The 288,358-nt window shown below is 45.8% G+C and overlaps 2 protein-coding genes across 2 annotated transcripts; one reads left to right on the plus strand and one right to left on the minus strand.

The window, feature by feature from the left end:
• Nucleotides 1–12,764: 12,764 nt before the first annotated feature.
• PACC1 (proton activated chloride channel 1) lies at nucleotides 12,765–173,087 on the minus strand. Its single transcript, XM_086927851.1, has 8 exons — nucleotides 172,934–173,087; nucleotides 153,407–153,509; nucleotides 113,239–113,448; nucleotides 76,739–76,893; nucleotides 71,904–72,046; nucleotides 21,350–21,494; nucleotides 17,460–17,567; nucleotides 12,765–13,463 (listed from the first exon to the last, which is right to left on the minus strand). Exons 1-8 carry the CDS (start codon nucleotides 172,967–172,969, stop codon nucleotides 13,302–13,304), a joined length of 1,062 nt encoding a protein of 353 aa, XP_086783977.1. The 5' UTR covers nucleotides 172,970–173,087; the 3' UTR covers nucleotides 12,765–13,301.
• A 37,403-nt stretch (nucleotides 173,088–210,490) lies between these two features.
• On the plus strand, nucleotides 210,491–279,691 carry NENF (neudesin neurotrophic factor). Its single transcript, XM_086927852.1, has 4 exons — nucleotides 210,491–210,799; nucleotides 244,771–244,831; nucleotides 274,854–274,957; nucleotides 276,393–279,691. Exons 1-4 carry the CDS (start codon nucleotides 210,647–210,649, stop codon nucleotides 276,567–276,569), a joined length of 495 nt encoding a protein of 164 aa, XP_086783978.1. The 5' UTR covers nucleotides 210,491–210,646; the 3' UTR covers nucleotides 276,570–279,691.
• Nucleotides 279,692–288,358: the final 8,667 nt, after the last annotated feature.

A 288,358-nucleotide genomic window follows, 5' to 3' on the forward strand; every position in this document is an offset into this window, starting at 1 on the left:
CGACCCCCTTCCTGCCCAGGATGGCTATCAGAATGCAGATGAGTCCTCTGTCGCACCCAGCACTTCCTATGTTTATAGCTGTCTAGGGGGAATGCACAAAGTGTAGCTGTCACCCAGCCCAGATGTGTATTGGAGACAGGCTGCAGGCACACAGAGCAACGTTTAGAGTATAGAAATGTCCACTTTCCAAAAGTAGCATTTCTAAAATGGTAATGTCAAATCCAACTTTATTACTAAAGAGGATTTATAACTACCATTCCAAAGATATGAAACATGATGTAGCTACTGCTTTCTAATCAGGAATTACAGCTTAAAAAGTGTTTTCAGGAATCCCCAATGCTAGCCTATGAGAGTAGGCCTCACAGCAGGGAAAACACAATTTAGCGGTTTCTCACAGCCAGGACATGCAAAACTTAAAACTACATGTCTTATCTTTTAGCTACATAGCACCCTCCCTTTTAGGTCTCTTAGGGCCTCCTTAGGGGTGACCTATGTGTAATAAAAGGGGAGTTTAAGGCTTGGCAAGTTGTTTTAAATGACAGGTTGAGGTGGTAGTAAATTGCACACACAGGCCCTGCAATGACAGGCCTGAGACAGGTTTGAAAGGCTACTTGTGTGGGTGGCACAGCCAGTGCTGCAGACGCCACCCTGGAGATAGCGTGCGCATCCATTGCAATTGACTCTTCACTCTTAAAGTTGTGAGTATTCCGTTAGAAGAGTTTTCCAATAGGACGGTAAAACATCGAGACACCATGCGGACGTTAATTAGAATTTGGAAGCACAATGTTAATCCCTTCTTCCGTGTTTCAAAACTACAAGTCCCAGCATGCCTGTTAAAACACATGCTTCGAGAAGAATTGAATAGACATTTTATATTTTCACATAGAGAGAGGCGGTTATTTGGAATAAAAAGAGAACGTCCATAATTGGCGCCTGATTTTCCGACTATTTGCCTACAGCGCTTGGCGCTGTCTAAAATTAGGGAGTGTGAACTACACTTCCCAGCTTTCTGTGCGAAGTGGTGATGCGTGTAATACTGCGCCGATAAGTCCCGGCGCCTACTCCACCATTGTGAGAAACAAATAGAGGTCGCGAAGAGTGCCAAACCTTTTTGGAGCCCGACAGTCCTACCAAGGTACATTTTCGACTCTATATCTTTCAATTAGATAGACCCGCCGACCAAGGGCGTATTGGGGTCCATATATGAAGTACTGGCCATTTAGAAATATATCCATTCGGCAGAAGACCAGGCGTCTTAATGTGTTGGATAGACTTGCTCCTTTCACCATTCCCGGGAGGCCTAATTAGCCGGGTTTAACATTTCAGAGTAAAAATCTATGAGTAGACGGCTTCCCGGTTTGATTTAAAGACCGTGGCGCAAGTAAACCATTTAAAGACCGAGTAGCAAGCAAACCAATTAAAAGATCGCTGTACAGTCCCCAGCAACAGTTTGCCACGTGGGAACGAGTCTTTTCTTTAGAAAGGTGAAGCAAATTAAATGCACGGGACTAGCTACATAGGACATTGTAGCTAATACATTCATCATTTGCGTTTTCAGGTCCGGATTGATGTCATCGGCCCTGTAATAAATCATTGGAACGAGCAAAACAGACGTTTTCCAACAAGGTATTGGATGTAGTAATTGCGGAAGACACGAAAATAAAAAGTACATATTGATTGGACATGACATCTTAAAGACCTTTTTTGACAAGATGTGTTACCCCATAGAGAACAACGAAAGAGAAGCTTGAAAAATTCAAACTGACGGCTACATACAGGAAGCCCCTGAACTCGTGAACACATTCCTTACCAAGTAAGAACTAACCCCTTTCTTTGATCCTTTGAGCTCTAAAGAGCATCTAATCATCAGTTTTGAGTATAGCTCATTTTTCTATTTTCAGTTTACAAATATGGAAATTGCATTTCCAGAGTAGAAAGGTAAGATGAGAATGCTGTGTGAGTGAATACTCTGGAAAGGTTGTTCATGTACAGAGGCAGTAAGAAGTCTGTGTTTTTTTTTCTTACAGAATCATCTGTGGTCCTGAGGAGAATCCCCGAAATGAGGGGGATTCGAAACGTGTAGACCCTTTTGTTTGCTTTAGGCCAATCTTGTTCCATTTATTGCTTGCTAGCATTTGAATTTTGTTATTGTGATGATGGCCTTGTATCTCAAAATAATGTATTTCTTCTTTAGTGAATTTGTAATGCCGCTTAACAAATAGGGTGCAGCAAAATATTCCCAGGGCGGGCATTTGGTGTGTATAGTTTGAAAGTGAGTGTGAGGATGGATGTGTGGAATAGTGTATGACTGGGTCACTTTGTATATAAGAGATATATAAAATTGGGCTTTTAGAGTATGAGTGTGAATTTCTATTCTTGAATGGGGCTCCATAAATAAGGAAAAAGAAACATTTATTTTGATTCTAGTGCTTGAGAATTTAGAGAAAATTGTAAAAAGAGATGAAAATATTTCTGATAAACATAAATAAAATTCATTTTGATTAAATTCTAACCATAAGTTGGTTGAAAGGACAATTGTTTTTGTTATTGTCGCTTCAAAGCTACAGAAAAATCTGTGCGCAGTACTGGCAAATAGTTTTGTTATTGCAGACCCACTGGCAGCATTTAGATTACAGGCACTTGGTATATGGTATACCACTTTATCGGGCATTTACAGGTAAACTAAATATGCCACTCAGGTGTACACCAATTGTACCATGTTTAGTGGAGAAGCACATGCCCTTTAGCATTGGCCAACAGTGGTAAAGTGCTCAGTGTCCTAAAGCAAACAAAAAGATACAGAAAAAAGTGGAGGGAAGCAGGCAAAAAGTTGGGGAAAGACCACCCTAAGGATGACGGGTCTAACACATGCCCCCCCCCCCCCCCCAGCTGAAAGTGGGGAGAGCTACCCAACCTCTAAGGAGTTCTCATCACTAAGGCGGAAGAACCTGGACAGTCAGCATTGGCATGGTCTACTCCTACTCTGTGTTCCACCCTGAAGTCCATACCCTGTAGGGAAATGGACCACCTCAACAGCTTTGGATTCTCACTCCTCATTTGCAAGAGCTACCTAAGGTGTCTGTGGTCAGTCTGAATCAGGAAGTGGGCACCAAACCGGTATGGCCTCAACTTCTTTAGTGCCCAAACCACAGCAAAAGCTTATTTTTCTATTGCACTCCACCTCTGTTCCCTGGACAGTGATCTCCAGGAGATGAAGGCTACAGGTTGGTCCAGAGCCTCTTCATTAAGGTGTGATAGTATTGACCCTATGCCATGTTCTGAGGCATCTGTCTGAACCATAAACTCCTGTGAGTAGTCAGCGGCCCTGAGCACAGGAGCTGTGCACATGGCTTACTTCAGTGAGTTAAATGCTTTTTGCCATGCCTCTGTCCAAATCACATTTCTGGGCTGCTTCTTGGAAGTCAGCTCAGTCAAGGGACAACAACGGTGCCATATCCCTTGACAAACGTCCTATGGTACCCAGTGAGGCCCAAGAATGCCCTGACCTCAGACTGCGTTTGGGGGAGGGGGGCTGCCCAGGCCATGACTGTTTCTATCTTGGCCTAAAGGGGTTACACCTTCCCCTTGCCCACAGGATATCCTAAGTACACCACAGACACCTGCCCTATCTGGTACTTACTGGCCTTGATAGTCAGGCCTGCCTGTTGCAGGGCCTGTAGCACTTCCCAGAGGTTTAAAAGGTGGTCCTCAAAACTGCTACTGAAGACAGCTATGTCATCCAGGCAGGCAGCTGAGAAGGCCTCCAACAAAGCAAGGACCTGGTTTACCAGCCGGTGGAAGGCGGCAGGGGGATCTTTAATCCAAAGGGCATCATCCTAATGTGATATTGGCCCTCTGTAGTGGAGAAGAATGACCTGTCCTTGGCACCTTTTGTTAGGGTGTTCTTCCAGTACCCTGTTATAAGAATTTTTAAAAAACGTACGTACTGGGCAGGTCCTAACCTGTTAATCAGTTCATCCGCCCTAGGGATGGGATGAGCACAAGTCTTGGCCACTGACTATAATCCTCTATAATCTACACAGAATCTTAGTTAAAGTATGGTGTCTGATAGGGCAGCTTTTGGTACCAGAACCACAGGTCTGGACCAGGGTCTACTGGAGGATTCTATCATCCCCCACTCCAACATCTTAGATACTTCACTCTTGATGCTGGCCCTCACCTTATCCAGAAACCTGTAAGATTTATTCTTGACAGGGCGGATGTCCCCTGTGTTCACATCATGGGTACACAGGTGGATAATCCCAGGTGTAAGGGAGAAAAGAGAAAAGTACAGTTCCAACACTTGGCGACATTCCGTCTGCTGTCCAGGAGTTAGAGTGGAGGAAAGGAGTACTCCTTCCACAGACCCATCCTTCTCCTTGGAGGATAAGATATCAGGGAGAGGTTTACTTGCCCCCTTTTCTGCTCAGACCTCTCAAAGTGTGGTTTGAGGCAATTGATGAGAAGCACCCTGCGGGGTTGCTTTGGGGTCTTAAGGTCTACCACGAAGGTGGCCTTACCCTTCTTCACAATATCCTCATAAGGCCCAGTACAACGGTCCTGAAGGGCACTTCACTCCACAGGTTCCATGATCCACACTTTCTGATCAGGCTGTAACTCCACAGTGGCAGAATTCCAGTCATACCACACTTTCTGCACAGCCGAATTGGCTTTTAAATACTCAGAAGCTTGTTTCCACAACCTAGCCATTTGACTTCAGAAGGGCAGCATGAAGCTCACTACATCCTGGTAAACTTTCCTGGGAGCTTGCTCCCACCCCTCCTTCACCAAAGTGAGAGGTAACCCAATTTCGACTCAGGACTTCAGGCAGACTTATGGTAATGACTTTCAGGGTCTTATTGAATCTCTTAACAAGCCCATTGCTTTGGGGGTGGTAAGGGATGGAGAACTTGTAAGTTACTCCACACTCTTTCCACATGGACTGCATATATGCAGACATGAAGTGTGTGCCCCAGTCAGACACAACGTCCTTGGGGAAATCCACTCGGGCAAAAATCCCCATCAGGGCCATGGCGAATACTGCCTCCCACTGGCTGTTGATGGGCCTGAAACATCAGACTAGGAAGGTTTGGACGCTGGAGCTGGGAAAGGGTGGACTGGCCTGCCCGCTGGCTCCCAGACCTGCGACGTTGCTGGGTCTCGCGTCTGCCCAGTGAGTCAATGGTATCCAGTCCACATCTGATCGTAAATTTGGCTGCATCTCTCCCATCCGCCACTGCCTAGGAGAGAACGGCCTGGGCCTCCTCCAGGCACTTAGCCAGCACCAGCGCAACCGTATCCCAGATGGTATGGGAGTATCAGCCCAAGAGGCACGCAGTTTTCATGGACCGCAGCGCCAAGCTGAGTAAGAGAACATATGCTTCCCAAGATAGTCCAGCACCTTGGATTCCCTATCTGGAGGGGCAGAAGGGAATGCGCCCTTGGAAGAAGAGGCTTGGACCACCAAGCTCTCGGGGGAAGGGTGTTGGGTTAGGAGCATTGGGTCGCCTGTGGCAGGGCAGTGGCAGCAGGCAATCGTCCTCTCCACAGGAGCCCTTATGTTGGGCTTGCCCAGGAGGACGTCAGTGAGGGCTTCATTAAAGGGCACTAGGGGTTGAGAAATGGATGTTGTAGGCTGAAGCACCTGTCAGAAGGTTAGCCCCGACTTCCACTGAAGGGAGCTCAAGGCCCAAGACCTCAGCCACCCATTGCACCACTACAGCATACGACGGTCCTTCCTCCCTAGCCACGGTAGGGGGAGAAAGCAAGCCAGGTCCTGGAGAAGTATCCAGACCACTAGCATCACCCAGGTCCTCTCGCCAGTCCGGTTCTTCCAGCTGGTCAGTTAAAGGGTCCAGTGACCCCTCCCAGTCCTCATCGCCACTCTCTGGTCGGTAGGGAACTCCAGGGATGAACAGGGGAACAAAAGTACCCTTCGACGTTGGTCTGGCTCCTGGTCCAACTCAGGGTTGAGGATGGAGACGGCGTCGGCAGGGAAAGTCGAGTGGGATCGACCAGCGTCAATCTGGATCCAGGCCTGGTTCTGTGGGGGTCCATCGGGGCCAGAGTCGCTGGCATCAAAGGCCCAGGACCCCCAACCGACGGGGCCTTATGATGTGCCAGCAAAATCAGGCTGCCCAAACACGAGGTGTAAAGCCTCATAGAACTGACCAAGTTGGGCAGGGGATGCTAGGGCTCCTGGAAATGGGGGAGGCATGGAATTGTCCCTGAATCAGGCACCGGAGACGGAGCCTTGGAAGGACGACGCTCCGAATCCCTTGTCATGTCAGTCGACTGACAGGGAGAAGGTGGAGAGCGCTTGTGCTTCTTCACCTTGTTGTGTTTGGACTTATCCGATGACCTCGACGACTTAGAGTGCGACCAGAAGTGGGGGCTCATTGAACGAACGCAGAGCTGACTGCCGGGCCTCCAACAACTTTCGGGACCGCTACGGCAATGTATTCAGGTGCCTGGCCTGGAAGTCGGAGCATGAATTGGGGTTGTGGTCGCGCTCCAGACATCACAATCACACAAGGTGCAGGTCCGTCACCGACTTCATCTTATGATGGGGCACACAGGGCTGGAAACCGGTCCGACGTTGGGACATCCCTTGCGCACCACGAGTCGAAGACTCGAAAAAGAAGTTGAAAAAAGTTGCAAAAAGGTTAGCCAAAAAATGACAAAGGGGTAGCTCTCTCCGGATCTGCGCTAGGCTGGCGCGGAAAAAGAAAGAACTCATGGCAGCTCGCAGGTGCGGCATCTAAGTAGGCACTGTGATGTCATCCCAGCGCCCATGATGCAGACGACGGACGCAGAGTCGACCGATGCCACCTACAGATGAGCAGGGGTACTGCTAAAGAAAATTCTACGGATCCAGTCTGACACCTGGGGAAAATTCTACAACTATCTATATCTTTCAGGTATATAGCATAACTCTTGTATATTAACTTTATTTTTAACGCACAATGTTTATTACAACATTTAGAATTTGATCATAATGACCAAAAAGATTAAGTTGAAAAGTATCAATCCGATAATGCCTCAAAGTGAAAAGAAAGGCATTGAGGCATGATGATTTGCAAATGCCACAAACGTTCTAAAGCTAAAGCATCTTCTTTACACAATTAAGTAATAAAAAGCAAGCATTCCAAAATACTGCTAGAACCTATCTGCCTTTTCCGTGGGAAGAGATCTTATCTTGACAGTGAATGTAGGCTCAAACAGTGTGAACAGCTTTAGCAGAAGTATCGTAAATGTGTGGAGCCAGGGAAAGTTAAAAAACACTAAGTTCCACACAAAAACGAATGAACACAGTAATTCAGTGATGGGAACGGATAAGAGCCCCTTTTAAGATATATTAAATACAAAAGATTTCACAAGCACAGCGCAAGCGTTGTGCAGCTGAAACCTAAAAAGAACAATTGATGGATGGCATGCTGAACAATGTCAAACAATAGTACAGAGATCTGGGCCTTAATCATCATTTTATTTGCTCACCATGCCATTCTAGCTTGGACCCAGCCATTTGCAAATCAGTCTCGGCACTGCTCCTCATGGGAACAATTCAGCCCGAACTACCAGGCCCTCCTCGGACCAGAAACAAGCATCCAGGGACCGGTTTCAGGATATTACCTCTCATCAGCCGGGCTAGCTTGACTCCAGTGGCAATGGAGAGCACAGGACGTCTGAGCATACACGTCCCACTTAGAGCGACAAATTCAAAAAGAACATTTCATGGACAGTATGCTGAACAATGCTAAACATTCACCCCACTACAGAGATCTGGGCCTAATTCCACAGAATTTTGGCTCACCATGCCATTCCATTTTGGACCCAGCCATATGCAAATCAGTCTTGACCTTGCTTCCCATGGAAACAGTCCAGCCCGAACTGCTATGCCAGGTCCTCCCAGGACAGAAAACAAGTATCCTGGACTGGACCCGGTTTTGGGGTGTCACCCCTCATCAGCCAGGCTAGCTTGACTCCAGTGGCATAGAGAGCATGGGACTCATGCCTGGGCATACCTGTCCCACTTAGGGTAGCAAATGCAAAAATAACAATTGATGGACAGAATGCTGAACAATGTCAAAATTCACCCCAGTACAGAGATCTGAGCCTAATTCCACCGTTTTTTGGCTTGCCATGCCATTCCTGTTTGGACCTAGCCATATGCAAATCAGTCTTGACCCTGCTCCCAATGGGACAATCCAGCCCAAATTGCTAGGCCAGGTCTCCACTGACCTGAAACAAGAGTTCTGGGACCAGTTTCAGGTGATCACCCCTCATCAGCCAGACTTGCCTGACTCCAGTGGCATGGAGATCATAGGACACACATTTGGGCATACCCGTCCTACCTAGGGCAACAAATGCAAAAAGAACAAGTGATGGACGGAATGCTGAACAATGTCAAACATTAACCCCCAGTACAGAGCTCTGGGATTAAATCCATCGTTTTTTGTTCACCATGCCATTCCAGTTTGGAACCAGCCATATGATATGATGTCATATGCAAATTAGTCTTGACCCTGCTCCCCATGGGAACAGTCTAGCCTGAACTGCCAGGCCAGGTCCTTCCCGGAACAGAAACAAGCATCCTGGGTCTGGTTTCAGGGTTCCCATGGGGAGCAAGGTCAAGACTGATTTGCATACGGCTGGATCCAAACTAGGGTAGCATGGTGAGCAACAAAAATATGGGTTTACCAGATCTATGACTGGGGTAAATGGTTGATATGTAATCAAACTTTGCTCAAGCTGCATGTAGAACATTATTTACACCAAGTACAGGATTTTCACAAAATCTGAAGTTGTAAATACCTTTTCTCTTTTTTTGTTAACTTTGCTTTCTTTTGTTTTCGTCCTCTTGTACTGCTTCTCTAAAGACCGATAAATGGTGTGCCTGTCACTGTGTCAGGCAAAATATGCACCACGCTGTGACCCTGGCTCAACGATCTTAATATCAAAGGTGTCCCTGTCACTGTGACAGGCAAAACGCTAAAAACAATTACCACACCTATTAGCATTAACACACTGTCTGTAAACACCATGCAAGAGATCAGCTCATTTGTTCTTTTCTCACAGCTTTCCATCTACCAGACTAAGTGGATTGTTCCTTTTCTCCTTTCTCCACCCGGTAGGTCTGAGTTTACAATACTTCTATTAGCCTGTACCTTGGGTCGAAACGTAGACAAGTATATATGCGGACTGTTTTTAAATTTAATTGTGGATTTCGACACTCATAATATGAGTGTTGTATATAACATTATATTCTCCTATGAATCACATGTACATATTCTTGTATATAGCACAAGCGACACTTTTTTATTAATTATATATCAGTTTCACTGCGCCATCACTTTTTAGGAGCACCTAGTTTCTTGAGATGCGTTAATACTGTTAAAATCCGTGGTTGCAATATGAAAACAGGATTTAGTCAAATAAATGCACAAAATGTTTAATAAAAAGTTACTTCCATGAGAGATTTGTTAATACTATTGTTGTGGAAGTCAAGGGCTACACTTTCCCCATAGGGACCACTTTCTTGATGGTATTTGCACGAGATATACCACTGAATTGAACTATTCCATTACTTCACAGCATACTACACTTCTCAACTACAACAAATAATGCCTGTAACGTGGAAATAATTGGGTGCCGAATACACAGCAAGCAAAATACATCTTTGCTACACAATGAACAAGAACTATCTGACGAGCTTTGCCCTAGCTGAATGAACAGGACTCACATTAGACTTCCTCTAATTTTTCAGTACTGCCTGTTTATAGCAGAATTTCATCAGATGTTTTGAAAGAGAATCTACATTGAAGGGACAGTGTTAAAAACAGATCTAAGATACACATATCCCACAATCTCAGATTATAGATAGCGGAGGTTCAGCGGTATTGCATTGTTTCGATTTGGGGGTTTCTCTGATCTGGTGGGTGCTGGGTGTAGCCGGCCACTGATGGACATTGCTTTACATTCAGCAAGCTGTAAAATGGCTGAGTCTGTTGATCCTTTGAGGCTGTCGTGAAGGTACAGTTGGATGTTATTCTAAATGAAGAGCGCGTTGGTGCCATAAATAAAGACACAATGTTTATTGTATCTGCAAACTGTAAATGATCCATGGGTGGGTAGGAGACACCGCTTTGAGATAGCGATCACTAAGGAAACCTTTAAAATATATGTGGATAATTTTACCAAAATGTGGCATTTACCTAGAGCCTTCCTCTCACAGAAATATTGTTTGCTATGTGCACTGTGGTGGGCTCTGCCGTTGTTTTTGAACTGGCCATTCTGGACACAAGCGGAGATTTGGGCAGGATGGTGGAGAGTACCTAACTGTGGCAGGGGGACACTGGTACAGGGGTCAGACTGGAGGAGGAGACGGAGGTCATCAGGGGATAGACAATGCTGCTTATTTACAAAATCCAAACTAGAACCGGGTACAGAGATAGAATTAGGACTAAATGTTGCCACTGATTATTGACAGAGAATGTCTATAGTAAAAGTACCCATCAACATAGAAAGATGACATAGTCACAGACAATGGATCTATAAGATAGACTAGACAAGATATAAAACAGACAAAAGACCAGGTTTTCTAAGGTTGTGTACTTTGTTCCACTTCAGAAAGTTGGGACTAGTCCAGAAAAGAGATAATTGCACCTTGACGGTTCATCCCTTCCGTACTGTAATTCTGGGTCCGGTCTGGTGAGCAGTAATAATTGAGCTGGGTTTTCTCATGTTTGTACGGGCGGTAGCTAGAGCAGGGTTTGCAGTCTCAGGTGATGTGGGATCATATAATCATTATAAACCAGCAGGTGGAAAGTTTGTGGGACAAAAACTGGTGGTTACATGTGATCAGGCTCATGACAAGGTATAGAAAGATCTCCTCTATTGTCATTTTCCACTGTAATGTCTCTATCCCCTCTTGCTCTTCCTTACCTTTTCTTACAGTCCGCAAGCCCTTACTAGTGGCTCCAGACTGTGGTAGGCTCCAAATAAGCCTCCACTTCCCTTAAATAGTTCAGTAGCGGCTGGCATGGATAGAGAGGGTGGCAAGGCAGGTAAAGATTTTAAAAAAAGAAAAACGTACCTCCTTGCGTCTCTCCGCATACTCCCTGGTCGTCCTCCCTAACTCTAGTCGGAAGCGGAAGCAGCCAGGCTCCCCTGACCAATCACACCGCTGCAATGCAGCATTGTGATTGGTCGGCGCTCAGATGGGGAAGGGGGGCCTGGGCATGTACCCCATGCATGCTGTAATGCAGCCTGCATGGAGAACATGCAAAGTGTGCATGATTGTTTGGCCGGCCCTAGAGGGCCGGTCAGTCATGCGCACTTTGCAAAGTGCCACCACTCCTTTCCCTGCCCTGAGAGACGAGCAGCCCGCCCTGCAAAGACGCAGGGCCAAGTAAACTAATAATAAAGTCCAGTTATTATCATTTTATTTTCCCTTCATTTCCACTGCTAAAAGCAGTGGGGCAACGCCCCTTTCCCTCAATGGAGGAGCCGCCACTGTACTAGTTGCTTGTGGCAAAACTTTGGACACTTGGGGCTGGGTAGACAAGAGTGCACCAGCGGAGATGCGGAGAGATGCAAGGAAAGGACAGGAATGCACTGTATGATGTAAAATACTGCATATTCCTACCCTTTCCCTTTCATGCTTGCTGCATTGAGCTGTTCGAAAATATGACAAATATTCCCCCTGGTGACAAGAACTATAGCTACAATCCAACTCAGCAGAACTGAGCAATATAGGATTGATTATGCACTCCAGGGTCTCACTTATGCCTTTATACTGTAGGAAAATCCAGTGTCCAAACAAAGCATCTACATGACGAGATGCCTTTGGCAAACCTTTCCACACCTGGACATTCTTCAAAAATGTCAAGATCCCCTTAGCACTTTCCCACACTAACTAGGCCATTAGATTAACCTGGGAGAACCTCTCCTAACACTTTGAAACTAAAGAGATATTAGAATGCCAGATAGCATTCTCAACCAGCTAGTAAGGACTCACTTCTCACTGGGTATTATATAATTACACTGGCTACCGGTGTTAAGATGTATTATGTTAAAAAAAAAAGTGTTAAAGCACATTGTGGGATTGGCACTCCCTTCATCCAACAGAAACTCCACACCTATCACCAAACGAGACCAGTACAATCCTGGTGTGCCCCAAATTTAGAAAACACAATCTTCAAAAAGCAAAAACTTGCCAACTGGTGGCAGCTCATTCCAGTCTAGACAGCCACTAAAACACACTCTTTGCTTGAACACAGTGAATTCCAGACAAAGCTAAAACCTTAGGTTTTCACATCCATCTAATCACAGGCTGAAAAAGACCAACTATTCAGATTAAAAGGTATCTATGAGCAGATCTATCTATTCTCACACACTCCGCAACACCTCATATGTGGAGCGACATAGGCAGCGCCATTTTTTAAGTCTGTCTTCAAACCTCAAACACACCCAAAATCTCCCATACTGAATCCAACAATCTTGTACAACCCCACAGTTTCCAGAGGTCCCAGGACTCTGATGCAAACAGCAGTGCTTTGTGCCTTGTCAGGGTATTGAAGCACCAGACAATTTTTGAAACACAATACAGAACAAACTCCTATGTCATGGAACTTACGACAAACTCACGGCAGTACAACTCAATTACATAGTGATCAAGTTCAGTGAGCAAAGTACAAATCTTAAAGTCAATGGAAAGTGCAACACTCATTAGAGACACCCAAAGCACACTCCAAGATCTGCAATGTGATTTTAGTAAAACTCATGGCATTTATTAAGCTGTTGCTGCTCTTCTCTAAGCCATATATGCTAGTACTATTTGACCTCCATTACAAATATATTTGTTTCTATTAGGGGTTCAGATTTGTCCTATTCGCGAGAAATCCAACATTGCAAAATTATGTAAAATATGCTTATTTACTCATCATAAAAATGTTTGACACATACCTATAGCACATGTTTCATACAAAACTCAAAATCTTCCTTTAGGTTCAGATTTCTTTTCACCAAAGTCTGACTGCTTAGCTTCTGAAGTCTTTCCAAGGTATGCTACATATTTTAGGATTATAATATTAAGAACTACCCTGCGAGGTTAAAGGAAGTTACATTTGTGTTCTGTTCTGGCGTGCCAGCAGAGCAAGAGGGCCCTCTGCCCCAATGCCCAGTCGTCTTGGTCCTATGAAGTCACGTTTTCTTCCTGAGTGAAGTCAATAGGCAGAAAGTTCATCTTTCAAGAGTGTGTTTCATCCAGTGCACAAGAGGGACATTTTCTATGTATCAGCTCAACTTATGTGGTTTAGTTCTCGAGCTCTTTTTCTCAAATGCCGTCTTCGGATTTTGATCATCCACCTCACGCTCAGTTTAGCAAAATCTGCTGCTTTAAACAAAACCAGGAACACACCACAGAGGAGGGCCACCATACTCCATGGATTTGCAGTGATGATCTGAAAAGAAGAATACAACAGATGAGGTTTTCATCCATCTGTAGGTTTGCTCTCCTGCTCCATTTCACGCAGACAACAGTTCACAATAGACATTGCTGCACAATGTGCCTTTTGTGGAGCACACCCCTAGGTACACATTTCAGGCAATTGTTGGACATGTGAAAAAATACCCAAGGTACCCTACTTTGAAGGAATTAGCCTCTCAAGTGCAGGACTAGGATAACCTCTATATTCCTGCAGGCCGTGAACTTGATGGCACCAAGGAGTCTTGGCGTACAACACGAAACAAGATTGGAAAATGCATGCACAGCTTTAGAACTACTGGGCTTTCTGTCGCCAGTAAGGGCACATAATAAAGTTGTGTGAAAAATGCAGGAACACAAAGACACTGAAAAAGAATGGACAGCTGTGATGAGTGAAACTCGTGTACATGAGAGATACCTGACCTAACACACAGGGTGGGAGAGGGAACTTCAAGCTGTGGAAGTTGGTTGTGGCAGAAGGGAAATGTAACTATAACGATATGACACAGTTATTGCAATAGACGGATATGGGGCAGGATGCCGAACAAGTCCTGAGACTTACGACATTGTACAGACTTAAGAGGAGAAGAGGGGGCGTCTCTAGCATGCACAGTGCTTCTGAGAGTCAGTTTAGGAGACTTATTTAATAGGTTAGTGGAATGGAAATGTCCATTGTCAGAGTCGCTAGGTAGAAGAATGTATGGTACATTGACAAGTTAAAAAATCTTATAGAGTTTCAACATAAAGCTGAACAATGTCTGTAAAGATTTATGGATTTATAACCAATGAACACTACTTAGAGATGGGAGGTAGCAGGGAAATTTATACAGAATATGGTCCAAAGGCATATGTATTTCTTGACCCTAAAACAATTAAATAAGATCTATGAAAAGCATGTGGTCAACTTAACTTTTATGAAGGAAATTTCTCGAGTTTACCAACTGCTTAGAAATGTGTAGCTTGGATGAACTCTTCACTGCCTACTCTCTACTCCCGTACGACCACACAAATATTGCTACACAGGATCTCACGTCATATCTTCTTGCCTGGATTACAATGCGGGTTCCTGCCATTGCGCATAACCTGGATCTCACTTGCTGTGGTTCAGTCCCCCTAGTTCGCTTTGTATCCCCATATCTATCTCTGACTTTACCCAATCCCCAGCACATGATTCTCTGGGCTGAACTATCAGCACCTCAACTGAAGTCTCTCTTCCTCACTGCAGTTTTAGATGGAACTAAATCTTTCAGGTATGAACTGAGATGTGCCTTATGCTCAGTCGGACCCTTATGCCTGGTATGTTTAGAGAATCTCACCTTCTTACTACACCTGCTGAATCTTTATGCTTGAACAAATTTGGTTAAGGTTTGTGAGCTATTGTAAAAATGCCTGTTCTGTATGGGACAGCAACAGATATTTTTTTTCCAGAGTTTTATACAGCGCAAACTAGACCCGAGACATCAATATAAGAGAGCTTTACATGAGCACCAGTTTTGTTACAGATGGACACATTCATTTTTTTGATACGCACGGGGAGAGTAAGTAATTTGCCCAGAATCACAGGATTTTGAGCGTCGTTGCTGAGACTCGAACCTGGTTCTCCAGCTTCAAGGTCGACCGCTCTAGCCGTTAGGCTACATCCTTCCCCTAGGCTTAAGATATAGATACTGTATTTTTCTCTCTTTTTGATTGTACGGTATTGGTTGTACCACAGATCAAGGCATTATTCTATAGAAGATATTTACTGCGATGCAACCCAACCTGGGCCTGAAGTTCCTTTTTGTTTTGAGTAAGGTTCTTACTGCAGAGATACTCATGAATAGCTCTCCAGATGCCCTCTTTGGGGCATGGCCGATGCTACCTAAAACCTAAGCAAATTTCCTATATACAATCTCTGGCAATATACTATCCTTACAATTGCATCCCAGGTGCATTTGATGGCAAATTTCCCTTACAAATTGGACACATGGAGGAACCCTGGCACTTTAACCACAGATTCCTCCCATTACTTCCCATAGAGCCCCCAAGAAGAATGATGCATGCCTCGGCGATCACCCCATCTCGAGTTCCCATGATGACAATGTGGCTCACTGAGTCACAAGGGACATGGGGACTTTGTTTCCAGGACGACTTTGTTTCCAGGGCGACGAGGGCACAGTGAATGTGTCCTTGCGCCATATCTTTTGTTTGAATAACAGGCATTGTTAAAAGGAAACATAATTATCAGCAGAGATAATACACTGCTACAAAAAAACTGAAACTGCTGAACTAGGACAAAAGAAACCTAATACACCTATTAAGCAGGCTAAGACACTATGCCCACTTCAGAAAATAAAGCTGTACATTTAAGCCTAAGCATGTACTCCTAGGCAAGGATGTACGACTTTCGCCAATTAAAAAATATATTCTGTATTACCAGCTTTCGAGTCATAATACTATTGTTTCCAGGGAGTACCCCCTTCACTTCTCCCCATTAAGCCGGGGGGAGGAGGGAGTCTTCTCCCTCCCCTTCGTGGAAGTGGAGTTACTTCAGTCCTTTGCTAGAGTAAATCTCTGACCATTTCCAGGGTGGGAAATGGTCACAGAGGAATAAGTTTGCGAACACCCACAAACGCACAAATTGTTGGCGTCTAAAACAAACCATGGCTTGAGGCGCAAACTCCCATTGCCTGCCTGAAGTTTACTACTGTGCAGTCCTCGTGCACAGTTATGCTGTAGTGAACCAATTACAGGTAGCATTTTGAACCTGCCTGTAAGGCCCCTCACAAGCTGCCCATTTCCACAAGAAATGAAACTGCAAATGATATAAAGAAAAAAAGAAGGAAAACAGCTTTATATAACAAAAAGCAGAGAGAAAGGGGGCTACAAAGTAGAATCGGATACAGAAACAAGACATCACTTTTTTGACATTTTACAGAACATACTCATTCATTTAAAAATGAAATAAATCAATCAAAGAAAAATAAATCAAAGAAAAAGGAATCCAAACCATATGGAGTATCACAAATTACTTTATAAATTGTATTCATTTATAAGTACTCCTGTTAGAAATTCACAAGGCTGTCACTAATATAAGGTGGTATACAAATTGAAAATTTGTGACATATGGTGCTCAGTGAGGTTTTTGTGTAAGTGTAATATATACAACGGCGATTTGGGGAGCAGGGAGGGGAAGGAAGGGGAACGGAGAGTGGCCTGTATTACAAAGTCCTTAAGAGTGTTCTGTAGACCACACTCTAAGGACTTTGTAATAAAGGCCACTCTCCTTTGGATTCCTTTTTCTTTGATTGATTTTTCTTTGATTGATTTTTTCATTTTTAAATGAATGAGTATGTTCTGTAAATTGTCAAAAAATAAGTAAGAAATATCGCCACCCAAAAGAACCAATTGTGTATGTTTTTCCTTACCGCCCAGGTTCTTAGGGATACTGGGTCACCCCATTGTAACTTAACTCCACTGCCTCTGAATGTAGGCATCCGGCGACGGCATTCACTTGGTGGATACTACTCCGCTTGACTCATATTCATGGTGCTTAAATCTGTGATGTCATTTCTGTGTCTCATCATATGAGGAGGTTGGCTGAAGCTCAGAGATCATGCCTTAGTCCCATCATGTGACACAGCAGGCAGGAGCTCTGATCTGGATTGGGCGTCTCATCATGACTTGGGGATAGGATTAAGTTCTGATCTGAAGCCAGTATCTCATCGGGTGATGGGACAGATCCAGTCTCTGATCTGGCATCTATGCCTTAACCGTGATTAGTAGATGTAGAGAGGGACGGGGTAAACTGCTGAAACATTTTGCCAGAATTTCTTGAAAGAAAAATACAACTTATTTTTTTCTCCTACACATCATCTCTTCAAAATCAAACATGGACAGAGGTGAAAGACTTTACATAGTTGGTAACTAACTAGTGCCATGACGACGTCAGAAGCACTGGGCTGAATTGAAATGAATAAGGAAGTCTACTCACATCCCGAACTTCCTGAATGAAAGGATCTTTCCACTCAAATACCACAAAGAACAACTGGTCGCTTTTGGATGGATTAGGTCTGCGGTCAATGTAGTTGACCACGCTGGTCTGTGGAGAGAAAATAACAGAACAGGAAGTTGAGGCAACTACGTCGGTGTCACAGCTGTGACATCTTCTTGCATAGCATTTATTATTTCAGTAAGCAGATATTCGTATTTTACATCTCATTTGATACAGCTTGCATTCCCAAACACTACTTCCCTCTTTATTTCGATACCTTGTTCTCTAAAAGAAATCCAGACGCATTATACTTTAATATATTCAGTACAGAATGCAGCTCGTAAGGGTATGGACACTTGTGGGCTTCAGGTGAGCCATTTCCAAAAAGAGCCTTCTTGGTTGGATAACAACAATACAGTGTAGTTAAAATGTCTTTTTCTAAAGGATGACAACACAAATTTACATTCACATATTCCCTACACCTAAGCTTTCAACAAAACTCCATTTAAGTGAAGATATATTTTTATTTGCAAGAATATTAGCAAGCAATAAGCAGGTTGTCAACTGTTTATGTCACATTGCTAAAACTATTAGGAGAAAAATATACAAATGTTCTAAAGGTAAAGAACATTCCATGGTCTACTGGCGTCCTTATAAATGCATCTTATCCATAAACACGTGACTGGAATTATGAGTCTGCTGAGTTTTCCACATAATAATGGGTTTTCATTATTGATTTAAATAATCATCTGCTGCTTAATTTTCAGATGTTAACCCGAAAAATATTCTAGCTCAAAGAGATCAACAGTTACTAGAAATAAAGCGACAAGGGTTGCTGCACAATGGCAGCTCCTTGGCAAAGGCTGACAAGGCACCTTTCAGTTTCGGACTGCTATTGTGATGCCCTTGCCCAGACAGTGTTAACATGGGTAAAATTGACAAAATAATGAAGTAATACTGCCACAAATTGTACCGCATTATGCTGCATAGTTTGCCTTTTTTGTTGCATAATTGCGTTATTTCAGTAACCCTATCCATAACTTACAAAGGGAAAGTGAGGGCGCTCAACTGGATACATCCCTCATTCATTATGTGCCATCTTTCGTACTCTCCATGTACTCACTTACCCCCTGCACATCTGGACCTAGCACTGGCACTGAGTGAAAGAAGCCATAATAGGGACATTGAACACATATATCTCCTGCTTGTATTATGGATCCCTGTATACCCATACCCATGAGGGTTATAGCAGCACTCAAGTGTAGAAATTAACTTGCATCCCTAAATTAGGATTAGGAAATTAAATCATATTATTTCCTTGAAATTCACTTCCTTGAAGAGAGAAATGTGTTTCCCAGGCCCATGTGGGTCAAGGTCTGGGGTCCTGCGATGATGTCAGTAAGTCCAGTTCTTCCCCAAAGGTGGCTCCTGAAAGCTAATGCAAGCTAAAGCGGCAGGTGCGTACCTTCTGCTTTACTTATGCAGAGTATACCAAGCTGCGACAATAGGGCATGCAATGCCAGCCCCACCCTTCTCCTACGCTTGGAATTGGGTGGACAGAGGCGTCAGAAGTTTCAATGTCGTGCGGTAGGATCACTACATGAGGTGGACAAAGCCCCAGAGATGTAGAGCGTACAGACACGAGTTACAGAGGAATACCTGGCTGTCCCAGATCTCCTATCGCCATATTAGAACTTAGGGATGAAGGCGGAGATGGGAGATAAGATAATAATTGACAAGTAGCCCACCCAAAAAAGAAGATTTACATTGAGCACAGTTTTTACGTATTTCTCTTTTTTTGCTATTTCACTTCTTTATAAGGTCCCTTTAAAAAAAAAAGGCATTATAACCATATTTTATTCACTACCGGTGTTGTAAATCCAGTTATTCTTCATCATTGCCCTTTTCTGCCTTCAGTTCTCTGTCTGGTATTACTCCTTTATTATGTTTTATATCGTATTGCTTTTGATTGTATTCTTGCCTACTGCTTCTTTCATGGTGACTGCTTTTTTTGTTGCTATTAATATTTTTTACTTTTTACATTTTCGTTGAATTAAATATATTATCACAACTACATTTTGCATGCTTTCTTCAATGTGTTTTCTTTCTCACTATTTTATATTTCTTTAGTGTTTCTTTAATTACCTATTGTTTGATCTAGAAGTATTCCTTTTTATCTGTAATTTTCCTTATTTGTTGTTGTTGTTTTTCTCCTTTCTGCTTGTTTCTTGCCTTGTGCTCCTTACCCCCACTGATTCCTTTTCTTGACTTTTGTTATTGGTCTCTTCTCCCCAAAACGTGGTGGCTCTTTGGGCAATGACATAAACCAAAGAGCCAGAGTAAACAGGTTCCGAGTCAGTGAAATATTTAATAATACAGTGAAAGAATTTATGTGGAAGTAAAAGAAGTCAAGGGGCAGAAGAAGGGTTCACGGGGGAGTGGAAGAGGTCCCGGGGCAGTGAAAAGGACCTGTGGGAAGAGGCAATGTAGAAATGTAGACACCATAGTAAGGTAATAAAATACCCATAAATTCAAAATGAAGGTATGCCATAATGAAGAAAGGTAATAATGAAGAAAAAACTTAATTGTATTGAAGAGATGTACATTTTTTACAAAAGAAAGGTCACATTATTTAAAATAGGATTATAACTGAAATTATAGATTGGGTAAAGGTTACAAAACTATAATTAGGCTTAGTGATAGAGGCGGGGTTGGGGACAGAATAACATTTGGTGGTAAACTAGGTGTAAAGTTTAGGATTGTCAGAGTTGGTGACAAGATTAGGGTGAGTGAAAGAGTCCAAGGCTGAGGACTCCATGTATGGTAAGGATAAGGGTAAAGGTATGGTTTAGGATAAGGGTTAGCGTAAGGGATTGTTTGAGGATAAGAGCCCTGGAGAGGAATTGGGCATTCTTTATTATGGTTTCTCTTAAAGTTGACCTCATACAAATCGACAAATGTGTTGTGATGGTTTCTTCATTATAGGTTACTCATCAAGATTTTCTTTATTGACAGATTCTTCATTTTAACATACCTAAGGAAAAAAAGTTGTTTTACTCCAAGTGCAGACCATTGCTGAGACTCCAGCAGGAGTACTATTGTGAGTGAGTGTGTCACAGCTCAACTGAGGTGAGGGCATATTAGAGAAAGTACAGGGCGGCTACCAAAGCCAGTGCAAATTCTGCACCAGCAATCCGATAAAAGGGGTGCAAACCCTTACATGATGCGAGTCACAAAGAGAAGATGGAGTGATCTGCACACCATATGTATGCACGAAAGGAGCTGTCCTATTGCAGAGGAGGGGGTTTGATTCAAAGAGATCATGCTGTCAGGGGGAGGATAGGGAGTAACACATGGAGATTCTTCGCAAAAAAAAAAGGATTAATACAGGAGTCTCTCTTGAAGAATTGGTGGTGGAATGAAAGCGCAAAAATCATATTAAAAGCCAGCTATAGAAAAAGTAGAGTAATACTGGTGTAGGAGTAAAGGCAGACAGATGCTTTGCCTCAGAGGTCGGGGGTAGTCCATATTTAGGCATAAGGACCCTGTACTACCACATCCTAGAGTTATATCTGCTATCAGGATTTCCAGGTGCGGTGAGAGAATTCCACATTACTTTCAATCAGGGCCTTGGGGAAGTCTAACGTATTAAAGAATGTGCGGGACTGGGAAGACTACATGGGCCTCATGGTGATTTTCTACCATCATTTTCTACTTACGTACGCCGCAAAGTATCACTTAAATCTCAATATCAGAATTCATCTTGCATTTTTGAGTGGAATTCACATTTAGCTCCTCGCATTCATCAGTCAACATCCACGCGGGAGGCTGTACATCTGACCCAAGATACATCAAGAAGAATCAGGCTGGGAACTAACTTCTGAGCTCACCTCCTGTCTGAATTCAACAGAGTTGGTGCCGTCTTCTTCTGTCGTTTTCACCAGGGACATCTTGACCCATGTTCGGAACCCTCCAGAGAACTTCCAGCTGGAGAAGGAACTTTCACAGCCTTGCATGAATTTAACTTTGTCTGCACTAAAATAAAAACACAAGGTGGCATCCTATGCACAAGGCTAAAATGCACTGGGCAAATATTTTTAAATTATGAGTAAAAAACAAATTGCAGTCCGTCAAGGGCTACTACAGGATTAACCAACTTTTTGTAAGCATGATATGTGTGTTCACAATTTCTTGCCATCAAGTCTATCCGGTGAAATGATATTGGAGCCTCAGTATGTAACCTAGGAAGGAAAACGTTCAATGAAACAACCAAAAACAATACCAAAACAAGGTCTGGCAAAGCTAATAGTTCTCACCTTTATGACCTATTGGCTTTGCTAATGCTTTTTTGCCAAAGCTGTTCTGGACTGGCAAAAACAAACAAACAAAATATTTTTGCCGATGCTCAACAGCACCAGGAAAAAAAAAATGCAATGATGCACATAAGCGCATGTATCTTTACACATAGGCATGTATGCGTTGTGATACTATGATGGGTCCCAGTTTCACGATGAATACGCAGATGTAAAATGACTGAGGTGCCATTTCAAATTGCGTTTAATTTACTCTTCCAAGATGGTGGACACCCATTTTGGAGAGGTAACTTAAAAAATAGTAGTTGGCGGGCTCTCAGGAAAACAAATGAATATTGCTTTTTTTCTTACAATTGAGGCAGGGAGAGCAATGGTGGGGTGGGAGTGGAGTAAATTCTGACAAGTGCAGAAGCAGCTGGAGGATTGCAGGGGAGATAGCAATGGGGAAGCTGACTAACTGAGGAGAACCACATGGAGAGTGCAGGGGTTTTCAGTCCAGGAAGCAGCACACAAGAGAGAGGGCAACAAAACACCTGATTGCAGTGCTGCAAGATAAAGGAAAAGCAGATCCCCAACTGTGAGCGGAGAAAGAATCAAGCCATCCAATAAAAGGATGGTAAAAAGTGCTCTGCTACAAATGAGCAATGCAGGAACTTCAAATATTACACCTCCTATGTAGAGGTGTAATTAATTCCTCCCTCCTCCCAACCACTCAATTAGTAATCAAAATTTGGAAGATAGAAACAGGGACTTGGGATGGAGGTAAAATTTAACGAAAGAAACAACACTGTGGATCCGAGGGAGACTCAGTCAAGATGATGAATTTGGGGGTTTTAAGCAACGGAATTGTAAAGTAATGCAGGAACAGTTGAATATCCCAAAAAAGATTTATTTAAGGAAGAAGGGCACAGCGCATCCAAAAGCCAGGAGAGCAGGATACAACTGTCAAACCAGGAATCTGGAACGTAGAACCAGGGAAGCTCACGCAGGAGCAAGGTTCCAGTTCCAGTTCCAAGAAATAAATAAATAATATATACACAGCAGAACAAAAGCACAAGGCAGAATGTAACACATCTCCTCCCTTCAAAACAAACAAAATAAAAAGGAGGAAAGACCAACTAAGACAGAAACCTAGAAGGAAGAACTACAGGTCTGGCATTACTCTTAACCCTATGAGCAATGGACTGGGAAGGAAGAACACAGTCACTCTTGTTCTGAATAGAAATCTGATCAGCATCTGAAGACACAAACTTACACTTAGGGACCTTCCTTATGTTCCAAACTCTTCCATCTTGGGTGATGACAGAATTCCTGAAAACTTTAACAATCTTAATAGGATTACTAAACTTGGATAGACCCTTGAGTGTAAAACCAGGTTTCTTGATCCTTACCCATTCACCAACAGCAAAATCAGGAGTTTTCACATTCATCTTACGATCAAACAACGTCTTCATAGTGTTCTGTTTGGTTTCAACACGTTTAGCAACTTGAAAAATATCAAAGTGGTCAACATTCACATCAAACTTCTTAACCCACCAAGGACAGATATCAGAACTCAGACTTCTCCCTCTCAGAAGCTGGAAGGGACTAACCTCAGTGACAGCATGCGGGGTGATGCGGTACATCCAAAGTCTTTCCCTTACCACATCCCTCCAGGGTTCACCCGAACAACAAGCAAGCTCCACCGCATTTTTAAGAACACGGTTGAACCTTTCAACTTGGCCATTCTCCCTAGGCTCATACAGAGAAGTAGTGTGATGCTTGATACCACAAGACACAAGAAAATCTTCCATCTCACGTGAAATGAGTTGAACACCGTTGTCAGTAACCAAAATATCCGGAGACCCTTCTCTAGCAAAAACCTCTCTAAGGAAAGAAATGATGATTAAGGTTGTAGCACATGAGACAAATTTCACCTCCGGCCATTCGGAGTGATAGTCAATTAAGACCAAGGCAAAACGAGCATTCTCAGGAAGACGATGGAAAGGGCCTGAAATGTCAAAAGCAAGTTTTTGCCAGGGATGATCAGGCCAAGGAACAGGACTAAGAGGAGCAGAAGATACTCTAAGCATCCTGTCACTATTCACACAATCCAAACAGTCACGAACAGTTCTATCAACCATCTTGTCAAGACCAGGCCACCAAAAATTGGTCCTAACGAGACGTTTCATGGAAGACATACCAATATGAGCTTGATGGGCCAAAGAGAGGATTTTCTTATGTAACGAGGAAGGGGGAATCATTTTGCCAGCCTTAAACAAAATCTTACCAACAGCCTCAATCTCAGAAGCAACTTGACAAAAAAGGAGCAAACTCAGGCATAACAGACTTATCCTTGGGCCAACCTTTCTCCAAACATTCAAAAATAAACAAAGAAACAGGATCCTTCTCAACTTCAGACATCCACTCAGCTTCAGACACACCCTTGAATTCACTGGAGACATAATCATTAACAACAGAAACAATTTCAACCTCATGATCATCAGAATTAGCACCCTGGTCAGGGCAAGGTAACCTGGAGAGAAAATCAGCCGTGACATTACTTCTTCCAGGAACATACATTACCTCAAAATCATACTCCTGCAATCTAGAAGACAAACGTGCAATACGAGCGGTTGAATTCCAACCACCCCCAGGAGATAAAATTCCTACCAGAGGCTTGTGATCAGTCTTGAGGATGAACCTGTTGCCCCAGATATAATTGCGAAAATGCTCTACAGCCCACGTACAGGCCAATAACTCCCTCTCAATGACAGCGTACCTTCTTTCAGTGATGGATAAAGTCCTGGATGCAAAAGCAACGCACCATTCCTCTTTACCTGAAATTTGATTCAAAACTGCCCCAAGTCCATAACAGCTAGCATCCACAGTAATAACACACTTCTTGTTAAGAGAAAAATATCTCAAGGTGGGAGCATTCACAATATCCTGTTTAATAGAATTGAAAGCAGTTTCTTGCCTATCAGACCATACAAAATCTGAGGATTTTCTAGTTAATTCCCTGAGAGGTTCCATCTTAGTAGCAAAATTCCGAATAAACTTGCTGTAATACTCGCATAGCCCAGCAAAAGAAAGTAGTTTCTCTTTGTTATCAGGAGAAGGCGCCTTCACAATAGCATCAACCAGTGAACGCTTGGGAACAACTCCATCAGCAGACAGCGTGTGACCCAAATACTCCACACTTTTACAAAAAAACTTACACCTGTTGAATTTAAGAGTTAGACCAGCATTACCTAACTTGTTGCAAACATCCTTGAGATGAACATGGTGATCATCCATATTCTTGGAAAAAATAAGGATGTCATCTTGGAAGCACTTAACAAAAGCACAAACATCCTTAAAAATGTGATGCATAGCCCTTTGAAAAACTGAAGCGGCGGAGGCTAAGCCAAAAGGCATCCTCTTAAATTGAAAAAGGCCAAAAGGAGTAATAAACGAAGTAAAATGTTTAGCATCCTCAGTCAACTCAATTTGATGATATGCGGAACGCAAATCAAGAGTGGAAAAAATACACGCACCATCCAACAAGCACACCATCTCATTAATGTTGGCCAAAGGGTGACAATCAGTGATCAAATTAGCATTAAGTGCCCTCAAATCTACACACAACCTGATACTTTTATCGTGTTTCTGGGCTAAAACAATGGGCGAAACCCACTCAGAAGACTCTCTACTTCCTCTATGACCCCTCCTTGGATCATGTCATCCAATAAGCACTTGAGTTCAGCTCTGATACTAATGGGTACACCCCTCAACCTCTGTTTAACAGGGATAGCATTCTTCTTGATCTTAATCCTATGGGAAAAACCTTTACGTTTACCCAGATTTTCAGAAAAAACATGAGGAAACAATAAAGAAAGATCTTTCTCTTGACCATTCACGTTCTTTGAACTCTCAATAACATTCTTACTACACTCAGACAAAAGGACATCATTGCTACTGGAACCACTTTTGTCTGAATGTGTAACATCACAAGTAATAGCAACAACAGACACAGGATCCTTATTCCTAGGATTCAACGTAATACCCAGTTTGGCTTGATCTCTCCAGCCCAAAATATTCACACCTTTGACAGCAATGTACATTTTGATCCATGCATTATTCCCCCTAAACTCAATTAAGACTTCCTTATAGCCAACGAAATCTATGTAGGACTCATCAAAATTTTGTGCCACAATGTCAGGTTCACATAAATTCGTTTGATCTACCAGATTCCCAAAAATTTCATGGCAATACATTCTGGTAATGATGGTCCATGGTGACCCTGAATCAGCCATTAGTTTGAGCTGTTTACCTAAAATATTCACTACACAATCAGGAGAATTCAAGCTGTCAGCGGACTTGACATCAAAAGAATTGCGAATAGATACAACAATTCCACATTCAAGTTTTGACTGAGCATCATCATGAGATGATACACCTTGCGACACAGTAGAAATTTTACCTTTAGAAGTATGACTAAAAGATGAATCCCTTCTCACATTAAAATCTTTGCACATTTTCGCAAAATGACCAACGCGTCCACATTTAGTACATTCTTTTCCAATGGCAGGACAACGTGGATATGAAGCAATGTGGCTGGGATGACCACATCTGAAACAATAATAATTTTTAGAATTGACTTGACTCTTCGTACCCATACTAGGCTTGCCATTGGACGAAGAACCAGCAGACGTGATAATGTTCACATTACTCTGTTCAATTGTGCTAGATGTTATTTTACTAACAGAATCAGAGGAGGTCTTACTTTCAAGAGTTTTCATCCAACGTTCAGATTGTTCAAGTGCTTTGGAGGTACTAATAGTCACTTCTAGACTGGGGTCACCCAAAATCTAAAGTTGTTCTTGAACCTTCTTACTTCTAACATGAACAATGATCTGGTCCCTGAGCATCTCATCAGTCATCAAACCAAAGTTGCAATGTAGAGACAAAGCACGAAGAGCAGTAAGAAAGTCATCGAAACTTTCATTTTCCTCCTGAGCTCTAGTGTAAAATTTGTATCTATTCAATGCAACACTAGTATTGGGCTTAAACCTGTTTTCAATGCGCAATAATGCCTCATCATACACATTGTGTTCGCCCCCAGAACGTATAGGTGGAATTGTTCTGAATACATTTTGACCCTCTGAACCTAAACAATGGAGAAAAATATTTTTTTTCCTTTCAGCAGACATTCGCTCGTCATAATTAGCTTTTAAATAGGTAATTAATTCTTCTTTCCATCGTGACCATGGAATAGCCGGTTCACCCTTACTCTGCAAAAATTTGCTGGGAGGATCAAATTGCATTGTCATCAATAATATAATAACGTAAGCTAGGAAAGAAACGTAAGGTATGTACCACTTCAAATTTCAAAATGACTCTCAAAATGACTAAGCAAAAGCACAATGCTAGACAGTATAGAACATTACATGCACACAACAAAAAAAATAATGATGGTTTTGAGTAAATAGAATGTATCATAAAATTAGATCATGATATAAAACAGTTGCTAAAGTGGAAATATAGATTGCCAAGCTGCTTAAATCTGTCTCAGGTTCTGCACTAAAAAAATGATGGAGGTTGCAGAGAATAACCCCTTAAAAATAAGTATAGCCTTGTTGATGCCAATGTGTTCCTTAAAGATATAAAGTTCAGCGTGTATTAAATAAAAATAAGAATGAGCATCAACCATAAAGATTAGAAAATGCTCCCAAGGCTCTCACAAGAAGGTGAACAATCCAGGAAATTTAGAAATCCCTCACTGAAATCCATAGACTCTCCGACGTTTTGACGAGACTTCTAGGCTCCCCGAAGGTTCACAATGACAGTGTACACTTTCCGGTTAGAGATGATACAAACCGGCTTCCTGGTACACGGCGCGTCAGCCTTCTTGGTGCACAGCGCGACAGCCTTCGGAGGATAAAGCCAGCGTCATCAGAATCAGACGCTTTATTACGTCGTTGAACACGTAGAAAAGCAAGGCATATCAGCTGTTGAAATGTACGTGATGACGTTGCTGCAGCATGATCCAGTAACTATGGCAACAGTAGAGGCGTTATTTCATTTTCGAAGAAATCTCCATAAATCAAGAATTTCCACAATATACGCACCAGGAAGTTGCCGGTAAGATCTTCGCACAGAGTTTTTTAGTTACCACAGGCCGAGTAGGTTCAAAATCATGAGGATAAATAGAAATGGGTTCGTTTTTTTTTTTTAAGAAGAATTTTCGCTCCTGTGCCCCTTAAGCTGCAGAAATATTCTTCTTGTTCTCCAAATCGTCGCCAATTTTGTAAAGTAATGCAGGAACAGTTGAATATCCAAAAAAAGATTTATTTAAGGAAGAAGGGCACAGCGCATCCAAAAGCCAGGAGAGCAGGATACAACTGTCAAACCAGGAATCTGGAACGTAGAACCAGGGAAGCTCACGCAGGAGCAAGGTTCCAGTTCCAGTTCCAAGAAATAAATAAATAATATATACACAGCAGAACAAAAGCACAAGGCAGAATGTAACAGGAATATTACAAGAATCACCCGGCTGGGAGATGTAATGACAGGCACAGTGATGAAATAATTTGTCGACTTCCAAGAAGAATTTGATCTTCATTGTAGTCATTTTTTCTGTTACATTCAGCTCCAACATGTGCTCACAACTTATGATACTGACCTGGAGGAACTTCTAGATTTGAGTCCACTGGAGTCACAATTATTATTATTTTTTTTTTTAATTTTTGAAACCTTTATTGTGCATCAAAGAAATACAGTTACGGGCCCACAACCACACGGGCCGGCCTCGAAGCAATTAATAGCACAAAAAGTAAGGATAGGGCAGTCCAGCAGTCCCAAACAACAAAATGCGAAAAGTGTCCAGGACATGGCCTATGGAAAGAGGGACCGCCGGGTAAAGGAGGAATTAGGTTAATTTTATATTTTGTAGATAAGAAGGATCAGACGCGGACAATTTATCAAAGCAGATGGCAGGCAACGAACCAGCAAATCAGCGACAGTACGAGAGAGAATAATTGAAAAAGCAGCAAAAAATAATAAGCTTCAGGATAATACCACGAACACACAGTACATGCTGGCGATCGCCCGCCCCACGGACTCAGTACTCCCAAATCCACAATAATAAAAGAATGAGCAGCAGAAAGAATACTCCGCGCTACCCCTAAACACCCGTCTGACCCAAAGAAAAAGGGGAAGAGGAAGAGAAACCAAGAAAAGGAAAAAATTAAGGCCCATAGAAACTGAAACTAAACAAAATCCCCACCCCCAACCCCCCACCCTGCACGCATGCGGAGGCTACGGCCTACCCCCCCCCCTAGCAGTGTGCCTGTCGCCCAGAAATAGAACCCGAAATTTAGAACAGAAAAGGGAAAGAAGAAAAGAAAAGAAGTAACATAATTCACAGAAGACCGGAGGAGGGCCACAGAGATAAAACCAAAACTACCAGCACATATCACTCCGGCCGCCCGATCCCAGACCCCGCCACCAACACAATACCTATATGCAATGACCCCGGCAGGCCATCAATATCCCAGCAGTACAAGCAAAAACAGTCCGAACATAAGAGGAGACAACCTCAACCTTGCCCCCTGCGATGCGAAGCAGCGACATAGTCCAGCCTCATGGTAGACATCTTGGAAGAGGCGAGCGAGCAAAGTGACCACATCCGAGCGGGGGGGTGTCCATCAAAGTCCATCCGAACCACAGCCATGTAGATGACAATGGTACAGGAAGATGCAACGTCCTTCAGTGAACCACCAAAATCAGCAAGCCCAGTCAATAAGAGCCACTCCAGGACAGAAAAGCAAGCCATGTCAGTAACCCCGCGAGGTGTCGCTAAACGTCTCAAAAATCTACGGAAAGAGTGCAAAAAGGCAGAACGCCTCTGGCGTAGGGAATATAACAAAGAAGACAAAGCTAAATACCTTCAGTTACAGAAAACTTATCACAAAGCCATCCGTGCTGCTCGGACCGCTTTCTACGCCGACAAAATCGAATCCAGTCCCACTCCCGCTAAAGAAATCTTCAAACTGGTACAAGAACTGCAGAGCAGCAAAACACCCCTCCCTACCATTTCCTCCGAGCAACAAAGTGAAGAACTTGCCAGGTTCTTCGTTGACAAAGTACGGAAAATCTACACCTCCTTCCCCCAGCACGCCCCTAGTACCATCAGCAATCCTTCTGTTTCTCCTAGCTACTCGACCTTGACTTGCATCCCAGAAATCTCCAAAGACATCCTCATCAGACTATGCAATAAAGTCAAATCTGGCTCCCCTGCAGACCCCATGCGCCCGGCTCAATTTCTGGAGTCACTCAACTTCTTCCTACCAGCGCTAACCGCCATCCTGAACCTCTCCTTCACTTCAGCGTGTGTACCATCTGCCTGGAAGCAAGCGTGGGTTTCGCCTATCATCAAGAAACCCACCATCCATCTAAACCGGAGAACTTTCGTCCAATCTCCCTGCTCCCATGGCTATCTAAACTCGCTGAAGCGCATGTTAACAGCACTCTATCCCAGCATATGGTCAAAAACAACATTCTGGACCCATCACAAAATGGGTTCAGACCAGGCCATAGCACTGAGTCTGCTCTCTTAGCCACCACAGAGCACCTCCGAACGATCTTAGATGCCGGTCAAAGTGCTGCGCTGATCCTTCTGGATCTCAGCGCGGCATTTGACACGGTATCCCATGCCATCCTTCTTAAACGTCTGGAGACCTTTGGAGTAACTGGGCATGCCTTGGAGTGGCTCAGATCCTTCCTCGAGAACAGGTCTTTTCGAGTCTCTGCCCCCCCCTTTCTATCTAAGCCCCACCCTATTGAACAGGGAGTCCCGCAGGGCTCTGCGTTAAGCCCCTCTCTTTTTAATCTTTATGTTCAGCCTCTGGCGGCAGTGGCCAAAGAATGGGGCTTGACATTAGTATCGTACGCTGACGATACACAACTGGCCATCGCTCTCTCAGATGGTCCTTCCAACTTTTCCTCCAATTTCAAAAACGGACTCTCTGCGATCGCCCAATGGATGACAACGAACTGTTTACAACTTAACGGCGGAAAAACAGAGGTGCTTCTCCTTGGCAAAAACACCAGCCTTTGGAATGAGCACTGGTGGCCGTCCTCCCTTGGTACCATCCCTCCCCCCAAGACTCTAGTTAAAAACTTAGGTGTCTGGATGGACGACTCACTCAACTTTCGAGCCCACACCAAAAAAGTTGCCGGCACCTGCATTGGCCTACTGAGAAGCCTCAGCCACATACTAGGCTTCTTCGACGCAAAGACCCGCCAACTCATCATCCAAGCCACCATCCTCTCGCGTCTAGACTATGCCAATGTGCTCCTTCTTGGTGCCAACAAATGTGAGTTAGCACGACTCCAACGCGTGCAGAACTCTGCGGCTAGAACTTTGGTCGGCCTTCCCCGCAGATGCTCAGCCAGAGCGACCATCAGAAAACTGCACTGGCTCCCTGTAGACTCCAGAATCAAGTTCAAGACCCTCATCACGACCTTCAAAATCCTCAAACTCAACACCCCCCCTCTGCTTCAACCCCTTCTTATTCCCTATGCGCCGTCGCGGAACCTAAGATCGTCCAACCAAAACCTTCTATGCGTCCCACGCATAAAACTCTGCCGCATGGGCGGCCGCTCCTTTAGGTTCCTGGGAGCCAAGATGTGGAATGAACTACCACATCACATTCGCTCGATAGACAACTTATCAGCTTTCCGGAAAGCAGTGAAAACTTTTCTATTCCCTTGTCTGTAATCTTTCCTATTTGTCCATGGACTCTCCACACTCAGGATCAGATCCGGGTTCTAGCGCCGGGACGCCTCATTGCCGGGGCAGCTGTAGCGCTTTACCAAAACAATAAGATAAGATAAGATAAGATAACGTGACGCCCGGACATTTCCCTCCAGCCACATCGCAGCTCCAGAAACTGCAAGCCTCTCCGAGGATGTAACAGCCGGCCCGCCGTCCTCAGACCATTCCGCCACTTTTCCAATCAACACTGAAGTGTCCTCCGGCTCACGTACCTTCAATGTCTCCGAACACACCCGGGTAGACACTCCATCGCAATCAAGGACAGGATATGGCACAGTGTCCTGCAATCGAGGGACAACCCGTCCCACCGGGAGCATATAGGTGGAAATAGCGTCCAGCCGGTCCCCTAAGTCCCGGACAATATCTTGTAGGGCAGATCTCAAAGTACCCAAGGCACACAGGACTTCTACTTCCGTCAGTGGTGCAGTAGAGGGAAGAGGAGCAACGGGTCTCTGCTTGCGAGGCTCGCGGAGGTGTCGTAGTCCTTGAGGCTGGTCTCCACCATCACCGCCACGAAGCTGGTCTCCCAATCCGGGTTCCGCGTAAAACTACATGACTGGGGGCACTGGGGCAGCACAACCCATGTCGGCCCCATGCACAGCGCCAGAGCGATGTGGGTAATCAAACCTCGTCACCGGCAGCAGCCCGGAGTAAGCACAGCAGCCGGGGGAACAATCGTCAAGATGGCAGCACCCGGGACCCTGGAAAGGAAGGCGATCAATCAGTGCCTGCAGTAAATCGGAGACACAATGTTGCACTCCAGACTCAAAATTCCCCCAAGCGCGGAATTGAGAAGAGCAAAGCAAATCCACGCGGCTGTGAACACATCGGAGCAGCTGGTCCCGCCGGTCTCCTCTGCCCGCTTCAGTGTCCGACGGGAGTGAAAACATGGCCGGCCATCGTCAGGACAAAGACCCGATCTGCTGTAGCCAGCGCCTGAATGGGGACGAGGGCGCTCCGGCACTTCTACTGCTGGGGCTGAGCGAAGAAACACACCGCTGGAAGCAGAATCGCCTCCCGGTCCCGATGATGCTGGTAACAAACAGGATAGATAGCAAAAGAAGGTGCGGGCCGGGAGGAAGACGGAAGGATCGGCGGAGCCGAGGGATCAGGCGGCCATCACGGCTGCAGGCTAGGCTCCTCCCTACGGAGTCACAATTATTAATGGATGAACTGAATGAACATACGATAACATAAATGTATTACACCTTAGTTATAAATACCCTAAACTCCTTTGACTAGTTGTGTTGTGTTTGGGAACAAGTTCTGGGCCACCTCTTTGAAGATCACTGGACGGAGGCATGAGCATCCTCAAGAGAGCTGGCCATCACATCCTACTTTAGATTCATCCACTTAAAATATCTGCACTGGACTATCCTCACCCGTGATAGGCTGTGGAATTTCAGTGCTATCCTCCCCACGATGTTTAACATGCAGACCACACACCGGGGACCTTATCCACACAATATGGGGTTGCAGGGTAATTGTCCTTTTCAGGAGGGAGTGCTTTCTCCTCTTTGAGGGAGGTATTGAGTTGAAGATTGCCTGTAGAACCCAAGATGACCATTGGACTCAAATAGATACACAATGGCATTATTATGGCTAGAACTCCTCCTTTCAAAAGAGATATTGTCAGGCTTTGGAGGGGGAAAACTAAGACTTTCCCCCTTAAGTTTTACTTTGAAAATACTGGGGAAAAACAATTAAATTTCACAAACAAAGTGAGAAAATAAAGGTTCAGATTTTCTCGCATTTTTTCAGTTCACAAATATTTCCAGTACACCTGAAATACTGTGCCAGGTACAGGTGAAAGTCATCTGGCTTTCTACGCAGGACCGGGCCCTTTCTGCAGGGTCAGCCCCGATTTTTTCATGCTTGCTAAAACCATTTTTGCTGGCTTTTAGGACTCTGTGCACTTTACTCCTGCTGATCAGTGGTAAAGTGCTGGCACTATCCACAGAAAACATGGTAAAATGTGTCTCCACCTGATTGGTACCTTTAATTTACTTCTTAGTCCCTAGTAAATAGTAATACCTCTACTATTTGTACCCAGCGCCTGTAAATTAAATGTTACTTGTGGGCCACACCACTAATTCTGCCACCCACTAAAGTATCCTGTGAAACATGTCTCAGGCTTACCATGGCAGCTTGTAGTGCAGTTGTAGCTTTAAACTGCTATTTCAATTTGGCAACATAAAAACTTTTTTCTAGACTTAAAACTTCCTTTTTATCACTTATACGCCACCTCTAAGGTAGGCCCTAACCACTCATAGTGCAAGGTGCATGATATTTAAAATGTAGGACATGTTTAAATAAGTTGTATATGTCCTAACAGTGAAAAACTCCTAAGGTCTTTTTTTGCTGTTGTATGGCTATCTCTCTCATAGATTAACACTGGGTTATCTTATAACACTTAATAAGTGACTTCAGTTTGGGACTGGATAGAGAAATGTGCCTTCCAGTCATCTGATTTGTAATTTTAAATCAACTTTAATGGTAAAGTTGGAATTTAAGTCATTATTCTGAAAAAAGCACTTTTAAAAAGTCTGCCTAAACCAAATTTGCCTTTCTGCCAGTATCCAGGATCACATGACGGTGAATGGCTCTCCCGTGGTCCGTTGTGTATTCGTTCCAGACATAGGGACCAAGGGGCCTTGGGTGAGGGGCACCTGAGAAGTATGTCCTGGTGGGTTGTCCTCTGCCTTCCTGAGCTTCAAAGGGTAGCCTCAGGACAATGTCCACCCCCTTCTTGACTTCTTAAGGCTACCTCCCCTGCCACTGACAAATGCAGCTCAAACCTAGATCTTCCTGCCATTTGTTATCCTTGATAATTTGGAGCCATGGAGCAAACCTAGGAAAGGGAGATCATTAGACAAAGGCGGCATCCCCCACCCAAAGAATGAGATGTCTGCTTGGAAGTGTGAAGCCTGCCAGACATGAAATCAGTTGTGCTTACTTGTTCGCTAGAGTGTGTCATGTGGCTACTTCCTGGCACCTCCCCCTAATTCCTCAGTGCAAAGATGTACTTATGCTCTTCACGCCAGATCCTTTTGGGCTTGGTAGCTGGAGAGTACCTTTTCTTTTATTTGTAACAGGTTCTCATTTTTCTTCCAAACATCAGCGAGGCTGGAGATTCGCTGCTGATTGTGCGAGGGGCATCACAACAAAGTACTTGGGAGATGGTCTTGTTAGTAAGAGTGAGCTGTGTTATCCGGATGACCTTTTAGAGACTGCCCAGGAACCCTTGTGGCCAGAGGGTGTTATCTTGGGATGCTGGAATCCCATGTATTCAGCAAACATCATGAATTATTGCCCGCAGATGTTTTCAGTGATGGGTAAGAGGGCATTGCTCAACTCAACAACTTCAGGGATTACATGGTGAATATTATGTCAAAGAGAATTTTTTACATCTTCCTCTGCGATAGTTAGCACAGCCAGTGCATCGAGATAAATGCTTCATTCATTGATGTCTACTAGTAGGTTTTGCCCAATAAGCAGAAGACCAAGGAAATCAATGGGCAGTAACATTTCTGTCAGAGCTTGCTAGCTCTTACACTTTGGAAGCCGCGTTGCAAAGCAGCATATAAATGATCCTCACAAGCTGTGGATTTTATGACCAGCTTAAAAGCGTCACACAAGTTAGTTAATTACTCTGCCTGACTATCAATAAACCAGTGTTATGTCTCTGAACAAAGACTTTTTTCCCTCTGGGCTTTTTATGTAGCCCAGCCAGACGTTTAAGGACCACAGTTGTCTTGTTACCATACAATGAAGGTGAGAAGTGCAAAGAGCTGGCCTCTGTAGAAGAAATCAAAACAAAGGTTTATCCTTGGGCAGTCACTGGGGGAGTGTCTACGGCAGTAGCAACTTGCAAAGAGACAGAAAAGGATGATGAGATCTGGGAGTTTCAAGGTGCAAACAGCAACAAAAATAAAACTTAATTTGACCAACAACAGAACAGACAAAGCACGGGGAAGCATATCACGGGGAAATGAGATCCCCCCTCCCCCCTCCACCTAGGCAGAGGCACCTGGTCTATCTGCCCTGCCCCGACCCCCACCTGCACGCCGTTGCTCAGAATAGCGGACCAAGAGGACCTACAATGCCCCACATGATTCCAAATCACGTGTCCTACTGAACCGCCCCTTCGGCCGGTCGCCTGCCCTCCGGGCCACCCCAGCTCCTAGCGCCACACCGCTACCTAATCAGGCTCCCCCCTCCACCACACCCACGATGGCCCGGGACCAGCCCCCACCCCCTCCTCCAGTCCCACTTGCCCACCTTAAACCTCACAGCCTGAACTCCTTCACCATCATTTTCCCCCCACTCCTCTCTACTAAGTTGCGACGCACATTCAAGCAGAAACTCATTCGCAATCATAAAGAAACCCTAATCACTGACATCTACCACTCGGCCTCCAATGGACCAACGAAGATGGACCTAATATTCCACACGGAAAGACCAGAATACTGGGTCTCCACAATTAGATCGCGGATGCTTATCTCCAAAACAACCTCCACTCTCCACAGCTGCATACTAACCGCGATTCTCCCATTCAGATCAGCTGGTAGAGGCTATATAACCGTGACCATCTTCACCAATGGCACGGTCCTCATCCAAGCCAAAAACGAGAACCTGGAAGCTTTCGACTCCATATTTCCCGCACTTAGGTCAGCCCTCCCAACCCCCTCTAACCTCGCCCCAACGCCGCCTCCGACCACAACTAACAGAGAAGACCTTGATACGCCCTTCCGCGATTCTTATTCAGCCCGACAGGCTCCCCCCCACCCAGCCATACCTTACCCCCCACACACAGCCACCCAACATCAGCAGGACACTCAATCCCCTCCCTCTACCCCTTCCTCCAACTACCTCACCTCCCCCAGCCTCAGTCTCCGACAGCCTCCTACGACAATCACCCCCACGCCAACAGGCGGCCTTCAGCCAACGAGCCTCATCCCTGCAAATCTCCCTACAATTCTCAAACCACCCCTGCCCAAACCTCCTCCTGTCCTCCTCCCTACCTCCCCTTTGTCTAAACCTCCTCCCGGCCCCCCCGAACCCCCCCCGTCCTTCTCCCTGACCCCTATCGCCCAACCCACCCTCGAGAACCCTACCACACTCGGCCCCACTCCGGATGCCCACATCCCCTCCCTTGAGTCCATAACAAAACGGCTCGCAGCCCTGGAAAACCAGGTCGACACTATCACCCAAGGTTTATCAGAAATCCTCTCTAACCTTGGTATAGTCTGTAACCCCCATAAACCCTCCCCCCAGACCCCCTTCCACGCCAATACCATCATCTCCCAAGGGCCCCTAAAAGCCCTCAGTGCCCAGCCTTTCGATCCCCTCCCCAAGGCCCAGGGTTCCGATTCAAAAAAACCCGAAACAACAAGAGCCCCCTGCACCAGACTCTTGTTCTCCATTTCTTCTCCCACTCCAGCGGGCTCAAAACACCTGACCTCCAGGCCGCTTAGATCAGAAGCTCCCATGTCAGACAGGGAAGCAGCCTTACTAGCCGCCACCTACGACTCCCCCATTGCTGATTCACCTAAATCCAAAATCCAAGTTATCACAGGTCACCGGAAAGCCCTACCCATCGTCAAACCACAGAGATTACCAGTCCTCACCGCTATACCCAGAGAGACTAAAGATAGAACCACCAGCAATCAGGAGAAATTCACCAACTGCCTCCTAATCAATTGCTGATCGGCCTCACTACATGCAACAGACTTAGCCGAAGCCATCCTCACACATGACATTGACGTTGCGTTCCTCACGGAGACCTGGCTTAATAAGACATACCCTCCCTGCCTAGACATGCTGGTTCCACCCGGTTTCTCCCTCATCTCCAAAGACAGGATTAAACAACGAGGAGGTGGGGTCGCTATCATCCACAAGGATAGCTGGAGCATCACAGAAACCTCCTCCTTCGAGTACAACTCGTTTGAATGTCTATCCACCGTCATCAAGACTAAAGACAACAACTCTCTACTGTGCCACCTACTCTATCACCCCCCGGGCAGAAATAATGAGTTTGGAGAACAACTATCAAACCTGATTGCTCAAGACGCACTTGGCGATTCCAAAATCTTAATTCTTGGTGATCTGAACCTCCGATGGAATGAGACCCATAACCCTCTAATCAGATCGCTATCTAGCCTCCTTGATGATAACAACCTCACCCAACACTGTACTGAGGAGACTCATTACAAAGGAGCCACACTGGATGCCATCATTGCCCAAAAGAATTCTATCACGGTCAACCACATACTACCCGTTGACTGGTCAGATCACCACATGATCCTATTTCATATCAATCACCCCATCTTCTCGCTTAAACCTCCGCAAGACCCCCCAAATGGTCGAGAAACCTCTCCCAAGTACCCCAAGATATCCTGGAAGGTCAGCTAAGTTCACGTCTTCCAAATAACACACTGCACCTCTCGACCAATGATCTTGTCGACCACTACAACGCGGGGTTAGTCTCCATACTCGACAATCTAGCTCCTCTAAAGCTCAAAAGAAGCCGAGCCACTCCATCTAGAACCTGGTTCACTGCGGACCTCAACGCAGAAAGAAGAAACTTGAGAGCCAAAGAAAGAAAGTGGAGAAACAACCCAACCGCCATTCTCCGCCTCCAACTAAAACCTGCCCGTAGGAAGTACAACAACCATATCAAAAACAAAAAATCCAGCTTCTTCCGCGAGGCACTGGTCAAATCCAAAAACAGACCCAAAGAGCTCTACAACATAATCAGACAACAAACATCCAAGCCCCGGCCCTCATCCCTGCAGGCATCCAAAGAACTCTGTGATAACTTCGCCAACTTCTTCAACGATAAGGTCTTAAAAATCGAACTGTCTCTAGACATCAACAACCCGCACCTCCAGAAGAGCAACTCGGCCTTCCCATTGGCAATCCCATCCGACTCCTTTCCCTCCCCCTGGCTAAGCTTTCGCCCCGTCCAGGAAACTGAGATAATCTAGCTGATCTCGACCTCCAAACCATCAGCACACGTCTCAGACCCCATTCCCCCCTCTTTAATCAAAAAAATGAAGCTTACCTTAGCCCCCATCTGGGGAAGAATCATTAACAGCTCCTTACAAAGCGGAGTGGTCCCCGATTGTCTAAAAATGGGGCAAGTCACTCCTCTGCTGAAAAAACCCGGTCTTGACTCAACTGACTTGAACAATTTCAGACCGATATCCAACCTCCCTTTGCTTCCGAAAACACTTGAACGCTGCGTACTCCTGCAACTGACGCAACATCTGGACCACATCAATCTCCTGGACCCCCTCCAATCCGGCTTCAGACAAGGCCGCAGCACAGAAACCGCGATGCTGAACATCATAGACGACATTCATGGTTCTCTTGACGCAGACAAGTGCTGCCTCCTCATACTCCTTGATCTCTCCACAGCGTTCGACACGGTGGACCACAAGCTCCTCATCATGAAAGAGCCGGCCTTGGCGAGGTAGTTCTCAAGTGGTTCTCCTCATTCTTACATAACTGTACGTAAATAATAAAAATGAAGAACTTCACCTCCGAAACCCAGCAAGTCAACAAGGGTGTCCCGCAAGGATCAGTGCTCTCTCCTCAGCTCTTTAACATCTACATGGAACCGCTCGCCAAGTTACTCAGGAACGCCAACATCCACTTCCACCTCTACGCGGATGACACGCAGATTTACCTGGAAACCTCTTCTCTTAAAGACATCCACAGACTTAACGATGTCCTAAATGAAGTTCAAGATTGGCTGACAAAGAATCACCTGAAACTCAACCCCGACAAGACAGAAACACTCCTCATCTCAAACAAAGAAGACAACCCCCAAATCACCGAGTGGCTAAAGTCGATCGATGCTCTCAAAGGTAACCTCACGCTAGCCGACTCCGTCAAATCCCTGGGCTTCACCCTAGACCCCAAACTAACCCTGACAAACCACATTAAGAATTCGGCGAAAAGCGCATTTCTCAACCTCAGACTTCTGAACAAAATCAAACCTTACATTCCCAACAAGGACCTCAAACTAGCCACGCAATCTCTAGTTCTATCAAGACTGGACTATGTGAACTCAATCCTAACAGGCATCCCCAAATCGCACCTGGCCCCACTAAAAACAACACTTCATGCGGCAGCGAGAATGATCACAGACTGCAAAAAATCTGACCACATCTCCCCGGCACTCAAAGAACTCGAATGGCTCATTGCGGAAATGCAGAGCACCTGCAGAACGGCCTGCCTCACCCACAAAGCCCTCCACACCGGCAAACCGGAATACTTGGCAAACAAGCTCAAAAAAGCAGGCCAAGCCAGAAACTTGAGAAGCTCCAACTCCCTGCTGCTCATCCTACCAAAAACCAGAAAGAAGAGAACTGCGGACTGCTCTTTCTCAGGAAATGCCCCCAAAATATGGAACGCCACCCCCCGCACATCAGAACTATACCGTTCTATGCAGAATTCAAGAGCCAACTCAAATCCTTGTGCCTTATCCTTTCCCTTGGTTGCGGGTAACTTGGATCAGCAAGCGTCCCCTGAATCCATGCAGTAACATTGAATCCTGTTACCAAGAAGTCCTGCTGTCCGAACTTTTCCGCATTCCAAATTGTCGCTCGCTGATCGCTTTTATTGGGTTTGTGTCACGTTGTTCTCTTTTTCATTCCCTCTATTGTACAGCGCTCTGCTACCTTCGGGTCTTGTTAGCGCTATAGAAAACTTCTTAATAAATAAATAAATAAATAAATAAATAAATGTGGAGATTATACAAATAAAAACAACAAAAAAAACAATATTCTTGGGAAAAACGGTGTGTGGCAATTTAAATGATAAAGCCCACATAGAAAATAATATTCATAAAGCCATTACACAGGGGAGGAAAAGTTTGGGTTCCCTCTATAGATCAACTGGAAGAAGACATTTTGCACTTTTATTAGAGGTATTTCATGCAAAAATTCCTGCCTCCCTGTTGTATGGTATTGAACTACTTGACTTAGGAAAATGGTTTTTTTTAAATACAACAGAAGGCAAAATTTTACAGAGCCTACGCTCAGTTAACTCCTATTGTCCCGTGGCTGCACTAAGGTTGGAATTTCGTATGAGAAGTACCTGGGTACAGGGACTTGCAGGGATAGTGCGATGGGTTACAAGCCATGTAAAGGGTGATCCTGGTACACTAAGATCTTTTATCCGGAAAGAATTATTCGGAAGCTTAAATGAGCAGTCATTAATTGTTAAAAATTTTAGAATTTTTTTTTTTTAGTACTTTTCACCCTATCGCCATATCAATTAAAGGCCATTGTGAAACAGGCCACCTGGAAATTGAGCTTCACCAGGGATAGGGAAGCCCGTATTCGAAAGAGAGGCGCCCACCCGGCTATTGACTCCTATGTGATAAACAAAGTACAGGCTTATATCACTTGGAACCTGCCCCATGGAGTGCGCTGCTTTTGGTTACTATTGAGGGAGGGTATACTCCCTCTACACAACGTATTATCTAAATGGTATGGTTCTTCTCCAGTCTGCAATTTGTGCAATAATTCTATCCAGGATGTTCCTCGTGTGCTATTTATTTGCCCCACCCTATAACTGTATGGATGTAAATGGATGAGGCCAATCTGTTTACAATTATCTATTCTCTCTGCCTCTGCACTAACAGATTCCATTTATGAACCACCAAATGAAATGTTTTGTCATAGGATTCTGAACTTCTTTAAGTGTTTTTTAGATATGTATTAAAATATTTATATGGTGGGTATGATTATTAAAATTGGTTTTATCTGATGTTTTATAATACTTAGGGTATTTGTATATCATATTGTAATGTTTTGAAAATGTAAATGTCAATTTTATGAGGATCTCTTTGGAGTTCCAAGATCTAAACAAATAGATCTAAAGAAATAAATAAACTTGAAACTACTGAAGAGAGAAAGTAAATCCAATTTTAATGAGAGCCACAAAACCATTAGGTTATCATTTATAGATAACAACAAAAGAGAAAATGTGGGCTGGACAATAGATAGAGGGTTTCTTTTTCTTAACCAAATCTTTTTATTGAAAGTTTTCAAAACAAAATACACCATGGGCGAGTCCATTTCACAACACAGCTGTGGGTGTACGTCTCATAACATAAGGGAAGGGAAGGGAAAAAGGAGGAAAGGAAGGGAGAAATGAGGAAGATTAGCAGGTGTAGTGTGCTGTATTGGCTACACTATAAGAGGGAGTGTCCAAATCATATCCTTAGGATAAAGCACTCGTGGTACTATAGATTTGGCCAAATCCACCATACTTCTATCAGGGAGAGTTAACGTTCTGCAGCTGGTGATAGGGCTAATGAACATCTTATGATTGATAGAGTTTTGAGGAGGGGGCATGTTTTCACATCAGTGGGAGGATGGTGGGTCTACATAGTCCATAGTTGACTAGTTGAAGTGTTTCAAGCTTCTGAGGGGTAAAGCAAAGTAATTCTAGGCATGACATATAAACTATGAGTGGTTGCCATATGCCAGTAAATTGTTTATCAGAATGATTTAATTCATGTACCATTTTTTCCATTGTTCGAGTTTGCCACTTCCTGTGAGACCAGAGTGTACTTGGGGTCGGGATGTAAGTCCTCTTCCAGTAAAGGGCAGGAAGTGGTTTAGCTGCTCTAGTCATATGTCGAATAGGTCACTTGTCTCCACCTATCATGCATTCCAGAATCGCCGGATTTACTCCCAAATCAAGCTTGCAGGGTGTGGTGTTTTATATTTCTTTTCCATTTATGTTGTTTCATTTAGCCTTGTAGCACAAGTTACTTAACTTCGGTAAAAATATATCTGTAAGAAACAGTAGTTAGTATTAGATCCCTTACCGTGGAATATCCCCAGGCATCAGACTGGATCCGGAAAGTTTTGCATAGCAGTACCCCTGCGCGTCGGTAGGTGTCGCCTGCGGCTCCGCGTCCGTCGTCGGCGTCGTGATCACCGGGATGACGTCGTCAGAGTACTTAGACGCCGCCATCGCGCGCTGACGTCAGTTCTTGAACATAGCTTTCCGCGCCAGGAACGCAGAGCCATGCCAGAGACCGGCACTGGTGCCATGAAACTAGGGCCCTGAAAGGGATGTCCTTAACCCTAGATATCGGTTCGCAGAACGGGGAGGATGGGTGGGGCGGTAACGAATCTAACACTAACTACTGTTTCTTACAGATATATATCGTTACCGAAGGTAATTAACTTGTGCATCTGAAAGAAACAGGTTAGTGTTAGATTCCTTACCTTAGAATAGATACCCCAGCAATACCAACCCCGGTGGTGGGTCTGCGAACCAAGGTCACACCAGAAAGTCCTGGAGAACGAAACGGCCGAAAAAGCCATCTCTCCAGACTTGGCTGTCCAGGCAGTAGTATCTATCAAACGTGTGCAGCGAAGCCCACATAGCTGCCTGACAGCTGTCCTGCAAGGGGAATCCCAGCCCAAGGCAGAAGTAGCCGCCGTGGCCCGAGTAGAATGGGCCCTCAGCCCAACAGGAGGCTCCTTTTTCACCAAGGAGTAACAGAACTTGATGCACAACACGACCCACAGAGAGATGGTTCATTTGTGCACCGCCCGTCCCTTCTTCACGCCCACGTAACCAACAAAGAGCTAGTCGGCCACCCGGAACTGGCGTGTGCGGTCCAGATAAAAAGAGAGCGTACGTTTTGGGTCCAGACCGTGGAGCCTCTCTTCCTCCTTCGAGGGATGCGGAGGCGAAAAGAAGGTGGGCAAGGTGATGGACTGCCTGATATGAAAGGCTGTAACCACTTTGGGCAAGAACGAGTGACGAGTTTTCAAGACAACTTTGTCTGGATGGACAGAAAGGAAAGGAGGCTTAGAAGATAGACCCTGGAGCTCACTCACTCTCCTGGCAGAGGTGATGGCAACCAGGAATGCAGTCTTAAGAGTCAGAAGACGTAGAGGGCAATTGTGAAGTGGCTCAAAAGGAGCGCACATCAAATAGGTTAGAACAAGGTTCAAGTCCCACTGAGGCATCACAAAAGGAACAGGAGGAAACATGTTCGAGATGCCTTTCAAGAATCTATTTACAACAGGAGACTTGAAAAGAGAAGGTTGATCAGGAAGCCTCAAGAAGGCAGAAATGGCAGAGAGGTAGCCCTTAATAGTGCCCAGAGAAGAGCCCTGCTGGGCAAGAGAAAGAAGAAAGAGGAGAACCTCTGAAAGCGGGGGCAGAGAGTGGATCCACAGCCTTTGCTGTGCACCATGCCACAAATTTGTTCCACCTGCAGGCATATACCGATTTTGTGGAGGGACGCCTGGCTGCCAGAATCACATCATAGACTTCAGGAGGCAAGTCAAATGGCCTCAACTGTCGCCGCTCAATCTCCACGCATGGAGGTGGAGGCTGGACAGATTCGGGTGGAGGACCGTCCCCTGCTGCTGCGACAGAAGGACCTCCTGAAGAGGCAGACGAATCGGAGGATCGACTGACATGCCGAATAGCTCGGGATACCAGTATCTTTGTGCCCAGTCCGGAGCCACAAGGATGACTTGGGCCCGGTGGCGCCTGATCTCCTTCAGCACTCTGGGCAGAAGTGGTATAGGCGGAAAGGCGCACAACAGACCGCAGCTGCACTCGTGACGAAAAGCGTCTCTGAGCGAGTGCCGCCTTGGAAATTCCAACGCGCAGAACTAATGACATTGCACGTTGCCTTCGGTGGCGAATAGATCTAAACAAGGCTCTCCCCACTACTGAAAGAGGCCTCGCGCCACATCCAAGTTCAGACGCCATTCATGATCCATCATGCACTGGCGGCTGAGTTCGTCCGCCCTGGCTTTCAGGGAACCTGCCAGGTGTTGAACCACCAGGGTGACGCCCTGGTGTTCCAGCCATTGCCAGAGGCGCAGAGCCTCCTGGCAAAGGGTCCATGACCCCACCCCGCCCTGTTTGTTGCAGTACCACATGGCGGTGGTGTTGTCCGTGAACACTTGCACTATACTTCCCCGGACAGAGGGAAGGAATGCCTTCAGTGCAAGCCGGATCCCCCGCAGCTCCAGAAGGTTGATGGGGAGCCGGGACTCCGCCGGAGACCAAAGGCCTCTGATCTCCCTCTCTCCCACGTGGCCGCCCCATCCCAGGAGGGACGCATCCGTCACCACTAAGGGCCCGATGTAGGTAAAACTGATTTACCAACTCTAGAATACCGAATTTTACTGATTCGGTATTCTAGATTCGGTAAATCAGATGTAGGTAAAAAATCAGTACTTTTTACCGAATCTGTATGATTCGGTAATTACCGAATCGGTATTTACCGATTCAGTAATTGCCATTGATTCCTATGGGCCTCGAGACCCATAGGAATCAATGTCAATTACCGAATCGGTAAATACCAGCCCATAGGAATCAATGTCAATTACCGAATCGGTAAATACCGATTCGGTAAAATTACCGATTCTGCAAGGGGAACAGGGTGTCACTTTGACACCCTGTTGCCCCCTGATTCAGGCTTGTGTGCCATGTGACACACATACATGCCCTTAGGGCATGTCTGTGTGCCACATGGCACAGGTCTACATGCACAGATGTGCATGTACACAGGTATTCGTGATTTATGGTCTCGTTACGATACCTGTACGGTAAGGAGGGGGCTCTTTGAGGATGCTTTTTCCCTGTGTCTAGAATTATATCGAGTGATAGTCCATATGACACCTAATTCTTGGGCGAGGGTGTCGCTGTCAGAAATGCACTGCGTCACTTTACACTGCTTTTTACTATGATAGGCCGTGTTGAGGTATGAAATAAACCAGAAAGGGGGTTGTGATGTTAACAGCACACCGCAGAATTTTAATTCAAAACTGCTATGTATTAGGACATGCTGGGTCCTGATATACAACATAAGCCATGGTAAAATTTGGTTTAGTCGGACATTAATTCCTGGCATAACTAGGTCCGACGCCTATGCGACAACTAGTGTTGAAAGAAACATGTATTTTCCTTTTGGGTACAATATGGAACCGAGGGGGATTACGATTTAATTGAAACATAAGAGTACACCATGATAGTGTGACTGTCTCGGTAGGTCATTCCTGCACTAACTACATCTGAATGACTTACAGATTGATACTACAATCGACAGTAAGGCGGAGAATTGCCTGATCAGCTGGTACGAGTGAACATGGCTGATTCAGGGTAATGTTGCCCTTTATTCTTATTTGCAGTTATGAGAAACTTGTGGAGGATAAATTTGGTTTAGAATGGGTCCTAATTGTTTTTAAATTGTGTCTTTTCAACTCTGCAGTTTCCTGTTTTAAAGATGTCCAAAGCTGGTGCAGCAACAGAGTGTTAACCCTGATGAATCAGCCATAAAATTTATTGGGCAGTGAAACATGTCGGTTGCAGGTAGTGGTATGCGACAGTAAGCTACCAGCCTTTTTAACTCAGCAGTGCATACCTCATTCGGTAATAAAGTGGTATAGTTGGTGTGACCGCTGATTTTACCTTCACTCTGTATTGTTTTGTCACGTCTAGGAGCTATGCTCTGAGCTCCTTGTTCTGCACCTTTATCTTTATCTGTTTCACTAATTTTTGTTATGACACGTTTTTTAATTGGAAAAGGAATGGCTACCAATGATGAGAAAGGGGCAAAGTATTGGTAAACATCTGACCAATTTCCCCGAGGCTGTTCGCCCGTGAGGTGCCTTCCTCTCCCCCACACATTTTTAGGTCTCGCCTTTACCATTCCGCAGGAATGGGAAATGGGGAGAATTCAAGTCGGCTATTTTCTCTTCAAACCAAAGGGCTTTCAGCCGCGGTTTTCTTGCAGTTCACGTGAATCACGTGATCAAACATGCACGAGCATTCACTCCCCTAGCAGCACTCCTCCCACACCAGCAACTCCCCCCTCCCACACCAGCACCTCCCCTCTCTCTCCCCGCAAGCACAGCCTTGCCCTTTCCCACACCAGCACCTATCCCCTCCCACACCAGCACCTCCCCTCTCTCTCCACGCAATCACAGCCTTTCCCTAGCAGCACTCCTCCCACACCAGCACGTCCCCCCTCCCACACCAGCACCTCCCCTCTCTCTCCACGCAATCACAGCCTTTCCCTAGCAGCACTCCTCCCCCCTCCCACACCAGCACCTCCCCTCTCTCTCCACGCAATCACAGCCTTGCCGTCTGGTTATTTTATTCCTCTTCTTTCATTCAGCCATGATCTCACTCCTCCTACAACACCCCGCCTATCCATGCTGCTCTCCTCCACCTCCACTTATTTTACTTCTGACCCCCAGGAGCCTTGCTCTTCTTCCTCTTGCCAGGCTCTTCTGACGTATCTGCCTCATCCTTGTCCTCTACTTCCAACTCTCCATTGAGGTGCGGAGGTTCTTCAAGCAGCGATTGATGCTGTTTCACTGCCGCCATGTTCAAGAATGAGAGCCTAGGTCTGACCGGAACACTGTGGATCCTAAAACAACTCTGATTCAGGGGACCCGGATTTCCGCTCTAACATCACTCTATGATTCAGCCATCACCAGTCAAAGGGGATGCCGTGACAGCTGCACACAACATTACGGAGCGCTCATCTGTAAACATAGAAAACGGACTTCACCACTTTTTTTCCACCGAGGGCTCCTTATAGAAACACGTTAAAAATACCCAATTAAAAACAAATGACATCATATATTTTTACTGCAGCTCGTGAGAACCCATTTCAAAATGAGCTTTAAGTTTCCACGAGCAGCTGAGCTATACTATTTTCGATATGACAATCACATTGGAATATAGAGGCAAAATAGCTCAGATCGTAATAACCATGCACGTATTCGGACGCTTTTTTTAAGGGGCGTTTAGAGCCAACGAAATAGTTAAAGTATATTGTTGTTGTTCTTTCTACCTACGCCTCCACACTCACCAACCGACCCCCACTGCGCCTTGGATCCCAGCTGCGAAACTTTTTATGGCGTTCAGCCGCTGGCTGCATGATTTCTTCAGTCTAAGTGGAGTCACTTCAGATTGCAGTACGGATTATCAAACCATGTACTCATTTATTTTAATTATATATTTACTTAGACACTTAAGGTAAACAAATATGCCTGGGCGTCAGGAGCTTCGAAAACGGCAAACTGAAATCGAATTTTAGAACCAAAAGCTCAATTTAGCACTCTAATCTTACTTTTACGAGCAAAATGTTTCCACTTCAACACTTTATCTAAAGTCCTGGTCATCAGATTCATTGCCCGCTCCCATCACTAGATATTTTAAGCCACTTGGGCTCTATGCCATACTAATTGTTTGCAAGACATGAACACACTCGTATAGCGAGTTCACCATTTCTCCACGCTCACTCCCAGCCCCCCTTTGCGTATTCACCCCGACCGGCTGTGCATGCCTACTGGCTTTGTCACCATTCCTCCACGCTCACTCCCGCAACCCCCCCTCGCGCGTTTACCCCGACCGGCCGTGCATGCCTACTGGCTTTGTCACCATTCCTCCACGCTCACCCCCCCCCTTTGCGTATTCACCCCGACCGTGTCACCATTCCTCCACGCTACCACCCACCCTCCCCCCCCCCCCTTGTGCGTTCACCCCGACCGGCCGTGCATGCCTATTGGCTTTGTCACCATTCCTCTATGCTCACTCCCACCCCTCCCTTGCGCGTTCACCCCGACCGGCCGTGCATGCCTACTGGCTTTGTCACCATTCCTCCACGCTCACCTCCCCCCCCCCCCTTTGCGTATTCACCCCGACCGTGTCACCATTCCTCCACGCTCCCACCCCCCCCCTTGTGCGTTCACCCCGACCGCCCGTGCATGCCTATTGGCTTTGTCACCATTCCTCTATGCTCACTCCCACCCCTCCCTTGCGCGTTCACCCCGACCGGCCGTGCATGCCTACTGGCTTTGTCACCATTCCTCCACGCTCACTCCCGCAACCCCCCCTTAAGTGTTTACCCCGACCGGCCATGCATGCCTACTGGCTTTGTCACCATTCCTCCTCCCCCTCTCCAGCCAGCTTCCCCCAGGCCGTAGCAGCACTCCTCCTTAGAACAGTCCTAGCATATCACCGGCATGTGAGGCAGGCTTGGCGCCAGCCGGTTAAACTGAGCATCGGATAATGAGGTGCCCTTTGCAGCCATTCTGCTGCTATCAAGCACCCATCCTGCCCTTGTTTGTCGCCATTTCCGCGATGACAAAGGCCGGTGTGGGTCCAGAACATTCTTGTGTTGCACCCCTTGCCGTTAAAAATTTAAACCGGGTTCGCATTACAAAGCCAAAGAACTCGCCTCACAACTTTTAAAGGTCAATAATAAACTAACTAGCTTTCAGTCTACCTTCAGGGCCAATGTTAACTTCGAGATAGTAAGAAGGCAAATAGTATTTTAAACGCATACGCTAAACAAATGCATATTTTTGTCCGATGTTTACATACGAAACTGTTTTCAAAGTGGATTTTTTGTGTCGCTTGGTTTAAACGTGTCACAAAAAATTGCCAGACCTGTAGCAACAAGTTGGCTTTAGGAGAACTACTACTTATATATAATATGTCGACGCCATGTTGTTTTAGTGAATCAAGAGATTCTAGTCGCCGCACCTCTTATGAAATTTTTGCCAACTTTGTATGTACCAGCAAGTTGGCTAGCAATAGGCCCTTAATGCATTTGAGCTTTGTGATAGTTTGTGAAAGGTTGATATTGCTATATGTTCTTTTGTATTCCCTTGTTTTCTAATCACGGGGTCGCCTCAGGTTGCAGAGAGTGCTTAAGCCTAATCACACATCTTCATACAAAGGGGTTCCAAGTTCTGAATGAATAATTTTTTTGTTTGAACTCCCATGTCAGTGAAATGCTCCCTTGCGAAAGCATACTATTATAGCCTTGCAGCCTCACGCTCACTCCCGCAACCCCCCCTTAAGTGTTTACCCCGACCGGCCATGCATGCCTACTGGCTTTGTCACCATTCCTCCTCCCCCTCTCCAGCCAGCTTCCCCCAGGCCGTAGCAGCACTCCTCCTTAGAACAGTCCTAGCATATCACAGGCATGTGAGGCAGGCTTGGCGCCAGCCGGTTAAACTGAGCATCGGATAATGAGGTGCCCTTTGAAGCCATTCTGCTGCTATCAAGCACCCATCCTGCCCTTGTTTGTAGCCATTTCCGCGATGACAAAGGCCGGTGTGGGTCCAGAACATTCTTGTGTTGCACCCCTTGCCGTTAAAAATTTAAACCGGGTTCGCATTACAAAGCCAAAGAACTCGCCTCACAACTTTTAAAGGTCAATAATAAACTAACTAGCTTTCAGCCTACCTTCAGGGCCAATGTTAACTTCGAGATAATAAGAAGGCAAATAGTATTTTAAACGCATACGCTAAACAAATGCATATTTTTGTCCGATGTTTACATACGAAACTGTTTTCAAAGTGGATTTTTTGTGTCGCTTGGTTTAAACGTGTCACAAAAAATTGCCAGACCTGTAGCAACAAGTTGGCTTTAGGAGAACTACTACTTATATATAATATGTCGACGCCATGTTGTTTTAGTGAATCAAGAGATTCTAGTCGCCGCACCTCTTATGAAATTTTTGCCAACTTTGTATGTACCAGCAAGTTGGCTAGCAATAGGCCCTTAATGCATTTGAGCTTTGTGATAGTTTGTGAAAGGTTGATATTGCTATATGTTCTTTTGTATTCCCTTGTTTTCTAATCACGGGGTCGCCTCAGGTTGCAGAGAGTGCTTAAGCCTAATCACACATCTTCATACAAAGGGGTTCCAAGTTCTGAATGAATAATTTTTTTGTTTGAACTCCCATGTCAGTGAAATGCTCCCTTGCGAAAGCATACTATTATAGCCTTGCAGCCTCACGCTCACTCCCGCAACCCCCCCTTAAGTGTTTACCCCGACCGGCCATGCATGCCTACTGGCTTTGTCACCATTCCTCCTCCCCCTCCCCAGCCAGCTTCCCCCAGGCCGTAACAGCACTCCTCCTTAGAACAGTCCTAGCATATCACCGGCATGTGAGGCAGGCTTGGCGCCAGCCGGTTAAACTGAGCATCGGATAATGAGGTGCCCTTTGCAGCCATTCTGCTGCTATCAAGCACCCATCCTGCCCTTGTTTGTCGCCATTTCCGCGATGACAAAGGCCGGTGTGGGCTGTGCCTGTCCAGAACATTCTTGTGTTGCACCCCTTGCCGTTAAAAATTTAAACCGGGTTCGCATTACAAAGCCAAAGAACTCGCCTCACAACTTTTAAAGGTCAATAATAAACTAACTAGCTTTCAGCCTACCTTCAGGGCCAATGTTAACTTCGAGATAATAAGAAGGCAAATAGTATTTTAAACGCATAAGCTAAACAAATGCATATTTTTGTCCGATGTTTACATACGAAACTGTTTTCAAAGTGGATTTTTTGTGTCGCTTGGTTTAAACGTGTCACAAAAAATTGCCAGACCTGTAGCAACAAGTTGGCTTTAGGAGAACTACTACTTATATATAATATGTCGACGCCAATCTGTTTTAGTGAATCAAGAGATTCTAGTCGCCGCACCTCTTATGAAATTTTTGCCAACTTTGTATGTACCAGCAAGTTGGCTAGCAATAGACCCTTAATGCATTTGAGCTTTGTGATAGTTTGTGAAAGGTTGATATTGCTATATGTTCTTTTGTATTCCCTTGTTTTCTAATCACGGGGTCGCCTCAGGTTGCAGAGAGTGCTTACGCCTAATCACACATCATGCAACGCCACTCACCAATGCAACGCCACTCAAACACACAACGCCACTCAAACACACAACGCCACTCAACAACACAACGCCACTCAACAACTCAACGACACTCAACAATGCAACGTCACACACACATGCAACGCCACTCGTACATGTAACGCCACTCGTACATGTAACGCCACTCGTACATGTAACGCCACTCGTACATGTAACGCCACTCGTACATGTAACGCCACTCGTACATGTAACGCCACTCGTACATGCAACGCCACTCGTACATGCAACGCCACTCGTACATGCAACGCCACTCACACATGCAACGCCACTCCACCATGCAACGCCACTCACACATGCAACGCCACTCCACCATGCAACGCCAGTCATACATGCAACAACACTCACACATGCAACTCCACTCACACATGCAACGACACTCAACCATGCAACGACACTCAACAATGCAACGCAACTCTACAACCCAACGCCACTCAACCACACAACGCCACTCAACCACGCAACGCCACTCAACTACGCAACGCCACTCAACTACGCAACGCCACTCACACATGCAACAACACTCAAACATGCAACGCCACTCACACATCCAACGCCACTCTCACATGCAAAGCCACTCACACATGAAACGCCATTACAATTGCAAATAACAATGCCTTTTATTTTTTTATCAATTTTAAAACATAAAGGGCTTTGTCATTTACAAAACCAATAGCTCCAACTTTCCTACTGCGAGACCTATTGGCAACGCCAGTGCTTGTTTCTGTTTCAAGTGTCTGTGTGTGGATGTATGTATGGCCTTAGTAGGGCTGACATCATATGTTGTGCCGAGTTGAATACACAGTGAAACCCCCTATTAGTGTTCACAAACATGGTGTTTGGCATGGACAGTAGGGCATTAGAGACAATAGACACCTAAACATAGAATTAAGAAGGGGTATATATAGAATTTTACGACAGAAGATTCTAGTGGAGAATGTTCTCATGCCCGTTAGAGGATTGCTAACTTGAGTCCTGGGTACAGGGATTTCTTTTGTTTGAATTTCATTGAGTGGAGGGCTTTCCCTAAGGTACCCGCTTTTCCCTCTAAGCTCCCTTTGCTATTATTCGTTATTTACCACCAAATAGTATTTGGTGGTAAATAACGAATCGGTAAGGGCCTGTGGCACTGTTTAAAGTGCCACCTACATCTGTATTTACCGATTCGGTAAATTTACTGATTCAGTATTTTACAGAATTGGTAAATTTACTGAATCGGTAAATATACTGATTCTGTAACTATAAGGCCCCCTACATGTCAAACAGCAAATACCGGTCGGTAACGGCCGAAATCGGCCGTTACCCACCGGTATTTGCCGTCCTACATCTGGCCCCTAGTGCTCCGGTTGGGGTAGGGAGAGAGATATGCCGCTGAATCAATCGTGGTCCGTGAGCCACCACTGCAACTGTCTTGCAGTGCCCTCCAAGATCCTGACGTGGTCGGACAGGTTGCCCTGATGCTGTGCCCACTGAAACTTCAGGTCCCACTGCAGAGCCTCCATCTGCCACCGGGCGTAATGCACCAGAAGGTTGCAGGAGGCCATCAGCCCCAGGAGCCACAGCGTCAACCTGACCGAGACCCGGGATAAAGGCTGAAAGATCAGAATCAAAGCCTGAATATCCCAAACCCACTGCTCGGGAGGATGAACCCGAAACTGCGCTGAATCCAGAACCGCTCTGATGAAAAGGAGCTTCTGAGAGGGGCACAGGTGTGACTTCGGCACATTGAAGGAAAACCCCAGCGAGTGCAGGAGGTCGGCCGTAGTCTGGAGGTGGGAGACGACTGTCTGGGGCGAGGCCGCCTTCAACAACCAATCGTCAAGATAGGGGAAGACTGAAACCCCTAATCTGCGCAGATGAGCTGCGACCACCGCTATCACTTTCGTGAACACCCATGGGGCGCTGGTAAGGCCGAAGGGGAGCACGGTAAACTGAAAGTGCTCGTGGCCTACCGTGACCCGCAGGTAACGCTGGTGGGCTGGCAGGACGGGGATGTGGAAATGCGCATCCTGCAAGTCCAACGCTACCATCCAGTCTTCTGGGTCCAGGGCAGCTAGGACCTGAGCCAAAGTTATCATCTTGAACTTCTCCTTCCAGAGGAAGCCGTTGACGCTCCGTAGGTCCAAGATAGGGCGTAGGCCCCCTTTGCCCTTCTTGGGTACCAGAAAGTAGTGGGAATAGCAACCATGTCCTACTTCTAGCCCAGGAACGCCCTCGACGGCCCCCTTGGCCAAGAGGGCCTTAACTTCCTCCTGCAGAAGTTGCAAGTGATCCCCCGACATGCGGTGGTACTGCGGTGGCATGGCTGGAGGGGTTGCCTCGAAGGGGAGGGAGTAGCCCCTTCGGTTGATTTGCAGCACCCACCTGTCCGATGTGATGGAGCGCCAGTGGAGGAGGTGATGGCGAACCATGCCCCCCACTGGCGTCGAATGGGCCTGAAACCCGGACTAGGAGGATTTAGGGGCAGATGCTGCGGGGGTGGGTGTGGACTGATCTTGCCGGTGTCCCTCAGCACCGCCACGGCGGTTACCACGTCCGCAACCGCTTTGAGGTTGGTTCTGTGGCCTGTGGCTAGCTGGACGTGTGGGGGCGCCCCTTCCTTGGCCACGAAAGGCGGATGTTTGCTGGCGTTGGCCGAGGCCCAAGGACTTGGCCCTAGCCCTGGAGTCCTTGAAACGCTCCAGTGCACTGTCCGCCTTGTCGCCAAGAGGCGACGGCCATCAAAGGGCATGTCCATAAGGGTGGTTTGGACATCCCCTAAAAAGTTGGCGGACCTCAGCCAGGCGTGGCGGCGAACAGCCACCGTCGTCGCAATCGCCTTCCCAGCGAGTCCGTGGTATCGAGTCCACACCGAATGGAATAACGTGGTGCATCCCGTCCCTCTGCTAGGGCCTGGGTAAGCTTTGCCTGGACCTCCAGCGGGCACTGCGGCAGCACTTCCGCAACCGTATCCCACAGAGAGTGGATGTAACGGCCCAAAAGGCAGGCGGTGTTGACAGACCGCAACCCCAAACTCAGTGAGAAGAACAGTTTCTTCCCAAACTGATCGTACCTTTTGGATTCCCGATCCGGAGGAGCGGTCGGGAATGCGGTCTGGGAAGTAGAGGCCTAGGCCTGGATCACCAGGCTCTCAGGGTGGGGTGAATGAACAGGAAGCTGGGGTCGCCCAGAGCCGGGCGGTGGCGCTGGGACAGGTTCCGATCCACAGGGAGGCCTGTGGAGGGCTTGGACAAGGTGCCCAACAGAACGTCAGTGAGGGCTTCGTTGAACAGCAGTAGAGGCTCCGAGGAGCATGCCTGTGGTTTCAGCACCTCAGTGAGGAGGTTCGTCCTCACCGCTGCGACAGGGAGCTCAAGAGTCATGGCCTTGGCTGCCCTAGTCAACACCACACTGTAAGCAGCCCCCTCCTCCGTAGCCACGCTAGGAGGGGAGACAAATCCAGTGTCGGGCGAAGTGTCCAGACCACAGGCCTCCCCCAGCTCATCTGCCCAGTCCTGGCTCAACTGGCACTGCAGTGCCAGAGGGTCCTCAGATCCCTCCCAGTCCTCCTCGTCATCCATCTCCTGATAGTCAGGAACAAACAATGGAGTCGGGTCGTTTGTGAAGGGCTCACCGGCGCTGGTCCGACGCCGGATCCGGACCGAGGTTGGGACCAGGGACGGCGCCGGGGGCAGCACCCTTGGTGACGGCGCCAGCGGAGGGGTCGTAAGGTCGACCGGCGACGTCACGGATCCAGGCCTGGATCCTGAGTAAGCATGGGCGGAAAATCCGTTCCGCTCGCGGATTTTGCGGATTTTCGGTAAATTCGCAATCCGCAAGATTCGCAAATTTCCTGCAAAATCTGCGAGCGGAACGGATTGGGTCAAAAGTTCAAGCTGACTTTTGTAACTCTTTTAGAATGGCGCCGGCAAGCTGCCAGAGCCATTCAAAATAGTTACAAAAGTCAGCTTCAACAGGAAGCTCTAATAGATAAAGTAAAGCAGGTGCTCGAGTTGAAGCTCAAATTCAGTTACACAATCATTAATCACCCCAAACTTGGGGTGATTAATGATTGTGTAACTTAATTTGACCTTCAACTCGAGCACCTGCTTTACTTTATCTATTAGTGCTTCCTGTTGAAGCTCTTAGTAGCTATTTTAGAATGGCGCTGGCTGCTTGCCGGCGCCATTCTAAGTGGGGCTGAGGGCAGAAGGGCACAAAAGTGGGACAGAGGGCAGAAGGGGACAAAAAATGAGTGGGGCAGAAGGGCACAGAAACGAGTGGTACTGAGGGCAGAAGGGCATAAAAAACGAGAGGTGGCAGTGATTAAACAGGCAAAAAAAAAAACCTGCGAAGACGCAAAGCGCCCCGCGAACACGCAAAAATAAAAAAATCCTCAAATTCACACGAATTCGCAAATTTTGCGGATTGCGAATTCGCAAAATTCGCCCATGCTTAATCCTGAGGGGCCCTGCGGCATCGGGACCGGAGTCGTTGACGGTGCTGGGGCCAAAGCACCCGATGGCGCCGGGGCCGGAGCCGCCGACATGCTTGGGCTCCCAGACGGACCCGCGGGGGCCGAAGGGGGATTCGGCAGGTTCCGACGGAGGGAAATACGACCACATGGCCGTGAGGAAGGCACTGATCTCCTCCCGTATGAAACAACAAGGGTTTGGCTAAAGCGCAGTAAGGCCGCGCCATATATGATTCTCAACAAAACAAGATGCCAGTACTGCTATCTGATTTAACACAATTCAATGCACAATGACTTAAACAATTGTAGCATTACCACACAACAAATTGTGACTGTATTAATCTTTTTATTTTCTGAATATTTATTCAATTATTCCAAACCAGCATTATTTTAAAAGTACTAAAGAGATTTCATAGAGGAGAGGAAATATTTAAAATCTAAAGTCCATTTGGGTGTATAAATGTAGGTGTTTTTTAGACATCTAAAGAAAAGTGTTGGGGCTACAATCACACATCACATTCATCATCTATCATTGAGTCAATACAACCGTCCTATGCATTCATTTCTCAATTAAGGGAAGTGTGTTTCAAAAAAGAAACAGGAAAGAAGAAAAAAGTGAATAGCCTCACCAGGGTTCAAACGAACCACTTATTAATGAATGCGGTGGGGTGCTATTTTAATTTTTTAGTTTTATATTTCTAGCAATAACATGTCAGGCCATCAAAACTTTTTACAATCTCAATATTTTACAAAAATATTGTCACAAGATTAGCCTGAAAAAAGAAAGAAGGTCGAAGCGTTTCGAAACCCCTAAATCATGGGGGTTCTCTTCAGGACCTTGAGGGATCAGTCCTTTTTTCAGGCTAATCTTGTGACAATATTTTTTAATAGACTTTGTTACAGCTTTGAGAAAATTAGGGGAGAATACTGAAGAAAGGATACGTGATCAGTTTATGTTGGAATGCTTGAGTGATAAAGTCAGAGAAGAATTGTGGTGTAAGAGTGATCCCAGTCTCACTGAGGTGCTCATCGTTGCCAAAGAAGTTGAGCACTCAATGTAGTGTATGCGTGAATTACATAAATCTAAGAATTTGGGTATGAATGAGTCCAAGGGTGAAACGTGGGTTGTTAATGTGGTTTCTTCCTCTAAAGGTAAACCTGTTGCATTCTAAAATTAAAAGTGTTCTTGTTTCAGATCTGGGAATTCAAATATCATATGGCGAATTTCAAACATTGTCCTGCTGTGCATGTTATGTGCCGGTTGAGTAGAAAAAAAGGTAATTTTGCTAAGTATTGTAAGTCCAGCAACGTAAGGAAAGAAAAAGTTAATGTTGTTGGAGAACTTGATTGTGGCATTTTGTTGCAAGTTTCTAATATTAATGTAAATGATTTGCAAGACATCACTTGTTCACATCCCTCAGATGTAGTGTGTGTAAATGGTTTGAATGTTATAATGATGATGGACTCTGTTGCCAAGTTGTCTCTTATTTCTGATAGAGATTTTGAGCGAACTTTTAAGGGGAGGAATTCTCTCAAAGCACGAGATGTCACACCATACAGCTATGGGGAAAAGCCCATTGATCCAGTTGGGTACTTCCAAGCTGACTTTGAGTTTCGAGGAAACAAAGCTACTGGAAAACTTTATGTACCAATGAAGGGTGATTCCACCTTGCGTTGACAGCAACAGAAGATGCTTGGGATTTTCTTAGACTCTAATTAAGATCCTCCCGTACAAGTTAGAAAAGTAGATACTCTGTCCGAACAGTTTCAAGGTGAGTTTCCTAGTGTGTTTTCTGACAAGGTGGGTTGTGTGAAGGGGTATGTTCACCACATTAAGATTAAGATTGATGCTCTTCCAGTTGTATGCAAGGTTAGAAATGTGCCATTGAGCCTTCAAGATGCAGTACAGAATGAGTTGAAGAGGCTGGAAAGTGAAGGTCTTATAGAATCTTTGGAAACTTCAGAGTGGTTGGCTCCAGTGGTCGTTGCAACTAAGAGTCTTGATGAGATTCGCCTTTGCGTGGATCTTCACCACTTAAACAGAGAGGTAGTGGTTGATAAATTTCCCCTCCCAAACTTTCAAGAGTTGGTTACATTGATTGGTGGTCCAAAGTATTTTACCACTCTCAATTTGATGTCTGTGTATCATCAAGTTAGGTTGAGTAATGATTCAAAGGATCTCACTGCGTTTATTACGCCTTTCGGTGTTTTTTGCTTTAATCGCATGTCATTTGGATTGTGTTTGGCTGCTTCAGTCTTTCAGAAGTTGATGTCTTGTTTATTGAAGGATTTGGATGGAGTAAAATTTTTGCAAGATGATGTATTAATTTTTAGCAATGATTGGTCTGAGCATGTGGGCAGGGTGAGAGCTGTACTGCAGATTTTTGAGCAAAAAGGCATTACATTGAAGTTAAGTAAAGGCAAATTTGGTTTAACACAGATAACTTATTTAGGGCATGCGATTTCTAGTGATGGTTTTTGCCCGAAACCAGAGTTGGTTCTATCTATTGTGGAGCTGTCTCAGCCGACAAAAAAGGAAGATATTCAAACTTTTCTAGGAATGGTCGAGTTTTATGCACGATTTGTCCCCAACCTTGCAAGTCGGTCTGCAACCTTGCGTAGTCTGCTTAAAAAAGGGGATGCAGTTTAGTTGGTCTTAGGAATGTAGCAGGGAGTTTGAGGATCTTAAATGAGCACTCTCCTCAGTTCAAGCCTTGAGTCGTTTCATTCCTGGTTTACTGTGTGTGTTGTACACTGATGCCAGCGTCAAAGGACTTGTAGCGGTGTTGAAACAAAGGCAAGGGTCAGAAGAAGTGACCATACTGTTTGCCTCTAGGTCATTGATGGGAGCTGAGGAGCAATATTCTACTATTGAAAGGGAAGCCCTGGTGATCTACTGGGCAGTTAGGAAGTTCAAGCAATGTCTTTGGGGGGGTGAAGTTTACGGTGTGTTCCGATCACAAGCCACTGTAAGAAGTCTTTATGAGGAAGGGGTTAGACTGCATTTCAACTAGGATTTGTAAGTGGCTCGTTGCTTTACAAGATTTTCAGTTTACTGTTTTTACCTTCCTGGCGTGGATAACAAGGTTGCAGATTGTTTATCTAGGTTGAGTTCAGTTGCCTCTGTTTCTGAAGATGAGTGTAGCTAGTGGGAAGAAGATGATGTTAGGGTTCGTGTTGTTACTGGTGGTTGTGTGACTGAGGAGGAGTGGAGGCAGGAAGTTGACAAATATGGAGTTCTGAATGATATGATCAGCAATGTTTTATCTGATGATGTACACTGGAAAAAATCAGAACGTTTTGCAGGTTTTATCAAAGTGACCGGTGAGTTGACAGTCTGTGATGGTGTACTGGTTTAAGGTGGACGGTTGGTTCCTCCTTTGGGGGTCAGGGAACAGTTGATTTGGTTGGCTCATGAGGGGCACCAAGGCATCTGCACGATGAAGGAACATCTCAGATCGATGTATTGGTGGCCAGGGATGGATATCACTATTGAAAGGTTGGTTCGAGATTGTTGTGAGTGTAGGTTAAGTGACACGTGTCTCAAGGTGCGGAAGGCACCTATGGTTTGCAGAGAAATTCCCCCAGAGGTCTGGGAGGACATTGCACTTGATATACTAGGTCCCATCAATGTTGGAAGTACATCTATGTATGTTGTGGTGGTTATGGACATGCTTTCTCGGTGGCCTGAGGTTGGAATAACCACTCTAGTTAGTTCTTCAGCTGTTATTAGAAATATTCACCAGGGAAGGAAATCCGAGGTCCATACTTACTGACAATGGAGTGCAACTTGTTTCAAACAGAGATGAAGGAGTTTCTCGTATGTAGGGGTTTCTCTCACAATAGATGTGCTCTGCATCACCCAGAATCTAATGGTATGATCAAAAGGTTCAATAGGACATTGAAAGAAGCTATACAAATTTCTAGAAGCTGTGGGAGTGATTGGATTCAAGTTGTTAAAAGAAGAGTTAAGGAGTTTAGACTCACTCCGCATTCAACTACCGGTTTATGTCCCTTTGAGTGGTTTAAAAAAAGGAGGCCTTAGACGGTTGTTGAACCATCTTGGATTAATTGTCATCGTAAGAGTGTGTTGTCTCGGCATGGATTGTTGAAATCATCTCGTGAAAGAGAGCGGTCAAATTACCTGAGAGATCACAGGGTCTTTCTAAGTTCAGCAGAAATTTCTCTGTTATCAAAGTTTTTCAGAGTGCGTCCAAATTGGATGATGGATGTATTTGGAACTTTAACAGTTTGGTAAAAGTAAATAAAGTGTGATGTATCTTCCGGCTTCCTTGTTATAGGGGGAAGATGTGTGGTGTTTTATATTTCTTTTCCATTTATGTGATTTCATTTTGCCTTGTATTTCATGTTTCATACAGTGCTTTCGTTTTATGCATTGGTATACTCTGCTGCTGCAGAGAATTCTATTTAGAATGTATATAGTTGAAAGGCCATCTCAGGAGCAGCAGTTGCTACTGTATGCTTCCTGCAGAGTAGCTGGAGTTTCTTTTCTGGAATTAAAACAAGTTTCATTTGGATCCACGTTTACTGGATTTATTGTGATTTTCAACTTCACACAGGTCAGTGGGTATCTCGCTTTATCCCATTATTTTTTTCCAAAAGGTTTGTTTTAGGGCACAGATATGTAGGAAACTACTGGGTTCCTAACTGCATCTCCAGCAAGTAGTTGCTGTTGAGGGTAATAGTCAACGTAATCTCACTGGAGTCATGTTCCACAAGGGAGATTAACAGATATACTTTCAGGAGCAGACGGGTTTAGGGTAAAGAGGATCAAGGCGTCTCCTCAGTTAAAAGTTTTCTCATTGAAGATCAGATAGCTTCTCTACCAAAACAGTCAGAACTGTGTGCAAATTACCCGACAGTTGTGAAACGAAATAAAATGGTAACAGTATCCCCTGGTGTTAGGTCAAATACAGACAGACAGACAAAGAAGATACCGGAAAAAATAAAAGTTACCCCATCGCTCCGCTCATATTTTAAAGTGAAAGCTCAGGGTCCAACGGCCATGGCAGGCACGTGTATAACACTCTCCGAATTTCAGCAGGAGAACCAACATTTTGAAGGGTGATGGCATCTGGCATTAAGGAAGGATTGCCAAAACAGATTGTATTAAAAAATAGATACGATCCCTTGCTCAGTATCGATGAAAATACTATTTCCTCCCCGGAAGACAATAATCTTACCGACAATCAAAATCCTCGAACTGGCTCAGAGCAACAGATAGCCCCAATTGCCCTCTTACAGGACAATAACAAGACTAACCCAGCAGGATTTGAAAACACATTGGCGACAATGTTAACAGAGTTGAGAGAGAGGTTTGCGACATCTGAACTTAATCAGTAGAGAATCCAAGGGTATTGTGAGACCATGGAAGAAAAAATCAACAGTTTGGTAGACAGAGTATGGGCGAAGGGGTCGAAACATAACGAGATCTCTAAAAAAGTGGACACTAATCAGGAAGAGATACAGAAACATAAGAAAAAGGAAAGAGACCTTAGAGATAAGCTAGAGTCTCTTGAAAATAATGTGAGAAGAAATAACATTAGAATTCTAAATGATCCTGAGGGTCGCGAAGGAGGAGACATCAAGGCTTTCATAACGACTCTTCTAAAAGAGGGAGAAGTGTGGCTCAATGATTAGAGCGGCAGACCCTGATGCAGAAGTCTAGCCCGGGACCAGGGTTCAAATCCCTGCCTCGGCGGGTCTTGGGCTCAAAATTCCACGGACCTGATAATTCTCGCCTCGGTGCCTATTCCAATCATGGAATCCCACTCTGCAACTCTGGCCAATAGCTTGCTTAATCTCTACAACGGCCCCCACAACGCTAAGGATGCCTGGCCTCCACCTTGGGGGTGCCCAGGAGTAGACGCCTCACAGGGAAAGCCAGGATGGATTCCACAGCGGTATTCATACAAGCGCCTTGAGACCCTTGCGGGTGAGTAGTCCGCTATACAAGTATAAATTTACATAAAGAGTATTACATGGATCTGGATCTAGATGTATTAGACCAAGATGTGCAAAGAGTCCATCGATACCCTTTTGTGGCCCGTCCTGGAAGGAAAACAGCAAGAAGGATTTTAGCGAACTTCAAAATATATTCACTGGAAGAAAGCATCCTTGTTGCAGCATTAAAAGTAGGAACATAGAAGAAAGATGATTGGTCTTTCGCATTTGTTCAGATGTCTCACGAGAAACCTTAGACAGGCAATGGGTGTTTGGGAAATATATTCAAGACTTAAGAGCCTAGGAGCCACGGCAAATATTTGTTTCCCTGCCTTGCTGAAGATTATGAGGAATAATAAAATGCACACCATTAGGGACCCCAAAGATGTGAAACTTTCATAGAACAGATTAAGGCACAGTCATTATAACAGATAGCTAGTCTTTTTGTTTTTTGCCTTTTTTGGACACCACCAGTTTAGGAGAGGTTATGTTCTCAAGCTATTTTCAAGATAAAAGCATTTTGGGCTCTTTATATATTTCATGGCAGGTCTAGATAATATTAAATCACTAAAAGTGGTATCATGGAATGTTAATGGCTTGAGACCGATTCCAAGGAGAAAGAGACAGTGGAATATTTGAAGATGAGGGAGACAGACGTTATTTCTATCCAAGAATCCTATTTGCTAAAAGAAGAATGGCTGGAAATCGTAAAATCTCAAACATGGATAGACCACTGTATATGCACATCACAAATAGTCACAGTCAAGGGGGTGGCTATAATATTTAAAATATCCCCCCAATGTATTATTGCAGAAGCTAAGGTTGACCCTCTAGGTAAATGGGTGATTGTTAATGCCTGAATGATTCCTTTCCCGTACATACTTTATTGCTGCATTTACTTGAATTTAATGATCCAGTTATTATGGGGGGCAATTCTAATGTATTTCTCGACCCAGTTCAAGATACTACTTCTAAGAAGGCCACCGCAGCAACTTTAATAAAAATGAGAATCGCCCTGAAATCCATCATTCAGGACCTCGGTCTGGCCGATATCTGGAAGTTTAAAGGCTTAAGAAGGGGGGTAGAATCAGGGAATTTTACCTTTCATAATAAAAAACATGGCCATCGATCTAGGATCGACTTCTTTCTGGTATCTCGCTCCATTAGTGATTCCGTTAAGATGGTTACCCATATACCCGAAATGCATTGGGACCTTATTGTATAATTTGGAGCTCTTGTCCTCCAAAATCTGCTGATTGCAGTATATGCTTGAATTGTACTATCGCACATTGAATGTTTTTTATTTATTTCAGACATGCATTACAACTAAGTGCATAATACTTTAATGTTTGAATAATGTTGATTGATGATACATTGTTTGTGATAATCACGATACATGATGATATGATAAATCACTCGCCTATGAGCAATGGACTCTTGTTTGATTAATTAGATTAATTTATTGAGACAGCAGTTTCTGTCTACACGCAGTGCTCCACTCTAGCTGTGGTTCTCCACAGCCTTCTTGTGATGTTTGAACATATAGAGAGACTTTAGGGTCATATCTCTCTTTAAAGTGGTAGCACGCATATGAGGTTCAAAAGCAGATTAACGTTTTTTGATACATTGGGGTTTAGTGTAACAAAAACAAGGTGTGCAGGAACACTTTTCATTTTTACCCATATACCGGAGCATTTATCAGACCACTCTGCTGTATCTCTTCAGCTACAGTTCCGAGGTAAATCTCCAGAGCGATGTTGGACACTAAATCGTTGCCTTCTTCTTGCAACCCCGATAATTGATAACTTGAAAAAACAAACAAAAGAGTTCTTTCTCTTTAACCTTGATACGGCCCCCCTTAACAAGGTCTTTGATATGTATAAAGCATATCTTAGAGGTATCTTATCAGCCAAAATGCTATGCAAAATAAGAAATAAAGAAGGAATTTACCTCTTTAGAAGGTCAGATTAAAGTAATCCAAGGTAATCTGGCCCAAAACCCAGATGCTAATACCAAACTTTCACCAGAAACGGATCTTGCCAAGGCAAAGACAAATCTAGCAGACTACTTGGAACTCAGAGTAAAACAAAGATGGGAAGCAAGTAAGCTTGCTAACTATGAATATGGGGTAGGGGGGCAGGGGTAAGCTCTTGGCCTGGAAGGCCAAGGCTGACCGGATCAGAAATAACATCAAGGACCTGAAAAGTCCAACTATGAGTGATAGAATTACAGAGGACAAGGCTATTGAACAGGAATATGTTCACTTTTTTCGAGACTTGTATACAGACGTTATAGACGTAAATAATGATCAGATAGCTGCCTTTTTTCAGGATAAAGATCTCCAGCTATTAAGTGATGAAAATAGGGAGGAATAATCGGCCCCTTTCACAATGGCAGAAGTTCAAAGGACAATTAAGAATCTGAAAAAGGGTAAGGCTGCAGGGCCAGTTGCTATTCCAAATGACCTATATGCCCTGCTGAGGGAAGAATTAGCCCCGATTCTGCTCAATCTTTTTAATTCAGTCTATATCTTAAAGCACAAGATCCCTTCGTCCTGGGACTTAGCCACAATAATCATCCTCCTTAAACCTAATAAGAATCCCAGAGTATGCGAATCATATAGGTCGATTTTATTGCTTAACAGTGACTATAAAATATATACACAGACTTCGACCAAAAAGTTGGAACGGATGGCAGGCACTATAATTCACAATGATCAGGAGGGTTTATGAAGGGGAGGTACTTACAGGACCTGACCCATGAGTTAATAGGTTCAATAGGCCTAGCCATAGAATATGATAGATCCTTGACTGTGATAACTTGTGATGCTGTGAAAGCTTTTGACAGAATCAGCTGGCCCTTTCTCTATGAAGTTTTAACATGGGGGAAGTTTTTGAGTCAGCAATTAAGGCCCTGTACAAAAACCCTACAGCCTGGATATTAGTAAATGGGATTTTATCTGAGCAAGTTAAAATTAGAAGGGGCTCCAGACAGGGGTGTCCACTCTCCCCTCTCTTATTTGACCTGTACATTGAGCCGCTGGCCATTAAGCTAAGAGCATGTAAAAACATCATCCCATTTTCTTGTAATGAGTGGGAAAAGAAAATCGGGCTCTACGCTGACGATTTAATGATATTCACAGGCCATCTAGACCCAGTGATTTCTGCTATCTGGGAAAATCTAGAGAGTTTCGGTAAAATATCTGGCTACGCCGATAACCCATACAAAACAGAGATTATGCAGTGGAACACAAGTTTCCAGAGCGATCTTATTAAAAAGAGGATTCGATATTTGGGGATTGAAGTGGTTCAAATCTTAGACCTACTAGCGAAAGTAAATTTTGATCTGGTCACCTCAAAAATCAAGAAGCAACTACAGCAGTGGGACTCTCTGCCTTTATCTTTTTTTGGGTAAGTCAAACTTGTTAAAAATGTCTATTTTACCCAAATATACATTCATATTCAACTCAATTCCACTGGAATTCAAGAAGGAATGGATAAAAAAAGTATAAGGTTTTTTCTCCAGTTTCATCTGGGGGAAGAAAAGGCCCAGAATTGCATGGAAGAAATGCAGGGAAAAGAAGGAAAATGGGGGTAAAGCGAGCCTAGACCTTCTTCAATACCAGATAACCTGCAATTTGAAAGTTTTTAGGTAGCTGTTAAAAGACTCTTCTAAACCCTCGCCCCTGTTCCGTGTCTTGACGTTTGGCCCACCACTTATCCAGCTTCTTTCTCTATAAGTTCGGAGACCCCAAATAAAAATAAAATAAGACTAAAGACTCTTCAGTGGGCCTGTAAACTGTGGTATCAAATCAGGGTAACACTACAGAATCCATACTATAGTCATTATGGCCCTATATGGAGATCTCCTGGAACTCCAGCCTGCCCGCAAGACTCCTTAGCAACTCCGATAAGGGAAAAGGGAATCTGCAGATGGGGCCAGCTGCTGGAAGGAAAGGTGCTAAAATCTTGGCAAACCTTTCAGGACATCACAGAAGGTTCTGTCTCCAAATTCAAGGACTGTCAGTTATTAAGCTGGGTAAAGACTTTGAGACAGGGGGGTAAAGCAAAACGAACTTTATGAAGCTAAAATAACCCTGTGCCCGCGATACAGAAAGAGGTATTGGTATGGTACTGGCTGCTGGTTCAATCTTCAAAAGACCCACTCTCATGGTATATGGAACCTGGAGGAGGGAACTGCCTGAGTACGAGTTATAAGCACTATGGCAAGTATCTATATCTCTTTTGTGGTATTGCGTGAAATCCGCGCCTTTAAAAAAACATCTTTTTACCATTCACAAGGCCTACTGGACGCCTCGAAGATTGGCAAAGATGAGCCTGCAAACGGTGAGGAAGTGCCAAAAGTGAGGAGAAATCAATGGAGATGAAACGCATTGTTCCGGTAGTGTCCCTCCATTCAATCTTTTTCGCAGAAAGTGGGCAAAACTTTGTCAGATTTGGTGGGTCAAGAAGTGGAGGTGAGTCTTGCTTTGATAATCTTTGGGGTAATACCGCAGGAGGACTCCATGGGTTCTATATCTAAACCTCTTAAGGCACTTATCATTATTTTAATCCTACTAGTATGTAGAGAGTTGTGCATTAAGTGGATCTCACCTATTGCACCCCTTGAACATGAATGGGTAAACTCGATTCATAGAATAGCTAAAATGGACAGCACAACGAGCTCCAATAAGAGAACAAAATTTTGGAGCATCTGGGCCAATTGGGTCAAGAGAGCATGCTCTTAGAAGTAGATATACCCTTTCACTTTTTTTGCACGGTTCTCACTGAAAGTTCTATCTCTTTCTCCACTTATTTTTATTTCTTCTCTTTTCACTGGTTTGGATGTCCCTTATTTAAATTTACCATTTTCATTAGAATCGCTGGCTATCACTAATCCAATGATTAAGCATCAGTAAAAACAGGCTGTTCTCGAGAGCTCAGGGGTCTTACCAAGACGGATTGGTATCCCTGGAAAGAGAACATATGGAAGTACCTGTGACCTCGCAGAGAGGGATCAAGTGAGGGTATCCATCCCCTCCCCAGTGGAGTGTCCAGGTATCACCTTGTACGGACGGCAAGACACTAACAGGCAGATGCATCAAAGAAAATACCGGGAGCAAACGAGCAGATTCTCAGAATCTGGCCGTTTGCTCCCGGTATTTTTGCATTTGGGATGCATCATCCCAAATGCAGAAATCGCAATTTAAGGAATCTCTAAATAGCGATTCCTTAAATTGCTCTTGTATTTAAGGAATCCCAAAATGAGATTCCTTAAATGCAATGCATGAAACCCTAAAAAATAGCGATTTCGCTAATAGGGGGAGCAAATTACCATGAAGTTGAACTTCGTGGTACTTTGCTAAAACTTTGAAAAATGCACTTTTGTGCATTTTTCAAAGTTACATGTTGCGCACACCCATGCCCTTGGGGCATGTGTGTGTGTAACATTTGTGCACAGGTCCATTTCAGGGGTGCAGCAGGGTGTCCTTTGGACACCCTGGCACCCTTGAAATAGCGGAACATTAGCGATTCGGTAATAGCTAATCGCTAATAAGGAATGGCCTTTAGGCCGATAGGAATGAATGGGAAAGCCATTCCTTATTAGCGATTAGCTATTACCGAATCGCTAATAAGGAATATGTAGGAATCGCTAATAACATTGCGATTCCTACATGCATCCCGTTTTGCGAGTCTTTAATAGCGATTCCTTAAAATTCGCTATTAAGGACTCGCAAAACATAACTTTGATGCATCTGCCAGTAAGTCGGAAATCTCTTTTATCTCCAGTTTAAACAGATCAGACATATGAGGACAAAAAAAACCACTGTATTTTGTCTTTCTTTTAGTGGTTGTAAAAAAAAAAAAATATATATATATACTTTCATGGTGTTTTCACTGCTCTTGGATTATTAATCAACACACCTGACAAGCTCACCCTTGCAGGCCGATCCTTGATGCAAGTATTTACCAATGAATCCTCTCCAGTGTGTGAAAATAAACACTATAAACACAATACCCTGTCAGCTGTTTTCTTTCTTTATATATGTCTTGTTAAACCTTCGCTGTAGTGTCAATGCAGTACAAAAGAAAAACACATTTTGGAACCAATGGGCCATATGTACATAGGACAGGAGTAGTGATTTCCAAATTGCAATTTCATCCGCATTGTTATTTGGAAATCGCGATTCTGTATGTATGAAACGTTTTGTTTCATACTTGCGATTCCTAGCGGGTCACAAATTTACCTACCTCATGAATATTAATGAGGTAGGTCGGAGTTTGCAACCCATTAGTAATCACAGCCATCACAGAGATGGTGGCCTGCTGACCACCATGTCTGTGATAGTGTTTTAATAAAGGTTTTTTGTTGTTGATGAAGTGCAACCCATTTTCCTTAAAAGAAAACGGGATGCATTTCAACAATAAAAAATGAAACACTTTGTTTTCATTTTTTAAGACCCAGGAGTGACCACTCCCAGCTCTTAAAAAACGCTTTCCCAACATTCACAAAGAGGAAGGGGTCCCATGGGGACCCCTTCCAATATGTGAAGTCATTACCATCAGTTTTGTGTTGGTGGTAGTGTGAAAATGTTTTGCAACTGCATTTCAGTCACAAAACATTTGTAGATACCAATGAACTTTGGTATTTGGAAGGGAAGACCTGAACACGCCCTTCCAAACACCAAATCTCAAAACCCAAATTGTGTTTTGGTAACAAGTTACCGAATCGTAATTAGGGTCTGTACATTCCCAGAAACATTTTTCAAGTCGCAAACAGGGCGATTCTGCAATTCGCCCGGTTTGCGAGTGGAAAAATGCTTCGTATATATAGGCCTATGTTTTTAACGTCCTAACAGTGAACAGTGAGCCTCTCATTTCAACTTTGATGTATAATAATACACACTGTTACATAAAAACAAATTGTTTAAATATTTGTACATTATCTCACACAAAAATAAAAATTTCTCAAAACATTGACAGACATATCTGCAGTCTAAAGCAAACAATGAATACTAAACTGATTGTGCTCAAATGGTCTAAAACAGTCCAAATAGTACTAAAATCAATGAATAAATTATGTAGTATGTAAAATAAAACATAACAAGTAGGATGTATAAGATAGTCCTATATTGCCTCCGCAGGTGTTCAGGTGACAATTATAAACCTCAGTAATTTAGCAAAACAGTGGGGAAAAGATATGGGGCTATGCTGTCCTAGAATGGCTTATAACCAACACATACTGTCTGGCCATAAGAAGTGGGAAATGCCCCTGTACTACCAATGGTAAGTTTAATTTGAGACCAATAGGGCAGACTAGTTTAGTTTTGAGTCACATTTGAACGTGCTTGGCTGGGTTGTCAGGGAGTCTCCTCTAACAACTGGTATCAGACAGCTGTCTTGTGGCTTCCCTGATAGTTATCTGTAAGCAACAGGACCACATTACCGCCTTTATCCGCTTCTTTGATTATCAAATCATGCTGGCTTTGTAGTTTCTTTATGGCTGTTTTGTCTTTGTTGCTCATATTTTGCAGCAAGGATTTCGTCCTCTTATTATATTTGTTGAATTATTTGTCCAGATCTTGTGAGAACGCGTATGGAAAAGATCTACAGAGTTTACGGGTAGTAGTTGTGGGATAAACATCAATGTGTTATGAACTTTGTTGGTCATAGTGTAGCTATGTCTTCTTGTGCCAGGCTCAAGGGTCAAGCATTCGGGGACAACTGTGTTACATTATTTGTTCTCTTTTAAACTGACTCACTAATTTCTTGTAACTTCCCTGCGACTCTCCAGAGGAACCACACATTAGCCCAGGAGATTTCTAAGCCCGTACTGAATAATGTTTATAGTAAGCCAAACCCACGTATTGTCACCAACCCCAGGTAATGTTACCTACAAACAAAATAATTATTTTACAAATTATGTTCTACTGTCTGTATGGGCTGTATGACTCACTACAGCTCCCTCCATATTTAATAGGACCTTTTTCTGTTTGCACACCTCTTCTGCCGAGAACACAACAGCTTGAGACCAACTAAGGCACCTGCAACTGGGAATAGATTTTTAGTAGGTCGGGCATGCGCAATGTGTGTTAACCTCATGCTCCAGTCAGGATTATATGCACCTTGTGGTTCTTTCCCCCACTTACTCTCATCTGGTTACAATCATTTCAAACTTATCTCAGTCCCTCAAAGCGAGACAAGAGGGTTTCGCTCCTCTTACTTTGGGTGGACTTCAACTATCATGTTAAATGGCTTAACAGTACCTTCAACTTTTTTATATTGGCATTAAGAAATTGACTGATTGTTGATATTGATTAAATATCCTATTGTTTTAAGGGCATGCGAACGCACACTATAATGTATATGCTGTACCACCCATAGAAAATGTTCTATCTTCCATTCATCTGGTCAGGCAACTGAACTGCCATTTTAATCAGTTCAATGTAATTCTCAAAGGTATCATGAATCCAACCTCTTGCCTCACTCCCACTAAGATGGACTCTGAACCTTAATGAGACTACTAGCTTCTCTACCTAAATCGCATAGTATGTACCTAGTTCTGGGAGCACATTTTGCAGTGTACACAGCACAGAGGGACAGTTTTCTTTTTTTGAAATTATATACAAATATATGTTTTGGTCATTTTATCAACATATTTGTTTAGTATTGTTATTTTTTGCCTGCTTTTTTACCTATTATTTTGTGTGTTTGTTGTATGGCTGATTTGTTTTTTGAATACTAAATGTGCACTTACTTGATTACACTGCCTTGAAAAAGCCCCATGCAAAAAGAACAATTGATGGACAGAATGCAATGTCATAGATTCACCCCAGTACAGAGATATGAGCCTAAGTTCCATTGTTTCTTTGCTCACCATGCTATTCCAGTTTGAACCCAGCCAAATGCAAATCAGTCTTGACTCTGTGCCCAATGGGAACAGTCCAGCCCAAACTGCTAGGCTAGGTCCTCCCTGAACTGGAAACAAGCATTCTAGGACCGGATTTGGAGTTTCACCCCTCATCAGCCAGGATAGCTTGACTCCAGTGACATAGAGAGCACGTGACCCACGTCTGGGCATGCCGCTAAGGGTGACAAATGCCACAAGCATTGGTAAATGCATTATGCTTTATCTATATGATTAATAGTAGGCTGTTTATTGTTGTAAGTTGTAGCTTGCTGAGTAGTACAATATAAGTTACAGAAAGTCTGTTAAAGTTTTATGACTTAATTATTTACAAAAAGGCGATATATTGTGATGTTACTAGTGATACTAGTGGTATAGTTTCTTATGCACATTGAAAAAGCCCCAGGCCTTCGAGCCACAATGGGGCGAAATTCGTGTTGGGTGGCTAGCTAAACCTCACTAATATGTATTTAAATAAACCTATGTATTTAAGATGAAAATTATGAATCTAATGGTATCATTAATTGACGGAGCTTATTCTCATGCAGCACCAAAAGATGTGATTTTTAATTACACTCTGCCCGATTTCTCGCTAACTGACAATTAAGCACTACCCGGCCTATGGCCTTGTGGTTTGTAAATGCCACGAGAAACCCTTGATGACCGTATTGGCCCATTTTGCACAATTAGCCATTGTATAGTCTATAAAATTACAAGACACTTTGCCCATAAAATGCTTCACTTTCTCTTTGGTGTAAAACAGCAATACGTTTCTAAACATCTCAATGAAGCAAAATGTAGTGGCACAGCAGTAGTCGAGTGCCACTGACACAAGTATTGAAGAGTTTTCCAATACTGATTGTAACTGTTCAATGATTCGTGAACGAGATGTTTGATTGAAAGAGTTGACAAATGATCACTTTGACTAAACATCTGAGCACAACTGACTTGCGGACATTTCACCACGGGGCAAACACTGACAAACTCTCGATGCTGGTGTTTCCCTGTTGTGACTGCCATTTTATTTTGACTCAGAGTGCCCCTCCCTGGTGTCCCTGCTCCCCTCCCCCGCCTATTGGTATTTTGCCACCATCAACTTCAGCGCAGTGCAGGTCCGTCAGCAAAAGAAAAAGCACCACAAAGTCAGCATACCAGTGTGGGCTATCGCCTACAGTATATCACACACTCACTGTTCGGTACAAGTTAAATTGTCATCTTTTGCTAACATCATTCTAAGTAATCAAGGGAAGCCATCTTGCTTACCTGTTAAGGAAATCATGGAAAGAGGAAAAGAGCAGGTAGTCAATAGCACTGAAGTCCTGTTCGGTTTCATTCAAATGGAACTGCAAGAACACCAGTTCTCTTTTTCTAACGTCACGGGGACCTTCAACAATCAGGGCATGCTTCTATAAAGAGAGAACAAAGCATAAGGATATGTATATGAGCAAAAGAATTAAACAACTCTTTTAATCTTCCAAAAATAATGAATTCTTGCTGGGAAAATAGTGTTTGTTAGATTCCCAAATTCAGCACTAACAAAGTAGACACCAATACACCACACAATCATCTTTGCCAAGAAGATGTGTGTTGGCTAGTCAACACAAGCATACACTATCTGTGAAAAGCTGTAAAGGATTTGAGGCAAAGCGGACAGCATACTCACAGTGTAGATTGCCTGATGGGGAACTCGCTGAAATATCTTAACACCATAGTTCACACCATAACCATTATCAAATACTTCTACAACTTTCACAACCAACTATACAATTAGAATGCTTAGCCAAGCAGACAGAATGGCAGAAAATCTGGATAAGGTAGGAAAATCTACCACTTATGCCTCAACAACAACCTGACACCCATTTTTGGTTTAGAAATCTTAAAAGCAAGTTCAACTTTATTCGGATACAATAGTAACCCTAAAAGCACAAGATAAAAAAAGAATGACAATAATTAAAAAGATAAAATTCCATGTACATATGTCCAAAATAATTAGTGCAAAATATTTAAATACATCACAATGATTGAAAGGTGAAATTCCATGTACATATATCCTAAGTGGCTAGTGCAAGGGCAATCATCATATCGATAGGTACAACTAATTTACTAAAACAGTTAACAGGTTGTGTAAATATCAAGAAACCATCATAGACCTACGCGCCCTTATTGCAGTTTTAAAAAAAGTGCCAGTGTGGAAGATCAATTCAACATTGTCTAGATCTAGCATGCGGCAACATGCTGCCTCCAGGGTAATTGGTCTTTGCTTATTAAAATATGGGTAAAGCAACTGTTTAGAGTATTTAAGATAGTATTTACAGAAAAATATAAAGTGCATGGTGGTTTGCTCGCTCCTATCATCACAAGGGCACAACGTTTGATTAATATTTTTGCTATAGCCCAGTGGGAAACAGAGGACAAATCGGATTGTGCCTGCTCTTGATCGTATCAGGATACTCCTTTCCAAAGCTGTTAAATACTTTTGACGTGGGAACAGAGGATGCATTACCCTGGTTGCCTTTTGTCATTGAGACAGTTATGAGCTAGAGATAATCTCAGCATTACTTCCTCCCTAAAAACCTGGTGTATTGTCAGGTGGCATGGACAAATTCGAGCAAGGAGTCTTCACCTAGAAACACTGAACTTTAGGAAACTAGAAACACTCTCCCTTACTACAAGTTGAGGTGCAGATCTTGCAGACTTTCTACAATCATAAACCCTAAACATTCATTTTCATGTCAATATTGACTATGCTAAAATATTATGGGGCTAAGAGCCCGATGTAGGTAAATCTCATTTACCGACTCTAGAATACCGAATGTTACCGATTCGGTATTCTAGATTCGGTGAATGAGTTGTAGGTAATAAATCGGTCATTTTTACCGAATCGGTATGATTCAGTAATTACCGAATCGGTATTTACCGATTCGGTAATTGCCATTGATTCCTATGGGCCTTGAGGCCGATTTGTCAAGGGGGACAGGGTGTCACTTGACACCCTGTTGCACCCCTGCTTCAGGCTTGTGTGCCATGTGACACACATGCCTAAGGGCATGTATGTGTGTCACATGGCACAGGTGTACATGCACAGATGTGCATGTACACAGGAATTCGTTATTTACCATGAAATAGTATTTCATGGTAAATAACGAATTCTGAAGGGCCTGTGGCACGGTTTTCAGTGCCACCTACATCTAGATTTACCGATTCGGTAAATTTACCGATTCGGTATTTTACCAATTCGGTAACTTTACTGAATCGGTAAATTTACCAAATAGGTAAATGTTAGGCCCCCTACATCTCAATCTCCAAATACCGATCGTAACGGCCGAAATCGTCCGTTACCGACCGGTATTTGGCGACCTACATCTGGCCCTAAATGTACTAAAAACTGGTCACAAACTGCGACCAGTAAAGAATTTTATAAACCAAACTATCTAAAATTCCGAATTCATAAGGTGTCACAACTGGATCTTCCTTGTGAATATGAATGGGGTAGGTTGCAAATTGTGAATCACTCTAATTGACGTCTGTCATAGGAATGGTGTCCTGCTACGGTCAGCAGACCTCCATATCTGTGATCAACTTTTAATAAAGGAAACCTTTTCAAATGGAGCCGTTTTGTTAAATGGAAATGATGCTGCAATTACATAAAAATTCCCTTTGTTTTCCATGTGTGTTTGAGAGTTGGTAGTAGTTCCTGGATCACTGCCTACTCGCCAACAAACTTCTTTTTTATATTCACAAAGTGGAAGGGGATCCCAAGGGCACCTGTTATCTTTTGCAAATGCCTCACTATCACATCCCGGGAATTGGTCCTTTTTCAATGGTTTGCCACCGGATTTCAGTTATAAAACATTGCTATTGTGATGCTGTATCGGTATTTGGTAGGGATGCCTACAACAAACCTTATCCAAATAGCGATTTGGTATGGAGTCGCAACCACATTTTAGTTGTAGGTAAAAGATTACCCACTCATAAAATGGGAGAGGCACATTAGAAAAAGAGCATTTTTTGTTGTCTGAATTGGAGCATTTGTGGTTGTAAAAATGTATTGTACCTCTCGCCCTGTATTGCCTAAATTAAAAGCAATATCTTGGGCTGCCTGCTACACCCAGTAAGGACGGTTCGTTCTATGTGATGACATTCTGGTAGGCAGAGAAAATGTGCTTGATATTTTCAAAAAGACTTTTAAAAATTGGGTCCACCTACTAACTCTTTTGAATAGAGTCGTGTAGGTTCTCCGACAGGTGCTAATGTCTCCTCCCTCACTTTGCAAAATGTTCCAACCTGCACCATATCATGTATAGGATTGAACGTAGGGAATGCAGCATCCCCAAAGATTAGATTTCCCTAGGTCAGGAAACCATGAAGACCATCTTTACAAGCATTAGAGAAATCACAATTTGGCTGGTATCCGGAGTTACTAGTTGTACGAGAACAACACATCCAATTTTGTTCCCAGGCACATTTCACCAGGAGAAACCGGTTGCAATCTGTCCAAGGTAATGGAGTGGAATTGAGGGAAATCATACAGGATTCTGTACAGAAACAATATTCCTGCAGTTATTTCCAATCCCAGGGGGCAAAATTGTCACGGTATAGGTTGACTAAGTCTGGAAATTATCGATATTACAGTATCAGGATTTTTGGGGTCGGTTTTACCATATTGGGGGTCGCACAACTGCTGTAATGAGGATGTAAGTGTTTACTGTCATTACTATTCAAGTTTTACTACAATATATTCTCGGCACAACAATGAGGAATAATGCAAGCATATGAATCTCAAGAAGATCAAAGTCTGCAGAACAGTACTGCAGCTGATTGCAGTTGCTGGTTCATTATGTGAATTATGTAAACATTAAGAGTGTCATGGCACATTCCCCCTGGAAACAGAGGCCCAGGAGTGGAACAAAAGAGACAAATTCAGAGTATAATATGCATCATCTGTAAGACGGGTGCCATTGCTGCTGACAGATATGTATTAATATGAAATGAGATGTAAAGCTCAAAAGAAAGCTACATTTGGAGGTGGTAGTGCTTTCTTTTAGAAGACGACACAAGGGCAGGAAAGCAACAGTTACTTCTGATGAGAGAGCTCATTAGCACATCCATAAAAACCACTGCACATGGTCTGCAATGCCCAAAGCATGAGTATGTTCCTCCTCTTTGGTCTAGGATGTACAAGACAAAGAACATGATCTTACTAAACAGACTATCTTCAAACAACAGGGACAGGTGTAGCAAAATCACAAAGCAATCTGTTGCCATTCTTCGGCTCCAATCAAGGCCTTTCCAGTCTTGACATGTATTTACATCTTACATAAATTGTAAGACTGGCTTCCATATCTAAGCTGCTTTCTTCACCTTCGTCATAACACACAAAACCCAGATTTAAATGCAACCTCAAAATCACTTTCACCTCCCGTGAAGAGGCGTCTGCAACTTTCCATGTGGTCAATCTCTTGCCATCCACCATGCCTTCCCGACAGGGAACTCAAAGAGACTTTCTGAGATTGCTAGAGAAGATTGAAAGAAATCACAACCTGTGTACCATTGAGGTGGTACCACCTTCGCCAAAGTTTTTATCGTACAGTGTTATGGAAAACAGTGCACGTGAAGCCCAAACTAGAGCTGCAGTCTCAAAATGGGTTCCTCACTCAGGACTGGCCCAAGTTGTTGACACTCACTCAGGTCTTGTCAGACCTACACCAACTTTTGCTACTCACTCAGCAACAATCATCATACATTTCTCTTAGAATCTCCTGCTAATGTTTTCTCCATGGCACATAATCGGATCTCTGCCATTTGACCATGGTGTAATAGGCACATTGTTATAACATGATTCCATGTTGTCTGTGGCACTGTAGGACAGGTTTGGCTTCGTAGCTGTCAGAACCTTTTATGCTAGGGGTTTTCATTCTTTACTGCTGGCTAAAAGGCAACAACTGGCTTTTTAGCCACCAACGCAAGCAACGCCTTGGTAGTGGGGTAACCATGCAGTGCAAACCTCCTGCAGCAATGCTTACTCCACTAATTTCGCACACAAGAGCTGGAAGAACTAGAGCAGGCATCAGCAGATCTTGCTAACGCTTTATTCTTACCATGGTCTGGTTCGTAAAAGGATCCGTGTAGTTGACGCGCTCTGTGACGCAATCAATGGTTTCTGGCTGGCCAGGGTTTATTAGGGGAGGGATGTGGTCGTAATAGTGATGCCTGCAGCTCAGCAGTTCAGCCGCACCGGGGTAAAGGGCGATGCCTGTAACAGAAACAGGGGAGACATTACAGATGGGGATAAAATAGTATGTCTGAAAATGCACATTACAGGTAACGCCTAAACAAGGACACCATCAATAAACAGGCGCGGCCGATGAAAAGAATGAAACATTCCATCTAACCACTAGCTTCGTCAGATATGTGGATTCCCAACGTCATAACATATTTACTGGGTAACTGGGTACACTTATAAAACAGATATGATGTGATACAAATCCAACATTTCCATTGATCTTGTACTACCTATTTACCTACATATCTATGGTGGTTGTAGCTGCATCCTATTAAAAGGCAAGAACATAAGAAGTCAAGACAAAAATGTTGCATTTTGAAATGCTGCCTGCTGCAGCTGCAATAGAAGACATGTATTTCCAGGTACGTGCTGTTTTATTTATTTTTTACATGTAAGTGGGAAAATACCTTGCATTTCAGATTTTAACATTATACAGATGTCCAAAACATTTTGTACAGGTATGCAGCTATCATACAAAAGTGATCAATTTGGCATTTTTTATTTCAGAAACAGCTTTAATATTCTTTTAAATACAGGTAATCCTGTCCGTTAAACTAATGTGTGCTGTTTTAGGACATCTTGCATTTTTCTCTAATAATAAGTTAAGCAAATATCAACTGCAAAGAAACAGCCGAGATTTAAACTTGTGCATCTTTCACCTAACTTGTGCACACATTAGAGCTCACTTACCAAAGTGTGAAATATACTTATTTAATCACTAAATAATTTTTCATTTTAGGGAAGTGAACATGCAGATGTGAGCTAATTTGTAGATGTGAGTGCTACAGAGAGCCAAACGCCAGGAGAACACGACAAAAGGAAAAGGATCCATTTCTAACTAATGTACTTCCAGTCTTCATCCCCAGGGAAGGTCCATGTTTAGCCATGTGGAACAAAGAATATTCCCTTTCACTTAACTACTTGAATGCTAAGGAAGAGAAGTTCACGTACTCTGCAGTACCTCTGGAATACAAAAGACATAAACGTCTTGTCCTCCACATTTAGCTAGAACATCATTCTGGTGCAAGTACTGGGGGAATGGCCTGGAGTTCAGAACGTCCACCCAAACACAAAGGAAAAATGATCAAATAAAAGATTTGGCGGGCACTGGTCCGTCCTGACTTCAGACGGGACCGCATACCAATCCATAAAGTCCCAACTGTCTTTCTGCCACCATAGGGCCTACAACATCCCTATTACCACAACAAGCAAGAGAACATTTGAATTCCTTTACCTGTACTTTTGACATATGGGTCAGGGGGTACATACCAATTTCCTCTTACTTGCAATGGTGAATGACCATACTGTTGGGGCACTTGGTCAATTGGCAGCCAAGGAACTACTAACCATGGGCATGCCTGAGACCTAGAGAACCAAGTCAATCCAGGGTGGTGTTGCCTGCATGGTTCCACTACATTTTCTTTCTCAAAATGGCATGCAAACTTTAAACTTTGGCTTAAATCATGATTTGTCTGCACATTTCTGAGAGGAAAGATGTCAAATCCGCAGGTAGCCAAACATTTCTACCATGCAGCATCTCCATGCTTCTCCGAAGAAAAACGGTACACCAATTTAAAGTTCATATTTCCTTTGACAACACCTTCATGCTCATATAGTACATCTAAAAACAGTACCAACTCCATGGTGTAAACAAGTTTTTACTTCAAGCCATAATACGTGATAACCTAACACAACAATAGATTATTGGGGACACCCTCCCAAATTGATATGCAGGTCAAAGTTTACAAAGAATCTCAACCCCTTGCATGGAGTAAACCAAAGTTCTCTGCAACTTTCTACCTCACTGTTAGAACTCGGGGTCTCTAGTTGGGAGAGGTAGGTAACTTTGACCAAATAGGGACCCTTGGTTCTAGTAAGGGTAAGGGGGTACACTTCTATAATAACCCCTGCTCACCACCTTGGTAGCTTGGCACGAGCAGACAGGCTTATTTCAGAGGCAGTGTGTAAAGCATTTGTGAACACACACAGTAATACAGTGAAAACACTACAAATGGACACCACACCAGTTTAGAAAAATAAGTAATCTTTACTAGACTTAACACAAGACCAAACGACAAAAATTCATAATACTGAAATCAAAAATAGGCGTTGAAATGGTAGAAATAGTTCAGTTCAACTTAGATGGTAAATGCAACACTTTACTCTCAAAGTACCTTGGATGCGTTGCGCAAAACAAAAAAGAGGGTCGCAGGGAAGGTGATGCGTTGGTTCCTTGTGATAGATTGTAATTTTCCTTTAAATGATGTTGTACATATGTTAGCCTAATGTGTCATAAATTAATATGCAGTTACAACCTATTATTCATGTGCTGCAACCCACTGAACTATTTTTCTTTATATGCAAGCTTCATTTGGATAGAACTGTTTCTGTAATGGTTAAGCTTTTGTCTTATTTTTGTCTTCTAAGTTAGAAGACTTGCTGTAGTGAATGAATGAATGATGAATGAATGAATGATTGAATGAATGAATGATTGAATGAATGAATGATGAATGATTACCCATTTCTATAGCGCATGGTTACCCTGAGGCATCCCAGCGCTTACGTGGTCCAGTCATCACCATTGATTTTAGCAGAATAGGAAGGTTTTCAGCATTTTTCTAAACCTGAGATGGTTCTCCTCCATGCGGATAGCATCTGGAAGATTGTTCCAAAGCTTTGCGGCCTGTAGAGAGAAACGTCTGCCCCCGGTGCGCGATCTCCTAGTCTTGGGGATTGCCAGTAGATTCTTATTACTGGATCTCAGGGTTCTACATGTTTGATAAGGGGTAAACAAGGGTGCCAGAATGTCTGCTCCGGAGTTATGCAGGGCTTTATGGGCAATAGTCATTGCTTTAAATTCAATTCTTTGTTGCACAGGCAACCAGTGTAGTTGCCTCAATGCTGGTTTGGCAGAGGTTCTGCGTGGGATATTTAGTAGCAATCGGGCAGCACAGTTTTGGATGGTCTGAAGGATCTTGATTGTCCCTTTAGGGGCACCCAGATAGACTGCGTTGGAGTAGTCTAGTCGTGATAGTATCAGGGATTGTACTAGGATCCTTCTAGCCTCAAAGGGAAGTACTCCTAGGATCTTTCTGAGTGCTCTCATGAGGGCATAACCAGTCCCTGCTACCTTCCGGGCTTGGACCTGAAAGTTGAGGGCTGGATCCAGCCACACTCCCAGGCTTTTAATTTGCTCCTTGGGGGTTGGAGGCTGCCCCAGGGAATCCGGCCACCACATATCCACAGAGGTAGGTGGTTTGTGTCCCAGCATCATGACCTCTGTTTTAGCTCCATTAAGCTTCAAAAAGGAGTCATTCATCCATTCCTGGACTTTGCTAAGACAGGAGGAGAGATTGTTATAAGTCGTCTCCTGCCCAGACAGGGAGATGATAAGCTGAGTATCATCAGCATATGTTACCAGTTGTACTCCCCAAGGTTGCACCACCTCAGCCAAAGGTCTCATGTAAATATTAAATAGGGTCGGGCTGAGGGATGACCCCTGGGGAACACCACATTGGAGCTGTATTGGGGCAGAAACTATGTCATCCTCAAACACTGAGAAAGTCCGATTGGAAAGGAAGGAGCTAAGCCAGTTCAGGGCGGTCCCAGTGATACCCACATCCCTCAATCTCTGGATGAGAATCGTGTGATTAACGGTATCAAAGGCCGCACTGAGGTCTAATAATAGTATGGCCGCGCATTTCCCTTCGTCCAGGATCTTTCTGGTTTCCTAAATTACTGCCACAAGGGACGTTTCAGTACCCTGTTTACATCTAAACCCGGTCTGGGTGTAGTGCAGCAGATTATTGGCTTCAATGAAGGTAGATAGAAGAGAGTTGACATGTTTTTCAGCTATCTTGCTAACAGTTGGCAGCAAGGAGATAGGGCGATAGTTGGAACAATCGTCGGGGTTGAGATTGGGCTTTTTTAATAACGCTCTTACTCTTGCTTGTTTCCACATTGGTGGAACTACCCCGGTGGTCAAGGATGTGTTGATCATGTCCTGTATTACAGGGGCCACTGTGCCTGAGACCAGCTTGAGGATGGTAGGTGGGGCTACATCACAAGGTGATCCAGATTTCAGATTGCCTAAAAGCAATTGGGCCTTGTCGCCATCCAGGGGAGAGAATTCATTAAGTGTAGGTAGGACTTGTACCAGGGGGGGGGTTGGACCTCATGCAGTCATCTGTGGCAGTCACCTGAAAGGATGCATAGATGTTTGCAACCTTTGTGGCAAAGAAATTTGCCAAGTCTCTGCAGCGCGGGAGTGCCATAGTTGAGTCCATCACGGGGGTGGGAGGGGTAACCAAAGTTTTAAACATTTTGAAGATTTCCCTGGAGGAATTGGCAGCTAGAGAGATTTTTTCCTGGTAATAGTTAGATTGGGTCGCTTTTATAGCCTGCTTGTAATTGCGTAGGGCTAGTCTGTAAACATTTTTACTATCTTCACCGTAGTCTTTCCTCCACTTTCTCTCCTTCTGTTTACATATCTGTTTAAGAGTTCTCAACTCAGGTGTGTACCAAGATTTTTTATTGGCCCCTTTCCGATGGCTAAATTCAGTTTTGGGCAAAGTCGCCTCAAGAGATTCCTCTAACCAGTGATTAAATCGCGCGTTTGCCTCTATAGGGTCATTGGTATAATCAGGCTTATTTTTCCTAAGTTCTGATGTCCATTTGTCCACAGGCAATTTGGACCAGACCCTGCACATTTTTTTTGAGACCTTGGTCTGTATTGGTTGCTTATGGTGGGTCAAAGAGAAGGACAGAAGGGTGTGGTCCGACCAAGGAACCACTGAAGAATTTTCTAACTTCAGCGCGTTCATATTGGTATAACAGTGGTCAAGAATGTGACCTGCTATATGTGTGGGACCTAGAACAATTTGTTTGAGTTCAATCACCTCTAAAGCTGTACATTGTAGTACATTGCCTTCTATCTGTTAGGGTCCCATTGTTGATAATTTTGTGTACTTTCTTATAATAATAAGAAGCTTGCCTATGACAGGCAGATTTCTAATGCTGACATTTGCTCTGCAGCCCCAATGTCTCATGGTACAGTTTTCCCCCCTCCCTTATGAGCAGAAAGTCCCTGTTTCAGCATTTCTTTCCTCAGAGCTTCGGCTCTGTGGCCTTGAGGGGAAGATAACAGTGTTGCCTTCGCAGGTGCAGATGCCCAATGTATGAGCTAATTGTTCTCCCTCTGCTGAGCCCAGTACTTTTCCAGTCAGGGCGTGTTTTCACGCTGCCATGCTGTGATATATTGTATTGCTGTGAGGAGAGTCCTCAGTCCTCTCAATGCACTCTCTGGAGTGTAGAACTGACAGGGCCCATCTGCAGATGAATATTCTCTGATGGGCATACTGATTAGTGTTTTTGCTAGTGGATCCCTAGTGGAGAGAACTGATCATGTGAGGGTAGGTATCTATCATAATTTAGTCATGTGATTTTCAATACTGCTACATGTTTTGTTCTTTTGGCTGGACATTGGGGATTCGTCCTGTCTAAGACAAAGAAATAGGTTTCCTTTTTTTACATTGAAAGGATGTGAGGGTGTGAATGAGCTCCGGGAATGGGTTTAAGGTGAGTATTTATACAGGGTATTTTTACTAAGTGGTTGCTTTTTTGGTCCAATATTTTGTGTGTTGTTTTTTGTGGTTTGATTCGTTTCGTTTCAAATCTGGCTCCCCTTTTGACCCATGTCCCCCCTCAGTGATGTCAAAACTCACAGAAGTGATCTCACGCCCCCTTATGGAGATTTGCAACCTTGCATTTCAGACAGGCCAGTTTCCCAATATATGGAAGAAGGCTGTCATAAAACCTCTTCTAAAAAAACCTTCCCTAGATCCTACGGCTGTTGCTAGTTATAGACCCATTGCGTGTCTACCCTTTCCTGCCAAAGTATGCGAATGCCTGATGAATAGACAGCTCTCAGAGTTCGTTGAGATTCACCATCTTCTCGACGAAACGCAATTTGGTTTCAGGAAAGGGCATGGAACAGAGACCGCTTTGATAAAGGCCTCTGATGAGATCAGGGTGATCATGGATCAGGGAGGAGCGGCTGTCCTGATCCTTCTGGATTTGTCAGCGGCCTTTGACACGGTCGACCATGTCACTCTAGTCGACCGTGTCACAGCCCTGGGGATAAACGGTTTGGCCAGGGATCTTATTTCATCTTTTCTCGCAAACCGTACCCAGACGGTGAAGCTGGGAGATTTTTATTCACCTATCTCTGCTCTCCCCTGTGGAGTCCCACAAGGCTCCTCGCTAAGTCCTATGCTATTTAATATCTACGTAGCGGACTTGGCGAGGGTAATAAAGGCCTATGGGGTTCGGCTCACATCTTACGCAGATGATACCCAGCTGGTCCTGGCTATCCACAAGGACGGCCTTGCTGTGGCAGCTAATTTCCAGAGAGCCATGCTTGAGGTCAGTACTTGGATGACCTCAAATTGTCTTAGGCTCAACTCGGATAAAACCGAGATTATGACCTTTGGAAAACTCTCCCCTGAATGGTCTCCCAGTTGGTGGCCGGAAAAGCTTGGCCACCCACCTGTCCCAGTGGACAAAGCCAGAAACTTGGGAGTGATATTTGATAGCAAGTTGGCCTTTGACCTGCATACCAACAAGGTCATTTCATCATCTTTCTTTATTCTGAAAAAAATAAGGAAACTACTGCCTTATCTTCCTCCCTCAGCTGGGAAGACTTTGGTTTCTACCTTAGTCTTCTCAAAAATAGATTATGGCAACGCTCTCTTTCTTCATACTCAGAAGCGTGTCATAACTAAGCTGCAATCCATTCAGAATGCGGCTGCCAGGATTCTCTTAAACATTCCTCGCCGCAAATCCACTACTCATGGCATTCGTCAGCTCCACTGGCTGAGAGTTGAGAGCCGTATAAAATTTAAGGCCCTCTGTATTGCATATAAGGCAGTACATGGCATAGGACCTAGGTTCCTGACTGAAGCCTTTCAGCTTTATGTCCCTAGAAGGCAATTAAGATCGGCTAACATCAGTCTCCTCCCTGTGCCACGCACAAGAACGGTCACTTGGGGAGACAGGCGTTTTCTTGTAGCCGTACCTAAACTTTGGAATCTTTTGCCACTTGCCATCAAAACTGCACCGAATCTGATGAGTTTCCGCAGGCTCTTAAAGACATGGTTGTTTAACCAGTAAGAGGTTAACTGAATCTAGTAGTTCCACAGCGCCGAGACACCTCAGGGTATTTGTTGCGCTATAAAAGTCGCGTAAATAAATAAATAAATAAATAAATATGATTGGAGACATACCACGTCCAGCCTTAACGTCCTTAGCATAGCTGCAGCCGTCTGCCTTTTCCCTCCGTTATTCAGTCCACATATGTTCAAAGAGGCCACCCTTAACGTCATGTATATTTACAAGGATTTTCCATACTACCTGCCAGCTTGAAACTCTCTTCTCTTATTATGTATACCCAAGCTTCCTCTTCTTGATGTGTTTTGTCATTTTGTGCTGCTTTCTCCACCCGACCATCACAAGACATGGTCTACATAGTGAAAAAGGTGAAGGATGCTTGTGATCCTCAGCAAAATATCCTCAGCAAAATATTTTTTCTGTTGCAATTATAGCTTTGTAGAAGTTAGTTTCCTGCTGCTTCCCATAGTACATGAGCATGGTCATGAGTATAAAAAAAAAGTGAATATTAGAAGTGTTTGATGTTTTGCACAACAGTGAGGGTTCACAAAGTAGAGGCTGTGTGCATGCTATAGGAATAGCGTTTTGAAATTCCCTTTTTTTTTTTTGAGGATTCTCAAGGAAATGTTTTGCGGGAATACAACATGTTTGTGTTGTTTTATTTTTTCTCTTCTCTTAGAATAAATGCGTACGTCCGACCACAGGTAAGATAGTGGAACAGTCAAACATGTACTATATTACATATTGTTAGCACAAATTTATTGATAGGCCTGAGATGTTTTCTTCATTCAAATGCACACCGCCCAGCAAATGTTTGTGGCACTTTGAGATAAGAAATTGTTTTGACCCTTTTGTATGCTTTGACTAAAGATATTCGTTCTACTCATCAATAGGTAGCAGACACCCTGAAGCCGTTGCCGGAGGGGCCTGGACACACCAACCATCATGACGACTGCGTCGACATCCGAAGATACCAGCGGAAGAGAGGAAGGTGTTGTTACCACCCAAACAGCACTCAGGATCCTGGCTCATGAGTGGGCACCCATGCCAGCCGTGTAAAAAGGGTCTAGCTTCTGTTGCCCTATGAGTGGGAGTGGGCGAGAAAGGGCGTCGCTGATGACAAATACGCTTCTCAGATGTTTTATTGAGAGGTGACGAGCCTGATCAAAAGGATAAGAGGCCATCTCTGATTGATAGTGGTGAGGTCTCTCTTGATAACAATGAGCAAAGATCAGCAGATAAGTCCCCTGCAAAATGAGCCCCCCATTCTGTTCACAGATCCAGAGGTGCGAGGGAGCACTCAATACAATCTGTGGCCCAAGAAAGGAGAGCAGGGCACCGGAAGAAGGGCTGAGTAAGGGAAGTAGGGAAGGACTAAAGAGAGTGTTAGGGATGGACTGCTGGAAGAGCCCTGGTGCACTGTTGAGACATTGTCAGGTGAGACACTAGGACTGCGCCTGGGCCCAGGTTAAGTGCTCCTCTGTTACAACTGCTGTGTGACAAGCGACGTGGGATTAGGGTATGAACGGTAAAAGCCTGCCTGTGAGGCTTTAACGGACACAGGGAGAAGATCCCTTTCGAGGGTTGAAGAACCCCTCTGGCCGGTTTTAGGACTGTCTGGGACAATTTTTTCTAGTTTAATTTCTTTTTCCCTTTTTTCCTTTTTTTGCTTTTTGGATTTTTGGTTACGTTCCCTTTGGTCGTCCTATCCCCGATGAGGAGCAGCCCTTTGCGGCTCCTCGTAGACCTGAGCCCGCTTCCCCCTGGTTGGCCTCAGTGTGAACTGTTTTTCCCTTAGTTTACTTTGGTCTTTTAGCTAGGAAAATGAGTCCCTTTGAATGTTCCTTTTCCTCAGGAGGAGCTGCCTCTGCGGCTCCTTGTCCAGATGCCCCTGCCCATATTTGGTTCACATGGTCTACAAATGTAATAATGTGTTTGTTTTTGGGAAGTTCATTAGGATGATGTAGTATTCTATTGTTGCACAAGACACCTGTTACTTATAGTACTGCAGATTATTGGGTGTGGGTCGTTACCTTCAAACACACAAGGGTGAAAAAAAAAAAAAAAGAAATGTTGCTTTTATTCTTGCCCTATGGAAGTAGCTGTCAGGGTTAGTATACTTTGAGTAGTCTAGATGCAAGTGAAAACTGAGTATATGGTTCAATAGGGCGTTTTCTCTGATCAATATTATTGCATTACTTCCTGCTCATGACTTGAACTGTGATGTCTTTTTAAGTTGTCCAGTAATGACATAATGTTATAGAGCAATGGTACACCGGGAGAATATGCTTAGATTAGTCAAAAAGGAGGGTGCCTCACACCCAGAGAATAATGATTGTTTTAGTAGGTATTGCAGGGGTTGTTCTTTTACTAGTTGCCTCTGCACTTCCTGTCCTATAGTATGTTGCGCTACTTCTATGATCATGCTCATTCTAGTATTTCCTTTCCCGACATTTGATTGATGAGTGATGCCGTTCTCGTTCTCTCCTTTAGAATTACACAGTCCCTACTTTGAGCAATAAAGGATGCACTTATGTTAGCCACATTAGGCTAAAAGGAGGGTCTGATAGATTGTAATTTTCCTTTAAATGATGTTGTACATATGTTAGCCTAATGTGTCATAAATTAATATGCAGTTACAACCTATTATTCATGTGCTGCAACCCACTGAACTATTTTTCTTTATATGCAAGCTTCATTTGGATAGAACTGTTTCTGTAATGGTTAAGCTTTTGTCTTATTTTTGCCTTCTAAGTTAGAAGACTTGCTGTAGTACATTGCCTTCTATCTGTTAGGGTCCCATTGTTGATAATTTTGTATACTTTCTTATAATAATAAGAAGCTTGCCTATGACAGGCAGATTTCTAATGCTGACATTTGCTCTGCAGCCCCAATGTCTCATGGTACAGTTTTCCCCCCTCCCTTATGAGCAGAAAGTCCCTGTTTCAGCATTTCTTTCCTCAGAGCTTCGGCTCTGTGGCCTTGAGGGGAAGATAACAGTGTTGCCTTCGCAGGTGCAGATGCCCAATGTATGAGCTAATTGTTCTCCCTCTGCTGAGCCCAGTACTTTTCCAGTCAGGGCGTGTTTTCACGCTGCCATGCTGTGATATATTGTATTGCTGTGAGGAGAGTCCTCAGTCCTCTCAATGCACTCTCTGGAGTGTAGAACTGACAGGGCCCATCTGCAGATGAATATTATTTGAATAAATATGTGTCTAACTCTTCTCCACTGCCTGGCTGGATTATTTAATTGTTAGTGATAGATGAGTGAGGTAAGTCGCTCAGGTGGATTTGAGCCACACTTATCACTTGCTTCGGGGGAGGTGATGCATCTGTTCCTTACTGCAGCACAGGGAAGGTGATGCGTCGGTTGCTTACCGATGAGGAGGTGATGTGTCAGTTTCTTACTGTGATCCGGTGCGATGCAACAAGATGGCACCTCAATTCGATGTTACGATCCAGTGCGATGTGAGAAAATGGCGTATCGATGCGACAACGTTGGATGTGATGAGTGCAGGCCCTGCGACATGCCTCTCCGGTAATGCGACTGCAACCCCTGCGTCCGCGACACGCTTCTCCGGTAATGCAACGCGCTTCGTAGATGATGCGATGGAGAACAGCTGCCACACGCTTCTTGGGTGATGCGATGGCAACTGCTACGGCGGCGACACGCTTCACCTTGTTGCATCGCGCTTCCAGCTCCCAGCGACTCACAGTCTTCTCAGAGGGCTCAAACAACAGTAGGCACCTCTCTGCAGGCAGAATTCCACAGCAAGGGAATTAAGGAGAGCTGGGGGTGAAGTCTTGTATCCCTGAGACTTGAGGCAGGAGGCAAGCTCAGTTCAAGCCCTCGGAGATTCTTCTTCAAGATTGCAAAAGTACACACAAAGTTCCTTTTCTCCTTTCCTTGGCAAATAAAGTAACCACTGCGGGCCAATCCCAACATCACAGCACAGGGGCAGTCTCCTCCTTACAGCTTCCTTGGTTCTTCTCCTTGGAAAAGGGTTGTCATGATTCTTAGAAGTGATCTAAAATTCTGGGGTCTGGGTTCCCCTTTTTATAGAGAAAAATTATTTGTCTCTGAAGGCAGAGAGTGTCTGTACCTAGTCCAAACAAGTTCTGGTCAGTCTTTGAGAATTTTGTATACAAGACTACTTCTCTTGTTTGTCAGGATGGGCCAGGGTACTCAGACACACCACCGGAGGTGGAGCCAGCATTGTGGAAGGCAGGCACAGCCCTATTCGGGTCCCAGGTGCTACTCTTCCCACCACTCTACATGTAGACAGGTTTATTCAGCCCTATATTGACTCACTCTGTCTCCTAGAGCCACCCCAGCCCCTGTCACTCACAAATCAGACAAGGAATACACAACCTAGCAGAGGCAGACTTGGATGGTTAGGCAAGAAAACATCTACTTTCTAAAAGTGCTATTTTAAAACACAGAATGTTAAAACCAACTTCACTAAAAGATGTATTTTATGATTCTGAGTTCATGCATACTAAACTCGAATTTCTACCAAGTTCCCTGAGTCAGTAAGGATTTTAAGATGTTATAATCATACTGCCCTTTCTGGCCTATGGGGAACAGGTGGCCTTACAATAGTGAAAAACAAAATTGACTGTAATTCACTATCAGGACATGCTACACACATCAGGGCATGTCCTACCTTTTACATGCAATGCACCCTGACCTTTGGCCTACCTTAGGAGTGAATGATATGTAGAAAAGGTAAGGTTTAGGGAATGGCAAGTGTGTGCACTTGCTACGTCGACATGGCAGTCCCAGGCTGCACACAGGCTCTGCAATGGCAGGCCTGAGTCACATTTTACAAGCTGCTTCTTTGGGTGGCACAACCAGTGCTGCATGCCCACCTGCACCATTTGATTTACAGGCCCTGGGCGCACATGGTGCACTGTACTAGGGTCTGAATAGTAAATCAAATGAACCAATCATGGAGTCACTAATCCAATGCCACAATTTACAATAGGGAGCACTTGCTGTTTGGCACTGAATAGCAGTGGCACAGTGCCCAAAGCATCTAGATCAGTAAAACACATAGTAAAAATACAGGAGGCAACAGCAAAAAATGAAAGGGAGACCCACGCCAATGGTGCTAGGTCTAACACTCAGAAACAAGTAATACACTGTTAGCTAAGCCCGGTGCTCAATACACTTGTCTGCTTGTATCTGTTACTTCATAGCACCCATACCTAGAAGATATTCATGAGCTAAAGTCAACAACCTTTTCTTACAAACCCTGTGATATGACCAACCATTCACCACATCACACAATATCACCATCCTAATTGGACCTTTCTAGGGCTGGAAAACCCGACAAAAGAGCTTTTTGGTTGAAACATGATTGGTCCCAATAAATAGAGCTGGGTTTTTTTTTGTTTTTTTTCCCCAGTTCCAATGATTATGAAGCCATGACACACTCTCTCTGCTCTATCACCTACGCCCTTCAATTGGTGGTTACGGCAATGGTGGAATCTGGCTAATGGCATACACTACCGAAATAGTACACAAGGGTTCGTGATTATCAGTGAAACTGACATGACTGTAGGGTCCGGGCGCCTCCTCACTACGATCGACCCCTCCACCAGTCCTGCACTGAGACAGTATGTCCTTTTCTCAAATCACATTTCTCCCAGTACTATTGGGCCAGCCATGGTTGAGATGAGGAGCAAAAAAAATATATATATATATATATATCACCATCCTAAGAAAATTCTACAGCATCATTATTTTCCTGGAATACCCTCTTGCCAATGCCACTGTTATCCAGTTATGTATTTATATATTCTCTGCAGGGTTGCTCACATTAATGTCTTCCATTCTTGTTTTCAAATGTATCTCTCTGCTATTTCAAATAACCTTGCCAAAGTACAATCATTCTCACACAGTAAAACATCTATGACTGAGAACACAACCATGCTGTTCATTATGCATCTGTGGATATGTTTCTGTACTTGCTTAAAAATTAACCAGAGTCTTTAGAATTATTGCATATTAATATGCATTTTAAATGCACTGTCATCTTGTTATCCTGGGTTGTACATTGCGTTCTTATCTTGATTGTTCAAGAAAGTATAGCCTCAAGCTGAAGATGACATGACCAAGCAAGAACTGCAAATTTAAAAGTCAGATTTTTACAGTATTTGTTTTTATCTCACAGCCTTCTCACGAAAATAGTCAGGCACTTACTCATTGGTGTCTATCTGGAGTCTCTATTTGATCACAGGGTCTGTTTTCCGATTATGATTATTGTTTTGAGAAAAATTACAATACGATTAATGATCGTTGAGATTCTAAATCAAGCTTGGAATATTTGTGATGCTGGATAGCTAATTTAGCATTAAAATGTGTTAGATTGACTTCTATGAGCTCTGCAGAGTGTCTGATTACTTTCACAGGTGTTTATGAGAATCCTGGACAGGAAATTGGCAGTAGTGTTCCTGTCACATACTCCAGTCGAAATTAACTCTTGCAACCTAAGGCCGCTTGATAAACTTCGGCTTAGTCCATATAGCACCTTTTATGGTGTGAATAAATCAAACTAATTGTTCATGGCCCATTCTCACCACTGACTTAGTGCCCAAGTTGTACTACTGCCTGAAGAATGACATACTAAAGCAGCAAGCCATTAGTTCCTTTTAGCACATGGAGGAATATGGAAACGTGTGCTTTTGCTCATTTCACAAAAACAACAAGTGATGGACCGAATGTGGATCAATGTCACACATTCCCACAGTCAAAAGATCTGGGCCCAAATCCATCGTTTTTTTGCACTCCACATCACCCTGGGTTAGACAATGGCGATATGCAAATCAGCTCTGACCCTGTTGCCCCATGGGAACAGTCCAGTCCGAACTACAAAAGCCATGTCCTTCCCAGAACGGAATCAAGCATCCGAGGACCGGACCGGTTTCGAGGTAACACCTCTCATCAGCCCGGCTAGCTTGACTCCAAGTGGTGTGGAGTGCCTGGGACCCACGTCTGGGCATCCCCAGCGCACTTAGGGCGGCAATTGCAAAAACAAGTGATGGACCGAATGTGGATCAATGTCACACATTCCCCCAGTCAAAAGATCTGGGCCCAAATCCATCGTTTTGTTTTTTATTTTTATTTATTTATCAGACAACAGTACATTACAATGCACACGGAGCCATTCGCCTACATCCCATCTCGGGCCGGCAGTAGGCCAGATCAACTTATCAATGAGGCAGGAGTGTGTCAAATGGAAACCACAAAGAATAAGCCCCAACATAGGAACAGCCCAGTATACAGTTCGAGCGGTGAAGGCTCCAGGATGGTGACACATCAGTAATGTAACGTGCACTGTGTATATTTTGACATATCTGTAAGATTTTAATTTTTCTCCCAACATGTTCCCCCATCCCCAAACCCCACCACCCCACAACTGGTCCCTAGTCTGCGTGTTCCCTGAGAAGTAACATGTAATCTGCTGGAGTGAAATGGCGTGTGGTGCTATTTACATCCTGCTGAGTACGCGGGCGCTCGCGTGGTCTTGCAGTGCTGGGAGTGGCGTAAAGCCTACAGAGCTTGGTGGCGCAGGCTATCTAAAGGTGACGCCGCTGGGGTCAGGGCGGATCCAAGCTCGCTGCGCCCCCCTGTTCCTCACCCTCCCCCGACGCTGAGTCATCCTCGTCCAACCTGGAAGTGAGATAGGTTCGATAAAGCTCCCAGAAGTTCTTGGGGCGACTCCGGGGAGGGAGTAATTCGCTATACGCCTCCGCTTGCGTGTTACAGTACAGCATGTCGCTGGCCCATCGCTTCAGAGTCGGGAGCGGGCCCCTCATCCAGCATGATGCAACTACTCGCTTGGCAAGTAGCATGCCCATGCTGACCATTTTACGCACCGGGGCTGGCACGTTCCTCGCATAGCCCAGTAGGGCGAGGACGGGGTCTATGTCCAGAGCCAGGTCCGCTATTCTGCTCATTTCCTCAAATATGTTGGTCCAAAATCTCCGAACCCCCGGGCACACCCAGGCCACGTGCATAAAGTCCGCTACCGGGGCGCGGCATCTCTCGCAACGGGGTGAGTCGCGGAGGCCATATCGATGTAGCCTTTCCGGTGTGTAATACACCCGTTGTAGAAATTTAAAGTGGATCAGGCGGTGTCTCCCGTTCAACGAGATCCGCCTGGAGGCCGCGCAGCAGTACGTCCACATTCCGTCGTCAATGTGTGTGCCTAAATCGGTCTGCCAGGCCAGTCGCGCCCTCGTATACTGCAGTGCCGTATGTTCATGTCCCGTACTATAAAGTTTAGAAGTTAGCTTCTTCGGAGATTCTGTATGAATGACATACTCCAGCTCCGGTATCACAGGGGGTTCCTCCATGTCGGGGCCTAAGTGGTCTAAAAGGGCACTGCGCACTCTGTGATATTGGAAGCGGTGGAGCAGGGAGGGACGGTCACGCCCTCGCGCCAGCTGGTCCCACGTCTTCACCTTACCGTGTTCGAATAGATCTCCCAGCGTGCGTGCTCCCAGATCACTGAGTGTTCTGTGTACACCCGGTTCCGTCAATGTAGGAAGCCACAGTGCCCAATGTATCGGCATATTAGGGGCATACAACAGCACTTTATCTTGCCTCTGCACTATGGAGTGCCAAGCGTGGTTAGTAGACCGGATAGAATCCAGGACTCCTACTCTGCGGTCGCTAGGGCTACAGATAGTCGCTGGGAGCGGAGTTGGGGCAGCGAATAGGCGTTCCAGAATCACATGTGGAATGTCCGGGTTGCCATGTATCCAGGTATGGAGATGGGAGGCCTGCGCAATCCTATAGTAACGTTCTAGGTCAGGGGCCGCCAACCCCCCTTGCTCGTATGGGAGCTGAAGCACCTTCCATTGAACTCTAGGCTGTTTCCCGGCCCAGGCGAGTCTAACAAGGAGTTTGTTTAAGGTCGTAAAGAAAGCTTTAGAGAGGACGATCGGGAGGTTATTAAAGAGGAACAAAAACCTCGGGAGGACCACCATTTTCATCAAAGCAATGCGGCCCATCAAAGAAAGTGGGAGCTTAATCCAGAGCTCAACATCATCTGCGAGTTTGCTATATGCAACCCCGTAGTTTTCCCGTAGCACAACATCAGGGTCCGTGTGTATCCTTATGCCCAGGTATCTGATCGAGTCTGTGGACCACTGGAGTGGATATTCCATCTCGAAGGGTTCAGTAACAGGGGTCAGGGAGAATGCCACTGACTTTGGCCAATTTACTTTCAGTCCCGAAAGGGCCCCAAACCGTACCACCTCCCTCAAGACCGATGAGAGGTTATTCACCGGATCTCTGACGTACAACAAAGTGTCGTCCGCGTATGTGGAGATACCGATCTTGTAGGTAGGGTAGTTGATTGCTTCGTAGGAGTGGTATTCCCGCATCGCGCAGGCCAACGGCTCTGCCACCAGCGCGTACAGCAGCGGCGAGAGGGGGCAGCCCTGTCTCGTGCCCCTGCTTACAGTGAACGCCTCTGAGACCGCATCACCCAGTCGAACTCTCGTGGTAGGCCGGTGGTAAAGCGCGCCCAGCAGTTGGAGGAAAAGGTCTCCCAGCCCCAGCTTTCTGAGGACTTTGCGCATGAACGGCCACTCCACGGAGTCAAACGCCTTCTTCATATCTAAGAAGACTGCAACGGCCTTGGTGTCATGTTTGGTGTGTTGCATGGCTCCCATAACCGTTCTGATGTTGTACGTGAGGTTCCTGGCCGGAATAAAACCTGCTTGCTCTGGGGCCACCAATTCAGGGGCAACGAGCGCCAGTCTGGTTGCCAGTACCTTAGCATATAGCTTCGCGTCTACGTTGATAAGGGACAAGGGGCGGTAGGACCCCGGAAGATCATGCGGCTTGTCCGGTTTTAATATCGTCACAATCAGTGCTTCTCTCATAGACGGCGGCATAGCACCGTATTCGCAGATCTCGTCAAAGAGGGTGGAGAGATAGGGCAACAACTTGTCTTTGTACGCCTTGTAAAAGGCCACAGTTAGTCCGTCAATTCCAGGCGCGCTTTCGGACCTCATGCTGTCTAGGGCGTCCGCAATCTCCTCCCGGAGTATGGGAGTCATCAGGAATTCCCTCTGCCAATTCTCTAAGAACGGCATTTTGATGTAGTCTAGATAATTGTCAATTTGGCCCTCCACTCCCGAGATCTTGCTGGAGTACAGCTCCTGATAAAATCCCTTAAATTCCGCCAGGATATCTTCCTCCGTTGACAGCGTCGTCCCGTCCGCAGACCGCAATTCTGTGACTGCCTGTCGTCGCCTGGCGCCCTTCATAATTCGGGCTAGCAGTGAACCTGGCCGGTCCCCCTCACCGTACGTGCGGGCCGTCGCGTATTTCCCCAGATGCCTGACCTCTCTGTCTGCCTCCTCGTGGAACTCTGACAGGAGCTCCTGCAGCGTCCCATCCCCAGCCGGGGACGGGTCTGCCAGCCGTTGGCGTTCACATTCCGCAATCCGCCCCTCAAGATGTGACAGTCTGTTCCTAATGGCTTTTAGGACACTTGAATGCTTGGCCATGACGACCCCTCTAACGTAGACCTTAAATGTTTCCCACACCGTCCCAAAGCTGTCCACTGTGCCTACATTATTAGAAAAGAACGTATCAATGTCCTCCCCTAGTTCTGCCCGAAATGACTCATCCAACAAGGAGTACGGTGGAAAGCGCCACGTGAATGGGGGTATTCTTGGTTGTGGAGTGTTCAGAACCAACAGTATGGGGGAGTGGTCCGATAGCGTCCGTGGGAGTACCTTACAGTCCCTCACCATCGGTAACAGGGCAAGTGCGGAGAGCCAGTAGTCAATCCTGGTGTGGATGTTGTGATACGCCGAGTAGTGTGTGTAACCCCCCCGCTCGCTGTGTCTCTCTCTCCAGACGTCCACCAGCCCCAGTCTCACCATTTCCGCTTGCATTTGCTGCGCAGCCGCTGACGGGCGCCTAGGGGGCCCCCCCGATCTACCCAGTTCCGGGCTAAAAGTGAAATTAAAGTCCCCCCCCCAAAGCATTCTATCTGTGGGCCAGTCGACACAGTGTCCCGCTACTGCTGCATAAAAGTCAGGGGAGTCGTAATTCGGGCCATACACATTCATGACCAGGAGGTTATGTCCCTTACCCGTGCATTTGCTTAGCACGAAACGGCCCTCCGGGTCTGCTCTCAGTAGTGTGAGGGATAGCTTGGATTTAGGGTTTACCCACGTGAGAACTCCTCTAGCGTGTGAAGTGAAGCCTGCATAAGTGGAGTTACCCTGGAGGCCTCTATGTGTGTGCATTCTACTGTTGTTGGGTAGGTGTGTCTCCTGCAGCAGGGCCAGGTCTATGTGATGTCCCTGGAGGTGGTGCAGTACCTTGCGGAGTTTCCGGTAATCATTCAAACCCCTCACGTTCCATGTCAACGCGGTAAGGGTCTCAGTGTTATTCAGTGAGTCTCCGAGTAGTGTGTCAGCCATTGGGGAAGTAGTAACATCTTATGATCGCCAACAGTATTTGTCCCGCTCTCCGGCGTGTGCCACCACCACCAGTCCCGTCCAAGGCATGTAACATTGCAGAACACATTTTGGACCCCCCCCCCGAACTCCCCAAAACCCAGAACAGGTATCCCACCCCACCTCCCACAGCCAACCAACCCCAACCTGGTGTGACCGACTCCCCTGCGTCCCCCCCCCACCCTCTAGCAATCCCATTAAACAACACCCCAAACCAGCTTAATATGAGCTGTAACTGCCGGAAGCGCTAGGGCAGAGGTAGCCTACTCAATCCTTCCGTTGTCCACTATCCCTCCTGGACCACCGAACAATGTTTATAAGCTGCTCCCACGTCAGCGCCCTAAAGGAGAAGCCCAGCAGGCAAAGGTAAACAATAAGTTCCGGCCCATTGTCCGTGCCCCCACCCCCCCGCCCCCCCAACCGCATCTGACCTGTCTCGTGTCCGGCCTCAGGGCGGATGAACCCGCCCAGTGCAGCACCGTGCCGCAAGTGTGTGAACCCAGGGGCACCAATCCAGAGCATTCGGATCTCACCCACTCGACGGCGTCCAGTAGATCAAAAGTTCCGGCAGTATGGTCCAAGCGGGAGTCTGCCTCGTGTCCAAGTGGAGAGGTGCCCTGGGTGCCCCCATGGCAGCGGCTCTCTGATGTGCCCCAGAAATCGCTCTCCTCCTCAGTCCTGTTCCTCCAGGTCCTCAGCGCCAGATTGTTCCGCTGCACGCGTCTCCGAGCTTCCTCTGTTCTCCCTTATCCACACCTTCAAGGATTTTTGCAGTTCTTTGGGATCTGTGAAAAAGTGCGAGTGACCCTGTCTGTTTATGCGCAGCCGCGCCGGATATAGCATAGCGTAGTCCAAACCAAGGTCCCTCAACTGTTGTTTGTACGGGACAAAGCGCCGTCGTTCCTCCTGCACTTTTGTGGTGAAATCAGGGTATAAAGATATGTTCATTCCCTCGTATTGCAGTGACCCCTTCTCACGGGCCACGTGGAGCGCAGCGTCCCTGTCCCTATAGTTCAGTAATTTCGCTATTATCGGTCTAGGGTTTGCGCCCGGTGGAGGTCTTGGTCCAAGGGTGCAATGGGCGCGCTCCACAATGAACATTGGGGAGAAGGTGTCGTCTCCCAACAGCGTCTTCAGCAGTTTTTCAACAAAGAGTTCCATCTTACCCGTTTGGGTCGACTCTGCCACTCCCGTTATGCGAATGTTGGAGCGCCTGGAACGCGCCTCCAAGTCCTCCGACTTCTCCTGGATTACCTGGAGCAGGCGGCCAAATTGTTTTCGGTCAGTATCCCACTCCGTCTGCGCCTCTTCAGCCTCCGTCAGTCTGCGCTCGGCCATATCGAGCCGCTCCGCATGCTTATCCACTCTCTCCGTCATGCGGTCCATCCGATACGCCAGCGCATCGATCTTGTTGCCAATGGCCGACATGCCTTCCTGCAGGCCCTTCTCCATAGTTGTGAGCATTCCTTTTATTTCCGCGCAGAGCGAGGAACCCGGGTCGTTGGTTGCTCCCGGAGAATGGGAGGTCGGAGGGTCTGGTTCCTTCTGTCTGCGTTGGTCGAACGACAGTTTCGACTGGGTCCTGTCCCCCTTGACCATCGCTGCGTTTCTCTGACGGCCTGGGGGCCTCGTGGCTAAGGAGAGTGCAAACTGCTAGTGCTCTGTGCGCTGCTCCCGCTGGGTGCTGACCGCTGCAGTGGGTCCGAGGGTCTGCCACTGAGGTCTGTATATCGTGGCGGGCTCCGCTCGGGCTGTCGACTGAGCTATTATCCAGCCGGGTGTCCGCTCCCCGGTCCCAGCGGTACTGTCCGCGTCCCCTGCGATGTGTGGCACATGTGAAGGGGGGGCCCTCGGCACGTCGGTAGCCTCTCGCGCTCCAGACTGTTCTGCGCGCCCTTGTAGTGCTGGGGGGGCTCGCTCGTTGAAGGGCCCTGGGTGATCGTGGCTCGCCGGGATCCGACTGGTGCCACGTGGTGCGTCACCGTCTCCGCAGCTGGGCCGATGTTTTTCCGAGTCTCGTGCCTCCGGGAGCCCCCACTAGCTGTCCATCGGGGCTCCTCTGCGTGGCGATGTGGCGCTGTAGAATCAGGGGGTCAGCCTTCGCTGGGACTCGGAAGGGCCCGGGTCGTCCGGTCTGCGTGGCCGCACGTCAGGTCACGCAGCTCGGCCCCGGCGCTCAGGGGAGGTCGGGGATCCTGGCCTGGTCTTGCGCCACCTCGTAGAAGAGGAAAAGTAGCGTTTCCGAGCGCGAATCGCTCCCAAACTTCGGTCGGAGGTGCGGTAGGGGCAGGGTCGGCAACTCCTGCAGTTTTCGCCAGGATTTCTCCGCTGGGTGAGGATCTTTGTCGGATATTCGGTGGCGCCGACGCGGAGCTCTGCTCTTACGCGTCCGCCATTGACGCCGGCTAGCTCCGCCCCCAAATCCATCGTTTTTTTGCACTCCACACCACCCTGGGTTAGACAATGGCGATATGCAAATCAGCTCTGACCCTGTTGCCCCATGGGAACAGTCCAGTCCGAACTACAAAAGCCATGTCCTTCCCAGAACGGAATCAAGCATCCGAGGACCGGACCGGTTTCGAGGTAACACCTCTCATCAGCCCGGCTAGCTTGACTCCAAGTGGTGTGGAGTGCCTGGGACCCACGTCTGGGCATCCCCAGCGCACTTAGGGCGGCAATTGCAAAAACAACAAGTGATGGACCGAATGTGGATCAATGTCACACATTCCCCCAGTCAAAAGATCTGGGCCCAAATCCATCGTTTTTTTGCACTCCACACCACCCTGGGTTAGACAATGGCGATATGCAAATCAGCTCTGACCCTGTTGCCCCATGGGAACAGTCCAGTCCGAACTACAAAAGCCATGTCCTTCCCAGAACGGAATCAAGCATCCGAGGACCGGACCGGTTTCGAGGTAACACCTCTCATCAGCCCGGCTAGCTTGACTCCAAGTGGTGTGGAGTGCCTGGGACCCACGTCTGGGCATCCCCAGCGCACTTAGGGCGGCAATTGCAAAAACAACAAGTGATGGACCGAATGTGGATCAATGTCACACATTCCCCCAGTCAAAAGATCTGGGCCCAAATCCATCGTTTTTTTGCACTCCACACCACCCTGGGTTAGACAATGGCGATATGCAAATCAGCTCTGACCCTGTTGCCCCATGGGAACAGTCCAGTCCGAACTACAAAAGCCATGTCCTTCCCAGAACGGAATCAAGCATCCGAGGACCGGACCGGTTTCGAGGTAACACCTCTCATCAGCCCGGCTAGCTTGACTCCAAGTGGTGTGGAGTGCCTGGGACCCACGTCTGGGCATCCCCAGCGCACTTAGGGCGGCAATTGCAAAAACAACAAGTGATGGACCGAATGTGGATCAATGTCACACATTCCCCCAGTCAAACGTGGGTCCCAGGCACTCCACACCACTGGAGTCAAGCTAGCCGGGCTGATGAGAGGTGTTACCTCGAAACCGGTCCGGTCCTCGGATGCTTGATTCCGTTCTGGGAAGGACATGGCTTTTGTAGTTCGGACTGGACTGTTCCCATGGGGCACAGGGTCAGAGCTGATTTGCATATCGCCATTGTGTAACCCAGGGTGGTGTGGAGTGCAAAAAAACGATGGATTTGGGCCCAGATCCTTGGACTGGGGTGAATGTGTGACATTGATCCACATTCTGTCCATCACTTGTTTTGTTTGCAATTGCCGCCATAAGTGCGCTGGGGATGCTCAGACGTGGGTCCCAGGCACTCCACACCACTGGAGTCAAGCTAGCCGGGCTGATGAGAGGTGTTACCTCGAAACCGGTCCGGTCCTCGGATGCTTGATTCCGTTCTGGGAAGGACATGGCTTTTGTAGTTCGGACTGGACTGTTCCCATGGGGCACAGGGTCAGAGCTGATTTGCATATCGCCATTGTGTAACCCAGGGTGGTGTGGAGTGCAAAAAAACAATGGATTTGGGCCCAGATCCTTGGACTGGGGTGAATGTGTGACATTGATCCACATTCTGTCCATCACTTGTTTTGTTTGCAATTGCCGCCATAAGTGCGCTGGGGATGCTCAGACGTGCTCCCCTGCCTGCGCTCTGTGTGATATTTGGTATCGTTATTCCTAAGCTGCACTGTTTGGCATTTTGAAGGCGAGTGCATTTACCTACCACTGCTCGCTCATTTCAATTAGTCCTGCGCATTGTTATTTGTAAGCTGCACTGTTTAGCGTTGTGAAAGCGTTTACCTGCCATTGCTCGCTCATTTCTATTAGTCCTGCGCATTGTTATTTGTAAGGTGCACTGTTTTGGCGCTGTGAAAGCGTGTGCATTTACTTGACTTTACTCGATCATTTCAGGTAAACCGGTGCATTATCTGTGAGATCCCCCGGCGCCCTGCTCTGCCCTGCCCTCCCTTCCATTTTGAGCTTCTTGTTGTTGTTGTTGTGCTCCGTCCCTTGAGCCCGCCACGCCCCCCCAGCTGAGCCGCCCTCGCCCCTCCCCCTCCACTCTCCATATATGACAGGAGTTCCCGCGCGCAGCGTTCACGCGCAGCGACCGCGCCCAATTCGCGCCGAAGGTGCGCCAAAGGTAAGCCCGTCTACGCCCGTCCGCGCCTGGACCGCGCCCAGCGCCATACCCCCTGGTCCTCGCGCTCCCCAGCCCTCCCGCATTACCTACGATGCAGCCACTCTCCTAGCCCTTAACCCCGGTCGCGCCCCCAACTGCGTCCAAGCCGCTCCTGGACACACCCATGGACCTTTCTCATGCTACTCCTGCAAATTCATCGGCACTGTCAACATCTCCGCTACGCCCACAGCACAGATCCCCGACCCCAATCACCTTCAATGCATCCTTCTCAACACCCGATCCGTCCACAGACATGCCATTGACCTTTGGAATCTACTAGACACCATTTCTCCGGACATCGCCTTCCTGACAGAAACATGGATGAATGCTTCCTCCGCACCTGACATCACCATTGCCATCCCTGAAGACTATAAGATCACTCGCAAAGACCGTACCAGCCACGCAGGAGGAGGAATCGCGATCGTCCATAAGAAATCAATCCGCATATCAACCAGCTCTGACGCCAACCTCGCCAACTCCGAACACCTCCACTTCCAGATCCACATCGACCCCAAAACCACACTCAGAGGCACCCTCCTCTACAGACCACCAGGACCCCGCGCAAAATTCAGTGAAGACATCACAGACTTCATCACCCCACACGCGCTCCCCTCCAAAGACTACATCCTTCTGGGAGACCTCCACTTTCACCTTGAAAAGAGTCACGACCGCAACACCACCACCCTCTTGGACAACCTCGCCAACCTCGGACTTAAACAACTAGTCACTTCCCCCACCCACATCGCAGGTCACACACTCGACCCCATCTTCACCTCCAGCAATCATGTCTCCTTCAGCCACACTACGGATCTCCTCTGGACTGACCACAGCTGCGTTCACTTCACCTACAACAAACCAAAACCCAACATCCACCTCCAAACTACCCTGCAAAGAAACTGGAACAAAATCACCACGGACCAAATCTCCGCATCGCTCCTTCAAAACACCCCAGCCCTCTCTTCTAACGCTAACGAAGTCGCCGCCAACCTCACCCTATGGTTATCCAACACCGCTGACACCTTAGCTCCACTGAAAAAACGTCAAAGTAAACCTGGCAGCAAGAAGGCCTCATGGTTCAACGACGATCTCAAGAAGTCCAAGAAACTCTGCCGCTCCCTTGAAAAGGCCTGGAAAAAAGACCCAACCACCAGCACCAAGGACGCCTTCAAAAGCGCCACCCGCACTCACCACCAACTGATCCGAAAAGCCAAGAAAACAGCATTCAAGGATCGACTTGACAACAACGCCCACAACAGCAAGGAACTTTTCAACATCGTCAAGGAATTTTCCAATCCCTCGGCCAATTCCAACGACATCACCCCTTCTCAAGCCCTCTGCGACTCCCTAGCCTCATTCTTCCACAACAAGATTGCAGACATCCACAACAGCTTTGACAACCAACCCGGAAACCAACCCACCCCACCATCTGCTGACCATCTTCCCCCCGTGAACACCCTTAACGCCTGGAACCCAATCTCCACTGAGGACACCATCCGCCTGATGAATTCCATCCACTCAGGCTCCCCCACAGACCCATGCCCTCACCACATCTTCAACAAAGCAGACTCCGTCATAGCACCGCACCTCCGAGACGTCATCAACTGCTCCTTCAACTCCGCTACCTTCCCAGAAGACTGGAAACACGCTGAACTCACCGCCCTTCTGAAAAAACCAACAGCGGACCCCACCGAACTCAAAAATTACCGCCCCATCTCGCTTCTTCCATTCCCGGCCAAAGTCATCGAGAAAGCCGTCAACAACCAGCTCGCCGCCTTCCTCGAAGCCAACAAATCCCTCGACCCCTCACAATCTGGCTTCCGAGCAAAACACAGCACTGAGACCGCCCTCATCGCAGCAACAGACGACATTCGAACCCTACTGGATAATGGAGACACAGTCGCCCTCATCCTCCTCGACCTCTCTGCAGCATTCGATACAGTCTGCCACAGCACCCTTCTACAACGCCTCAATAACATCGGAATTCAAGGAAAAGCACTTGAATGGATCACCTCGTTCCTCACCGGAAGAACCCAGAGAGTCCGCCTTCCTCCATTCAAGTCCGAGGCCTCTGAAGTCATCTGCGGCGTACCTCAAGGATCCTCACTCAGTCCCACCCTCTTCAACGTATACATGAGCCCCCTCGCGGCCATCGCACGCCAACACAACCTCAACATCATCTCTTACGCGGACGACACTCAACTGATCCTTTCTCTCACCAATGACCCCAGCACCACCAAAACTAACCTACACGAAGGAATGAAAGAAGTTGCCGAATGGATGAAACAAAGCCGTCTGAAACTGAACTCAGACAAAACAGAAGTCCTCATCTTAGGCACATCCCCCTCTGCTTGGGACGACTCCTGGTGGCCGGAAGCCCTCGGAAAAGCACCCATCCCGACAGACCACGCACGGAACCTTGGCGTCATCCTAGATTCTTCACTCTCAATGAACAGACAAGTCAACGCCGTATCCTCTTCTTGCTTCAACATTCTTCGCATGCTCAGAAAAACATTTCGCTGGATCCCCTCCGAAACAAGGAAAACAGTCACCCACGCTCTGGTCACGAGCCGACTGGACTACGGAAACACCCTCTACGCAGGTACCACCGCTAAACTCCAGAAGAAACTCCAACGAATCCAAAACGCCTCAGCCAGACTCATATTAGACATCCCACGCAACAAACACATCTCTGGTCACCTTAAAGACCTCCACTGGCTACCCGTCGATAAGAGAATCACTTTCCGACTGCTTACCCACGCACACAAATCACTCTACGACATCGGACCAGATTGCCTCAACTCTCGACTGTCCTTCTACACCCACTCCCGCCAACTTCGCTCTTCCAGCCAAGCCCTCGCCACTATACCTCGCATCAACAAGACCACCATGGGAGGCAGGTCCTTTTCATACCTGGCTGCTAAAACATGGAACTCACTCCCCGCTTACCTCCACCTCACCCAGAACCACCTAGCGTTCAGAAAGCAGCTTAAAACGTGGATATTTGACAAATAATCCTCCTCCCCCTCCTAAGCGCCTTGAAACCCTCTGGGTATGTAGTGCGCTATATAAATTTTCTGACTTGACTTGACTTGACATTCTGTCCATCACTTGTTTTGTTTGCAATTGCCGCCATAAGTGCGCTGGGGATGCTCAGACGTGGGTCCCAGGCACTCCACACCACTGGAGTCAAGCTAGCCGGGCTGATGAGAGGTGTTACCTCGAAACCGGTCCGGTCCTCGGATGCTTGATTCCGTTCTGGGAAGGACATGGCTTTTGTAGTTCGGACTGGACTGTTCCCATGGGGCACAGGGTCAGAGCTGATTTGCATATCGCCATTGTGTAACCCAGGGTGGTGTGGAGTGCAAAAAAACGATGGATTTGGGCCCAGATCCTTGGACTGGGGTGAATGTGTGACATTGATCCACATTCTGTCCATCACTTGTTTTGTTTGCAATTGCCGCCATAAGTGCGCTGGGGATGCTCAGACGTGGGTCCCAGGCACTCCACACCACTGGAGTCAAGCTAGCCGGGCTGATGAGAGGTGTTACCTCGAAACCGGTCCGGTCCTCGGATGCTTGATTCCGTTCTGGGAAGGACATGGCTTTTGTAGTTCGGACTGGACTGTTCCCATGGGGCACAGGGTCAGAGCTGATTTGCATATCGCCATTGTGTAACCCAGGGTGGTGTGGAGTGCAAAAAAACGATGGATTTGGGCCCAGATCCTTGGACTGGGGTGAATGTGTGACATTGATCCACATTCTGTCCATCACTTATTTTGTTTGCAATTGCCGCCATAAGTGCGCTGGGGATGCTCAGACGTGGGTCCCAGGCACTCCACACCACTTGCGTCAAGCTAGCCGGGCTGATGAGAGGTGTTACCTTGAAACCGGTCCGGTCCTCGGATGCTTGATTCCGTTCTGGGAAGGACATGGCTTTTGTAGTTCGGACTGGACTGTTCCCATGGGGCACAGGGTCAGAGCTGATTTGCATATCGCCATTGTGTAACCCAGGGTGGTGTGGAGTGCAAAAAAACGATGGATTTGGGCCCAGATCCTTGGACTGGGGTGAATGTGTGACATTGATCCACATTCTGTCCATCACTTGTTTTGTTTGCAATTGCCGCCATAAGTGCGCTGGGGATGCTCAGACGTGGGTCCCAGGCACTCCACACCACTGGAGTCAAGCTAGCCGGGCTGATGAGAGGTGTTACCTCGAAACCGGTCCGGTCCTCGGATGCTTGATTCCGTTCTGGGAAGGACATGGCTTTTGTAGTTCGGACTGGACTGTTCCCATGGGTCACAGGGTCAGAGCTGATTTGCATATCGCCATTGTGTAACCCAGGGTGGTGTGGAGTGCAAAAAAACCGATGGATTTGAGCCCAGATCCTTGGACTGGGGTGAATGTGTGACATTGATCCACATTCTGTCCATCACTTGTTTTGTTTGCAATTGCCGCCATAAGTGCGCTGGGGATGCTCAGACGTGGGTCCCAGGCACTCCACACCACTGGAGTCAAGCTAGCCGGGCTGATGAGAGGTGTTACCTCGAGACCGGTCCAGTCCTCGGATGCTTGATTCCGTTCTGGGAAGGACACGGCTTTTGTAGTTCGGACTGGACTGTTCCCATGGGGCACGGGGTCAGAGCTGATTTGCATATCGCCATTGTGTAACCCAGGGTGGTGTGGAGTGCAAAAAAACGATGGATTTGGGCCCAGATCCTTGGACTGGGGTGAATGTGTGACATTGATCCACATTCTGTCCATCACTTGTTTTGTTTGCAATTGCCGCCATAAGTGCGCTGGGGATGCTCAGACGTGGGTCCCAGGCACTCCACACCACTGGAGTCAAGCTAGCCGGGCTGATGAGAGGTGTTACCTCGAAACCGGTCCGGTCCTCGGATGCTTGATTCCGTTCTGGGAAGGACATGGCTTTTGTAGTTGTTCCCATGGGGCACAGGGTCAGAGCTGATTTGCATATCGCCATTGTGTAACCCAGGGTGGTGTGGAGTGCAAAAAAACGATGGATTTGGGCCCAGATCCTTGGACTGGGGTGAATGTGTGACATTGATCCACATTCTGTCCATCACTTGTTTTGTTTGCAATTGCCGCCATAAGTGCGCTGGGGATGCTCAGACGTGGGTCCCAGGCACTCCACACCACTGGAGTCAAGCTAGCCGGGCTGATGAGAGGTGTTACCTCGAAACCGGTCCGGTCCTCGGATGCTTGATTCCCTTCTGGGAAGGACATGGCTTTTGTAGTTCGGACTGGACTGTTCCCATGGGGCACAGGGTCAGAGCTGATTTGCATATCGCCATTGTGTAACCCAGGGTGGTGTGGAGTGCAAAAAAACGATGGATTTGGGCCCAGATCCTTGGACTGGGGTGAATGAGTGACATTGATCCACATTCTGTCCATCACTTGTTTTGTTTGCAATTGCCGCCATAAGTGCGCTGGGGATGCTCAGGCGTGGGTCACAGGCACTCCACACCACTGGAGTCAAGCTAGCCGGGCTGATGAGAGGTGTTACCTCGAAACCGGTCCGGTCCTCGGATGCTTGATTCCGTTCTGGGAAGGACATGGCTTTTGTAGTTCGGACTGGACTGTTCCCATGGGGCACAGGGTCAGAGCTGATTTGCATATCGCCATTGTGTAACCCAGGGTGGTGTGGAGTGCAAAAAAACGATGGATTTGGGCCCAGATCCTTGGACTGGGGTGAATGTGTGACATTGATCCACATTCTGTCCATCACTTGTTTTGTTTGCAATTGCCGCCATAAGTGCGCTGGGGATGCTCAGACGTGGGTCCCAGGCACTCCACACCACTGGAGTCAAGCTAGCCGGGCTGATGAGAGGTGTTACCTCGAAACCGGTCCGGTCCTCGGATGCTTGATTCCGTTCTGGGAAGGACATGGCTTTTGTAGTTTGGACTGGACTGTTCCCATGGGGCACAGGGTCAGAGCTGATTTGCATATCGCCATTGTGTAACCCAGGGTGGTGTGGAGTGCAAAAAAACGATGGATTTGGGCCCAGATCCTTGGACTGGGGTGAATGTGTGACATTGATCCACATTCTGTCCATCACTTGTTTTGTTTGCAATTGCCGCCATAAGTGCGCTGGGGATGCTCAGACGTGGGTCCCAGGCACTCCACACCACTGGAGTCAAGCTAGCCGGGCTGATAAGAGGTGTTACCTCGAAACCGGTCCGGTCCTCGGATGCTTGATTCCGTTCTGGGAAGGACATGGCTTTTGTAGTTCGGACTGGACTGTTCCCATGGGGCACAGGGTCAGAGCTGATTTGCATATCGCCATTGTGTAACCCAGGGTGGTGTGGAGTGCAAAAAAACGATGGATTTGGGCCCAGATCCTTGGACTGGGGTGAATGCGTGACATTGATCCACATTCTGTCCATCACTTGTTTTGTTTGCATTTGCTCATTTCACCTCCCATATCTCCATTAGGTGGAGGCAGATGTTCCAAAACATTCCTCCTCCTGCACTAAGACATTGCTTTACCGTGGCCAAACTTCTTTTACCTGCATTTAATGATGTACTGCCACAGTGACTCCTTCCTTTCATTGTTCTCATTCAAGAACAGGTTCACATGGAGATCGCCAAGAAAGTGGGAACACACTGCGCATCATTATCTCCTGAATGCCAACCCTGCTATTTGATGTCTACACAGCAAAACAGTGAGATCCTGTGATGCAGGGTGCACACTACAATGCAGTTCAACAATAGAAACACACACACAGATGCACGCACATGCACAATATGTTAAATAGTGTATGTGGCACACTGCCAAAAGTAGCAATTTTGCATAGTTGACAATAAAACTATGCATTATTGTATTGTCATTCATGTATATATTTCAGGGACCACTCCTTAAATACAATATCCACATTGGAATTTACCAACCAGCATTTGTTTGGTCTTTAGAGAGCACCTTATGAAGGGGATCTTTCTGTTTCAATGTATGCTCTCTTTGATTGGTTAGGTACGTATTAATGTAAGGTACATATAAATGTAGATTTACAATGCAGATTTAAAAGTCAGACTTTTATGGTTTTCTTTATCTCACAGCCATCTCACATTCTCTTGACATTGAATCAGATGTCACATCTGGGTATTCATCTGCAAACAAGCTCATGTCTTCACAAATAAACAAGAGGCCTGGAACAGGCCTCTTAGACCTGGCAACATTGGTGTGGGTTTCTCTGCATTCTTTGCCTTTGCTTCCTCTGTTTTTAATGTGTGTTGGAATTTTTTTTTACTGGTCTAGATGCTTTGGGCACTTTGCTACTGCTTGCTGTTCAGTGCCAAAGTGCAAGTACTCCCTCTATAAATGAACTGTTACAGATTAGTGTTTCCATGATTTGCTATTTGATTTACTAGTCAGTCCCTATTATAGTGCCCAGGGCCTGTAAATCAAATGCTGCTGGTGGGTTTGCAACACTGATTGTGCCACCCCCAGAAGCAGCCTGTCAATTTAACTCTGGGCTGCCATTGCAGAGCCTGGGTGCAGTCTGGTACAGCCATGCCGACTTGGCAAGTGCACCCAATTGCCAGGCCCTAACCTTCCCTTTTCTTACAACTGAGGCACCCCTAAGGTAGGCCCAAGGTACCCCTGTGGGCAGGGTGCAGTGTATGTGAAAGGTAGGACATGCCCTGGTGTGTGTGGCAGGTCCTGATAGTGAATTACTGCCAATTTCATTGTTCACTATTGCAAGGCTACCTTATCCCATAGGACAGAATGGAGAGTTTGTTTATAGCATTTTATAGACATAACTGGTCCTGGGAACAAGGTAGGAAAATAAAGTTTAGAATGCCTGAACTTCTGTGTTTGAAAATACCCCTTTTAGAAAGTAGGTATTTTCTAGCCTAACCATCCAGTGTGCCTCTGCTAGGTTTGTGTATTGCATGTCTGGCTTTTGGATGACAGGGATTGGAGGGGGCAGTGGCTCCAGAGGTCTGATGAGTCAGGGCTGGGCTAAATAGACCTGGGCTGCATTTAGAGTAGGGGGAGGAGATTTCCTTTCACCTGAATGGGCCTGGTCTGCCTTCAACAACGCTGCCTCCACCTCCTGCCAGCAAGCTGCACCAGCGAGGACAGAACTGGTTTTGGTTGGGTACAGACATTCTCTGCCTTCAGAGAACAAAGGATTTTTGTGTATAAAAAGAGGGGCCCAGACTTGTAGATCACTTCTGGGAAATCAAGAGGAACCTTTGCCAAGGAGAAGAGCCGTTTGCTCTCTGAGGGTGGCCTGCAGTGTCTACTTGCTGCCAAGGAAAAGAGAAAAGGACTTTGCTGCTTGCTGTGTCCCCTGCTTGAAGAAAAGATCTCTGAGGGCTTGAACTGAGCTTGCTCCCTGTTCTAGAGGTCTCAGGAACAGCAAAGACCTCACCATGTCTGTGGGCACAAGTTTTTGATAGTCTCCGCAGAAGTAAAGGGTAACCGACTCTGTCATCAAGTCTGTCACAAGATTCCGTGTCCTGAAAGCACCGCCGAGAACGTCTCGCTTCGCAACGCAACGCTGGTCTCACTGACTCCATCAACGAGCCGCTGCTTGCACCGTATCCTGAGGGCACCGCACTCCGCAACGCTTCGCTACATGCCGCAAAGACGTCACAGACTCGGTCACTGCCCGCCCCGTACATCGCCCTGGCTCTGTCTTTGGCCCACCGTGACTCGCCAGCACCGCAGCGAGTACTGTCTCACCCTTCAACGCAAGCCCTGGTCTCACCGACTCCATCAATAAGCCGCTGCCTGCCCTGCATCGTGAGGACACCGCCTGCCGCAAAGCTCTGCTTCACAACGCGACTGCGATATTTGCCCCGACTGATTCGCACAGACTTGTTGGTCGCAACAAGAAACGTACTGTGTTCGAGTCAGTCGTATCGAGGCGATCAGCTGGAATTGTTAGACTCTCTCGTATTCAGTATCGCGGTAGCCCCAGGAGGAGCTACTGAGTCGGAAGAACTATGTTTTATTGCTTTTCCTGCAATTTAAAGGGTATTTTGCAAAAGTGCTATTTTTCAACAGTATTGCATGTTGGATTTTTATCGTATTTGTCTTGTTGGTTTAGATAAAGATTTACTATTTTTCTAAACTGGTGTGGTGTCCATTTGTAGTGTTTTCACTGTATTACTGTATGTGTTCACAAATGCTTTACACACTGCCTGTGAGATAAGCCTGTCTGCTCGTGCCAAGCTACTAAGGGGATCAACAGGGGTTCTTTTAGGGTGAATCCCCCTTACCCTGACTACGAGCAAGGGTCCCTATTTGGACAAAGGTACCTACCTCTGCCAACTAGAGGCCCTCATTTCTAACAAGGCCAATAATGAAGGGCCTGAAAAGAAGGAGATAGACCTATACCGGGCACGGATCTCCAAACTATTCATCATGTTAACTTGCACAGGAGCAACACACTGGCCGCAGCTGTCTCCTGCTGTAAAAAGCTTGGCAGTCCTTCACTTTGTGTCCGCACCCTTGCTATTGGTAAAATGAGACCCCTGGCACTCCGTGGTATCTGAAGGTCAATGAATTCCAGGTCCTGAGAAGGCAGGAAATGGGACTTCAGACAGATGATCTGGAAACCATGCTTGACAAGAACTTGACAAATAGATCTCAGGATGCTAACTGCCTCCTCTAGAGACGGAGAATGGATGTATAAATCATTAGGAATGAGTGTAGTAGATTTCATGAATTGTAAAGTGCTGCCATAACTTAGGTGAACACCCCTACTGATGATTAAAGGCAATAAGGTATAACTGGCACTGCAAATTAACCCACAATGCGAACAACATTAGGAATTCCAGAGGAGAAAAATTGAGATGTGCAGATCTGCTACTAAAATTAACTCTATCCTCCGAACCCTGGCCTTTTCCTGGGGATGATCCAATTCTTGAGGACTAGATCTCAGAACTCCCTGAGCAGAGCCAGATACTTGGAATGGGCTGGAGCCCACCCGCTCAAGACCTACGGTGAAATGATGGGGCACAAATTCGAAGAGGGACATGTCGAAATGAGTTTGAGAACTATAACTGCCATTGTTTAATCTAACTAGGGCTTCAGAAAAACAGAAAGAGCCTTCTCGAGACCCGTAACGGTGAGGGTTCATAGCCAGACAGCTGCTGGAATATCCCAAACATAACAAAATACAGTTATAAGGACTTCGCAAGAAAATTACACACAACGGACTGCTACAGAAAGGCAACATGAGTAATTCATCTGCGCCCCATCAACTAAGTTCTTGTGGAGTGTGACATGTCACCTGGTGGCCACTGTGATAATGATATGGGTATCAATGAATGGTTAAGAACGCATCTGCAAGAAACCTTATTTGGAAATCCAACTCAATCATGTTTTATATTCAGTCCAACATGCTACAGTCTTCTTCAAGATATGCCCCAACTTCTAATTGACCTTTACTATCACTGAGATAACCTGGGAATCACTGATGTACAATCAGTTATATGGGGCTCAACATCAGGGATCAAAATAGCTCCAGTACCCCCTTAGTGAGCGCAGCCTACTCCAGGCACCTTAGTAAAGATGCGTCATCTGAATTCCTAAATGCCCATAAGAGCAGCCTCTACCTGCCGAACATCATCAGATTAAGAGGGGTTAGAATGCGGAGAACCTTGAACATGTGGGCTGATTTATTGAAAATAGAGCAACACAACATAGCAACCAAAGTTGCTGCCCTGTGTTGGTTTGGGTAAGAGAGCAGTGCAGAGCCTTATTAACAAACGCTATGGCACTGCTGCTCTCTTCCCCAGCACTATTGCACAAACAGGCTGCCTAGCGCAATGTGATGTCTAGTATAGGTTTTGAACTAGAAGGGACTCTTTCCGAACAAAATACTATGCTTAGACTAACTTTAAAACGTTTCACACATTAGATGTGTGCTGTACAATGCCACACACATGCAATGTTTCGGATTTGTTCAGCTCCTAAAATTTGGGAAATAAAGATGAAGAGAAGAGTAACCTCTGAGTGTAGAGGTAAGTATTCACTATTTCTCTCTGTAGCTTTTTAACAAACGTTTGCTTAAAGAAGATGCCATTGGGAAGATTACATTGTAACAGATTCAGAAGCACGACAAACACACTCCAATTGAGTTGACATAAAAGACGGGCAAGCATAGGTCTGGTGGGAATAATTTCTATGAACTAAGATCTCCTATTACAAAGTGCAACATAAATCTAGCCAATGTTATGGACCTTGTACAGAAGGAAATGGAAATTAGAGATTTCTTGTAAGGTCTACACAGGAAGGCAAACTCTACTGAGGACAAAAGATTCTCTTTAGATGGCAAAGATGAGTCTCTTTCCGCCAAAGTCACAAATTCCAAACACGCTCTGATCCAAATGCATAACACAGCTGCCTTCTTGAGCAATACTGTTAGAGAGAACACCAAAGTGTAGTCTTCCCTAACGTACTTTCAAGATTGCAAAAGTTCATAGTTGCCACTAAATCTCATCTGAAAGAAAAAGTTGAGTTGTTGGTAAATAGGACATGGCTGGTCACTCCCATCTGCTGATACTGGCCTGAGGATTCAGGCTACACACTGTGGAACCAGCTAGAGTCAATAAAGAGTAACATAGTAACACTCAATCTAATGCTCATAGAAATAAGAGAAACACTACTCAGAGATGCTGTGAAAAAGGAATTAGCTTACAGTGCAAGATATAATTTTACCACAATATGGCCATTCACGCTGGGCATCCCAGCTATGGTTAAACATGTTAAATCAGCCAAGCTTGATGTGTCACACAAGGAAAAGAATTGTGACTCGGATTATGATCTAAACCATGGTTTTTAACCTTTTAACTTCTGTGGACCCCCACTTAATCATTATTGGATCCAGGGAACCCCGGAGAGTCATTACTGGATGCCGGGGACCCCAACCTAAGCATTTTTGAGGATTTGAACCACAAAATAATACACCAAAATATACAGAAACAGGCATTTGTCACACAAATAAACAAATTAATAAATATTTGATGTAATTTGTAAGCGACTATAAAAAAACATTTTTGAAATGTTAGTGGGAAGGTTGGAAGCTTGTTTAAATTCAACTGAATCCACTCATCCTTCCTACTGTGTTCCATTTAATGCACCCGCACTGCTCCCACAAATCAATCTGAGGTTCCGAACTTAATTTTAGCCTCCAATTTCAAATTCCTTCACATTTACAGACTGTTTTTAAATTTGCAATTGTACATTTTGCTTCTTTATTTATATACATTCACACTTAGTTTGTTAATGTTATTTTAATTTCTAAGCAGTCACGGATCCCCTAAGTAGGCTTCGCGGACCCTCGGGGTTCCCCAGACCGCAGGTCTAAGCCATTAAATATGAAAGTAAAGGTTGGGCCGGTAATACCATTGCCAGAAACCTTTTCTGCTGAACTTATATGTTAAGTTGGCAGACAGAAACATTTGTTCTACGACTAATTACTGCGCCTGTACTTTGGCAGCAAATACCTCTGAAGACATCTCTGATAATTCCCAGAAGAATCACATGCTAGTAAAGCAGCTGCACTCCTGGGTAATTAGCAGAAATTCGAAAATGCTTAATGGGGAACGAAAATGATATTTGGATGTTATAGTGTATACATTTGTTTACAATTACCTTCCTGTGTAGTATAAATATAGTATTTTATCCAATAAACCTATTTAACATAAAAATATGGTATACACTACAAAATACAAATACAGACTAACTTACATTCATTGTACATGAACGCACAATAAATGTAAAAGTGAAAAGTATCTCTTTTTACGGTTCCCCACTACTAGACAGTATGTCTAGCTCATTATCTTGCTCCTCCTGCCCACACATACAAATTTCCTTTAACACTGGAACTGGAAATTTATTTCGAAATTATTTTCTGTGGTGATTACAGAAATGCTGTAGGAATAAAGATGGCACATCTGCTGTACAGGTAACAGTAAGACTTGCAATACCACCTAGCAGACGTACATGGTGCTTTCAAGAGATGGTCTGTGGGTCCAGAATTGTAGCAGCAGACTTACCGGGAGCATCGTACATCAGCACCTCCTTGTAAGAGACAGACATCACCGGGTGCTTGAGTTTATCCTTGAAGTCTGCAATGGTTTGGTACACGAGGAAAACTGCGACGCCCATCAGCATCAGGTAGATGAAGATCAGAATCACCGAAAACACGTTCTTCAGGCAGGTCCGGCTGAAGCGGATTGAAGGGCTGTTCCTTCCCGATTCAGATTCTAGAAGGACAAAGGAAAAACCCAAAGAAAAAGAATGGACAAAAATGATGGCTTAGGCTTTTGTAAGCAAAACAGTTTTATTGAGTTTTACTACCATGCCTCAATGCATATTTGTACACAGAGATTTTATCCCACACAACACCATTCTTGCATACATTTGACTCATTAATGGTGAATTAGCACAAATGAAGGTTGAGAGTGTGGAGCGAATGCTCGCACAGGTCAAGGAACTGAGTGATGATGTGCAGTAACGTGCTACAATCAATAAAGAAGGATTAGAAAAGAGAAAGAAAAAATGAATGCAAGGGTGGATCTAAAATAACATATAATAGCATGGTGTATCATGTCATGAGCAAGGAATATTTTATATATGCAAAATAAGTCACTGTGCAAAGTGTGCAATCATTCCAGATAAAGGCTAATCATAGTACGATGCATGGATGATACACAAGATTGTGTTCGTGGGAGGTTAGTTTTGTGTATGAAGGACACTAATCTCCTGATTATGAGGTGGCCGGATGGAGTCGAGTTATTTGGAAACACACAATTAATATCAATATCCTGCGGTGTGTATTTACAGGGTGCAATAATGCCTATGCTTCTGAGTTTTCCATGTGAAAATGAGGAATTACATGCATTTGTAACGTTCCTGACTGGATTTTGAATGACTTTACTGGCCTTTTTTTGCATCAAGTCAAGCAAACGAAGGAGAAGACTGCATGGATGATGTCCTGACGGCAAATCATGGAATCGGATCCCCAGAGATTGCAACTCAATAGCTCATTCATAATTAGGGCCTACGAGACATTTGATCATGTTCCATGCAAATCACCAATATATAAAGAGACAACAGACGGTGTAATGTTCTAGCTCTTACTTGGTCATCATTTTCCCTTATCTCAGCTACAAACTGTCCTAACGAAAGACAATGTGCTGCAGATATAAACACATGCACTTATGTGTCTGTTAGGGTGATCAATTCACAAGCTAGGGTTCTTCATCAGTAGCTTATAAGTTATGGGTTGCAAACTGGTGAGAAAAGTGTAAGTCGCTCATATGGGGCTTCTCTCCCAGGCGTGTATTTTCACAGTGGTGCATGTCAGGACACATTTGCCATTCCATTCTTTGCCTGAGACCACTTTACCCAGATCTGCTTCCCAGTACCTCTGACTAGCGCATTGTGTGCCTTTTGGTGGTTTCACTAATGTTACGTAAAGCTCTGAAATGAGCCATTCATCCTCGGTCTTAGAGCAGCTCTATTTATTGGACTGCCTGAGATGCCAAGAAATTAGCAGCTTAAAAGATGTCTGAAGCACCCAATTTCCCATCTGATAATACGGAAAATGCTCAGTTTCAAGGATGCAGTAGACTGCGTTCTGTGTCTTAAAAGATCTAAGACCATTATCATCAAACAATTCCCTTACACGACAAAGCCCTTCATTTTCAACAGCTTGAAGCATCTGACATCAAGCAGCGACGAGAAACTAGGGTTTCCAAGAATCAAGAACAACGGTGATGGGAATGTGGAATGTTCCAGTTTACCCTAAACTGTAGCCCAAACTGCAATAGTCACTCTAGTGATAAGAGATCAGTATACTCCTATCCCATGATGGCCTTTCCCCAACCAGAAGGTCTTCCAAATAGGCAGGTCCGCTGATATGTGATTAAGAAAGAACCACTGCTGCTCCAACTAATCTCTCATCTTCTCCACAATATGGCGCAATTGGCCAGCCTGATAATGTTGGACAGCTCCATGGAAATAGATTGCCCCGCCTCAGTCAACACACCCCACCTGTAGCTGATCTCCAAAATTGCTTTTGAGGTGCTTCACCATTTAACCAGCCTGTATAAAATTTACAAAAAATGCCACAAATTTATTAAAAGAGATATTTGGCAGTGGGCATGGCAAGGTCTGAATAAAGAATAAAAGTAGTTGAGCTTTTAAAAAAGTTTATTTGTGACAGATCACCTGTGAAAAGGTCATGTCACATAAACCTTTAGTGCTTTTGTTAGAGGACACAGGCACTGGCAGGGCTTGACCCTGGTTACTAAAGTTATTGCTACTTTTATAAACATAACTTCAGTATTGTACCTATATATGGCAAGAAGCTAGAACAATAGGGCTCACTGTCTGTCATAGATGCCTGTGTTATGAACAGACCGAGGCAATGAGAAGAATGAAAACAAATATGTGGTTGGAGTTGGAGTAGATGTTTAGTGAAAATGAAAGTTGCTTCAACACAACAGAAGGGCCCATTAGCTAAAGAGGAAGACTATATATTATGTCTTGTTGCTGACTGTGTCAGGCCGCGAAACATCTCAAGAATGTTACCAGACACACAAGTCTAGTAACTTTAAAAATCTATTTGATATAAGAGTAAAGTACACAACCAAGTGACTGAGCAGCACAGTATTGATTATTATTGAGGGAACATAAGCATCATTGTCGGAGGAATATATTCATAACTCTGCCATACTAGTCTGAGTACATGGGACGTGTGTGCATGTCCACCTGCTGACACCTCTCTGGCAATGCAAACTGAGAACAAAGAAAGGCTCAGCAGGACCTCATAACAGTCGTCCCTTGAGCTGAAAGTTTGCTACAGACTTTTTGGTATACAACTTTGGAAGCTTACTGGAGTGTTCCTATCATTGTAATAGCCAGCAGGATGCACCTGTGAGTTCAACACACGCCACTGTGATCTGCAAGAACCCTCCATGGCCTGTCGTGTTCATATCTAGGACCCTAATTGTATATTCCCGATTTATGCCCTTGTGAGGTTATAATCAATAATATCCTGATAAAGGCATAAGAATCAGATTCATATTCAGTAATAGCCCATGCAATCCAAAGCACAGCACGGCTACTCCCATCGACTCCTAGAAAGCACAACGCGTTCTTTAAACAAACAAAGCCTCCAGCAGCCCGAGAAAACCCCCCTGCTTTTGTTTTGATTTGAACAAGAACTCCTGAAGTCCAGAAAGAACTGTTAGTTCTTAGTGACGTCTTATGTCCAACCTTACATCAAACCCGGCACCTTCCAGGTATAAAATACCAACGGTTGCCTTAAGCAAACACACGGTGGTTTGGAGCAGAGCGGCCATCTACTTGCCCGAGAGCCCAGCTGATGCGAGTGCCCACGGAAGCCGCCCCTCCTGTTTGACGCACTAAGAGAGACGCTGTCTTTTTCTCCAGCCGAGAAAATCCAGCTCCGGTGTTTCCAGCCTACCCTTGCGGGTTGGGTTGCTGGAATATCGAGTCCTGAGGAAAGAGATACCAGACCTCCCACATTCTATTACCAAGGTACGGAGCTGACTAAACCCATAAGAGAATTCTTGATGCAGATTCTTGGCAAAATTATCTTAACCAACCTAACTTAAACTGCTACTTACTCATCCCTTCCCACGTATTAGGCTTAGGTCAGGTACACCGGGGTAGGCTTAGTTAGAAGCACCAGTTGAGTACGTTAGTCAATGTATTTATGTATGTATATATTCTATCCATTTTAAGTATCATATGGCTAAGAAACCATATCAATGCTTTTACAGTATTATTTCATAATACTACATTTACTGTACGCACTTTACTTTAAGTATTGCAATTGTGGCAATTCACTTCTCTTGCATGAGAAAGAAGACTGCTCAATAAATAACACCTTTTTATTGAAAACGCCCGTCTCACTATTTCTCTGCACTCTGGTGAAATTAAGTATGCACTGCTGACTGAGTGAAATAGCTGTCTATTGTTTTCACACGACTCTAGAGATACACTCTTATTCTGAGGGAGCAAAGTTGTCATGTTTATGCAGTTGTCGGAAACTGAATCCCTTCTTGTCTGAGCCAGGGGAGCTTGTCCCTCCCTATTCATTCAAGAAAGTTTCCAGTGACCTCTGAGCTAGCTGGCGCAAACCTAAATTAAGTTTAACATAGTCAGTAGAGACCTAGATGACCTCAGTCCTACGTCTACACTGCTGTTTATGTTATTCCAATGCGCAGGGCCTATAGGGAAAATAGGAACTACAATACAGGCCAGGATATTGAGTCCCATCAAATGGGGTAATGATAACACCAGTTGTTTGCAATGTGTAAAATGGCAAAGGTACCATATGAATGAAGCCCTATATATAAAATGAGTAAAGATTATCTATAGACAAATTACGCATTCTGCAATTACTCAGACAGGAAAGTACAACAGGAGTGTGGCACATAGGTGCATCCAGTTTATAAATATACACAAAGCAATAAGCACACAAAGTATTGCTGGCAAACAAGTCAGGCCCAGCTGAAAGTGTCATACCTGATGTGGACCACTATGGACCGTATATGGGAAAAGTGGACTGTCAACCTAGCTTACTTCTTTGCATGGAATGCCCAGGAGCTCTGGTTTTCATAGAGAACTGCATTCTTATTAGTGCTCACTGTAGACCAGGAAGGTATCATAAAAAAGGTTCAGTAAATGAGCAAGTATGCCTTAAAATAAATGAACTCCTAGCAGTTACTGTTGTAAGGTCTAGTAGACCAACTAAAAGCCACAGTATCCCAAAGTCAAAAGAAGTAATAATATGCAAGACGCACTAAGATATCATAGGTGGTCGCAAATTGTGCACCGAATTCTTGCACCAGAATCTGATTGTGTGAAGCGAACTTGGGTTTGGCAAAATCATCATCCGCTGGGGGTCACAGAAATGACCAGCTTAATGAATTTTAATTAATCAGGTTACAATTTGTGATCCCCCTGAGACTGGGTACAAAACAGGAATGGTGTTTGCGTTTGCATTTCCAAAATGAAAGATTTTTTTTTTTAAATAGTTGGTGCTTCTTAACCCCTTGGATGCTGGTGACGGAACCATTCCGTCATCAGTCACGGTTGAGCTGTGCTGATGATGGAATGGTTCCGTCATGACCACACCCAGTTAAGGGATGTCCAGCACCGGGGGTGGAATCGGGGCAGCAGTGCAGCTTTAAAAAAACATAAATGATTTCTGTTTGCAAACACATCAGGGAAAAAGGCAGAACTCCTGTGTTCTACTGGCTATTCCCCCTGAGGCTATCACCATGATTCCTAAAGGGGAAGAGGACCTTTTAAGAGTCGGGAATACTTTTCCAACTTGTAAAATTAGTTTTCTACATTGGAAACACCCATTTTGCAACCCTTTGAATTTTACGCATCACAGGGTCTACAATAGCAAAATTGCGTAGTACAGCTGGCCCTAAATTCTGTTATCTGCACTGGCACCATTCTTAGCAGCAGAAACTGAGCAATCAAGGATGAATAGGTTGCAGCAGAAGCACTGGGCGTGTTCCCCTAAAACTGAGCCTACTTTATTATCTCTTCTCACATCAGAGGCAATGGTCCTCCGATGAATCTTTTACTGTCATAGTGTGGGGTGTGAGCAATCAGGTTGTCCCACTGCCAGCTACCCAATGAGGGCCAATAATTGGCAGACGACTTTACAAATTCGAAATTTGGAAATCAGTTTCAGATACTCCACGATCAGAACCATATTACAGAAATAAAATATGGCAATAGGGAGGCCCAGCCTCCTGGAGAAGTTCAGTCTCACTAATATTATGCACACTAAGAGCTCGACTGTAGACACACAGAACAAGAGCAAAAGAATCTGATGTTCTGAAAATAGTTTGCGGTCGTCCCTGTAAGACATCCAGTAATCAATAATCATATGCACAATTTCTTTAGAAAGAACATCAAGACACAATAGGAGTTTCAGTAAAGTTGAGCATTATTTGGTTATTGTATTACTGATCCAATATCAATGCATGCAAGTAACATTTATAGAAGTTCAGTCATAAATCTAACAACTCAAATTACAAAACCACTTATTTTGTCAGAATTGATCAATTGTTATATAAAGGTGTCCATAAAAGGATGTTTCCAAATCCTAAAGATTTCTATCATCATTAAGAACAAAAGGGTGGTTGCCTGGCTGCACTTGGGATGGGGATTTAATGTTTGCGCTGTTTTTCTTTTTGTTCAGTTTCAGCTTGTTTTACTTGGATGAGTGGCTCTGCATTTTCAGATTGGGGGTGTGAGAAGGTGGGGGCAGAGGAAGGGTCACCACTGAATGCACCTGTCACAGGCCCAACACATTACACACCGATGTTCATGACGTGGACCATTAGGGGGACCCACCCTCCCAAACACTCCCAAACCATTTGGTACTCCCCTCTCCTTCAGACCGAAAAGAGTCAATATAAAAAAACTGGAACAGAAATGGAGGCTTTCTCACAACTTTCAGGATAAAGAGAGATTCAAAGCTGCACTGACCTCATACCATAAAAATGTTAAGTCTGCACACAAACTGTACATTGCGAAGTAACTAGAGCAAGCAGGTAACAACTCGAGGACCTTATATAAAATTCTGAAGTCTTTCACAAACCCTAAGGCATGTGACACTGAAGAGGCTCCCTATCAATCTTTGTGCGACAATATAGCAAACTATTTTATCCAGAAAATAGACATGATTTATCACAAAGTTATCGCGGCAGTGATTTTCAAAGTGACCCCCCTACAGTTCACTCGGCAAGCACTGCCAATGTTGTGCAACTGAATAACTTCCCACTACTTACACCTGAAGAGGTAGAAATCTTTTAACAAAAGTCAAATCTGGATCATCCTAGATGTGATCCCTACAAAGATCACCTCCCTGTTCGCCAAGCAACTTGCCACTCCTATCTGTACCATCCTCAATAGCTCATTGAGGGATGTCTGACTCCCTCTTGAATACTAGAAAGCAGCGCAAGTTGTTCCTATCCGGAAAAACCCCAAAGCCCCCATGGAAGAATTGCCTTCATTATCGCCCAATTTCTCTGCTTCCCCTTCAGAGTAAGGTACTGGAAAAACACATAAATAAGTACTTATCTGAATTTGTAGAAACCTCTCATTGCCTGGATGTCTCCCAGTCAGGTTTCCAGGCCAGACACAGCACATAATCCGCCCTGATAGCAGTGACTGATAACATCAGAATGACACTGGACAATGGTCAAGCAGCACTTTTAGTGCTGCTTGACCTATCTGCCTGCATTTGACACCATCTCTAACCATATCCTACTTGAGAGAGGATATTGGGGTCCAAGGGGCTGCACTGAAATGGTTGGCAAACTTTCTAACTGACAGAACTCAGACAGTTACCCTAGGCACATTTCGATCCAAGACCACTTAAGTAACCAAGGGAGAACCGCAGGGCTCCTGTTTGAACCCTACCCTATTTCACATTTATGTTAACCTCCTGGAAAAACAAATGAGGACTTTAGAGTTTAGTCCCATCTCTTATGCTGATGGCACCCAGCTTTTACTTTCTTTAAACAAAACCAGTCCTAATATCCAACTCATCTTTTTGGAGGGCCTGAAGACCATTGTTGCCTGATTGAGGGCCAATTTCCTTCAACTTAATGCAGAGAAATTGGAACTCATGTTGTTTGGAAGCATAGCAGTGACCTGGAGACCCAGTTGGTGGCCTGAGGAATTGGGCTCTGCACCTACTCCGAAAACAGTGGTAAAAAATCTGGGAGTCCGCATTGACCAGAAAGTTACGCTTGAAGCACATGCCACTACCACTGCTGGGAAATGTTTTCACATACATAGCCTCCTAAGAAGAGTATTTCCTTTCTTACCTTCTTCTACACATAGAAATGCTGATGCAGGCTCCAGTGCCGAGTCGACTGGACTACTGCAATGCATTGTTGTCTTCGGCCAATGAGTCTTCCTTGGACAAATTGCAGGTAATCCAGAATACTACGGCGCACCTTGTAGAAAACCCCCCTCCTAGAACGGCTTCTATTCCCCTTCAAACAAACTTCACTTGTTCCCTGTGCGAAAACGGGTGAAATTCAAAACTTTTTGCATGGTTCTTAAAGCTCTCAATGACCTGGGTACTAATTATCTGTCTGAAAAACTTGTAAGGTACTTACCCTCTGTGCCCCCTTTAAGCCTCAGCCTACACTCATAGATAAAGATGGCCAATACGTTTTGGTGACTGGGAAGCTGTGTGGTAGTGAGGTCACCCTCTGTAGCACGTATGTCCCCAATCAGATCAGATCCCTTTCCTACATAGTCTTTTGGCCCCATTAGCTGATCTGTTGGTGGAGGACATACTTCTTGGGGAGATTTTAATTGTGTGTCTGATGTTACCCTGGACTGCTCAACTACCCCGCTTCCTGGGGCTCTTGCTCACCGTAGCGCTGTTGGCTTGCGGGATTGGATGGGACATTGGAGATTGGAGGATATCTGGAGGACACATCACATGAACATGAGGGACTACTTCTTTTACTAGCCTATGTGCCAGCTACACATACACCTGGATGCCTTCTTGTGCTCCCATGCCCTTGGCACTGCCATGCCCCACACCAAATACTTCGGGCATACAATTTCGGACCACAGTACTATGTTGCTTAACTTCAGGCCCCTTGGGAGCCGTCCTCTGATCCCCCTATGGAGGTTCAATCCACACGCTCTGGAGGATATTTGTTTTAGAGAAACCCTAGGTGTCTCCACTGACAATTATTTCTCTGACAATGGGCATTCAGTATTCATGGGATGGGTGGAGTGCAAGGCATTTAAGACCATGGTGCGCGGACAGTGACTAGGGCACCCGCTAGGCATACAGTGGGGGAGCTTGAGGGTCTGCTACACCAACTGGGTAACACGCAGGGAATGGAGGTCGTTGATCCGGAGGGCCAGCCCGAGATGCATGTGCTTTACAGTGAGCCCCTTGAGCGGCTACGATGCCATGATTATAGAGGATACCTCACAAAGGTACAGGAGGAGGGGAGGCCCGGCCGATTGTTGGAGTGGCTTGTTCGGCTGGAATCGCCTGGGTCGAGGATCACAAATATGAGGTCTGGGTCCAGTAAGTCTGTTTATGACCCAGAATCAATGCACTGTTTTGTGATTATTATAGGGACCTATCCAGCACTCCACCTCCAGTCCCCCTGAGAGATCAGTGGGACTTCCTGAGCGCATTCCAGCTTCGTGTGCAGGACCCCCAGGCAAGGGAGGACCGGGATTTACAGGTTCTGGACTGACACTTATTACACCCTGACTGAAATGACTGAGGAAGCACTGACACCCACCCCACTTACAGTACAATATGTGCAGGATCTACCTGTAGCGATACGGAGGTCTGTAGGGATGGGTCCTACCGTAGGGTGGCTATAGGGGGTGTGGCTTGGGAGCCATCGATGGTGGACGTGTGAGCCTGTTTCTCCCCGATGACCTGTTTTATATCCAGTGTACTATAGCCTGGCACAACATAGAGGCATTAAACAGACAAACAACGAGCTTCAGCAATAACCTAAGGGCATTGAGAAGCCAGCCTGATTGACCCACTGCAGAAGCAAAATCAAGTTTCCGGAGCTGATGGCAAAAAGTAACATTGTAACACAGGACATGACTGTCGGAAACAGGACTAGAAAGACTCGCAGTTTGGCGGAGGTGGGGGGCAGCAGGGGAGGGCGAGAAATGGGGGGAGGGGACCCAATTTGTAACTTTTTAATTTTATTTATTTTATTGTTTTCATTTTTTTTGTGTTTTACTTTCTTGTTATTTATTCTATTTCTTACTGTAATGATTTTAAATAATTGAACGGTCAATAATAAACTAAACTAAACCTTAGAGCCTGGCCTGCCCGCCGTGACACACAGAGAATCACTGATCGGGGAGAGGAGCGAGAGGTGAGAGGGCACGACTAGAGCTCTGGTGAAAGCCTGGCTGTCCGGGACCGAGAAGCCGAGCAGCGAGCCTGAACTTTTAAGATGGCGGCACAGGGCTGCTGACACGCTGGGCCCAGACCGCTTTGAGACTCTACAAGGCGGTGGACGGAGGCTGCGAGGCCAGTGGGTCACTTCACCAGGAGACGGTGTAGCCTGCTTGACACTGGCAGCCCAGTGACGGCACCTCCCAACGACTTTGGAAGCTGCATGAAGTCCTGATGAGACAGCGGGAGCCGCCTGAGGAATGATGTGGCCGGGTGTGGGATTGAGTAAGACTGCATCACGGGAGGGGCTGAATGCTGGCCCTGGTCCAGTTTGAGGGAAAGACCAGGGAGTGCCAGATGGCTTTAGTGGGTGCCTAAGAGTTAACACAGGGAGTTGTGAGTGGTGCGCTGTGGGCCCCCTCCGTGCTGCGGGTGCTCTGGCCTGCTTTGGGGCCCAGTGAGAGGCTTCGTGTTTAGTGTGACAGGGAGGGGGCTCTTGCAGGCCTGCCCACCCCCTCTTTTCACTGCAATTCCGGCTCACGCTCAGAGCTACCAGGTGCTCTGCGACTGGAAGTCACCCCGGCTACGTTTGCAGGAGTGGTGGTGAAGAGGCAGGCTGCCTAGAGAAGTGCTTTTGAGCTGAGTGCTGCTGTTGAGGGTCGTGGGTAGCACCATTGTGGAGCAGATATCAGGGGCCAAGCTTTGAGCCCACTCTGGACTGCTCAACTACACCGCTGCCTGGGGCTCTGGCTCCCAGGCAGCAGGTGCCTGGGAGCCAGTGACCCTTCAGCAAGCCCAGTGACAGGCTTGCTGAAGGGTGTGGCTAGGGAGTGGCTGATCTTCGACCTAGCAGCTCCCTCTCCCTAAAAGGTGATTTTGACCCCAGCATGGAGCTGCTTGAAGTTATGTGATGCCTAGAGCCTTGTTTTGCCCCCCGTGGCCTCCGACAGTAGCCCTGAATTGAATAGAGGGGCCAGCTCCCTGAGGACCTGTTGGAGCTGTGTGCCTTCCGCGCTTCCCTACTGATGAGAAGTCTGAGTTGCTCACCTCCCTGTTGGGGTCCTGGAGGACCTGATGCACGGTGGTGACATTTGTGGAGGAGCTCTGGGACAGATATTGTACACCCCTCTCGATTCAGAAGCTGCATTGGGACGGTGCGCCCTGCGGGCACTCAGTTGCCATTTCTGAAGAAACGTACTTTGTCAGGAAGGGTAAGGCCAGAGTGAAGACAATGGGAGCACCGCCTGACCAGGAGGAAGACACAACAACAGTTAACCAAAATACTCAACACCATTGCTGACACTAAAGGCCACCCTGCACCAAGATATTAGTACTGAGTCGGTGGGGCTGGGACTACTTAGAGCAGAACACCATAAGTTGGGGTAGAGAGTGAAGGTTGCGGAGTCCTTGCTCGCAGACCTCCACTTTGCAACACAGACATTATCACTTCAAGTTTCGTAGCTCTCCAAAAGGGTCCCCACACTGGAACATAGGGCTGAAGAAGCCAAAGGCCACAACAGGAGGAACTACATGAGGGTGGTTGGGCTGCCTGAAGGGATGGAGGGCAGAAACATGATTGCTTTACTTGAGCCCTGGCTCAGCACAGTGGTCGCACCGGATGGCCTATCGACCTTTTACACTTTCGCGCTCAGGCCGCCCACTGTGCCTGGCCTGGAAGTGGCGAAGCACCTGCACTATAAGGATAGAGACATACTCCTACAGAAGGCGCAAACCAATGGCCCATTTGTGGTGATCAACAGCAGGGTCTTGATATTCCCTAACTACATGGTGGAAGTTCAGCAGAGATAGGCCTCGTTCTCCGAAGTTATGAGGGTTCTACATGAGGAGGGCCTGCAGTATTCCTTAATGTTCCCTGCTCAGCTCCACATAATGTTAGAGGGGAAAACTAATTTTTGTAACGATCCCAAAGAGTCTTGGGAATGTCTCAAAGCCTACAAATCTGTGGATCCAACCCTGAGGACCGAACTGGCCACCACACTCCGTGATCTGAAATTCAGGAAGAGGCCCAAACGGGGACCATCAAAAATACTAAGCCCATCACAGACTGAGAAGGAGAGGGCTGCTGCCCTTCAGGCAGTGGCCGAGATCATGAATGAAAAGTAGTAGCCAAAGCTCACCTGCTTTGCAAAAAAGGAGAACGCAAATGGCGAAAAACATATGATAGTACGGACAGAAACTCCTACGTCCAACTAAGGAAAAGCTATCACTCTACTATAAAAAACGCCAAAAAAGAATTCTACACCAGAACCATCAACGAGGCCAAACAAAAGCAAAAAACAAAAGCAAAAAACCCTGTTTGCAATAGTGAAATCATTCACTCATCCTAAAGCCTTACAGTCTGAAATACCTCCCTCTCAAGATCTCTGCGACAAAATAGCAGACTTCTTTGAAGAGAAAATCAACCTTATCCAGAAAGACTTCCCTCCATACCAACGTTCCCAGTCCCCCTTCAGACAGGACCAAGAAGATAATACCACGGCCTACCTAAAGACCTTTTCACAGGTCACCCTAGCACAAACCAAGGAAGTCATCCTAGCATGCAAGTCAGGCGCCCCCTCCGATTCCTGCTCTCCCAGTATCCTGCATCAACTGATTGACACTGTCAATCCTATCATAAATTAAATAGTGAACACCTCCCTCAGCACTGGTATTGTCCCTAGTGCATGGAAACATGGCACTGTTAAACCTCTAATGAAAAAACCGAACAAACCCCCTTCGGACCTGACCAACCTCCGCCCAATCTCCCTCCTCCCAGTCTTGGGGAAAATCACAGAACAAATAGTCTACAGGGAACTCAAAACCCATCTGGAAACGAATAATATCCTCCACCCCCTACCATCAGGATTCCGTCCACAGCACTCAACAGAAACAGCTTTGATTGAGTTGACTGACTCCATAAAACTTCTCCAAGATCAAAGGAAAAACGCCGTACTGATCTTGTTGGACCTCACGGCAGCGTTCGACACAATCTCACACCTCATACTCCTAGACAGACTTAGGGACATCGGCATCTCTGACCTAGCATTGGATTGGATAACATCTTTCCTTACCGAAAGATCACAATCCATCAAACTAGGACCTTTCAGCTCAGTAGAGAAAAAGATTCGATCAGGAGTCCCACAGGGTTCTATTTTAAGCCCTTTGCTTTTTAACGTCTACCTCATACCCCTTATCTCTCTGATCGAATCATACGGTATCACTGTTACATCTTATGCCGACGATACCCAACTCATAGTCCCGCTTGAGGAGAACTCCACGACTGCCGAACAAAATCTAACAAAATGCCTGAAAGATGTCTTCCTGTGGATGGAAACTAACCATCTCAAGTGTAACACAGGGAAGACAGAGATCCTCCCCATGGGGAAAAACGTCAACTTTTGTCCCCATCTCTGGTGGCCAGAGGACTCCACAGCCCCCCCCCAGACCGTCGTAACTGCAAGAAACCTCGGAGTCACCTTCGATACTGACCTATCCTTTGACCAGCATGTCAGGACAGTGGCAGGAAGCTGCTTCGGAATCATTAAATCCCTCAAAAATGTTTTTGACTTCCTACCAATTGAAGCCAGAAAGACGGTAACTGTGGCGCTAATCCTCTCGCACATAGATTACTGTAATGGTCTCCTGGCAGGTGTGAAAAAAGCCACACTCAAAAAACTGCAGAGTGTTCAGCATTCGGCTGCCAGGCTGGTGCTTAAACTCCCCAGAAGATCTTCAGCCTCCACCGCCCTAAGAACCCTCCACTGGTTACCCTTGCACAAAAGGATCCTATTCAAGATCCTAACCGTTGCTTTTCGGGCATTCAACCACACTGGCCCCAAGTACCTAATCAAACGCTATCCCTACTACAACCCCCAGAGGACCCTGAGATCCTCCAACAACAACCTAATAACACTAGCCAACTTCAACCTAAAAACCAAAGGGGGTAAAACTCTTACCCACCTTTCCTCCAAAGCATGGAACGCTATGCCCCAGCATCTGAGATCCCTGACCAAGGAAAGCCAATTTAGGAAACAACTGAAAACATGGATCTTCAGCCTATCTGACGAGTATGTGCGGGACACCATCTAACCCTGCCCAATTCCATCCTTCTACACACTTTCCAGTCAGCGCCAGGATGCTTCTTCCGGAGCGACAGTTGCGCTTTATAAATACCTATTCCACTTCCAATTCCAAAAGAGACTATCTCAGAGACTGGTTACCTCTTTGTAAAAGGGTCTGGAGACTCAGATTAGAACTCCTCCCAGGGAAACAGTTCCCCGCTGCCAATAGTCACATCGAGGACAGCAGATGATCTTCTTTGACAAGCAGAACACCTCCAAGCAGTGTGAACCCTCCCCAGTGATATGTAACGCTCTGATTTTGTGCTGTACTGACAGGCTGGACATTATCGATAGCCGGGCCGGAGAGGGCTAAGCAGAGGACTGCTGCCCTTGGGTCGTGGCCTACCCCTCCCCCCTTGGAGGACTGCACCTATGGCTAGTTGGGGGTCTTCTGCAGAGACTGATGATTTGCTTACAGTTTGGGCAGCTAAATTTCTTTATTGGGTTTTACACATTCTGGGTTCAGTAAAACAACATGTAAACTGCAGATGAACTATTACTCTACAGCATTCATTCTCTGGTTTACAACGTTAAATACTTTCATAGAGACAGTTCAGGCTTTCTTATACATACAGTACAGATCACAATATACTATGGAATTATGCGTTATCATCAACAGTTGGGTGTTCACGCAAATATACCTAGAGATATTTCTAATAGTCCCGTGGCCACAATCTAGCGGGCAATTCCTCTTCAGACGTGCGCAGTGTGTCTTGGCAATATGCCATATCCTCAAGCCAACCTTTGATAGATGGCACATTTTTACTGCCCCAACTCATGGATATTCTGCGTTTAGCTAGGAGTAATGCCACCATACAAAATGTAGGTGTTAGTGCCTGTACATTTGGCAGCAGACCCAGTAAACAAACTTTAATAGTACAGTCCACAGGCACTCCCACCATTACAGCCAATATTTCGGTGACTTGTTCCCAATATTCATGTATTTTTACACAGTACCACGCTAAATGCGGAAAGTCAGCATCATTATAGCCACACCTTGCGCAATTTGCTTCCGCGCGTAGACCATATTTATAAAGTTTCGCTGGTGTGTAGTATGTTTGATGGAGATACTTTATATGAATCAGTCGTAGGTTACCATTAGGCGTCAGGAGTTGTGTCAATGTACAAGCTGTGGACCATTCAACTTCCGTTAGGAGGTCTTCTAAGAATACATTCCACCTAGCCATGGTTTTGTGGCTATTGTTCCCGATGTCATCTTGTGCTACCGCATAGAGTCTGGACACCAAATGTGCAGTGTTGGGTGATGTGATCAGAAGCTGTAGCATATTCAGTTGTTAAGGGTTCATGGGGAAAAGTCGGGTACAGTTTCTTAATGGCCCCTTGTAATCGATAATAATTAAATCTGAACAGGAGCAATTGATTCTGAATGTATGATAGGTCTTGCGCTGTGTTAAAAGTACCATTAATATATAGGTCCCCCAGAGTGGTGATTCCCACTTGTTTTAACAGTTCAATACCTATCTCTTCATTGGCCACTGATATCTCAGGGTGGGGATGTAGCAGGAGCGCTGCCGTATACAGAGGCAATTTGTTTGCCATGTGCCCTAGTTTACGCCATGCTTTTACTGTGGTATCGATGGCAATGATGTCACGTTCATGCAATGGTGGCCTGCTATATGTGACAATCGCATCTAATGGGATCGGATGAGCATCTCCTTCCTCAATTGCTGTGTGGGTTAAATATGGAATGGCGTGGTACCAGTATGCAGCGTATTGCGCCTGCGCGCACAAGTAATAAAGTAAAAAATCAGGTGCATTCAGCCCTCCCTTAGAGTATGGTATTGTGAGTATGTATAATTCGATACGTGCCTGTTTACCGGCCCATATCAATCTCAGTACCACCGACGTAGTCCTCTTAAATACCTCTCTCGGTGGGCATATAGGTATATTATTAAATAAATAAAGTAGTTTTGGCAGGATCACCATTTTTACGATTGCAATGCGGTCTGCCAACGATAGTGGTAATTGTATCCATCTATTTACTTTTTCTTCTAGGCTGGAGATCATCCGCCCATAATTAGTGCGAATGACCAGTTCTGGGTCCCTTTGGTACCAGACTCCTAAATATTTAATAGGATCTTCCTGCCATGCCAGTGGGAATTCTGTATCATGCAGAGTTGTGAAGTCTGTCAGTGGTATGATTGAGGATTTGTCCCAATTAATCTGTAAAGCAGATTGTCTGCCAAAAAGTATGTATTCACGCAGCAGGGCTGCTAGATGTTTTTCAGGATCTTTTACATAAAGCATCATATCGTCTGCATAGAGCGATATGTGCAACGGGCGACCCGGGAACTGCAAGGCTGAGGGATGGTGGAGTTGTCTGATCTTACAGGCCAAGGGCTCAAGGGCAAGGGCAAATAGGAGGGGGGAAAGAGGGCAGCCCTGTCTTGTCCCTCTTTCTATTTTAAAAGCATCTGAGACATATCCGTTTATACGGACTCTGGCCACCGGTTTGGTATATAAAAGTCATACCCATTGGATGAACATTGGAGGAAACCCCATGCGTTGAAGGACCGCTAATAAATATGTCCACTCGATCTAAACAAATGCCTTAGTGGCATCTAGCATTACCGCCACTGCTTTACCATTGGGCCTCAAGTAATGGGAGAGTGCAAACAATGTTCTGGTATTATGCGATTTTGACCTTGAAGGTATGAATCCAGATTGATCGGGGAGGACTAAATTGGTCATAAGGGGCTGTAATCGCGTAGCTAGTATTTTGGCTAAGATTTTAGAATCTACATTTATTAACGACAGTGGTCTATAGGAATCGCATTTATCAGGGTCTTTCGCAGGTTTTAGTAATGCTATTATCATTGCTTCTCTCAGGGTTGGAGGTAGGGAGCCATCGTCAAATGCTGTACCAAACATCTCCACTAAGTGGGGTGCAAGTAGGTCCACGTGAGTTTTATAAAATTCGCCCGTGAACCCGTCCGGTCCCGGGGCCTTACCATTTGGTAGGGATTTGATTGTTTCTGTGACTTCCTCAACAGTGATCAGAAGGGATAGGTATGCTCTTTGCGCATCAGAAAGCCATGCAATTACTACATTTTTTAAGTATGCGAGAATTTCATCCGTTGGTGTGGTGAGTTGTGTTGTATATAGCGTTTTGTACGTTTTCACAAAGCCACTGAGTATCCCTTTCGTATCAGTATGTATGATCCCATCCTCATCCTTTATTTGTAACACTGTTTGTCGTATTTTACCTTCGCAAATTTTGGACGCTAGTACACTACCTGCCCGTCCACCCTCGCCAAATCTCTTAGCTGTGGAGCGTTTATGTACATATTTTACCTCATCTTGCGCGAATGACTGATGCTCTGTGATGTTTGTCGGATGTCCCCCAGTATGGCTGTGTCGTGAGTGACAGTATATTTGGTCTCTAGTACCCCAAGACATTTTTCACAGCGAGTAATTTGGGCCCGTATGTCCCGTAAGATTCCTGTTGAGGTGCTTATACTAACTCCTCGTATGGTTGTTTTAAACGCATCCCAGAGCAGGCCTGGGTCATCCGTGGAGCCTACATTTCAGGTAAAATAGTCCTTTATAGCTTTAGCTATGGTGTCTGTGTACACCGGGTCAGTGAGTGCTACAGCATTAAATCTCCAGCTGTATGGCGGAGGCGCATAATTAGGTATCTGGAGGGATACTGTTACAGGGTTGTGGTCTGACAATGTTTTGGGTAGTGGGTGGTTTCACCCCCACTGTCCACAGTAATGCACTCTCCGAGACCAGCCAACTGTCTATGCGGGACCAGCTATTGTTAGCTGCGGAGGTGTGAGTGGCTTCCTTCAATGTTGGGTGTTTAGCTCTCCAGATATCATATAGCTTTATCTCCGCCATTATGTCCAAGAGTTTGGCTCTCGCTCTCTTATGTGGTTCCGTCGTTGACCCGGGACCTATCCAGTTGATCACCAAGGGCCACATTAAAGTCACCTCGCCAAATCAGGGTCCTATCTGTGTCCTCCTGCAACTGTTGCCATATCTCTTGGAAAAAATCTGGGGCATCGATGTTGGGACCATAAGTGTTGAGTAGTGTTACCCGTTGTCCTCTAATTATACCCCTTATCAATATAAAGCGCCATTCTTTGTCAATGACTGCGTTTTCCACTCAGAAATTTATACCCCTCTTAATCATAAGGAATACTCCCCTAGAGTATGATGAGTAAGTGGCATGGTACACTGCCTCTGCCCACCTCGTGCCTATATTTAGGGACGCAGTCGGGCCATGTGAGTCTCTTGTATCATTATAATATCAATGTGCCACCTGTCCATACACGCAAATATCTGTTGTATCTTTTTGGGGTTCGTGAAACCTCTAATATTCCACGTGATGATGATTAGCGCAGTGTTACTGGGCATGTTGGAGGTCATATTTAAGTGTCGCATGTGTCAAAAGGTATTATGTATTGTATTCATCAGTTACCTGCATGTCTCTAGGCCAATAATACATATACATTTTCTTCAAGTCGCATACATACCGCAGATCCCAGAGTGTAGCAATGCTTCTCAAGTGTTCTAGTTCATTAAAAAAACATTCCCCTTCCCCTCCTCCCCCCCGCCCACCCACCTCAGCAGCCTAAACCTGCCAAAGCCAACCCCTAACATAAAACTTCCAACAACAAAAATTCAGGTCGGGGAGCACCCATAAGGAGGCCTGCCGAGGGCACACATCTCCATCCAAGTTAATGGATGTGGACGGAGTACGCCGAAATAATAAACAGCAACCGCAGACCTCATTGTACAGGCAATGTGCAAGTGAAAGGTTATGCTGTTAACTGAGTGATCTGATCGTGTCAGTTTGCATAGTTAGGCATAGTGTGATGAACAGTAAGCAACCATTATATAATCAAGTGAGTCGCAGTGTATATTCATTTTTGTCATTTTACCAGTGTACAACCCCAAATCTGGTTATACCACCTACCCTTCAAGAGCTAGAATATGCAAGCAGTCTCTTCCGCCTATATGAACCATGCCTCAAGTCATCACTAATGGGATGGGACAGTTTGTATGGCAGGCACTTGGATGTAGTCTCTAAGTATAGTGCGGTGCTTTGTAAACAGAATCAACAACGAGGCACAATGAGAGGAGATAACATTATAGCAGTTATTAGTACATAAGGCTTACATTCTCAGAATGTCAATTGATAACCACAAACCACTAGCTGCAATGTACCTCTGACTCCTCATTAATTAGCAAATTGTACAATCACAATTTATCCAGCTATCAACTCAGCCGGGCCCATAATATAATTAATTAGCTCCAGACAGACAAAGCTTACATCTACATCTCGGGTCACCAGAGAGCCACAGCACAACAGTGGAGGCCTGCATGTCCAGTCGAAAGAGCATAGTATTGACAGTGTTCAGTTTTGTATATGTTCAGCTACCCTCAATCAGTGTAACATTTGTTACCTCCCAAATGCAGGTTTCATCTGGTACTCCCATCGTTCTATCAGTATCTTTGCTCATGGTTTCTCTGTTGAGTGTCCCACTTGTTGTCTGGACTTTATTCAGAGTCTTGCATTTGCTCCGCTTGTTTCCTTTCTTTCCTCTGCTCGTGAACTTTCTTAATGTAGTCGTGAGCAGCTTTTGGCGTTGGGATGTATTGTTGTTTTACCGTTCCAGGTGACTTTCAAACGAGCTGGATACAGCATTGTGTATTCTATTTGCAAGTTCCGCAGTTTGGTCTTGGCGTTCGCAAATTTTTTCCATGCCTGTTGCACCGCAAGCGTGTAATCTGGATAGAACTCCTGTCGGTTGCCCTGGTAGTCGACGTTTTTTTTTCTCTTGCTATTCGTAGTATCCCATCTCGGTCACAATAGTTTAATATTCTTGCTACAATAGGCCGAGGTGGGGCGCCCGGTGGAGGTCGGGCGCCAGAGAGCGATGAGCTTGTTCCACTATGAATATGGAGGACAAGTTATCTGCTCCGAAGACAGGGTTTGCAGAGCTCCTCGACATACATTTCCACTCGGCCCGTGTTTGTGGACTCTGGTATACCCGCTATCCGTATATTATTGCGGCACAAGCATGCTTCTAAATCTTCGGCTTTGTGTCTGATTACTTCTAGTACCTTGTCCATCTCTCCAGTTTTGGTGGTGCTGGCGTGAGCTTCATCTTCGACCACTGATATCCTTTTCTCGGCTTCATTTATTCTCTCGCCTTGTTTATCCATTTTCGTCGCCATAGTATCCATACAACAGGTTAAATGGTCCAGTTTGCCGTTGATGTCTTGGAGACTATTCTGAATGGCTTTCAGTATGGATTCCATGCCATTCTCCGTGGCGCCCTCAGAGGAAACGTCATCCTCAGCTGCGTTTGAAGGGCCGCGCACTGATCTGCGTGGTTCAAATGTGAGCTTTGTTTGCTGTTGTTTTTCTAGTTTCCCCATTTCTGCTGCGCTGAGGAGTAAATTGTACCACAATGTATGGTGGATCGCTCCGAGATCGTGTGCCCCAGGTGTCTTCGCGGCTTATGTTTCCTCCACAGTGTTCTGCACCCTACACGTGTAGTGACATAGTGAACATGGTAGTACCCGGCGTGAGCGGGGTCAATAGTGGTGCGGTCGCAGTATCATACATGTCGGCTCAAAGGCAGCATTTCCCCTGTCCATGCAAGTTTGGAGTTTACTATACAGATAGTCTTTATGAGGGATCAGTACCAATGTGAGTGCAGCAGAGTGATCTTCCTCTCGATTTCTCTTGTAGTCCGCAGGTTTTGGCTCCGGGCACGTGGATACTGTCATGCTTGTGCCCCCCTGCTGAACACCCGGCCGCCCTGTGGCGTAATCATGCTGTGTAACTGTGCTCCGGTGCCACTTACTTGCCTCTCTTCAATTCCCCGATGGTGTCCTTCCGTCGTGTACCATGCTGCAGTGGGCCGCCATCTTAAAGTCTTTCACCGCTGTCTTCGCGCCTAAATTCTTTGCTGCCACTATCTTCTCCAAGGTACTACAGTAGTAAGGGGATACGACCTCTAATGCTTTGTTGCCCGGGATGATGTGTATTTTCATAGCGCGGCAGTCGCCATCTTACCCGCTACCCTCCCGGGCATTGAGGGAGATCGTTTCATCACATTCCTCCGTTTTGGTCCGCTAATGTAGCCTTATAGTAAGATCCTTCGCTGCCTGAAGTGTTCCGATCTATGATTTTGTTTGTTGATCCGCGGTTACTGCCTTAGATGCAGTGTTTTTACCCGTTTGTTGTTCCGTCCGGCGGAGCTGCCTCAGTAGTCAGCCATTCCGCCGTGCGCCCCCTAGCGCCTCCCAACGATATTCACAGTTGAACAAATTACAGCTTGGACAGAGGAGAGACTTAAGATGGGGACTGCTATTAGCAGAACGCTCTAGTTCCTTTTGAGGATCTGGTCGAGGGCTTTGGCCGTCAGCCTGGCCAGTTCCTGCGATACGAGGCCGTGGTCCGTACGTTCAAGGAGCTGTAGGGAAGAGACCATGTGGAACCTGTGACACAGGTGGTACTATACTCCGCTTACTTTGGGCACGGCAAAACATCAGGTGAAGTGGTTTATGCCTCACTGTCAGGGATGGCTCGTACTCCTTTATTAAAATTGCGTAGTAGATGGGAGACTGTATTGGACAGGGAACTTTTAGACCTGGAATGAGGGAGAATACTAGCATATACTATGATGGTCTCTTGCAATACGAGGTTACATGACGCCCCACTGACAAAACCTCTGTTGGTGGCACCACAGGCACAGATTATTGCTATTACCCTGCACAACATGTTACGTGTAGTTTTTTAGGTCTCGCCTGTCGATGCGCATGCGCATCGAGCAAGCGAGACTATTGCGAGTTATCCACTCTTTATCCACACTGCAAGGAATCGTGGCGATTCCTTGCAGTGCCCGTGACTTTTAAGGTCAATGCGCATGCGCATTGAGCTTATGCGCATTGACCTTAAAAGCGCGTGCGCGTGCACGTCCGTCTCCTAACAACACACACACACCCTCTCCCCCGCTCCGCCCCCTCCCCGCCATGTCTGCCCCCTTCCCGCCGTGTCGCATTTCTCCTCCCCCCTCCCCTCTCTTCCCTCCGGCTTGTATGCCACTCGCAACGCTCCCTGTTGCTGTCTCACACATTTGTTGTTGTAACTCTTCCTGTGCCTAAATTATTTACAAAGACTCACATTGCTCCTACTACAAGCCTTTGAACCCGCCATCTCCCTGAGGTGAGTTTCGGAGACGTTTCGCAACGAATTTAAAATTAAAAGAACCCCGAAAACTAATTACGAGTCTTACTCACCCCAACAGCTTACAGCACTATCACCAGCGCCGTACCCGCTCCGCCCCCTCCCCTTCCCGCCGTGTCGTATTACTCCTCCCCCTCCCCTCTCCTCCGTCTTGTTCTTTTGCTCAGTTCTACCCCTCTCTCTTCCTGTGTCTAAATTATTTACAAAGACTCACATTCCTCCTAAAAGCCTGCATGGTGAGCACCACTGAGTGACTTCAGAATTTGCCACATTGTGCATTTTGTTTACTATAAAGGTCAATTCCCCGGATAGATTACCGTATGACCGAGATTTTACATTCCGCTTGAGTGAGTCATCAGTGAGGAATGCTGCGGTGTCGCACTTCCTGCTAGATAGGCTTTGATACACGTTGGGAGTTCAGTGAACATTGGACCTCGTGAAAACCACATCTCCGCGCTTACACTTTATCAACATGTATGGAATGTTTTGGGGAGTTCAGATAAAGACTTCTTGCAAACTGTATTTCCGTACGATTTTATCAGTTTCAGAAAGTGAATGCAAGTAAATTGCTAGTTTGACATGCTGGTACGGAAACTGGGAGTTACAAAGAAAAATCTTGACTGCATATTTCAGCCCCGTGTCATGCGGGTAAACGGGGCGGTAGCAAGGTATCTCCATGGAAGTGTTATCGTATGTTGTTATGATGGAGCCGTTCCTCCGATTTTTTTCTTTCTTTGCTGAGATTAGTCCTGCAGGAATCTTCCGTCTCCTAACAACACACACACACCCTCTCCCCCGCTCCGCCCCCTCCCCGCCATGTCTGCCCCCTTCCCGCCGTGTCGCATTTCTCCTCCCCCCTCCCCTCTCTTCCCTCCGGCTTGTATGCCACTCGCAACGCTCCCTGTTGCTGTCTCACACATTTGTTGTTGTAACTCTTCCTGTGCCTAAATTATTTACAAAGACTCACATTGCTCCTACTACAAGCCTTTGAACCCGCCATCTCCCTGAGGTGAGTTTCGGAGACGTTTCGCAACGAATTTAACATTAAAAGAACCCCGAAAACTGTAATTACGAGTCTTACTCACCCCAACAGCTTACAGCACTATCACCAGCGCCGTACCCGCTCCGCCCCCTCCCCTTCCCGCCGTGTCGTATTACTCCTCCCCCTCCCCTCTCCTCCGTCCGTCTTGTTCTTTTGCTCAGTTCTACCCCTCTCTCTTCCTGTGTCTAAATTATTTACAAAGACTCACATTCCTCCTAAAAGCCTGCATGGTGAGCACCACTGAGTGACTTCAGAATTTGCCACATTGTGCATTTTGTTTACTATAAAGGTCAATTCCCCGGATAGATTACCGTATGACCGAGATTTTACATTCCGCTTGAGTGAGTCATCAGTGAGGAATGCTGCGGTGTCGCACTTCCTGCTAGATAGGCTTTGATACACGTTGGGAGTTCAGTGAACATTGGACCTCGTGAAAACCACATCTCCGCGCTTACACTTTATCAACATGTATGGAATGTTTTGGGGAGTTCAGATAAAGACTTCTTGCAAACTGTATTTCCGTACGATTCAATCCCTCACCCACACTCACCCACACTCACCCTCACTCACCTTCACCCTCACTCACCTTCAACCCCTCACCCTCACTCACTCCCACTCACCCTCAACCCCTCACCCTCCCTCACCCTCATTCACCCTCAACCCCACTCACCCTCAACCCCTCACCCCCTCACCCTCACTCACCCTCAACCCCTCACCCTCACCCACACTCACCCACACTCACCCCCACTCACACTCACCCCCACTCACCCTCACTCACACTCACCCACCCTCACCCACAACACCTCACCCTCACTCACTCTAACTCACCCTCACCCTCACTCACCCTCACTCATCCTCACTCACAATAACTCACACTCAGTCACCCTCACTCACCCTCACTCACCCTCACTCACCCTCGACCCCACACTCACCCTCACTCATCCTCACTCATCCTCACTCATCCTCAACACCTCACCCTCACCCTCATCCACCCTCAACCCCTCACCCTAACTCACAATAACACTCTCTCACCCTCACCCTCACTCACTCTCACTCACACTCACCCTCAACACCTCACTCACCCTCAACACCTCACTCACACTCAACTCCTCACTCACCCCCACCCTCACTCACCCTCAACCCCTCACCCTCACACAGTGCAATAGGTCTCGCAGGATTTTTAGTTAAAGCTTTTACATTTGCTTATTGCTTTTTTGATTTGTAATTCTTTTGTATTGCCTACAAAAAAATAAAATGCAAAAGATTTACAACAAAAAACCTATTAACAATTCTAAAAGCACTAACTCTAATGCTGCGAGACCTATTGCATTTCTAATGCTTGTTTTTTTGGGCAAACGTGTTAGTGTGTTTGGAGGTATAAGATCTGGTGTGGTAAGCCTCCTATTAATATATTGTGCTGTACTCTAAACTGTGTCATGTGCAATGCTGAAACTTTCTTTACCTAACTGCTACTATACCAAATACCAATAAATATATGTTTGAAAAAAGAAAACAAAAAAGGTAGGGTGGCTGTGAGGCGGGGTCATGGGCCTGCCACAACAATGAAATAAGTTCTGAAAGACCATATCTACTGTAAAGATGCAGCCGAGACATACACGCTCCTGTGACTCTACACCTTTAGACCAAAGGACTTCTGTCGACAAAAACACCGGAGAGGTAAAGGTACTATCTGTGCACACAACAGAGAAGAATGCCCACCAAGAATAAACTTGTTTGTGGTGATGACATGCTGCTGGTAATGGAGTCTACAAAAACTGTGAAACAAAATTACTGAACTGCTCCCTTGTTCTTCAAACAATGAAAACATTCGACATCTAAAAATAAGCTGTAATCGATGGTATTCGGATGAGTAATGTACAAGTCTGTATTTTGGTGATGTCTTCCTGGCAGGTACACCAAAAATGATGGAAACATACAACATTTTGGGTGGTTTTCAACTGATTGGCTATTTTGTTATCAAACTGGCTGCAGGTCAGGAATCAGGTTTGACTGCTATGTACATGAATCATATCAGTTTCTGATATCTAAAATGTAGGATGGGTGTGTATTTCTTGTCTTTAAGGAAGAGCATAGGAAAGGTAGCAGCCAGATATGTGACAAGTGCCCACTTCTTGTTGCTGCATTATCTTTATTTTCTATTCTTGAATAATATGGCATAACTTCAGAATGCAGGTCATTGATTTTTTTCTTGTGAGTGCTCAGACCCAAGATCATGTTGTATGTACCCAGTTTCTTGGGTACAACTTGGTAGAAAATGCAGACAGGGCTCAATTATTAGACATTTGAGGGTGATTTAAGCAGGATAAGGAAGGCTTGTCCAACTGTTTACAAGAGCACAAATAATTTGCAGCCATCTTTTCTTCTTACCATAATGTATAAATATCTGGTCAGTATAGAAATGTATTCTTCATATTGGAGATTTGTTCAGTATTGGGACTAAACATTACTAAGGATTGAGCATCTAGATCCGAAGACAGTTTGTTGAGAGAGGGGACAAAAACCTATATATGTAATTTTTATTTAAACTTTTTATCCAATGTTTTCTTTCCTTGATGAAATGTATATACAACTCTTCAAAAATAAACACTATTTACACCAAATATTTACAAACCTTCATTGTTCTATACAAAAACCCACCTAGACCCAAGTGTAAGAGGATCTTCAAAACGCTTGCACACCCCCCAGAAGTACCATAGCTGGTACATATATATTGTTATAGAGTGGAGTGGCATAGAATGGAATGACGAAGGGTGTAGTGGCATATAGTACAGTGCGTGGAGATGAGTGAAGCATTGTAGAGTAGAGTGACATACTTTAGAGTGACAGAATGGCATAGAATAGAGTGGCATAAAGTAGCATAGAGTGTGTGTAGTTGTGCAAAAGTGATGTGGGATGACGTAGAGTGAAGTAGAGTGGGGTGGCATAGAGTGGCATAGGTTGGCATGGAGTGGAATAGTGTGAAATGAAGTGACGTAGAGTAGAGTGGCGTAGAGCAGATTGGAGAGGAATTGAGTGCCATAGATTGGCAGTGTGTGGAGTGGAATGGCGGAGAGTAAAGTGGCATAGAATTAAGTGGACTGGCGTAGAGTGGCTGTGCACATAGGAGACTTGCTGCAAGCTGCAGGGTTGGCACCCAAACCTCTGTGCAGGCAAATCCTGCTGTGAGCAGTCTTCGACTCCTGTAATGGCGCAAAGGGTATTTGGTAACAGTATCAGTATTGGGGTCACCACTGCCATTTTATGTGTTGGTTCTCTCAAATCCCCCAAAAATAAGTGTACTGCTGTCAATGAGGCTGGGGCTGGGGCTAGGGCTGGGGCCTATTGAATCCTTGGGCCATAGTAGCCATGGCCATGTGCAGCATTGTCAATGTGCCACTGGCGCCAACCCTCACTGTGGTGGTTGACTGCAGGGTGGGACCTATGGCCCAGCCATGCACCAAACCATCCAATGGTGGCCAATCCCTCCTGCAGATGGCCCTCAAATGGGCACAGTGGTGGTGGGTCTCAGGGCCAGGTCGTCAGTCAGAACCTGCATCTAACTTTCATGTGTGGCCCTTCCCTGCTGCACATGGACTTCATCTCTGCACAGTAGGGTGAATGTCTCACCCAGGCCCACAACTATTCCTATAAAGTCAACCCCTCCTGGTTAGAGGTCCTTTTGATGCCTATTTTTTAAAGAATGTTAATGGTTCACATTCTAATGTCAGCAGCACTATCATAGAAAATTTAATGAGTGATATCATCAATGACGTCTTTTAACATGGCAAGAGTGATGCCAATATGTAGGCTGCAGTGCATGAAGGGGCGGGAGTTTTGGTTAGATTACCTACCATGACTGGTGTATTTCATTGAATTTATGTTCCAATTTGAAAACAAACCTGTACTTTCATTGTATTTTTTTTCAAGAGTTCCTGAGATTTTTCCAACCTATGTTAAGGTCTTGTAACCAAAGCTAACCATAATACGTTAACCATTGTGTGTTTTTCAGTGTATCAGTGGATTTGTATATTACACATTGTCAATAACCAATATGTAGTTATGGTTAGGTTACAGTTTCCATTGAAAGGGGATTTTCTTTTCTTAATAACTGTGATGTCGATAGACATACTGGAACAAAACGGTTCAATAAAAACTTTCAACTGATTTATTTGGCTTCGGTATAGCAAGTTTTGGGTGTGCAGACCGAATATTGAGTTTAAAATATTGAGTTGCACAAATATCGAGTCAGAAATATAGTGGTTCAGAAATATCGATAGCAAGAATATTGTGGTCAAGAATATAGACTTAAGGTAAGTAACATCGATGTAAAAAATATTTAAGCGTTTAATATCGTTTGCGAAAATATAGTTGTTAAAAATATTGATTTTTTAATTAGTGTCAGGTATTTAAGTATATGTTTTAAATGTATGTGATGTATTTCTTTTGTATAAGAATGGTTTGTATTTTTAATGAATGAATGTGTTACATTTTTCATAGTTATTAATTTATTTTAATTTTAATTTTGCGTTTTTAGTTCCGTAGCGGGTTCTGGGTTAATAGGGTGGGAAGCAATTTAATTATATTAAATGAACGGATTATTTTTTATTTATTAATATTTGTTTATTTGAGATGTCATAGCGTTAAATGTGTGAAGTAAATTATTAATTACTTAATTTGCTATTAATTCATAATTATGTAATTTGTAATTAATTATGATAATTGTGTAATTAATTTTAGGTGTGTGTTTTGAGGTTTATAGGTGTAAAGGAATTTATTTTTAATTGATGAATTATTAATTGGTTAATTAATTTGAATTAATTTGGTCATTAATTATGGTAATTGTGTAATTAATTTTAGGTGTTTGTTTTGGTGTTTATAGATGTAAAAGGGTGGGAAGTAATTTATTTTTAATTGATGAATTAATAGTTGGTTCTTAATTAAAATTCATTAATTGGTATTAAATCAAAGCAATTCTGTAATTAATTTTAGGTGAGTGCGTTGGGGTTGATAGGGGTAAAGGGTGTTGATTAGTTTATTTTCTATTAATAATTATTTTTTAATTGTATTAATAAATTAACGAAACATTTATTATGGCAATTGTAGAATTAGTTTTAGGTGTGTGCAGTGGTGTTTATAGGGGTAATGCATGGGAAGTAATTTGTGTTTAATGTATTTATAGTTGTTAATTAATGTTAATTATTTGATATTTATTTTGGGTAATTGTTTATTTTGTGTGTGTTGTTTTAACTTTTAAATGGGTAAAGGGAGGGTATTAAATACATTTTAATTACTTTATAATTCGTTGTTAAAATAGTAATAGTTTTTAATTTAAAAATAAGTTTTAATTGTGTTTTATTATTTTACAGTTTAATTTAGGTGTGTGTTGTGGACATTAGTGTTAAAGTTTGTGTAGTTAATTCAAGTTTATTCTTTTTTTTAAAAAAATTTATTGATTAACTATGTTAATTATGGAAGTAAATGTCATTCAAAATGTTGAAGTGTGTTGTTATTGGTGTGCTGTTAAAGGGTAAGAAATAAAATAAATACATGTATTTATTTATTTTTATATTTATTTTTATTAAGTATAACAAGCAAGGCAAGAAACAATATACAGAGTGCTTTGTTCAAATTAGGTCGGATAAACAGTACATCAAACAATCAGTAATCACTATAAGGAAGGGAGGCGTACAGGGGCGAAGCGGTAAGCAGACAATAAGCAAACATTAATGTGGGGTCAGGGGGAGAGTGGGATATCGATGTTATCCACTGCAGGTGGTGTACATATGTCTCCACGATACCTGTTCCATGGCCCCCACACTCTATGCCATTTCCGGGGGCGGCCCCTGGCCAGATATACCGTTTTTTCCCCTAAACATGCACCAGTCCATGTTTTCCTTCCATACTTCAACCGTAGGCGGCCTCTGGGACCCCACAATTGTGCAATACCACGCTTAGCAATCATGGCCCCCAGGGTCGCCCACTTGGTCTGGGCTACGTTGTAATCCGTAGGCTCCCAGACATTTAACAAGCAGATCCTGGCCTCCGGTAAGTGAGCAATACCCGTAACCTCTTTCATTACATCATACACCCCGCTCCAATAAGCCGCAACTTCATGGCATTCCCAAATAATATGAAGAAATTTCCCCACCTGTCCACATCCCCGCCTACACAAACCCTCCTCGGAGAAGCCCATCTGAACCAGACGAAGGCTTGTGATGTACACCCTGTGAAGAATCTTAAGCTGAACCAGCCGAAGTCTCGCTGGAATCGCGACCTCCCTGGGAGAGGAGATCGCCGATTGCCAGTCCTCGTCATCTAATTCGAGGCCGTCACGGACCCAAAGATCACGTAAGGGCAATAGGAGATCCGACCTATCGTTGATCAACTTTTTATAGACAAGGGAAATAGTGCTGTCTGGAACGTGACCATCTAGCAATCTGTCTTCAAGCGGGGACGACTCAGGGACAGCCTCCCCTATCGAAAAGACTGATATCAAGGCATGGCGAACCTGGACATAGCAGAAATACTCCGAGTTCCCTAATTCAAACTCCGTCCTTAAAGTATCAAACGATTTCACTTGCCCCTTAACCCAGAGGTCTCCCACCTTGCTAATACCAATGAGGTCCCACTTATCCAACCCCTTTGTCTTCCACAGTTTACCAAGACTATCAGAGTCGAAAAGTGGGGTCACTAAAGTCAAGCGGTCCTTCCATCCCATCGAATTAGTTGCATCTTGCCATATACGAACTGCCGTCTTCGTAGGCCCAGACAATGACCTGACCACTGGATTACAGTATAGTGCCGTATAGTAGTTATCCCCAGGCAGCAGCCATCGATCAATAGCGAAAGCAGGGTTCAATCCGGAGCAATACATACCATGATTAATGGCCCCCAATTGAGACGCCCAGTAATATCGTTTGATGTCCGGTAGGGCAATACCCCCGTCGTACCACGGGAGTGTTAGTTTGGCCAGGGCAATGCGAGGCCTACCGTCCCAAATCAGCTTCCTCTGAAGACCCTCAACTTTACGAAAATAACTAGCGGGGACTATATCAAGGGTGTTTTGGAGGGCATAAAGGAAATGAGACAGAGACAGCATCTTACAGAGGGCCGCACGTCCCAACGGCGAGAGCGGAAGTCTACGCCAACCCGCGACGTCCTGCTTCAATCTGGTCAGAGGTGGGAGAAGATTCCGCTCATATAGAGTCACAGGGTCCATAGAGACCCAGATACCGAGATATTTAAATCCCGTCTGCGTCACCTGGATGGGGCAGTTACGGGGAAGGAGGGGGACGTCACCAGAAAGAACGTACAAATAGGATTTTGCACAATTGATAATCAAACCAGAGTTTCTACCTAAAGAGGCCAGTACATCGCAGAAAACCATCAACGACTTCTTGGGCGAGGTCAGATATAGCAAAATGTCATCTGCGTAGAGCGAGATGCGATCTTCATACTCAGGGGACCGCCGAATGCCCCTCATCGAGGGCTCCCAGTGGATCGAAGCAGCGAGGGGCTCGAGAGCCAGGGCGAACAGGAGCGGTGACAGGGGACACCCCTGACGAGTACCGCGCCCAAGACCAAACGGAACAGAGACTTGACCGTTCACTACAATTTGCGCAAGGGGATCCTCGAAAAGAAGTCGCACCCAGCCGATAAAACCGGGACAAAACCCAAATTTAGCTAACGCAACCCACAGATATGGCCATTCAATAGTATCAAAAGCCATCGTGGCATCTAGGGACGCCAAAATGGCCGGCTCACGTAGCGTCGCAGCCCTCACGAGAACTCCGTGCAGACGCCTAAGATTCTTTTGTATTGCTTTGGAAGCCTAAGATTCAGCGCAGTGTTTCGATGGGGAATAAAACCGGATTGATCCGGATGGATTCGTTCGCTAATAACAGTGATCAATCGATTGGCCAGTACATTTGCAAGAATCTTAGGCTCGGCGTTCAAAAGAGATATAGGCCGGTACGACCCACACCTGTCCCTCGGTTTCCCCTCCTTATGTATAACAACAATCGTCGCAAGTCGCTGTTCCCGGGGGAGAGAACCACGTTCAAGAGACTCTAAAAACATATCTCTCAAGTAGGGAGCTATCTTGTTTGGGCCGCAGCTTGTATAGCTCTATCGGCAGCCCGTTAGGACCCATGGCTTTACCAGACCGCAAGGAGCGGATCGCAACGGCTACCTCAACAGCAGTCATTGCACTATCCATTTGCTCTCTATCTGCATCTGAAAGACTCGGCAGAGCAATGTCCCGCAGCAACAAATGAGAGTCCTCCTCCGGCCTATCCGACACGGGGGAGTACACCGTCCGAAAATGATCCGCAAAGCACTCAACAATCTCCACCGGGTCCGCGACCCGCACGCCACTCGCCGTCTCAATCTCAGGCACAACACGACTAGCTCTGTCCCTCTTATCCAACCATGCTATCAGTTTACCTGCTTTATCTCCCACATCATATAGATGACCCTGTTGCTCTCGACTCATGGCCTTAGCTGCATCTGTAACCAACGCCCTGTATTCCAACTGTTTTAATCGCAATACATGTGTCTTTGCGCGGGTGACCTCCTTTTCCAGATCTAACTCCAGGTCTTCTATTTCAGTCTCGACCTTCACTACAGCCTCATCTCTTCGTCTCTTAACGCCCACAATCAGCGACAAGGCTTGGCCCCTGAGAACTGTTTTAAAGGCCTCCCAAAGCGACACTGCGGACGAAACAGAGCCCTCATTCTCTGAAAAATATTGATCAAGTGACTTTATCAAATCGTGACGAGTTTTAGGGCTGCGGAGATACCAAGGGTTGATTGGGGCCACCCGCCCCTCGGTCCCCGAAGACAATTCAATCCGAAGCCACAAAGGAGAATGATCAGATATTCCCCGAGCCAAATGGTTAACCTCAGTGACAAAAGGTGCCTGTGCACCAGGTACCAAAACGTAATCGATCCTCGAGAGGCTACCATGAGCGCCAGAATGGAATGTGTATTGCCGCTGAGAGGGGTGCAACAGTCTCTAGCAATCTACCAGGCCTAGAGTATCAATGAATTCATGAAGCCTATTCTGCGCCCCCTTGAGGTCCCTAAGTGGGTGTCTATCAGAAATACCAGATACAACCGCATTGAAATCACCACCCAGGAGCAATGATCCCTCGGGGAGAGCAAGGATAACCCGTCCCAAGTCCGCAAAGGTAGTTGACTGTAGGCCAGGAGGGACATAGACGGAGACCAGGGAAAGGGTCCTGCCCTCCCATCGACCAGTAAGAACGACATAACGCCCTCTATCATCGAGGACAGTTGCATCAACTTCCAACGGGAGAGAGTTCTTAATAAGGATACCCACCCCACGGGAGCCTGAGGAGAACTCCGCATAGGCAACCAAGCGATACCCCTTCCTATTCATGGCATAACATGTATTTCCTATCAAGTGAGTCTCCTGAAGTAGGACCACATCCGGGGAGTGACGTTTTAATAGTTGCAGCACTACTCCACGCTTTATCCTATCCCCCAACCCATTCACATTCCAGCTCATAAGCCTCAACACCCTAACCCCCATCCCACAAGAGAAAAAAGATCCAACCGCGAGAAGAACTCAGCACTTCAATCAGAAAGTCTTGCAATACTGTTCCTTGCAGAAAAACAAGCTGGAATACCAACAAATCCCCCCTCCCCCCCCCACCAACAACCCGTTACAAACCCCCCCACCCTGCACCCCTGCATAAGACTAGAAAGCCACCCCAACTTGCAGTGTGCCTGTCGTCTCCACATCTAAACTAAGCTACAAAAAGTCAAGCAGAGGAGGAAAAAGACCCACCGATAGCCCCGCAACTCCCCCAAATGTCTCACAGAATCATACTACACAAATAGTGCACCATAGTTCGAAGCCCCCGAAAGACCCCAGGAACCAGACAATGATAGCGCTTATTCCTGGTCCATCGATCCGCCCTTCGTACCGCCGGTCTGCCCGTCCTGCGGATGATGGGTTGGTAGAGCATCCAGCCAGTCGGCCACCACTTCCGGTCTGTCGAAAAAATAGGTCCGCTCTGCATGTTCAATTCGCAACTTGGCCGGAAAAAGCATGGCGTACTTGAGGCCCATCTCACGGAGTCTCTTTTTTACCCCAAGGAAACCAAGTCTCTGTTTCTGAACAGATTGGGTAAAGTCTGGATAGAAACTGATGGTAGAGTTCTCAAAATTAATGGGACCACCTGCCCGCGAGGCCTGCAGGATAGTGCCTCTATCACGGAAGTTGAAAATCCGTGCTATCATAGGCTGCGGTGGGGCACCCGTTTTGGGTTTACCACCCGGAACCCTGTGAGCCCGTTCCACAGTGACAAAATTACTCAGTCCCTTGGGTGCAAGGTGATTAACAATGAGGTTCTCCACGAAGAGGTCAGCTGCCGGATCCTCCGACTTCTCCGGAACTCCAATGATACAGACATTGTTCCGCCTAGTCCTTCCTTTAAAATCCTTCAGACGACGCACAAGGAGGTCATTGGAGGCCCTTAAAGTGCAAACCTCCGTCTGTATCTCAACAACGTCGCCCGTCAGACTGGAAGTCTTAATGTCCAACGATTTAACTTTTTAATTGGTTTTCGTTCGGTCCGTGCGGATCAGATTCACATCAATCGCCACCTTGTCGAGTTTGTGGGCGAGAGACGATCTGATCCCATCGATGGCGGCCATGACATCTTGTAGGGTCGGTTGGGCCGCTGAAGTCAGTAGATCTCTCGTTCCCTCTAGCGACCTACCCGATCCACTGGGCGATACCTTAGCCTGGGCATGGCGATCCATGATGTTATTTTGGGTATAGCCAACCCGCCGTGTGGGCTTAGACTTATGTTTGTCCCCCTCTGGTTTCCCCGCCATTGTGGGAAGTAGTAGGTATGGTCCCAAACGGGTGACAAAGAGCAAACTAAGCGGCTGAAGAGTGGTAGGCTATTCCCAGCAGCAATCGACGTGGGTCGACTTGGAATAGTCACACTGAGTGAAAAGATGGAGGCCTCAAAGGTCCCTCGAGTGGAAGTTCAGAATCAGCCCGAGAACACGGCTCGAGCTTCTCTCCAGGGCAGGTCAATCCGTGAAATACACACACTCAAGTGCCAAGCCAGACAGTTGCCTTCGGCGAGAGGGAGGCACTCCCAATATCGGGTCTCTCCAGTAGGCAAAACCGAAAGTGAAAGTGGACCGGACCGGCCGTCTCCGCCACCTCAGGCCGATGTTATTCGATTACACCTCGGGCACCATGCCAACTCCACAGCCGGGCATCCCGGAGGCATAGGCCGCAATCTTCCAAGCGCCATAACTCCGGCTCCCGGGGTCCGATCTGGATTCTGGTTGCAGTTTTTGTCTCCCCAGTGGTTCGTCTTCATGAAGACGTATATAGAAGTCAGGATAGTCAGCAGGATATATGCGGGAGGTTACGAGGGTCTCGGGAGCCCTGTCCTCACGTGGCCATCTTGGTTGCGCGCAAAGCTCCCCCCCTACTACATGTATTTATTAATTAATGTTTTTGTTTGTAAATATTTTCTAGTTTAAAAGAATGTTTAATTTATTTATTATTATATTTTATATAATATGTGTAGGTATTTATTATGAGTAATTAATATGATATGTTTTTTGAATGTTTAATATATATTTTTTCTAATGTTTTAAATTGTATTTATTGATATTTTATCATTTTTCTTAATTTTTATATTTTTTGTTTTTTTAACTGTTCGAGTGTGAATAGCAATTTATGCCTCTCTGCTATCCAACACTTTCCCTACTGTTGTTCTCACTGGTGTGGGAATAGTAATTTTTACCCCTCTGGTATCCAACACTTTCCCTACTATTGCACTCTTTGGAGTGGGAATAGTAATTTGTGCCACTCGGTTATCCAACACTTTCCCTACTGTTGCTCTCATTGGAGAGGAAATAGTAAATTTGACCCCTCTGCTATCCAACACTTTGCCTATTGTTGCACTCAGAAATTTGAATAGTAAATTTAATTACTCCGCTATCCAACACTTACCCTACTGTTGCACTCACTGGAGTAGGAATAGTTATTTTTACCCCTCTGCTATCCAATACTATCTCTACAGTTGCACTGACTGTATAGTGAAATGTAAGTTTAAATATTTCTTAATAGACTCATGTTTTCATTTATTATAGATTTTTGTTTTTTTCTATTTTAAATCATTGATATATACTTTTTTCTATAATTACATTTTTTAACATAAATTAAAACTAATAGTTTATTAATTGTTTTAAAGTAAATATATGTATAAATATGTTTGTGTGTCTTTTTTTATTAAGTTTATTTGCTATATTTTATTAAAATGTATCATACATTTATTTTATTTCGTTAAAATTAAATGTAATATTTAATATATATTATTTTATATTTATGTAGAAGTCGATATTTTATACTTCTATATTTTTTACATCAATATTTTTTAGTCAATATTTTTGTACTTACCTGTTTAAGTATAGGAGTCGATATTTTTGTTGTTGATATTTTTAACTCAATATTTTTCAAAATCGATATTTATCACATTGATGGGTCAGTGAACTCAAGTTTTGCACATATGTATCAAGTGAGGGTCAAAAAAAAGAGATGGCATGAAAAAAGTGATATTTCACATTTGAATTCCCATAGGATCCTTTGCTCTCAGAAACAGAAGAAATTATGAAAGTAATGACACCAAACTTAGCAAGAAAGTTTAATTAAGAAAGTGGCTTTGATTGGTTTAATGCAAACCCATGCAAAGAATTTTGAGAGATTTGTGTTTAAAACAATTTTTGGTGAGCTTGAAAGGGTTAAAAAAGAGGTTTCTGTATCATTAGTCCAAGAAGATCTGCAAAATCGGGTATGCTTATTTACGTGGATCGAAAATAAAATAAAATAAATAAGCACACCCTATTGAACGAGGATGCTTTTTCCCCACTTTTAATTTCAGGTCTGTGGGCCCAAGCCCAGGTCCTCAGACTGAAGCTCTATACTTGGTTTACCATAAGTTGAGAAAAGTATTGCGGCTACCATTACAGGACATGGTGACTTTGCCCCCGAGCCCAGAAAAAGAAAAGGGCATGTAAGGGGGCAGGCCTATGAAGAGGTGGCCTAAAAAGACCCCTACAAACCTTAAAATTTAAAAAAATGAGGATTATATTGTGGGGTTCACTGACCCGGCAGTAGGATTTTTAATCCCTAGAATGCCCTACGATGCTTGTCAATAGCTAGGGCAAGGGTCGGCAAACCTACAAGAGGACTTGGTCCTTGGTTTGACCTCCTGTGGGGCGGGGCTGACTGTAAGCTAAGGCTTGAAGCGAATTTCCACTGCTCATTGGCAAAGGCCATGCACAGAAGGGGTGGGCCGCCCATGGAAGGTTAGTCACAGGGCCTGTGGGAAGCACAGGCACCCCGCCAATGTCCGTCAGGACAAATCCAAAGGCAGTGCATAACCATAATTCAAAGCAGGATGACTGCAGGCCTGGCCATAGGCCACAGCCTGCATCAAGGAACATCTGTGCATGACTGAAGGCCGAGGGCAGCAGGAGTTCCCGTCAACAGCTTTGTCACCCATCGGTTGGCCACCCATGGCAGGTTGGTCGCATGGAGGGTGGCTTGACCATCATTTGTGGGTTGGACACATAGCCTGGCTGAGGCCCTCAGGCCAACCTTTGCAAACATGTGCAGTGTGGCTTAGGAACCTGTAATGGAATGGCCATCCAAGGTCAAGAGGCAAAGTTTCACTGTGCATGGCCAAAGGCTGTGCTCAGCAGCAATTGGCCACTCAATGTAGATTCTTCACGGAGCGTGAAGTTACAGTTAGCTTTGCTTATAGCACCTGAATATAGGTTTATAAGAAACTTCTGAAATTCACTTTAAAAAACACAGTTGAAGTAAAGTTGTGGTCACAAAACAACAGCAAGCAAAACAACCACTTATATTAACCACTTATGTTTAGGTAAAGTAATCGTAAGTCATGTCCCCGTCTTGCACTGCTTATGAATGCTTAATAGGCATGTTAATTGTTATCCGTGATGAGACAAATAATGACATCTTAAATGACATTATTGACAACATCACTGATGACAATATCCATGATAGTGCTGTTGACATTTGGTTTTATAATAATGTGAATACTTTTTTTTTCCTAAGCATTTATGAGCATGGTAAGCAGTACTACAGCAGTGATCTTGTATGTACTCTTAAGAGTAATTTGTGAATCAACCCCAAAAATTCGTTCTGCCCAATAGAGAAATTGAGATGAGGGCACAGCCCTTTCTATTGTATTTGACGTTTCCCTGAATATTCTAATGTTGTTCTCATTTTATATGTTTTGGGGCCAAATCACATAGGCTTGTAAGAGTAAATAAAAGAGAACTACATGAATATTACTTTACATACTCCAAAATGCCTGTTTGAATAGGCTTCTCTGCTTCCATGTACATTTTAAACAAATGATGATAAGAAGCTAATCTACTTGTCTCCTGAGGTTCTTTGGATGTGTGAGCACTGAAAGAGACGCTACTATAGAATGATAGTAGCTGTCTGAAAACCTTTCAATGAAATCCTTGCTCTGGATCACCAAATGTAGCTATCACTTGAGGACTCTGATAAAAGGTCTAGAGTTTATGTCGGTCATGGAGACAAAATGGATATGGGCACCACTATTAATGTTTTAATGTCTCTCTGCATAAATATCCGCTTCAAATTTATAACACATTCATCGGCCAACAAGCTCTGTAATACACCAAGTTGCAAACTTAAAACCATGGAATCCATACCAACTTGATGATCGTTCTAATGGCTACCAATCCAACCAGAATACAGTTGTGGAGCCAATGTTGTGATGCACACTCAAGTCCTGCTGGAAGATCCTTCCACCCCTATTAAAAGATATGAATCGCATTCTCCACACCTGCCAATGTGCTATAATCTTCCACTCATAGTGGTGTTGAAAGAGGAGACACAGATGCTCTATTGCAGACACTATAATGTGAAAATTGTGTTTCTCCTACCTTAGATTTCACAACAACCATACTAAATTCACAGAACAACCTTGTGATTAAACTCATAAAGGTAAGTCTGTTCAAAATTGTAAATCAAAACTTTACAAACATAAATATGAATACAACATGTCAGTGGCTTTAAATGCAGTCTGCATGTCAGAAGCGGTGAACGCTGCTCTACAAATGAGGCAGAAGTTCTTCAAGTTGAGGCAGAAGAGAAACCAAACACTTCTTTTGGAAGTGCACAACTAGGCACTACATGAGTTTGTATGAATCTGTAGTAACCTTTTCCATGGCCAACCACAAGCTATTTATTTATCATTAATCTGTTTTACTTTGTGAGTAATACTTTCCTGGCTCGTCTTTCAAATTGATCTGCAAAATACTTTACAAATCATCAGGGTAATGGCGAAAAGGTTTTACAACATACAGTTAGTAAAAAGTTATCAAAATATTTGACTGAGGTAGAGGGATTAAAATAAAAACGTTGACAACCCTGGACAAATGTCTGCAATAGTTTCACTACACTTTTTGTAGATTTAAGGTTGGCCTACTATTATAGTGACCTCCAGCTACCCTTAAACTGGAGCCATCACAACACAGTCTTCTGTCATTTATTGTTACTTTTAGGCACATGCGTCATTGTTCGGGCAAGTTGTTGTTTGCATAGCATGACTCCGGAACTTGTTGTTCCAGAGTCATGGCAAAGGTCGTGTCCCACAGCAGTTGTGTTCCTCAGGAGTAGCCAGCATTCCCTGAGCTGATGCAAGTGCAAGTGGTGTATTCTGGGTAAACAGGAAAGCTACAACTATGTAATCCAGACTGATTTCAGGTTTGCCAACATGGAACAACAATACTATCACAGTCTTATGCTCTCTCTTCACCATTAATCAAGCTCTAAATACTCCTTGTGAAGGGATGGACTGTTCCCATTGGGTGAAGGGTCAAGACTGATTTGCATATGGCTGCGTTCAAACTGAAATGGCATGGTGAGCAAAAAAAAGATGGGATTTAGGCCCAGGTCTCTGTACTGGAGTGAATGTATGACATTGTTTTGCATTCTTTCCATCAATTGTTGTTTTTGCATTGGTCACCCTGAGTGGGACGGGTATGTCTAGACTTGGGTCCCGTGCTCTCCATGCCGCTGGAGTCAAGCTATCCTGGCTGATGACGGGTGAAACCCTGAAACCGGTCCTAGGATGCTTGTTTCCAGTCCAAGGAGGACCTGGCCTGGCAGTTCAGGCTGGACTGTCCCCATTGGGCGCAGGGTCAAGACTGATTTTCATATGGCTGAGTCCAAACTGGAATGGCATGGTGAGCAAAAAAACGATGTGTTTAGGCCCAGATCTCTGTACTGGGGTGAATGTTTGACATTGTTCGGCATTTTGTTCATCAATTGTTGTTTTTGCATGTGTCACCCGGAGTGGGACGGGTATGTCTACACTTGGGTCCCGTGTTCTCCATGCCACTGGAGTCAAGCTATCCTGGCTGATGACGGGTGAAACCCTGAAACCGGACCTAGGGATGCTTGTTTCCAGTCCAGGTACGATATGGCCTGGCAGTTTGGGCTGGACTGTTCCCATTGGGGGCAAGGTCAAGACTGATTTGCATATGGCTGGGTTCAAACTGGAATGGCATGGGGAGCAAAACAAACAATAGATTTAGGCCCAGATCGCTGTACTGGGGTGAATGTATGACATTGTTCGGCATTCTGTCCATCAATTGTTCGTTTTCCTTATGAAGTAACAGCATAACTTGTGGCTACCTGGACAATGCATGTCGCAGGTATATGGCAACCAAAGTGCTGTTAGTAGTAACGTAGTGCAACTAATATTTTCTGTATTCAAATACGCACCTTGTAAAACATCTTCATTGTCATTTTCATCTTCATGCTCATTGCTTTCAGGTTCCTGCTGTTGTTGAGACTCCAACACTGCTTGCTCTGTTTCTTCACTGAGCTAAAGGAAATAAAATGCAAGTTACTACCTTCATAATGTAAATTAAAAATATTTATTTTGCTATATGTAGATGTTGAAGGAACTAGCAGCATATTTACATGTGGAGTAGCGAAAGAATCAGAGAAAATGAATCATAGCTATGTCTTGTGCTGGAAAAATACATCACCAACCCTCCTTGGAAACATCTATTCATAAGGTCTTTGCTACAGCGTTCATGACTCATTGCTGTGCATTGATCATACTGGAATGTTTGCAGATCAATACTGTTGGCTTCATTGAGGATTCTAAGCTCTAAAGCGTCACAAGAAAAACCATGTCCTCTCCGACATAACCCCCACGTAACCCCTTTTTCAGTATATTCACTGCATTTCCCAACTCTCTGAGACAATCCATTTGGCCTCCTCTCTGATTAACTAGGTTACCCCAAAAGGCTACATGCTTTTTAACAATATCCCCAAAAACTGTCCTGAATGATCAAAAATCCCTACTAATTAACTTGTAATCTCTCCCTGACTTTTCTGACTCCTGACCTTACCTTACTAGTCACTCCCAGACACAAAGGAAAGGTGATTATGTAGTATTCTCATGTTGTGTTATTATATACTATGCTATGTTTACCCTAGCTGCTCAGCCAGTGTGAATGTTCTCGGTGGAATGTTGGTCTGTGGGCCATGAGTGGAATGCTTGAGTGACTGGGTATGAGTGGTGACAGTTGGTGGAAGGACTAAGCAGCTAGCAGGCTGTTCATGGTGTGGCTGCTGTACAGGATCTAAGCTACATGTTTATCTACTTGAACAAACCTACTTGAACCTCATCATACAGCGTGGACTACATTACTACAGATTATGCATAAACAATCTCCCAGTGAATCGAAGTAAAACGTGTCCCTGCGCAAGCCTACAAAGAGGCCTAAAAACAGGATCCAAATGCAGCAACATTTTAATTCGCAAAATATTCCTAAGCATTCCCACAAGCACTGGTTCCAGTGTAACTACTCCACCCTAGCCACACATTCCACCCCATTTTCTCATACAAACTATTGCATTAATAAGCCCCATTCATCGACCATCGGGTCCACATGTGGATGTGTAGTTTACGAAGCAGACTGACAAATTGACAAAAGCTATTGAATATATTTTTCTGAGATTTTACTAACACTTGAAAGTTGGTAAGTGGTTACATCACAGGCTTTAAGGAATAAATTGCTGCTTTCGAGCCTTCTATCTCTTCCAGTCTGAATTCTGGGTTATGGATTGCTGTATCTTTTTCTGGTTCTCTGAAGCCCCGAAGCTGTTTGACCACATAAATTATCTATGGACCATTCTTGTACTAGCTTCACAAAATGATATCTATGTCACTGTGAACAATCATAGTCTGAGGAAAAAAGCCTTGGCCCCTTCATCAATCTTAGTAATTAGGCACACATTTGTGGGTACTTTCATACTTCTCTATTCATCCAGGGTACTAATTCCTTATGAGAAAACAATCCTAGGTTCATGTACTGTTTTCTGCCTACTTTTATGAATTAACATAGATATATATATATATTCACTGGAAAATCAAAAGGTTACAGGGACGTACGTCAGAGTTCAGATTTTACATTCACAAAAGCATATAAATTCAGCACTTACAGTTATCTTAAGTAACTATACCTTGTGCCCTAAGGTAACTATAATTCGCTCCCCCATAATGCACAGTTTTCTCATCAATAACTGCACTGCAAATGTTGCAGTGAAATTATCAATGATGTCATAGAAGATGTCATGAGTGATGTAATATGTGGGGAAATTAGCAGTGCATGGAGAGGGTGTGAGTTATAGTTACCTTAGGAAAAGAGTTATAGTTACTTGAGATAACTATAACTGCTACATTACTATGGTTTTGAGTGTATACCATCTGAACCTAACTATAAAATTCCTGTTACCTTTGGTTTTTTCAGTGAATTTCTAAGGTTTTTAAAATTTTATTTCCTAACTATAACAACTCTAAGACCTCTGTTTTTTCAGTTAATTTTTATGTTTTTTAATGCTATTTCCTAACTATAATGTCCCTGCAACCTGGGTGTGGGAGGAGACGCTTGAATGGTAGTGAGAGGGACTGTGTGGGTGTGCGCGAAGGTGTGTAAGTGGCTCTGTGGTTGTATAAGTAGTTTAGAGGGTCTGTGAGGGGGTGTGTGAGTGGCTGTATGGGTGTGTGAATGTGTGTTTGTGAGTGGTTGTGTGGGTGTGTGAGTGGTTGTTTAAAAGCTGTGTGGGTCTGTGAGTGGTTCTGAAGGTCTGTGAGTGGGTGTGTGAGTGGTGCATGGGTGAGTGAGTGGTTGTGTGGGTGTGTGTGACAAAGTGAGTGAGTGTGTGAGTAGGTGTGTGGATCTGTGAGTGTATGCTTTTTATGCGTGAGCATCGATGACACCATCAAGACCATGCGCTCAATCCACTCTGACTCTCCGTCTGACCCATTCCCGCACCACGTCTTCAACAGAGCAAGCAGCACCATCGTACCCCACCTGAGCAACATCATCAATCTCTCCCTCGAGACCGCGATCTTCCCAGAGATCTGGAAACACGCTGATAACAACGCCCTACTCAAAAAACCTAAGGCAGACCCAAGAGACCTCTAGAACCTCCGGCCCATCTCTCTGCTCCCCTTCCCGGCCAAGGTCATCGAGAAAACCGTCAACAGACAGCTAACCCGATACCTCGAAGAAAACAGAATTCTGGACCCTTCCCAGTCAGGGTTCCGCAGCAACCACAGCACCGAGACTGCCCTCATCGCTGCCACCGACGACATCAGGACCCTGCTGGACAACGGCGAGACTGCAGCACTCATCCTCCTAGACCTCTCTGCCGCCTTCCACACCGTCTGCCACTGCACACTACGCGCGCGCCTCCACGCCTCAGGGATCCGAGATTAGGCTCTGGATTGGACCACCTCCTTCCTCTCCGGCAGAACCCAGAGCGTCCGCCTCCCCCCATTCCGTTACAAAGCTTCCGAGATCATCTGCGGCGTACCCCAGGGATCCTCCCTCAGCCCGACGCTGTTCAATATTTACATGGCCCCGCTCGCACACGTAGCCCGACAGCACGACCTCAACATAATCTCCTACGCCGACGACACTCAGCTGATCCTCTCCCTTACCAAGAGCCCCATCACAGCCAAAGCCAACCTCCACAAAGGAATGAAGGCCGTCGCCGACTGGATGAAGACCAGCCGTCTGAAGCTGAACTCGGACAAGACAGAGGTCCTCATCCTCGGCTCCAACCCTTCAGCCTGGGACGACTCCTGGTGGCCGACGGCACTGGGGGCAGCCCCGACACCCACCGACTATGCATGCAACCTGGGAATCATCCTCGACTCAACGTTCTCAATGACCAAGCAAGTCAACGCCGTCCCCTCCTCCTGCTTCAACACCCTCCGCAAGATCTGCAGATGGAACCTGACAGATACAAGAAAGACAGTCACCTAGGCCCTCGCCAGCAGCAGACTCGACTACGGAAACGCCCTCTATGCTGGAGCCCCGACCAAGGTCATCAAACGACTACAACGCATTCAAAACGCATTGGCACGACTGATCCTCGACGTACCACGCCACGGCCACATCACCCCCCACCTGAGAAACCTGCACTGGCTCCCCGTCAACAAGAGGATATCCTTCAAGCTCCTCACCCACGCACACAAGGCACTCCACAAGACTGGCCCAGTCTACCTCAACAGACGGCTCTCCTTTTACATCCCCAACCGCCAGCTACGCTCCGCTGACCTCTCACTCGCCACTGTCCCGCGCATCCGAAGCGCAACCACCGGTGGGAGATCCTTCTCCCACCTCGCCGCCAAGACATGGAACACCCTCTCACTGAGCCTACGACAGACCCAAGACCTGCTGACCTTCAGGAGGATACTCAAGACCTGGCTATTCGATCAGAAGCGGTCCCCCCCCAGCGCATTGAGACCCTCGCGGGTATGTAGTGCGCTTTACAAATGATTGATTGATTGATTTTTAAGTAGGGTATGGAACGGCGATTCCACCGGAGTAGGAGGACGGATCCTCACGTGGTAAAAACAAAAGGTTTTTGGACACTTTTTTGCCCATGAGGGGTCCTTCACAGAGTCCTCCATTTGTCCCATGGAGTCAGGGTACCTCTACTCTGAGCCATTCCATCACTTTGTAACATTATTTTCTGTGTTGGGAACAGAGTCCCAATGAACAAAATGGCAGCTGCAACTTTCCTCCTAGGTTGCAGCCAGCCAATTACTACATTGCTGTTGGCGCCTGGATTCACAAATCGAAGGAAGATCCGAGGAGGATCCTCGTCCCTAGATATCCAAATTTGGATTTCAGTTAATATCTCGAAAACTACTAAAAGGATTTACACCAAATCACAAAAGGTCGCTTTCTGGACCAAGATCTAACTTTCTACCAAATTTGGTGTATTTCCATTCAGCGGTTCGGGCTGCATTTGTGTCTAACATCCCTATGGGAATTAACATGGGAAACACACTTTTTTGGGCCTCCCTTTTTCTTGGCCCCCCCACTGGACAGATCACCCTGAATCTTTCATGCATAACTAGAATCAGCGGCACAATTTTTTGGGGAAAATTCCATGAAGATTCGTCAAACTGTACCAAAGGTATAGGCAAGTCAAAGAAGACTTTTCCTATGGAAACTAGATCCTAACAATAACTACCTACTGGATATGGGGATGGATATATATATATATATATATATATATATATATATATATATATATCAGCTCCGAATTCCTAGTATTACCCAGCCGGGTTCAGGAAACAGCACTCACGAGCACAGCAGTTTCTTAGCAGGGGGGTTTATTTCAGAACAGACGCGTTTCGGGAGAACACTCCCTTCGTCAGGATGTGGATACTGACGAAGGGAGTGTTCTCCCGAAACGCGTCTGTTCTGAAATAAACGCCCCTGCTAATAAACTGCTGTGCTCGTGAGTGCTGTTTCCTGAACCCGGCTGGGTAATACTAGGAATTCAGAGCTGTCATATGACCGCGGACACCATCGCGGTAAAAGCACCCGCTTGCAGAGTGACTCGTTTTCATGGTGTAAACTGGAGCGTATATATATATATATATATATATATATATATATATATATATATCTCAAAGTCCAGTTCCTGATCGCCAATGGCAAGGCGGATTACAACAGGTATAGACCTCTTCCCCCCGTTCAATGACGAGCCATAGCACCTAAGATTCGTGCAAGCAGAATTAGGTCTTTATTTAAAAAGATTTAAAGACTGATGTCTTCCATGACGCGTTTCACTCCGTGAAGGAGCTTGTTCACATAACGCGCCCCAGCAGGCATTGTAAATTTAAAGTGCTGTTAAAAGCCTAAACAGCTCAAAAAATGGACTGAATGGCGTAAATAGTGCAAAATAAACATAATAACAAACCATGGCAACTAAATTATACATAAACATGTGGCGGTTTGCAAAAAATGGCTGATTGAAAGCTAAGATTACAAGGAAAATGCTGACAAAGGCATAACAGAAATACAACCTAATTCATATTGGCAAGTGCCATAATAATAATAGAAAAAGGAGCAAATCGACAGTTTGATGAACAGGATTGTAAATAATTTCAACAGAAAGCATTTTAAAAGCTAATGTCACGCATCAATATCACATCATGATATATTAGAGCAATTCTAACGATGTCATGAATAAAGTGCAAGTGCAAGTGCAAGTATAGAGAATTCCTCAATAAATACATATTCTATATCAACACGCTCGTTTGTTCTGCATGAGTGGGAGTAAAAGCGAGAAGTTGAGGATATATATAGCGTGAACAACGGCAAGTAGCCTGAAACGCGTAGCTGTTCTCTGTTGTTGCTGTAAATAAAACTACCTTGACTGATTCCTGTGGTCCGTCTCCCTTGTTTGCTGGCGCTGCGGCTATATATATATATATATATATATATCAGTAGCGTTGCCACTGGGTAGTTATAGTTAGCTTAGCATTTCCATAGAAAATGCCTATATTGTTTTGCTAATAACTTTGCTGCCATTTCATGGGTCTCCACAAAACTTTCAAAAACGTTTCTCTTTTTTATCTAGTTTGTGCACGGAAAGTTTAAGAGTGATCCGTCAAGTGAGGGCTGAGAAAAGAGGGGGGGTCCCAAAACGCAAAATCCCCATGCATTTTCCATAGACTTTTTTTTAAGAAGCACTACTGCCAAAACTGCTGAACGGATTTACACCAAATTTGATAGGAAGCTAGATAGCCACAGATTGTACTTTTTGCGATTTGGAGTAAATGTATGCAGTAGATTTTGATAAATTAAGGTACAAATATATTTGTATATCTGGACGGTTGGGTCCCAAGGACTCTCGCAACAGTCCCTCATGCCCAATTTTTAAAAGTAGAGCTTTCTGTTTAGCCCAGGGAGCAGTTTACCCTTGGGTCAATTTGCTTTTGCAGAGTCAGACTTCCGCAAGAGTGGGAGTACTCTTATTGGCTGCCAACAACATGAGAATGTTGCTTGCAGCGATTAGAGGACTTGGGGCCAGATGAACTAACATTAGGAATACTGTTTTCCTAATTGTGACTATATCTAAATCACAATTTGGATATAGGTATTCCTAATGTACAAAATCCTTTATTTCTAAATCTCAATTCCTTGTAGGTTGCAAATCGACCTACCTCATAAATAATAATGCGGAAATCGCAGACATCACAAGGATAGTGGCAGGCTGAGGTCAACAGACTACCATGTCTGTGATTGATTTTTAATAAAGCAATTTGTTTTCTTTTAAACATAAAGGATACGTTAAAAAAGAAAAAAATGTAACATTGTAGTTTAATTTTTTTTAAATAGGCACCCCTTACCATTTGTCAATCGGTTACTATCACTTTTAAAATGGTGGTAAAGTATTACTCTTAAGCGACTAGAATTCGGTCGCAAAACAGTAATACCTACCATACCGATTTAGTATATTAAAGGGATGCCCAAAACAGGCATCTTCCACATACCGAATTGCAATGCAAAATGCGATGTGGTAACAATTACCGAATTGCATTTTGCACATTTGAAAATGCACTTTTGTGGTCACAAATGGCCCAATTCTGTGAATCGGTCCATTTGCAACCAAAAAAATGCTTTGTACATCTGGCCCTTAATTCCCTGCCCTGAAGTTTAAAGAAAGAAGATAATATTAGGTGGCAGGGTAGGCTTACCCTGCCCCCCCCCCAAGGCCCTGTGGAGGGGACGCAGAAGCCCCCCCCTCAGTTCCACCCCCAGGGCCAAAATGTGGTAAAACTGGGAGGTGGAGGACACGCAGCCCCCCTCTCTGAGCATTTCCACCCTGGAGCTAATTTTATTTATTTAAAAAGAAAGGGGGCATGGGCATGGTCTTTCTCCACAAGCCATTGCTGGTCCCGGGACCCCATACTCTGAGACTGAAACTAAGTTTAAAGGGGGAGGCTGTGTGGCCCCCCTCCCTGAGCCTCCAAAGGCCCTAGGGACCCCATCCTCAGTTACTTTGATTGGGGTACCCATGACTACCCTATCACACTTATTGTAGCCATAACTCACAAACGCAATTCTAGCCTAAAGCAAAACCCTTATCACTGCTGGAAGCTGAACGATTAAACAACACTAACTTTATCTTTTGTCTTTGCCTTAACAGTAAAACTAACCAAACATTGCTAAAATCATGAATACAAATATTATTTTTCAATGTTTAATGCATTTTCTTCTTTAGTACTAAAAATAAGAATAAACATAAAACATTTTTGTTCATTTTCCTTCTTCTTTTTCATATATAGGACGAAAACCCGTGAACAATAAGAATAGCTAAAACTGGTTTGATTCTAGGAGTTTTTCTCCTTTTATCCATCAGTCAGTAATGGGTGACTGGTCCAGGGGACAACTTCAAGCTTTGTTTCAAACTGGAAGAGTATTTCTTGTAGAAAAAAATATTGCGTGAAAATCAGGTTAAAGTGTTTTATTATTTTATGTGCAGGCTGCGGTTAAGCCTTATACCTAAGAAGTTAAATCAGACACATTGGTGAAGGCAATATATTTAGCTGCTTTTTCCTTCCCTCATACACTACTTTAATATTTAACATTAGATTGTGTACTTCCTCGCTACACTGCGTGCTCTTTAGTAATTTTATAATTTTGTTTATGCAGAAATTTATTTTTAATCTTGTCCATTTCCTCTTTAATACTATTCTTAAAATGTTGTTATTTTTAAAGGCTATTATGCATAGCTCCTAAACTAAGGGCCAGATGTAGGTGGCTAAATACCGGTCGGTAATGCCGCAATTCGGTAAATTTCAGCGTTACCGACCGGTATTTAGCCATTCCTAATGTAGGTAAGAAATCTGTAAACACTGATTCCTTAATACCGGTTCCTTATTGCGCTTGCATTTAAGGAATCAGTAATACCGATTCATTAAATGCAATGTAGGAAGAACATTAAAGAGTGCTTTTGAGCCTTACAAAATCGGTAATTACCAGCAACTTCAAGTTGGTGGTAATTACCGATTTCCTTAAAAAAAAAAACATTTTTTGCTTTTTTTAAAGTGCCATGTGGCACACAACCATGCCCTTAGGGCATGGATGTGTGCCACATGTGCACACATGCACATTTCAGGGGTGCAACAGGGTGTACTTTGGACACCCTGGCGCCATTGAATTACCTCCCGGTATTACCGATTCGGTAATACCGCATCGCTAATATTGAATGTCTTCTTCATGTTCATTCCTATGGGCCTCCAAGACCATAGAAATGAATGGGTAGGTATTCCTTATTACCGAATCTCAAGTACCAATTCGGTAATAAGAAATATTAAGGATTTGGTATTTTTTACCGAATCTTTACCTACATAGGAAATACCAATTTCTTAATAGCGAATCGGTAAAATTCGCTATTAATAAATCAGTATTTCTGATTTACCTCCAACTGGCCCAAAGAGAAGAAACTATTTTTTTTATATATCACAATTATCTTTGCAACATCGAAGCAATGCATCACTAACTGGATTGCATATGTTCAGCTTAGTCCTTGCGTTTCATTACAATAGAGATTTCAAAGCCAGACACTATTATCCACCAAGGCCCTCTGGCCACAATTTTCATCTGAAGATATTCACGCGGTGAAAATACTATCTGCAAAGAGCTGGTCGAGAATACTGCAAAATGTAGAAATCAGTAACTGTAAACTTGCTGAGGGGGTTGATATCCGCTACCAGAGGCCCATCGATGCATATCCAAGCAACCTTTGGAGTTCTGTGTGCACTGACGCCAGAAGTATCAGAGAAGCGTTTCATGGAATAAGGGAGTCAGCAGGCCTTGGCCTAGAGAGCCCACAATGCATGTGCCAAAAGTAGCAGCACAGGTAGAAGGCACATGCAAACATGAAGACTATCTCGTGGTTGTCATTATGCACAGAGATTCTTACACAAACCAGTAAGAACTAATAAAATACAGACATGCTTTTGAAGCAATCAGTTGTTAGAGTTTTCTTTAATTTGAAAAATATATTAGTCTAATAATATGAGTCACTTGTAACTGACTTCATACCATTCATCTTGTGTGTTTTTATCTCTGACACAGCACACAGCAAAAGGTGCACAGTGTATTTGTATGACACGTTGTCCTAAATGAACTCTTTGGAGGAAGCCTATGTTGATTTCCAAGGCTCTTCCTGCAGAAAGACTGTATTGTATTCATTCAAGACTCTTTTCTATTGTTTATGTGACTAGCTTGTTCTGACAACTGTGGACGACATTGGGTCAGAAGGGGCGAATCCATAATCATGTAGTGAGAGTGTTAGGATGGTAGGATTATATGACGTTTTATAATGCAGAAATGTCATTAGCTAAAATTATACTTTTGCTTGCATCACGCTGACATGACAGTTTCTATCATTTTTGAGGGTGAAATTAACTAAATAAACCTTAAAATTTGGGGTGATCCAGAGTTTTCTATATTTCTACTAAGCATGCTGTCCGATTCTCTAATGTTTGCTGTACTTTTAAGGACATAGACTATTTTTCAGATTGTGCTCAATGATGTATTTACCTACATTCTAGGAGCTTTTATGGCAACTGATTTCTATGCCTTTTGACTGATTCACCAAGTCTTAGCTGCATTTAAATGTTTTTTTTTCTGCATTGCACTTTAATATTTTAATGAACCTTCATGTTTTTCTAAATTACTGATCTCAAACTCACTCTCTAACTCATACTTCATTACTAGGTATATTTTTGAAATGCGGTTTGAATACTGTCTTTTGGAACATTTCCTCATCTTTTTTGAGGAAAACATCGTCCTCTGCCCAGCATCTGGGCACTATGAGTGTTATGACTATAATGCAAAAAATCTAAGCCATGGCACTTACCAGTAAAACGATCATGACAGAGATATGTGGCTAAACTGCATGGCACAGATTCAAATCTCAATAGGTTTGAAAAGTTTTTTATCCCTGAAAATGTTATAAAATATTTAGAACTTAGAACACACTCAGAAATTAAACAACTTTTTAAGCTTCAAGGGATACATCAACAATGAGGACAGCCAGCAAGATGGAACCAGCCTACTCAATGTATGAGCATATGTAGAATAGAGTTCCATGGGTAATGAGAATAAACTGCAAGCTTCCTATTTACTACTGACGTGTGTCTTAATGAAGACCGAAAGAAGGAGACGTTTTCAGAGCCCGTGCTCATCTTAGCTTACAAAGGATTATTTTGTTCTGGGATACGCGGGATGCAGACCATGATAAATGTTTTAAGGTCAGACAGAAACGTTTAAAATCAACTCTCTACATTTTTGTATTGTCTACCTGGTAGGTAGTCAGCCATCATGTCTGGCAGCCCTACAAAATCGGATAGCACCAGTTATTTCTGCAATCATTGAGTTGCTAAGACAGAATGCCAGAGAAAGAACATTTTCAAATTCCACTGTTGAGCAAACCAGAGGCATAAAAGAGGAGTTCCTGAGAATGAAGGCGGCTTTAAAAATACCGGGAAAAAACATTCCTTTCGCGTTAACATCCCCCACTTATAACTAAGAAATGTAAAATATCTGGTCTAATAGTCTCTTGCTTCATATCAAGAATATGAAGAATCTACCTGAGAAAATCCTCATAATCTAGAACTTAGTCTTTTTCAAATAATTTATATCTCATCTTTTTCTCCTCCCAGTTCAACATGTAACCGTTCCATATTCTCAAAGATGAACATACTACCTCAGACGAACAGCTGCTATGCTCCCTCAATGAAAACAATTTCCCCACTCAAACCATCTCATTGAAGTTAACCTGTTACTCTGTTGTTTACTAAGTTACTGGAGTATAACTTCCTTTGTTTTTAGGCTCTGAAAAGTGCTTTGCTTCCTTGTAGGAAAATAAATATTCTATATAACACAAATAATAAACACTATACATATATCATGCATTCTTCTTCAACAACACAAAAGTAAAGTAAAGGAAGTGTGTGTGGTGTGTGGGGTGTTTGGGGGGTGGTGTTCGATGTGTGATGTGTGTGTGTAATGAGCGTGTTTCACCACCAGGAGCTCTTCACTAGGAGGATCAAATCTATCAATGTGTTATTCCCATTTCACAAGCTCCCCAGAACATAGTTGACTGCAAAAAATGCATCCGTTAATCACAATCACATATTACCACGTGTGCAATTTGCACCCAATTTAAGCAGGACAATTAGGATTGTACCCTAGTCGACTCTTTTTGACAAATGTTTATAGCTCTGGAGGTATCTATTTCAGAGGCATTAATCTCCAATCCAATTCACTTTGGTTAATGACAGTTAGCTGCATGATATTTCAAGTACATCTCTAGACACCAATAATGGTTACATGAGAGCAGAATTCCTAGATATCAACATCGAGGGCATATTGTTTGAGGTCAAGGACAACAAGTTTTCATATTTATTTTGTCGAGTGGACAAGTAGGCTAGGCCCAATCATCTGCAGCACAAATCCTTTGTCTGCCAGTTTACAGTACCACAGTATGATTGTGGGAAAGACGATTGTCTGTCAATAAACAATCTGTAAGTTGTTCACCATTGTATATATGATTCATTAATGCAAATACTCGATTATTAGAATGTATACAGGTTTCAAAATGTAACAACGTGTAGCTGTTTATTATGCTTCAGTGCCAGAGTACCCTTGCAGGTGATAGTGCACTTTACAAATGTGCATAGCAGAACATGCTCCCAGAATGCACCTTGATTTTATGCAAATACATATAGAAGCATGAAAGCAAGGTCGTTGCTTGATTTCATAATAAATGTACGCAAAAACAGCGACTTGAAGAAAACATTTTGCTAAACTATTGTACTACTTTAAATACCATTTCTCTGAGGCATTTACAATGCAATAGGTCTCGCAGCATTAAAGTTTGAGTTATTGGCACTGTGTATGATAATGCGTTGCATAAAATTTTTTGCAAACTTTGAATTGGTGAGCAGGGAGAGTGTGTGCAAGAGCATTCTTGAAAGCAGTGTGGTAGAAAGTGCAGGAATTTGGGTGACCTGAGCAATGTGGATGATGCACCTCACGCACGGGGCTGACGCAGTTATTATTCACACAGCTCTGATGATGCACCTTAGGCACGGGCTCACAGCTGTTATTATTCACACAGCTCTGATGATGCACCTCACACACGGGCTCGCAGTTGTTATTCACACAGCTCTGATGATGACCCTCACGCACGGGGCTGACGCAGTTATTTACGCAGCTGATGATGCACCTCAGGCACGGGCGAGCAGCTGTTATTATTCACACAGCTCTGATGATGCACCTCAGGCACGGGCTCACAGCTATTATTCACACAGCTCTGATGATGCACCTCACGCACGGGGCTGACGCAGTTATTATTCACACAGCTCTGATGATGCACCTTAGGCACGGGCTCACAGCTGTTATTATTCACACAGCTCTGATGATGCACCTCAAGCACGGGCTCACAGCTGTTATTATTCAAGACAATGTCCCATCTGAAAATTAAACACAAACTTCATTAAACAAGTGCAAGACGAAAAAAAAACAAAGACGTGCGCGTGACGAAAATTACCGTGGGGCGGGACTTTCGTTTCGTCCTGACGCTTAGCTATCAGGAGTCTTCTCCCGATATGTACGCACTTTTCGCATCTCGCGCTGTGGCTGTTTGGCACTACTGTCTTATACAATAGATGCACATCGCAGGCCACACTAACCATTATCATCACAGCTATACAGTACTGCAGGGAATACTTGGGGCTCTTGTTTTTATGGTTACATTTTAATGGCACTCATCGAATGGTTTTATTAGCCTTTTTGCACATTCGTATGTAAGCACTGCACAACACTTTTATCATGTGTATTAACGTTTTTTACTGACCACACATACCTGTGCAATGGTTTTCATAAACTATGCATAATAAATACAAAATTTGAAACCACCCGGCCCCTTTCACTAGGACTCTTAGCCAATGGTTCCTATTTTAACCTGTCCTTTGATGTATTAAAAACCTCTAAATTGCTGCTGATTGTATACAACACAGGTTTTATTGACATTTAAAATGATCACCATCAACGCTGCATTTTTATTGACCCTTATTATAAAGATTTTAAATAATCAAACAATAAAAAAATGTAGGCATAGAGAGGATGCTGGAGGTAGGGTATTTCTGTGAGATTGGTGTGAACACTAAGGAGACAGACTGTGGAAAATGTTCAGACAGAAACGGAGATCTGTATTCAGAAAGGGAAATATCATGTACAATATCAGTAAAGACTTATGGAAACGGAACGGTAATCACGTAAACTGAAGGGGGCTAAAGACTAGAATGACAAGAGAAATGCCCCACACGCCTTGTCACTAGATATAAAAGATGGGGTGCAAATAAAGGGGGGAGTGAGGGGAAAGAAGGAAACATTTCATAATTAAAAGTGTAAAATCATTCTCCGGTGAAAAGCAATGAAGCAGAAATGTTGGTGAAAATGCAGTTTGATGTGTCAAACGAGAATATAGTGTTATATAGCAAGAAACTGCAGAGGGAGAAAAGGCAGTAACAGAGCACTAAGCCCTGGGGATGGCCCGCAGTCAGCAAAATGGGGGACAACTTAAGTTTGCATTACAACATTGTGAATGACCATCCCGCTGGACCAGTAGTATCAGTATCCCGTGATTCTCAAGCTCAAGACTGTTATTAGAAGGCTAATGCAAAGAGCTCTGTGAAAATAACGGAAAGGACAACAGAAGTTTGCGCTAGAAGAGTAGAAGGGGGTCACGCAGCAATTCGACCACACAAAGCTCACTTAATAGTATAAGCAGTATCAGAGAATTAATGATTCCAGGTTACCACTACATATATTGACCTATCACCTCGCTCTCCTCATTTAAAAACAATCCGTTTCACCGCTCAGCTAGCTCTACTGTCACCCCATCACTCGTCACACGCCAACCGCCTTACAAGTGTCACCTAATCAACTGCCTCACTGATCACACAACCCTTTACTAACCTGACACAACCAAACACTAACAAACAATCACAATGAATGGCAATCGCAAAACTTCACAATGTCTGCCAAATTGAGAATGCGTTTAGATACAATAACAATGCCAGCAAATGATGTACTAATGCAATATGACAACACAAGTGCTATTCAAGGGATCTTTGTATTGACATTACCGTTAACCAAACCAGTCACTCTGTTACGTCCATGTCTATCATGCACTTAACTGTCTCATCTCCAGTCATCACCCCCACAAGCCATTTCAATCATTCACCAATTCACACACCCACAGTCACAGCCCACATCCTCCAACTGTATACCACATCCATGACACTTGTTAGCACATGCCTCTGTGCCACTTCCAGACGCAACCTCCTGTATGCCATCACTAGTGTCAACCTCCTCTCATAACACACATCATGTTACAATTGTGGGTTACCATTTCACTGCAACTCTCCCGTCACCTACCGCAACACTGTCTTCCATGCTGCCCCCCGATCATCCCTTACGCCAGTCATCCATCAAACTCACCTCTTGAAGAGTAGCCTCACGACGAAGAGCCAGAGTGCCCGAGGAAGCACGGAGACGACGTGCCCTGCCTGCGGGTACTGCGGCCTGCCTTCCACCTCTGCCCGATCCGCCCAGGTTACATTCTGAGGAAGCCAGAAGCGCTTGTTCCAAAACCAAGCCGACACCGCCGCCATGTTCCACCAACAGACCTAGAGGAAGCGGCGCGCGCACTGGGGAGCGGGGCAGTGTGACGCCACCCGCACAGAAAGGGGCAAGCACGAGTTGACAGTTACGTGTGGGACGGCTTGAGAGGAACCAAAATGAAAGTAAAGGAAACTGAAAGTTGGAAAGGGAAAAAAAAAAGCCAATGCCGTTCAAAGTTCACTGTGTCTGTAACCGCGCATTACAATGGAATTGCGAGTGTGTGTATGTGTGCGGGGTGGGGGAGCCGGGGGTCTCTGTATGTGTGTGTGCGTGCGTGTATGTAGGTGCGCTCGTGTGTGTGTGCATGCGTAAGCAGGGGAGGTGTGGCTGTGTGTTACAGCTTTCCAGGAGACAGGAGCTGGCCACAGCGAGCGCGTTCTCGTGCGCATGGCCCGCTCAAATCGCCTTCTGGCAGAGGAGATGGGCGCGGCCAGCTCCTGTCTCCTGGAAAGCTGCGTCGCTGACTATACGTCTCTGTGGCGAGACCGCGCTGACGCGCGGTCGAACGCCACAAGACCTAAAAAGAAGAGCAAAACCAAGATTTATGTAATTAAAAACTGAATGGTCCTCGATCTAATTGTAAATCGAAGCTGCATGTGCCAAGGTAGAGCAAACATTCAGAAATCCACAAACAATGTGTCCTATGCACCCCAAGTCTCTGTTATCATTAAGAAGACGTATTAAGTCTATTGGTGTCCTAGAATTGTTTGCAAGGCCAGGCCCATTTCAAAATACTCTGGTGCTCATTATTAAGCTGGTATCACTGTATGGCATCATAAAGTTATAATAATAACAACAGCGGTAAACTATTGAGTGCAGGATATCTGATTGGTCAATATTCTTACATGATCCCTTTCCTTTTGAACATTTAACCCCTTCCACGCTGATGACGAGCTGGGCTCGTCATGGCGTAGCCTCCTCGCACGCGGATGACGAGCCCAGCTCGTCACGTAACATGCGTTTTAAAAAATCTCAGCGCAGGAGCGGAATTCCGCTAGCGCGCATGCGGTTAAGACCAGCAGTACTACACAGTCAAGTCTTTTACAGCGTTATGTCAGTGTTGCACTGAGACCAGGTTGCTGATTTACTCAATAGGAGCTGAGTTGTGGAGCTGTGCACCTTAAAAAATTTGGCTGAGCATTTCATGTGTAGGACTGTAAAACCTGTAAGTAAGCCGGAATAGAAAGCAAGCTTCTCTCACTGTTTTTGTTTTCTCAGTGCATCAGCATTCTGACACATGTATTTAAAGGAGTAAAAATACCAAACTGTGAAGCAAACAGTGAAAGCAGCCACTGGGAGACACAGTGACTTGTCTTATGGCCACTTCTTTCAGAGGAGTTTGCCATTAACCAATTGCATTTTGTGAATGCTTTCCTCCGGCGCTCTTCGAGCAATGGTCAGTTACTGGCTTGTGAATGCATGTGCGGGCGCAGAGCACTGGCAAATCTCTATATGATTAAGAAAAGAGTGGACCCCACTATCCTTGCCTTTGCGGTACACAAAGTCTGATTGTGGGCTATGTGTTGTGTAATGGGAATTGCAAAGTGCAGTGGTACTGTCCATTACTGGGACTAATCAGGGGTCTCCAACCTTTTCTGTAGTGAAAGCGACTTCTGATCAATGAAAATCATTGTGAGCTACTGAAGAAGGCTAAGCAACGCTTGACTTTGAGCCTAATGTCTATAGAGCCAGATACTATGGTTTTGAATCAAATACTTTGACTAGTAGCATTATGACAGAGCTGCCATGTGTGTCAGTGAGAGTGTGATCTTTGGGGATGTCTGAACATGTGTGCGTATGAATGGGATATATGTATACGGGTGACTTAGAATTGTGTCATATGTAATTGTGGCACAGGACATACATTTGGCCATATGAAGCACCATTACATGTATAACACAAACATACAACCATTTTTTTAAATTGGAGAAAATTAAAGTGTAGAAAAATGTTCTGCAAAAAATATTCATAATATGGACATTTTTCTGCACTTTAAATTTCGGGTCATAAATCTGACTAAGCACTGCAGCCTGGAGATAATAAGAAGAAATAAACACAGCCTTCCCTTAACATTAAAAGGATAATGCGACCCTGTGCTTGTTTAATAATGAACTCAAGGCTGGGAGCTACTCTGAAGGTGTCTGTGTGCTACTGGTAGCTTGTGATCGACAGGTTTGGATACACCTGGACTAGATACTGCAGGTGCTGTTCCTATTACATAGCACAGTGCTGACTTGGATCCTTTAAAGTTACTTTTTTAATCTGGCTTGCAGTATCTTGGACTTTTGGCACAAAGCAAAGAGGGATCGAGTCTACAGCTGGCTTCATAACTATCCACTTATGCATATGCACTGTTGATCTGTTCCTCGCTCTTGGCTGTCTTCGGCCTTAAGTACTATCCAAACCAAAAATAAAAGATAATAGATTTGTTGCAGCCCTCTACATGGTGCTTTAACTATTATTCCAACATTACGTGCCTTGCTGTATTTAAAAATGTTATTAACCTTCGGGAAAAAAAGACCCATGATGAGCTGTAAGATAAACTGAACTTAATCTAAAAAAAGTGCTGCTCTGTGAGATTACCCATTAACAATAGTGTGCCTGCGTCATGTGACAATGCATGTGACATATCCTACAGGAAATCCCATGGCGCTGAATTTAGCACCTTTATCTTTTGCCTGTTCCAGGCAAATGTCTGCACTGGGCAGGATATCCTTTAATAATCTGCCACCCAGGCGGGAAAGTTGAACAGATCTGTTTGGAGGCAAAGAGGCAAATCCCAACAAGTGAGAAGAATTAGGCGGTATTGTTTCTACATATTTTCTCTACCACTTTCACCAGTTTCCTACGTTAACAGTGTTTAAAACATACACTTCCCACATCACTGAACACTGTACACAAGCAAAAAACACAGAGGATACAGAACATGACAACGCATAATTCATATTTCAGTTCATGTGCGCTACCAATCTTCAAACAATCGCTTTTTTGCAATAACTATAGATCAATGCGCAATAAACAGAGAGTACATAACAGGTAACTGTATTATGGTCCAATAATGCATATTAGGGGATCTGATGGCATAATTAACCACTGAACAAAGGTTGAGAGGTTTGTAAATCTAACCAACCCCATGGTGGCTGTGATGAACCATAATACACAATACACATTCATTTTTCATACTACATGTCTATACCCTGCAGCATGAAAAACAGTTAATGGTTACTGAAAACATAAAGTTACAGCTCGGACCGTACTGTACAGTTGTCTGCAGTAAAGGGAATTACAAAATGTTATGTTATTTAGAGTCAAATGGTTGCGAGTCTACTATTTGATGTATTATAATGATAACATAAACTAACAATCATGTTTGTGAAAATGTGCCTGTAAAAGTGAGAAGTATTGCAACTGCATCCTACATTTTTAAACCAAGAATGGGCCCTGATTACAATTAGAATGTTCAGGTTTTGTTTACCCTTCATGGAGACGGCTGAATTAACAAATCACAACAATGAAGCACGGAAGTGTGTTTTGATGACGCTTTTATCACAGATAGTACTGTCATGCATTAGGGTTTAATTAGTTAGCTGGAGAGAAGGAAGCCACATTAAAACAACAACAACAATCAGTGGATGAAATTCATGATTCACAGGAGTTATATAATTTCACATACTAGGGAAAAATTGTTATAGTTATGACAAAGTCCATGTGAAATATGGATCTGGAACCCTCTTTTCTGCAATAAAAGCAGCCAAACGTGTAATTAACAGTTTACAACAATGCTTATATATTTTATGAACTCTTATACTCTCGATATTATGCTGCAACTGAAAGCAGTATGGTTCGAGTAGGGCTATATTTCATCCCTTCTAGGAGACTAATTCTACAGAATGCTGAACAGCGGTACTTAGAAGCCATATGCTGTGTTCAGTTGTTGTTCACAGAGGACTTGCATCTACATGCCGCCACCACCTTGTGGGTTTTATTTTCACTCGCTGCAGGGACCTCCCACCAGGCACTTGCAGTTCTATTGGAATTATCCCTCTGCTATTCTTGTTACAAGTTTGCTTTTGTTCAGGGACCACATAAACAACCTGAGGCAAATGTTACCCCCTACTGGAAACAGCAGAAATCCCGAGCCTAAACATCGACTATACAATATTGAGGGTCAGCCTCGGACACCGACCCACAAGTACAATTGAGCCTGGCACTCTACCTCCTGGTAAGATCTCGTGAGCTCCTTTCTGATCATCTCCCGGGCAGGGGACAGACGGCAGTGCGCTGACAGATGGACAGCAGAAGACGCAGGGACACTGACTGATGCTCCTCCCGCCTCCTGGACTGTCCCCGGCAACTTTGTAGCTCCACCTCCGTTCACTGGTAAGGTCCTCCCCGGCTGTGTACCATGCTGTCTGTCCGGCTGGCTCGGTCCAACGACATCGACGACGGACGAGAGAGTGACAGACTGTGTGGCCATATTGAAGTGGGATATTCTCCTGGCCGTGCTCCCGCAGTGCGCTTTTCGTACTTAGATTCGTGAAGAACAGTTCTGTCGCTATAAATGCTAGACGCCTGATATCAAATGTCACTCTTTGTATGTGAGTCTTATGAACACATACCACTCTGTTGTCACATTGCCTTACATTGAGCCGAAGGCTACCTTTGTATTTTTATGAGAAGGCTCATCAAATAATAAAAAACAATTTTTGTCACTAAAGTAATGTTTCTTTCCTAAATTCTAACACACATCTCAACTTTTTGCAGTTTAGCCGCTTGGCGTCTGTGGTTTCATATGTGCTATCATGCCAACATTGGCTGTACACAGGTATATCCCAAATTTTAACTCGAAAAGTAGCGTATTTTACTTTTCTGAGCATATTTGAACTTGGCCTTTGATACATATTTTATTACTTGTAAAGTTTGCAGTAAATGAAGACAGGAGGCAATTGCAGGTTAAGTTGGTTTAATTTCCCGGAGCGCCGGGACAACGTCTTAACTCTCCGCAGCTGGCGCCTCGACAAAATGGCCGCCTTCCGCTTCAGGTTCACCCCTTCCGGTTCCGGCTAATGGAACACTAGACCGTTACCACATATCTCCCCCCTTTATGCAACAACACTTTACTAGACTAAACACTCTTACTTGTAGTCCATTTCAAAGTCCTTGAATCTCTCCGGAATCCTTACTACTCTTCCTGCTCTCGTCTTCATCGCTCCTTCTCCTCTTTCACTTCCCTGCTCTTCTGTCAACTGGCCACGTGTCTCTGTTCCTTCATGGGTACTTCCCGTCCTTTCTTTCCTGATCCATTCTTGCTCCTGCCCTTTGTTCCACCTGTTTCTTTGACTTCCCAGTCCTCTCCGACATCTCTCTCTTCTACTTGCTGCGTGCCTTCATCTACTTGCTCCGTGCTCCTTCCACAACCTTCTTCCTTGCCTCTCTCCACATTCTCTTCCTCTTCTTCTGTCTCCGCTCCCCATTCCAAGATTTTGCTGCACTTCGCCATTCTGTCCTGCGACCACACCTTGCCGTCGCTGAGTAGCGCCGATCTGGCATATGGCTCTGGAACTTGTAGGGGCGGTGTGAACTTACTTTCTCCTTTTCTCTTCAGGGTCGCCACCTTCACTCTCACCCAGTCTCCCTTCTCTAGCGACACTCCTTGTACATTTCGCCTCTTATTGAAATGTTCGATGTACGCCTCCTGTGCCTTTTCCAGATTTCTCCTGACTACGGCTGGCGACCACTTACTTTGCACCACCATCTTTCTCCATGCCATATTGTCTTTTGTAAATGGTTCGCTCCCTCTAAGTACTTTGAAAGGGCTGTACCCCGTGCTGCCTGGAGTGATTCGGTATGCCCACAACATCTTGGGCAATTCCCTCTCCCAGTCCGGTCCGTCATTTATGGCTGCTTGTATAGTGCCCATTATCACCCTGTTAAAACGTTCCACTTGTCCATTGCCAGCAGGGTGATATATGGGTGTATGCTTGACCTCTATTCCATTCCTGGTTACAAAAGCTTCCCATTTCAACGACGTGAACTGCGGTCCATTGTCGCATATGATAGTTTTTGGAATTCCTTCCTTGATGAATATGTCCCTAAGGAAGGCTATCACTGTCTCGGTGTCTACTGCTTCTCTTACTTCCACCTCTGGCCACTTGGAGTATTTTTCGATCAATACCATGGCGTACTTTTTTATACCCTCTATGTTCAGAACGGGTCCCATGATGTCGACTGACACCATCTCCCATGGCCCTTCAGGCACCGGGAACTTTCCTAACAGTGGCCTCATCATGAACTGGGATTTGTCCGATTTAGAACACGACTCACATTGTCGTACATATTGTTCCACTTGTGAGTCGATAGCCAGCCACCAATAGGCTTGTCGAGCCAAGGCCTTGGTCTTGGTGATCCCCTGGTGTCCTTCATGTAACAGGGCCATAAGATGATCGACGACCCCCTGGGGAGGAATTACTTTGTCGCCTCTCAGAAGAAACTAGTGGATTTTCTCCCAGTGACAATTCGTCCCTTACTTCCCAGTACCTCCTTAATGTTTCCTTAAGTTGTCTCTTCTCGGGCCACCCATGGACGACGTACCCCTTTATCGCCTCCAGGTCATCATCCGCTTTGTAGGCCTCTTCCCACTCTTGCACCCCGATCACTTTCTCCATGTCCTGTATGGTGGCCACCACGTAACTATCCCACTTTGAGTTTTCTTGCCTGTCCGCCTCCTCCTTTGCCGCTGCTCGGCTCAGGAAGTCCGCCACCTTGTTCTGTGGCCCCGGTATGTGTTCCACTTCGTACACGAAATCCAGCAATCGAAGTGTCATCTTTGCAATCCTTGGTGTCGCATGGGCATGACCATTGGATGTTAAAACCTTTACCAGGGGTTTGTGGTCGGTTTTGACTAAAAACTTGGCGCCCCATCGCCCATACCACAGCTAACATCTCCTTTTCGATGACGCTGAATTTTTCCTCATTGGGTGCCAGAGACCTCGAGGCGAAGCTGACCGTCGATATCTCTCCGTTTTGTGACTTCTGCATTAACACTGCTCCCAGGCCTCGGTCACTTGCATCGGTGGTAAGGATGGATTTGGCGTCCGGGTCAAACCCCTTTACGGGTATGGTTTCACTCATCTCTTGTTTCAATGTGTCAAATTACTCCTGCTCCTCCTTGTTCCATTTGAAGCCATTCTTTTCTTTCAGCAGCTGGCGCAAACAATGCGTCTTGGTGGCAAAGTGGGGTATGAATTTGCTATAATACTCGGCCATTCCCAGGAATGACCTGACGTCCTCCTTCTTCCATGGGGCTGGCGCGTCCAATATTGCTTGCATGTTGGCTCTCTTTGGTTCTATGCCTCTTTCGCTGACTTCATGGCCGAGGTAGGTTACTGACATTACCCCAAATTTGCACTTGGACCACTCTGCTGTCAAGTTGTTCTCCTGCAACGTGCGTAGCACAGTGTGTAGCTTCTCATTGTGTTCTTGTTTGGACGCTCCCATGACCAGAATGTCGTCCTGGAAGAATTGAACACCTTCCACCTTCCGAAAGAGTCTATGCACCAGTTTTCAAAATACGGCGGCTGCTGATGCCAGCCCAAAAGGCATCCTGACAAATTTGTAGCATCCGAAGGGTGTGATAAATGATGTGAGGTGATTGCACGACGGATGAAGCTTTATTTGGTGGTAGGCAGATGACAGGTCCACGGTCGAGAACCATTTTATGCCCTTTGTCTTGGCCAACATTTCATTGATGCGAGGAAGGGGAAACTTGTCGATCAGGATGTTTTTGTTTAGTTCCCTGAGGTCAACACACAGCCTCACCTTCCCGTTTGGCTTTTGGGCTACTACCAAAGGCGAGAGCCACTCTACACTCTCAATGGCCTGTATCACCTCACTCTTCTCCAGTCTGTCGAGTTCTGCCTGCACGGCCTCCCTGCATCGGAAAGGAATGTTACTTACTTTGTGGATGACCGGTTTGGCTCCCTCCTTCAACTTGATAAGGTGTTTGTACTTGGCCAATTCGCCTATCTGTCCGTTGAACACCTTGGGGTATTCCCTGTGCCAGGCCTCCACGTCATCTCCACCTTCCATGTTCATCAGCATCACCTTTTCAATTCCACCTGGGTTCAGCTGTATTCCTAACGCACCGTGGTCCTTCCAACTGAGCACTGACGGTCCCTTCTCCGCGATGTACAACTTGCACTTCGCTTTACGTCCTCTGAACTTGAAGAGTAACAGGCAGTATCCTAACATGGGTATTCTCTGCCCCGTGTACGTGACAGGTCTTAGATCCATGGGGCGCAGCTCCTCTTTTATGTTCTTCACAAACTTCTCTTCCCACACCTGCCTTTGTATGATTGTGATGGGGGCTCTGCGATTATCTCAATGGGCACCCCTCCTATTTGCATATTCAACCTGGGTTTGTCCAATTCTGCACACCCCACGTCCAAGACTTGGGCATCAATGTAGAGGACTTTCTCCAAATCCTCATCCTCTGTCTGGGTTTCTTCTGCTTCATGGTTTTCCTGGTCTACGTATCTGATCATGGCTCCTTATAATCCCCGGCGGCATACCTTTTCATAATGGCGAAGACGTGGCAGTATGCACATTTTGCCCTGAACGCCGGGCAGACTTTGTCGTTTCCCATGTGTGACGTGATTCCGCATCTGTAACAGCTTGGTCGTCCACCTCTTCCCGTCTTATGGGCTGCGCCTCCTGATTGTGTGTTCTGTCTATTGTCCTGGCCTTTTTGTGGTTCTCTCTCCTTGGCCCTCTCACTATTGCCGTGCGTCATTACCCTGCAGACAGTCTGTGTCCCTATGGCATCTTTCCGAGCCGCCTGGTCGCACCGTTTGGGCATTTCCGCTTTCTTCACCAAGGCCCAAACCTCCTTCAGGGGGGCCTCTCCATTCACTCACAGTTTTTCTTGTACATGCGTGCTGGACGTGTGCATTATGATCTGGTCCCTTATCAGTTCATCATGTAGCGTGCCAAATTTACATGTTAGGGCCAATTTCTGCAGTGCCGTTACGTACTCATCGATTGTCTCTCCACCCTCCTGTTTTCTCTTGAAGAAGGTATGCCTGTCGATGGCTACGCACACAACCGGTCTGTAGTGCGTGTCAATGTCCTCAATGGCATGACTAAACACGTCTGTGTCGGTCGCATCTCTTGCGCCTTTGACGATGGTGTCATACCCTCTGAGCCCCTCCGGGCAGGGCCGGCTCTAGGCTAATGGTGGCCCTGTGCAAGGAGCGTAGGTGGGGGCCCCGGAAGAGGGGGTCCGGACCCTCATGGACATCGATTCGCCAAAATGTTATGGGTGACAAAAGCGACATGTCACTCCCTTTCACACCCAGTGGCATCACAGGCGTGTCTAACCTTGGACTTTCGACGGCCTCTTATTTACTGCTTGAGGTGTTATGGAAAGAGCAAGAAATGGAGACAACAGAAAAGTAAACAAAGCTCCATGGGCCCTCTTTAGTTTCTGTTCTCTCTGTCAGTCAGTCTCTCTCTCTGTCAGTCTCTGTCAGTCAATCTCTCTCTCTGTCAGTCTCTCTCTCTGTCAGTCTATCTCTCTCTGACAGTCTCTCTCTCAGCCAGTAAGTCTCCCAGTCTCTCGCTCTCTCTTAGTCTCTCTCTCTGTCAGCCAGTCTCGCTCTCTCCCAGTCAGTCTCTCTCTCTCCCAGTCAGTCAGTCTCTCTCAGTCAGTCATTCTCTCTCTACCTCAGTCAGTCTCTCTCTCTCTCTCCCTTTCAGTCCCCCTCTCAGTCAGTCTCTCTCTCTCTCTGTCAGTCTCTCTCAGTCAGTCAGTCTCTCTCAGTCAGTCAGTCTCTCTCTCTCAGTCAGTCAGTCTCTGCCTCTCTCTGTCTCTCTCTCTCTGTCAGTCAGTATCTCTCTACCTCAGTCAGTCAGTATCTCTCTACCTCAGTCAGTCTCTCTCTCTGCCAGTCAGTCTCACTCTCAATCAGTCTCTCTCTCTCTGTTAGTCAGTCAGTCACTCTCTTAGTCAGCCAATCTTACTCTCTCTCTCTGTCAGTTTCCTAGCCAGTCAGTCTCTCAGTCAGTCAGTATTCAGTCTCTGAGTCAGTCAGTCAGTCAGTCTCTCTCTCTCTCAACTCTCTCTCTCTCTCCATTCTCTCTCTCAACTCTGTCCACTCCATCTCCACTGTCTCTCCACTCTCTCTCTACTGTCTCTCTCTCCACTTTCTCTCTCTCTACTCTCTCTCCACTCTCTCTCCACTATCTCCCTCCACTGTCTCCCTCCACTCTCTCTACTCTCTCTCCACTCTCCCCCCACTCTCTCCCCACTCTCTCTCCACTCTCTCCACCCTCTCTCCCTTCACACTCTCTCTCTACTTTCTCTCCACTCTCTCTTTCTCTCCGCTCTCTCCCTCTCTCTCTCCCTCTCTCTCTCCACTCTCTCACTCCACTCTCTCACTCTCTCTCACTCTCTGTCTCACTCTCTTTCCACCCTCTATCTACTCTCTCCACCCTCTTTCTACTCTCTCTCCACTCCCTCTCCACTCTCTCTCCACTCTCTCCACACTCTCTCTCTGCACTGTCTCCTCCACTGTCTCCCTCCACTCTCTCCCTCCACTCTCCTTCCACTCTCTCTCCACTCTCTATGCACTCTCTCTCCTCTCTCTCTTCTCTCTTCTCTGTCTCCACTCTCTCTCTCCACTCTCTCTCTTTTCTATCTCTCTCCCCACTGTCTCCTCCACTGTCTCTCTCCACTCTCTCTCCACTCTCTATCTCCTCTCTCTCTCTCCTCTCTCTCTCCACTCTCTCTCTCTCCTCTCTCTCTCTCCACTCTCTCTCTCTCTCTCCACTCTCTCTCCACTCTCTCTCTCCACTCTCTCTCTCCACTCTCCACTCTCTCTCTCCACTGTCTCTCTCTCCACTTTCTCTCTCTCTCTCCACTGTCTAGCTCCACTCCCTTCACTCTCTCTCTCCCTCTCTCCCTCTCTCTCTCTCTCTCTCTCTCTCTCTCTCTCTCTCTCTCTCTCTCTCTCTCTCCACTCTCTCTCTCTTCACTGTCTCTCTCACCACTTTCTCTCTCTCTCTCCACTCTCTATCCACTGTCTAGCTCCACTTTCTCTCCACTCTCTCTCTACTCTTTCTCCACTCTCTCTCTCTCTACTCTCTCTCCACTCTCTCTCTCCACTCTCTCTCTCTCCACTCTCTCTCCCTCCACTCTCTCTCCCTCCACTCTCTCTCCCTCCACTCTCTCTCCCTCCACTCTCTCTCTCTCTACTCTCTCTCCACTCTCTCTCTACTCTCTCTCCACTGTCTTTCTCTCCACTCTCTCTCCACTCTCTCTCCACTGTCTCCCTCCACGCTCTCTCTCTCCACTCTCTTGCTCACTCTCTCCACTGTCTCCATGCTCTCTCCACTCTCTCTCTCTCCACTGTCTAGCTCCACTCTCTCTCCACTCTCTCTCTCTCTCTACTCTCTCTCCACTCTCTCTCTCTCTACTCTCTCTCCACGCTCTCTCTCCACTCTCTCTCTCCACCCTCTCTCCCTCCACTCTCTCTCTCTACTCTCTCTCCACTCTCTCTCTCCACTCTCTCTCTACTCTCTCTCCACTGTCTTTCTCTCCACTCTCTCTACTCTCTCTCCACTCTCTCTCCATTGACTCTCTCTCTCTACTCTCTCGCTACTCTCTCTCTCCACTCTCTCTATACTCTCTCTCCACTGCCTCACTCCACTCTTTCTCCACTCTCTCTCCACTCTCTCTCTCCACCCTCTCTCTCCACCCTCACTCTCTCTCCACTCTCTCTCTCTACTCTCGCTCTCTACTCTCGCTCTCTACTCTCGCTCTCTACTCTGTCTCTCCACACTCTCTCTCCACTCTCTCTCTCTCCACTCTCTCCCACTCTCTCCCACTCTCTCTCACAAAGTAGTGTGCGTTCCATGGGCATCCGCAGAAATGTTTCCGGGGGGCACATTTTTAACTTCATCTCCATCCCCCTGCACCCTTCTCCCCTCTGCCTTGCAGCACCCTTCTCGCCCTCCCCCTTGCACCCTTCTCCCCCTCCCCCTTGCACCCTTCTCCACCTCCGCCTTGCACCCTTTTCTACCTTGCACCATTCTCCCCTCTGCCTTGCACCCTTCTCCCCTCTGCCTTGCACCCTTCTCCTCCCTGCCTTGCACCCTTCTCCCCTCTGCCTTGCACCCTTCTGCCCTCTGCCTTGCAGCACCCTTCTCGCCCTCCCCCTTGCACCCTTCTCCCCCTCCCCCTTGCACCCTTCTCCACCTCCGCCTTGCACCCTTTTCTACCTTGCACCATTCTCCCCTCTGCCTTGCACCCTTCTCCCCTCTGCCTTGCACCCTTCTCCTCTCTGCCTTGCACCCTTCTCCCCTCTGCCTTGCACCCTTCTCCCATCTGCCTTGCACCCTTCTCCCCTCTGCCTTGCACCCTTCTCCTCTCTGCCTTGCACCCTTCTCCCCTCTGCCTTGCACCCTTCTCCCCTCTGCCTTGCACCCTTCTCCTCTCTGCCTTGCAGCCTTCTCTACCGTGCACCCTTCTCCTCTCTGCCTTGCACCCTTCTCCTCTCTGCCTTGCACCCTTCTCCCCTCCCCGTGGCACCCTTCTCCTCTCCACCTTGCACCCTTCTCCCCTCCGCCTTGCACCCTTCTCCCCCTCCCCGTTGCACCATTCTCCCCTCTTCCTTGCACCCTTCTCCTCTCCACCTTGCACCCTTCTCCTCTCTGCCTTGCACCCTTCTCCTCTCTGCCTTGCACCCTTCTCCCCTCTGCCTTGCACCCTTCTCCCCTCCGCCTTGCACCCTTCTCCTCTCTGCCTTGCGCCCTTCTCCTCTCTGCCTTGCGCCCTTCTCCCCTCTGCCTTGCACCCTTCTCCTCTCTGCCTTTGACCCTTCTCCCCTCTGCCTGGCACCCTTCTCCTCTCTGCCTTGCACCCTTCTCCCCTCTGCCTTGCACCCTTCTCTTCTCTGCCTTGCACCCTTCTCCTCTCCCCCTTGCACCCTTCTCTTCTCTGCCTTGCACCCTTCTCCCCTCCGCCTTGCACCCTTCTCCTCTCTGCCTTGCATCCTACTCCCCTCTGCCTTGCACCCTTCTCCTCTCTGCCTTGCACCCTTCTCCTCTCTGCCTTGCAACCTTCTACCCTCTGCCTTGCAACCTTCTCCCCTCTGCCTTGCACCCTTCTCTACCGTGCACCCTTTCTACTCTCTGCCTTGCACCCTTCTCCCCTCTGCCTTGCACCCTTCTCCCCTCCGCCTTGCTCCCTTCTCTACTTTGCACCCTTCTCTACCTTGCACCCTTCTCCTCTCTGCCTTCCACCTTTCTCCTCTCTGCCGTGCACTCTTCTCCTCTCTGCCTTCCACCCTTCTCCCCTCTGCCTTGCACCCTTCTCCTCTCTGCCGTGCACCCTTCTCCTCTCTGCCTTCCACCCTTCTCCCCTCTGCCTTGCACCCTTCCCCTCTCTGCCTTCCGCCCTTCTCCCCTCTGCCTTGCACCCTTCTCCCCTCTGCCTTGCACCCTTCTCCCCCTCCGCCTGGACTCCAAAACGTAAGCTGATCACTTTTTTCAAACAAAATAATTTTGACCCAATAGACAAGCTTTTTATTTTTAGTAAATGCATGGCAGGTGCTCTACTATCAGTTTGCAGTTTTCATCCAGTATCCATTTGTACTCTGGCCATACAAGGAAAGTGCCACCATCCCAAGCCAAGGATACACACTAAATGCTAAGAACTACCAACAATATATCACCCAAACAAGGGTGGGCAGAGAGCACATCACCCTCACATGCATTCATGTTTTAATGAGGATGCTTTTCTCTCACAATAAAATTAATGTTTGTACAAATGCCATTTTGACACCTCTATGTGCTGTACATAACGATTGTCACTGTAACTCAGCTTACCGAACTCAGAGGGAAGGTTGACTTGGTACACCGAGAGAATAACAAATGACTCGGAGGACTTAAACAGATGTCAGGGTGAGCGTGAAACGGACTACGATAAAGCAAGCAATTACAATTGTATTTTGTTTAAAAGAACCATGACTTGTCGGAAAACACAGTTTCTATTATGTATAAAAGTTCCTAAAAATGTCACAGTGATTACAAACTATATTACACAGGCACGTATGTTGGAGAAAGGACCTACAGGCTGTCTGAACAGAGATCAGATAATCTTCCCTTACTTGCAGGCCCGTTATCCCATTCCACCGAGACCTCTGTTTCACCTTTCAACAATAAAAATACACTTACTCACTGTCTCCCCTTGTCCCAAACTTGGTGGCTGAGGAAGCGCTTCTGCATCTGGAGCGTTCTTTCTAATAATTATAATTCACCATGGGCCAACCTGTGCACAATCACATAGCAGAACACTGCGTCTTCGCCACATGCCAGCATGCCAGCTCTCCACATTTACCGAGGCCCACTCAAGAGGGGTGTGCAAATCGCTTTCACTTTCGCATGTTAGACATGCGTAGTCGAGCCGGCTAAAATCATCCAGAAAAGGTGAGCATGCTTTTAAAATGCTGATGTGGAAACAGAGCCAGCTTCAACATTGTAATTGTGTCTTTAGATAACTTGTAGGGGAGGCAGGGAAGCAGTTTTTTTAAGGGTGCCACAATCACATTAAGAGGTCCCCAGCCCATGTAGGCCCCTCCCCCCTCACAGCCCTGGCCTCCTCCCTTCTCAAAGGAATAGTGCCCTGAGGAGAATGCACTCTCCTAGGGCCCCCACCCCCTCCTCTTTCCGGGCCTGGCTCGTGGCTTTGACTGAAGAGAAACAATGGAAGTTGATACTTTGTTTCTCTTCAGTCAAAGGTCAGCAGCGCGAGGAGCGAGGAGCAGGCTGCAGGCAGCAGCAGCTGCTTTAGAGAGAGAGACACAGCTCTCTACCGGAGGGCTCAGCTGAGGGGCCCCCTTCAACTACTGGAGACTGGGCCCCCTCCCCCCCCCCACCCGAAAACAACAACACGTGCTGAGAGATGGAGAGAGAGACAGGGGAAGCGCGAGATATCCTAAAAAATAATAGAAGCCGGGAGGCTGCCAAATTCTGCCAGGGGGCCGCCAGTGATCCTTCTGATCTGATCCTCGTCGTGGCGGCCCCTGGGGTTTGGCGGCCCTGTGCAGGTGCACAGTTTGCACATGCCTAGGGCCGGCCCTGCTCCGGGCCTAAATTGTGTAGCAAGATCTTCCTCCTTCTCGGGCTCGAGTACGCCGCTCCATTCTCCTCTTCCAACGCATCCAAATAATTTAGAAAATACCGCTTCCAGTCTTCCCACGGCATTGTGGGTTCCCCTCTTTTCGGGAGAAAAGGCACCAATTGGGTGAGGGAGGAGGACTGTGTCGCCATCTTGCCATTTCCTCTGGGGTCTGCTTGCATTGAGACGGCCCGGCCTGGTGGGCTACCTGGCGCTTGTCTCTCATCCGTGTCTTCCTCGCTGTGCTCGCTGCCGGCTGAACCACCCCCTACAGCGCCGTCCGTAGGCTGGAGCGCTCGTGGGCTGTCTCGGACTGCTGCGCTGACAGTGTTCGATTTTCCCCCCTTCCTTGCACCACCTAACAGTGGGGTGGGGCCTCTTGTGCTTATCTGGGTGAGTCGCCTCTCCCCTCGTGTGCTTCCCTTATGGTGCACGGTGCCGCCGCTTTTCCCCGCTCTCACCGTGATGCCTTGAGGCCAGACGGCAGTTCCGCTGACTTCTGGGCTGTGTCTCCACGCCACTGTGGTGAGAACGCTATTGTTCTCTTCCCGGGGCTTACCCCTCGTCCTCTGCCACGCTCCGGAACGCTGATTTCGCCTTTCCCTGTCTCCGTTTATTTTTTTTCTTCGTGGGGATATCTGTGTCAATTTCCTTGCCTCGTCGCCATTGTAAAGTTTGCAGTAAATGAAGACAGGAGGCAATTGCAGGTTAAGTTGGTTTAATTTCCCGGAGCGCCGGGACGTCTTAACTCTCCGCGGCTGGCGCCTCGACAAAATGGCCGCCTTCCGCTTCCGATTCACCCTTTCCGGTTCCGGCTAACGGAACACTAGATTGTTACCACATTACTGTATTGCTTATTTTAGTGCTCATTTGATTCACTGGATAAACATCAATTTTAGAGCAAGCTCATTTTCTCAAAGTAACATTGGTCTGATACACAGCGTCCATCATGCAGCACTTAACTCTCAGTAGGGTGACCAACTGCCATTGGTGCAAATTCAGGACGGTGAGTGTAAAAATTCAGGACATATAGTCAAAATTCAGGACACAAATTCAGGACAGGAGGTCAAAATTTAGGACAAAACTTCAGGACAATTGGATAAGTTTTACAGACACATCAGAGGTCGCGCAATTGTATATAAGTAAGCCCAGCCATATCTAGACATATTCAGCCATTTGAAAACCTATCCATCATGTATCCTTCCATCTATCACTTCATTCATCCATCCCTTCATCCATCCTTTCACTCATCCATCCATTATCCATCCAGCCGCACGTTCACCCTATCCATCTGTACACTCATCCATCCACTCTTCTACCCATCCATCCATTCCCTCATCCAGTCATTTACCCTTTCACCCATCCAGCCATCCTTTCACTTACTCATGCATCCACCCAGTCACTCATCCTTCCACCCATCCATCCTTTCAGTCATCCATCATCCTCCCTTTCTCTCTCCATCGACTCTTTCACTTAGCAATCCTTCCTTCCATCCATCCACCCACCCATCCATCCATCTACTCATCAGCTCATGAATCCATCCATTGACCCTATCACTCATTCATCCTTTCTCTTATCCATTTATCCTTTCACTCCTTCACTCATCTATTCATCATTTTGTCCATCTACCCTCCCTTTCACTCACTCATCTATCCTTACATCCACCCTTTCACTCATCTGTTCACCCATTTGCCACTGCACTTATCAATTCATCAATCCATCCATCCTTTCACTCATCCTTCCATCCTTTCACTCATCCATCCACCCTTTTACCCATCCAGCTACCCTGCCACCCATACATCCAGCTATTTCCCTTTTCTCTCTTCCATCCTTCCACTCACTCATCAATCCATCCATCCTCTCTCATTATCCATCAATTCAATCTTTCATACATCCATTCACCCTTTCACTAATTCACTCGCCCACCTTTTCATATTAATTTTGAGCTGAGCCTTTTTGAGAAGAGGCCCATCAAGAACTTCACCCTCGCTGCAGGAGCCATTCCAGGACTGGGACAGAAGCCACCCAGGGCAGAGACACGATCCACCACAGGAGTGGGACAGGAGCCATCACAGGCGGGGGGAGGGGGGACAGGAGCCACCACAGGCGGGGGCGGGGCTGGAGCCACCACAGGGGGACAGGAGCCATCACAGGCGGGGGGGCAGGAGCCACCACATGGGAGGAACAGGATCCACCAGGGTGGGCACAGGGGTGGGTATGCAGTATTCTAGTAGCATCTTGGTCTCTTCCAGGGTGGGGGAGGGCTCCTCACCCCCTCCTGGACAAGACAACGAGAAGACAGGCTCTGTTTCCAAAATGTTAGTTTTGCCCCCCTCCCCTCCACACTGATGTACAGTCCTGAAGGGAGATACTCCAAGCGAACTGATTTAACTGATTGTCCTCCATACTTTGTTAATCAATATGGGTGTGTTTGTGACATTTCTTTATTTTATTACAATATAGACTGCATGTTTGAAGAATCGAGGTTTGTTTACATTTTAGTGACAGTAATTAAGCTCTGTGAAAAGAACCACATGCTGCTTCGGTGTAATCAGGGCTGGTTCTAGGATGTTTGGGGCCCTGGGCAGAAAGGAAATCTCTCACACCAATTGCAGATACAAGGCGCATTCAGTACTGTTTGCATCTGAATATATGCCCCTGCTCCTGAACTGGCAGCCCCTCCCTCTCAGTCACCTTCAAGCACCTCTTAACAGCTCATCAAGGGCTGGAGGTGTGAGGGTTGCCATCCCGCTATGCCTCTCCAATGCTGCAGGGTATCTGAGCTTTGGTACCGCATCGGAGTCTGTTACACCCGACCTCAACAGCATCGGAGTTAAGAAGGGAGGTGGGTGGAAGCTGTGCCCGGTTAAAATTACGGACAAATGGCGTCCGTTAAAGGATCCTTCACGGACAACGGACAGACGGCCGAAATTACGGGCTGTCCGTAAAATTTACGGACGGTTGATCACCCTAACTCTCAGTAGTAAAAGTGTCTTACAGCAAGTATTCTGGCCAGAGCTCAGAATCTTGGAAATAGAGCGGCAGTCTGCAATGCAAAGCAGCGGGGAAAGTGAAGAAAAATGTCTGGTGGGTGGAAGGGTGGGAGACACCCCACGGTGCGTGTCACTCTCCAAAAAGGGTTATGTTGAGAGCTATGATTTTATTGACCAGTGACTTTGTTTTTGTACATTAGCAGGAATATAACAAGCACTGTCAAAGCCAATGGGTCTTGCCTTTAAGACTATTGGATCTGGCATTGCCTTTTGATCATGCTGTACAGATAGGCATTGTAGGAAGGTGGCTACCTGACTATGGTTACCCCAGATTTTTTGCCCTGTGTTTAGCTGGTTTTCGACTTAGTTGGCCTGGTTCCCTGCTAATCAGGGCCCCAGGCTATCTGCTCTCTCTGTAAAATGGATTCCATGTACCCTAGGTGCATAACTAGATTGGCTTGGGTCACCTTATCAGCCCCTGTACAGAGCACTATAGGTGCCCAGGGCATAGGTGCATCCAAGGCCTACCAGGGGCTGCAGCATATCTTTTGCCACCCCTGGCTGGCTATCTAAATTGACACAACTGGCTGATCACTCAGCTGGGACAAGTGGGTGTAATCACCCCTTGCTTAGATATAGTATACCTATATCTAAACCTATATCTGGACACATATATAGCCTGTAAGCCACTCCTATGGAAGGCCTCATCAATCCTGGAGGCAGAGTGCGTGGTTTTATGTGAGATGGTGCTCGGGCGTGAGCTGAGCCTGTCTGCAGCTGTCGGGAACAACTCCCTAAGCTGATCCGGGATAATGCCATACCATATACTCTTAAGCGCATTATAATCCTCGCGGTTATATAGCAACTTTGGTTTGGCTTTATCAAAACATGTCGTGTAAGGTGTCATACGAATTGGAATACTACCCCCTCGCCAGTTCTGGCGACGGGGGTAGCATTCCACCCTTCTAGAGGGAAAAGACATGTTACTTTACTGAAACGCGGTTGATTTAAAATGAGCCTCAGATCCACAAAATGGATGCCCCTGCCACAGACACGGGTCTGACCTCCTGCTGCTGACCGAAACCCGGCAGAGGAGGCCTGGACAAAGAGTTTCCTGTCACAGGGCGGTGTCAAACCACCCCAGACAGGAGATAGTGGATTGGAGTAGGGAGGTTTCAATGAAACCAGACACTGCCTGGGGAGCACAAGGCTGCCCCTTGCAGGATCCGGCCAAACCGGTTCTGGGGCCTCCCAGCCCCTGTCCCAGCGCGGCCAGGATCAAAGGAGAGGGGTGTAACCACCCCCTTCCTGGGTCCCACCCATAGGAGGGGACCTAGCAGGATGTCCAACCCCCTAGATTCGAATAAGAGGGGGAGCAGTCCCAACGGACCTCAGATCATCCTGAAGAAACATAAGAAACGAAATCTGGACCCTTCGACTTTCTACACGACGTGAGAAGACTGAAGAATCTCCCTTGTGGTCAAGGAGTGACCACCCTGTGCAAACAGGCACCATCCAGCCCTCGACCCTTGCTTTGTTGCAGTTCCCGCCGGAACTCGAGCGACAGAGATCGACGAGATCAAGCTTGCCTGCCTTCTACCTGCCCGATCCACAGTCCCTGCAGAGCTGAGACCCGTGGAGGCGACCGGAAGCGTGGGGCACGCCATCTTGAAAAGGCCACGAGACGCTGACCGTGCGGCCCACGAGTGACCCTCGAAGCTGTACACCGGGGTTTGAGAAGCCCCAGCCCCGAGCTCCACTTGCACCAAAGCTCACCCCTCCACACTCGCTGAGTGCTGCGTGGGGCCCTTCTGCTTGTGTGCGCTCGACGCGTTGGCCCGGTCACTTGCCAGCTGGCTTGTGGCCCCTGTGCCGACGAACTTTGAAATCCGACTTGCTTTTCTGGTTGCTCCAGATCTGCACCAGCTCCTGTGAAAAGGAGCACCCACTCTGACCCTCCTGGTTCGAGTGATAAGCAATCTCCCGGTTCCGCGTGGATTGCTTTTGCCAAGTGCTGTTTGCTACAATCTTCAAGCCGATGGTGCTGACGGCGAGAGCCTACGTGGGACAGATCGTGACCTGCTCCTGGACGTCGCAGATGCCCCAGAGCCCACGTGACAGCGGAGAGAAGCCTATCGACAACCGCCTGATTGCGCCCGACATTGCCTGGTTCCGTCCTGGTTCCACCCTGGTCACTGCTGAGTGACCCAGACTCTGTCCCCTCTGCTTTCAGGTACTTTTCTACATCGATCCACCCTTGGATCGCACCGGACACTTCTGCTTCACAGCGCCTGCAGCTGCAACAGCTCCAAGCACCCAGAACCTGCGTGACAGAACCCGACGCCACTTCGACCCTGTGCACCCACGGCCTGTGGGTGAGGTAACTTTGCAACGCCGGTGTCTTTACACTGGTACACACCTCTAGGGTCTGTGTCTAAAGTTTTGTGTTCCTAGGTTCAGCGGAAGTATCTTTTTATTCACTTTAACTGACTTTTACGCACCATTGACAGTGCATTGGTGCGCGCCGCACTTTCCGTGCTGCACCCGTCTCCTGTGGGCTACTCCCGACTTCTTCATTGCTTATCCTGACTGCTCCCAGCGAATCTCTAGGCCCTAGGCCTAACCATTGTTCGTAAAGTGTTACTTATACCACTTTTTTGATATATGGTCTGAGTGGCCACCCGCCCTCATCCATAAACGTGCAACTTTATATGTGTAACAGTGCTTTTGATTTAACGCTTGTGCCCCTTTCCTCATAAAGAGTACTGGGGAGTAATTTAGAAATAAATACATATATTTTTATAATATATACTTGTGTGGTGTCCTTTCATTTGATTACAGGATTGTATGTGGTAAAACAGCTCGCTTAACACGACCTCTTAAGTTAAGCCTTTAAGGCTGCTTAGTCCATGCTACCACTAGGATAGCTTGTCTACAAGGTTGACTTACAACCTGACATCTTTGGGGTTTGTTTGGACTGATACCCAGTGGTTCCAGAATTGGAAACACTACATATCAGGCCAACTTCTCACAGGCATCCCAGACTCTGGCAATGATTTGTAGTACTGCTGTAGAGCAGGGTAGCTGCTGTGCAGCATGGCTAAAAATAATTAAAAAAGGGCAAAGGTGCATCCAGCGCTGATGCACTAAAAATAAAGAAAAAACACACACATATTTGCCCTAGCTGTGTCATAGCGCTTTTTAAAAAATTACTGTACAGCATGGCTACAAAAAATTGTCAAAGCCAATAGTTCTCATCGGCGAGACCTATTGGTTTTGTTAATGCTTGTTTTATTTTGTAACACTCTCCTATTTTTCCAATATTTGTTGGCTACTGACCTATTGTAACCAATTTACTTTGAGTTTGCTTTGGGTCTGCTCAATGCTCAGGAATCCATTTGCTTACCTAGCTCAGTTCCCTGCTCCTGATTCAATGACACTTCTCAGTATTCATGTTTATTTATTTATTTATTTATTAATCTTATAGAGCGCGACAGCTACCCGTAAGGGTTTCCCGGCGCTGATTGACAGTGATAGCAGAATAAATCCGAGGGGGAACTTATTGGGCAAAAAGCCAGGTCTTTACGGTTTTACGGAAGCGGAAGTGACAGTGCTCCACACGTAAGTCCAGGGGAAGGGAATTCCAGAGTTTGGGTCCTAAAGTGGCAAAAGAGCGACCACCCACTCTGGAAAGCCTGAACTTAGGGACACAGAACAGGTGTTGAGAAGAAGAACGGAGAGAACGTGCAGGTACATAAGGTTTAACAAGAGATTGGAGATAGATGGGGGCGGCTCCAATTTTAATCTTATGCATAAAGCATAATGCCTTAAATTTTACTCGGTTGTCGAGATTGAGCCAATGTAGTTCCTTAAGGCGTTCAGTAATTGGATCGTATTTCCGACAGCCACAGAGAAGCCGTGCGGCGGCATTCTGAACTAGTTGGAGACGGCGCATGACCGCCCTGGTAGCCCCCAGATAGAGCACGTTCCCGTAGTCCATGTTTCTACCACTAAGAAGAGTATTTCAGTCTCACTGCTCTTTGAGAAGATAAGTTGTTTCCTTCCATTATTAATGTCACTCAGCCGTACACAAGAGATTATTTTCCATCTCTCTTTGCTTTCCCTGCTCCTCCCTTTCCCAATCTGTTTCATATTCCACTCGCCTATGGCAACCGCTTGCCTTTACTGCCGAGAACTCCACTTGATAGCAAAGGGGCAGGCAACCATCTTTAAACAGTTTTCACCACGTCAAGATGGAAGATATTTATGATCATGCAGGATCGGACATCTTACAGTGGTTTTGGCAATCCCAAACAAGCATTGGCAAAGCCAATAGGTTTTTGAATGGGTTCACTGCCTTGGCCTGTTGTTTAATCCAATTTGGTTTGTAGTTGAGGTAACCACAGTATTTATTCAATCTAAATAACAAATACTCGTGCCCTTTTTCACTCGTGGTGTGGGAAGGTAGGATCCTCCTGCAGGGTTACCCCCACTTTTTGCCTGGTACTAAGCTGTGTTTTCACTAGTCTGACTGGGATCCTGCTAATCAGGACCTCAGTCTATCTGTTTTCTCCCTAAACTGTTGTGTAGAGTACTTAGGTACATCCCAGATTTGATACTGGGGTACCCTTATAAGTCCCTAGTATATGGTACCCATGTACCCAGGGCCTAGGTACCGCAGAGGTCTCCCATGGGCTGAAGCATGTATTTTGCCACCCATGAGATACCATTCAAAATTGAACTACAGGCCTGCCATTGCAGCCTGTGTACGTTGGTGCATGCACCACTTATGAAAGATATAGGTTTACTATAACTAAGGGTCACTGCACTTAAAACCTATAAGTCACCCCTATAGTAGGCCTTTACAATCCTGAGGGCAGGGTGCTTGGTTCTAAGTGAGAATGCGCCCCTGCATGAGCAGGACACCCCTGCAGCCTTCGAAGTCCATTCTCTTGGGTTCACCCTGGGGTCAACCCAGAAACACGTGTCTAGAGATATACAGCAATGTCTGCACCAACTTTGGTGAAAAAATAAGTTTGAACTGTATACTACATTTTCCAGGATGCAAATTGGCAAACTGTGCTGGGACTGTGAGGCAGTGTGCTCCCAACCCCCATTCTGTTTATAAGTCTCCCTTGAGCCAGCAAGCTGACGAGCTTTGGCGATGCACCTGTGTGCCTGTGAGTGGTACTGTGACCTGAGAGGAACTTGGCAGCATTTCCAGCAACCCCAGAGGATTTTTCTTTGCTCTCTAATACTGCTGCTCTCTACTGAGGAAGGGCTTAACCCAGAAACACGTGTCTAGAGATATACAGCAATGTCTGAACCAACTTTGGTGAAAAACTCCAGCTAATTTTGAAGTAAGTTTGAACTGTGTACTGCATTTACCAGGATGCAAAGGGGCAAACTTTGCTGGGACTGTGAGGCAGTATACTCCCAACCCCTATTGTGTTTGAAAGGCTCCCTTGAGCCAGAAAGCTGACGAGCTTTGGAGATGCACCTGTGAGCCTGTGAGTGGTACAGTGACCTAAAAGGAACTTGCCAGGATTTCCATCAACCCCAGATGAATTTTCTTTGCTCTCTAATACTGCTGATCTCTACTGATGAAGGGCTCAACCCAGAAACACGTGTCTCGAGTAGGGGTGGGCGGAAGTCGCGGAAGGGACTATCGCGGAGAGGCACGGAGATTGAACAATTCTCCGTGCCTCTCCGTGATATTTACGTTTTGCAAGCCTGCTCGCCCGCCTCCCGCTTCCTGCCCGCTTAAATTAGATTTAAAGGCTACAAATAAAGTTAAATAAAACTTACCTTATTGACCTGCAAACTTCCCCATCGCGGCTTCTTCTTTGAAACTGCGCATGCGCGGGAGCCTGCACATGCGCATTCTTGGCGAAGATGGAGGAGGCGAGAGTGCTTGTGGAAGCAGTGACTGCTACCAACTCTGTTAAAAGCATTGTGGACGTGGTGGAGGAAACCCCGGAAACGGGCCACACCTGATGCTGAGTTAGATATGCTAACACCGGTGCCCATCCACCTTGGTTGGACGCTGTATAGACACCCCTGAATAAGTGGGACCTTGAACTGTCCGTGAGGGGCATGAAGCCAGGAGACCTGCAGAGTTCCCGCCTGGGCAGATTGGCGATTTGGTCAGCAAATTCTGTGAGTGATTTGTTGATGTGAGTGGCTGAGCGGCATGTCCTAGGTAAACGCAAAGGGCTGCTTCCCCTGTAGCTTTTAAGGTTTTTTATTTAGGTTTTTAAGTGATTGATATTAAATGTGTGTGAGGGTTGTGATTATGTGTGGCGAGCTGAGGTGACTGCGGTTGAGTGCGCTGGTGGGGTGGCAGTGCGATAGGTGTGTGGGTGTGGGATTGGAGTTGTGCTGCGCCTGGGGGCTGCAACTATAGGACCTTACTCATTATTGAGACTGAGAGTTGGGTGTTGGCTGAGAAATCTCTTGGGCCTAAATTGTTACAGTGTGGAGTAAGAATTTCATAACTGGGGAGGGACATCGGGCTGAGATATTTGGGAAGCGCCATACACATGAGACCCCCACTAGCTAACAATCAGATACACATCACAGCACCTTAATTCTGTGTATCCTGTGTTAATCTTATATTTCTTCACATTACGGTTGCTAAATTCATATCATCATATTAGTTACACACAATAACCTTGTCTCCCAATGATACAAACAAATGACAATCATATTATATTATTACAAAAGAATACCACAGTTAAAACACACTGTAACCCCAGAAGACAGTACATATCACCAACACTCTATAAAGCTGCTTACATTTAAATCCACAATGTCCAGATTCTTATATACATTAAAGGCAGCTAACTCTTGAGTAAATCTCAGGTATTTTGCTCAATAGAGTACAATGTGAGCCCAAAAACACACTATATGTATGCATAGTATATATGAGGAGTGCCCTTCTGAGTAGTATCAATTCCTGATTTTCCCTAAGGTGCTTAATGTTACATTTCTTTAATAATGCAGAAAAGGTAAAGTCCAACTTGCTTATGCATTCTTGCCAACACGTTTGGACGTCAACATAAGGGCTCAGTTATTTAATGAGGTCATCATCAGGGCAACACTTTATTTATGTTATCTGGACTCACAATCTACAAGGGGGAGGTGGGTGGAAAAGACAAACAATACACAATATTTAAAACCCACTTGTAGAGTCTAACATTACTCCTGTACCCCTGTGACGTTAGGAACAGGAGAGATTGTGCCACATTTATCTCATGCTCCCTATATCCATGCCAAACCAGTAGAGCACACCTGGTGGTAAAATCTATATATTAGTACTTCGTGAGGACCACCAGGTTAATACATGGTGTTTGTTGCAACCCTTCATGCTGATATGCATATGTGCAGGGTGCAGTAACCGATCACCAGAACAAGTACATTCATTGTTCCTCATATTGGTAACATCTCATGTTGTCTATTAGTGCACTTGCAGCCCATTATGGTACCTGTTTTGCATCTAGATATTTCTTTTCTCTCACCTCTGCAGTCGTATTTGTTGATATTACAGGGGCGGCTCCTCCATGTGGGCGGAGAAGCGTTGCCCCACTGCTTTCTCGCAGTGCAAGAAGCAGAAACATAAAATGGTATTATAAATACCATTTTATGTTTCTGCTTCTCGCACTGCGAGAAAGCAGAAGTGTTTGGTTGGGGGCTGGAGGTTTGGGCGGTCCTGCTCAAGGAAGGGAAGGAGTGACTTGGCCACTGCTGAGGTCGCTAAGTGTTTGGTCGGCCCTATGTGGCCGACCAAACCAGTCATGAGCACTCTGCCTTTTCTCTATGTAGGCTGCATGCAGCCTACATGGAGAAAATGGCTTCCCCATAGACACCTGGCTGGTCGGCGTCCAGACATATCACAACGCTGCCATTGCAGCGTTGTGATTGGCTTAGGAGAGGGAAGGGAGGCTGCCTTCTTCCTATTTAGGAGGGGAACAGAGAAGCAGAGACGACAAGGTACCTTGACCGTGCTGGCGAAAGTAAGTTAACTATTTTTTCTTTTTAAATAAACCTCTCCCTGCACGACCCCCTGCCCACACGACCCCTGTCCCCCTCCTGTGAATCATGCCGGGCGCAACTGTTTTATTGTTTAGCAGGCCTCTTGGTCCATATCTTACATTGACTTGTCTACTGGGAATAAATGCAAATGGTTGAAAAAGGGAAAATTTCAATTTTTAACACACATATTTCAAAGAGTCCCGAAAAGCAGGGTGCTACGGCAACGTATTTGTTTTAAAGAATGGACTGTTTTGAGTGAGATCCATCTTGGCAATATATCGCGAGTCCAAAAACACACGTAACAGCACTCTAACAGCACTATTGCGTGTGGATCAGGCTCCCAGTGACTGAGCTCCGGTGGGAAAGGGAACATTTCCGGTATCTGGGGATCCAAGTGGCTCATGCCTCAGAGGCATTTTACCTGCTCAATATGGGTAGGGTATTTGAGGGTGTGAAGGCATCACTTTGCTTCTGGATTCGCCTGCCCTGTTGTTGATGGGCAGAGTGGCCATTTGCAAGATGGTGTTGCTACTGCTATGCTTTTACACACTATAAAACGTCATGTGCATTATTCTGAGGTCTACTTATGCCAAACAGAATAGTCTGTTGGTGTCCTTCATGTGGGCTGATAAGAGGAGCAGGGTAAATGTAGACATATTGAAGCAGGACACGAAGCTGGAGGTAATTGGTGGGACTGCTGCAGTACGGTCTGAGTGAGGAAAAAAACGTGCTGGCGCAATGTGGAGCTGGTGTGCTCCTCCCATGATACCTCATGCAGGGGATGGGTGTCCCGAGGGATTGCCAGTTTATTGTCCAGCAAATAACTGAGGCCTAGGAGTAGTCAGTCACACAGGTATTGCAGAGGGCACACTATTCTAGGCTGCTACCCCTCCGATGGCTGCACCTCTTCTGGTATATACAAATGGGGATGAATGTTGTCCAAGGAGGACTGTGCCATGGCTGGAGACTTGTACCTGAATGGCACTTTCCTCACAATGGAGGAGGCACAGGATCTGTTTCAGCTGCAGCAGGGCCAGTTTTTGCCAAAAGCAAAGCTGTCCCTTACAGCCCGCAAAGTCTAGACGGATTTCCCTGTGATGCCTGCAGAGTCCCAGACACTGAGACTCCTGTTAGATCCCAGCTCCAATAGGGGTTTAATGGGGCTGTAGCTCTATTCTCTCCCCTCCCCCGTCTCCTCTGACTTTTTGCCCTCTCCCTCCTTTTTCCCCCTTCATGGTGTGGGTTGGGTTCTAGGGGCGGGAGGGTTCTATCATGGATACCTGCTGCAGCAGCTTAGTTTTATATTAGTATTACAGTTTGTTTGTTGTACAATATATGTTTTCTATAATTATGGGTATCTTTGGTTGCCGATGAGCTAGCCTTTCAAAGGGGGCGAATGCAGACAACGTGACAACTGTAGTGGGGACAGGATGCTCTCCAACCCTGAAAGTTGTAGTTACAATGTTATATCTTCTATAAAGGATGACTTCTGCCTTGTAATATTACCTATACCAGAGCTGAAAGTGATGCAATACCCTTTTTTATACTGTACTTCCTTCAATACAAACGTTTAAAAAAAATGTTAATCTATAATGATGTACAAAATCCAATACCATTTAATGATGAGTGCCTTGATGCATTTAAGAAACTGAAAGAAATGTTCTGTCATGCACCCGGATACCTGATCACAACATGATGTTTTATCTATTTTGTCATGAAAAAGATGGGTGTGCACTTTCAACTCTCACACAGAAACATGTAGGACATATGCATCCAGTGGCGTATCTTTCAGGAGTATTGGATCCAGTCGCTGAAAGTCTTCCAGGTTGTTTGAAATCAGTTGTAGCTGCTTGTTTGGCAATTGAACAGAGTGAAGTAATTGTGATGGGGAATACTTTAATTGTCTATGTCCCACATTCAGTCGAGATTCTTTTGACAAGAATAAGAACACAACACATAACAAACAGTGGGATAACACGGTATGAGCAGATAATTCTTGCAGCAGAGAATATTTCCATTCAAAGGTCTGATGTCCTGAACCCTGCAACACTGCTTCTCATTTCAGATTAATGTGGAGAAACAGGGAGTGTGAGATTGATGAGGAATTGGAGCATAACTATATTTAGGTGACTGAATTACGCACAAAATCAAGACCACACATACAGGAAGTTCCACTGAAATTGCACATTTGAAATGTGTTGATGGTTCTTATTTGAGAGACCAATATGGAAGATTAAACGTGTTTTCCGTAGTGTGCCCTATTACAGAGACACGGGAAACATCCTCCTTACCAAATGTGACATTAACACCGGGTGGCAGAATTGATTGCCTTAATGAGAGCTTGATGCTTAATAGAACATTTGAATGTGACAATTTATACAGATAGCTTGAATGGTTTTGGTGCAGTTCATGAATCTGAGCTACTATGCCCACAAAGTGGATTCATGACATCATCAGCTGCTCCAGTTAAAATACCATGCACATGTTGGACTTGTTTGATGCAATTCCGAAGCAAGAAGAAGTGTCAGTTGTAAAGTCTTTAGGCCATAAAGCAGACAAAGATATGGTTACATCGGGAAACAAATATTTTGACCAGATGCGGAGGTGCTGTGCCTTGTATGAAGAGGCAGTTGTTCAAGAGAATAGAAATGAATGTCTCACAAATTATATTACACAAGAATCAAACAATGTAAACTGTTTCTTTATGGATTAAATGCAGACATCTTTGAGTGAGCTCTGCAGTAAGATACTCCTGAAAATGAGAAAAAGAAATGGGAAAAATTAAGCTATAAAACCAAATAGCAACATTTGTATGTAAATTCATAACACTAACATGTCCTGCCAGACTCAATGTTGCAGCCTATATGTAAATATTTGCATAATCATACCCACATAGGAAGCAAACGTCTCATAAGAAATCCTGGGAAAACACTGGAATTTGACATGTTGCTGAAGATGTATGTAGTTGTCTGATATGTGATTAAGAGTAAGAAGCCTGTTACAATCATGAATTACATTGGCAAATCAGAAGGCTCATTTATGAGACTACAGCAGACTTTATTGAGATACCACACTGCCATGGTCTGAAGTATGGCTTAGTAAATGTTTGCATTTTATCAAAATGGGAAGAGGCATTTCCCATAAGGCCACTAGAAAGCCTTACAGATGTCAAATTGGTATTGAGGGAATTGATCCCAAGATTCGGTCTTCCAACTTCTATTGAGACTGATTGTGGTGCACACTTCCAAAATGAAGTGTTACAGATAATCTATACAGTTTTTGAGATTAAGCAAAGGTTTCATTGTAGCTATCAACCATATTACTCCGGTGTAGTACACTGGACAGATGCCACTCAAGAACAAACTGGCAAAAATGTGTGTTTCAACAGGTTTGAAATTGCCTGATGTACCTCACCTTGTTTTAATGAACACAAGAAGTAAACCAGAAAGGAAAACAGACTTCTCACCACATGAGGTGGTGATAGGCAGAAAAATGAGACTTGCACATGTACTTTCTGCTATACTAATTTCAATAACTGATGACATACTTCTGGATTATTAAAAATGTTTGGCTGATGAGGTGAAATCTGTCTCTCACCAGGTAAATGTGGCCACAGAAGACTACAAAGATACACCCTGCCATGGTTTGAATGCAGGAGATTGGGTGGTTGTCCGGAAACATGTCTGCAAGGGCTGCCTCAATGAATACTGTAGAGGGGTGTTGCAAGTCATCTTGTGGGGAAGACTTCATCACATTCCATATGCTTGTTTTTTTGTTGCTGGGGAATTCTCCACTAGTCCGATTCAGAGGGCACCAGGAGAAAGGGCAAATCTCACCTGGGGCGACAACATGCTATTAACTTTCACCCTCACTACTTCTGCCATATAAAAGAGCATCACCCATTATAAAACTGTGGGCCCTTCCCCATTTTCTTCAAGACTGTGCAAGGTCAGACCCTGATGATGCCCACTGCACCTGTTCAAATGAGTGCCCTGTGGCGGACAGTGGATGAGGCAGATGATCAAAATACATGTAACCACTGAGGCTCTCCAATACATTTGACTTCTATGGGAGGCTGTGTTCCGAACACTGCTACAAGTGTGACAATTCAAACTATACCTGGCAACACAAATAATAGTGGCTTAAGCGACAGGTATTATTCTTTTTTTAATGTATATTGACTTATTAAACACTATTGTTGTGCTCATTTCAGAATTATATAGACAGCACCACCATGTGGTGGACTGTCACTAGAGCCGGTGCTGACAATCAATGGACTGTTCCCATGAGGCACAGGTTCAAGGCTGATTTGCAAATAGCCATTGTCTGACCTAGGGTGGTGTGGAGTGCAAAAAAACGATGGATTTAGGCCCAGATCTTTGTAATGGGGGTGAATGTAAGACATTGTTCTGCATTCTGTCCATCAACTGTGTTTTTTGCAATTTTCACCCCGAGTGGGCTGGGTATGCTCAGACGTGAGTCCCAGGCTCTCCACATCACTGGAGGCAAGCTATCCAGGCTGAAGAAGGCTGATAGCCAGAAACCGGTCCTTGGATGATTGATTCCGGTCTGGGAAAGACATGGCTTGGTAGTTCGGGCTGGACTATTCCCATGAGGAACAGGGTCAAGGCTGATTTGCATATAGCCATTGTCTGACCTAGGGTGGTGTGTAGTGCAAAACAAACGATGGATTTAGGCACAGATCTTTGTACTGGGGTGAATGTAAGACAGTGTTCTGCATTCTGTCCATCAACTGTGTTTTTTGCAATTTTGACCCCGAGTGGGCTGGGTATGCTCAGACGTGAGTCCCAGGCTCTCCACATCACTGGAGTCAAGCTATCTAGGCTGCAGAAGGCTGATAGCCAGAAACCGGTCCTTGGATGCTTGATTCCGGTCTAGGAAAGACATGGCTTGGTAGTTCGGGCTGGACTGTTCCCATGAGGCACAGGGTCAAGGCTGCTTTGCATATAGCCATTGTCTGGCCTAAGGTGGTGTGGAGTGCAAAAAAACGATGGATTTAGGCCCAGATCTTTGTACTGGGGTTAAAATAAGACATTGCTCTGCATTCTGTCCATCAACTGTGTTTTTTGCAATTTTCACCCCGAGTGGGCTGGGTATGCTCAGACGTGAGTCCCAGGCTCTCCACATCACTGGAGTCAAGCTATCCAGGCTGAAGAAGGCTGATAGCCAGAAACCGGTTCTTGGATGCTTGATTCCGGTCTAGGAAAGACATGGCTTGGTAGTTCGGGCTGGGCTGTTCCCATGAGGCACAGGGTCAAGGCTGATTTGCATATAGCCATTGTCTGACCTAGGGTGGTGTGGAGTGCAAATAAACAATGGATTTAGGCCCAGATCTTTGTACTGGGGTGAATGTAAGACATTGTTCTGCATTCTGTCCATCAACTGTGTTTTTTGCAATTTTCACCCCGAGTGGGCTGGGTATGCTCAGACGTAAGTCCCAGGCTCTCCACCTCACTGGAGTCAAGCTATCCAGGCTGAAGAAGGCTGATAGCCAGAAACCGGTCCTTGGATGCTTGATTCCGGTCTAGAAAAGACATGGCTTGGTAGTTCGGGTTGGAGTGTTCCCATGAGGCACAGGGTCAAGGCTGATTTGCATATAGCCATTGTCTGACCTAGGGTGGTGTGGAGTGCAAAAAAACGATGGATTTAGGCCCAGATCTTTGTACTGGCCTGAATGTAAGACATTGTTCTGCATTCTGTCCATCAACTGTGTTTTTTGCAATGATTGAAATCATGACAAAGGGTGCTGGGGGTCATTTTGAACAGTGTTGGTTGCTCTTGAAGTAACAAAGCATAGCAAAACATACATAGCATACCAAAACATGGAATAGCATAGCATAACAAAACATAGCATAACAAAGCATAACAAAGCATAGCAAAACAAAACATAGCATAACAAAACATAGCATAACAAAACATAGCAAAGCATAACAAAACAAAGCATAGGATGGCAAAACTAAACCTAGTATAGCAAAACAAAACATAACATAACATAATAAAACATATCAAACCACAACAAAACATAGCATAGCATAACACAGCATAGCACAATAAAACACAACTACACATAGCACAGCGTAACAAAACATAGTATAGCATAACAAAGCATCGCATAGCAAAACATAGCATAGCCTAACAAAACACATGCATAGCATAACAAATCAAAGCATAGGGTAGCAAAACATAGCATAGCATGACAAAACAAAACATAGGATAGTAAAACAAAACATAGCATAGCATACAGCATCACTCAGCACCACCACAGCATCACTCAGGGGCACCACAACATCACTATGCGCTACCACAGCATCACTGAACGCAACAGCATCACTCGTTCACCATCACATCACTCAGCGCCACCACAGCATCCATCTGTGCAACCATTCAACACCACCAGGTTCAAATATGTTCTCTCAATGTTTCAAGCTTTAATACAAATGTAACAAAAAGATGTTAATATTTCACTTCTGTTCTTGGATTTTCGTCACAATAAAATACACTAAACATACTCTTCACAAAAGTTTTTTACAAAACTTTAAGCTATTGCCATTATAAATTACAATAGCTTTTATTTAAGTATTAATTATTTTAAAAAAATTAAAAGCCATTGTTATTTGTAATATCAATACATGTAAGTCACGTAAGTACAACACATATTGCATTACAAATGCTATAGATGTCACATTTGCGAAAGTTATAACTATTGGCATTGTAAATGACAAAGCTATTAATTGTAGTGTTGCGCTCTAGTCTCCGACGTGCCGGCATGATGACGTGGTGCGCCGGAGCCAGAGCGGAACACTCGCGCATGCGCAGCTGGGCAAATAGAATGCGCGCAAAGCGAGATTGCGGGCATAAGCGACCGGAGCTGTTCCTAGTCATACGCTCGGCGCTCCTTTGTGATAGCTGTTCCAATACTGAATAAAGAAACCTGTTCTTGCACCTGGCATCTCTCAGTCTTCATTGTGGGGCGAATTTACATCATTACAGTGGCGACAAGGGTGGGATCGCCCCCACCAACTCCACCCCAGCAAACCAACGATCGGACCGGCGACACGGCTACCTCAGCGACGTGTAAGGTCAGAAATCGTTGTGGGGGGACACCCAACAAGAGAGCACAAGGAGGGCAAGCACACTATTCACAGGGGAGTGTGGCAGCAGCGCAAAGCCTTGCAAGCCTAGGAACCATGTGTCCCAGGACCAAACGCCCACGATCCCAAGGCGACCAGAGAGCGGTGGGTGCACGCAGCTGAGACCCTGGCAGAAAACAGAGATAGTGACACGGGGGACGACAAGGAAAGCCTCCCCAGCAACTCACGAGGTGGGAACACCGGTGCACCCGGCAGCCCTAAAAGCCAAGGGGACAACTCAGACCGAGAGGAAAGCCTCAGCACGCCAGGCAGCCCCGGAAGCCGAGGCGAAGGACCAGGAAGTGTGCCCAGGATGAGCAACCAAATGACGTCCCTCACCGCACCCGTCCCCTTCCTACCCAGAGCAGGAGAACCCCTGATGAAGTGGGAGGACTGGAGGGAATACTTCAAAAATTATATGGAGGCATTGAAAGATGAAAACGGAGAGCCATTTCCTAGCGCTAGGAAGAAAAGATTACTGCTGCATAACCTGGGTCCGGAAGGCCTAAGAGTATTTGCAAACATTGTACCAGCGACAAGACAAGCTGCGGACGACGATGTCTTCAAACACGCCCTGGAGGACTTAGATAATCACTATCGCCTGGCGGTGTGTGTGTCTATTGACAGGTACAACTTCCAACAAAGGAAGCAGGAAGAAGGTGAATCCATAGATGATTATGTAGCAGCACTGAGACGGCTAGCCATCATGTGTAAATATGGACAGCTCCAGGATGAATACATCAAGGACCAGATAGTCATGCACACCACAAACAAGTCTGTACAGGACAAGTTGTGGTCTCAAGGTGAGGCGTCCCTGAAGGACGTGATCGCAATGGTCAAGAAGGCCGAACTTTCAAAACGCTGCGCAGACGCGGCGAAAAAGGTGAACCCCCAGAGGCAGATGGTCAACAAAATAGACAAAGCTCAATCCTCATCCAGGCAAAGGAGACCCACAGGAGAGGGGAGGCACGAATCCAGGTGGGCAGGGAAACCAGGATCAGCTGGAAAACAGTCCACGGACACAAGGTTCTCATGCTACCATTGCGGGAGCACAGCACACACGGCGCAGGATAAGCGGTGCCCAGCATTTCGCGCCAGATGCTCGTTCTGCGGGCTGGTTCGTCATTATGAGAAGGTGTGCCGCAAGAAGGGGAAGAAATCCATAGTGAAATGCATTGAGCAGCATCAGTCTGAAGACCAAACAGAAGATGACCTGGAAGACGATGACATGGTCTTGTGCGTTGAGGAACAGGTACTGGATGTAACAGGTAAACGTTCAGACAAACCGCGAACAGACATGCTGATCGGAGAAGTGAAAATTCACATAGCGATAGACTCGGGGTCACCGTACTCCATTGTGCAAAGATCGGTATGGGAGGAAGACTTCGTACCCACCCTCGGCCCGCAGTTAAACCCACCTGACATACGACCGATATCTTACACCAGCAACGCAATCCCTATGGTGGGATTCCTCACCCTGAAATTTGAATTCAGAGGAAGGTCGGCGCTATGCAAACTATATGTAGCGGCACGAGGGCCCTCGGTACTGAGATGGAGAGACCAGGGTGACCTTCGGATAAAATTAGACCCAGGAGGCAAAAAACAAATACTGCTGACGGAAGACAGTCGTTGGCCAGAACTAGAGAAACTGAAGCAAACCTTCCCCAAAGTGTTTGGAGGCACGGTTGAAAATCTAGACAAATTTGTGCACAAGATTCTGCTCAAGGAGGATGCTCGCCCTGTGTCCCACAAAGTCAGGAACATTCCCATTGCCGTAAAGGATGCTGTCCAACAGGAACTACGAAGACTGGAGGAGCAAGGGATACTTGAACCAATCGACAGCTCGGAATGGTTGGCCCCCTTAGTCGTTGCCAGGAAACCAAATGGCAAGGTACGCCTATGCGTGGACCTGCGCGAACTCAACAAATGCCTGATAGTTGAAAAGTTTCCATTACCAAGAATCGAGGAAATGTTGGCGAAAACGAGAGGAGTGACATGGTTTTCCACTATCGACCTCACCTCCGCGTATCATCAAATTGACTTGCACCCTGCGAGCAGAAGGCTCACCTCCTTCATCACGCCCTTCGGGTGTTATCAATTTCGCTGAATGCCATTCGGATTGGCATTTGCAGCTGCAGTCTTCCAAAAGCTAATGCACCGCCTGTTCAAAGACATACAAGGCGTCCAGTACTTTCAGGACGACATCCTGATTATGGGCACAAGCCGAAAAGACCATGATGAGAAACTGACCAAAGTATTGACAGTGCTCCAAGAGAGGGGCCTCACCGCCGAGTGGAGCAAGTGTAAGCTGGGCATGTCAGCAGTCACCTATCTGGGACACGAGATAGGGAGTCAAGGTATCAAACCCAAGAGGCAAAATGTGAGAGCCATTTGTGACGCCAGAGCTCCAATCAACAAAGAAGAAGTGAGGTCATTTTTGGGAATGGCGGAGTATTATAGCAAATTCGTCAGACATTTTGCCACCAAGACTCATAAGCTCCGACAACTGATCAGAGACAAGTCGACGTTCCAATGGGACGAGGAAGCCCAGAGTGAATTTGACTAACTGAAATGCAACATAGGCCAGGCAGTACCCCTGCATGGATACGATCCGTTGGGTCACACGATCCTGACAACAGATGCCAGTGAAAGAGGATTGGGAGCAGTGCTAGCACAGGAGAGAGATGATAACATGGTGGAAACACTTAGCTTCGCCTCCCGGGCACTGTCGCCCACTGAACAGAAATATAGTGTCAAAGAGCAGGAGATGCTCGCGGTCACGTGGGCCATGGGTAAATTCAGACAGTTCCTATGGGGCACCCGTTTCAAACTGTCAACGGACCACAAACCACTGGAGGCGCAGCGTGTGCACAGTGAAGTGCACGGACATACCTGGAGGCTGCGGGAGGACTCGGAGGCGGCGGCCACACCCCCTTGCTACCGGGGGATTCAAATCAGACCTTGCGTCTCCCGCTTCGCGTGAGGCGCAGCGTGTGCACAGTGAAGTGCACGGACATACCTGGAGGCTGCGGGAGGACTCGGGAGGCGGCGGCCACACCCCCTTGCTACCGGGGGATTCAAATCAGACGGGAGGCGCAGCGTGTGCATAGTGAAGTGCACGGACATACCTGGAGGCTGCGGGAGGACTCGGGAGGCGGCGGCCACACCCCCTTGCTACCGGGGGATTCAAATCAGACCTCGCGTCTCCCGCTTTGCGGGAGGCGCAGCGTGTGCACAGCGAAGTGCACGGACATACCTGGAGGCTTCGGGAGGACTCGGGAGGCGGCGGCCACACCCCCTTGCTACCGGGGGATTCAAATCAGACCTCGCGTCTCCCGCTTCGCGGGAGGCGCAGCGTGTGCACAGTGAAGTGCACGGACATACCTGGAGGCTGCGGGAGGACTCGGGAGGCGGCGGCCACACCCACTTGCTACCGGAGCCTATTTCAGTCAGCCCTCACTTAAGCCCCCGCGGGACGCGCGGGCGGGCGCCGGGCAAAGGGCGGGCCCTCTACGGCCCTCAGAGGCCGTAAGAGGCAGGGCAGGGCCACCCCATTTGCATCTTGCCTGATTTCCACTGAATAAAGGAGGTCAAACTTATAGACTCATAACAGTGACTGCCTTGACTCACACTTGGGCTAATAGAAAAGGACTATTGACATTATACACTGGCCTAGCTCTGGTGTCTGTTGTTGCTTCCATATTTCCCTCATATATAAAAGCAATCTACATTATGGTCGGTAAAGGGGCCTTAAATAATACTAACTCCCACGGAGGGCCTGGGAAGGGGAATTTGGACAATTTAAAATCCAGTCGTGAATCCCCTTTGGTGGCAGCTAACGACTGCCAATCACTATCCTTATTGGAAGAATTTAACGCGCTCTGCAAAACTAATTACATCTGGAATGAAGAGGGAAATAAACAAATAGGTGCCCCAATAATCATAAGTCTTAAGCACAACACACCACCCAATCCTAAAGTAATCTACCTGGGAACCCCCTCTCTAACTTCAGCTAAAGATAGCACTCTTTTAATAACTAACCCTCAGACTCCCCCTACTAAAAGAAAGCGGTATGCAAGTTCCCCCTCAGCCACTAGCAATACCCCGCAATCTGTCAGGGCACGCTCAACTTTAGATTCTCCCCTATCTATCATACCAACTGACCCATTGGCCCTGATTGAACTTATTGTCAAATCTTTAATATCCCCATTGGTTAAAAGAATCATAGTAATAGGGGAAAAAGTAATATCTGTAGACGAGACAATGAAGGCAAACGCAATCCTCTTAGAAAGTCTGGTAGGAGCTAACAAGGTAGAACCTCCAGCCACTGCCGATCTCCCAAAAACTTTGACACAAAGCACCACCCCCCCAACCCAGTCATCTGCCCCTAAAAAACCTAAAAAGCCACTAATATCTAATACTCGGCAGACAACACCAAAAATGGTAATACCACAAAGCACTGACAACAGAGTAGGGTCGACCAATGATCCAATGCCCTTAGTGGGGACTCTCTCCAACAATGGTTACAGGCAAAGAAAGATCAACCAAATTGATTTACCGCCGGAGGCCGCTCCATTTGTATGCATTCTTTCAGGTGTGCCCGAATTAAGTAACGGTAAGATCGAGGGACAAGCGGAATTTGCAAATAAGGTATCTTTCTGGCTAACGAAGAACAGGCCCCTCCCACCAAACATCGTTGGGAAAATTTTGAACGTCAGAAGGGTGAAATGGTTGGGTCCTCTAACTAAAGATATAGTGGGTGATCTGATCCTCGTAAATTTTAGGGATCCCAGTGTCGTCCCTTATCTGCAAGGCTGGCAGTCTCAAAGGGGTGACGGCCCAATAGTTATAAGGGAGTTGAGAGACTTTTACCCCAGAACTGCATACATGCCCCCAGCAAGATTAAAGACAGAAAAGAATCACTGTAGGGGCAATAAAGGCCATACACTCAGCAATTATAATTTACCCACTCGCAATCGTTTTTCTGTACTTTCCGATACAGATTGGGTGTATTGACCTGATAAACCGATCCCTGAATGGTTTGATAATTAAACCCTGAAGCCTGGGGTTGTCTTTTACCATAGTTAGTGCTACACCAGGAGAACTGCAGGGGAGGCGGTATTAAGTGTGGGAAAGCTGCTATGATTAGACTGTTTACATCCAGATTGAGCGAGGGTTGTATCCCCCTTTTTAAATGAATGAAATTCCTTGCTAATGCACTTTGCACTTTCACATACTTAACAACCCTTTTGTAATACTGTGGTGAATCAATTGTATGTATTAACTCATCTATTTTTTGGTATGGTATCTCTGTTTATTATGTATTGATATGAATGTATTTTAAAAATTGTATTGTGCTTTTATGGTTGCTTTGTTTCAACCGAATAAAGCTTATTGATGATGATGATGATGACAGTGCTCCAAGAGAGGGGCCTCACCGCCGAGTGGAGCAAGTGTAAGCTGGGAATGTCAGCAGTCACCTATCTGGGACACGAGATAGGGAGTCAGGTATCACACCCAAGAGGGAAAATGTGAGAGCCATTTGTGACGCCAGAGCTCCAACCAACAAAGAAGAAGTGAGGTCATTTTTGGGAATGGCGGAGTATTATAGCAAATTCGTCAGACATTTTGCCACCAAGACTCATAAGCTCCGACAACTGATCAGAGACAAGTCGACGTTCCAATGGGACGAGGAAGCCCAGAGTGAATTTGACGAACTGAAATGCAACATAGGCCAGGCAGTACCCCTGCATGGATACGATCCGTTGGGTCACACGATCCTGACAACAGATGCCAGTGAAAGAGGATTGGGAGCAGTGCTAGCACAGGAGAGAGACGATAACATGGTGGAAACACTTAGCTTCGCCTCCCGGGCACTGTCGCCCACTGAACAGAAATATAGTGTCATAGAGAAGGAGATGCTCGCGGTCACGTGGGTAATGGGTAAATTCAGACAGTTCCTATGGGGCACCCGTTTCAAACTGCAAACGGACCACAAACCACTGGTCAAGGTGCTGACCTCCAGCGGGCATGATACAGCGACGCCTCGCATTGCAAAAATGACATTGAAGCTGTTAGACTACACCTATGATGTTGAGTATCTACCAGGGACACGCAATAAAGTAGCAGATTATCTGAGCCGGGCCTCAGCCATGGAAGAAGCACCGGTAGTCCCACCAGGCACAGACAAAATGGTAGCTGAAATGGCTGACTCGGAGAAGAATATCAGCAGGCAAGAATGGGCCCAAGCCTACGAAGGAGACAGCGAAAAGAAGGAAGTCAAACAATTTTTGATTACCTGATGGCCAGAAAAAAACATCTTAATGAGACTCTGAGGAAATACTATGAAGTGCGCGAGGAGTTATCAGTGAGTGACTCAGGGATCTTCATGTACCGAGGAGATAAGGTGGTCCCACCAGCGACATTGATTCCACTACTGTTGAATCAACTCCATGAAGGGCACCTCGGCATCGTAAAGACGAAGATGCGCGTGAAGCAAATGTACTGGTGGCCTGGTATGGACAACCAGATAGAGCGGCAAGTGAGAGAATGTGTCCAGTGCCAGAGAGCGGACAAGATCTTGAGACCGTTAAGGCCCGCCTTAGGTACGTTTGAGCAGCCCCACAATCCGTGGGAAGACATAGCGGTGGACATATTGGGTCCAGTGCTCGACTCCAGAGGAACGGCCAAATACCTATGCGTCGTTGTGGACAAATACTCAAAATGGCCGGAGGTAGACATGCAGGAAGTCATGGACTCCGACACTGTGTTGAAATTTCTCACCTCAGTATTTCTCTGTGAAGGAATACCCAGAACGATCTTACGTGATAACGGGCCCCAATTTACTTCGGAGAAATGGACAAGGTACATGGAGAGAAACGGAATCGAGTCCAAGCACACCATCCCGCATGCAACGGACAAGTGGAACGGTTCAACCGTGTCCTGATGGGGTCCATACAAGCCGCAATAATGCAAGGAAAAGATTGGGAAACAGAAATTCAGAGCATGTTGTGGGCCTACAGGATCACACCGACGGGGCTAGGTTATAGCCCCTTCCAGATTTTGAGGGGCAGACTCCCCTTTACAAAGGACAACGTGGTCTGGAGAGAGAAAACAGTAACGAGCAAGTGGTCGCCCGCCGTGGTACAGCACAACCTGGAAAGAGCTCAAAGGTTGTACACTGATCACTACAACAGGAGGCACAACACCGAGAACACTGATCTGGAAAAAGGGGAATGGGTTAGAGTCAAACTTGCAACGATCAAAAGAAAAGGTGAAAGCAAGTACAGCAAACCCCTGCAGGTGGAGGAAGTACACGGAAGAGCGGCGTAACTCAGTGATGGCAGAGTGTGGTCCCAAGACCGCATGGCAAAAATCAACCGTATCATGCAGTGGCCCGCCAGCAGGGACGAAGATACTGAGGATCAGAGACAAGCCAGCGAGGTAGAAGAGATGACTGTAGGAGGAGAGAGTCAGGAGGAAGGACAAGTCCAAATAGACAATGAAGGGTGCGAGGAAGGCTGTGCAGGAGGAAGGGCGGCCGGTAACAAAACCGCCGCGACTGAGAAGGAAGCTGAAACACCGAGGAAAGCAAAGAGTCCTGCGTGCAAAAGAACCAAGGAAGAGTCCACCTTGGTAAGACTCACCCGAGCAGGGAGGGCTGTGATCCGGCCCTCTCGATTCAAAGACTATGAAGTTAATGACTGTTGAATGGGGACTTTAAATATTTCTTTATTTGTGGAAAAAAAGGAGATATGTAGTGTTGCGCTCTAGTCTCCGACGCGCCGGCGTGATGACGCAGTGCGCCGGAGCCAGAGCGGAACACTCGCGCATGCGCAGCTGGGCAAATAGAATGCACGCGAAGCGAGATTGCGGGCATAAGCGACCGGAGCTGTTCCTAGTCAGACGCTTGGCGCTCCTTTGTGATAGCTGTTCCAATACTGAGTAAAGAAACTTGTTCTTGCACCTGGCATCTCTCAGTTTTCATTGTGGGGCGAATTTACATCATTACATTAATTCCGCTATTTTCAAAAACAAAACATAAATAAAAAATATCATTTACAATACCAATAGCTCAAACTTTCCTAATGGGAGACCTATTGCATTGCAAATGCTTGTTATTACTGTTCACGGTGCAATGCGCATGCGTAGTACACCGGAGTTGTAACTTCATGAACTATTAACGATTACTGCTGCCGAGTTGGTTTCGGTGCAGTTTGCGGAAAGATAAACGCTAACCACTATTGCAAGGATCAGAATGGATCAGGTTGCGTGGATCAGGATGACGGGCATCAGCGGTGTGTAGTTAAACAGATAAAGCCAGCGGAGCTAACATTTCATCCTTACTATAAAGGAACGGGGGAGGCAAGTTCTAAACACAATTGAACGTGTCGTCCCTTTTCTATGTCTACCCCCACGGGGAGTCGATTTATAAACTGAAACCCGGAAATAACTTGCCAGCATTGTCACAGAAGTAGCAGTGAAAGAAGATATTGTTGCAGAACCGATCTTGTGATTTTTCTGATGCTTGGGCGGGTGTCGCCGCTCAGTGAATCCGCTGCGCTCCCTCCAACATGTCTCTTTATTTGTATGTCCTGGGAGCCGTGCTTTATAATGTATATGCCTCTGTCTCCGGGGAAGACGTCACTCTAAAGCACAGTCCGCCTGACACTAAACCGGTGAGGCTCTTCACAGAGGAGGACCTGGCGAGGTACAACGGGCAGGAGGTGAGTACCACGCCTGCCCCTGCAGACAAACTGTCCCCACGCTGTTTGTTCTCTGTGTCCTAATGAAGAGTGTGTCTGCACCCCCAGATGCACCTTTAAAGAAAGTATTACTTGCATGCCCATTCTCCCATATGGTTTTCATAGCGAAAAATACTTTCCTTCATCTTTCTTACTAATTTACCCTCAGATTTTTCGAAAGCTCCCTTTTTCCAAATGTTTGAAAAGTAAACAAAAATGTATGTTATGAAGCTAGCTGACGGAAAACTTTCTCACAAACGAGTTTATTTCCATACATAAAATGTAAGGTTATTCTCTCTTAATGTGGAGTGGGCATACGCTTCATAAAGGGGCCCTTACATCTGTCTTGAACTGCTCAAAGATTACTGCCCTTTTTAAGACCTCCAAAACTGTTTAGCGTTCCCTCAAAAAAAATCTATATGGTGGGAAACTCAATCTCCTTAAAAAAGACATGTATTACTGACCCCAGGGAAAGGCAGGTTAAGTGAGTATCACTTGACGCCAGGTAGATGGAGATGGAGGAACAGAGGGTCTTCTGTGGAAAAAGGACCAATTAGTAGTATAGTAAGGGTAATCCGTGGAGAGCGATATGGCTGGTTCATGGGTAAGTTTTCTATAAGCATGGACAAGGCTTGAGAGGACATCAGAACGTATGTATGTGGTATTTCTATAGCGCAAACATACCCAGAAACAGCAAAGCAATGTACAGGGTCAAAGACAAGCATAAAGTCAGCAAGTAATAGTAGAAGCCGCCGGTTTCTGTACTGTTAATGTAATCTGATGTAGTGTTCTTTAAAGAGGTGTTTCTGAAACTTTTTTTTAAAAAATTGGCGCTGCGCAGGGGCAGTCCTGAAGGGTACATACGGGGATGTTGTTCCAATTGCTGGCTGCATAGATGGAAAAGGACTGCAGGCTTTTTTTGTTTTTGCCGTTTTATATAGCATACACTCGACTTAAAGGTATTGGAATGCTTTAGATGAGCACAAGTTACATTACACAAGGTCACATTCATATTTTTTTAAGGCACAGGGAGATTACATGATTTGCCCAGAATCACAGGATGACGAGCCAATGCCGAGACTTGTACCTGGTTCCCCAGTTCCAAAGTCAGCAGCTCTGGTCATAACAGCATGTCCTCTCCTCTTACACTTGTTGGTATGCTATCTGATTATGTCCTCACTGCAGGGGTGCAGAAAACCACCAGATATGATGATCTTGTCAGCAAGGAAAGCGGGGGTGCAGATCATGATGGCTTTGCAAATGAAGCAGCTGGTTTAGAAGATAGCACAGGCTTGCAATGGGATCCAATGGAGTTCCATCACGATGGGGGTTGAAGGGATAATGTTTTTTCACACTGTGGATGAGATGCGATATAGCATGCAGGATGCCCTCAAGGGGTGCCAGTGTGGAGTCTGGGATGCCACGGAGCATTGTGTTGCAACCATCCAGATGTGAGAGTATTAGGGCAGTTCTGAATTGGCTTTTTGGAAGGAACTGTTTCACTTAAGAAAATAGAAATGGTACCAGGCAGTTTTTTTTGGCAGTATGTTCCTTGAGGGTGATATTGGTGTTAATGGTGAATCCGAATGATTTGGCATTTGGTGGAAGTTGCGTTACGATGATGTCAACGTTTAAGTCATTGTGCTATGGTTGTGCGGTACTTGGAATGTTGTTTTTGCAAAATAACTGGAATTCTTGTCTGGGTTGTGTTGGGCTTCAGATAGGCACTGGGCAGCCAGCTCTGGATGATGGCAAGCAGTGTTTGAGGCGTTGATTGTCTAAAGAGGAGGAGGTTTTGAAATAGAGTTGTATGTCTTATATATTTGTGAAATTCGATCCTGCTGTCACTGAGTAGAGCCCCTTTCAAATCCATATTGAGGTTGAAGATGACTTGGGGCAGTATGAAACCTTTGGGGACCCTGTAGTTGATAGGGATCTTTTGGAACTTGGAGCTGTCCATGTGAACCAACTGTTGATTATTGCAAGGGAGAGGGAGAACCAATGAAGGGCATTGCCAGTGGATCCCATGTGAGACTCCAAGGTGCGTAGGAGGGTGGGATGACCAACTCTGTTGAAGGCAGCTGAGGGCTCCAGCAACATGAGAACCATCATATATGATGTGTATGTTAGAAGTCTCTGTGCTGCAGTGTAATCTGAAAACAGACTGGTAGTCATGCTGAAGATGTTTAGCATTAATGTGGTCTTAGGGTTTATTAGAACATTGGAATGTTGGGAGCTCCATTGTAGACAATGGAGTGCTCCCTGCTTCTACCGGCTGGTAAAGGCCCGCAGAGCAACATTCCAATGTTTAAGAAAGGCTTCTCGGAGCTCAAGGGGATTTAAAACCCCTCGATCTTTGAGAAGAATTTGTTTTATTTGTTAGAGCATTCTGCCCTCTAGTGGAAGAATGTTCTAATAGCCTTATAGTCCTTTAGTAGCAGGGCTATACCGGCTATTAAAGTCCCGTCCCTTGTTAAAGTCCCTTGCCTTCGGCTCGGGCCTTTAACGTGGGAGCAGGCCTTTAATAGCCATTATAGCCCGCTACTGCGGGCTATAAGGCTATAATAAAGACTGCTTTTTCAATGATCTTTCTGATGAATCATAGACAAGTGATGTACCAGTAGTTGGCGAGGTCATAAGGGTCTAGTGTAGTTCTTTAGGAGTGGGAGCATTTTGCCTGTCTTGAGAGTTTCTAGGAAAGTGCTTGAAGTACGGAAGGCATTGACAATGGTGAATCATGGTTAGAGGGTGTCCCAGAGTCCATTGTGGTTTTCTATGGGAAGAGGTAGATGTACGAGATGAAGCAGCTTGGTGTTGTTTATGTGCTGTCTGATCTTCTGTATTTTTTCACTGAAGAAGAGGTTTATGATATCGCCCTTTTGTGTGAAGTGAGGAATAATTGGGTCCAGCAGGAGTTAATGCAGTGCTTTATTTTCTTGAAAAGTGTTCTGCTTCTCTGGTAGTGTTGATTGTATTGGTTTAGTTCTTCGCTTTGGCTGAAGTGATGAGCTGTCTGCATGTTGCACAGAGGGACTTCAGTATAAATGGGAGTTCTTTTTTTCATTCATTTTATTTCCTGTCTGCAGATGGATCGTTTATTGTCAGCAAGGTCTTTAGAGTACTGGTGTTCTGGAATCTCTGGCTTGCACATGCCTGTTTTAATTGGGACATGCATTTTCACATCGTTTTTCAAACAAATGCTTTTTAAGTTGTTTAGAAGGGTGTTTGCGTGGACGTGAAGTTGATAGGGTGAGAGATGAATTCAAGGAGAAGTCCTTCAAATTTTAAAGTTGGTTTGTCCTTGGTTGTTGGTAGGACGCTGATCATGGAGATAGGGATGCCAAAGTGGTCAGTCCAGTCCAGATGTATGGATGCTTTGCATTCGATTGTTGGTGATGTTGAGGAGACAAACTTTAGAATGTAGTGTTTAGAGTGTGTTGGCTGTGTGACATGTACCATGTAGAGTGTGTGGATGAGGTTGAGGAGGGTGTTTATTTGAGCTTGTGTTGCCTTAGAGGTTGAAGTAACCCAGGAGAGTGGTGTGAGCATGTAGTTTGGACAAAGAGGCAAACATCTCTGATAATTCATAATTAAGGTCTTGGTTCTGCCCTGGGCTGTCTGATTTGTACAGAGCGAGAAATTGCATGTCAGCAGCTCCATGAAGTTGTATTAGTTGCTTGCTTGGGATGCTGGACCAGTGCTTATGGATGACAGCGCGAGGAAGGCTGTATGGACCATGTGTGGTCTACACAATGGCTGGGACATCTTAAGCATTTTGGGGGCCCAGGGCCAAACACATTTTGGTATCCCCGTTTGGAACAGCCTTGAATGTATGATGCAGTTTTCTGCTCTCAGGCACACTCGTAAAATTCTAAATGTATTCACATCTAATATTCAGGGATAGTGACATGTTTTTTAATATTGTAGTACAGCAGCAGCTCACTAATATTACTTCAAATAATCTTTGTGACACCTTCCCATTTCTCATATGTGAGGTCCTGTTTTGATCTAAAAGAAACGTTTTGATGGTTGTTGCATGAAACATAAACAGAACATTTTTCTGCAAAATGTCTGTAAAAGGCTCTCACACATCCTCCATATTAAACATAATTGAAAGGAGAATGGTATTTAAAACAATCTGTTTAAGAATTATTCATGGTCATCAGGGAAGACTCTCTGTAGAACAGAAGTGGCTTCTAATGGGGGCCCCCTGAAAGGCTGGGCCCCAGGGCAGAGACGTTTTAAGGTATGGCCATATTTGGCCATACCGTAAAACATCTCTGCGTGATGGATGCTGCAGTCTGTGGGGATGGATGCTGTAGTCTGTAGTAAGAAGGATGTCTAAGATGTGGAGGTGAACCGTGTTTCAGTGATAAAGAGGACGTCAAGATTGTGATAGGTGACAAGGTCTTCAATGTCTGGTATGTCGAGTGCAGCAGAATGAGAATTAATGAATTGGAATGTGTGTTCTTTATTTGGATAGTGCGACTCGCGGCTCGAGGTTTGCCGTGTCAGGGACCTGCGGGAGGACCGGAGGATTACCCTGCCCATTTGGAGACTCTTTGCTGACTGTTCTACGTTGTGGGAAATCGGCGGGTGCGGCGGCCAGGGACTGCGAGTACCAGCATTCCCTGTCATCACCAACAGCTGGTACTCTTCCCCGGCCGGCCCGCCTCCTGCTTGCTGCCGTTAGTAAATACCTCTCGCCGCCCCCGCTTCGCGGGAGCGACTCGCGGCTCGAGGTTTGCCGTGTCAGGGACCTGCGGGAGGACCGAAGGATTACCCTGCCCATTTGGAGACTCTTTGCTGACTGTTCTACATTGTGGGGAATCGGCGGGTGCGGCGGCCAGGGACTGCGAGTACCAGCATTCCCTGTCATCACCAACAGCTGGTACTCTTCCCCGGCCGGCCCTGCCTCCTTGACCTATTTATACAGACCTTGTTTCTGTCCCGCGGGACGCGCGCGGGTCAAAGCGCGGGGCTAAGCCCGGGCAAAGGGCGGGCCCTCTTAGGCCCTCAGAGACCCGAGGAGGACGGGACGGGCCACCCCCCCTGATTTCGTGATTACATGCTAGGATGAGGTAAAGAACACTTACTTCTCTGTGGCGTATTATCCACTGACTTTGACTCTGACCTAGGTCTTAAACCACAATATGACTTACAAGGGGGATAACACAACAATGCCCACTGAGACCTTACAAACAGTAGACGCTGACCAAGCAGCCTTGTGGTTAGATGAGTTAAACTTCCTATGCAAAACCACGCACGTTTTAGTGGATTCACCGCTTCCTGTTGAAAGCTTCTGCTCATCACCCGACACTGTCAGCTCTTTGCAACCCCTCCCATCATCTAATCAAGATAACATCCAAAACACCCAAAGGCTCGCAATTCCTGATTCCTCATCCGTTATAAGGAAATGTAATGGGGTTAATAACATGGGGAACCAACCTAAACCTCAAAAATTGTGCTCAAGCCCTACACTTCTGCCAGCAACCCCTCAATGATATCTGAGTCTGCTGAGAAACTAGTTGTCCTACCATCTCCTATACAGGTGGAGCTATTATCCCTTATCGAACAACTGGTCAGCTCTATCATAACACCACTGTTAGATAAAATAATCACACTAGGGGACAGGCTGACGGGATTGGAAGAAACCATCAAGTCCACCAAGTCCACCTTGCCAGCTAACAAAAGTACTGTAGCACCCAAATGTTCCGACCCATCTTCTACTCCGAAAGACCCAAACCCAACTACACAAGGCAAAAGGGTCTTAACCCAACCAATAGTCCCCAATGTACCAGTCCCAATACTTCGCAGAATCCCCCCTACACCTACCTTCTCGCAACTCGCTGCCCCTAGAGCACACTATAACAAAGTTACTCCCATCCAACTTCCCCCGGAGGCAGCTCCTTTTGTGTGTGTCCTCGCGGGAGTACCAGTACTTCCTCTAGGGAAAACTGAGAGACAACACGATTTGCTGAACAAGGTCAAATTTTGGCTGACCAACAATAGACCCTTGCCACCCAACCTTGTGGGTACAATAATGAGTGTTAGAAGGGTGGGCTGGCTAGGTTCCCTCCAAAAACATATCGTTGGTGACTTAGTGCTTGTAAGATTTAGGCAGAGACATATTGTCCCGTACCTGCGTACCCCAAGTGGGAAATAGTCCAATCTCCGTCTGGGATTTGCACGATTTCTATCCCAGATTGTTGTGGTCCCCCACATCCAGTCTAAAGGCAGGGTGTAACATGCTAATGGGCAGAAGTTTTCCTACTCATACCCGTCAAGAATCATTGCTCTATAGTTCTAAGTACTGGAACCCTTATTAAATTGCTGGTTGATCAAATTCTGACCTGTGTATGGTACGTTATACCCTAGACACTTTCTCGCACGGGTTGGTCAAAAGTTTTTCAACATGTAGATATTATGTATTATTGTATGTATGTTTTATTTACAACTGTTTTAAACTGTATGCTTTTATGATTTTTGAACCAAAATCGAATAAAGCTATATTGACTTGACTATTTGGATAGTGCGAGTGGTAGTTAATGGGATGCATGCAGTGTTGGGTCTATGTGCTGTGAAAACGCGATGTGAATGCCTAGGTTGTCTAGATGTGGTTGTGATTTTCGGGGCTGGTAGTATAGGGTGCTGAGTAAGTTACAAAATTATATTTCAACGTATAAGTTTCAGTGAAACAGGAATTATGGCTTTAACAGGCGATGACTGGCTTCTTCTTTCAAAGTTTGTTTGGCAGGAGACTAGTGATGTCAGTTGGTGTTAAGATGGATGTTGGGAAATGTAGTGATATCACTTCCTCTGCAGATCGATGATGGGAATTGCATTAATGTCACATCCAGTGGGGATTGATGATGGTGAATGAAGTCCTCTTTCCTGGATTTTTCTTTTGTGTATGATTTAGGTGGGGCGCCAGTGATGTCACTTCTTGTGTAGATGGATGATCACATATTAAGAAAACCTTAACATATGTTGGTTGTGAAAAGTTGACCTGGTATATGTGTCCACTAATTAAAGTGGGCACCTTGCACCAGTCCAAACGACCCCTATGGTGATTTAAGAGGTCAAAGATAACCTTAGAAAGCTATCCAAGTCGTAGCTGTGGAGAGCTGCCTTCAGGCTTAGTCTTGAAGGAATGTTAAGCAGCTTGTTTTACCAGAATGCAACCTTATTGTATGGGTTAAATGAAAGGAGAACCACTCAGTAGTTATAAAAATATGTAATAATTAATATAACACTTTCTAATATAACTCAGTATCGGCTACACACATATAATCACAAAGCACAATACTGTAGCACAGAAACAATAGCAAGTAGCACTAATACACAATGGGCTCCAGGGGGAGGCCAAACCATGTTCTATTAACCACGACTCGAGTCAAAACAGTGTCTAGGAGTTGTAGAATCGTTGGGACCCCAAGGAACTACCCAAGGTTAGTGAGTAGGGACCCCACGAAGGACGGGTGCAGTGTGGGAACACGACCTCGTCTGCCATACAATTCTATGGAAGAGTCGCAGTTGCAGTTTTTAAGTTTAAGGACCCTTCCCAATGGACTTTGAAGAAACCCTGTGGAAGTTAGGAGGTTGGAGAGCCACCCCATCTGTGGATACCGTAGTACCAGAGTTACCTATCCCAGGAAGCCGGGTGCCTAGGTCTGAAATGGCGTCGGAAACTGCAGTCTATCTCTATGGAGGACTTCAAGAAGAGCCACTGCTGGGAAGGAGAAAAGTGTCAGTTGGAATCCAAAGGTGGATTCTTGTCGAAGGGCACCTAAAAGCAGAGGGGACAGAGTCTGGGTCACTCAGGAGTGACCAGTGGCTCGGTAGACGAATGTGTAGAGTGCTGAGGGGCCGGGGTCCAGATGGAGCTCCAACAAGCCTTGGCAGCGGCAACTCCAGAACAAGGTCAAGAAATGTTACGGTTCGGTCCAGTAAGGTCCAGGAGACTCGCCAAACACAGGGGAGTCAGGGTAGACCTGGAACAACCAGGGGAGCCCAAGAAAAGCAGTTTTGACCCTCAAGAGGATCCAAGGCTTTTAGACTTTAACTTTCAACCCTTTTCTGAGCAGAAGACTAGCTTTGCAGTTCCCCTCTGAGGAAGGCCTTAAGCGTGTCCCATACGACATCCTGGGGGGGAAGATCCAAGGTTGTCCTGAAAGAACAACCCACATACTTGTTTTAATACCCCACCTACCTCTGGATCTGTTAGAGTGGCTCTCCTTAAAGTCCATGTAGTTCTCAAAGGATTACAATACCCTACCAAAGAAAGAGTCATAGCCGCATGGTCCGAAATATGGCCTGGCAGTATGTTTATAGATGTTATTTTTTCAGCAATAGTGCTATCAACGAAAAGGTAATCCAATCTAGAAAAATGACCATGTATTTTACTATGAAAAGTAAAACCCTGACTTGTACCCATCTTATATCTCCAGACATCCAATCGGCCTAATTCTAGCAGAATATTTTTTAGCGTCCGACGAACCTGAGGGTGATTATCACATCAACCTCTATTAGATCTATCCTGTACGGGGTCCCCCAGTACTTTAAAATCTCCCCCAAATATAATAGGTGCCGTAACATCCATTAAGTTCCATTCTCAATTAGATAAATGGGAGGGATCATCAATCTTAGGCCCATAAAAAATTACGCAAACTAACTCTACCCCCTCCCCCACACAATGCAAAGTAACTATGAACCACCTCCCAGATATATCAGACTTAGAGGCCCTGATAGCACGCACAGCCTGCTCCTCTCTTAATTAGGATTGCAACCCCCCTATAATGTGCAGACTGTTCTGATACTAAAAAGTTGTCTATCCAATGACATTTTGAAAATGCAGTGTTTCCTTCTAGGGTGTCTAAATGGGTTTACTGAATCAAACCGTTATGGGCACTACTCTCTTCCAAATCCTTCATTGCCAATCTCTGACTGCGTTTACACCTGAGCCTGTTGACATTCCAGGTTAAGAGTTTTAACTCAATAATCCCCCGCATCTAACCTATCAAAGGCAAAAATAACCATGGACTGGCATAATGATACATTTAAGAAACTAAGGGCCAAATGTGGGTCGCCAATTACCGGTCGGTAACGGCCGATTTAGTCCGTTACTGACCGGTATTTGGGAATGGACATCTAGGTTGCATTTAATTTACAGAATCGGTATATTTACCGATTCGGTAAATTTACAGATTCTGTAAAATACCGAATCAGTAAATTTACCGAATCGTAAATACAGATGTAGGTGGCACTGAAAACCGTGCCACAAGCCATTACCGATTCGTTATTTACCATGTAATACTATTACATGGTAAATAACGAATTCCAATGTACATGCACATCTGTGCATGTACACCTGTGCCATGTGGCACACAGACATGCCCTATGGGCATGTCTGTGTGCCACATGGCACACAAGCCAGTAACAGGGGGGCAACAGGGTGTCAAAGTGACACCCTGTCCCCCTTGCAAAATCGGTATTTTTACGGATTCTGTAATTACAGAATCGGTATTTGCCATTGATTCCTATGGGCCTTGAAGCCCATAGGAATCAATGGCAAATACCGATTCTGTAATTACAGAATCGGTAATTACCGAATCTTGCCGATTCGGTATTTTTACCGAATTTTTTTCCTACATAGCAATTACCGATTAGTAAATACAGAATCGGTAACATTCGGTATTTACCATTCAGTAATTTGCTATTACTTACATCTAGGCCTAAGAGGAAAGAGGGAAAACTGTTTTTTAAATATTTTTTCCCACTGCTCCCCACCACTTTCCCCCCGACCCCCATTAACCACCCACCCATTAATCCCCAGTGCCCATCCCACCGACCCCTGGGGAACCTTCTCAACTGCTATAGGCATAAAGCCTAGCAGTCTCCATAGTCTGCAAAAAAGAAAAAAAACGCAGTACATCAGAACTCTCTTTACTCCCCCCAACCCTCACCTCTCTACTTGCTGACTCCCTTCTTAATTTCCTCAATCAGCAAATCCGCTTCCTCCACAGAACGAAGTGTATACATATGGTTATTCCACATTGCACGGAGGGAAGCAGGAAACTTAAACTGAGCTTTTGCGCTAAGTTTATTCAGTTCCTCCCTCCTTTTCCGCAGCTCCCACTGCCTTAATGAGGTGGCAATAGGAGCCTGCTGAATAAGATCCTTCTTTTAAGGTGGAGGACAAAATAGCCTCCTTAGCAGCATAAGTGAGGAAATTTGAATTTTCCTTGGCCTTTGTTGTCCGGGCTTCAGTTTAAATGGATCTCGATGTACCCCGCTGCATTTCAGTAGAAAGGTCGATATCTGACCGATTAAAAAAATAAATAAATAAAGCTGTGTTTTGTAGCAAACTTATCACAAAGGCCTTAATAACTGTGCCTTCCGTTTTCTCAGGGATATTAATAAGTCTCAGGTTATTCCTCCGTGTATGGTTTTTGAGACATTCCAGGTCTTCTTTCATTCATTTCCTTTTTTTGGCCAGTTAGCCGGCTCACCTCTACAGACATCTTGTCCATGGTTTGTTTAAGAATAGGTACCTCCTGCTCTAAAGCCTCCATTCTCAGAGAGACCTCCTCTAGCTTCTGTGCCAAAGTGGCACAGGATGTCTGTATTGCAACCCGGTTCTGCTCAGAGATTACAATTCTACTCTTCATTTTCTCCTTGAAGGCTAAAAGAATATCCACCAGTGTTTCTGAGCTTGCCTGAAAGGGTTGGCTGACCGTAGGTATTGATAGCGTAGGTTGTGAAGGTTCCTGTCCCATATCCTGGTTCATCCCTTAAGCCTATGCCACCTCCGCTACCCGAAATCAATTGGATCTCAAAAATAGAGGTTGTTGTTAGGACTACATGTCAAGTTACCTCCAACAAGGAAGGGACAATGGAGGTCTCAAAATTGAGGCCCCAAGTTAAACCGGCTAGCAGCTCCATACAAGGAGGACCAGGAGCTACAGCCACTCCCTTCAGGACAGCAATAGCAGGGGATGCGAGGACCTTATAAAAAAGATTTCAGGGAGAGGGTGACCTTACCTTAGATGTAGCAACCTTCTTCCCTCTGCCCCTACTCCTGGGACTCTTGTCAGCCATAATCGTAGATTATGTATTTTTCTCTACGTTCCCTCCCAAACTCTCCTTAGCAAGCTCTGGGGATTTACTCCACCCCTTCGTTGTGGCAATTGCATCAGAGCCAGGGTGGAGAGGCAGCAAAGCTTCCAGTCCCTAGAGAGATGTTACGAGACAACCCCCCGGTACGGAGATTGTACCTGCACATTTTCCCATTTGAAGCGGAGGTTCTATTCTGTGTGATCTTACCCCTCTCCATATGCTGTAAGACAAAGCCCCCACTGTACCCTATTGGACTTCCTGGAATCACATTTGCAACCCTTCTATTTAGAGGTATAGAGAAAAAGGCTTCAGTTCTGTCCAGATAGGAGTATATGAAGTATACTTGGTCAAACTGCTCAAAATAATTACCATATAGCACCCCCTCCCTTAATGGGCAGTTCTCACTGCCATGTCCAGTAACACTTGTCCACTCAACACGTCTCTGGGCAGAGAGCAGCTCCTCGGGTAGATCCAGCTTATGGAGAGTGTACTGGCGGAGCCACACGGCCCGTCCACTTACGCACGCACACAGCCGGACGGCAGAGTAGCCCTTGGGTATAAATAAACGGGTGCGAGACCGCTCGTGGTCTTCGGCCCCTATCTCATAGCTAGTGTCTGAGTGTTATTATACTGTTGTAATAGATAGGCCCCACTCTGCGGCCTAGGTCATCCTTGCCCAGTTCCAGATACTACATTGGCGACAAGGCAGGTCCATTGCCCGCGCCTCGCCCCCGCGGACACGCCTGCCGTGTCTCGCAGTGCTGCCCAGACCGCGCTCGTGCTGCCTGCGCTGGAGCCTGCGGCTGGAGACGTGATCCATCGCGGGTGACGACTCGCTGTGCTACGTCACCCGACTTTGCCTGAGGCCGGTGGGTGCTTCGTGCCTGTCGCGGTGCGAGAGGTGAGCCCCCCCCCCAGAGGGGTATACTGTACAGGCCGCGGGCCCGCGCTGCGGCGCCCCTGCCATCGAGGCCTAGCCCTATTCAGCCGTCGCCCCAGCGCCCTGGCCTGATAGTGCACAGGAGGAGAATCGCCGCGTGCAGCGTTTGTCGGGGCAACTGGTTCGGCCCTCACCGCACCCCGCGGTTGCTCACGCGCCTCGTAGAAGCAGCACAACGAGCTCGCAGGTTACGCGCCCAGCATGAGTCAGCTAGCAACAGGAGGGACAGCGTCCACGGGACCGCCCCAGCTGCCTCCCACTCCACCATCCCGGTCGCCACATAACACCGGGTCTATCCAAGCGAGACCACCTACTCAGGCTCAGAATTCCAACGTCACACCTGCCACGAAGGGTCATGCCATGGCGGCCCCGATTCCGCCGTTCAGCGAACTATCGGAACCTACCACAGCTGCCGCAAGATGGCGCCTCTGGCTTGGACGCCTAGAACATTACTTTGTGGGTGTCGGGGAAACCGACAGCAAAGTCAAGCGATCGCTCCTGATGTGCTATGGGGGCGACGAGCTGTACGAGTTATTTGAGACACTGCCAAACAGAGGGGACGACAATGATTATGCATCAGCAATCACGGCCCTCAACCGCCATTTTGACCCCCGCGCCAACCCGGATTTTGAATGGTTCAAGTTGCGCCAGGCCTGCCAGGCGGAGGGCGAATCAATCAACGTTTTCTATGCGCGGCTGCGCATGTTAGCGACGTCATGCGAGCTTCCAGACAGGACCCTGGAGATCATAGCACAACTAATCCAAGGTTGTTGGTCTGTACAACTACGACGCCTAATCCTGCGGCAGCCACGCATCAGCTTGGACGAAATCCTTGTGCTGGCGAGGTCACATGAGCTCTCTAACGCAAGAGCAGAAGCGATGCAGGCTGCGCTGGACGGACCGGTGGCGCCAGCGAAACACGTGTCGGTGAAGGAAGAACACGTGGATGTGATTCGGAGGAGGCCTCCTTTCTCCACTCAAAAAAGTCAGCCGGCAGCAGCCTCTCGATCAACATGCGGCAACTGCGAGATGGAGCATCCCCCGAACGGTCGGTGTTTCGCACGTGGGAAAGCATGCTCCAACTGTGGTAAGATGAACCACTTCGCAAAGGTTTTCTGCAGCATCTGCCGCACCGGACCTGCTGGAAGGAGCGCCGCTCAAGGAGTACGTCAACTATCTCTAGACGACCCGGAGCCAGGCGGTGACACGCATCAGACAGCGTTCCAGATAGAGGAGGACAAAGAAGTTTTCCTTGTTTCCTTTGTTGGTCGAGGCGGATCCAGGAAGAGGCCGCCGCCGATGTGTGAAGTCGAGATTGAGGGCTCCCCGGTGAAGGCACTGATCAACACGGGGGCATCGGTGAATGTTATGGACAGTACCCAATACGAACGATTGCACCCTCGCCCACCGCTCCTACCCTCAAAAGCCAGAATCTACACATATGACAGTGACGAACCCCTGCCACTGCGGGGAGTGATCGACGTGAAGGTGTCTTGCAATGATCAAACGGTAAACACGAAATTTCACGTAACCAGGGGCAGACGGGGCATGCTGCTCAGCTGCCACACCGCGGAAGACCTGCAACTGGTGTTCTTTGCCAATCAAGTACACGAACGACACGCAGATTCCATGTTGAGAGACTTCCTGGCACTCTTTAGAGGCCTGGGCTGCCTCAAAGGAAAAGTATTCAAGCTACACATTGATCACACAGTGAGACCAACTGCACTACGACATAGGAGGGTGCCGTTCCACCTGCGGCCGCAGGTGGAAGAGAAGCTAAAGAAGCTTGAAAAATTGGGAGTGAACGTTAAGGTCTCAGGGCCCACCCCCTGGGTCTCGCCGCTCGTTGCGGCACCCAAACCTAAGCAGCCTGACGCCATAAGACTATGCGTAGACATGCGCCTCCCAAACAAAGCAGTCAAAAGGGAACGTCATCTCACGCCCACTATGGACGACATTGTAGCCGATTTGAATGGGGCCAAATGGTTCTCTAAACTGAACCTGAATGCGGGCTACCACCAGCTCGAACTCCATCCCGATAGCCGTAATATCACGACGTTTTCTACACATGTCTGACTCCGCAGATTCAAACGTCTGAGCTTCGGCGTGTCCTCGGCCGGCGAAGTGTTCCAGAATGCGATCAGGGAGACGTTGTCAGGATTACGCGGAGTTATCAATTTGAGCGATGACATCTTAGTCTTCTCCAAGACCCTAGAGGAACACCATGGACACTTGAGGGCTGCTCTTCAGCGCCTAGCGGATCACGGACTCACGTTGCACCGAGAAAAGTGTTCGTTCTACAACGAATCTGTTGAGTTCTTCGGCTACATCTTTTCGCGCGACGGACTTAAGGTGGACCCAAAGAAGGCGGAGGCTATCCGTTCTGCTCCGAAGCCGACGTCCGCAACCGAGGTCCGCAGCTTTCTAGGGATGGCCACGCACTGTGGCCGGTTCATCCCCAACCTGGCGTCCCTATCGGAACCCCTACGCGCATTCACCAAAACAAGACAGCCATGGACGTGGCCTGTGAAGGAGGATGACGCGTTCCGAGCCGTGAAAGAGGCCCTCATTGACGACAAGGTCATGGCGTATTTCAGACCATATCGGCAGACGGAGCTTGTCGTGGACGCCAGCCCGGTAGGGCTAGGGGTGGTCCTGCTGCAAAAGATGGAGGATCACACGTAGGTACCCACGGCGTACGCCAGTCGGGCGCTGACGGCCACAGATATGCGCTATGCACAAATTGAAAGGGAGGCCCTCGCCATCAAATGGGCATGCCAGTACTTTCACCTGTACCTCTTCGGTCACGAGTTCACTGTCGTGACGGACCACAAGCCGCTGGTTCCGCTGTTTGCAGGGACAGCCAGACTTGCGCCACCGAGGATTGAAAGATGGGCCGTTCAGCTCCAGACGTACAGATTCGAAGTCGTCTTCCGTCCCGGGGCGGACAACCCCGTGGATTTCCTTTCACCCCACCCAAAGCACGCCTCCAGCACAGGAGAACATCAAGACCTGGAGGAGGTGGAAGAGTTTGTCAGGATCCTGTCACAAGAGGCCTGTTCTAAAGCCCTCACGCTAGAAGTGATTGGCACTGCTACCAACCAGGATGAGTGTCTCCGGAGGGTGAAACGCACCTTAGAGGATCGCAGTTGAAAACACTTCCTGGAAGGTGCCAGCGCTCTGACGACAGCGGAACAGACCTTTCGCCAGCAGATGTGGCGTGCGCGAAGTGAGCTAAGCACAGGGCCACATGGAGTGGTTTTGCGGGGAGCCACCATTGTCATACCCTCTAGCCTGCAGAGGGAGGTGGTACGCCTCGCCCATCAAGGACATCAGGGCATAGCAAAGACAAAGGCCCGGCTGCGGGGAAGGGTGTGGTTCCCCGGCATTGACTGCGCAGTAGAAGAGGAGATCCGTAACTGCCATTCATGTGTATTCACAAGTCAGGAACCTGTGCCACACCCAGTCATCACGGAAGATTCGTGTGACATCCCCTGGTCCAAGATCAGCATTGACTTCGGGTCTTTCCCGGATGGACGCCAAGCCATGGTACTGATTGACTCATGCTCCCGGTTTCCTGTGGTGGAGGTGATCCCATCCACCGCTTTCAGCCATGTCAAGCTAGCTCTGGACAGGGTGTTCGAATGCTGGGTTACCCGGAGGAAGCACGATCGGACAATGGTCTGCCGTTTCAGGGCTCTGAGTTCAAGGCATATCTAACCAGACGAGGAATACACCATCGGAAGATCACACCGCAATGGCCGCAGGCCAATGGAGAGGTCGAGCGATTCATGAGGACAATGAACCGAGCCTTAAAGATCGGTGTGGAGAAGGGAGAAATGGTGGAGGAATGTCTGTCGCAGTTCCTAAACGCCTATAGGCAGACACCACACTGTACCACTAAGTGTGCCCCAGCGCACGTCATGTTCAAGAAACCCCCACGAGACTGTGTGCCGGTGAGCCCAGCATGGCAGGCACCAGAATTAGATCATGAAGAGACACAGGACCGAAGACGACGCACGAATGAGAGGGCAAGCCGAACAAGAAGAGCTGGAGTACGGCCTCCGGCTGTCGGCGATCGGGTGATCCTCAAGACTCGCCACCATCAATGGAAATATCAGAAAACGTTTGAGCCCGAGATATGGGAGGTCGTGAACATCCATGGTACTATGGTGTCAGCGTCCCATGGATCCAGAGTGGTGACGCAGAACATATCATGGTTCAAGCGAGTGCCGATGAATGGAGCAATTCAGGAACAGGTGGAGGAAGAAATGGAGATTGAAGCGGACCAAGCGGCTACCCCGGAGGCAGCCGCCAACCCTCGGGACAGAGAACCATCACCAGCCCGAGGGGGCATGGAGTCAAACACCATCCCGCTGGGTCCGGGGAGTGAATCAGCTGTAGTGTAGTTCCTAGTTTCCCACTAGGCCCTGCGCATTGGAATAACATAAACAGTAGTATCGACGTGGAACTGCAGATATTCCAGGCCTCCACTGACTATGCTAAACTTAATTGGGTTGTGTTACCAACTAGCTCAGAGGTCACTGGAAACTTTCTTCTCTGCATAGGAAGTGATCAGCTTCCCTGGCACAGACAAGAAGGGATTCAGCTTTCCAACAACCGTGCAACATGACAACTTTGCTCCTCAGATCAAGAGTCAATCTCTATGGTCGTGTGAAACAATAGACATAGATTTCACTCAGTCAGTCTAGTGCAGTTTACTTTCACGGTATGTAGAGAATAGGGAGACGGGCGTTTGTCAATAAAGGGTTAACATTTATTGAACAGTCTTTCTTCTCGTACAAGAGAAATGTATTGCCACAATTGCAATAATTGTTATTATAAAAAGTACGTACAGTAAGATAAGTATTGCGAAATAGAACTGTAAAAGCATTGATATGGTTTCTTAGCCATACAATGGTTTAAAAGTAATAAAACATATATACAGTCATATATACATTAGGCTAACATACTCAACTGGTGCTTCTAACTAAGCCTACCCCAGTGTGCCTGACCTAAGCCTAACACGTGAAAGGGGAGTAAGTAAGTAGCTTTAAGTTAAGTTGGTTTTGCCAAGGTTTGTTTCAAGAATTCTCGTCTAAGGGTTTAGTCAACACCATACCTCTGAATAGAATGATGGAGGATTGGTATCTCCTTCAGGGGTCTCTCTCGATATCCCAGTCACCCGCGAGGGTAAACCGGAAACGCCGTGGCTGGATTTCTCTGCACGAGAAAGGCAGCGGGTCTCTTCAGCGCGTCGAGGAAGGAGGGGGGACAGCGTCCGCGGGCAGCTGGAATCTGCTGGATGTCTTCGCAGAGGACGGCTGTTCAGCTCCTTAAGCGTACTGCACCATAGTTCGCGCTTTGCCGGCGATAATGGTATCAGCAGCTTCACCACCACAGGGACAGCAGGCTGCAGCGACAGAGTGCTAGATTTACCAACACGGGGTCGTGCAGGCAGCTGGCTTCAGTAGCTCGTACAACAGGCATTGCTTAAGGCAACGTTGGTAATATTTATACCTGACAGGTGCCGGGTTTGACGCAAGTTTGCTGGACATAAGACGTCAATTAAAGATGTCACTAGGAAGTGATAGTTATCAGTTGCTCATTAGAGTTCTATTACTAATCAAAACATAGCAAGCGGGGATTTCCAGGTTTGCTAAGTTTTTATCTTGTTGAAGAACTCGGAGTGTTATCTAGGAATATCAGATAGTGACTACTGCTCTGTCATTGCACTAATTGGTCGCAAAGGGAGTGGCAGAGGGAACTATGCTGGAATGTGGCTCTGTTCGTGTGAGGCCAGAGATGACTTTTCAGAAAATCGCACTTGAACGGTTATGCCAATATAGGGAATAAATGGATTTATAGCCGAATAGGGGCATAAGGTCACAGTATCGATCAGGAACCTAGATAAACACGCAACACAGCAACACCGGCAGGCGCACCCGAGGTCGAAGGGCAGCGAAGCCACAAGGCCCGTCCACTTACGCACGCACCCACGCACACAGCCGGAGGGCGGAGTAGCCCTCGGGTTTAAATAAATGGGCGCGAGACCGCTCGTGGTCTTCGGCCCCTATCTCATAGCTAGTGTCTGAGTGTTATTATACTGTTGTAATAGATAGGCCCCACTCTGCGGCCTAGGTCATCCTTGCCCAGTTCCAGATACTACAGAGAGCGTCCCAGCAGGTGCTGACTCCAATACCGGTAACCTGAAACCTGGCGATGCGACCCGGCAGCAGCACAGCTTCCCAGCTGCTCCCCCTACTCAGCGCCACACCAGTGGGAGAGCGTGGACACCACCTGTGTCAAGAACCATCCAGAGGAGACGCGGCAGCCACTCGCGCTCCCCTCGCACCAAAAAAAAAGAAAAGGAACGGACCGGCAAATGCCAGGTATGCAGGATGTATGATGAGGGTGGGGGGGGTTTAGAGGAGCGAGAGAGCCCCGCTCACTTCAGAAACATGCCGACAGGAGACCAGTGGCAGTAAGCCGTGGGCGCCATGTTTCCCGTCCGTTCTCTATAGTCGTCAGTTTACTGTATCAACAACTCAAACAATTTAAAGAGAGAGAACAACGTAGGATAGAATCAAAGTTGCATTTGATCCTGGTAAGGAATTCCATATCTTAGAAGCATGCCCAGAGTAAGAACAGGCAGTGTTTGAACTATTCATAAACCGTTTGCTATCAGTGCCTAAATTCATCCGGGCTAGGAAGGGGGGACGTTCATTCCAGGTGGTAGCTGGAAGACTATGGAACATCTGCCTCTTTCTCTCAGACAAGAACAAGAGCTTCTCAGTTTCAGGCGCCAACTTAAGACCTGGCTGTTCCAACAGTAATGGGGACTTTGTTAGGATGAGATTGCACACTGTTTTTATTTCAAGGGGGACCTGTTAGCACCGGGACACTCCCTGGAGTAGCCGTGCGCTTTATAAATACCCCATAGCATTAACATTAACATTTGCTGTTTAGGCGTTAATTATCTTATCACCATGCAGATGCCCACAGAGATAGTTTCTGCAAGAAATATTTGGTAGTATTGGGGGTAATACATCTTGCTTCAGGAGGAATCGGTCTTGCTTCAAGAGGGATCAGTTTTATAAAGGAAAGGAAATCCTTAGATATGATTGTATTTGTATGAATTTGACACAAGCCTGTCTTAAGTATGCAGGACTGCCCATCGTTGAAAGAACAGCAAGTAGAGCATTTCAAAACCTAGCGCAGGAACGTATGCAAGATTGAACAGCAGTTGTTCAGTAATTTGTTGGTAGAAAGGTCTGCAATTATGAAGCAGTTTAAGTTGAAAGCTTAAGTTGAGCAGAGGGCGTGGAGGGTCCGAGCCAGACACTTCCGGCAGGGAACAGCAGCGCTCTAGTTGTTGGGACGCTGGGGGGGATATAAGGCGGATGTGCTGTCGGCAGCACAGCGGACGAGCGCAGCGGGCGCGATGAAGGCGCGCCGGAGTTGCGCCTGAGTTAAGCCCGTCTGCGCCCGTCCGCGGCCGACTGCGGCCCAGGGCCAGTCCCCCTGCCTCTGCACTACACCAAGTCTGCTGGAGTCGAGATGATCTACTTCTCCTCCGCAGAGAGCTGGGTGGACTATGCTTACACAGCTTTGAGGCAGGTAACAACGTGGGCTGCAGCAACTGTAATTATACCTTCAACATAGGTAAGGCTCAAACCACAGGTCAGCATACCTTGGTATGTGGCCTGTTGAACGTACGCTCCCTACGCAAACACTCTCTTGATATCCATGACCTCCTTAGTGGGAAACAATGGGATCTATTCTTCCTCACGGAAACGTGGCTTGACCAAGACTCCATGCCGGAGATCATTGAAGCCATTCCAGAGGGTTACTGTCTGCAAAGGCTAGACAGAATACGGGGGAGAGGGGGCGGCATAGCCATAGTTGCTAGACAAGACTATCAATGTCAGCTAGATCGCACTATGATTGATGACAGTGAGGCTGGTGCCTTTTCCATCTCTATAAATGGCTATTTCACCTTGAAAGGCCTGTTAATTTACCGCCCTCCGGGCTCTACTGCAGCCTTTATTGAAAAGCTAGTGGAAGGCGTCACAGAAGCCGCACTACGCTCGGATAAATACCTTGTCTTAGGGGACCTTAACTTGCATTTAGATACCCCTACGGATAGGGTGGCGAGTGATCTCTGTCACACGATGGCAAGTTTACAGTTTGAACAGAAGGTATCGCACCCTACCCACAAGTTGGGCCACCTTCTGGACCCAGTTTTCGCAAACTGGAAACAAGTGGACGCCCAAACCCCGATTCCCATCCCATGGTCTGACCATCTCCTTGTCCCTTTTACCATCGAAATGCAGGGACCTCGCCCCAGTGACCCTCCCGCTGACAAACACCCTAGGCGGAGATGGGCAGCGTTCTCCCAAGCCAATTTCAATCTGGCACTCACTGAGAAAGGTCATCCTGGGGGCGATGGGGTAGATGAAATTAATTCTAATCTTGACCAACGCATTATGGAAGCACTGAATCTGGTGGCACCATTGAGTATGGCGAAAATGGGGGGCCGAGTGCAAAGATCGGCACCTTGGTACAACGATGATTTGCGAACGGCCAAAGCAGCATGTAAACGTGCCGAAAGGCAATGGAGGATTGCCTATTCCACTCAGGCCAAAACAGATTACATAGACGGCAGGCGCATCTACCACACGTTGATTAGGAAGGCCAAATCATTGTACTATTGCAATAAGATGAGGAAGCAGAGCAATCCACCAAGGAGCTTTTCTCTATTTATAAGTCTATTGCGATAGGGAAACCCGCCGTGGTGCCCAAGAAACTCTGCACCACGGAGGGCTGTAACCGAATTGCTGAGTTCTTTGCAACCAAGGTTACCAACATCTATAACTCCTTCCCCCAGAGGACAGATAGCGGCTCTGCTCACCCGGAATCCACCAGAATGAAAGGGGAACAACGTCTAACTACTTTTGTCACTCCCCCCACTGCGGAGCTCCTCCGTATTTGTGGATCAATAAAATCCGGTTCCCCTAGAGATCCGACCACTCCTAGTCGGCTAAAGGGCAGCTTGCCAGTACTTGAGCCCTATGTGCGTCACCTACTGGACACCTCCTTTGAGTCTCAGGTGGTTCCGACTGCCTGGAAGCAGGCAGTGGTACTTCCTCTGCAGAAGAAGGCCAACGTCAGTTTTGAAAAACTGGACAACCTCCGTCCCATTTCCCTTCTGCCCTACATTGCAAAGGTGGCGGAAAAAATAGCCAATGTACAGCTTATGCAGTTCGTGGAGACGGCTTCGCTACTCCACGACTCGCAATTTGGCTTCCGCCCCCGTCACTCGACGGAGTCTGCTCTTCTCGTGGCGGTGGAAGCACTAAGACAGGGCGTGGACGAGGGCCAAACTATGGCACTGATCCTTCTTGACCTAAGCGCAGCATTCGACACTGTAGCACATTCCATCTTGCTACAGTGTCTGAATGGAGGAGGGGTGACAGGAGCTGCGCTTGGTTGGATCAAGTCCTTCCTGTCTGACAGGTGCTTTCAAGTCAGGTTGGGTGAATGCTACTCAAGGGAGATTGAGTTGGGCCAGGGCGTACCTCAGGGCTCGTCCCTGAGCCCAACCCTATTTAATATCTATGTCTCCCCCCCTGGCGACCATCTTGGAAGGATATGGTCTTCGTTTGGTGTCCTACGCCGATGACACGCAGTTGGTCATCTCCCTATCGCGTACGCCCGGCCTTGCAGCGGACATCTTCAGGAATTGCATGCAAGATCTCGCTGCCTGGATGTCCGCAAACTGTTTAAAATTGAACGGCAGCAAGACCGAGCTGCTCGTGGTGGGGGGTGGGCCGTCTGCATGGTCGTCGGCGTGGTGGCCACCCTGTCTGGGTGAAGTTCCTGTTCCCTGCCGTGAGGCCAGGAACCTTGGCGTGTGGCTGGACAAGGACCTTGCCTTCGGCCCACAGGTCGGTCGGGTGGCGGGGGTATGCTTCGGTGTCCTGAGAGCCCTTAGGAAAGTGCTAGATCTGCTTCCCATTTCCGCTCGAAAGACGCTGGTGCACGCCCTGGTCACCTCCCGACTTGATTATGGGAACCTGCTTTATCTGGGGGCCACAGGCAGGGTCATGGGCCGCCTGCAGGTTCTTCAAAATGCGGCAGCGCGGCTGGTACTCAGGCTCCCTAGGAGGTCTTCCGCTAAACCAGCTTTGCGGGCCCTCCATTGGCTTCCCATTGAGAGGAGAGTGGAGTTCAAGGCCCTTGCCACATGTCACCGCATCTTGAGCGGCAAAGCACCTCTCCCGCTCCAGAGCCTAGTATCCCACTATGAGCCCACACGCAGTCTACGGTCTTCCCAGATTGGGCTGTTAAAAGTCCCTAGAGTATCTAAAGTTCGCATGGGAGGCAGATCTTTTAGATACCTCGCTCCCAAGCGCTGGAATGATCTCCCGTTGGAATTGCGACTTGAACCCTCCGAAATCCTGTTCAGAAAAAAACTTAAAACTCATCTTTTCAGCAGATAGCCTTTTGCAGGAGGTGGGGGGACAGCCATTTCACTTATCACAGCGCGGGGACACGCCAGTGGCGTAACCAGGCGCTTAATAAATGTCCTAATAAATAAATAAATAAGTTGAACAAAACCCTGTTTTGCCCGATTCATGACATGGGTTACATGGTTAAGTTTCCTAGAGATTTGGCAGATCCAACAATTGGCGCCTCAAAGGCTACAGTTCAGATTGCATTTAACCCTTTCGATGCTGATGACGAGCTCAGCTCGTCATCACCCACGGGTGGCGTGTGCTGATGACGAGCTGAGCTCGTCATGTAACGCAGCTTTTAAAAAAAAGCCGCACAGCGCAAAAATCGCAGTAGCAGCGATGCGGTTAAACAACTCTCATTCAGCTGGAATACGTGTTTTGAGGTAGTAGGAGATATTTCTTTTAATAATTCAATGTTTTTCCTTACTATACAGCTGTGTTTATACTAACAAAGATATCTTTTTTCCTGAATGGACAATAGTTTTAGCCAGTGTATTAATTTTTTTATGCAAAGTTCCAAGGTAAGGGCCATCAGAGCTGTTGTGTGAACGAGTTCCAGCAAAAACAAATAATGATCTTAACGAATAGCTATACCTAATGAGAAACACAAGTGGAAATGTACACATCGTACAATATTAAGCTAGTGGGTACTGTGTTTTAAACTCTGAGTGGTGAGCCCAAATATCATAGAACACCAAATCCCAGTGCAAGGGTCCGAGAAGGTGAAACACTGGGACCTGTGTACAGTACCTGGAGGTCTGGATGAGACCAGAAGATCTAGTTGTCAGATCATAAGTTCCAGATTTTTAGTGGGTCATTCTGCCATAAAAGTAGCTTTACTAAGTATTAGCAAATTGATCAGTGCTTTAACTGTGTAAAAATGGATGAATTGTTTAGTACATGTTACTGTCCTGCATCGGCAGCAGTAAATATGTAGGATTGCATTGACATCAAGTAGTGGATTAGAATGCCTAGAATTCTAGTTAAAGAGATGAAAGTCAGGATGTTCTGTTTTAATATTTTTAGAAGTCTTATTGTTTGTTTGCAAAGGAGCACTTGCATCACGGTAGTCACATTGAATATTAAATGATGATGGGCCAACCCTCTTACCATTGGGGATCCAATAGACCTTTTTTCGCTGACTGAGAGGTAAAGGGAGTTAGCATTAATTCAATCAATTAAATTGATAGTGTAACCCATTTGGCTACACAATAAGGACCAGAAATCAGAGACTATAGTTAAGAAGCTTTATTACTAGTTGGCAGACGGGTATAAGGCAGGCAAGTAGTTCAGTCAAAGCAACATAAAAAATCAGTAACAGAATTTGATGCTCAGAGAAGAGTTTCTGAGTATCATTACAAATGCAGGATACTACACTCTTCTATACATGAGTGAAGTCTAAAATCATCTGAATTAAAGTCCAAAGTAAGGAGGGTGGTTTAAGAACCTAAAAGGATCTAAAAAATCAGAGAAATGCAGAAATATAGGAAAAGTATAGGAAGGTGTCAGCGTTTCAGAAGCTCCATCAAGAGTCTTTTTGGGAAAGGGGAAATAAGTGTCAGCCTATGCCACACTCAGCAAAGAATCCAAAAGGAATGAGCATAGAGGTCTGAACCTCTCAAAGTCCACAGGAAAGTGGCAAAACCTCAGACAGTGTGTACACCAGTTATTACAATAATTGTGTCCAAAGTAACACCCCTCTGTTTGCACCATCAGAGACTCTATTGTCCAACCATTCTCACACTGTGAGCTGAAACATTAATGATTTCTCTCAGGCCAAACATGGGTACGGTAATGTCCTTGATTACCTGCAGATCCTTGCATCATTAATGAATGGAAACGTTGAGCTGAAGCTCCATGTTCCTTGTCAGGGTCCTTTTTTCAGGCTCTCTCTCTCTATCACTAAGACAGTGTTGTATCTATTCTCAAATTAACAAATCATGTGAACGCACCTGCAAGGAGAAGACATGCAAGCAGAAAATGGGAAAACAGTATATTATGCAGAAAGAAATACAGGCCTAGTTAGGGCAAGTTAATATATTAAATCGATGGTGGACGTTTTATATAAATGTACACATTCAAAAACAAATAAATGTCCTATTACATGTTGCATACTATTAAAATAACTTGAGTACACATATGTAAGTGTGCCTATGAAATACTTTATAAATGGAAATATGAACCATTAGTGCACACATTACATGAATCCTTTTAGTCTCTAAAGTAAATCCATTTTTAATAGTGTAAGAATGGTTTTCATCAAGTTTCTAAGTGGTATGACTTTATGCGCCTAGCGTGGCAGTGTGGGGCAGTATTTAGGTACTGGAGCAAGTCACTGAACTGATACACAAGATGACAGGCCAGGCCAGGCGCTGCCATGTACGCCCTTAGAGTGCTTATTAAACTACACCCCCCCAATGCAAATCGTTAGTGGGTCGATTTGTGCGAGTGGCTCTGTTATTGGCCAAAAGGCGCATATTGCTTACGTGGGATAGTAAACTGAAACCGAAGGTTAGTCTATGGCTTAAAGACATGGCTTACTGCCAGGAACAACTAGAATTATATGCAGAAGAATTGCCGACGTCATCCAGACCCAAGGATATCTGGGCCCCATCCAACCAGGGAATACTTGTGGGCTCAAACAGAGCAAGCCTCGGAATGACTGCCTGTCTTGTTAATGACCCTGCCCTACATTATAAAGCTCGGACTTGCTCAGCATGTGCAAACCTCAGAAGACAGGATTAATATGTGTGGTACTGTAACCAATCACGGAGTTCATTTGTTTTATGCGGCTAAAGTTTGTTATGTTGGGCAGACTTGTTATATTTACTACCTGAAGCGATGCTAGTGTACTGTGCTTATATTATGTACTTCATGAGCAATGCTTCAATAAATAAAGTTTAAAAAAATAAATACAATTCTAAGTGGTATATAGTGTGGCTCACTGGTTAGAGGCGGCAGACCCGAGAGCAGAAGTCGGCCCGGGACCAGGGTTCGATTCCCGGCGCGGCAGGTTTCTGGACCAGGGTCAGCGGACTCGATAATTCTCTCGCCACGGTGCCCACTCTGATCAGCGATCACACTCGGCAACTCTGGGCATTAGCTTGCTTCATCTTCACTAACGGCCCCACCAGACCGCCGGGGCTGCCTGGTCTCACCCTGGAGATACCCATTAAGGGACCATCTCTCAGGGAAGCCAGGAAGGGTTTTGCAGCGGTCGAAGCGCGGAGATACTCCCCCGGGAGTGATTCTAGCGCTATATAAACACGCAAATTAAATTAAATTAAATTAATCTTACAATGAATGTACTGCAATGATGATGTAAAGTGCAACACTTTACATTAATATTGTTTGGACACACTTAGTACATGTGCTAAGTGAACGTTTATATTGCATATTTGTGATGTGTAAGTGTGGGGCCAAAATTACGCTGCTCCAATATTGACGGTTGTGAGCATCAGTGACTGAGGAAAACATGCGCAAGTTGTAATGTGTATCAAAATCAGTTTTCAGTGCTTTGATAAACTGGTCCAATGCAGTGGCGTTCTGCAGAGATATGAGTTTGTAGATTTTAATTCGGGGATGCACGGAAGGAGCCTGATGAAAGTTTCCTCTTGTATATTGGAAGTGGCAGTGGTCGGGGCTGGCTCCTCCCGAATAAAATGTGACATGTGAGTGACTTTCAATAGACATCCCACACACAGGCACTGAATCACTTATTTTCAGGTGGATATGCATATGAGCAAGATCAATGTTTATACACAGGGCAAAAGAGCAAGTGATAGATGTGGCCTAACCCACTTCCCCATGCTGTCATGGGGAGAAGCAGAATGTTAATGACACTCATACAGACTGCAGAGGGACGACCAAAGGCCCTGTATCTATGTATGTGCACATAGTTTCTTTTGAATTTTATTTTATTACAAGATCCTGGTAGACCACAATACCTGCCAGACCCTCCTAAGGTGCTCGAGAATGAATTATCTCTGTGCAAATCTTCTACCTATAGAGTTTGTCAAAATGAATAACACCAAATTGCTTCATTATTACAGTAATCTGTGAGAGTTCATTAAACCAATCAGGCCTATACCTTTTATAATTGGCTCATCATAACCAACTCAGGTCTACTATATTGAGCATAAGCTTTCTTTCAAAAGTGCCCATCAGGTATATAATCATACATTTAGAACAATGTAAATATTTATAGTTGGCAGAAAACTGTGCAACCCCTCCTAAGAAGGCATAACAAGGATCCTCACAGTGCAGATCTTCAACCCCTCCCCAAGTTTAGTCATATAGCTAACCAACACCAGACCCCTTGTCTATTACAGTAATATAAAAATCAGTTTAACAAAATACCTGTCTACTTGGTTTACCACAGTTTAATAATGGCCTATCTTAAATGGCTATTTACTTTAACACACACTTGGCACAATAAATAAGTCCTGACTACTCCTTTTGTGTATCAGATGTATGGCATCTGACATTTTTCTCAAAAGAGCCAAAAAGGTCTCTAGCCTTTACCATTGACTTATCCTCAGAATCACCTCACGCCTACTGTAATTCTTCGTAAACTTTCCCACAAGGCAACCCTCTGGCATACAGTCAGGAAATGATATATACACACACAATTGCAGGTGGCAAAACAATATTCAGTCCTTCCTAAGAGGATAAGCAAGGATAATTGAAGTGCAAATATTCTTCACGCAGGGTTTGATTAAAAATCAAGGTAGCACTGTTGAGCACCTTATTTCATGAGGGTCACAATCGGGACCTGAAATCAGTGTAGCACTCTTGGCTGGCGGCTACCTTTATTTTTGGTCCTGATGATGACCCTCATAAAATAATCTTTATATGGTCAACATTTTGACAAAGGTACTCTTTTTTAATACATCTTTTTATTAGATGAACAAAAAACAAACAAAAGCTGCATTGATAAAGGATAATAAAGTACAGTGCAGTGCTAACATCAGTAATCTCCCAAAGTTCTTGTGACATTAGTCCAACAGTTAGCATGGTAGATCTACAGAACGATAAAATAGTTAGATGATACAAACAAATCATTACTATCAAGACATTACTCAACAGAGGACTGATACTCTTGACTCATAGTGGTGTTTATGGAATTTATATTCTTATCAGCCCCTAGTTTTTGTGCATTTGCTTTGTATATAGCAGTTGCGCACTTTAGTTCACTTATTCACGTTAGTTGTTTGGAGTACCTTTATTGTAATCCAAAGTATTCTTTCATATGTATTCCTAATATGTTTCTGTAGCTAATACATGTGATTCTACTTCAATCTATTGATGGTTCCTCAAAATTCGCCAAGGAAGCTGAGGCTTATACTCCCCCAAGGGGACCATTGTTCTACTTTATTACTGAATGTATTCAGGGCTCTAGGGGCACCCTTTCTATCAAGCAGTAATAAGCAGTCAAGCTATGTTTTTCTTTGTGGTGACGGTAGATCTCATACAGGTAGTATCAGCATCCCTTTGCCAGCCATGCTGTCTCCCAGCTCAGGACTCCAAGTAAATGCCAAAATTAGTGCCTGGTGAAAAGAAGGAGGATACTGGCGCTGAGAGACCTTACTGGGAAGTAAGGAAAGGGGATGGTCATGTTTGTGCTTGGACTTCACAATGGATTAAGATCTGCAGCACCTCACGTCACAGACTGACGTGAAGCTCCCTGTGGCTCGGTGGTGGTGCTGGTGTTGATGGGAGGAAGAGCTTCCATGGGAGAGGTGGGCATCAGGATATAGAAATGCCAGAGGTAACAACGAGGAGAGTGCAGTGAGGGTAGTTATCAAGAAGGGGAGAAGGTGATCAATAGATCCGCAGGGCACTCATTACCACTCAAACAAGTGGAAGGTCCAGTTTCAGCCTGTGCCCCCACCAAGTCAATGTAAACAAAAAGGGTAGCTGAACCGTTCCTAGTAGAGAAGAAGCTGTGTATTAGGCGTGACCATGGGTGTACATGTGGCACCCTTGGGCATCCATTTTGTTGGAAATATTTGCCTCACACACCCGAATGGGTGTCATGCTTCATCATCGGCGTTGCTCCTCGTCGGGGAGGCGGTGCAATCCCCGACGGGCTCACCTCAAAGAGGGGCTCTTTGACGGAGATCTTTTCTTCCAACAGCCTTATGGTGAAGTGCGGGTATGTGGGCAATAGAGTAAGGAAACTAAAAGGTGATTAAAATGTAGTAGGGGGTACCGAAAAGTACTACTTTATTCTGGGGGTCTCCCACTATGGTTAAAAACGTGAAAACAACTTCCTAAGTACCACTAAGTTAAGTGTGGTAGGACTCGGTAAAGTTGGATATTGACATGGTCAACATGTTTCTCGCACAAGGAATTTTCCGCGATTCTTCAGGACCTAGAAAATATATACTATGCAGTCATTCAACAACATGCAGGTGTCATGTGTGTAAATGCAAGCACTGTCGGTTTATTTTACCTCTGTAGTAATATCCTCTGCCTAAAAGTCGGGGATTAATTACCGCATGAGTCTTCGGCGGTGATAGAACATCAGGGGAGAGCCATAAGGTGTAGCTCCATCAGCCCGTGTTCCTGCTCCTTGACCTACCCGTTACCGCCGAGCTCGGATATTACTACAGAGGTAAAATAAACCGACAGTGCTTACTTACTCTATTGCCCACATACCCGTACTTCACCATAAGGCTGTTGGAAGAAAAGATCTCCGTCAAAGAGCCCCTCTTTGAGGTGAGCCCGTCGGGAATTGCACCGCCTCCCCGACGAGGAGCAACGCCGATGATGAAGCATGACACCCATTCGGGTGTGTGAGGCAAATATTTCCAACAAAATGGATGCCCAAGGGTGCCACATGTACACCCATGGTCACGCCTAATACACAGCTTCTTCTCTACTAGGAACGGTTCAGCTACCCTTTTTGTTTACAGTGCAGTGAGGGTGTCACGAATTGCCGGGCTCCCTACTTATATTACGGCCATTGGCAATTAGCCATCCAAATGCTTATTTCTCCAATTCAACCATCTCTGCCATAGAGTTGCTTTCCTCAAGGGGAGGGGGGAAGAACCCACCAAACGACTCCAAAAACTCTCAATAGCTCCAGCATTCCTGTTACCTCCATTGCCCTCAAGATGAGAGGACAATGAAATATCAGTCAGAACTATTTTCCCAACTGGTCTTCAATAGCAAATAGCATTGGACAGCCAGTACAGACACAATTGTCTTCTCTGACGTTTATCTCCACAAGTAAATTGTTCAATCTCTGCCACTGGATACACCATCTTGGAGGTGGAGAAGACTTACAAAAAGACCGAAGACAGTGCCAGATAAGAAAGTGATGACATTGGTTGAAATGGAAGGGGTAGAAGATGGGAATTGAGATTAAGTCAAAAAGCTCAAAGACAACCAAGATCCTGGCAAAGCACTGTCAATGAGACTTGCGATATGGGGTCCCTGACTTCATAACTGAAATGTTTAAGAGCAATGTAAGACTTATTTAACTGATAAAATAGAAAGGGAAGCGGAAGGACCTCATGAGAGATTGTCAGTGATATTTCTGTCTACACACAGTAGAAGGAGTAGACAGCAGTAGTGGCTTGTTTTGTCAAGATTTTATCTGTAGGAAGTAGAACTCTTATTTTACCAAATGTCCACTGAACGCCGGGGGAATCTGTAGAATAAGATACTTGCATGCCAGTGGGAAAGATTATTGGCCATATGTATCATAGTTCCGTTTTGCGAATTCTAAATAGCGATTTTTAAGGAATCGCTATTTAGAAATCGCAAAATGGTATGTATGTAGAAATCAGCTTCTTTTTAGCGATTTCTTAAAATTCCTTAATTGCGATTAACAAATTGCTAATCCCAATTAAGGAATAATTTCCAATTCATTTCTATGGGCCAGGAGGCCCATAGGAATGAAGGGGAAATGTGCGATTAGCAATTAGCTAATCGCAAATTGAGAATATTTTCAAGGGTGCAGGGGTGTCCAAAGGACACCCTGCTGCACCCTTGAAAATGACATGTGTGCTCATATGGCACACATACATGCCCTAAGGGCATGTATGAGCATCACATGGAACCTTTTGTTTCTAAAAAAAAATAGCTTTTTGAAAGGAATTCGCAACTTACCACCAACTTGAAGTTGGTGGTAATTTGCGATTCCTTAGGGACAATTAGCAATATTTTTTTGCACGATACATTGCATTTAAGGAATCGCAAATTGTGCGATTCCTTGAATGCAATCGCAAAATAAGGAATCGCAAATTGTGCGATTCCTTATTTTGAACCACATTTTCTTAATACATACCATATTGAGAATTCGCATTCGCAAAGGTATAAATTCTGTGAATTTCGACCTATGCGAATGCGAATTTCAATGATACATATGGCCCTATGAGTGTAATATTCTGGTCTTGGGGACTGATAATCCTATGAATATGTTGTATCTGTAAACGGGAGCTTGACAACAAATGCATCACTGTTGGTTATAGAAAGAGCAGTCCTTTTAAAATCTAGCAGTACCTAAAGATGAGAAAGCATGGGCCCAACCTCCTTTTTGCCCCACTATTAAAATCTTACCACCTATAGTCAAATACTTCACCCAGATGACAAATGCCAGGAAGTGTGGGCTCGATTCTGAGCAATAAGGGCTTTTGACCACTGCCTGTGGGTGATTAGGTGTTATTGTAGAATTGAACAACAAAAAGGCCTGCGCAAGTGGAATAAGAATTCAATGTAATGTCCTGCTCAGGAAGCCACCCCATACTGCACACCATCTTATCCAACTCCCAGTTCTTCCTTCTATTTATCGCTCCCCTTAACTACTCACTTTCTCTCTTACTTAGACTTTGATTCCCCTTCCAAAGCCATACCACATGACCTTTTTTATATACATAATGTATTGTTTGTAGATTGTTTGTTCAACTTATGCTTTCACAAAGTCATATAGATGCTGTAGGCTAAATGGATTTGGCTTAACTCCTGACTTGTCCCGTAGTCTAATTCTGATTGATCCAGGCAGTGACTTGGATTAGAGTTTGTCGAGGGAAACAGTGGACACATTCGCCTTTATTGTTACTGGAAAATCTTTTTTCCTTTTGTTTGATGCTAGGGACAGAAGTATGCAGGATTTCTTCGCTCTTTCTGGGTGTCAGCCAAACGAGCACCTGTGTTGCCATTATATACTGGTCTTGAATCTTCGATGGTAACTGGGTAGGGCCACTGTGAGAACCAACAAACCACAGGGATTGGGGAGAGGATGGGAAATAGTCCTGAGTGAGCTTTGATTGAACCAGGATTAATAGTTTTAGCACCTGACGTGCTGAGGGACTTGTATGTCCCTAAGACATCTTTGAACGTTGGTGTGTGGGCGTTGGGCATGGGAGGGGAATTAATGATCAGTGTTCTGTTGTGAGCAGTACGTTTTACAGCTGTGTTTTTGGCTAGCTGACTGGCACTGTGGGATCACGCTTTAATTGTGATGGAATGATAAATGGTCCCTTCATCGCTGAGTAGCGTATTTCATCACAACAGAGCTGTCGCAAGAAGGCAGGCAGGAGTGATGGCAGCTGAGATGGTGCTTCACAGATATGACGTTCCTGAGCACTAGTGGCTCAGGTAGAACCCAGACTTTGATGGCCAGTGGTTGGGTCCAGTAGTAAGACGGTTTGGTAAAGAGGATTACCTGAAATCCATTGCTACTCTGTTAATTCCATTTAAACCATTACTGTGGTAGCCATCTTGAAGTGAACAAATGTGCCTGTAGAACAAGATTGTTGTTGCGGTGCTCCATAACAAAGAGTAATTACAAAAGGTGGTGCAATAGGTTGTATGTTGAGGCACAGGTCAAAATGCCTTTGTGGAGTTCCTATTCAAATTGATGGTCAAGTTCATTTCAGTCCTGTTGGGAGTGTTGAAGGTGGTAGGTAGGACCCTTATGGATTACTCATTGGAAAAATGGAAGAAGCTAAATGCCAACCCAAGTGAGCATAGCAAGGATTAAGAAAACATGAAATAAGAAGTTCATGGCCTCCTGACTATGGAACAGGACACAGGGAACACTTGCGACTGCTTTTCAGAATGTTGAGGTTGGTAGTTGATAGGTTTAGGGGCGGTTAAGGTACACTCTAGACTATCGGTGCAAGCTGTCCTGAAACAAGGTGATGCCTAAAGATAACTGCTAGCAGTGCATTTAATGATGGCAGAAGTAAGATTGGAGTGATGGCACAAATTGATGCCACACTGGAAGGAGATCCTCTTATTTGAGAAGGGAGGGGCACATGAGGATCTCACCCAAAAAATCTTGCTCAAACAGACTGCATATTTGAAATGAGCCTGCCAGGTAAGTTCATTGGGAAGCTTTGATATTAAGGTTGGTATGTATCTACTGGCATGCTTTCTTTATGTCTGTTCTCCCCTAGAAGTCTGTACTGTCATGAACTATGAGGAAGATGTCATTCTAATAAAATATCCAGAAAGTAAGCCTAACTGAAGGGCTACATTTTCACAGGTATTCCTCAAAATCATTCGTAGTGAATGGGAGATGAATGTCCTGAGATCACACTCATTTACAAACAACTGAGAGAAAAAATATTCAATTGGCAGGTGTAATAGAATTTAATTTGAGCGAATAATCCTTTTTTTTTCATCTCGTGCTCTCTGTATTTGTGAAGTTGTGGGGCCGTTATTCCATATCAGACCACAAGGAGGAATCTTCAGAATTTGATTTTTGAGTGACTAAAAGCCTGGCAGATGAGAAGTACGGTCAGCTTCCAATTCTTTTAGCTACTGATAGTAAAAGCAAAGCAATATGGCAGCATGTTTTAAAAAAAAAAAAGGAAGCTACCTTGGACCCTGATTTTCTGTAGAATTGTCTACCAAATGCCCATGCACATGGATGTAAGCTATACTTGGGTTCGTTGAGGCGTAGTTTCCAAATCCAGCCAATTAACTCCTTTGACCGCTGATGTAATAAACATTTATTTCTAACCTAATCACAGGCAGCAGAGAGGGAGAAGAAGGTAAAGAGAAAAGAAAAACTGCAACTGTATTTTCAGCAATCAAAAATCTCTATTTGAATTCATGGTCTGAAAAGGCACTTTGTACAAAAATAATGGATACAAAGATAAGTGTGTCCCCATTTGCAATGGGTTTCAAGTTATGAGATGTCTGGAGGGGCTGTGCTTGTTAATGTTATTTTAGTGCAGTGCAGATTGCGTTCTGATCTAAGTCATGGGTGATCGTATTTTTCTGAGCATCAGAACGTGTGCAACTCTCCTATGGTTGTATAAAAGGCCACAATTCGAAAAAATACCAGCAACCCTAATGCTCACTAATAATTATATTGCAAACCTTACCTTACCTATTTTCTTTTTCATTCACAGGATGACCAGCCTATTTACATGGCAGTGAAGGGTGCAGTGTTTGATGTAACTTCAGGAAAAGGTAACTTGCAGTAACCTCTCTTTTCTACCTTTCTGCTTCCACATACTTTTTTATTTAAACTCCCTATCTTCTTGCCCTCATCTTTCACACTCTTACCATTCTCCCCTCTTATATGATACACTTTTTTTCAACGGACCCTTTAGCAATTTAGAAGCTCTGATAAACATCTCGTATCTGTGGATTTAAAACAAAATATGGATGTTGTCTATCGCTGTTTTTTTAAGCAGATGCTCCGCTGAAGATGTTGGGATCTCTAAGTAAGCGTGGGAAATCAGTGTAGTACACAGAAACACAGTTTATCAGCTAAGAGAATTGTAAGAAATTAAAGAGAAAGGGGAGATTATTTGGCACTGTAGTAGACAAGTAGGCGTGTTGCAGGAGCTAATGGCGTTTGTGGAAAGGGACAATTAGGGAAAAAAAGCCATCTGTTTAAAGTTTTTAGAAGTACAATGGTTTTACCTTCACAAACTTTAGTGGTGGAGCTGGGGATGTTCTATGCAGAGATGATTGGTCAACTTGGGGAGAAGACAACCATTTCTCAGCCTCTGACTTTTGTACTGTCTCTGCAACATGTTCACCAAAAAGGTTCTATTGAAGGAGTTCTCCAATTCTGTGGAAGTTGCTAAGTTCTGGCTCATAAAAATAGACTGCACTGGTTCTCCTTTTGATCCTTAATTGGGGTAGTCAGAAAGGAGAGGATTACTACTCAATCAGTCCTTCTTGGGTTTGGTAATTTCTCTCTCGTTACTACAAGAATTAGAATCTCATTATTGTAGAAAGAAAAATTACCTATTCTCATCTGATTCTGCCGACTTCAGGCCATTATCTTATTTAGTGGTGTTGGTGTGGTTCATAAAAAACTTCGGTAACATTTTTGCATGAAATTCATCACACATTGAATTTTTCTGGTTTCTAGACTGACCCAAGCACAGAAGTGGCATGGGAGTACATCAGGAAAAGTTATGGGCCAATATTCAAAGGCAGTCAGTGGTTCTTATTTTATTGGGTCTTTTGACAGCCTTTAACATCAAAGACCGTCAGATTTTGCTAGATAAACCAGATAATCGGGCATTAGCGGGTTGGTCAAAGCCTGATTGTCATCCTTCCCGGCAGACCGCTCACATTAGCAGAGGGATTGTCAATTGCCCACCTCTGATTTAATGGGTAAATTGGCCTGCATTACTCTCAGGAACACTAAATGTCTGCTTTACATCAAAACAGACTCTTCTCTAGATCCATGTCCAGCCTATGTTAAGTCTTACCTCTCTGCTAGATAAAGATTTCACACATCTCTGCAATATATCTATAACATCTACACAGTTCCAGACAGGCTCCTATTACTATTGAACTGAAAAAAACTGTGACCGATCCAAAAATTCTTAGTTCTGTCCATTCCATCTCTCTTCTTTATCTTTCCGTCAAAATTTTTGAAATATAAGTAAGCGCTCAATTGTTTTTCTTTCTTACATTCAGCAATATGCATGTTCCTACACAACCTGGCTTCCGTCCTTCCCACAGCATCGAGTCTGCGTTGGTCTCCATTATGTAAAATTGAAGATTGCCGGTGATCTGCACAGTACTGCCCTGATTATGCTCGATCTAGCTGCAGCCTTTGATACTGTCTTTCACTGAACTCTGCTTAATCATCTCAACCACGCTGGTAGTCGATATGTTCTCTTGCCAGGATTGCGGACTATCTTCAGTACTGTTACTAGGCTATTCATCACCCGAGTTTCCGCTCCAATTGCACAAAAAAGGTGTGCTTGGGGGTCCATCTAGGCCACTTGCTCCGCCCTATATTTTTCAATATTTATGTGCTTCACTAACTACACTCCTCTGACCCTTTGATCTATCTTCACTTTCTATTTCGACAACACCTCTTGTTCGGTTGGATATCATACAAGAAGAATCAGTCCAGCAGCCCGAACTGTCTCATCTCTGTGGTCCTTTGGATGTGCAACAACTCCTTAAAAATCGACAAAGATAAAACATAAACCTTGCGAGATGTCAAAAGCCCTGCTTTATGTAATTGAGAATTTTGGCAATAATGGCCCTGGGAGGGGTGCTTGATGGCAGGAGAAGAACCAAGGCTCTGCGGGCTCTCTCCACCACAAAAAAATGTGATAGTCCTGGTGGTTTCAGTTCAGTCTGCACTCAGTTCTCCAGAAATTGTTCCAGTGCCATGCCCTCGACTTTCTCAGGAAATCCCAGCATGCGGAGGTTACTCCGACGGGAGCGACCCTCTACGTCCTCCACCAGATGCTGCAATTCTGCCATTGTCGTGGTCATCTGGGCCACATGCTGCTTCAGGACCGTGACTTCTCTCTAGAGCTCTGTAATTGTACTTTCAGTCATCTGAACCTCATCTGCCATCTTTCTCAGGTCCACCTGCAGGAGGTTTACATCGATGGATGCTCTGTCTATCTTAGTTTCTAATGCCATGCGGGAGCCATGGATAGCTGCCAGAAGTTCTGCTTGCATTGGCTCCGGAATCCCTTCCGGCAGACTCTCTGCACTATCCTTCTCCCTGCTTTGTGAGTCTCTGTGGCTGTTGGCGCAGTGTAGTATATTGCATAATGCGAGTGTGGAGCTCTGTCTTTGCCCATGATTTTATGTTAGTCAGCGGTGGCCAAGGCACTTTCTATAGAGCAGTCATATAGGGGAGACAGCCAACATAACACTACGATTGTGGGGACTCCTGCCTTCAATACAGCATCACTATGCTTTTTGGGAGGTCTCCGTTGGCCAAAGTAGTGCTGGTGTACGCAGGTGTTCTTTTGCTGGGCTCAATGACATGCAAATACAGACTTACTGCTATTGTGTGTTTGCATTGGTATCCAGAGGCCGTATGCCTACTGGGATGTCTCCTTGCCAATGAACCGAGCCGGGAAGGGGTAGCTGAGACACTCCTTTCCTCAGCCACTATGTCTCGATGTCTCTGTTAGGGCACTAGGTCCTACCAAGGCCCATAGCTCAAGACTGCGGGACCCTTGCATCATTATTAAGGTCTGGGGCTGTCAATTCACTGCAAGAGAGTAGCGTCAGGGTCCAGGGCTCCAGTCAGCTGCAATGTTTTGTGGACCAATGGCCTTTGTAGCGTCTTCTAGCAAGGCTGCATGAGGTTGAGGTCTCTCTCTCTATGTGTGCTGTCAAGAGGCACCATCCCCGCACCCAGGAAGGCAGGCGCCACATGTTAATGCTACTACTGGAATCCCTGGCCCCTGTTCGATGTGCTGTGCTCGTGAGATCATCCCCGCACTCCGGTTCGCACTAAGACATACTTCTGGAGGCCACCACATTTGCAGCGCTGCCACTAGCACGTCGAAGTTGCTCACAACCCAGAGCGTGCAGGTACCTTGGGTTCTGGGCTGTCCTGGGGTTTGTTCATTAAGGACAGGGGCCGATAATGTCGGATCCTGCGGGGGGGGGGGGCACCGCTCCCACCACTCGCGGGTATGAGATTCCAGCATAGCCTCTCACCTTCCTCCATTCACCGGGGCTCCACCAGCAAGTCTGTGGCCACCACTCTCAGGACCCAAGGCCGGCTGGGTGCCCGCCGGGTCTAACCACTCCCCGGCACAGGCCTCCAGACGTATCTTGCTGGTGCTGGCACCCAGCCCCCGTCGCGGCTAGGGGCAATCCACTACTTTCCTGTGTTTCCAGGCCGGGTGCAGAGCCTCCTGGGGCCGCTACATGCAACGGGTCCCTCTCTGTCACTCTCGGGTCCCGTCCAGGCCCCTCGCCATGATGCTGCCACTCCCTAGTCGCTCAGTTTGGAGAAGCAGCACACCAAGCATGGTTTCACCTAACCTAGATATCAGTAGAGGGAGAAGGGAAGGGTCATTCATTAGTTCGCCCCAACAGCTCCTGGTCAATCACAGTGCCGGGTGTAGCTCATTCGGCTGCTCTGTAAAATGGTTCAGTGGGTTCCGTTGCCAATGAGGCCCCACACAGGCCTCAGGTGATGATACGTATTTGCCGGCAATGGGGGCCAATCCAGCCCTGTTTACCCTTTAAAAGGTGTGCAGAGTATTTTCATATGGAATGCTTGATCAGGATGATAAAGTATTTTGTCGCGGGCCAGCCGGGAGCTCCGGGTATTACGTCCTGTCGCCCATGTTGCTAGGCCACGCCCCCAGAATGTAGCCATCTTTAATGTAATCTTTTCTATTCTAATCCTAGCTAATGCCTACATTTGCACTAAAATCTTGCTATAACTAAGAGCTTTCCAGATGACACACACTCATACCTGTGCATTGCTTGTATAGTTCCTGTCTGCTGCTTGCCCTGGACAAGGCTGGTTCTCATCTATCGTGTCACTGTTCACAAAGAACAAGATAGGTGACCTTGGCTCATACAGTATGTTGTGAATGCTCTCTCGGGAAAGTCTGAAGCTTCTCTCTTTTTGAGAGGCTTGTGAACATGCTTTATAGAATATTTTTCAACCTTATTTTAATAAAAATGTACCCTGTGATCTGTGATGTGAGCAAGGATTAAAGCGTGTGAAATCCCTGGCTTATCTTTGCAAAGCCACTGTGCTTTCTTAAAATGCCACACTTCACAAATATTTAATATTTGATCTAGTAATACTCTATCAAAGAATAATAAACCATTGTAATACTGTAAGTGCATGTAAATGAAATAACATTATAAACTACATGAGAAGCTGTGTGCAAACGATGAGCATAATAAGCAATTATGCGTTATGAGGTTCCTCAGAGGCAGAAGTAAGACCAAGCATACAGCAGGAAAAAGGTCACAATGATCGCTTAGTGAGTGAACACTCGTCTTTCACAAAAAATTGTGTGTGTGGGTTTGTTATTCGGGGCTGCATAGTTTACAGACCATCCACATTTTTGCCTGGCGCTGGATGCACTCAGTACACGTCATCCCAAACCACAGGGGAGTGCATTTCAAAAGTAACACTATTAACACTTGCCTCACTTCTCACAGAATCCATGCTTGCAGTACTCTTTGATTATCACTTGGTGATGCAGAACTGTAGGTCTAATCAGAGGAGTTACTCTGATTTTAACTGCTGCAAGTGCACTGAGCCCTTTGTCTCAACCACTCGTTCACATAAGACACCGCAAAGGGCTTCCAAGGTCAAACTCCTTTTCCTTTCATACCAAGGTACTCACAACACTACAAAACCAAACATTGCACAAGTTCTCTACAGACCCCACACTGCCAAACACCAGCAAATAGACCGAGTTAAATTAGTGTACTCTGAAGTCCGCACAAGAGAGCGCACAGCATGTCCTGTAATGCTATAATAATGGTTGCAAGTGCTGGTCAAATGTTAGTAACCTTTAAAATGTCGTGCATTTTCACTATGCTCTGGAGTGTCAAAGAGGAAGGATTGTACATATGCAAGCGATCACCGACCCTGCCAGAGGCATTGAACAAGTATGCTTCCTGAGAAACCAGTTTTGTTGCATTATAACCTGTCTGGCCTTGGCTTTCACAAAAGGTTATTCCCCTCCTCCATTACTGTTCTGGCATTGCTACACCTTTCATATGATATCTAGCCAGTTCCGTGCAGGGAAGAAGTGCAGAGGTACATACTGCGCTAAACAAAGTCTGTCTATTTGAGTATGTGGTGTATTGCTGTTCCCTAGAGATATAGTCTAATACAGTATGTGCTATATATTTAACTTTCTGAATTGGCATACATAGGTAGTCCATTTTTTGTACAACTGGTGAGCAGCAGTGTGCATTGGCATATACACCAAAAGTATCTGGGGAAAAAATCCACGTACCTCCTGTAGATTAATGACATGCTGTAAACCCTCAAGCTATCAAATGCAAGATTGGGCACTGAATCTTGAATGCATTTGAAGCCAGAAGTATATTTGGGGGGTCACTCCACTTATAAAGCAATATGTTGTATTGCAGCAGAAGCCAAACTGAGTGGACAGGTCTGCCTAGATGACCTGTCAACCCCTGTTATTTTGAAAAGGGCTCTAATATCCGTGTCTCAAAGTTTGCAAAAGTATAGGAAATTAAGGTTTTGTAACTGATTCGCTTCAGTCACCTGCGTCGTCCCCTAAAGATGTCTAGTCGGGGTTAACTGTAACTGGAGCACCCCATTCCATCCAAAAGACTTATGGTATTAATTTAAACTTTGCTGTTCTGTACCCCTCCATCGCCCAAGCCTTCTCATCTTTGCCTCAAGACCAGTGGTCCATAGGCATACTCGTACTTCAATAACTCTTCCTCTATATTCTACTTACTCCATCTTTGGATGACGTTTCCCACTAATGCCAGTTGGGATTACAGGTCGACATAAGGGTATGATTTCGCTCACCTCTTGCTACATCACCACTAACCTACTTGAGGAAAGGTGGATGGATGAGCTTAGTTTGTTTGGAATGTGAGACTTTTTCTGTCAAGCCAGCACCTAGTGAAGGAATGATTGTTTTCTATATGCCCTCTGTCAGTCGGCTGCCTTGCCTCTGATTGATTTGCCGCAGTGGTTCGGAGTATGTTGCCTCTTCTGGAAGTCTCTGAACATTCAGGCTTCCCAGAAGCGCGCTCACCGGAGCTCCAGTCTGACTTTCAGATGTTAGGCTGGGTGTGCTTGTTTGAAATCAGTGATGCACAGTGTGATGAGGGTCTCCTTGGGTCATGAGATGCTCTGCGCCCTCTCAGGGTACGGTGCAGGCTGCGAAAGCACCATCGAGGTAGATAGACATGCAGGGTTTTTTATGTTTATGAGACTGGCTGGGTGCCCGCGACCTGGCATATCGATGAACACTAGAATTCCCAACAATACACTAACCACTTCAGCCCTCTTCTCTAAATATTACCCAAGGATGGTGGGGAGATGTGTTTCAGTGGTGGTGGTTTAAGAGGTCCAACTTTCCACTCTTGCCCTTCCCTTTTATTCAGTACAAGATTTTATACTTTCTTTTTAGGTCTCGCGCTGCATTGGAGGGGACCTTTCGGAATCGATCAGCATTTTGGTAAGAAGCGTGCACGTTTTGCATTGCTTTCTATTGCAATGCGTGCACGTTTGGTGTTTCACTTGCGGAAGCCAGCTTTGGCGCCATCTGTTTGTAATTATCTTGAAAACAGATGGTGCCCCTGCTCGCTCCTGCAGGGGAAACGCTGTGTGTGTCTGGTCCATCTCGTCTTGCCACCCACCCTCCTACTATAACCAGAGTGCTATGGCGCAGATACTGATGGGCTGTGTCAAAGTACTACACCCAACACCCTCTGTTGCAGTGTTGCGTCCCCGCACTCCCTAACAATAGCATTAATATAAAGCGCTATGACACAGTAGAATGTTGCTTTAAAAATAAAATACTTTCCGCCATGCTGCTTAATGGCAGCCACGCTTCAGTACAAAATTGCGAAACAGAGGTTAGCTCACTAATACAGGTGTAATTCTTGTTTAACTTTGAAACTGAGCGCGGCGCTGCTTCACGGACACCGCGCTCGGTTTATTTATGTATTTTTGTAACTTTAACACTGAGCGCAGTGCCCGCTTCAAGGACACCGCGCTCAGTGTTAAAGTTAAGAAGTATATAAAGAAACTGAGCGCTGTGTTAGTGAAGCGGCACTGCGCTCAGTTTTAAACGTAAGCATATGCAATGCAATCCGACCTATTGCATTGCAAATGCTTGTTTGTCTACTCTTCGTTCTTGGGTGGTTTGAAGTTCAGCTGGGGAATGTAGATAACATCAGGCCCCCCTGGTGCTGGCTTCTCTGCTATGGCCCTCAGTGTGAGCACATTAACACCACAGGGTGCAGCGTTGGGAAGACAATTTATGGCCCGGTCACCAGCAGGGCACAGGCAAAACAGGCGAGGCATGTGGCAGATGGACGGTGCAGAGAGGGGCTGGGAGGGTAACTGGTGGCGGTGAGCGTGGCGGCGGGCGTCTCTGTGGGCCTGTACCCCAGGGGAGTGTGGAAGGCGTGACTTCAAAATACACCGCTCTGCAGCAGCTGCCTGTCCTGCCTACTGGGGCTGAAGCTCTCGAGGTTCACACTGAATACTGCTGAGTGGTGTTGGTCCGAATGAAAGCTACGATGTGCAGGTTACACGCATTTCTCTGCTGCTGACACGTCAACCGACGGAACTATGCCACCGACTAGACACTGGCCCTGGGCAGCTCTCGGAGTCGGATCCCTCATTCCTAGGGGGCATTCCTTGCCCCGAGGTCCCTCCCTTCCCCCTGGTCAGCTGGTGAGTGTGATCAAAGCGCTTTCACCCACCCCTCACTACCCTCCAACCACAAGGAAGGAGGGGGACACATCTGTCGCCTGCGAGGGCGGGCATAGGCGGAGCCTGGACACAGCTCCATGGAAGCGGCCTGAACACAGCGACTTGAAAAAGAGTTAAAATGAAGCCGGCCTGCAACATTTGAGCTTTGCTGTGTACAGGACGGGCCCTCACCCAGGAAGCGCTGAACATGTCACTTCCCCTCCTCTCTCTATACTCTCGCCCTATCTCCTCTTGTATCTCTCCACCTTCTTTCCTCACCCAGCCTGTCTCTCGCTTGGCTTCCATAATTTATCTCGATCTCAATCTTTGTATTTTATACATACTTTTTTTTCCGTACCACTCTCCTTTCTGCCCTTTTCCACACCGCCTTCTAGTTTTCTTCTCAGCTCGCCACATTTAATCTTTCTCAAAAAACTTTCATCAAAAATATAGATAACAACGGAAAGACTGCTGCCTTGCACGTGTCCCTGGTTGTAATAGGAAATTAATCATGAGTAGTACTTGAAATAAACCTTGAAAGCCTAAAGCATGTGTTGTGCACATCCAAGTGACAATGCAAAAGAAAGACAATAGCTCTAGCTAGACCTATTGGCTATGCTAATGCTTGTTTGCTGATTGGAATGAATTCATTGCCACGGCCTGATTTTGCTTCACCTTTTATTTCTTTAGGGTTTAATAATACCTGTTACTTACACGTAAACATAAGTGAACTGAAACTTGAACTTTATTTTTAAAAATGGACACATCGAGCAGGCCTCTAGTGATATCTGCCGCACAGACCTTGCAGATGTCACAACCTTCAAATGTGTAATATCCTCAGGTTTGTACATATGTTCCTTTACTTATCTGTATCTAGCTACTTAGCCAGTGTGAGATTTCCGGGTAGAATGTTAGTGCGATTGACATGAATGGAATGCTTGGGTGCCTGGTGAGTGTTGTCAGTTGGGAGATGGGTTGAGCAGCTAGTAGGCTGCACCTGGTAGGGCTGCTTGTTCCAGACCTCTGCTTCCTGTTATCTACTACTTAACTCAGCTACGTCTACCTCGGCTACTTCATTACCTGAACGTGTGGGCCAGCATACTACACATTGCTGTTGTACTTGGAAAATATTGCAAGATTTGGACACAATGTGGAAATGCAAATGCTTTTGGAAGTGTTTGTTGTGGGGAGTTGACTATAATGCACCACAGCCATACGTGAAGAGGAGCTAGAGAGGAGTTTTGGCCAAACAGAGACAAAGAAAGCACCTCGCCTAATGAACGAAGAGGAGATGCAAAGGAAATGTTAGTAAGCTTCCAGTAGGCTAGAAGGACATGCACGGTTACCATGAGGCGAGGTCCTCAGGAAGCCAGAGATGAGAGAAGAAGGGCAGCTGAGAAAATTTATCTTGACAATATCCTTATCCTTTGGGAAGGGATATTGGGTCAAGTAAACTGTTCGTTTTAGTAGAAAAGCACAACCCTAATCTGCGTTAACCACGATTAGTAAGGGAGCCAGTCACAAGTCCTACATTGCAGGCCTAATATTCTGTAGTCATAAGGAATAAGCGGACCAGAGAAACAAAAGTAGGGAATTTCTTCTAGAAATCCGTGCTTGAGATCATTAATTGGGCCCTCAGTTAAAATACAGATACCTAAACACTACCTGCGGTTTGTCCACTTCACTACCAACCTACCACTGAATCCTCTTGCCAGCACTCATGAAACATATTTTCAGTTGTAAGAAAATACACGATTTGACCACACCCTACTCACTTTCCCTTTGCTCCATCATTTTGATCATGTGGTCATCTTTAAACCTGAAGTGTTTTGAGAAGTCTGTAGCCTACTAAAGCTGTCCAGCCATATGCACTTTGTTAAAAAGCGTGAGCATTTATGTTCCTAGATTGCTGTAGTGGTCACTGTGGCACAACAACTTCGTTCAGAGTGCCAAGACAGGTGCATATATCACAAGATGAGAAGTAGGACGGAAGGAAATATTTGTCCCACCTATTTCAACAATAGAACAATATTTTGTTTAGATTGCATGCGTTCCCAGTATTCTGTGCCATAGGACATATTTCCTTCTACACAAAATGTAACACAACCTTAAACCTGTTCCGTCCATGTCAAAAACACAGCATCTAGGTAACCTGGCATTAACAGCCAGTGATGAAGTTGAATTCCATTAACTGGCAGTTCTGAAATATAAAATATAGTCAGAATATTCTGCTTGAACCCCTTCAATGGAAGGATGTGCATGGATCCAAAGAGGAGAGAAGGTTTCATCACATTCACTGAAGAATTCTTGTCTCCCAGAATATTTGAGAGAAGTCTCTCCAGCTTTCACTCAAACATCTGTACTCCAGTATTCTGTTTCAGGACTGGTGGCATCGAGTCTCCAGACAGTGACTCCTGCTTGCCCTTGAAGCTGTCTCCGGAAGCTGATGCATGCAGAAGGTCCATAGGCAGATAAACGGGTTCCCTGTCTGGCAATATTCATGTTGGATGCTTATTGTGGATTTGAGAGCATATTTTTTAAGATCAGAAGAAAAGTGAACTGGAGTCTGAAGAGCCAGCCCTGAAGACTTGAGGACTGTACCTCAAGGTAGGAGTGGTACTAAATGTTCGACTAGCGACACAATACTTACCTACAAAGACAGGAACTCCTATAAAGTCTCCCCAAAACAGACACAAACTGTGCAGCTTTAACTGTTCATTTTTCCTCCTTTGACAATTTCAATTGGAAGCTTGAGACTACAATTTGGCAGCTTACGGTGTCAGGGCTTGTAGAGTCATGGCTGGACTTGCCCTAATGACCAGAAGTTTATACGTCCAAAGTTAAAAACTGTTATGGGGACCAACCTCTTCTTTTGCGAGCTAGCCACAGTGCTTACTTCCCTATCAATCATATGAAAGACATCTTATTTCTTCTAATTTATTTTGCATTCCCATTCAATAACCTTAGGTAACTTTTTCCAGCACTTTCCTAAAGAGGTATCTTTTTTTCTTTATAACGTTTGATTCCTTTTATGTTCTTTGTTTTAAATGCCTGGCAACATTTTGCTCACATATTACATGCTTTTTTTTTATTAGGAAGGCCTTGCAACGTGTGCCAAGCTCCCAAAGGTGAATCGAAGATTGCTCAGAAACAATTTTACCTTTGTGGGCCGAATTGTGGTGTTCTTGTGAGACTGTGGTCTCTGTGCTCCCTATGGCCTAATTTTCAGTTTCCAAAACAAAAATCGCGAGAAAGATTTTCTGGTCCCTTTGCCGCAATTATGGGACTGACTGAGAAGCTCTGATTTGTTATTTATTTATAACGTTTTTAGGTTTCGCCTCGCCGAAAGGCTGCGCAGCAGACTTTCGCGCAGGGCGAAAGCTTATGTCTAGAGATGTGTACTCATGTCCCGCCTCTCTGTTCCATTGGCTAGCTCCATAAATGGAGGCTAGCCATTGGAACAGAGATCTGTCCGTCATGGCCGGAGAAGATTTGTGGGCGTTCCGGCCATTTTTACTCATCCCGCCCCCTTGCGATCGTCATGCGGCGGTGGGCGGTGTTTATTTATTTATTTTTTTACAGCTTTGTTTTCCACCATTTCGGAAGTGTCCTTTGCAGGGGTGGGTTGCGCGATGTCCCGCTCTCCGTTCCCGCCCCCCCTCCCGCTGTCAGTGTGCCCGTACCTGCCCCCCCTCCCGCTGTTCGTGTGCCCGTTCCCGCCCACCTCCCGCAGTCTGTTCCCGCCCACCTCCCGCTGTCCGTTCCCGCCCCCCCTCCCGCTGTCCGTGCCTTTCCCGCCCCCCCTCCCGCTGTCCGTGTGCTCTGCTCTCCTCCGTGGAAGATCCTTGGCTGGCAGTCACGCCCGGGTCTCAGACTGCTCACGGCTACTGCAGCACCAACAACCCACGGGCTCTACACACAGCTCCAGCCATGCCTCTGGAGTTCCAGCTGTCCCATCGGCGGCGACCACCCCTGCTTCATCATTCCCGAAATTGGGCAGAACCACCAGGGGGACCTGCAGATCGCCAAGAACATGATTAAGATGGTGAAGGAGTGTGGAGCAGATTGCGCCAAATTTCAGAAGAGTGAACTCGAGCATAAATTTAACAAGAAGGCTTTGGAGAGACCTTACACCTCCAAGCACTCCTGGGGAAAGACATATGGAGACCACAAGCGCCACCTGGAGTTCAGCCACGATCAGTACAGGGAGCTGCAGAAGTACGCCAAGGAGATCAGCATTTTTTTCACAGCTTCTGGCATGGATGAGATGGCCGTTGAATACCTTCATGAATTGGACGTTCCTCTTTTTAAAGTAGGATCTGGGGACACCATCAACTTGCCGTTAACCCGCCTCCTCCCGCTCTCCATGTGCCCGTTAACCCGCCCCGCTCCCGCTGTCCGTGTTTCTTGGCCCTGCCTCGCGACGAAAGGGCTGGCGGCTTTAAGGCGCAACCGCTGAGTGGGGGCAGAGCCGGCGGCGGTGCCCCCGAAGACGAGTCCGCAGGCAGTGGAGGTGAGCATGGGGGCAAGTCTGATAAGGCCTGGAGAAACTTGCTCTGGGGGGGGGGAATCAATGGTTACCGAGACTGTTGATCAGTAGTAGAGCACAGGATGTGCAGTCGGAAGCCAGGTTCAAACTCCCCCCTGCGAGTTGGTCAAGCTACGTAAAAATGCTATGTTTTTTAATGTTCTCACCATAGGGCGCTTGTCTCCTTGCCGGGTGGCCACAGGGTTCTAGAGCGGCATGCCGACCGCGGCCAACCGGGGCCAGTGGCATCAGGTAAGGCGCACTGTTTAGGCGGGAAACTCCAGGGCTTCGCACACCCCTCCCTCAGCGGAACTATTTGGGGCATGCTCCGAGGGCAGTTTAGACTTAAAACAGAGGGGGCAGCCTCGAATGCGCAGCTAACGTCTGCTCAAACCCCTCTCATTGCAACTGATGGAAATTCAATGTTTACCTTCCCCTATATCACAGCGCTTGTAGCGCACTGAAGCATCTCGGGTTAACCGCGAGACACTCGGGATAACAGGGATACAAATTTCAGTTACGTGGAATAATTTCGGCGCTCTGGAAAGCCCAGAAAGTGAATGTCCTTGCGCCGTGATCACCCCTCAGCGTCCTCCGCGCCGCATTGCAAAAAAGCCACTTTTGCCCTCACAGTGTGCAGGTGGGCCTGAAGATCAATCACAGTGGGGCCCCTGAAGAACAGAGCAGATTCTGTTTTGTTCACATGATCTGCAGTGGTCCACCCTCAGAAGGTTTACATCCAGAGACATTGATTTTCACTTCGAGCGATGTTTTAAAGTCAAGGATAGCATGTAGCACTTTCTCAAATTCTTCGGAGTGTTTTCACAGGGTAGATTTTAGGTGATGTAGGGCGACCATGGTGGTGTCAGCGAGTGTTGGTGGTGGCACCGTGATGTGGAGTTCAGGGATCTGTGATTTGACAGTCCTGGTTTTCCCCGTCATTGTACAATGAGGACAGAGAGAGAGGCAGGTCATGCCAGTCAAGTGCCAGTCTAGAGTATCATGGGCTCCTGATCCCCCCAGGCATGTGTGGTTAGTACCAGGGGAGTCGTGCTGCTATTTCAACCTTCAGGGAAGTCCACACGAGGAGGTTGCGCCTTTGTGCGTGCAATCCGATGTAGCGGGCAAGCCGACTGGGACCACAGTAATAGGACACTCCAGGCCAGGTGCACCGGAGAGAGGCACAGCCCCTAACTTGCAGAGAGATGACACACTGTCGAGGGTGTGCGCAGGAAGAGAGGCATTTTGGGGTGGGCTATCCATCAAGACCACGCTATTTCGAGCATGGTCACATTGATCCGTTTGAGTTCCCATTAGGGCTTGTTGCTGGGCACCACGTAGCCGTTTTGTAGACTACAGATGGAAAATACAAAAACTGTCCTGCAAATGAAAGATTCAACAAAACGTGATATATAAACTGACACAAAACTGACCTAGATTACATTAATTGTTCATAAATAGTCCGTGTTTTCCCCTGTAAAGTTAAGGACAAGATTTTAGGGATCCGATTACTTGTCCGTTCTAGAATGCTACAGGGTCTGGGGACTCCGCCCGCTTTAAGTCCTGTTTCGATTGAATGCTTTCTGGAGTTCATATACTGTTGTCTGTGGTGCCCCCTCACAAATTATTAGTCTATAGGTTGTTGACCACCCCGCCATTGGATTTGAGGTTGCTACCAGGGTTACAGGGCTTTTCTTATCAAGTGTCGTTTCTGCGCCCCCTAGTGGCCTTATTAACAAACTAGTTTGATTTTAGTGTGTAACCTTTTCAAACCGTTCATCGGATTAAAGCGGGTATAAACCCCACTTACACGACATAGCTTATTGCCAGGAGCACAGGGTAGTTTGACTTATAGTAAAATACTTTTCCAGCTATCTTCAATGAGCTTTGATCTAGGCAGATGACTTGTAGTTTGAATTATCTCGGATGTTTACCATGTTTAGTAAAACCGTGGCTCTGTGTGTGTGGCTGGCTCTGTGTGTGTGTGTGTGTGTGTGTGCGGCTGGCTCTGTGTGTGTGTGTGTGTGTGTGTGTGGCTGGCTCTGTGTGTGTGTGGCTGGCTCTGTGTGTGTGTGGCTGGCTCTGTGTGTGTGTGCGGCTGGCTCTGTGTGTGTGTGCAGCTGGCTCTGTGTGTGTGCGTGTGCGGCTAGCTCTGTGTGTGTGCAGCTGGCTCTGTGTGTGTGTGTGTGTGCGGCTGGCTCTGTGTGTGTGTGTGTGTGCGCCGCTGGCTGTGTGTGTGTGTGCGCCGCTGGCTGTGTGTGTGTGCGCGGCTGGCTGTGTGTGTGTGCGCAGCTGGCTGTGTGCGTGCGCGTCTGGCTGTGTGTGCGTGCGCGGCTGTCTGTGTGTGTGTGCGGCTGGCTGTGTGTGTGTGTGCGGCTGGCTGTGTGTGTGTGTGTGTGTGTGTGCGGCTGGCTGTGTGTGTGTGTGGGTGCGGCTGGCTGTGTGTGTGTGTGCGGCTGGCTGTGTGTGTGTGCGCGGCTGGCTCTGTGTGTGTGCGGCTGGCTCTGTGTGTGTGTGCGGCTGGCTCTGTGTGTGCAGCTGGCTGTGTGTGTGTGTGTGTGTGTGTGTGTGGGTGCAAATGCAATAGGTCTCACATTTGCAAGAGATTAAGCTAATGGCAATGTAAATGACAATGCCATTTATTTATCTGTTTTCAAAACCAACACATAAATACACATTTTGTCATTTACAATGCCAATAGCTCTAACTTTTCCAAAGGCGAAACCATTGCATTGTAAATGCTTGTTATATTGTTAATCTCAAAACTACTAGTTGCGTGTCTGCGGTATTTGTTCTAGGCATTTGAGTGGAGCCATATTATAGTAAATTGAGTTGGGTTCTCTCTGTAGGGCTATTTTAACTGTGTGAGTGGATCTCAAGTGCCTCCATGAAGAGACTGGTCTTCAGAGTTCTCTTAAAAGATTGTAGTCTGGATAACTCCCTGGTGCCCTGGAATAGCCATTGTTGCAGTGCCTACATTAGGAGTCTAGGGTTTTTGTGAGGCACGATTCGGGTGATCAGACCCCACAGTTTTCTCTTTTGTGAGAGCATTAAGGGCAATATGAGTTTTTAAGGCCAGGCAATAGGGCAAGGATGCAAGGGTGGGTACTTTCAACAACAGATGGGTACCCTTCATCTGTTAGAGAATGTGCCTCAGGCATGGTACAGTTTTGGACCGAAATTCCAGATTGTTTCCCATTTGGCTGAGTTCCTGTGTGCCAGTTACATACCTTGGAGTTGCATTTAGTAACTCGTGTTCACAGTCCCGAAAGCTCACAAATAGATGCTGAAAAGGCACAGCAATAGCACAGACCCTTTGGGGGAGGAGAGATGTGCTGGTGGTGATGGATGTAGTGGTTCTGATTTAGACCTGTGAAGTCTGTTCTGCTCATAAGACACAACCAATTGATTGTTGACCCTAAGATGCCTGCCAATTTTTCAAATGGTCCTGGTGCACCATGTCATATGCTGCTGATAGGCCTAGTATGAACAGGAACTTTTGTTCACTTACAAAACACCGAAGGCCTGCCTGTGTCTGTCTACTATGCCCACATGCCCAGCAGTTCTCAGTCTGTGGGAGGCCATCAGAAGGCCTCCATGGCTAATGAAGTATAGAGTGCACGCGCTGGGGAAGACACAAGGTCAGTGAAGGAGAGGAAGGAAGTAGCAACAAAGGAGCAGTGCTGATAGATGGTGACAGACGTCAGTTAAACAATCGGTATATGCCTCAGACCCCACGGATACATCAGATACACTAGAACCACACCCCATATATTGCCATTGTTCTTTATGATGCCTGCCATGTTGCCTGTTCAAGTATCACCAGCTACAACATCCTATAGATCAGGCTACATCAGGACCACACCACACTATGATGTGCTACATCAGGCTTAGATAAGCTGCCACAGGCTAACTCCAGTAGAGGAATAGAGCAGCCGTGCAGAAACCCACGGCGTGATCAATAATACCAGGAAGCATGCCAGCATTTGAAGGTGCTTGCAGTCAGTCACTTGTGGCTTGTTGCTTGTGTTTGTTAGCAGTGGTGTAAAACTGCCTGTGCTGATGGTGTAGGCTTTTGATGACCTCTAAGGGCCTGGGTTAGTACTAGGGCCAGATCACATCACACATTTAAAAGGACGTGAGCAGGTGGCAGCTGCCTTACACCGGCACACATAAAAGAGCACCAAAGCACCCTTTGGGTGCACAGGGCAGTGTCAGTCCAAAACATGAAGGATAAAGTCCTTGCTGGGAGTAATCCTATAACACCACCTTACATCCACTGAAGCTGAAGTCCTCTCATACATTGGCAAGAGCGGATTGGGTGTGTTTGAGTGTTCCGAATATCACCCATGGTACTTACAATCGACAGTAATTCCATACAGAACTGTAATATTACAAAATGTACCTTCATGTGAGTTTGTAATTAGGGGTGGATGTAACACACATAATTCTGTGTAGAATGATCATTCAGAAATATCCAGAAATTCCTCAAGAAGGTTCATTCTGTGTTTATTGCTACGCAAAAATACATTTTGCGGTAAGAAATAGAGCAAAATGTATCATAACACAAATAGTGAGCGCTAGCAGTCACTTGTGCTCGCGAAATGTGCTATTGGAGTAGAATAGTCCCTCAACTTACTCCCAGCATTTTGTGCTATTTTCTTTGCACAAAATGCAGCTTCATGTCCAAAATGGATGCGAGTATGCATATTGCACTAAATGCAACAGAATACAAAATAGCGAGTTTGAGCAATCGCTCGTGCTCGCTAAGTGTTCCCCCAACTTACTCCCGGCATTTTGTGCTAAGAAACAGAGCTAAATGCAGCAGAACACCATAAGCTAGTGGGAGTTATCGCAATCATGCTCGCTAAACGCGGTCTCGCAGTATGATTTTTTTCCCTAAATTACTCTTAATTGCACCAGGAGGAGTAAACGGTTAACTATGGGGAATTCTGTGTCAAAGAGTAATGCGGAATTTCCAAAATTACTCTGATTACTCCAGCGTAATCAGAATTCTGCCCAGGCCTAGTTATAATCTCAGTTAACCAATAATTTTTCTTGCGGATTTTCTCATGTAGTGAGCTGTGTAATGCTGTTTAGTGAACCTGTTTTGTGTTGAGCATTCTTTTCAAGTTGGGTGAACGTGTGAAAATTTGTTTCTCCTGGAGCGAATTCGTTAGAAACTTAATTCCTGTCCTCTTCCTCAGGATGGTCAGTATGCATTGTCACTTCATGGATGGAGTGGCAGTACACAACTGCCTATGCAGTTGTCCGCTTTCCACTCTTTGGCAGCTTTAGGGTCTTGTTTGTGTGTTATTCTGGATTTCGAAACACTTTCTGATGGCAAAACCTTCCAAAACGGAACAGGTTTCAATTTCTTCCGAAGATCTGATGTACTTTAATTAAATGGGAACCCGACAAAAAATCAAAAATCCAAGTGCTAGGAAAATATTCCACTCACTACTTGTTTTTAAGCATCTACCCTGGTTCCCAGTGGAAATCACGCCTCTTTATTAAATAAAGCTCTTTATAAGCACATCATTGTTATTTGTCATCAAAGCAATTCCTGCGCAGCCCAATAAATGTCTCCTCACTATCTGATTCCAAATTTAAGGTATTTCAAAACTAGTAAAAGTCAAATTTGAATAACAAGTTATTTCGCTTTTAGTTCGAGACTTTTAGTTTTAGCACGGTCATGCTTTTAATAATTTTCGTCTCACGGTTTTCTTTTTTTTGCCTCCTACTTTTATTTTTAGGTTGAGCTAGAGCAGCGCATGCGCTGCTGCTTGACTTTTAGGAAGGGGCTTTTCAAAGTGCTACCCACAAGCTTTTCCTGGCATAAAGCTTGCGTGCATGCTCGCGTGCACACCGCCATCTGCCTTTCTTATCCCTTCCTCCACATCGCTGGCCTAATTACTTTCACTTTCGCTGACATTGTTTTTTTTTTCCTGATGAGGTGGAGCGCGCGCAGTTCGGGAGCCAACAGCGTTTTTTTTCCTCAGATCAGATAATAAATTATATACATGCATGTAAAACAAAAGATAGTCGAGAGGAAATTAGGGGGTGCTCCGGTTTAATTTATTTGGCTTTTCACCAGGGATACATCATCCAGCTCGAGGGGAAAGCACTCGGAGGGGGCAAGAGGCCAAATTCTGACACATCTATTCTACTAAACGTCTGGATTGTGTGATCTCCTTTTTCCCTTTATTATATGTACTTTCCCGCTCTCGCTCGCTCCCACTTTCTCGCTCTCTTTAAAAGTCTCAACGTTCTTCTCTCCCCAACCTTTCTGAAGCTGCAGCATTGTCTCTCTGAAGTTCTCTCGCAATAGCAGCCCCCCTCTCTATAGACCTCTCCTCTTCAGCTTTCTCTAACGCGTCCTCGTTATCTTCAACATGGATGTCTCGTACATTCTCAGTTCCTATAAATGCGTGTCTCTTTCCCAAAAGCACTTACTCTAAATTTTTCATTCTTTCTCCTGCTTTTAAACTTCGCTCTCTCCTTCTCTCAATTATAGTCACCCTCTTCCAATATTTCTATTTTTCTCCAATCTCTTACTTTATAGGTCTCTTAAATTCGACGGTCAATATTTCTCCATTAGCCACAACATTATCTCCCAACATATAGTCTCTGATCTCGCCACCGTTGTTTTGCTCACTCTTCCTTCTCTCGTCCTCCACGTTTTTCTTCACAGCTCCCCCTCTTTACTTCCTCCCTTTTTCCTCCGTGCCACCTTTTTGTCTTTATCTTTTTTTCTCGTTCCTATTGTTATCTCATTTTTTCTTTTCTCTTCGCTCTTTTTCTCTTCCTCTGTATGTGACTTTCCTTTTGTCTTTATCTTTTTTATCACTTTCGTTCTTTACTTTTCTTACTTTCTAGTTCTCCCTCTTGCTATCTATCTCCTTCTCCGTTTCTCTTTCCTCTTTTATTTCCTGTCTTTTTCATTTGTCTCCCCTTCTCCCCTGTTTCTCCTGCCTTTCTTTTTCCTTCTTTTTCCATCCTCTTTTTTTCTCTTCCTTCATTTGCCTCTCAGTTCTCTTGACTGTTTTCTGTCTCTTTGTTTTTTTCCTACTATCCTTTCTCATCCATCCACATCTTTCTTTCCTCTGTCTCACTGCTGTCTCGTTTCTTTATCTATCTTTCATGTTTCTCTTTTTTCTTCTCGTTATTTTCTTTCTCTCGTTCCTCATCTCTTTCCCTTCTTACTCTTCCTTTTCTTACTCTCTTCAACTTTCTACTTTCTCTAGGTTTCTCTTTCCTTTTACCAATAACGGTTTCTTTTAAACATGTTTTCATTTTCTTAGTTGATCAGGCACACTTCTCTACTGTTGTTTCTTTATATGGTTCCTCTTTTTGTCACCGCAGTTGTATCCTACAATCTCCCAATTTTTTGTCACTCTCTTTTAAATTTGTAACACCGTGAAGTTAAACAATATTTATAAGGTGCATTTTTTTGCATCTTTTTCCTTGCCCTGCCTAAAGCTAACTGTTAGCTAAACAGGAAATCTCCAGACATTAAATTCTGTGATGCTATCACAAATCCTCAGCTTTTATGAAGACCTATCCCCCAAAACCCACCATCTTCGTTGAATATTCAGAAGTCTGGATTCCTCATGGGAACATACAGCCTATAATATGTCAATTGGATGTATGTCTTAGTGCTTTCTTATGGCCTTGCAGTACTCTGGGTGGTTTGCTCGTGGATGGTAGACCAAAACCTGATTAATGTTGTCCAGTTGTATGAGATATGTCACGCTGGAGGACTTGCCTACTATTTCCAAGGCTTAATGGTAAGCCACACTTAGATATCTTTAGGGTAGCTTGCACTGTGATGGTTTTGAGACTGCATGGTGTGGGCAAATCTAAAATGTGTTTGTTACAGTGTTAGACTGTTTGTTGCCCTCTGTGATACATCAGTTATTTGAGCTTGCTGGCAAGTGTGTGGATTGTGAACTGGCATGTATAAAGTGCAAACATAGCCACACGTACAACAGGGCACGGTAGGGACGAAGCATATTGGTACCTGCTCATCTATGTCTGAAAATAATTAGGTGGTGCAAATGCATTTGAGTAAGGGAGTGACAATATCCAAAACAAGATCCAGAATATTTCATTTTTTTTTTTTTTTTGTAAAACAATTTTTATTGCAGAGTTCAATGCAAGTAACACAAGACATCAGCAAATCGGTTTACGCGGTACCTTACAATCCGTCGCTCCATCTAGTTAGCACATACACAGCCTTATAACCCGCATCCCGGAGGCCGGGTGGCGTCCCACACATTGAGTACATCCCCCTACACTAAGTGCAATCGTGCTCAGAGGTCAACCGCTTTCTGCTTTTAACTTTTATCAACATTCCCCCCGCAGCATCCGGCATATATTTGCTGCGATCATTGTTACCATTGGGACGCTGCCCTCCCCGTTCTCCTTCCTCCCCTCCACCCCCCTCCGTTGTCCCACGCCTGCGTCCATTACCAGTACACTGAATTATGTTGGTAGTCTCAGGAGTTTGGAATCGATCACTAAGTGTGTGCGTCCGGGGCAGGTGCTAGGATTGGAGCCGCTCCTTCCGGGGTCCCCAGATCTACAGCTTCCTCCTCCTCTTCACCCTCCACTGCACTATCCCTTAGAGCCTGGACCAGGATTTCCCATGCTAGCGCTGTTTCCTGAGCTTTCTCATCCGACCCGCGCCGGCTAGTTGGTACCTAAGTGTGCTCTCTGCTGCAGCCCTTTTCTGAAATTCACTCAGCCATTTTCGGTGTGTCGGGGCTGTCTTCGATTTCCACCCCCTGGTAAGTTCCCTCTTCGCTATAAGTAGGCCCATGTCTATGAATTTGCTTGACAGTTTATTTTTACGTGTGTGCGGAAACCAGTGCAAGAGTGTAACCGCACTGTCGTATTGTAGTTCCCTGTCAGTTACCTCGTTCAGAGTGTCGCCCACTTCCCTCCAATAGTCCTGCAAATGTGGGCAGCCCCTCAACATGTGTAGGAAATCTGCACCTTGTAGTGCGCATCTGGGGCATGCCGCGTCCTCTGCACCAAAGTATCTCGTTATTTTATTTGGGGTAAGGTATGCCCTATGTAGAATGTATAGGTGTATCAATTGGAAGCGGGCGTTTCTGGTGCCCTTCCTGACTCTCTGAACCAATTGGGACCACGTTGTAACCGGGATTTCTCTCTGTAGGTCTGCCTCCCACTGGGTTTTGAGTCGCGTAAGAGGCTGTAGATTCTCCGTGTGCAATCTGGAGTACAGGCACGTAACTGCCTTGACCGTCCCCGCTGCCATCATCGTGTACTGGCATGCCGGCGACGTCGTGGGTTCGATCAGTCCCTCCCCCCAATGTGCCTGGATTGCCCTCACCACAGCCGCGTGTAGTAAATAGTCCCCTCTTGGGAGATCATATTGCTCTTGTAGGGTCTGATACGGTACGAGTACCCCGTCGGTGTAGAGGTCTCCCACCATCTGTAGGCCAGCCTCCTCCCAAAACTGGAGGTTCGACCAGTCTCCACCATGTGGCAGTGCAGTGATCATACCTAGTGGGATTTCGGGCGCATAAGGGTGCTCAGGACCGGCTCTTTTTTGCATGCGGTTCCAGCACAGTCTCAGCGTTCGTTCCTCATGGGACAGCTCTCTGAGTGTTAGCTTCTGTTGTAGGGCGATATACGCCAGCACGTGGCGGGGGGTGCCAACAGCCCTCTCAGGTTCCGGGCCCCGATACACCCTCGCTACCTCCTGCGTGAAAAATTGTAGCTGGGCAGCCAGGTAATAGAGCTCGAAATCTGGGACCGCGAGCCCACCCTCGTTCTTTGGGCGGGTCAGGGTCGCTAATGCTATTCTCCGCCTGCCCGCTCCCCACAGGAAGGACACTATCTGGGATTTTAGGCGTTTGAAGGTGTCTCCCGGTATCCATATGGGAAGGGTCCTGAAGAAGTACAATAATCGTGGCAGTGCAATCATTTTAAGTAGGGATACCCGCCTCGTCATGGACCAAGGGAGGGTGGCCCAAAAGGCCATGTTACCCTGCAACGCTCGGATACAGCGGCCTATATTGCCATCCAACAGGTCTGCGGGTTCGTGGTAGATATGCACTCCAAGATAGGGCAGACAGTTCGGCTCCCACCGTAGCCCGGGGCGGGCCAAGGGGCACCGTTCCGCCTTCCGAAGAGGAAATAGGCAAGTCTTCGCCCAATTCACTTTTAGTCCAGAGATATTCCCGAATCGCGCCAGTAGGTCCTCCGCACTCTCCACAGCCTCCTCGGCATTATCTAAGATTAGCAGGAGGTCGTCCGCGTATAAGGAAATATAGTGGTGGGCCCCTCTAACCTCCAACCCACGGTAAGAATCACCTCGCCTGGCCAGTGTTGCCAACGGTTCCATCGCAAGGGCAAACAACAGGGGAGAAAGTGCACACCCCTGTCTAGTTCCCCTACGCACCTCGTACCGATCCGATATCAACGTCCCCACTCTCACCCTAGCGCCCGCCGACGCATAGAGCACCTTCGTCCATTGCACGTAACCTTCGCCCAGGCCAAAACTGTGCATCACCATGTACAAGTAACCCCACTCCAGGTTATCGAAGGCCTTCTCTATGTCAACCGCCATCACCATAGGGGCTCTCGCGGCTGGCGGGGGGTCCGCCACTAGCTTAAGCAGTCTGCGAATGTTGTGCGACGTGTTTCTGGTAGGGATGAAGCCCGATTGGTCCTTGTGGATCAGACCCTGCATATGAGCCACCAGCCTAGTGGCTAGGATTGTGCTCAAAATTTTATAGTCCGTCGTCAGCATCGACAGTGGACGATACGAAGACGGATTTGTGTCGTCTCTACGTGGTTTGATCAAGGGAATCATGATCGCCTCGCGCATCGAGCGGGGCAGCTCTCCTTTCCCTTTGGCTTCATTGTATATTATTTGGAGTCTCGGAGCTAGGATATCTATATATTTTCCATAGAACTCAACGGGCAGTCCGTCCATGCCCGGTGTTTTATTGCGCGCCATTCTCTTTATGGCCCCCCTAATTTCCGCTAAGTCAATCGGGCCTCCGATGGACTCAGCTTGTTCCTGCTCTAGGCGTGGCAGCTGGATCTCGGATAACATGGCCTCGATCGCCGCGGTCCGATCCTCCGGGTCCCTCCCGTACAGCCGTTCATAATATGCTCTAAAGCAATTCAGTACGTCCGGCTGGGTGTGGTAGACAGCGTCATCCGCACCTTTCAGTGACAGTATCGGGGTAGCGCCCCTACTGGGGTTGGCCAGCCAGGCTAGCAGTGTCCCCGTTTTATCTCCTTCCGCGAGTGCTTTAGTCAAGTAAATCTTAAAATCGAAACTACGGAGGCGCTCCACCTCCACCGCCACTGCCTCTCGCGCTGCACACAGCCTGTCCTGCAGTTCAGGGCGATTAGGTCGTTGCTTCTCTGCATCTCGCAATGCCCGTTCGGCCTTGTCCAAATCGTCCATTAGTGTCCGCCGCGCACCCGCGAATTTCCCTATACAGAGCCCCCTCACCACAACCTTGAGTGCATCCCATTCCGTAGCCCTGGAGGAGGCAATCCCCTCATTCTCCGCAAAATATTGGGAGATTCTGTGTTCTAGCGCTTCGCTGAATGGCGGATCGCCCAACGTATCCGGGCGGAGCCGCCACGTCGGGATCAGCGGAACTTCGTTCATCCAGGCCAGTGTGAGGAGTAAGGGATTGTGATCTGATATCGTGCGTGCCAGATATTCTGTTCAGGCAACCATCGGCAAAACCGTCTGGGAGCATAGGAAAGCATCTATGCGAACGTGGAGGTCATGAATGCCAGAGTAGAAGGAGTAGTCCCTCTCTATTAGGTGTTGCGCTCGCCATGCGTCCGTCAGGTCCCACTTCCCCTGCCAGGTCGTTCTATGCCTCGCTAGTCTGTGTACCGGGGATGCATGCAGTGGTGGGTGTGACCTATCTAAGGTGGTGTCTTCCACAGAGTTGAAGTCCCCCCCCATCAGTACCGGCTCAGTTAAATAAGTAGCTAACAGCCTGGATAATCTAGCGAAGTATGATGCCTGCTCTGTGTTCGGCGCATAGGTGCTGCAAAGTACTATATGGCGACCTCTGAGCAAGCCCTCGACAGCTACAAACCTCCCATCTGGGTCTACAACGTGCCTAGTGACTTGGAAGGGAACCCCCGCTTTGATCCAGATCAATGCTCCTCTGGCAAACGCTGAGTATGTGGTGTAGAACAGGTGACCCCTCCATCTCCTCTGCAGTCCAATACCCTCCTTCTTAGTTAAATGGGTCTCTTGCAGAAACGCAATGTGAATCCCTCTGCGGACAAGGTGGGAATGTATCTTGTGCCTCCGTGCCATTGAGTTCAGACCCCGCACATTCCAGGACACCCACTTCAATGATCCTACACTATCCATTATCACTATGTAGTCTGATGATCCCCATTTCCAGTAACGACCAGACGCTAAGCAGGACACCAGCCCCAACAACCCTCAACCACCCTACCCCCACCACTCTCTGAGCTCCCGTCCCCCCCAGCTCAGTGCCCCCCCTCCCACAACATGGCTTGAGACATCCCAACTTCTACAGCCCCCCCCCCAGAACAGGTCCTAACTGCAAAAGAGTTACCCCCATCCAAACAGGCGAGCAACGTGCTCTCAAAACGTCTAAATCCGCAGTCTGTACTGCAGTGGCCTTATGGGCCTCTGGGTGCGCGCACTAGCCTTGCTGTGTGCAATTGCCGTCCCTGTACCCCCCTCCGCCCCCCAATATACTTCCAAACTCACAGTAGTCCAGTCTCACGGCTGCCTGCTCAAGTGTTCGTGCGAGCCATATTAGTTAGTCTGTCGCAGCGGGTTCCTCCCGGCTCAAGTTCAACTACCAAAGACTTCCTCCGCGGTCTGTGGCGTGACCTTCGGGCCCCTCGTGCTGTCCACTTCTGATAGTTCAGTTTCCGAGCCCGGTCTCAAGTCGTCCGAGGCCGGGTCCTCCTCTAGCGGCGCCGATGCTGCGCCAGAAACATCCTTCACCGCTTGTAGCGCCGCCTTCCGCTCCTCTCCTGTCTGAGACGCTGTCGGTTTTTTCGAGTGTTGTCCACGTTTCCGGAGCCTCTTGGATTGTCGCACTGAGTGCCGTTGGAGCTCCTCTTCAGCTCTGAAGCGGGCCCCATCCGTCCCAGCCTTGTAAGAGTCCCACCAGGTCCATGCCTCTGCCGAAGTCATGAAGAACAGGGCTTTACCATCCACTTGCACCCGGAGCCTGGCCGGGAATAATAGCGAGTACTGCAACCCCTCCGTGCGCGATTCTTTTTTAATGGACAGGAACGAGGTACGCTGTTTCTGAGTCTCAAAGGTGTAATCTGGGAACAGCGTGACTTTGCTGTTATCCACTTGAAATGGACCCGCATCTCTTGCACGCTGCAATAGCCAGTCTCTGTCCTTGTAGTGAAGCAGTTTGATAATTACCGGTCGCGGGGGTAGACCCGGCTTCGGGGGTCTGGCCGGTACACGGTGTGCTCGCTCCAACGTGAAGAAGGGGGATAGGCCTTCTGGGGCCACCACCATCCTCAGCCAGTCGTCCAAGTAACCCACCATGTCCACCCCTTCTTTTTTCTCCGGAAGGCCCACTAAGCGCACATTGTTCTGGCGACTGCGATTTTCGGCGTCCTCCGCCCGTTTCTCCAGCGCCTGTATGCGGTCTAAGGCGTCCGTGAGCCTCCCCTCCATTGCTTTATGACCCGGTTCAATGACTTTCAGAGTGTCTTCGGCTTCCTTAACCCTGTCGGCCAGTTTCCCATGGTCTGCCCGCAGGAGTCCCAGGCCCGTTGATACCTGAACAATGTCCCGGTGCAAGGCGTCCTTCGTGGCTGCGATGTCTTCGAGGATCTTGTCCTGCATCAACTGCAACTCCGAAGGGGGCTGCTGCTGCTGGGCGTCCTCCGAGGCCTCAGTGGCCGGGCCTCCGTCTCCTTTTGGTCCCCGCGGTTTCCCCATGATGCCTCTGCGGTACCAGTGGGCTCCGCTCGGGTAGTCGGCGGCAGCCGGCCAGCCCGCACTCCTAGGTGTAGGTGGTCACTGTCCAGGTGGCGGCGTCCCTCGTATCGTGGGGTCAGCACCCCCCCGTTGGCGGCGTCCGGCGGGTCACGGCGCCACTGAGGCGCGTTCGCCTCCCTAGGGAGCAATGGAGGAGGCTGCGGTCGCCCCCCCCGATGGTGTGGGATACCGCTCCACAGGGTAGTCGCACTCCACAGCCACCGACCTCATCAGTCACTGTACAGGGCCTCCAATCGTCCCCCCGCTTGCGCAGGGGAGGGCAGCAGGCCCCAAAGCCGGGGAGTCGAGTTGCCGCTCCAGATCCGGAGTAACCGCACCCCTCCGCCGCCTACCACCAAAGCTCCACAATGGCCAGCCGTAGGGGTTCTCAGCTCGCAGTGTCTCCTTGCTCGAAACCCCCGCCCAGGGCTCTGCCGCTCCCTCCCGAGTCTCCGCGGGGCGTTCCGCTAGGGGCCGGATCTCCAATCGCCAGATGCCCCAGGGGGCCCGGGGCCAAGTGTAAAGGTTCCGGGCAAAGCAGGGCGCACCCCTGGATCGTCGTGGGGCCAGAGCCAGGGCTTAAAGTCACGATCTCAGGCAGGTAATGTCTCGCTAAGGGAGCCCTGGTCCCTCGCCAGTCGCTCCAAAGCCTGGCCGAACGGACCCCCGAGCAATCCCCTACTTGTCTCCCCCGCAGACCTCTCACCTTCGGGCCTCAGGGCCGGAGCTCCCAGCAATCGCCAGTCGTCATCAGGCCAGCGCTCCGGCAGTCTCACGGTGGGGTCCCACAGTCGTTCTGGGTTCTCCGCCCCGCCGCTCGCTCACTTGCAGTGCTGCTCCCGCGGCATCAACAGGCGCTGGGGCGCCACTTCCAGGGGGCCGCAGGCCCCGAAGCCGGGGAGTAAATTTCGGAGCCCTCTAGGCTGGAGCCCCACCAGGCCGTCCGGGTCTCGTGGCGGCCGCCACCAAGGTCCGGATCCGTTGTTTCGGGGGCACCAATTGGGTCGGCGCCCTCGCTCCCTGGTTCGCAGCCCTCACCCAAATGGGCACCAGAGCAGAGCCGACTGTGGTCCGCTGCCGCCGATCGCCCTCAAGCCGCCATTTTGCGCGGCGCCCCCTCGGTCTTTCCGCGGCCAGTAGTGCTCGCTGTGGGCGTCCTGTTGGCTTGTCACTCGCGCAGTGCAGGCATAAATGACAGACGCAGGATCGACCCGAATTGTACGGGGATCCCACGTTTATTTGCGGATATTCGGCGGATAAGCGGGCTGAGGGCCGGGAGCCTCGCTAGGCAACGTCCGCTCTCATCGGCTGCTGGCCACGCCCCTCATCCAGAATATTTCATACTTGAATTCTAGTAGGACAACTGAAAATTCAGCCTCTATATAAGCTCTGACAAGATACATCAGCTCACTGAATTCCACTGATGTTGAAGCGTTCATTTTTTGAACGAAATAATAGCCTTGAATGACTACCATGGCAGCATCAGACAATTTGACCATTTCCGCTTTGTCTGAAAAATAGAATACATTCTAGAGTGGCCTGCTTCAGTGGTTCCACCAAATATGGACTCTTTTAACGTGCAGCATAGACTGGTCACCAAACTGGTGGTACATGTGTAAGACACTGCTCTGGAAGGCATGTCCTGGTTACCAGCACTCTACGTCACCTCTCTGAAAAATGTGCGTACAGACCATGAGCAACCAGTGGTACTGCCAGTTCTGCGGTTACCTCTGATGGACAAAAGGAAACTGTGTTGTCATTGTGATAGTTTATACCTAAGAGGCTATCAGGGTCCCTTACCTGTGCAAGTGCAGTTACTGCAGGAGCACCATCCACTTCGCCATAGACTGACGTTCTGCCGATGCCCTTCACATCCAAAACACACACACGCCACATTCTACAACACGTCCACAATGGATACCTAGATTACTATATAAACTTGCACCACACCATCTTCAGATTAGCTTCACCTCTTCCAAGCAGTGTTTTGTGCCCCCAACTACCCTAGAATGAGGAACTCCATATATTCTGACCCCTTTCTAGAGAATCACTCCTCCAAGCACACAATGGACCTAAGTGAAGAATACACAAAGGCCTTACCTTGGAACACCTATGCTGCATCATGTAAACACTGAGAGCTGCAAAGCGCTCTTTCTCCGGCCTTTCACTAGGAGGTGGAGACCCCTTCGACAAGGATCTGTTCTAATACGCCCACAGGTGCACTCTGTTATATAATTTCTCACCTACAAGCTGCAACGTATGCAGTGGAAAGAGCACTTTACCACACGGGGTATGGCGGCAAAGATCCTCCAACAACAGAGTATCTAGCCTTGAGCAGTCTCGAATAGCCAAGTTTTCACTGTCTTCTAAAACTAAATTGATTTTCAATAACCTGGATGGAAGCAGAACACCCTGGAAAGCCAGAGAAGTGCTTATGAGTAGACTTAATGGAATTTAAGTGAATTAGCCTGACCTGAGGCGGATTCATATGCATTGGTAACTGCTGGAAATCTTTCCAGGCTGCTGAGGGCTTCTGTGTGGCCGTGCAGATAGTCTTAAACTCCCAGCGAAAGTTGCTTTTGGGGAAATAGATTCTTGATGCACATACTTGTATGTAAGATCTGTTTATCGTGGGCCTCCGGTCAGGGAAACGTCAGTGGAGAAGTGTTGTCGACCATTAGATACAAAATCTCTATTGTGACTCCACTGACGGCAAGCGTGCCTTCTTGCATCCAGTGATACATTTTGTTTAAACAGGCGCTGGGAGCGACCCTAGACTTGTTTCCCGCCTCAAACTGAATGTTTAGTTGTGTATTGTCCGTGCAAAGGTGGAAATCTAGCATGAGAATCTGATTGGTCCTGCTAAGTCTGGCATACCCCCTTGAACAAGAGGGAGGTTATGGCCAATCGCTGACGGACCATGCAACTAAGCTTGGCAGCTTAAAAGAAAAACAAGATCTGGCGTAGCCAATAGGTCTCGCTTTTGGGACCTCATGAGTATTTAGTTATGCAGAACAATATCCTTGGTGCAACAACTTCTACTGTTGCATGGCTAAGCACTTTTAAGGTCCCAAAGGCAAGACCTATTGGATATGCCAATGCTTGTTCCTTTTTCCAAATGTCTTGTTTTATTAATCTGCTAATTGTTACATATTGTTGTAGAATGTTTGCTCTCTATAATCAACACATTGAAATAAATCAAATGTTGCTCCAGTGGTGTTTCATACGATCGAAAATTTGCCTCCTTTAACCTATTTCTGTTTTGCTTGCGCAGAATTCTATGGCAAAGGTGCCTCATACAATGTGCTCGCTGGGAAAGATTCAACAAGAGCGGTGGCCAAGATGTCGCTTGACCCTGCAGATCTCACCCACGACACTGTAAGACATCGCAGTCATTTTCATACAGTATTTTTATTTTATTCTGTTGCTGGACAGGTACATTTAATTGAGGATTTAACACCATCAAGGAAAAAATATAATAGCAACTTTTCTGTTAACCAAACCTAAGCTATCCCCTCAAAAGAGACCAGTCCCTTAGTGCATGCACTTCTCAGTAATAGCAATGAAGTATTTGTGTTTCCTGCTTCCTCCACATTCACAGTGATCCATCCTTGATCCAAATATTCTTATTTCTCATATGAATTTTATCAGCGTTTTATATATTTTAAAGTTGCTACCAGCTTCATATTGAGATTTTCAACTGTTGTCACAATACATTCCTTCCATATCTAGGTGGGACAGAAATCTTATACTTGAATTAGAGACTAACACGAGTTTCCACCTCCTCTCTTTCTTGTCCCTTGGGGAATGTTCTTTTCGCTTGAGCTGCTCACCTTTAACCCAGAACCATTTGAGCCATTACCTTACTACTCATGTTACCAGATATAAGAATGTTTAAAGGTTACTCTTGGCACACTTTCTCCACTGTTCCAAATTTGGGCCTTGCCCAGCCTTTTGTAAGATTCTGTCAATAATATTTTATGACACTTTTGGGTGCAGGTTACTTGCAAAAGGGACTCTTGCTTTCTTACTTCCCTTTCCTCGATGTGATCCACTCACTATCCTTGATTCCTATGTATATAGGTTAATCTAATAGGACACATGGATGCTAATGAGCTGTGTTTGCAGCGGGACTAAGTGTACCCCGGCTTGCAACTTTAAAGGTACTAAGATATGCTTCTCAAAGGGTTGTATGACAGAGGCACGCATTGATGAACCACACGTGCCTCTACAACGCGGCCCCAATTACGAATGTGTCTTAACCACGCCTTCCTTTACCACACATACCTTTACCACACAATTTTGTTGTAAAGGCATGATGATTGTTATAGGGATATGCTTGGTAAAGATCATCATTACCCCGACCTGCCACCCTCCCGACCCGAGGGGAGGCGGTCCTCCCACAGACCTTTCCACGCCCGGAGCTTCCTGTTCCGATGCTTCCTCTTCCTCTCCCCACTCATCCACACACTAGAAGCACTATCTGCCTTAGCCAGGCATATATGTGGTTAAGTCAGATGCATTGTAAATGGCACGTGTGTCTCAGCCCGCATTGTAAAGGCCGTTTCATTTCCTAAAGGTTCTCTGCTCTTTTCCTGTACCGGGAGCAATTTAAATGCATATTTATGTTATGATTTGGTGGAATGTTCATTTTTGGCGGACCTACTTACAGTGTGACTTTGATCACAAATAGTTTTGCAATTAATCAATCTTTATTAAGTGCATTCAACCTTTCTCGGATATACAATATGGTCATTTTCTTTGTTGCACAATCACGCTCCTCAGTTTCTTCCTTGTTATCCTGTTTTCCTAGACTGGGCTCACAGAAGAGGAGTTGAAGTCATTGGATGATATATTTAATGATGTCTATAAGAAGAAATATCCGATTGTTGGTTACACATCACAGCGGATTTTAAATAAGGATGGGAGCCCCAACCGCGACTTCAAGCCGGAGGACCAGCCCCATTTCAACATTAGGGATGAATTTTGATTCCCTTATGGAGGAGAGCGCAAGATGAGGTCCTTGGGTAGAGAGCAATAACCATCCTGGACAAGGCATGACCTGATGCTTGTATTCATATGGAAGAGACTGGCCTTTAGTTCCTGGGTCATTAAGGACACACTAAGTAATATCATACACTTGTGTTTCTACACTGTATACGTTTGGTGTTTTTTTTTAATTTTATGTTTGTTTTACTGTAGGAGTCAGTGTTATAACTTATAGGGCAGCTGATACACCAACAATATATTCTTACTCACTTTTCTTGGTTCGTTTATACAAAAACTCAGTGGATTTTTTTTCCAAAGGTCATTTGGTGCCTGTGTTTTCCATCAGCAGTGAACGTTAATATTTTGCGTATGTCATTGTTTGCTTAGTGTGGGTTATCGAGACGTGTCTGATTCCCACTAAAAAAGAACATCAATATTAAAAAATATATAATAGGGACTCTTCTAAAAATAGCTCTCAAAGAATGTTAAACAAAAGACACAGAAATGTAACATGTCTTAAAAACCTTTATTATTTTGGCAAGCTGTGGCACATCAAATAACATAAATTATTTGATGTGATGTTGAAAATTGATGTTTTCGCTTTGTGTTTTTTTTTTATCATTCATCGAGGCAAAGAATTATGACAATAACCTAGCCTTGTCTAAGTGGCCATTGCCATCACTGTGTCCATCAAACTTTCTCATTTTCACTGTGCTACTCAAAAGTACAAGAGGAAAATTAGCAAAATATTCAAAGCGTAACAGACCAGCAGTCACCGCGTAGGTGGTATTGGAGATAGCCTATGGCCATAAAATAAAGAGATGTACACCAACCTCCAATATGCAGGTAGCTATATCTCAGCATTTCAGTTGCAGTAGAAGCAGTCCTTACATATCATGCCCCTATACAATTCTCAAGATTGTACATCACTCTCGAGTTGTGTCTGTTTTACTATTTGTATGCAGGAGCAATTTCCAGAGATGTGTACCTTTTAACCCTATTGTTACAATAAACCATATCCCACAGCCACCCAGATTTGTCTGAAGACAGAGCACCATCCTCCTAGGAAGGCCATAGCGGTGAATGTTATTAGACGTCAACCATTGAATGCAAAGGTTCCTGAATTGACCTCCAGTGTATAACCAGTGGGTACAAGTTCTGCTTTACCTATTAACATTAGACACTCGAAAAGCAGCCTGTTCTCTCAATAGGTGAAGCAAAACAAGCAATGCAAATCCTTCCAAACTTTTCGGCAGGGGTTTGATTTTGCTCGCCATTTTGGGCTGAAGGCAATAACAAAATTGAGCCGTGTGCAAATAGCTTTTTACTAAAATTCCTTGTTTTGCAAACGCTGAATGTTGCTAAAATAAATTAAAGCAGTTGATGAAAACCCTCATTGCTTCATGTTGGAAACATAGTTGCTTTGTACTTCTTGTTATGCACTTTTACAGGGCACTGCAGGTGGCCGGTATCTGAGTAGTAATTATGTTCTCTTCTTTTGAAGAATTTGATGCTGAGTTTGCTCGGCTGGGTTATACATTCTTGACCTACAGATGATAGATAAATCTTAGCAACCAATGCTTAACATCACTAACTATACTAGCCTTTTATTAATGTTCTTAATGATGTGTTTGCGTGAAACCGTCCAATGCATACTAGTGCTATATAGAACCCATGGCATCGTGAAGCACTCGCTTTAGCTTCTAAAGTGGTGGTTGCCTCTGGAACCGATGACCTGATAAACTGAGTCCCACTAAAAACATTTGTTGGGTATATATTAGCCTCTTGTTTCTGTAGCCAAAAAAACTAATAAAATGCTGTCACGGAATATAAGGGCAGGTCTGAGGGGTGGAGGAGGCCAGGGGCTTCAAAGTAAATGAAGGTTAGCGACGAACACAAATAAATGATGAAAGTTGCGATGAAAGGACAGAACATCAAAAGGAGCCAGTGGACGAGAGAAGTATAAGGAAGACAAAAGGTGAGAAAAGAAAGAATGATGAATAGGTAGCTACTGGAAACTAGGAAAGAGAGGAAAATATTTCAAGGGTTGGTGCAAAGTGGGGTAGGTATTATAATTTTCTGGCTTATCCCTTGGCCAATACATCTACCTCATATTGTCATACAAGGCACCACTTTTTGGCTTTGCTAATGATTATGTGAATCAGAAGCCACAGGCCTGTTGAACAACTGCAGCAGCCATGCATCAGTTAAGACGGTGTAGTTGACCAGTATCCTGGGTATCTACTGAGTGGTTTTTGTATGCAATGCATGCATAAGATAAAAAAAAGAATGTGACAAAAGAGTGATGAACTAGAGTAATTTGCAGATGTAAAATAGTTCCTCATGCATCCGAGTGGTTGTGAAAAGATACACACACACACAGCCAATAGGAGAAAGGTGCGATTTATCACTCCTGTGGGCTGATCTAAAAATCTGATTGACAATGGCTTAAGCCAATGTCTGAAGGATAGTGGAGTGAAGCCCATTAAAAGTAATATCCTTTTTTCATGGCGGCCAGCAAGCCCCAATTTGCATCAGAGGCACTAAAACACTATTGAGCCGAAATACAGCGAAAGCTCATCACTGTAAATGTGCACATTTACATTGTCCCAATGTAGTCTTTTAGGCCATGTTTAATTTTCTCATCTAGCAAAAATATTTGCAAACACTAACTCTAGATCAACTTATCTGGTCTCATAACAGAAGTCAAACCTGAGCCCTCTCTTCCACTTGAGTGTGCCTTCACTCCTGATTACTACCAGTTCGATTTCCTCCTTGTTCCAGCTTCAGCAGGTTTTGGTCAGCCCTCTACATCCATTCAACTGTTTCAAGTATTCACTTTTTGCCTCAGCCACTAGTGCTTGGGGCAGTAGGCCAGCCTTCTTCAGCCATTGCCTCTCTTCTTTATGCGTGACATAATTTTTCTTGTGTAGATGTGCCTTACCACCTAAAAAGTAGTCCACTTCAGTGTCAGGGCTTGTGGGACAATGTCTGCTTTCATTTACCATTTTTGGTCTTTTTTTGTATTTACACTTTATATGTCTGTTGAATGTAAAGGCCAAACGTACTTAATAAATAAATGTAATAGATACATAAATTAAATTTGAAGGTTTGCCAAAGCCAGATCTTTTAGTTTTGCAAGTGCCTGTTTAATTTGAGGAGATTTATTTATTTATTTGATGAGTTTTATATAGCGCTGGGTAGACCCGAAAGTATCAGAGCGCTTTACATAAGGAAAAAGCGAGTTGCAAGTTACAAAAATTTCACATAGATTACAAAATGATTGCAAAGTCAAATCAGGAGTTACTAGCGAACACAAAAGTCCAGACCCAAAGAGCTGGAAGTTCACAGGGGGAGACAGTAGCGGGGAAAAGTGGCTAGTTGTCATGTTAAATTCTGTAAACAACAACTCCTTTAAATAGGGATCTTTATTATCCATAATTAATATGAACAATTTGAATTTAATTCTTGGGCCTCATTTTTATTTTTAATTTATATCTCCGTACTATTGAAGCATGGGAATCACACTTCTATTTATAGAACTCAATTAGCATTTATACAATTACTCCCGTTGTTTGGGTTCTAGTTTCGTAATACGTGCTGAGGTTATGGCTCACTTTCCTATAGATGTCATGTAGGGCCTAACGGTCATCTGAACAAGTTCACATCATTACATCAGGATGTAAAAGGCTGAGGATACATCGAAACAACAATTACTATCTGGATGTGCGTAGTAGAAGGCCCTCCAACTGTGTATTAAACATTTACAATGGTATGACGCTTTCAAGGAAAAAGTATATTACTTCTAGTCTGTTCTCTCTTTTCATTACTGCCCTAACACTCTAAATAACTCTAAGCTGCACGAAGGGCCTCATAGAACTAGGGTAAGAAAACCTGGTTAGAGTCGAACTAGGCCCCCGTGAAGAAGTTCTTGTAAGAGATAAGCCCAATAGCAAAGGGCTCACTACCCCATTGGGGAAAGTATGGGTGAAAGCAACAGATAGCAAAGGCTGCAGACGTCTTGTTCTAGCCGTTGTGTATCAAGCTCCAGCATTGAGCTGAAGTAAGCACTATCTAAGGCTAGTGGAAAAGTAAACTCATAAATCCAACTCGAGGATGAATTTAGTTTTTGAGGGAGCTTGTAGGCCACTCATGGAGGATGGTTAGAAGGTAGGTGGTGGACGTGGTAGGAGGGAAAACTGATTTGTTGATGTTAAAAATGATCTTGGTGAACTATATGCTGCTGCGGTGAAGTAAAAAAAGTATTCTGCATGCTACAGGGTTCAATTTTTTTATTGATTGGATATCAAATGATCAACTCTTTCTGTGGTGATACTTTCTAAATGTTGTAGCTATCTCATGGGAATCGTCTTCCAGCCTGTAGTTTGTACTGTACTGTACCTTTTATGAGATCAACACTTCACTCAAAGAAGGAACATGACATTATTAAGTCTGCAAGATAAATATGTGACATTGTTTTTATTTCATACAGTAGAATTGTTGGTGTTTTACGTGTCCAGGCATGGTACTTGTGCACGGAATGTTCTTGCACTAAAGTGACCTTGAGCACTGCCTTTACAGGGGTGCAGGCAAAGTAAAGATAATGTGTGATTAGAACAAATACATCTACTTAATAAACATAGATATTATGGTACAAAGTATCCTGGAGTTCTTGATCCTTAAAATGGAAAATTGATTGAATACTTTCACATCTAGCATTGCTGATAAACAACGTACAAATACAAGTGCATACACCAAAACCGGAGCGCGTTAAGGCCACACAAGCAGGTCATTGTTAAAGATTTTTCTGAATTTATTAAGATTTAGGTTTCTGATGGACACATCTTCCAGCAGATTACTCTCCTTTTGAATGATCCTCTCAGGCTACAGATTGGTCCTTAAAGCCTCCCCGCAGCAGTGGCTCTTGGTTCTGTCGGGTGGTGGCATCTGGTTCAACTGCAACTCTGCGCTCGAACATCACGAAACCGGAAAACGTCCACCAGTATGCTGGCATCGGTTCAAGGACTTTATCTGCACCCCATTAAAGCATGGTTGTAAGTACTGTGATGAGAAAGGGATAATTGGATCAACATTTTTTCTGGTTATGCTCATTCTGTAGTTCGTCCCGGTCAATTGGGGGGGGGGGGGCTTGTCTTTACCACCCCTCCTGGACCTCAAAACAAAGACATGTCAAGCTCCAGCTGAACACAGCCACATTTACATTTATTTGACCCTGAAAATCAAGGTTAAACAATTCAAGCTTGCAGCAAGGAGGAGACTAAATTGCTTTTGGGGACATGGTTTACACATGCTCTCATCCAGCTGGTAGCAAGATACAAGCACCAAAAGAGTGGTCTGAACAGCTGACCTGCAGATGTTGGATAGTGAAGTCCCACCAGCTTTAGCTAACATTTTCCTTCTTTACCTAACCTCCATTGCAACCGGCAGAACATGGCAACCCTCTCTCTGATTGGATATACATCTGTCCTCTCCTAGTGCCTGGCACAATCTTAAGCCATTCTCACTGTAGTTGTAGGTCATGGAACGGTCCACGTAAATGGCTAGGCAGAAGTGTGATTCAGTCGTTTAGCCTTCAGCCTGGAAAAAAGACAAAGTCCTCTTTTAGCTGAGCAAAGCATGGCTTACCTTTTGGTGGAAGTTTGGGTCTAGATGAAGCCATAGCCTGTTCAGAAACACTTTAGGGCGCTTTGCATAGTAGAGCTCCCCCAACTCCACTCAATGGCGATCTGATGTAATTTCAACAAGAGTTTTGAAAGTGAAGAATTTGAGGAAAGTCTCCACTAAACTTTGTAAGGACAATCCTGTAAGGAAGCCAAAACCATCAAGAGATCTTATGCATATGTTTAGTTTACAATGTAGGAAACTGCCTGTGCCATTTATGCTCCCTCTCATCCATGAAGGCATTAATAGCCAGAAACTGGAATCAAAAGGGGGCTACTTCAAACCCATATCAAAGCACCGTTCTACATAGCATTACCTCTGAACCTGACACCAGAACTAGAAGGACTAGTTGTGGTCTTACAGTTGTCTCCTAGATGCCCTGCATGAGACCTGTATTGGGACATTCAGTAGTTTATACATAGTGCATCAGGTGCCCTGGCCTCTTAGTTGCCATGTCAACAGTCTCAGCTGATGGCAGAGAAGTGTCAAGAGTAAAAGCTCTGCAGTGTCTGTGGGCGAGTGGCAGTATCCACCCTGGATCTATTGCTAATGGTCCGAGGCAGAAAGCATCTCATCCTCATCCAGAAATGGAGACAAGTGTGACCTGCACTTCCAGCTCTCCCTGCAAATCTTTGCCAGGTTTCTGTGAATTGGAGACACAGGTAAAGGATACAGGAGCATCAATTACCAAAGGGAAGGGTCAGGAGTACTTTTACTCTATCAGCTCTGCCCATTGTAACCCAAGAAACAAAATGAAGAGCTGGGGGAGGGTCAACAAATTGGTTTAGTCTGTAAAGAGTTGGAGTTTGGGAGAACCCAACCTCCTGCATGTGGCCCCTAAGAGAACCAGGACCAGACAAAAGCTTTGTGAGGATACCAGCCTTACTCCCCTATTCTTTCAGTGGAAATAATAATCTGTCATACTGTTGTAAGACCCATGGGCAGAGAAGAACAAATAGAACGTCGGTGGTGGGACTTATCACCTAGTACTGCATGGAACGGCGCACTTCTGCAGATGTGAGGATGACTCATTTGTAAACCTAGGATACCGGTCTCCGTAAGTTCTTGCACACATCCTTCACAAAGTGCCACAGAGACATGCAAAGGTTATAGATGGATACAAGCAACATTCTAAAACAGTGCTAGACAGCTTTTTGATGAAACAAACAAAAAAAACACAGGTGCACCAGATCAATAGTTCAAATAGGACCGATTATAGGGTTCAAGACCAATTGATAACATAGGCAAAGATCTTCAATTTGATTTCTTTATTCAATTTTCTGGTTGTGTAGAAAAAACAATACAGCCGACGCGTTTCGTCCTACTATAGGACTTCTTCATGGCGAAAATTAAAATCTCTATGGGGTCTCTGTCTGAAAGTCTCATCAATATATAGAGCTAAAACTCCTCCGACGTGAATTATATTTGAGTGATGATTTCAACAAGCTATCCACGTATGGGGTACAACAGTTCAAAGGCGGTTAGACGCTCAAAGTTAGGGGCACGTCAATACAGTTGTCTGGACTGATTGGTCCTTGATGAAGAAAAAATTCCTAGGCAGTAAATACAGTTCTCATTACATTAATCTTTTTTTGACATGATGTGGGGGATAACCCAAGCTCAGTGCAATAGATCAACAACTGTTTAAAAACTATAAAATTATTTTTTTTTTTATTTGTCTAAAAATTGAAACATGAGTAAACAATAATTAAGAAGAGTTACATGAAAGTGCATATACATCGGGTACAAAGTATTTACCACAAGTTACGGTCGGTGAGCACTTTGTCCTAAAACAATATAAATTTAAACATATACATATAATACAATACACATATAAATGATTCTTGAACAAATTGTAAAAAAGTACAACTGATATAATGTGGCTGGATAATGAAAGTTCTCAGGGTTCTTAACACGCGTTTCGGCACAAGGCGTGCCTTCATCAGACATTACTGATGACATCTCTGATGACTGCGGCGGGGGCGGGCACCGACAATGTGCCCCGCGCCCCCTCCGCCACTGCTCCAGCCTCCCTCTTGGTCTCCGGGGCTCCCTCGGCACAGGGGAGCCTGCACCTGTCCGTCCCGCCTCCTCTTCGTCCTGGTGCCGGCGGCTTCCTTCTCTCCTCTGGGCTCCCTCAGCACACGGGAGCCCCAGCCGCAGACGACGCTTCTATTCCAGGTGGCAGGGCTCCCTCCCATCACGGGAGCCCTGCAGAGTCAGCCGCCATCTTCCTTCTTCCCCCTCGCGGCGGGGGCGGGCATTTCCGGCGGGCTGTAGCCGTGTCTAAAGGTCCTATGGAAATTTGCATGGGGAAAACACGTTTTGGGACCCCCCTTTTATCTCAGCCCCCACTTGACGAACCCCCCTCAAACTTTCAGGGAAGGAGCGGAGCGTAACGGGTCATCTTCTTTGAGAAATTCACGTAGATTCATTAACTGGCGCCAAAGTTATTCCCAATAGAATGTTGGTGATTTCCTATGGAAACTAGGTCCTAACTATATATACCTACTGGCTACCGCCAGTAGGTAATATATATATATATATATATATATATATATATATCTGTCAATACATGATTTTTATTCGAGGAAGATTAAAATATATATATATATATATATTGCACTGAGCACTAAAGGTTTATAAGTGGTGTACGTCTACTCAAAGTTGCCACAACGAATTACATATAGAGAATAGAAATGTGTGTCAGATAGTCAAGACCATCACCAAGATACATCAATTAGAACTTTTAGGTAGAGAAGATTATATCACCTAGCACATAGATCAGATAGATAAGGAAAGGCTCAAGAAGGTGATCACCAATGAGACCAGTTGTTGTCCAGACAAGAAGGTTGAAACTTACAGAAAAAGGCGGTTATTCGGTGCTGATGGACTTCAATAGGTAGTGGGATGACCCACAAACGATAGGTGGTAATGACTTCCACTGCTATCAACCCATAGGTCAAAAATTGATAGATATCGTGGGAATTACTGGAGACTCAATGAATGCATTACAGATGCCTCATGGTACTATCTACAGTGGTTTAACTGAACTGTAGGATTTCCAAAGGACCAATTATACTACAAAGATAACTTAATGTAATTCCTACATTACTAAATCTAATTTCTAAGAGGGTGAGTATTCTCAGAATAACCAAAGAAACCAGTGAAATTGTATTTATAAAAAGAAAGGGACTTTAAATCTGCTAACCTTGAGTAGATGCTAAGGTTGAAGTTTTTTTAAATTTGATTGGTCCTTGTCCAGGATATCTTGGTGCTGAATAACAGACGTCTATTGTTACCTGACTCAATGGTACTCATTTTATCGAACTTACAAGGATGAAAGGCTGAGCAGATCTGCCGGGATTTAAACCTGTGACCATGAGGTCGAACACTGGCCCCTGCATTGGACGCATCAGTCCACAAAGCCACCAGACCCGGATCACTTGAGATCCCCTAGGGGGCCCACTCCCCAGTTTGAAGTCCCCTGGTCTAGAGTGTGACCCGAAGTAATCTCCAGTTGCTTAGACTAATCCAAGCTTTCCATGAAATCACGTTTTGTGCATAAGTAGGAAATTCTTTGCCCTGCAATTATGGTACTGAAGGCATTTCCTGGATGAAGACTAATCCTTCAGTAGCATCAAGGGTAGTTTCCCCCACAACTTGGCAGGTTTAGACTCCAGTATGAACGGTGCTCCCACCATCAGCCCAAACCAGGCATCTATAAATTCCAGGTGTTGGAATGATAGAATATGGGATTTTGGTTCACCAGCAGAAGCCATGAGATGGTAGAAGCTGGCACACCTGGTCTTTGTCTGTCTGTCTGTCTGTCTTTACACTGAATGAAGTATAGATGAGTCTGTCAGCTAAATATTGATGCAGCACCACTCCTTTGTCAAGCAACATCCCTCTGTGTGGTGCAATACTTTGGTGAATGCTGGAAGAAAGGGTCATAATGTCAGATCACCAGGAAGAATCAATTTCCTGCCCTTTTTCTCTCTGAAAGTTGCATCTCATAGGTACATGAGCATTCTGAAGATTGAAGGATGCCATAAATTCCCCTTTGCTGATCCTGACCAGGATCTTCTGAAGTGCCTTGATGTCTAAAGACATGATGTTCAAGAATCTGTTGACCCCCTTCAATTGATTAGTAACCTCTCCTTGGATGCTTTTAGAACCAGGAATACCATAAAATACGCTCCACTGGTCCTGGACTAAGAGGGCAACTGGAAGCCTATCACCCTTCTGCGCCAGCCTTAGTATGCCTTCCATCAGTGCCAACATCTTGGCTGGGATCTACTTCTAATGGGTGAGAGACGGGGCAGACTGGTTTGGCTCCTCTGGGAACTTGATGGAGTACCACTGCCTGACAGCTTTCCAGACCCACTAGCCTAAGACTGAGACCTCACAGAAGTGATGAATGTGGTTTTTGTGCCCATACACATGTAGCTGTCCTGGAGCAAATAACCTTTTAGCGACACTGTAGTCAGCTCTGTGGCTCCAATCTCTTTGCCTGCTCAGTGGGTCATTTTCCTCCATTCCTTTCAATAGTGTAGTCTAGACTTGACTAATTTGTGTGAGGAAGGGTTTTATCACCTAGACAGGCTGCCTGGGACAGGAGCATCTTATCTCGTCTTAGGGCCTGGTATGACCTTTTAAGGACCAAGTTGCTTTTCGTTCATGAGCAACTGATGCAGTTGATCTGAATGAGGCTGAATTTCTGTCGACAGTCCAGTCCCCGCCATTAGGTGAATATACTTGTGCAGCCAGCACTGCTTCTGTAACTGTGGCAGAAGCCTTCAAACCATCACAGGCCAGATTTGCACCAAATGAGGCATGTGCCTCCTATATGCCAATAACAGAGCAGTCACCACGAGCAAGAAGCGCTGTAAACAAGAACTTGAAACCTTTCAGTAGGATCCAAAAAATAAACCCAAGAGGTCCCAGCTCATAATGGCAGAAGTAAGACCTCTTCACTGTGGGCTATGTCTTCCTTTCCACGTGATCGATGAAGGAGACAAGTCCCCTGACCACCGTTGGATCAAACAGAACTAACAAACATCAGAAGTAATTGCTTAGTTTATGGTCTTGGCAAACTGACACAGAAGCCATTTTAAGCAATGCTTAGAAGACATACCATGGACATTCCATTCCTTGCAAAGAAAATCATACATTTTCACATTCATGGGAAGTCACTTCTGAGGGTGGAATGCTGGTGGCAATGACTGAACCGTGGGCGACTGGTGCTGGGCGGATCTCCATTCAGCAATGGCTCCAAGATTGAGGTGAGTCAGTCCACCACTATGGTCTATATATACTTTCTGGATCAATCTCCCCCTGGGGCCCAGCTCTACAACATATATTTCTCCATTGTAGGGGAAGTCCAAGAAGGTACCCAAGAAGTGTGAGAAGACACAGCGAGCGGAGTCCTCAGAGAAAATGGTAATGGGATCTCTGACAAATCTCTCCTATCGAGCTATCCAGAGTCTTGAAATTACAAAGGTCTTTTTCCACCTGGCAACTGGTTCAAGTAGCAAAGGGTTCCTAACCAATATTTCTTTCCTCTGAAAATAAAAACAAAATGCTACACTTGCCATATAAGCCCTCTCTCGTGCGGAGGGAAGCATTTATCAGTTTGCACTGCCCCTAACTGCCAGGGTTTTCCTGGCAGTGACGAGCAGTGAAAACTGAGCTCTAATTCTACCCAATGTAATCAGGTGGGTGGAATTAGAGTTCTGCCTCCGATGTCCCTTCATCCACAGGGCCGTTGGAGTGGTATAATCACGACATGGATGGGTTAGTATCCATCATGATTAGACCGATATTCCCCCTGCATTTAAATCGGGTGGGCAAAAAACTATGTTGGTGGGGAGAGAGCACCCGTTGCCACAGAGTTTCCTCTCCGCTAACATATAAATCAGTCCATTGGGAAGAGGGGCTTCAGTGGTGCTAAGCTGTGACTGAGCCCTCACACTGCCCACTGGAGGCAATCTCCAGGAGCAAACGGATTTCAGTGAGTGCAACTTTAGTTTACCCTTGATCACTTGCACTGAGCATCAGGGTTGCCTTCAGAGAAGTATTTGCAAATGCTTTAACAACGAGCAAAAC

Source organism: Lissotriton vulgaris, chromosome 6 (assembly GCF_964263255.1).
Source record: "Lissotriton vulgaris chromosome 6, aLisVul1.2, whole genome shotgun sequence".
NCBI lineage: Eukaryota > Metazoa > Chordata > Amphibia > Caudata > Salamandridae > Lissotriton > Lissotriton vulgaris.

Excerpts from the sequence above, each read along its gene's own strand:
- NENF (XM_086927852.1), top strand. The coding sequence starts at position 210,647 with ATGTCTCTTTATTTGTATGTCCTGGGAGCCGTGCTTTATAATGTATAT. Across the intron at positions 210,800-244,770 it reads CGAGGTACAACGGGCAGGAG|GATGACCAGCCTATTTACAT; the intron begins GTGAGTACCACG and ends TTTCATTCACAG. Across the intron at positions 274,958-276,392 it reads CAGATCTCACCCACGACACT|ACTGGGCTCACAGAAGAGGA; the intron begins GTAAGACATCGC and ends CTGTTTTCCTAG.
- PACC1 (XM_086927851.1), bottom strand. The coding sequence starts at position 172,969 with ATGATCAGAAAGGAGCTCACGAGATCTTACCAGGAG. Across the intron at positions 21,495-71,903 it reads TTCCATGATTTCCTTAACAG|TGCAGACAAAGTTAAATTCA; the intron begins GTAAGCAAGATG and ends TTTTTATTTTAG. Across the intron at positions 17,568-21,349 it reads CTGTTGAATTCAGACAGGAG|ACCAGCGTGGTCAACTACAT; the intron begins GTGAGCTCAGAA and ends TTCTCTCCACAG.